We start from the raw sequence: 255,525 nt of genomic DNA, 5'->3' as shown, positions 1-255,525 counted from the left end.
GATTCGACCGACCGACAAAATAGACACTCACGTTTGGCCCCTTTCAAACTGGGTCGGATGCTCGTAAAGCTGTTTCAATCGATTACGTGGTGCGTCCTCTATAGTGATTACTCATTATGTGATGCCATTCACGACCCTTATATTACTAGGTCTGGTAAATACACTAAACAAGAACAACACTAAATCACTATGATGACTGTTCTATCTATGACAGAGAATTGCGAATCTGACCATTTAGATGCACGTTTCTCAAAATGAATGACGGCTATTTATTGTTGTGCTTTCTGCTTGAAGCAGACGGCAAAGAAGGAGGCATTCTACTCCAGCAGGAAGACGTTACATATTGACAAGATCTGACGAAGGTTTCTTTACGTCACTTAACAATTGTTATTTACTGAAGGAAGGCAATCATTCCGCATTTCATTCAGGTTAAATATCTCCCAATTTAACTATGTCGTAGATCTGATGATAAAAGGTCTCTGTAATAGTTCCTTAGATAGACATATGTGCCTAGCAACACGCGAAAAAAGAAAAGCCATAATTTTTTGATGATTACAACAATTTTTTGAAGTTTGGTTTTGTAGTGAAACGTCGAAAAATATTTTTAAAGACTGAAAATTATTTTCCTACGAATATGTATATGATCAGTTACGTACGGTTGCATGATTGTGAGCATGATTCATACGTGGTGACGTTGAAGGTCTGACAGTGTTAATACTTGCGTATTCTGAACATGCTGTTTGAAAATTCTGAAGAAGTTCGTTACGATTTTCCATACTGAAGAACAATTACAGTGACATCATCTCCGATTATTTGGTAGTGTGGTCCTTTATTAGGATGAAAACAGCGTTATTCTCACTTGATCCGTAGACAATTTCTCCAGTTTCACCCACGTTTTCATCTTCATACAGACGACTGGGCAGTTCAAAAGACGTGGAAACTTGGAGACCACTGGCTACGGCCAGCTCTCGGTGACCGGTGCTCAGTGGCCAGCGGCTGGCTGAGTCCATTGCCATTCTACCCTTTCTTCACGGAACGTGGAGATTGTGTCGAATCGCATATGCTGCGTGTACGTGACTGTACTGGATCTGTGTACAGTTGGTGCAAAGTTTCCCTTTTGTGTAATGGCGAGAGAAGACAGAAGGCTAAACCTGGTGCCGATACGCAGCCTACTGATATCGAATAGCGATAAGGGGTCAGGGAGATTAACGTCTCTATCTGGAAGACGAGTCACCATCAACTGTGAGACATGATCTGATTTCATGACTGTGGAGGAGTTCGGAATAAATTCACAGCACTGCGCAAAGACTGGCGATCAGGATCCTTATGACATTGCCTGTCCTCTCTTTCCCGGCCGAACACTGGCAGCTGAAATTCCATCCACCACCAGGATTCTAAGTGGTCCACTTTCGAGTCAAGCGACACAGCACTAGAGGGCGTTAACAGCTTCGGATACAGAGGCGGGCACCAATGAAGAAGATATGGTGACTAGGACAACACTTGGTCGTCCAGGGTGTTCCAGCAAATATCGTGGTTCACATTCGTGGCAGTCTGAATGAGTGGGCCCAAGTCACATCGTACTTAACCCTTCCCCAAAACAACGCTAACCTCCGGCCTGAGCATTATCCTCCGCAAATCAGTGCGCTCTACGCCTTGCGTGATTTGATAAGAGGCAAAATAGCCACTTGTCGGATCACATCAACATGTTCAGTTTCTGTACTTCTTGGTCGCCTGAAGTTGGGCAAAGTTGCCTTGTGAGCAATGGTCTTTTGCGAGGTACCCGGCTTCAGACGTGCAGTGCATGTAGTTAACTGCGTAATTACTGCCCTGTTTTTAACTGATTGTCACTGACGCGGAGTGACGGTCGTCGCTAGTTCTTGTAGGTTGAGTAGCGAGTGGTCCAGCATTCCGTATACGAACGTTGGACAGTCTCCATATATACGCTAACATATAGAGCAGGTTAGTTCGCATACTGGTTATGGGGAAACATGGCAGTTCCTTCCTGCGATTTTGCCACGTTTTATCGAAAGCATCTTACTGCACTGATTCCACATGGAACATACACACAGTTCACGGCCACGGTTTCCGTCAGAGATCGAGGACCACATACATGCCTGACACCAGTTCCGCATAATTCACAGCTATCTTTTAAGTGTAAGACTGTGTCCTGCGAGGTAAAAAGAACGAAAAAAAGCTGTAGAGAACTACCGGAGCCTATTCCGTTATGGTACAGGTATTCCTACGTTAAGCAGTCAACAGGAACTTTTTAGTTGCTAATTTTTGGTCACAGTGCTAATACCGAACTAGATGAAGCTATGTTTAGGACAAATTACCGCACAGACAACGAGTTAAGTGTGAATGTGTTAGGCCTGAATGATTAGTTTTGTGTGGTATATTTTTCCTAAGTCACAGCCGACTTAATCCACCTATTTGGTTCAACAAAGTTGGTGACATCTCTGCAGTGACCTGGATACTGATTACACATTCTGCTCAAACCACCACGTTCTCACAACTTTAAGATGATAGTTCGTCATTTTATACTGTTGTCTGGGGATGGGCCTGTTTCACTATGTATATCTCAAGTGGAAGCCGAGGTTGTTTGTTTTACTACTGACACGAGAAAAAACCGGGCTCATGTCACCTAGTAACGTCTCCTAGTAACGTAATGCTACAAAGCGTACCGCCATGCCCCCTTCCCCCACCTGGTCCTGCTTGGCAGCCAAGCAAGCATCTCAAATATGGAAAATTATGTCAACCATGTTTGCATTACTGCCTTCCACAAGTTCGTTTAAGGACAGACTCGCCAGCCACATTGGTAAAGTTCATGTGCCATGGAATAACGGACCGAATAGACAGCATATTTCTCTGTAAATAACTAAAACACAAAATTTGTTTATAAAATTTAAATAATGAACTAGGAATTTCCATTTTTTGAAAATGAGTTTTACCTTTAATACTGTCCTTCAAAATTTGAGGATGCAAAATAAAATCAAGATCTGTTTCACAACCGAGGTGCTCCTGTAACTAGCAGATGGCTGCACTGTAGAAAACAGGTGCTCCTGTCACCAGTAGATTCCTGCATTGCGGAAGATGAGCACATTTCGATATTTGTATCATGATTTGTGCCAGACTATTATTGACACCAGCTCATGGTTGCTTTGTAGGAACTTTAGCAGTTTGTTCTTAAAACTGTGAGTAATTGTCTCTGTTATCAGTAGATGTTTCCAATGTTACAAAAAAGCAATAAAGTATAAATTAACTGTTTTCAACACCTAACATGTAGGAAAATTGTAAAATGTACGCAAGATACACAAGTAGCAAGAAACTTCGACGATTACACAGATTATCCAGAGCACAGTTGAGGTTGAGTGCGTGAAAAGACAGTGTAAGACTCATCAAATAATGTAATGTCGCAATATTTCGGAAATGCATCCGCAGTGTAAAAGAAAGTGCAAGTCAGTTCCCACATATACAGATATTCACCAGATTAGTGTCAAAAATTCTACAGTATATACTCCAGTGGTACATTTCCATGTCTAAGTATAGCTTGCATTTTGGAAAGCATGTTTAAGGCTTCTATGTCATAAAACTAATAACAGCCTTGGGGCGTGAAAGGGAAGCAGTTGATGAGAAGAGAATTTTGCTATATGCATCTTATTGTTAACACTCCCAAATAATGCAGTAGGTATAACCTTCTGAAGAAGGACACTAAGTGCCTGAAATTGGTAAAGAAATTAAATTTATGTTGTGCAACTGGTTACTTACTATTTCGTCTTAGAAAGGAGCGATCTGAGATTGTAGTATATCGCCAATGTGATTGAGTTTGTATACTGAGCGAGCAATAAAGGAAACAAAAGAAAAATTTGGAGTGTGAATTGGAGTTCAGGGAGCAGAAATAAAAACTTTGAGATTTGCTGATGGCACTGTATATTTGTCAGAGACAGCAAAGGACTTGTAAGAGCATTTGAACAGAGTGGTCAGTGTCTTCAAGGGATGATATAAGATGACCATCAACAAAAGCAAAACGAGGTAAATGGACTGTAGTAGAACTAAATCAGGTGATACTGAGGAAATTAGAAGGGGAAACACTTTAAGTAATAGATGAGTTTTATTATTTGGGCAGAAATAAGTTATTATGACCAGAGAAGAGAGGATATACAATGTGGCGGCACCACTCTTTAAGACGGGAAAAGGTTAGCTTCAGTGCAATATTTCTGAGCGCACATGTTACAGCCAGGCGTGAGCCTGTTGACAGTAAGTTAGGCTACCAGCGGCTGCGAAGTAGAATGAAGATCACAGGGTCGTAGACCTGCTGAAAAGTGGTTTGCATGGCAGAAGCTACAAGCAGAAGGGGACCACTGGCCCAACCCAGGTATTATGAATACAAGACTCAGAGCGGCACATTAGTAAAACAGAGGCAAAAAGCTGCGTATAAATGGACACCAGTTCACTAACAAGGCATTCAGGTGTGACAGCTCTCCCAGACATCAGGATGTGTCACACCACTGGCTACATGCAGCAGCAGATGGGGCGCCAGTGTTCCAGTCCACGGCAGGTCCTTGGTTGGACCCTCTGAAACCAATGCAGGGTCTGCAGCCAGCCACCGACGGGCCACACCATGGATCAGTACTGCGGACAGTCTTGTTGGCTTCCAACACAGAGGCATCCCGAGTCGAGGGCTGCAGATTTGGACGCTGGATCATGGGCGCTTGGTGTTGCCGCGATCTTAGCCACGCAGGTGAGGATGCACGCTGAGCGGCCACGTTGCGGCTTCCCGCCTAGCGGCGCTAAGGCAAGCAGGGATGAAGACTGCTGAGTTGACTGCCAGCACAGCCTGATGTTGTGATAACTCCGCAGCCGTACAAGGCCAACACACCATAGGGCGTTGCACTGGTCGCTGAGGCAACGATTCTACGCCAAGGTGTTTCGCAGACAGCGAAGTGGCATCCTCAGCATTGTGGAACACAGTGATGCAGACTGAGAGCAATGGGGGCACTGTAGCTGGAAATAATAAATCAGTTAGGAAATGCGGATGAGTTTTAATACAGTGCATCCTGACGGTTTCCATCCACATCCAACACGCCTCTACATTTGGTGTCAGAATAGTGGGCGACATCTGTACAGTATGATGTTCAAACCCACCGCCTGCATTACAGTCACAAAATGTGGTGAGTGTTGAACGATTTTTCGTTTTGAGTGTTGGACGTTTCCTTTATTTTGTTTGTGTATTGAGTATGGCTCCTGGCAGGCCATTTTAGATGTTTGTCATAGGCATATATATTTTTCTGTCAGAATAAGTGTTAGTTTGTTTGAGGCAGCAAAATGTTGTTTTTCGTGGCATTTCATTACTTTTGTATTGGTGTATGATGATGTTATGATGATATGGAGCTGTAGGAAGTCAGGTAATTTTTGTACTCAAATGTTTGTTTTGGGACTAACTGAGAACGAAAGCCGGCCAGAATGGCCGAGCGGTTATAGGCGCTACAGTCTGGAACCGCGCGACCGCTACGGTCGCAGGTTCGAATCTGCCTCGGGCATGGATGTGTGTGATGTCCTTAGGTTAGTTAGTTTGAAGTAGTTCTAAGTTCTAGGGGACTGAAGACCTCAGATGTTAAGTCCTATAGTGCTCAGAGCCATTTGAACCACTTTTTGGGAACGAAAGCAACACAATGGCAGAGTCGGGGACGCAAGGTGCGTTGGAACAAGAAGCAGTATGGATTTTGTCGGAAAAGGTAGCACAATTGACAGTGGACAAAACGCAGTTCCAAAGCGCATGCGCACCTAGAAGTGAGTGGGAAACCGTATCGGATCAGTCGTTGTTGCCTAGGGTGCTGCAGCAGGAGATTGATTCAGCCACCACGATTTCGATTATTCCGTTTTCTGGCAAGGCATCAGTGTATGTGTGTTCGTTTGTGGAGGACTTGGAAACTTCAGTTGTGATGAATGGTTGGTCTGATGAACAGTTGTTACATGTAACCAAGATTAGATTAACGGGCGAAGCAAAGACATATGTAAGGTCTTCTGAGGCTCTAAGGAGGGTAGGACAGTTTCAGCTGTTGAAGGAGGGGCTTTTACAGAGGTAAAAGAAACAGAATAGCGCTCGGTGTTTCAGGGAGAGGTTGAGTACAATGACGAAGAGGCAGGCAGGGGGAAACGGTAGAGAAATTTGCGGACAGGATAAGAGAAATTAACGAGTATACCTACGAGTTGGGTCACAGCGATGAAGCGAATGGAGTTCTGTTGCAGAAGGCCGAGAAAAGGGCTCTCGATGTGTTTTTGAGGGGGTTACCGGTGCATATGTAGCGGAAAGTGTGTGATGGGACTCCGAATGATTTGCATTCGTCCATTCAGCCGGCTATCGAATGTGAGGAAATAGACGTGGCAATGGGGTATGTGGTAGACAAACAGTTTCACAGTGGGTTTAATATGTTACGAGTGTGGTCGCACGGGACGTGTGCAGAGGCACTGTACCCAGTCACCGAGGAATAAAGGAAGGGGTAGAAATCAGCAGCGTAGAGGATGGAGAAGTGAAGTAGGTACAGGTAGACAATTGTTAAACGGCAGAGGGGGCCCAAGATCCACCTAAGGGAGCTTCTATTTAATTTCAACATTACAAATAAGTAAGCAGAGGTGGAATCTTCAGTTGTAGGATCCTTAGGAACTAAATGGTTTAAGATTTTGTTGGACGCAGGGTGCAAGTGTCAGTGGCTATTAAGAGTTTAATGGGATGAAGGAAGTTAGACCCACCACGTTATAGGTTGCGCGGAGTGGGGGATAAGGAGGTCACACCATTGGGGTCGGTGACATTTGACTTTCACATAGGGAAAGTCCATCGACATAATCCTAGGAGTTGATTTCTTGCATCAACACATGCCGAAATTGACCTTGGACAACGAATGTGGATCTCGGTGGAATGTTATTTCAGTTAGGGGAAACTGTTGTCGATGCAAATCTAACACGAGGGGCGTTCAACATAATGAACAAACCTATTGAACCGCGTAGATTAGCATTAAGGCTTAATTCGCATGAGTGTGTGCCTAGTGGCACCGGGAAGTCGCTTCGGGTAAGTGTAGAGTCGAATCTACCTGTGGGTACAGTATGTGTTATGGAACCATTGGAGGATAATGAATTTTTGGATCCATTAGGTTGTTTTGTGAAACGTAGTATTGTACGCTTACAAGAGGGAAACGACGAGCGAGTTGTCCCTGTGAACGTGGATAATATTTTCACTGCAGATGCGAATTTGAGGAAACGAGTTTTAGTAGCGAATTTGGATGTACCAGATGATGAAGACTGGTGTCCGGAAGGTAGGTGTAGCGATCAACCACAAACTGCCGATAGAACTGCGTTGCGTAACAAAGGAGAAGGAAAAGAGCATATGGAAGAATTGTTGTGGGAAATTAAAGATTTGTTTTTTCCGCGAGGGTTGTTACCAGCAACTCCATTAGTTCAACATAGGATACCAACATGTAAGGAAGCACCTGTTTACCGTAAACCATAAAGAATATCGAGGTATCTGCAACCGATTGTGGATTTCATTGATCAACAGCTTTCAGATCGTATTATAGAGCATAGTAATAGTTGCTGGGGAGCAGGCATTGTCGTTGTGCCTAAAAAAAAATTACGGATGGAACTAAGGTTCTGTTGTGACTACCAATACCTCAATAATAAGACAGTAACGGACGCATACCCCATTCCAAACATATCGGAGACTTTGGATCACTTAGGGCAGTACCAGTACTTTTCTACGATAGATTTGACAAGCGGTTATCATCAGTTAGAGATGGCTCCAGAGGATCGTCCAAATACTGTTTTCTCTACTCTGGGAGGCATTAGCAGTACATCAGAATGCCATTCGTTTTGAAAAACGCTCCAGCAACGTTTCAGAGGTTCTTAGACAGTGTGTTGAGGGGTTTGGAACCACGGCAGTGTCTTGTCAATTTGGATGACATTTACAGTGTTTTCAAGTAGTATGTAGCAGCATAGACAGCGGTTAAGGGAAGTCTTTATGAGGTTAAGAGCAGTTCGTTTGATGCTGAGCCTGGAGAAGTGTCATTTTGCATTGGAAGACATGAAATATTTAGATCATATCATCAATAAGGACGGAGTGCGAAAGGCTCCGAGGTTGGTACAGGCTGTAATGGATTTTCGGGAGCCGAAAACAGTTAAGGAAATGGCACAGCCAGTGACGCGATTGTTACGGAAGGGTGTGAAATTTGAGTGGACAGAAGAGTGTCAGAAAGCGATTGACAAACTGAAAGAAGTGTTAACATCAAGTCCAGTTATTGTGTATCCAGAGTTTGAAAAGGAATGTATTCAAGCATGCGATTCATCGAATCAAGCATTAGGGTGGGTTCTTAGTCGGAAATTGATGGGAAATAACATCCTGTAGCCTATGCGTCTAGGCAGTGGAATGCAGCAGAGAGGAATTACTCAACAACACAGAGGGAGATGCTTAGCGTAATCTATGGAATCCCTTATTTTAAATGTTATTTATATGGGAGAAGATTTCGCGTAGTGACAGATGATGCTGCGTTGTAGTGGTTTTGGGTTTGAAGGATCTGTCCACTAGACTCGCTAGACTGGCTGTGAGCCTTAGTGAATTCGGCTACGAGGTGGTGCACAAGCCTGGGAAGAAGCTCGGTAATGCGGATGCACTGAGTAGAAAGGTGATAAAAGTAGAAGTCATAGGTTATGACCTAGCAGTATGGCAAGAATTACAGGATACTGACAATGATTGTAAATTGTATCGGACACAGCCACAATTTAATATGTACGACGGTCTTCTGTGCAGAGAAACGAAGTTAGGGCCAAGGGTAATAGGGCCAGCGAAACTAAGAGATGAGGTTTTAAAGGAAGCATATGATCATATATTATCTGGTCATGGCGTGTGTCGAGCGACGATTAGGAGAGTGGCGGAGAGGTATTGGTGGAAGGTAGGAAAGTGGATGTGGTTCAGTACGTCAAGAATTGTATACCATGTGCGCATAGAGCAGACTTGAGTAGGAAACAGATATAGCTACAACGATTGCCGAAAGCGACATGTTCATTTTCTATGTTGGGAGTCGATGTCTTAGGTCATTTCGGTCGAACACCATCGGGGAACAGATTCGTTCTGACAATAATAGACGATTTTTCGAAGTACGTGGAGATAGTGCCTATTCCAAATCAACAGGCAGCAAAGGTCACGCAAGCATTAGTAAATAACTTGATTTTGAAGTTTGGTGTACTGGAGACAATAATTAATGACCAAGAAATCAACTTCGTTTCCGATTTAATGAAGGAACTGTGTAAATTGCTGAACGTAAAGAAGTTGAGGACGAGCGCGTTGCAGCCACAGGCGAACGGAAGGACAGAATGGGTACACAGAGCAATCGGGAAGATGCTGAGTTTTTATGTGGCTTCTCATCACCGTCAGTATGACGAGTATTTGAAGCATTTTGTATGCGCATACAATGCAGAAGTCCATATCAATACCGGTTTGTGTCCATAAGAGGTAGTGTAGAGCGGAAAATGCCGTCACCGTTTGATTTAGTGAAGCTGCAGGAAGGAAGGACCAGTGAATCTGTACGTCAATTCGCGAGAACAATTCTGGATGTTTGAAAACGGATACAAAAGGCAAATACGAACGCTTTGGAAAGGCAGTAAGACGCAGTGAAGCGGAAAGGAAGTTTATAGTAGTATAGAGCAGGACAATGGGTTATGTTATCCGGCCCCTATAAGCCAAAAGGGAAAACGAAAAAGATCGTCGCGCGGTATCAAGGGCCATACCAAATAGTTGAAACCACATCCCCCGTCAGTTTTAAGCTTCAGCTGCTAACTAGAACAACGATAGTACATATTGGGCAGTTTCAGCCATCTATGGGTTGTCCAGATCTGTTTCCAGGCATGTCACAGGAAGGGAAGAGGAAGAAAGAGAGAGCGGAGAGAGCTGTTAAGCGCAGGGAAAACCTGGGAGATAAAGTACAGTGTGATGTACCGAATGCTATGCGATCCAGGAAATAGTAGAGTATTTGAATTTTTTTGTTTTCTTGTTATGTATGACTGGGTCTGTATAGATTAATTATGCATAGTATTTTCGTACCTTGTATGTGTTTTCGAATATTGCGAGCCTACGGGGGACAGCAGTCTTTTTGAAGAGGGAGGAAGTGTGATGGTGATCCCTGTCCTCAGATCACTGAAAAGAAGAGCGTAGAACAAGTTTGTAGAAGTAAAAATTTAGGAGGTGTTGCTGATCTTGGCAGTTAACAGCCGGTACGCCGAGATGACAAGGGAGAAATTACGAAGCTGCCCTAGAGGGAGGGTAGTGGTGTGTCCAGCCAGGGTGATAAGCACCAGTCCGGACACACGCACGGTGCAGTTATTTTTAGCCAGGAGGAGAGAAACAGACTGTCCAAAGGACATCGTGGAGCCAAAATTGAGCTTGCAATGTGTCGGGATGCGCAGGATCTTCTCCATCCACGAAAATTTTACAGTAGTAGCAAGTTGTTTGGGCAAGGAGTATCTGCAGAAGCGAAACGCATAGAAACTCGAGGGAAGCAGAATTTTAATCACTGGGAGTAAGTGTAACATAATGGGACAAACCTTCCACCTGCCAGCGTCGATTTCATGAACCACGCAATTTAAAGTTACACAGCCACACCTGTACTGGCCACAAGCAACTTTAGAACTTTACCAAGGCAGAATCTGACCTTGTTAAATCAAACTCTGGAGTCAGGTCTGTTGAGATCCGTAAACCAGTTCATTGCGGAGAAAGAGTGGCGCATATCAGCTGAACAGCTTGTGCAGCATGTGACTCAATATAGGTAAAGGCAACGACAAGTAACGATCGTTTTGAGCACCTCTGTGCCAAGTGCCACTTTATTGTGTGTTGTTTTCGTTCTGCTAAGGCGGAGAGAAAATCCCTAGAGGGTACCGATGGTAGTCCAAATCTCAGTGGATTGGATACGAAGGGTGTAAGTTGGGTAGGTAGGTGGTTGATCGAGCATTAAGTGGAGTGATAATCCAGTAAGGAATTTTCGCGTTTAGTCTTACGTCTGTGATTTAGGGGGACTAGATCACATCTAAGTCTCATAATAATAGTAAATACGTCATAAGTACGTGCTGACCCAAACAGTTTAAGAGTAGTTATAGGTCGACCAGGGGACCAGGTCTTTCCGAAGGGGGGGGGGGGGCGAAGGTTAGCTTCGGTAAATTATTTCTGAGTGCACAAGTTACAGCCAGGCACAGGCCTGTTGACATTAAGTTACCCTACCAGCAGTTGTGAAGTAGCAGCATGCGTATCCACTTGCTTGTTAGTAAACACAGAGTGATAAGTGGTTGCGTAATGAGGTCAACACGCACACAGAGTGTATCCCATGTGGCTGATGCAATATGCTCATTAATTAAGTAAGCAATGGCAACAATTTATTTAATTTCTATAATAACGGGTGAGATCATGCATGAGTTAAATTTTCTACAATTGCCAATACCTTTTACCCAGACTGACAGAGATTCAGATTGACTTACTTTACGATGATTCATAGTCCTCAGAGTGATGATTCCTAGTACTCAGAACCAATAGCATTGAGGACAGGTAATATGATTTACCCATGGTATCATTGTTGCTATGGGTAAAGTTAAGAACTCAAACACAGAACACTGACGGACCATGCAGGACGACTTGTGCGCCTATATAGTTCTTGGCATTAATAGAAACATTGTCTACTGCTTTATAAACTGTAAGGAGTGTACGCTTTCTCCTCCTATAATATCGTGGTATCTTCCGTGTTAGCAGTCCAATGCTGGGCCATAGACTCGCTGAAAAGAGTAAACACAGCGGTGTGCATGGGTCAAGCTACAGGCAGAAGGGGTACACTGACCCAATCCAGGTGTTATGAGTACATGACTTGGAGCAGGGCGTTAGCAAAACAGAGGCAAACAGCTGCATATTAGGTGCCAGTTCAATAACAAGGCATTAAAGTGTGACAGCTCTCCTGGATGATGGGTTGTGTCCCACCACGGGCTACACGTAGCAGCAGATGTGGCGCCAGCACTCCAGTCCACAGCAGGTCGCTGGTTCGACCCTCTGAGGTCAACATGGGGACTGCAACCAGCTAGCGGCGAGCCACATCACAACTCGCTACTGTGGCCACTCTAGTTGACTCCCAACACACGCTGGAGGCATCCCAAGGCAAGGGCCACAGACTCGACGCCGGATCATGAGTACTTGTTGTCGCCACAGTCTTAGCCACGCTGGCGAGGAAGCAGGCCGCGGGGACGCTTTGCGACTTCCCAGTGAGCAGCATTGATGCAAGCAGGGACAGAGATCACTGAGTCGACTGCCATCACAGCCTGAAGTCGTCACAACTCCGCGTCCATACAAAGCCAACACACCCCAAAACGTTGCACTGGTGGCTGAGGCAGCCATTCCATGCCAAGACATTTTGCAGACAGTGAAGTGGTGTCCTCAGCATTGCGGGACCTGGTGATGCAGACCAGGAAGAATGGGGGCACTCTAGATGGAAATAATAAACTGCCTGGGAAATGCACACGAGTTTTAATACGGTGTATCGTAACAGTTTCCATCCACAAAAATGTAGACTGGCAATGGCAAGAAAAAGTTTCTGAAGAAGAGATCTTTCTAACATCGCACATAAACTTAAGTGGTACGAAATGTTTCCTGAAAGTAAGTGAATGGAGTGTAGCCATATAAGGAAGACGAATATGAGCAATAAACAGTTATAACAAGAAACAAATAGAACTTGAAATATGGTGCTGTAGATGAATGCTGAAGATCAGATGGGTAGACCTCCTAACTTAGGACGATTCACTCATTAGAATTGGGGAGGAAAGAAATATGTGCCACAACCTGACCACAAATTTGTAAATTTGTGGTACGTTCCTATGGGACAAAACTGCTAAGGTCATCAGTCCACAGGCGTACACATTACAAAACCTAATTTAAACTAACTTACGCTAACGAAAAAACACACACCCATGCCCGAGGAAGGACTCGAACCTGTGACGGGGGTAGCCGTGTGAACCGCGGCAGGGCACCCTAGACCGCAAGGCTACCCCAAGCGACCACCTGACTAGAAGAAGGGATCGGTTGATAGGACAAATCAAGACATCAAGGGACCACCAATTTACTAATGGAGGGAAGTGTGGGAATCGAGAGGGGCAGAGCCGCTGGTGCTATAGGTCTGTAAATGTAATCATCTCATATACTTTTTATACGCTGTTGTAGCAATAAATCTTGAGTGAATTGGAGAAATCTAAAACGATATACTACATTTTGTTCTGGCAGTGTGTTTCAGAAACTGCAGACACCTAATACTAGTGGCAGTTACAAATACGACGGATTAAATTTGGATTTACTCTTCTTAGTCTTGTGAGATGTAGCCTCCTTGGAACACCTCTCCCTTACTGTTAAGCATTACGTTACCCTGCTTGCTTAAAGGAACACCTTCTGAAATACTGTGGCCTAAAACGAGCGTCTGTTTTGATCCCCTTTCCGTCAATACATTTAGGCACGCAATATGTGAGACACGTCATTCATTTCTCGTATTCTCGACTTGCTGAACATTGTAGATAAGTTTGAGTAATTTCATTTAGATCGCACAAAAACTAGAAGTTATGCAACAGACGCTTATACTGTCCACCACTCAGCGAACACGTGGCACCACTGCAGTGAACTTCGCTCGTCCAAGTCAGCAAGAAGCTGTTACGTATCAGCAGACCGTCGCTGCACATCGAAATCCTCAACTCACTTCCATGAGGACCAGCGCTATATTAAACGTAAGTCCAGAAAACAATTCTGATGACCACGTTGCTGGGCTATATTGCAAAGTCGTCTCACCACTACTTTCACTCAACTATCAAGAAACACGTGTTTAGGAAAAGGAAAGAACAACGCATCTGCAGGAAGCTCATAACAAATTAATACTATCTGAGGTGTACGCCGAGGTATCATTACCCCATTTTGTTTAAAGATGGAGTAAACAATAAGTATATCAGCTGAAGGTTGACTTCAATTAACGAATAATTCAGGAGCTTTTTTTTCAATTGTCGATAAATGTTCACTTGTTCCAGTTTTAGACTGTTGCCAAACCTGACCTTTTAAAACGGTTTTGAAAACTCCGTTATTTGCTGTTACAGGGTGTTGGAATCTACGAGATTTGGCAAAAATCGGTATTAGCTCTCAGCCAGTTAAAACAAAAGCCAATAAACGAAAACTATTCTTTGCTTCTGAGAGACAAAACTAAGAATAAAATTGCGTAATATCTATGTCAGGGAGTCTTTTCTAAAGTATTTGTTTTGATTGTAGCCATGTATGGAAGTGAAACGTGGACCATAAATAGCTTATAAAAGGAGAGACTGGAAGCTTTCGAAATGTGGTGCTACAGAAGTATGTTGAAGATTAGATGGGTAGATCACATAACTGACTGGAAAGTACTGAATAGAATTGGGGAGAAGAGGAATTTGTGGCACAACTTGACTAGAAGAAGGGATCGTTTGGTAGGACACACTGTGAGGTATCAAGGGATCACCATCTTGGAACTGCATGAAAATGTGGAGGGTAAAAATCATAGGCGGAGACCAGATGATGAATACACTAAGCAAGGTCAGAAGGATATAGGCTGCAGCAATTACCCGGAGATGAAGAAGCTTGCGCAATATAGAGTAGCATGGAGAGCTTCAGTAAGCCGGTCTCTGGACTACCACAAAAACACGTATTTCAAGTGACCGTGCGACAGAGTTCTCTGCAAAAAAGAAAAGAAATGCACGTGAGCACCAACGACAGAAACAATTGAGTGATTTACGCAACAACAAAAAATCCTGATTATTACTCAGTTCATGCAAGCTTTGTCAGGGAGAAGGAACATCAAGAAAGGAGAAGTTTGGAAGAATACTGTTTTGACAAAGTGCAGCATAAGGAAAAAAAGATGGCCGCGCAGTGTTTCTATGTGCAGCAATATTTCAGGAAACATCATGGATGTCCTAAGACAAAATTTTAAAACGCAGAAGACCTGGAGAAAACGTATGAATTAATGACAACCCTCATGTTGAACAAAATTGATGCAAAAACAGTTCTTTGCAATAATGAAGGAGGAAAATCCAAGTCTGGTTAAAGTACGTTTTCACATACAACAGAATCAGCCAGTACCAAACCACTTCGTAGGTGAATTATTGTATTCAAAACATATCTGGCTACACAGATTTATTCTCGAGCGCAGTTGACGGAAAGGATTGCATTTTATACTTGGCTTGAAACAGAAAGACCAAAAGGATGCAGCCAAGTAGCCTCTGCTCAATCGAATATTCTCAGAAACCTTCACACACCTCAGCCAGAAAACAGTCCAGATGCAGATCATTTCTTTTCTGACTCATCTATCAGTTAAAATAGAAATTCAGTAGTGATGTTCACACTAATGGCCATCATGGAAGAGAGCAGAAAATTTAATCTGGTATGTATGACCAAGAGACGAAAGGGTGACGTTCTTGGAAACGTGGCGTGGACTATCAGAAGCTTGAACGTGGTAGGGAAGGTAGAAACTCTGAATAGGGAAATGCAAAGGCTCAATCTAGAAGTAGTAACGGTTAGTGAAGTGAAATTAAAAGACGACAGAAATTTCTCGTGAGGGTAATATCAACGGCGGTCTGATGTAGTTTAACTAGAGTAGGATTTGTTATGAGTAGGCAAACAGGGCAGGGATTGTGTTACTGTGAGCAGTTCTGTTACCAGAATCGACGGTAAACCAATACCGACAACGATAGTTCAGGTATTCACGTTGCAAACTTTGAATGAAGAGACAGAGAAAGAGAGAGGGAGATGAAAATCTAATAGTCCTGGGAGACTGAAATGAAGTTTTAGGGAAGAAGCAGAATAAATGGTGGTAGGAGAATATCGACTTGGGGCAAGGAATGAGAGAGGGGAAAGGCTAATTGAGTTCTGTAATATATTTCAGTTAGTAATAGCGAATACTCTGTTGTAGAATGACATGAGGAGGAGGTATACTTGGAAAAGAACGGACTGTACAGGAAGATTTCAGTCAGATTACGTCATGGTCCGACTGGGATTCCGAAATCAAATACCAGATTGTACGGCCTACCCAGGAGCAGATATAGACTCAGATCACAATGAAGTAGTGAAGAAGAGTAGACTGAAGTTTAAGAGATTAGTCAAGAAGGGTCAATCGCAAAGAAGTGGGATACGGAAGTACCAAAGAATGACGAGATACTCATGAAGTTCTCTATGGCTATAGATGCAGCAATAAGGAATAGCTCAGTAGACAGTATAGTTGAAGACGAATGGACATCTAAAAAGGGCAATCACAGAAGCTGGAAAGAAAAACATATGTACAAAGAAGATATCAGAAAGAAAACGTGGGTAACGGGAGAAATACTTCAGTTGATCGATGTAAGAAGGAAGTACAAAATTGTTCAGCAAAATTCAGGAATACAGAAACAGAAGTCGCTGAGGAATGGAATAAATAGAAAGTACACAGAATCTGAGACAAAATGGCTGCTTGCAAAACTGAATAAATCGAAAAAGAAATGGTTGTTGGAAGGACTGACTCTGCTTATAGGAAAGTCAAAACAACCTTCGATGAAATTAAAAGCAAGAATGGTAACTTAAAGAGTGCAACGGGAGTTTCACTGCTAAATGGAGAGAAGAGAGTGGATTGACGGAAAGAATCGATTTAGACGATATAGGAGATCCAGTACTAGAACCTGAATTGAAGAGAGCTTCTAAGACTTAAGATCAAATAAGGCAGAAGGGATAGATAACATTTCATCAGAATTTCTGAAATCACTGGGAGAAGTAGGAACAAATCATCTATTCACTTTTGTGTGTGGAATTTATGAGTCTTTCGACATACCATCTAACATTCGAGAAAATATCATTCACGGATTTCGGGAGCTGCCAAGTGCGAGAACTGTCGCACTATCACCTTAACAGCTGGGCGGACCAGCATTCCGTTCGAATATGTTGTACATCCCCACGATGGATCTCAGAAGACTGCCCTCTACCGCTGGTGGAAAATTTAAAAACCCGAACAGTTGACAGAACACTTCTCCATTCACCAATAGAACCATGCTAGTGGAATCATCACGATGCGTAAAGAAAACCTGAATACTGTCACTTAATAATATCTCGGCAACCTGAAGCGAGTCAAGAAATTAAAAAAAAAAAAAAAAAAAGAGCCACACATATTTCGGAATCAAAGTACGCAGTTGCAAACTCAAGATACAGTTTGGATAGTGTAGTGTAACGACGTATAGATTTGTTTAAATGATTTTCATTTGACATATGACCATGTATAGACTTCGTCAACTACGTCAGTTACAACCCACTTCAAAATTATTTAAATCCTTTTTAAATTGTCTCAGAATGGTTCTTGAACGAAAGTGTAAAACATCATTTGAGTCGTATGCACAGAATTACGTCACTCGGGCCAATTGGTTTGCGTAAATTTTTTCAATTTTAGATATCGTTTGTTTCTCCTCAGAAATTATATTGATACACATTATCTGATTTAATCGATATTGGAACCACATTGAATAAAATTTTGAGATTCAAAGTCGCGATGAATGCTGTCCAAATTCAATATTCTTGTCAAATATATTATTAATTCATTCACATAATTCTTCATAAATAAATCCTCGGAACACGTATTTCAACTTTAGTAGCATCCACTAGTTTATTATCTTCCTACATACAGACGTGAACCTGAGCCTTGACGAGACAAAACTAACATTTTCAATAAGATTAAACTTCCTATGATATCATTGTTGTACAAAACATTACAAATCCTTATTTATTTGATTTTTAGAAGCACAACGCAACAACTCGGTTTCAGGATCTTCAGTTGTTCTTTGGCTGTCGACCCGCGACGTATAGTGGCCAGCAATTTTCTCTCTGGTCCAGGCAGCGAAGATGCTGTCTCCGTTCGTTGCGCCGCCCTCTCCGTACATGAAACATAAAAAATAAATACAAAAACTTTAGACAATTCACAACCATTACAAACATTACAAAAATACATAAACAAAACTAAATTAAACCTATATTCACCTGCAAACTGGGCTGACACTGGTGGATGGGTGACGCTTCAATTTCGCGTCCCACTACATACCCCACCCACAAGGTCAGTTTGTCAGGTTTTAACCGAAAATAAAACTTTTTCTGTATACAATATTTAACTGTTAATACATTTTCCTCACATTTTACGTAATCTAGAGTCCTTGTTCTTAGATAGATTTAATCCTTTTACTACAATATTGTTGTGACTATTTGTCATTTACTCTTAATTGTGCTATTATGGTAATTCATAACCGAATATATGGAGATTACTTCTTTTCATTTAATAGTTGCTAGTAAATAATAATTTAGTACGTTCTTTAGCGTGTTACATTAGGACAGAGCGTTCAAATTGTGATAGATTAGTTTCAGTTTTATTCATTTACTAGAGTTATTCTTTCCAAAAATGTATATTACTAATAAGTTTCTCACAATAACTAATAGTACTATTTACTTTACGTCATTCTTTTCCCTAGTGCCCTATTTATGCCTGAGGTCAAGAAGAAATCAAGCAAAACTTTCTTTAGAATCTCGGCACGGCTTTCTTTACCTTCGGACACTTCGTTGGGTAATGGCAATTTATTTAGGAGAAACAAGCGAGAGAGCCCCGTTTGGTGTGTTCTGAATTAACACTATTACAAATCTCTATTAAAGGCAATCTGCTATGTTCTCGTGAGCCATATAGCTCTGGACGCCCTTGGTCCCTAAAATTGTTAACCATTCCCTTTGGTTCCTACTATCCGAGTAAATATAATAATATACAAAATTCCTTCTGACCTAATAACAAAATTTCTTCCATATAAATCCCCTTTTAGTTATCTTTCCCTTTTCACTTGTTTAAACTTTCTGTTATTTCTTTAAAATAACACGTAACTATCACGAAAACTTCACATGAATAAACTATGAACGCTCTTTCGTATGTAACATATACTAAATATTAACTTATTTAGGAATGAAGGGTTTCATTTGATCAACACTATATAATCCTTTAATTACACTTGATGAAGGTTCCATAAGAAGTAAAGCTTTGGGAAGTACAATCTTATGTACAACATATGGACCTTCAAAGATAAAGAAGAATTTTCTACATTCCTTATTGATCTTCGAACTTTTAGGATGAGATCGTACTAATACACAATCTCCCTTTCTCGTTCGGATGGATAATTCGTAGAATAACATTTTTCTTTCCTTTACATAATACGGTAACCTACTAATTAGGACTCGTATTAGATGACTTTCAATAATTGGTTCTCCCATTAATTTAGCACGGTTTAAATGCCATTCGAAATAATTTCTATAACCTCTCCACCGTTTAGAATATGGAGGAGAGTCTAACAACTCTAAAGTTAAGTGTTGTTGTTTTCCTCTTGACCAATAATTTTGTTTAAACTGCTTAACAAAATCATCCCAGTCCCTAAATTCAGTTCTATGCAGTACTGCCCATTCCGCAGCTTCTGCTTCTGAATGTCCTATTACAAATTGAATCCGTTTTTCATTACTCCATTTAGGAGATAATGATGTTTCAAAAGCTTTTATAAAGATTATAGGGTGAAGTTCGCCTCCTGGTTTGAATACAGGAAATCGACTTGCTACATGGAATTTGTCGTTATTTCATCCCAACATTCTGCGATAGACATAGTTGGATTTTGTTTAGATTGCAGAGACGGAGTTGCATCGGATTGGCTTGCCGTGATTTCTTTATTTATATTGTTGTTGTCCGAGCTAGCAAACACGATACGACTGTTGTCTCTGATTACGTTATTACTTCTACTACTTGAAATGTTTTGATTATTACCTAATTCCGATAACCGTTTAGTAATTTCCTGTATTCGCATTTCTGTATTGGATACACGATTAGCTAATATCGATTCTTCACTGTGTTAACGATGTGAACGCTCTGTACCTTCATCAATGTTATTATCTTTGGAAGTCTCAAGGTTACTGCATATTTCGGTAGTTAAAAATTTCATGTTTTCTATTTCAGTATGATCTTTTTCTACTCGATGAGTTAATGTCTCTAATTCTACATTATCTATTGAAGAAATCTCTACAGGTCTGGTAGAAACCTCTTTAATAGATTCTAATAATTCTCTACGAACAGTTTCTGTTTGCATAGAAAATTCATCTCGTAACTTATCGTTATTTTTCTCTATTTCATTTACAACTAAGACATTGACATTATCTAGTCTCTTGGATAAGTCGGTAATATTATTTCGCATGCGAGCTTTTCCCTCACGCGATTCCTGGATATGTTCTTCTAACCTTTTACAATTATCAGCAATCTTATTACTAAGTCCTACTAGTTTTTCCTGCATTTCAACTTTAGAAGCCTCTATTTTATCACTTAATTCTCGACTGGTTTCATTAAGATGTTCCTGTAACCTGTCTGTAGATTTTTTTAGCTCCCCTTTTAATCTAGCGGTAGATTCCTCGGTTAGACTGTTTTAATTCCTGTTTTCATCTAGCAGTACATTCTTCGTTAGATTGTTTCAATTAAGCGATCGCCCTAAAAAGGGATCTCATGCTCCTATTGGACATAGATTGCTCTTCGTCTGACATTTCACTTCCCGACATTATTGTAAGATATTAACTAGTTACACACGCAGACTTGTAATCAACAATCCTGTAAAAGCACACTCCCTATGTACAACACTCCACTTCCAACTTGAAACAAACTCACCGGACACTAATATTGTAGTTTGTAGTTCTCGGTGATCAGTGTGCTGCTATGGGCTGCAGAAGTAACAGCCGTCGATGCAGCCGCTGAAATGCTGCGACCCCGCTTCCGCAACCGACAGGACGCTGAGTCGAACACCAGAGACGTCACTGGCTGCAACCACGCCCGGCACCACCGTAGACAGGTGGGCACTTATGCAGTTTAGCAGGTACGGAAAAATTTTTCATTCCAAATGTATCTGGCTTGGAGAGCTTTGTGGGTGAATATGTAAAGTTTGTTGGTGATTGTACTTTGTATTTTCATAAATAAAGTGATCTGTAGCGTAGCCCACTTGAGGTTAGGTTGGGAGTTTTTTTTTTGGAATGCGGCCGCGGCAGCGGCCACCTATGATTTGAAAATACTGATTAGTTAGTGTATTACGCAATGTTGCGTCATCGGCAGCGCCGCGCTTATCGGGCAGAAGATATCGCCGACGGTCAAGGGAAAATGAAAATGGATGTTATATTCGAAATCAGCGCATCAGAATTCGCTATATCGACAAAATATTGAAAAATAAAAAAATTTTAAAAAATTTAAAACAATTTTTGTGATGTAAATAATTGACTGGGGCGAAAATAAATATCGTATTCGTAATCAGCGTATCAAATTTGACTATAATCGATCAAATTTTGAAAAAAATTGATAAATTTTTTCCGTACCTGCTAAACTGCATAAGTGCCGACAGGCGAAGCCCTCAGCAACACCTCTAATACCAGCCGGAGGAACGCCCCCCCGCTGACGTACTGGGCCTGTTAGTTTAGGGAGAAAAAAGGTTGTCGGGGTTTGCAGCGTTCAGCTGCTGCCCAACAGTTGCGCCTTCTCGTGGAATAACTGCGTGACCGTACTGCTTGGCTGCGCTCCGTCAGATGCCCACACCCGCGAAGTCGCCGCTGGCTGGTGAAGGCTCCACGAAAACTCGCGTTGACTTCCGAAGGACTCTTGATGTTTCGTACCTGTGTGCCTTAGTCGCACACAAGTCCTGTTTCCAAGGTCGCCACGGTGTAGTGTAACGACGTAAGTTTCTTATAAATGATTTCCTTTCGACATATGACCATGTATAGACATCGTCACCTACGTCAGTTACAACCCACTTCAAAATTATTTAAATTCTTTTTCAATTGTCTCAGAATGGTTCTTGAACGATACTGTAAAACATCATTTGAGTCGTATGCACAGAATTACGTCACTCAGGCCAATTGGTTTGCATAATTTTTTTCAATTTTAGATGTCGTTTGTTTCTCCTCAGAAATTATATTGATACACGTTATCTGATTTAATCGATATTAGAACCACATTGAATAAACTTTTTGAGATTCAAAGTCGCGATGAACGCTGTCAAAATTCATTCACATAATTCTTCATAAATAAATCCTCGGAACACGTATTTCAACTTTAGTAGCATCCACTAGTTTATTATCTTCCTACATACAGACGTGAACCTGAGCCTTGACGAGACAAAACTAACATTTTCAATAATATTAAACTTCCTACGATATCATTGTTGTACAAAACATTACAAATCCTCATTTATTTGATTTTTAGAAGCACGACGCAACAACTCGGTTTCAGGATTTTCTGTTGCTCTTTGGCTGTCGACCCGCGACGTAGAGTGGCCAGCAATTTTCTCTCTGGTCCCGGCAGCGAAGATGCTGTCTCCGTTCGTTGCGCCGCCCTCTCCGTACATGAAACATAAAAAATAAATACAAAAACTTTAGACAATTCACAACCATTACAAACATTACAAAAAATACATAAACAAAACTAAATTAAACCTATATTCACCTGAAAACTGGGCTGACACTGGTGGATGGGCGACGCTTCAATTTCGCGTCCCACTACAATAGGAAAAGAATCAAGTGGAAGGGAGGGTCCACAATAATAGCACCATTTGTCTTCACATTTATTTGCAACGCATATGCTAGCACAAAATGCAATAAAATAATCACGAAATATCTCTGAACATAAGAGTCTGTTAAATGGTTGTTTCAACCACAGACTGACACGATTTAACTTTAAATTCTTGTTGTCCAAAGGAATCAGTGCCTGAAACGTATAAAAGAAAACAAATAATAACAAAACCTCTCTCAAGCAATAATTAAGTAAAACATAACAGTTGCCCAATCTTCTTAAATAGCCACAGTTATTAAGAAATGGTAATTTAGAATAAACACCCAAGCGTGGCAGATCTAACAGATTTTTCAACATCCATAGAACAGATATAATGGCAAATTAAGCTCAGGCAAGGAATAGTGAGTTATAATATAAACCAGAAATCTATGCGATGGCAATCAGAACGGAAATAGCATTAAAGTTTTCCTTAGCACACCAAGTATATAGGCAACTATCAGAACAGGCATAGGACCTACTCCAGATTTTAACAACAATATGGCTTCCATATAGGCCTTTAGGCAGAACATTTAGCTGTTACAGCAAATACCTCCGAGCCTCAAGAATTGAAAGGCGAAACTTAAAGAAAGCATCCGCAGAAATGTCAGGCTCGCGCTTCACGTGGCTAAGACGCGCGGCTAACAAACACCACATAAGTGCGATACAGGCTATAGATATACAAATTACGTGAACAACAATTGCCACCTTCTTAAGAGTTCTCGGCTATAAGCGCCGAAAAATCCATTATAAAAGAAGGTAGCATATATCATTCTCTCCCCCCTCCCCCCCCCCCAAAAAAAACTGCTTAAAGAAAATTGATTTTTGGTGACTGGTAAGGGAGTATAAAAATATAACAATCAACGTCTTTCCAGACAGTTTAGGTAAACATTACACCAAAATTGCACGGCAAGTTGCCTACTTCAATCTAACAGATAGAGGAAATAAATGTTTAACCTTACCTCTCCAAGAGAATACTTAGTGACTAGCGATTACTAACAGTGTTCCCTTGAATCAGTCATCATTCTTAACAAACGTTTGTAACCTAGTATCGAAACACGCATATTAATTGAGAGAATGCCCCTTAAAATAGTTAAAAGATAAAATTATAATAATTACAAAACGTAAAAAAATATCAAAATTAGTGAAGACGAATTATACAACATAGCTCATGACCAAGTTACTAAAACTGAGTAAAGAACTTCATTAAACACTAAAGCTCAAATAGCAAACTGCCACACACATGAAGTGAAAATTTATGTTTCGCTAGTAGACCACTGACGCAGGGACAGTCACTAACGTACACCCAAACCTTCCACCAATTCAATAAATGCAAAGGTACAACACGATTGCGGTCAAGATTAATCTCTATAAATTAAGATGTTCCTGTTGCCCATAAGGCTCCAACAAGAGACGCACAGATATCAGAGTACCAGCAATACTGAAGGCAGAAAATTTCCACTAATGGTCCTTGCATACGCGGAATCGATGAGGGCAAATCTGCAAGCGTACAGGTCCACACAGCATGGATAAACGGGGAAGTGAAAATCCACTGAAGGCCCTGGGAGGACAGGGTCGATACAGCAATATGATTACCGCTGCTCAAAAGAGTGACAACTTGGTCTCGGCAGAAACAGAACTACCGGCCGAAGGAACCGTATCGCGCGAAAACCCACGTGTAATGCCCACAAGTTGCGCCCCTCTTGCCCGTTCACACCTCACGGCAGGCCGCCAGGCTATTTTAAACTCTCTGAGCCAGCGATCACCTACGATAACTGCAAGCTAAATTCGCGCAGCCTATCGCGGGAACAGTGAAAGAAGACACCGGAAAGACAGAATTAAATGAACTGGAGCCGTCACGACTCAACAGTATACGCATGATCTGTAGTATCCTCGATCTGGCCGGTGTAAGTAATATGAACCTGATAACCACAAACCTGCAAGTGAGAGAGAATATCTTTAGCCAATATTTCTACGAACTGAACAACGCTATAGGTCTGTAAGTGGTGCTGAAACTAAGTTTTCCCTTCGAATATGTTGTACGTACCCATAAGGGAGCATGATGGACCTCACGATACTGTCAGCTACTTTCGGCGGAAAATTAAAAACTCGAACATTTGTACAGACCGCTTCTGTATTCACCTATTCACCAAAAGAACCATGCTAGTGGAACCATCACGACGAGTTGAGCGGAGCTGAGTACCGTGATGCAATAATACCCCGCCGATCTAATGCAGATCAAGGAAAACACACATTTCGCCGGCCGGAGTGGCCGAGCGGTTCTAGGCGCTTCAGTCTGGAACAGCGAGACCACAACGGTCGCAGGTCCTAATCCTGCATCGGGCATGGATATTTGAGATGTCCTTAGGTTAGTTAGGTTTAAGTAGTTCTAAGTTCTAGTGGACCGATAACCTCAGCTGTTAAGTCCTATAGTGCTCAGCGCTATTTGAACACATACATTTCGGAATCAAAGTTTGCAGTATGCACTTGATCTCGTCCAACAGCCAGCTGTGTATCTCTCATCAGCCAGGCTGGACAAGCTACGTTCTTTCTTTCTTTCTTTCTTTCACTGACGCCATAGTCCCACACCGATCGCAGGGTCGGTGTGGTTACAACGGATTTGGCAATGTTAGTGTTAGGGATGACTGGATGCCCTTCATGCCGCCACCCTGTACCCCCCCCCCCCCCCCGCCAGGATGGAATCAGTGTACCCCAACTGTCTGTACCGAGTGTAAATCGTGAAATAGTGTCGACGTGTGCAAATGTCTGCAACGCATGTAACTGAGGCGGAACGTGGGGACCAGCCCGGTATTCACCTAATGGGATGGGAAAAACCGCCTAAAAACCACATCCAGGCTGGCCAGCACACCGGCCCTCCTCGTTAATCCGCCGGGCGGATTGGATCCGGGGCCGGCGCGCCTACCCGAGTCCAGGAAGCAGCACGTTAGCGGGCTTGTCTACCCTGGCGGGTGGTCTGGACAAGACACATGGCTGCATCAAAATTGCAGTTGACAGAACTTGTATGTGGGACAGACGTGGTAAGCAGGTTGGACATGATAGCGCAAGAAATTGCTACTTCAGGAAGAGCTGCGCAAGCGTCGGACACAAGCCGACAAACAGCGATGCACTGCACAAGAGGACTCACACGACACTGGACAGAAACAAGGAAGACACGCGGCAGTGCGGTAAGAGGCGGAACTATGGCAACCTGCTACCCTGACGCACGAAGTGGAAATGACGACTGAGCTACCGAAGCACGACTCACGTCCCATTCTCACATCCTTACTTCCACCAGTAGCTCATCTCGTACACCTCAAACTTCACAGAAGGTCTCCTGTGAAACTCACAGCACTAACCCTTCTGGATGCAAGGATATTGCATAGTTAGAGTCTCGGTCTGGCACACAGTCTTAATCTGCCAGCAAGTGTCAGATCAGGCCACACCCCGCTGTAGAATAAAAATGTCATTCTTCAGACAGTTTTGGATGTATACCTGTGCGCTGAGGGAAGAGTAGGCAACGACAAAGGGTGACTGATGAACTTGTTGAAGGAGTGAGGATCTAGCACGTGTAGCCCCAAGGAATCAGTTCGAAGGCTAGTTCTGAATTAGTAATTCCAGTGATGTCTGTGTGAAGGCTTTTAAGGAGAGCTGACCACTACGTTCTTATCGTTTGCAGTTATAACAAGCTCTAAGGCCTAGAGACGTGCTAACATTGCAAATGGAATGTTGCTGCATTGCGATAAAAATCTTCTGAATTATGTAGTCTTCAGTGATGAATCGACATTGCAGCCAAGTATAAACGTGAACACACGCACACACACACACACACACACACAAACACACACACACACACAATGTCCGTACCTGGGTGTCACCGAATGCTAACGGTATGGTATAGTTGTAACGAGACTACCCCAAATTGAATACTTTTATTGCCGTATCCCGGCGAAAAGTTTATGGGCCTTTATTTTTCGGTTAAGGCACTGTAACTGTTATTTCTTATCTTGACACGCTGGGGTATGGTTCTTTTCTCAACAGGAAGAAGCTGAAGCACAGAACTCTATTTGGCAGCAAGAAGGTGCGCCGCAACACTGGAATAAATCAGTACACGATTGGTTAAACTATACTGTACACGACCGCTAGATTAGCCACAAGTGGCCGGAAGACATAGCTTGTTTTGCATGACCTCTACGTTCACATACGATCTGACGCTCTGCGATTTTTACCGTTGGTGGTTAATAATGAATCATGTGTACGTGCCTCTGCCATCAACTCATCTACCTGACGGAAGAAACAGCGTTGTTGCAAGAATTACTCCAGGCACACTGATCAAAGTTTGGGAAAAACTTGCCTATAGATGTGTAACGAATGGTGCTAACTTTGAACATTAAAAAAAAAACTGTTATTTCATATGCTACTTACAATTTTAAGATAAACGCCACAAAGCCCTAAAATCTTTATACTCATTTTGAAACACCCTGTATTGTAGCACGATTTGCAGTTTTACGTAAAATAAGGAATAAAGCAGCTTTCTTTGTAATTACTGTTAAACATAAAAAAGAAACAGAAAAAATCAATTTCAACGTGCATATCAAGACAACTGTTAGGTTTCATCTTTGAAGTTATCAACTTTTGAAAAATCTTCGAGACTATGTCCCACTATTCTGAATTAAACAATGAAAATTTTAGGAAAGTCAAACACAAGAATGGAATCGTGGCTACAAAAGCGGTGTAAATTTTAAACTTTATCTTTTATCTAATTAGTATTTTTGTCTGACATTTAAACATTGTGTTTTCGCAAAAATTAACTTTCTTGTAGTTATCCAGTTTTGAAACAATGTTCCTGAGTTGGAGTAAAACCTTTAATTACGCAATGGAGAGTGTGCTGCTCAAGTCACTTTCCTATACAAGTCGTTCGTGCTTTGTCGAAGCTACATTCCTCCTATTATCTTGAGAGTATCTTTTGCTGCAATTATCATGTTTTCTGTCTGTTATTTTCTGTTACTGCGCTGTTGTATACAACATGTGCACTAGTGTGTAACGTCATGACAATCCCTCGCTTGAAGTCAGTTGAAGTAAGTTATGCAACATGAGATAACATCCTACTGTTATGCCATTAGTCGATCTGTTGCAATGATTCCAAGGAATAGAAGCTACGCCAGCCCTCCAAATGTGGTGTTCTGCTGGCTGGTCTGTGTACGGATACTAGTTATAACGCACAGACATAATGAGGAACATGGCGGCTCATCCAGTCGTTGGTTTCGCCGGTGAAATCCTGGTGGTTGGCTGCCGTCATACGTTCTTGTAGTTATTCTGTGTATCTTCCCTTGTCATCCATTACCTTACTGGTGTGTCATTGAATCTCTGCTGTTCTTACTATTTGGTCGGGGAGATCCTAGTCTAGGGTAGCCTGGGCTACATCACTCTGGCAGGCCTGGTTCTATCTCACTTTGGAGCCATTATTACTGAGCTATCACTCGTCCCTTGCAGCAGCACCCATTTTATCTATTCTCTCAGGATTTGCCATTGCATATGAACTGTAACTTAAGTACTTTTCTAAGCAGGAAGTCGGTGTTACTTTCTAGTCAGTCGGTTCAGAATCTCAATGGGCAGTCAGTAAACCTTTGCAAAACAACTGTTACCGCCATTTTTAAAGCCATGAAATTTGTAACATATGGGTATACGAAGTGCGACAATAAAGTAATGAGACTGATTTTTTTTTGCAAAATGTTGCAACCCTGCAGGCTTACGTAGGCACAACATCTTTGACCTTGGTCTATAAGCTGCTTCTAGTCCAAGCGGCACATTGATGCAACTGCTCAGTCATGAGTTGTGCTGTAATAAGTTAACACGTGTTTGTGCCACTCGTCACGGAAATGGAACCGCATAATAATGCGCAACGGTATGCCTTTTCTTTTTGCGTTAAATTGAGTGAAAATGCGACGACAACTTTGGTAAGCCTCATAAGGCTTTTGGAGAGGAGGTTACGTCAAGAGCTCAGGTTTTTCGTTGGTATAAAATGTTTAGTGAAGACAGAACGAATATTACAGATGAAGACCGCATTGGACGACCATCAACCTCACGGACGGATGTCAACTTGGCCAGGGTGCGTGAACTCGTACGATCTGGTCGAAGATCATCCTTGAAAATGATTGCAGAAGAACTGAACATCAATCGAGAAACGGTTCATCAAATAATAATTGAAGATCTTGGTATGAGAAAGATTTGTGCATAAATGGTCCCCAAAAATCTCACACCACAACAGCGAGAAACACGGAAAAATGTGGTAGCCGATCTGTTAGAGCAAACGGAAATCAATCCAGAATTGTTGAGCCATGCTATAACTGGTGATGAAAGTTGGTTTTTTCAGTACGATCCAGAGACAAAACGCCAAAGTTCACAATGGTGCTCAAAGGGATCACCCGGACCAGTAAAAGCTCGCACGTCAAAGTCAAAAGTAAATTGCATGCTTGTGTGTTTCTTTGATTCCAAGGGAATTGTTCATAAAGAGTGGGTGTATCCTAGACAAACAGTTAACCAATATTACTGCAAAGAAATTTTAGAAAGACTTCGTTAAAAATTTCTTCGTGTTCTTGCCAATATTGCTGATAATAGGATTCTGCACCATGATAATGCGCCATCCCATACTGCTGTGTCAGTACAGCAATTTTTAACCTCAAAACAAATTTCAGTACTACCACAGCCACCTTATTCACCAGAGATCGCTCCGTGGGACTTTTTTCTATTTCCTAGAGTCAAAATGGTGGTCATGGGACAACATTTTCAAACAACACAAAATGTCCAAAAAGCTGTGACGAGGGTCTTGGAGGATATTACAGAAGATGAGTTCCATAAATATTACCATCAATGACAGGCGCGCTGGAGAAAGTGTGTGCAATCAGAAGGGAACTGCTTTGAAGGAGACAACACTAAACTTGACTAAATGGTAAGCACCATTTTTTTCACATCTGTCTCATTACTTTATTGTCGAACGTCGTATGCGATCTGGTCAGACTTAAATATTCCCTTTCAGTGATCATTTAGCTGACACAGTTAATGGGAAGACTACAACGGAACATATTTGTGACGTTATTGTTCATCCCACCTACCAATTAAAGACGTTTGAGTTGGCGTTCTCCGTATAAAAACCTCTTGAGAAAGCAAGCCCCAAAGTCACGTGGAGTTCGAGCATGCATGAAAGTTCATGTTTCTATCTCACCTACAGTTTCTCACAGTAATTTCAGTAGATGTTCCATCGTCTCTACTTGCACATCTACATCTTTTCGGGATTAATACTGTTATGCTCTGCAAGAAGTTCTTTGTCGTCTGATTTAATTAGTGCGGAGTGGACTAATAGGACCTGTGGTTTAGTTGCAAGACCAGATTCTTTTCGGAATGAGCGAACGAATAGCAACTGGTTCACCTAAATTAACTTACAGAGACTTTCTCTGTCATGAAGGCCTGTTCCCGGCTTTTTGCATTATGAGCTACACCGTGTTATCCGCAACGCGCTGGTTTGCTAGGGAAGTTACGGACTCAGACAGCTGATAGCAGCTATATCCTCAATGTAACTCCTAATGTCCCGTATTGCAATTTCCCGACGTGTACGGGGATTGTCAATTTGCTCTTTCTATTAACAAACTCACACAGTAATTTTCTGAAAGTGCCATTCTTTGTCTAGTAACTGTTGAAGAATAATTCATTTGCAAACTTCGCGAACCTTAGTTAAACACAAGCTTTGTAAACCAAGGTGAAAAACTTGCTTAGTAGTGGGATTTAAGGATTCTTCCGATGTATGATCAATTCTTCTGGAACGTTATTTGGGCCTCAAGAAATGATCGGGTATCCCTTTGCAACTGTTATCCTTCGTAAGTGCTGACTACTAAAGAGTTGTAACAATATTCAATACGGCATTGCTCCACCTGTTATGCTGGTTTCTTTCCGGTGTCCGATCCGTCATCATTCAGTCAGGTGTTCGATTAGGGTGTAAATCTTGATTGTTACCAAAGATCATCAAAGTCAACCCTGCAACACAATGAAATTCAATTTTGTCTACACACAAATTACGACTACACACTCACCAAGGTTGTAGTGGTGCACGATCCACTGCTGGTGCCCATCTATAGCACGCTATTGTACACTGTGCCACTGCCAAATGTAGTAGCACTCCTCTGTTATGATCATGTCTTTATACTTCACACTCACTCGGCCATTCGTGCAGGCTTTGGACTCTTGTGTAACAGCTCTAACTGTGACTTGGACGTAACTTCCATCAGATTGTCGACTCATTTAACATATATGCAAAATACAAGCATAGAACATTTTCTGTGGTAATTACCCCAGCTACTTGCTTTACTGCCACAACCTGGTGCCTGGCCTGTGCTACCTAATCGTTCAAACGACCGTCTGCTTCAGTCAATGGATAAGGTTATAACCTATGAACAGGAGCAATTTACCACCGACCGTGCCACTACACTCAGTACTGGCACATTAAAGAATGTGTAAATGGTGTGAACACACCGAACAGTTGTGCCTGTTCTTCTTATTGCGGTCGTCTTAGGACTAGCCCTATGGATCATGTATAAGAGGGAATATTGTAAGCAACTAAGATCGCCACCACCTGTCATCCCCAAACGCAACCGTCTAATGATTATCACAATTAAAATAAGTAGCACTAAATACAATGAGTACACTGTTATCAAAACACTCCTATCGCTTAGATTAAGGCTTAGCATTGCTTACAACTTGTAGAGTAACGTTTTTTTGGGTTCCGTACCTATTTGTATAAAAATGGCACTTTCATAGGATCGCTTTCTTGCCCATCTGTCTGTTTGTCCGACTATTAAGAACCCTTTATCTCAGGAACGAATAGACGCATATATCAACTTAAAATTTATGACTCAGGTTCTATGGACACTAGGAGGTATATAATTTTTAAACTTGTATGTCATTGTGATGAAAAGATAGGCCATTTATATCACATATCCCTGATACTCGAAAACTAACTCGTCGGGAGCTATAGGGATCTTTCCTTTGACACAGAATCATCAAATTCATCGACGCAAGGCTGCACAGTACAAGAAGGTAAATAAATCCGAAAATTGATAGCTTGGTAGCTTATAGTTATATAAAACGAAAAACTATTATTTAACATTTTTTTATCCATCTGTCTTTCTGTCTGTTAAGACCCTTTTTTTTGGAACACCTTAGTATATCAAGTTCAAATTCATGTGAAATACTAAGTTGTATGGTCTCTTCGCGAAGTAAAAGATTTATGCTTCTAATCAATCCAGCATAAAAATACGGCCATTTATACCATATATTTTGTTATCTGAAATCACACTTGAAATTCTCGAAAATCTTGGAATCCCTCATATCGATATGGTGGCCCTATCAGTATCAACAACAGGAACAAATTGTCAGTATTCTCGAGTCTCTGAATGGACAGACTGTCTATTCACAAGATCCAATTTGTACGGAACTCTCAGTTTGCGTCCATCACTCGCATCCGTTCAATTTTTCTTTTAAACTGCAATCTGGACCTACTGTGTGAAAGGTCAGAGAATAGTTCAGTAATAAGGTTGAGTACCATTAATTGATACTGTGATACGTACCTGGGATGAGACAATAAACTGAGATTCATTACCGTAGTATCTCAGGCTGAATACGATACAGGGCTGTGTTCACTCAAGACGGATTTATCACAGTTTTAAACAAAATGGATGGTCAGTTAATTAGACTATTCCCCTGGACATTAGCAGCTGCATCATTAACTATTCTCGTTTTGCTAAATCTTGTTACTTTTTCTGATTTGATCCATTATAAATGGTTCTGAAAGCCTGCAACTATGAAAACAATAGCTTTGTTTATAAATAACTCGTCTGCTACCGGTCACGATTTTCTTTATTTTATTTTTCGCACGACGCGTTTCGGGAAATGATTCCAATTTTCAAATGCGTTTTATGTGTTTGTTATTCGTATGCGATGTTGTCGATGTGTGAGATACTGCATCCTTTCGTTGATTTAAGTTTCCTTACGGTCCATTCGTGCAGAGTCTCACACACACTAAACATCACACACAAGTTGTTGTACACTTTTAAACATCAAAAACATTTTACATAAACAAAACAGTGGCACAGATGTTCGTACAAGAACATCTGTGTCACTGTTATTACTATTTGTTATTACAGACACAGTAAAGCTAGTTGTCAAACTGTCTAGTGACCCGTAAAGTTGTTGTTGAACTTGTCAGTGCCCCCCCCCCCCACCCCCTCAACTTCTCCTCTGCTGAATATTCTTGCTAAACCCCAACTGATGCGTTCCTTCAACAAATGTTTGTTCCAGCCCCACCTCCAATAATATTGCAGGACCTCGCCACAACACCTCAATTAATCCTCGATAGTGCTTTCATTGTTGGTGCCAGTACTCCATAACTGCTCTAAGCATTGACGTCACGTCGCCTTTCCACCACTCCACCACCAGGGCTTAGTAGCTTTGTGGCTGTTATTGTAAAGTTTACTATCGAGCTGGAGCCACATCCACCAGCAACACTATTGTAATGAATACCCACATTGGTTTACCGCAAACACTTAAATCTAGCATACTCTTTTTTACTAAATAGAGCTCTAGGTTGTATTTTAACCGGGGACCTAGAAACGTCGGAGAAGCTCTGTCCCACCCGCAGCCGCAGTGGTCCACAACCCCACGACGACTACCGCAGTCTACTTCGTCCCTCCGTCGCCCCACACCGAACCCAGGACTATTGTGCGGTTCGTCCCACGGTGGACCCGGTAAACCCTATGTTTGCGTTGTAGAGTAATGGTGGTGTACGCGTACGTGGAGAACTTGTTTAAGCAGAAATCGCCGACATAGTGTAGCTGAGGGGAAACAGGGGGAGCCAGCCGCATTCGCCGAGGTAGATGCAAAACCGCCTAAACGCCATCCACAGACTGGCCAGCTCACCGGACATCAACCCAAGTCCACCGGGCTGATTCGTGCCAGGGACCAGGCGCTCCTTCCCGCTACGGAAATCCATGCGTGAGACCCCTCGGCTAACCGGGCGGGCCGAGCTCTAGATAGTCTTGCTTTCCGAAGGGACCAGGTTATCTGCTCCTGACAAAGGGGAGCGTGGCTGGACAAGTGGGCTGTGTAAGAAAATTTTTTTTAAAACCATTTTGTTCACCACTGAAAGTTTTTAAGTTCGATTATGAGCTGTGGCAAGGGCTGTGCTGGTACCGGTTATCAGCCGGACGCTAGCACCCTCCCAAACACCATTCATGTGAAGATCGGGCAAACTTCTCTCTCACCGTCTGTCGGCAGTGGTGATGAGATGATGCTTTGGATCGACATCTCTGATGTAGTAGTGCTTCCACAACAAACATCAGTAGAAACAGCCAGCCAATCGAAGGATCGGAATTGATCACTTGATGGACACTAGAGGTCAGGAGAGCGCGTTCGAGTCTAGAACTCTGCCCCTTCAGTCATCCACCTCTTGACCTTGTCATAGATACCTATCATGCATGTATATTTATTTAATCCCCATTAAGCCATTTATTTGATTTAATTCAGTAACAATCTGAAAATATCGGTCGATTAAAAAATAGTTAACGTTCGAAAATACATTAATTCACTGAGTAATGCAGGGAGAGAGGTAAAGCTTGACACTCATGACGGAAATGACAGAAGGTTTTTATAGAAACAGAAAATGAGTGCAAAAACCGAAAAACAGGTGGCGCTGGACACTTTCATGTCAGTAACGCCGCGAAAAAATAAAGTATAAAATGAACTGCAGCGAATGATAGCGTCAGGTCCACAGACCCCATAATGTGTCATTATTGGTTTTGGGATTACCTAAATTCGAAAGCCTGCCATTATCGTCAGACCTCGTTAGGGATGCTAAAGGGTACATCCAACGGCAATTTTCCACCATATCTGTACAGTGCTGTTGACAAAATCGTCCATCGGCTACGGTTGATCACGGCCGAAATGTTTATCATTTGTTACAAGGAATATTGTCTTCGCTAAAAATCAATTGTGATTTTAAGAGTGCCTTAGGCATTGACTTTGTCTTCTTACGTTGTGCGCTTAACTCCCGTGTTTTGTTATTTTTCCTATTCTGTTTATATAGTATGATATACTACATCAACTAGATAATCTAGCTGATGCGCTGGTACGGGCTCTTCTAATTCTTTTCTTGGGACGCCGTGCAGTATGATACTAGAGGCCCTCGGGAGGTCACGTTCCTCTAACCACTTCTCGCCTACGCGGCTTTCGGGCGTTAGCGCCAACAGAGGGTGCTCATTTTGTGCAACAGTCTGTCCTCATTCATTGATCTTCTTTAGCTATTTGTTCTGTACTTTTTTCTATTATTATGAATGTTCGGAAAGCTGTTTATCATTTATGTCAATATTTATAATATCGCCACTGGAGCGCATGTCAATTACTCTCTCTTAGCTTTGCACCTTTTTCGTAATCTAACTTTAGTCATGGTTTGTTTCATTTCTTTTTATTACTACAATGCCTCTTACACCTTATAAGCCCATTACAGACTTTACTGATTGTAGCCCTCTTTATTATGCATCTTACAATTATCATTTAAGAATATGTGTACGCACACACTAGCGACATCTGGCGAAGCTGCAACATAAACATTTTGTGGCTACTGCAGGGCAGTTTGTTTTGAACAATAGTGCAGGTGACTAGATGACTCTTGTGTGCTATTATTTATATATGTTTAACTATGCTGGCGCTGATTCTGTGTTTAGCATTTGACGATGCGACTGTGGCCCCAGTATATTACGTCATGTTTTTAAAAAACAGGTCTTCCTCATCATATCTAAAATGGACAAATGCACATATATGTCAGTAATACTTTTCATCATGGTGTATTTTAATATGTTAAGCTGTAGACAATATGGTAGTTGTATTTGTGTTTTTCCCATATTTTGCTGCAGGTCTGAAGACGGTCATTATAAACCGAAACCGGTAATCTGAGAACATAAAAATTTGTGACGATAGACGTGAAGTAAAGGAAATTTATTGGATATAAGGTCCACCTGTTATTTATTAATACTGCTTTTTCATGTAAAGAAAACATTTTTCATCTTTTCTGTGCCTTCATCTGCTGGTTCTGTATATACAAGTATGTAAAATGTGAACATATTTACAGTGATAACTACAAAGTTAAGCCTATAGACAGTTTTTATTTGTTTTTGTCGCTTCTTTAATTTTACATTCTGTGGTTATGCAACACCATTTGTACATTGTCCTTTACTGGTAGGTTTTCATCTCAAAAACAAATTACGTCAATGTGAATTTTGTTGGCAAATTAACACACCACACCTCTCAGGAATAAAACGGAAGTGTTATACGGCCTTCGTCAAGGAAGAGTCTTAGGACCTCTTCTGTCCCCAATCTACACAAACTATTTAGGAGATAATCTGAGCAGCCCTCTTAGATTGTAAGCAGGTGATGCTGTCATTTATGATCTAGTAAAGTTACCAGAAGATGTAACTCAATTGCAAAATGATTTAGTCAATATGTAAGAATATTGTGATAAGTGGAAGTTGTCTCCCCACAAGGAAATGTGCGAGATCATCCACAATAGTACAATAAGACATCAGTTGAACTTCCGGATCATGATGTATCACAAATATAAACAAATCTAAAGACTGTCATTTCGATTAAATACCTAGGAATTAAATCAGGAACAACTTAAGTTCGAAAGATCACATGGATAATGTTATGGGGAAACAAAATCAAGGCCTACGTTCTACTGACAGAATGCGTAGAAGATGAAAGGTCTACTAAAGAGACATCCTACACTATTCTTGTTCGTTGTCTGCTAGAAATTTACTCCCGAATGGGAGATTAAAAAAGTTCCACGAAAGGGAGCTCGTTTTGTACTATCTTGAAACATGGGAGAAAGTGTCACGGATATTATAAGAGAGTTGGGGTGGCAATCACTAAAACATATGCGTTGTTCGAAGCGTTGAGATGTTTTCACGAAACTTCAGTAACTAACTATCTCCTCTCAATGTGAAAATGTTTTATAGTCGTCAACTATCAGCAAATTTCAGATACAAAAGCCAATAACACAAAGAAAATATGTTATAAATAAACACACTACGCTCTCCAAAGGAAGAATTTTTAACATACTAAAGGAAATTTAGACACCAGACAACACAAACAGCTAAAATGCACACAGACAATTTCCTGCTTTCTGCGCGGATTAACCTGCCCCTTGGAACTTCCCAGACAACAATGTCACATTGTATTAACATTTCACGTAATATTACATAGTTTATCACAAAGAAATTTTCTTAATTAAACAGTTTCCAGTGACAATGAAAATTACTAGTATCATTTAATAGGCTCTGTTTTTGCTGAATGAGCCTGAATTCTGAGCAGACAATTGACTGTACAAATGTAAAACAGTCTTGTTTTGATTATTTTCTGCCATAGTGGTTATGTTTGTGAACCGTGATTGTGTGGGATAATTATTTATTTCTAGTTACTGCCAACAGTCACTTTTTTATTTTATGTTTAATCTAACATAATGCAACGGGTATGGAACATGTTCAGGCGTTTATACATACATACATACATACATACAGAGAAATGTTACTTAAAGTTAAACAGTCTTAAACTAGATTAATCTAGAACTCTTTGTCCATTGTTTGTTACTGTAGCGGCTGGTGTGGCATTTGGGAGGGGGGGGCAGTGTATGGCTAGAAATCTAAATCAGTGATGCCTTCTGCTGGAAGAAAACCAGAATGACACAATGGAGATGTACTTCCAACATGATGGATGTCCGGCATATAGCTCGCGTGCGGTTGAAGCGGTATTGAATAGCATATTTCATGACAGGTGGATTGGTCGTCGAAGCACCATACCATGGCCCCCACGTTCACCGGATCTGACGTCCCCGGATATCTTTGTGTGGGGAAAGTTGAAGGATGTTTGCTATTGTGATCCACCGACAACGCCTGACAACCTGCGTCAGTTGAGCGGTCTAGGGCGCTGCAGTCATGGACTTTGCGACTGATCCCGGCGGAGGATCGAGTCCTCCCTCGGCCATGGGTGTGTGTGTTTGTCCTTGAGATAATTTAGGTTAAGTAGTGTGTAACCTTAGGGACTGATGACCTTAGCAGTTAAGTCAATGCTTGTGCGAAGATTACGAAAGGCGAACTACTAGCTGTTGAGAGGAATGTCGTTACACGTATTGCCAAATGCATTGAGGTTGACTAACATCACTTTGAGCATTTATTTTATTAATGTGGTATTTACAGATAATCACGCTGTAACAGCATGCGTTCTCAGAAATGTGAAGTTCACACACAAAGATATCCGGGGACGTCAGATCCGGTGAATGTGCGGGCTATGGTATGGTGCTTCAATGACCAATCCACCTGTCATGATATATGCTATTCAGTACCGCTTCAACCGCACGCGAGCTATGTGCCAGATATCCATCATGTTGGAAGTACATATCATGAGAAGTTCAGAAACGTACATGTATCACATTGGAACAACCGAAATAATATGTTCAACCGTAATTACGTTCTGTATTTTAATTTAAAAAACGCACCTGTTACCAACTGCTCGTCTAAAATTGTGAGCCATTTGTTTGTGACTATTAAAGCGCAATGTACCACAAAGCGAAAAAAGTGTTCCAACTAAAACATTCATATTTCTATACTCTCTACACGAATATTTAATAAAAAATAGGGGTTCCTATTTTTAAAAATGCAGTTGATATCCGTTTGACCTATGGCAGCGCCATCTAGCGGGCCGACCATACCGCCATCTCGTTTCCCCCTTCAGGCTAGACAAGTTTCGTTCTTTGCAGTTTTTTCGTTTAACGCTTATTTCGTGAGATATTGGGCCCGGTCACGATCAATGGACCACCCTGTATAGTGAGCAGGAGACCCAGGTTCAAAACCAAAACTTGTACAAATTCTCAATCGTTGCTTCAATCGGCATTCATTTATCTTTCGTTTAAGTTCTTAGCTAAAGTGAATACATGTTCTCCTTCTACACATTACATACCAGCTGCCCATCAACTGAGTCCCCACAATACTCACACAACCGTAATCGATAGTTCGCTCACTCGCCTCCTGAAGAGTTTACACAGCATAGCAATCACAGTCCTTAGCGTATTAAATAAGTTTGAGAAGATTCTTATTAGCTAGTTACATGTGAAAATTTAAATCGTAACCCAACTTTAGAAACAGGAAAATTATTATACCAAAAAAGTAGTCGTACGGGCTGTATCTTTGAAATGATTCTTTAGGATATCTCACCAATCAAAACAAAATACACCACAGGCTAAAAATTAATACACACCTTTAGAAGGTTCCACTTAGGTCAGGATTTGTTTCTGTGACAATGCATATGGAGTACATAAAATTTTTACGTCTACAGATAAATGACACAAGTGGTTTTGAGGTGCCAGGTATCCATCCATGTTGAACCACCAATTTTAGTATATGGTGTAGCCTCCACAGGCAGCAGTGCAGGCACTGACTCTGGCATCCAGTAGATGGTACAGAGAGCGGATACTGTCTTGGGGAACGTTATGCCACGCCTGGTGCACATCTTCATGTAGCTTTGTAAGAGTTGCTGGTTGACGAGCTGCACAAGTCGCCTCTCGATTCATCGTGCCCCACACATGCTCGTCTGGAGACAAGTCCAAACATCGTGCTGGACAGGAAATCAGCTGCACGCCTTGCAGAGCACATTGAGTTTCACGGACAGTGCGTGGATAAGAATTATACTGTTAGAACAACATTACCTACCTTTTGCAGGAATGGTAAAAGAACGGATCTAAGAACATTCAGCATCTAGCGAGTGTTAGTTAGCATCCCAACCAGAAGTACCAAAGGCAAACGAGAGTTGTAGCTCATAGCACCCCATACCGTAAAGCCGTCGGCACACGGCCGTGCATATGAACGTTGAGCGTTGAGCGTGACGAGTTTCTGACGTCACAAAAAGATGTTGAAATGTGTGTGAATTCTTATGGGACTTAACAGCGAAGGTCATCAGTCCCTAAGCTTACACACTACTTAACCTAAATTATCCTAAGGACAAACACACACACACACCCACGTCAGAGGGAGGACTCGAACCTCCGCCAGGATCAGCCGCACAGTCCACGACTGGAGCGCCTTAGACCGCTCGGCTAACCCTGCGCGGCTTGACGTCATCGCGTCGAATAGCACGTTCCAATAAAATAATGAGAAACATCATATTCGCGGCAAAAGAGTTATTGTAAATGTTCAAATGTTTAGGGATACAGCACAGGAACACTCATGGGAAACCCAGTGGGCAAGAAGATCTGTGCAGATGCCCTGGAAAGGAGAAAGGAAGCCAGGAACAAGTGGCTGAAGGGGACAAATCTGGCACAGGCCAAAGCACAATTTGAGGAGGTGCGAAACACTACACAAGCAATTCTGAGAAGAGCAAAGAGGAAATACATAAGGAATATCATCATTGAAGCAGAAACAGACTTCAGAGGACAAATGACTAGGGAATTGTTTCTGAAGGTGAAGTACCTCTGTACCGCCAGGCCAAGCAGAAATTTGTCAAAGATTCCAGTGATAAGATCCTGATGAACGATAGGGACATAGCTGAGAGATGGAAAGAGTACTTTCGACAGCTGCTAAATTGTGATGAACCCGATCTGCAGTTTGATTTCCAGTACCCAATTACAGCCGATGCAGGCTACCCCCACCTACCCTGCATGAGATAAAAACCAGAATCAGACACCTTAAACAGAATAAGAGTCCAGGTGAAGATGGAATTGAGGCTGAAATGATCCTGGCAGGAGGAGAGAAACTTGCAGAAAAAATACACCGACTGATACAGGCAATATGGACCAAAGAAGAACTACCAGGAGATTGGAAAACAGCTCTGATTTGTCCAATACATAAGAATGGCGACAAACTGAAATGTGACAACAATCGAGGAATCGCCCTGCTTAACGTCTGATAAGAACCTGTCCAATTGCCTCATACATAGAACTCAGCCAGTGGCAGAGTCGGTGGTTGGGTGGTACCAGGGAGGTTTCCGGCCAGGACGGTCAACGGTAGATCACATCTTCAGTCTCCGGCAGCTCACTGAGAAACTGGGTGAATATGGTAAAGATTTTCATATTTTATTCGTTGATTTTAAGAAGGTCTATGATAGCACACATCGCAAGAGCCTGCTCGACTGTTTAAGGGAGTTTGGCATAGCAGAGAAACTCATCAATCTGATAAAGATCTGTCTGAACGAAACACGTGCACAGGTGAAGATGGGAAATCGCGTAACTGAGGAGTTTGAAATTGTGACGGCACTCAGGCAAGGAGATTTGTTGTCCACTATCCTGTTCAACTTTGCCCTCGAGAAGATCGTACACGAGACGTTCCAAGAGAACGAAGGGATTGAAATCGAAGGAAAGAGATTGGCGTACTTAGCCTATGCAGACGACATCTGTTTACTCTCTAGGTCTGAAGAGGAGTTGGAGCAAATGACCAAAGCACTAATGGAGGCTGCCAGCAACTTTGGGCTAAACATAAACGAAGCCAAGACAGAGTACCTCGTTATGACGCGTGGTCAAAGTCAGACTGCTGGTCATCTACAATCACTGCCGGTGGGAAACCAGTCCTACAAGAGAGTGCATGAATTCAAATACCTAGGGAACTTTTCGCTGAGAACTTGTCATGTGAAGCAGAGATCAATGGCAGAATACAAGCAGGAAACCGATATTACCACAGCCTTGCACAACTGCTTTGGTGAGAACCAGACACTTCAAGATTCGACTGTACAAAATCCTGATCCAGCCTGTTGTTCTATATGGCTGTGAGACATGGTGTATCCGGAAACCGGACTTCCAAATGCTCCTTGTTTTTGAGAGAAAAGTGCTTCGGAAGATCTTCGGTCCAGTTCTGGATGCAGATACAGGGAAATGGAGGATCAGATACAACCAAGAGCCTGAGGAACTACACCAGCAGCCCAACATAGCAGGAACTGTCAAAGCCAAACGAATGCAGTGGCCCGTCATGTGGCCCAGATGGAGGATTGCAGATGGCCTAGGAAGCTCCTGGATTTCACACCTACAGGAAAGAGACCGCCAGGGAGACCCAAGAAGCGAATATTTAAAATAAGTGTCAATAGATGTGAACGGATGGCGGATAGCAGCAATGGACAGAATACAGTGGAGGAGGAAACTTGAAGATGCGTGCGGTCCACTGGGCCTGATCACGTAGTCGTTGTAGTAGTAGTAGTAGTATTTCAAATGTGTGTGAAATTTTATAGGACGTAGCTGCTAAGGTCATCAGTCCCTAAGCTTACATACTACTTAACCTAAATTATCCTAAGGACAAACACACACACCTATGCCCGAGGGAGGACTGGAACCTCCGCCGGGACCAGCCGCACAGTCCACGACTGCAGCGCCTCAGATCGCTCGGGTAATCCCGCGCGGCGCATAGTTATTGTAACTTGCGTATTATGAGAGTAGGTTATTTGAAGACAGCGACACACTGAAGACCCACCCGAAACGCACTGTTCTTGGTACAATTTGTTATAATTGAATTTTAGTTAGTTACACAATGATCTACGATTAACGTTTTCAGCAAGGGGTAAAATAATTTGACACAACGCTTGCGATGGTGGTTTAGAGTAATGAGTAGTGTCATTGTCCAATATTTACTGATTTGTTGGGGCGGCGGTTCGCGTCTTAATACTTCCAGCTTTTTTTCCTACCATTCGCTTTTTCATTAGGTTCTAATTCTTTATAATTAGTTAAATATAAGTATATACGATAATATCTGATGTTATGTAAATATAGGACCACCTTTTTATTAGGGGTGTATTTGTTCGATTGGCTTAATCTACAAGACAACTTGTGATACATGTATAAAGATATCTTGCTGCCTTTTCTTTTACGCTTCGTAATTCACATGTTGCAAAGATTCTGCTACTGGGTAGGAGTAGTGATCAAGTAAGACTGACCTTGGGGTTTTACTAAAATGTGGGAATGATGAAGTAATGTCTATGTTATGCCGAGAAGTATTCCAAATTTGTACCGCACCTTTTGCAATGGAACTTTTACAAGCCTGTGCCCTTACTGATTGGACTGGTACTTTCCTTTTCGTGGAACATGGAGGAAACGTGCGTTTTAATAGAGCTAAAGTGGGAACTTTAAGCACGCCCGTTGGGTAAACGGTGTAAATTACGAGCTAGAAACATCCCACCACTGCCGCTGGAGTTCGTTGCGATGGCGTATACCACGTTGGGCCCACGTACCGTATGCACAAGTCGCATCGTTCCTGAGCGATCAGCAGCACGTTCAACTTGGCACGCTAAACGTTAACGTTCGATAGCACGGTCTGTGTGCCGACGGCTTAAGGTGTGGATGGAGTGACCCCAGCGCGTCCTTCCTAGTGATCCCCTGACGACAGCAATCACCCCTTGCACGTCGATGCTGTGGCGAGAGTAGAAGACGGACTAGAGATGAGCTAATAACTGCTATACGTTCGTGTTGACACGTATGGGTTCAAATGGTTCAAATGGCTCTGATCACTATGGGACTTAACTTCTGAGGTCATCACTCCGCTAGAACTTAGAACTACTTAAACCTAACTAACCTAAGGACATCACACACACCCATGCCCAAAGCAGGATTCGAACCGGCGACCGTAGCTGTCACGCGGTTCCAGACTGTAGCGCCTAGAACCACTCTACCACCCCGTCCGGCGCACGTATGGGATCACGAGCCGTCTTGTGCTGCGATAGCTGTACGGTCCGCCACTGCTGCCCATACAATATGACGATCCCGGCGGGCCTCTATGCTGCATTGACGTCCAGAATCTCGTCTACTGACGTGCGAATGTTCGCGTCACCACTGACATCAGAATCATTGCACAAATGACACAGCACATCCATCTTGTGTGGCATTTCTTTGAAAGGGCCATTCTGCCACAATTTGACTCTTTGAAACTCGCTCAGTTGGCTGCAGGAACCACGAGTGTGCCTACGTGGCATAGTCACCTCTCTCTGCACATGTTTGCCGCACATAGAGCCTATAAATCGACTGTGCCCGTTCACAGGAATTATCCCGGCGTTTGCCTGAAGCGATTTAGGGAAATCACGGAAAACCTAAATCAGGATGGCCGAACGCGGGTTGGAACCGTCGTCCTCCCGAATGCGTGTCCAGTGTGCTAACCACTTCGCCAGGTCGCTCCGTGAGCCTTCTGCCTGTAAGTATTCCCTATAAAGTGTAGACACAGATGGCTCTTTGGTGGCTATGCCACCACGCTATCTGTTGGCAGACGGCACTGAAACCATAATCAGTTGATCTACTACCCTCCAGGTGGCATATGCCATCAGCATATCAAAATCGACGTCGTGTTTTCAGAGTGTACTAACCTCTTTTTTGTCAGTATAATTGGATACAGCACACTGAATATTTTAAATATAACTTCGGTTCCAGTAAGTAAACTACATCTTTACTTCCACGACGGATGTGTATCACGTATGATAAATAAAGGATCGCATGGATGTATGATCGGCTATCAACCACGGTCTCATTTCCGTAAATACGGACAAACTGCATACCGTGTCCAACACGGCCGATCGTAAATAAATATTTCGTGTCAAGATATACCCAGACTGAACGTTTTTAACGGAATAAATATTCCTTTTGTGTTCTATAAAATTTATTCAGGTACACGACATCGTCAGCGTGAACTTGTCACTAAGAATGTTTCGTCCACTGTTGAGATTTCCCGAAACGTTGATCTACACAGAGTGCTCCGAAACTATTCGCTCAAATTGATACAAGAGGTAGAGAACGTCAAACGAAATATATTTCGACAGGGAACATATAGTCTCCGAAATCAACTTGTTTTGTAATGGAATATTTTGTTAGTGCTGCTGACGTAATCTGATGCGTCGGTGATGCTGACATTCAAATATCCAATGTTTGAGCACCTATGAATCAACGAGGTTCTCAACCTCGCGCTAATCAACAGCGACTTGTTGTTAATGTGTGGGCCTGCATTCTCGGTGTTAGGCTGACTGACCCGTAGATTCTTCCATTCCGCCGCAACGGATACCGATATCGCTAGAACTGCCATAGTTGCTGGTACCATTCCTGACATGTCTGGAACGAGGTAACGGACACCAAAGTCAGTATGCACGACTATGTGACATACGCATACAGGTCAATGCTCGGGTATCCGGGCCGTTCCTGTGAATGCCACTACTATAATTAGCATGCTACACTACCTTCTGGTTACATCGTCGCTAGCATCAGAAATCGCCGTCAGGTACCATGTCTATCGTGCTAAAGATATTTATTTCTCCGTTCTTTTTCCTCCTAGATTAATGTGAACTAATAGTTTGTAAACACTTTGTATATCAAACGATGCCGGAGCCTCGAATCTGGACAAGTCTTATTACTGAAGACTGGGTGTGGAAATCAGTCTCTCAGTGTGTGTTTGTGCAAAATGAATTAGTTTGTAATTACGGGTTCCAGTCTTCAGACAGCATAACAGTGCGTAGTCTTCAGACTGCGTGACATATAGAAGAGGGAGCACGAAGATTTATAGATATTATATATATCTTGTATATAAGAAAAGTATCAGGGACAAATACGACATTGATATTCACAAATACGTGATGTAGAGCCTACCTTCCCGGAGAGAAACTCCCATCTGCTCCAGTAACGTCTGAAATCTTTTCTTGAAAATCACGCTGGCGACGTGAATGTCATCTAATAGAACATAATGCTCTTCCGGAATTCCACGGGGTTAACATTGTTCTCATCTGCAGCCATCGTCTCACAGCAGCGTCATTTATTAGATGAATCGACTTGGACTTATAAGCATATTTTCTTCTCAGAAATCCAAGTGTTCTTTCAGTTCTAGTTAACTCATGGTTATCCACCTGCTTCATCAATTTTCCTTACACATGGGTGACCAAATAGTTTACATATCAGTGTTATTTTTAAGCAACGATATAGCTGTTTATAGGCCTCCCTGTTTACTCTGCGGTATTCCATCATCACTGAACAGTCAGCACCGAGTCATTCAAAAATGTCACCGTGATAGAAAAATTGTATGTCAACAAACTGACAGAATAGAGCAAAATACAATCTACACTACTGGCCATTAAAATTGCTACACCAAGAAGAAATGCAGATGATAAACGGGTATCATTGGACAAATATATTATACTTGAACTGACATGTGATTACATATTCACGCGCCGACCGCGGTGGTCTAGCGGTTCTAGGAGCGCAGTCCGGAACTGCGCGACTGCTACGATCGCAGGTACGAATCCTGCCTCGGCCATGGATGTGTGTGATGTCCTTAGGTTAGTTAGGTTTAAGTAGTTCTAAGATCTAGGGGACTGATGACCACAGATGTTAAGTCCCATAGTGCTCAGAGCCACATATTCACGCAATTTGGGTGCATAGATCCTGAGAAATCAGTACCCAGAACAACCACCTCTGGCCGTAATAACGGCCTTGATACGCCTGGGCATTGAGTCAAACAGAGCTTGGATGGCGTGTACAGGTACACTGCCCATGCAGCTTCAACACGATACCACAAAAAAATGGTTCAAATGGCTCTGAGCACTATGGGACTTAACATCTGAGGTCATCAGTCCCCTAGAACTTAGAACTACTTAAACCTAACTAACCTAAGGACATCACACACATCCATGCCCGAGGCAGGATTCGAACCTGCGACCGTAGCGGTCACGCGGTTCCAGACTGAAGCGCCTTTAACCGCGTGGCCACACTGGCCGGCACACGATAACACAGTTCATCAAGAGTAGTGACTGTTGTATTGTGAAGATCCAGTTTCTCGGCCACCATTGTCCAGACGTTTTCAATTGGTGAGAAATCTGGATCCAGAAAGGCCCGTACTGGACCTGCAACATGCGGTCGTGCATTATCCTGCGGAAATGTAGGGTTTCACAGGAATCGAATGAATGGTAGTGCCACGGGTCGTAACACATCTGAAATGTAACGTCCACTGTTCAAAGCTGGCCGGTGTGGCCGTGCGGTTAAAGGCACTTCAGTCTGGAACCGCGTGACCGCTACGGTCGCAGGTTCGAATCCTGCCTCGGGCATGGATGTGTGTGATGTCCTTAGATTAGTTAGGTTTAAGTAGTTCTAAGTTATAGGGGACTGATGACCACAGCAGTTGAGTCCCATAGTGCTCAGAGCCATTTGAACCATTTGTTTGAAATACTGAATGTTCATATGTTAACGGCATTTTGGATCACCCTGCATGGGCTGGGGGTACACCAGGCGGTCATGTATTGTGAAACGTCCCCTTCGAACAATTATACATGACTGTGCTTAAACTGACATACAACGCAATCTGACTTTCAAACATTCCTACAAAAGAATGGCCCTGACTAACATTAACCTATACCTTTCACAAATCACTTACCTCACAAAAATCTTGGTTACTCGAACTACTGTAATACAGCGAGCGCCACTGCTGCCAGCTAAATAAAAGATTCAAACTATGGAAGGCACTAACTACTGATAGGCATAGTTAGCAAATGAAAGATTGTAATAGAGAGCAAACAATGTATTTACCTTAATAGTGTTGAAAAATCATAATATACATAGCAGTTCATGACATCCAGTCTTACAAATTTCAAAACTCCGTCATTTCTCTCCCCACATCCACCACTGCTGGCGGCTCACCTCCAACTGCGCAACGCTACGCGCTGTTCATATCCAGCTGCCCAACACTACAATGGCAGACAACAATGCAAACTAGCCACAGACTGCACACAGCCAGCCAGTGATTTTCATACAGAGCGCTACGTAACGTTGCCAGTAAGAAAACATAAACAGCGTACTTACAGGTGTACCAAAGTCACGATGGGAGTTTAACTGTGAATAACCTCTTTATTTATTAGAAATTCTTTCAGTCCATAAGTGGCATACAGCAAACCAGTACTTAACAGTATTGATTAAAAACAGTCTTGGTTGCAGTTTTAGTTTATTTTTTTTTCAACGACGCGTTTCGCCTTATTTAGTCATCTTCAGGTTATCTACATAGAAAACAGAGAACAAATACATCTATTTAAGAATCAAGATCGTGTTGTGCACCCTTGGATAACCTATAAGCATGTATAAACGGATCAAATATTGAAAGAGCAAATACCTTGCTTTGATATTTCTTAGAAGAATCGTTTAGTCAGTGTATCCACAGAGCATCGTCGAATATATCAGGACAACATCGCCTTCCTTAAAGCCAGTAACAACTAGAAATTGGTTAACAAATAATGGGCTATAGCCTCCCTTACTTAAGGGTGACATTTTATATTATGGGCAAGTCTATTTTTAATTGAGCTGTGATCAGAAATTTGTTTTAATCACAGAGCTGTGCGGTTGTTGTTCCACTCTCTAAAAGTTACTTGTGCATGTATATCGTTATTCTCACGAATAGTTATAAAATAAGAGTGAGCAAGCTATCATTTACTTATAAGCACAGCACTTCAAACTATTTTCTCCTTGTGTGCGGAGATGTATGCATACACAGGTTGGTCCATTGATCGTGAGCGGGCCAAATATCTCACGAAATAAGCGTCAAATGAAAAAACTACAAAGAACGAAACTTGTCTAGCTTGAAGGGGGAAACCAGATGGCGCTATGGTCGGCCCGCCAGATGGCGCTGTCATAGGTCAAACAGATATCAACTGCGTTTTTTTTCAAACAGGAACTCCCATTTTTATTACATATTCGTGTAGCACGTAAAGAAATATAGTCACAAACATATGGCTCACAATGTTAGACGAACAGTTGGTAACAGGTAGGTTTTTAAATTAAAATACAGAACTACGTACGTTTGAACATTTTATTTTGATTCTTCCAGTGTGATACATGTACCTTTGTGAACATATCGTTTCTGAGAACGCATACTGTTACAGCGTGATTACCTGTAAACACCACACTAATGCTATAAATCCTCAAAATGATGTCCGTCAACCTCAGTGCATTTGGCAATACGTGTAACGACAGTCCTCTCAACAGCGAGTAGTTCGCCTTCCGTAATGTACGCACATGCATTGACAAAGCGCTGACGCATGTTGTCAGGCGTTGTCGGTGGATCACGATAGCAAATGTCTTTTACCATTCCCCACAGAAAGAAATCCGGGGACATCATAACTGGTGAAAGTGCGGGTCATGGTATGGTGCTTCGACAACCAATCCACCTGTCATGAAATATGTTATTCAGTACCGCTTCAACCGCATCCGAGCTATGTGCCGGACATGCATCATGTTGGAAGTACATCGCCATTATGTCATGCAGTGAAACATCTAGTAGTAACATCGGTAGAACATTACGTAGGAAATCAGCATAAATTGCACCATTTAGATTGCCATCGATAAAATGGGGGCCAATTATCCTTCCTCCACTTATGCCGCACCATACATTAACCCGCCAAGGTCGCTGAAGTTCCACTTGTGGTAGCCATCGTAGATTTTCCGTTGCCCAATAGTGAATTACATGCCGGTTTACGCTACCGCTGTTGGTGAATGAAGCTTCGCCGCTAAATAGAACGCGTGCTAAGAATCTGTCATTTTCCCGTAATTTCTCTTGTGCCCGGTGGCAGAACTGTACACGACGCTCAAAGTCGTCCCCATGCAATTCCTGGTGCATTGAAATATGGTACGGGTGCATTCGATGTCGATGTAGCATTCTCAACACCGACGTTTTTGAGATTCCCGATTCTCGCGATATTTGTCTTCTACTGATGTGCGGATTAGCCGCGACAGCAGCTAAAACACGTACTTGGGCATCTCCATTGGCTGCAGATCGTGGTTGACGTTTCACATGTGGCTGAACAGTTCCTGTTTCCTTCTATAACGTAACTATCCGGCGAACGGTCCGGACACTTGGATGATGTCGTCCAGGATACCGAGCAGCAAACATAGCACACGCCCGTTGAGCATTTTGATCACAATAGCCATACATCAACACGATATCGACCTTTTCCGCAATTGGTAAACGGTCCATTTTAACACAGGTAATGTATCACGAAGCAAGTGCCGTCCGCACTGGCGGAATGTTACATGATACCACGTACTTATACGATTATGACTATTACAGCACCATCTATCACAAAGCGAAAAAAGTGGTTCAACTAAAACATTCACACTTCTTTAAGTACTATACGAATATGTATTAAAAATGGTGGTTCCTGTTTTAAAGAAACGCAGATGATATCTGAACCTACGGCAGCGCCGTCTAGCGGGCCAACCATAGCGCCATCTGGTTTCCCCCTTCAAGTTAGACGAGTTTCGTTCTTCGTAGTTTTTTCGTTTGATACTTATTTCGTGAGATATTTGGCCCGGTCACTATCAATGGACCACCCTGTACGTATATATCTATCTGCAGGCTGCTTTATTGCTAGCAAATTCTTCTAGGCTATCATTTACGTATATGCATCTGTGCGGTGAATCATCCTTATTATCATGTGTACAGAGAATAACTGGTGATGTTTGTAAGTTTTAGTGTTCAACTGTAATTCGATTTGTGGCTGTTCTGGCTCGTTACTGATGTGCAGGTCCTAGTTGGGCTGGCCGTTAACCCTTACCGGCAGGTCCACTGCGCTGGTGTGGTCCAGTGGCTGCAGCGGCGGTGGCGTCCGGGTCTACGTGGGTTGGCCGTTGAATTATCGCTTGTGGACGTATCGTTAAGCACAGCCTCGTTAGATTATTCTCTTGTTTTGCTTCCTTATTGTAGTGTTAACGTCTTTCTTGAGTATTAACTGCTGCATCTACTGCAATTTTATTGTTTTGAATTTCGGCGTATGTCCAGTCCCACGTATTCACTTTGATTTGCGGCCTTTTCTTTATGGTAAATGTGGCTCCGATCAACAGGAAGCGGTTACCTAGCTCCTGGTCCTTTTATGGATTTGTTTTAATGTTTTAATTTAAACTATTGTCTGATTTTTTCCTCTATTTATTACTTGTAACTCTTAAAACAAGAACTGTGCTACACTTGAATGTTCACTATAGTTATATCTTCTAGTAATAATTGTGATAATAAACTGTTGTGGTAAATTGTGTTCAATTAAACAATCTTGACTAATCTTTCATGATTCCTGCTTCTCAGGCGCAACCATTTCTGGTTCTTGGTGAGGTTTTAATTACTATTGAAGATTGTATGTTTAGGTTTGCAAGCCTCTCTAGGAAAGCGGCACCACAGCGGTATCAACGCACAGTACTGTAAGTGCTTCGATATAAAAAGAAACATGCGACTGGTTATCATAGAAGAAAAATCAACAAATTCAATACAAGAAGCGCGCCGGCACGCTCCTGCAGTCAGTGACGGAGGGCTTACCGGCGCGCTCCCCTTATCACTTTTCAGTGACTGAGAGCATGCCCTGACGCTCGCAGATCCTGAAAGGGATTTCGAACAGCGTTTCGGCTTTGCATTGTAAGAGTTGATGTCTGACTCTTCATCGAAAATACATAGTCCAACTGAAGTGTAGAAATTTCTGAATTAAAAGTTACCGTTGAGGCAGTTTTCAAGTGTATGCCTTTTTCAATTTGAAATTATGGTTTTGATCAATAAAAGAGCAGTTCATATTTCAAGAACTATAATTTGAGTCATAATCAAATGTCAATAAATAAATGTTTCAACTTCTGAAAAACTCGATATGAAATATTAAATTGTCATACGTTTATAATACTGGAAACAGGTTGTTACGCATACCGCTGACATATGTGGGCAGATAGGGCAATAATAACGAGTTTCCTGCCAACTCTTTGTTATTTTTCTGTCTGTTCCTTCAGCCTTCCCTCATTCTGTGCCGAAATGGTCAGAGCGTCCTTTGATCCCAGTTCATTTTAAAGTAGGCTCATTATTGGCATCTGTGTAACAAGGGGAAGTAGGGATTTCATTACTGAATTACGAAAGTCGTAAAAAAATGTTTGGCCTATATTGTTATATATTGTATACGCATTATATAGGCATAAATGGAGAAAGAAAAATACAAAGCTCACGCCTACCACAGAAGCGCTAGTTTATATGCCAACTAGCTCCGCAGATGATGAAGATATATTGTAGAAGTGTAAGATGAGATTAAAGAAATTATTCAAATAGCTAAGGGAGACGAGAATTTAATAGTCATTGGGGACTGAAATTCGATAGTAGGAAAGCGAAGAGAAAGAAAAGTAGTAGGTGAGTATGCACTGGGGATAAGGAATGAAAGAGGAAGCCTCCTGGTAGAATTTTGCACAGAGCATAACTTAATCATCGCTAACACTCGCTTTAAGAATCGTGAAAGAAGGTTGTATACGTGGAGGAGACCTGGAGAAACAGGAAGGTTTCACATTGATTATATAATGGTAAGAGTGAAACTTAGGAACCAATTTTTAAATGGTAAGGTATTTCGATAGACAGATGTTGACTCTGACCACAATTTATTGGCTATGAACTGTATATCAAAATTGAAGAAACTGAAGATAGTTAGGAATATGAGGAGATGAGACCTAAATAAACTGAAAGAACTAGAGGATTTAGAGATTTTCAGAGGAAGCATTAGGGAACGATTGACAAGATCAGGGAAAGGAATATAGTAGAAGAAGAATGGATAGCTTTGGGAGATGAAACGGTGAAGGTAGCAGAGGATCAATTAGATGAAAAGACGAGGGCCGGTAGAAATCCTTGTGTAACACAAAAGATACTGAATTTAATTGATGATAGGTAATCAGAATACCATATACGTTTAGATAAGGATGTTGTAAAAAAAAACCTATTTGTCCCAATAAAGTACTGAAATATATGACTGGTCATTGATTAGATACCAAGAGAAGAATTTTTTATTCAAGGATTCAACATAATAATGGAATCTAAATGCCTAAAAAAAGGAGCTCTACTTACCATCAGATTTCAGAATTACTGTCGGCGAACTGCAACCGATACTGAAAACGAAGACCTTCTCGTGGTTCCCTAAGCTTATCAGAATCGCTGAAAAATCACATGGATTTTAGCAGGGGACTGTCTGGGAGCGAGGTAAGCGTAAAAATGAAGGGCTACGAGCTGGAGGCACGCTCTCCGGTCTGGGAAGGGGTGTGGGGAACTGGGCCGGCGCGGTCTTCGTCGCTGGCTGGGGAATGGAGGGGCGTGCCGGAACGCTCCTTGTATGGAATTGGTTAAGACGTTTCGCGCAGACCGCTGTAAAAGAGTGTCTGCAGAGAAACTAAGACATAACGGGCGTGAAATCTTCCGTACGCTTAAATAAATAAAGGGCAGGTGGTGCACATAGTACATCTCTTGCTAAGGCTGATGTTCAACTAAAGAAATTAGACAATCCAGACAGAATGCCCATTACTCCAGACTATCGTATGGTGCTTTAGTATTCTTTTGAGTTTCTGGTGTTATTCTGATGTTACAGCACATGAATTTTTGAAAAATGTTGCCAGCTTTTGGATCAAATGTTGTGAACGGCAGGGCCAAACCTTATCTCCCGGACAGCGAAATAACATTTTAGCTGTGTCTCGGTCTCACTAATACCACAAATTAATTACTAGAAAAACAGTTTTTTTGCAGTCCAGGGTTACGAGACGGATTGCGTCAGAGCAATTCCGTGACCTCTTCACGGAGGTGGTTGTCCTTGCTCCTACCAAGTCCTGTCTGCGAGTGCACACTGCCCTCGTCTCGCCCCAGGGCAGTCACGCTCCACAGTCGAACGTAAAGCCTTCCATTTATCGCCTTTCTCTCTCCTCTCTGTTTCTTTTCCCTTAAGACGCACGCATTTCTTTGTACAATAATATTATCTTGGAACTCTTCCACTTGATCCGTGTTTGCATAGAAAAATAGTAATATCACAAATTGAGTCCGCCTAGGTGCAAACACCGTGTTATTTGTTTATTTCTTTATTATCCCAAACTAGTTTCGGCTACAAATATCACCATCATCAGTGTATGTTTTTTTTTTAATCTAAAACATTCAGAAAATGGTATGGTTGTACAAACACAGTAAAAGATATTTACGTTTTTACAAATCGTCGTTTGAAATATAGTTTTATATTGATACTTTTATACACCTTATTTATTGTATGCTACAGCATGATTTAAGCTTTTATTGGCGCTGTTTGTGACATATTTTTTGTGCTCTTTTCCGGTTGCCGTCTTTTTATACATAGCGAACGTCATGTCATCTGCAGCCTATTCAGCGGCTGTTAATAAAGAGAGAGATGGTACACACTAACATACAATAACAAAATATCGCACAGAATAGGAAACATTTTTAAAAAGGAAGGGATCCCAATAAAATTCAGAACAAGCAACACAGTTCAGAAAAGACTTAGACAAGTCAGAAAAACCTCAGACAAATTCAGCAACGCTGGAATATATCAACTCACTTGCAACTCTCGTCAGGCCCACTACATAGGACAAACAAGCAGAAATTTCCGAACGAGGTACACAGAGCACATGAGAGCTCTAAGAAGTGTCAGCACAAATTCAACTTTCGCAGAACATCTAATGAACAAAAACCATAACCCCACCAATATCGAAAACGATCTACGCATTCTGAGTAACAGCAACATTTTATACCGACAACTAACGATAGAAGAAAATTACCACATACAGAACGCTATATTCGAAGGGGAAAATGTAATAAATGAAAACACAACACTCTGCAATAACACACTCTTTACCGCTCTGAGAGAACTGACCAAGGACACAGAACAGAAAGCACACACACGCAAAAGAACCACTTCCCCATCACAAACAGAGACATGAATAATGAACAGAAGTCGTCGTAATTCGCGCTGCAGTTTTTCATAGCATTACTCGCCACTTGCGATACGCCTCTCGCGACACACGCGAAGAGCAAGATGGCGTAAGATTATGGATCAGAAACAAAGTGCAAAAGTTTTGTTTTTCTGTGTAAAAAGCAGCCACATTGCATCCAACGAACGTGAGTACACGAATAGCTAAGCAATAGTTAAATACACACCAAAATAACTGGTTTCCACAAACACTACTCCAATCACAAGTATATATACTGCTGACATACGAAGTTCACCGTTGAACATTTGTCTACTAACAGCCGCTAACATGGTTGCAGATGCATGATCTTCGCTAAGTATAAAAAGACGGCAACAGAAAAAGACGACAGAAAATATGTCACAAACAGCGCCAATAATAGCTTAAAACATGCTGTAGCAGCCGGCCGAGTGGCCGAACGGTACTAGGCGCTACAGTCTGGAATCGCGCGACCGCTGCGGTTGCAGTTTCAAATCCTGCCTCGGGCATGGATGTGTCTGATGTCCTTAGGTTAGTTAGGTTTAAGCAATTCTAAGTTCTAGGGGACTGATGACCATAGATGTTAAGTCCCATAGTGCTCAGAGCCATTTGAGCCATACAATAAAAAGGTAGTATAAAAGCATCAATTTAAAACTGTATTTCAAAAGATGATTTGTAAAAATGTAATTATGTTTTACTGTGTTTGTACAATCATACCAATTTCTGAATGATTTAGTTTAAAAAAGAAAACACTGATGAGGGTCATATTTGTCGCCGAAACTAGTTTGGGATAGTAAAGAAATAAACAAATAACACGGTGTTTGCATCAAGGCGGACTCAGTTTGTGATATTACTATGTATTTCTTTGTGTCGACCAGAGTGTGTTACTGTATACAAATTGCTCTTATTACGTGACTGGACACTTCCTCTACCGAAACCTTTCATTGTTGTGCACGGAAGGACTACAGCCGTCCGAAATTGTAAACACTAGGTGTGTGCATAACGTAAGGGGCTGCCACTGCAAAACAACTTATTTGGAAAACAGACCTAATTAGTTATTGTCACCCTACATTGACGCCATTCCTCCTTCCTACAACGCTCCATTCGAGTTTTTTTCCAATGCTTCAACGGACTGAAATTCGGATTGACTTTCCTCACGCTGAGAAATTAGAAGGTGTGATCTGTTTTACTTCGTAAGAACTTTCTACATCCAAGATCATATAAATATTCCTTCATTCACAAACAACCAGTTTCGACAGACTCTGCTGTCATCTTCACGTCTATAACATAGTGAATATACATGGAATGTATCTCTTATCAAAAGTTCTGGCGTAATATTTGAAATAATTTGTTTAGTTAGGCATTACGAGAAACGCAAATGGAATTTTACACTTGGTATTTTCGAAACTTTATGTAGTAAAATGTGTTCATTTTGAGCTGGACCTCATGCTAAGTAGTCATGTAGACAAAATGTATCGCTTAATACAAAGGTTCGTCATAAACAGATCATTTAAATCAAGAAGAAGCTTGTAGGTTCGTCATAAATAGATCTTTTAAATCAAGAAGAAAATTGTGCACATGATCATGTCCATATACCTAGTGCTCACTGTTCTTTGTTAGGTCTTGCAAAACACAACTTACGATAAAATGAAAAGAACATTTACAGATACGGTTAAATGATGTGATAGTGTCCATTTTACTGTATACTATGTTTTTCCTGACGTAACAGGCGTCTGTGGGAGCTACATACATAGATTGACATGGCCTTGTGCCCAAGCTGCTTCTTGATTTTAAATGTTCTATTTATGAAACTTCCTGGCAGATTAAAACTGTGTGCCCGACCGAGACTCGAACTCGGGACCTTTGCCTTTCGCGGGCAAGTGCTCTACCAACTTTTTTTTTTTTTTTTTTTTTTTTTTTTTTTCGACGGTATCTCGTAAGGACAGAAAGAGCAGCAGCTGCCGCCGAGCCCAGGCGCCGTGCCTAACACGCAGAAGGTCCCCGGTTGGATTGCGGGCGGAAAGCCGTTTTCGTCGCACTCAGCAAGACACTTGCGACGATCTCTACAGTGACCATTTAAATCAAACGTTCCATCAGCAGGGTGCACATGGCTCAAATGAAACATGAAACGGTTTCAGAACTGGTTGTCGGATTTTAGCGCTGACTTGGAGGCCTGGAAATGCGCGAAACTGCCGCCGCCATGCGATTTGTTGCCACACCGTTGTACAAAACGCAAGGGCTCGTCCGGGATTTGAACCCGGGACCTCCTGCACCCGAAGCAGGAATCATACCCGTTTTTTTTTTTTTTTTTTTTTTTTTTTAAATTAAAATCCTAAAACATGACTATATAATGTAGACTGCTTACTGAAATAAAGGTTAAGACACGAAAACTTCAGTCCTGGTGTAGAGAAGAAACATACATAAAGGCGGCAAATTCAGAAACAGTATAAAAGAAAATGGCTCACACAGGTGACCTTAGCCAACACCCTCTCTTTCAAATGTCAGGCTAAGCATATTGGCAAAATCATCTCGGAGGCCTGGCAATCGCAAGCGCTGCCAGTAAGCAGTAAGCATGTACTGCCGAAACGCTAGGTGTCCATCCTCTTCATGACAACTGTTGACAAAATGTACGAAATGGCCAATCAACCACATGACGGTATGGAGCTTCGTCCGCGGAAAAAAGGAAGAATCGGGCCGGACGATGATGTCAATAGTATAAGCGGCTTCAGCAGACCTAGTGACAAAAGCAAGTTGTTTCCTGAGCCAACGCCAATTAGCAAGGTGCCCACAGCAGGTGAATCGATGTTCAAGGGTATCCAGGAGACCACACCGAGTACAGGTGTCCGTGTCAGAAAGACCAATACGGTGCAGTCGTACATTGGTGGGAACCAAATTATTTATTACCCTATACCACGTGGACGCCACGGCCATAGAGTGGATCGGCAGACTAACGTTCTTCCAGACGTTCCTCCAGGACACGGATGGAGACGCCAGTTCTATTGGATTGGGACTGGCCAGCCCCTCCCAGCGGGCAACAAGCTCTTGGTCGTTGGCACCGGTCGCCGCAAGAAGACGTCACCGAGGTAACTCACCGCAATGTAAAATTCCCGAATGTGTTTCAACTTAAAATTTAGGCGTCCGACATCGACAGGTGGAGCAAGGCTCGCCGGACGCACAACAGTAAAAAGCCTGGATGTAATTGAAGTCACTTCTTGCGTAACAATTAGAGTCGTTCGGCGGACGTACAAAGCAGACGCCTTGCGAGTAATGTCAGAGAGGCCCAAGCCTCCGGAGAGACGCGGTTTCGTCATTACCTCGTAACGTAACTTGAATAGATGGCCCTTCCATATAAACCTGCTAGACAATTGGCGCAACCTTTTCGCCACCATCATGGGAAGTGGGAACAGCTGAGCAACATAATAAGCTTTACATAGGACGTAGGTGTCTAAAATTCTGACTTTTTGCAAAATGGTAGCAGAGCGCTGCTCATGGACCATCAGAGCCCCCTGTATCTTCTCGGTGACAGATTTCCAATTGAGAGCCGCCATTTTTAGAGGACACCGATCAATGATAATCCCCAAGGACGTATGGCGATCGACAAAAGTGGCCCAAGGGACGTCAGCATCGCGAAATCCTCGAATATCAAGGAACTTACATTTACCCTGATTGAGACGCGCTCCAGAGACACGACAGTATGCATCAACTGCCCCTTTCAACAACGGGATATCATCTCGTTGACGGAGGAGAACAACGACATCATCCGCATATGCCTTAACCGAGAGCTTCCCACCAGAGAGGGACATACCCTGAAGCTTGAGAGCAATAGTCCGAAGCAGCGGTTCCAGGGACAAAACGAATAAAGACATAGAGAGCGGACTACCCTGAGGCACTCCGCGGCGGATAGCAATGGGCGGCGTCAGCTGCCCATTGACTGACACCCGAGCTGTTATTCCCCTGTACAAATTGCCAAGAACACCACGTGATGAAGCGTTAAAACCTATTGTACCTAAAACACGATCTAAAAACACATGACTGACGTGATCAAAAGCCTTATAAAAATCAAGGAAGGCAAAGGCACAATGTACGTTTGTAACCGCCGCAACCGAGACAACATCCCGATATTCGGCTACTGGTGTCAGAATAGATCTATCATGAAAACAACATTGATGTGCACCAATCACACCCCGAAGCAGAGAAGACAGCCGGCTATTGAGCGCTCTAGCAGCTGTCTTATAGTCAAAATTCAGCAATGTGAGCGGACGAAGATTGGCAGCAGATAAACGACCAGAGGACTTCGGAATTAAAACAATTTTCCCTACTTTAAAATCGGCAGGCACATCCATCCCTCTGACAATCTCATTTAAAATCTGCGTAAAAATGCCACCCAAAAGAGGCCAAAAACGGAGATAAAATTCTTTAGGCAGGCCGTCTGGACCCGGCGATTTACTGGACGGAGAGCGAGCAATAAAATCGAAAACATCATCTACCTGGAACTCCCGGAGAAATTCGCCGTTCGCGTCAGGCGCGATCGTCGCAGTTAGATCCCCAAAGACATCATCCGAAAGAGACTCACCAGAATCATCGGCAGAATAGAGACTAGTGTAATACTGATGAAGAGCACGAACCATTTCCTCCTGTGCACTAAGCTGTCGCCCATCATCCACCGTAAGAGAAGAGATGAAAGAGCGACGACGACGAGTCTGATGCCGTAGCAGGTGGTACAAGGATGTCAGTTCACCTTCAACAAGAGAGTGAGGTTTCGACTTAACTCGACCAACTGAGCTACCGAAGCACGACTCACGCGCGGTACTCACAGCTTTACTTCTGCCAGTACCTCGTCTCCTACCTTCCAAACTTTACAGAAGCTCTCCTGCGAACCTTGCAGAACTAGCACTCCTGAAAGAAAGGATATTGCGGAGACATGGCTTAGCCACAGCCTGGGGGATGTTTCCAGAATGAGTTTTTCACTCTGCAGCGGAGTGTGCGCTGATATGAAACTTCCTGGCAGATTAAAACTGTGTGCCCGACCGAGACTCGAACTCGGGACCTTTGCCTTTCGCGAGCAAGTGCTCCACCAACTGAGCTACCGAAGCACGACTCACGCCCGGTACTCACAGCTTTACTTCTGCCAGTACCTCGTCATATCAGCGCACACTCCGCTGCAGAGTGGAAATCTCATTCTGGAAACATCCCCCAGGCTGTGGCTAAGCCATGTCTCCGCAATATCCTTTCTTTCAGGAGTGCTAGTTCTGCAAGGTTCGCAGGAGAGCTTCTGTAAAGTTTGGAAGGTAGGAGACGAGGTACTGCCAGAAGTAAAGCTGTGAGTACCGGGCGTAAGTCGTGCTTCGGTAGCTCAGTTGGTAGAGCAGTTGCCCGCGAAAGGCAAAGGTCCCGAGTTCGAGTCTCAGTCGGGCACACAGTTTTAATCTGCCAGGAAGTTTCATATCAGCGCACACTCCGCTGCAGAGTGAAAATCTCATTCTGTTTTATTTATGATGGACCTTTATATTATGTGCTATACTTATCTACATGACAACTTGGCGTGAGGTCCAACGCAAATTGAACTCATTTTATAACATAAATTTTAGAAGATATGTAAACTTATAGGTCCATTTCTGTTTTTTGTAGTGCCTAACTAAAACTTTTATTTCAAACATTTCGCCGTAAGTCATGATACGAGATATATTCCACATCTATACACTATGTTACAAACCTGAAGGTGACACAAAAGTCTGTCGAAACCGTTTGTAAACAAAGGAATGTTTATGCGACATAGACTTTGGAAAGGTTTTACCAAGGGCTGATGTTTTGTTCCTTTCAATGCAGATTTGACCTTGGTGCGATAGCTAAGTGTCAGTGATATGTTAGGCGAATAAGGTGGTTGGTCCAACACTGGGATGTTGTACTTCGCTAGAAACGTCCTATCAGTGTGAGAGGGTGTGTCGTGTTGATGTAAATCCCACGTCTTGTTCTCGCACAATTCGGGTCGTTTCCTTATTATTTTTTCACTGAATTGACAAATAACCCCAAGAAAGCAATGTTGATTAATAGTATGACCTTCAGGAACTCACTGACTATCGAAGAAACACTCACCATCGATTTGATCGTAATTTGCTATTTCGCGCTTTTTCGGTCACGGTGGCGTTAGGCCCTTCCAGTGTGTGGATTGGCACCTAATTTCTGGATAACAAGTGAAAAACCAAGATTCGTCACATGTTATCACTATTTCCAAGTAATCAGGATCAGTTTCAGTGATATTTAAAGTGAGAGTACAATTGATCTCACCAGTTTGTTTTTGATCGATTGATCTTTCGACACTAGTTTCGCACACACTTTTATCATGTTAATTGGTTATTTAAACTTTGCTTACGCACTCTTTGTCATTTCTAACAGTATCAGCAATCAATCCAATACTCAACCGATGGTAAGACCCAAACAGTTTACCAACTTTCTCGATATTATTATCCGTTTTTGATGTTAAACGACATCCCGGACGAGAGTCATCTTCAACGTCTTCTCGGTCATCTTGGAAACGCTTCAACCACTCAATAACAGTCCTACACGGTAAACAGTCTTCGTCATATACTTCTTTTGGTATCAGATAGGTCCGGTCGCCGTTTTACCAAGTTTCGTATGACACTTCACAACAATTCGTTGCTCTGTTGTTTCCAATTTATTGGCTTTCGAGAGGTGCCCATTCAGTAATCTCACTAAAGCAATGTCAGTTATGGTGAAACGAACGTAAGGGCAACACAACGTGCAATTCCAGAAAATCTCCGACCTGGCCGGGAATAGAAAACGGGAGCGTTCGCTTCGCAACCCGTCGCTCTGATGGTGCAGCTACCGACGGGGACACTCTATTTTCCTGCAAAGCTAAATAATAACTCCTACACAAACGAAGCCCAGGGCCGCAGAATTGTCTACGGGCACCAGAGATGCAACATTCGTCTGATTAGGCTTCAAGCTTCACGCCTATTGGTCGTTCATCTTTGACGCATGTATGCTCTGTGTCAGCAACAGTTCCCGTAAATTACCGCTAGCTGCAAGGACGAGTTTTAATTTCAATAATGTATAATCTGTTTCGGGACTGCCAGCCTCATTTTCACAGGCAGCTTGAGCTATACACCTAATCGATGTCAGGTATTATTATTTTGGACAGTGTACGCAGTATACTGTTGACCGCTTACGTGTCGTTTTGTGTACTGCTATTGTTGTGTTGACGACGAACGAATCGTCGCCAATGTGAATGTGGCCAATGCTAAATAGAAACATATAAACCTTTTCTTTGCATATATAGCAGGTTTTTCAGTGAAGTCGATAAGGAGCTGGCTGCATGGTCTGGGTCTACAACGATTAAATTATTAGAAGTCGTTGGTAAAAAATAATATATTGTACTTAACTGGTGGTACAGGGGTCTTCATAGACAGGAGGAATGTAATTACAAACAGAGAGCTATCAAGGCATCACATAGGCCATACTATAACTAAGCGCCTTGTAAGAGGTTGCTTCCTATCAGTTGAAGTCTATACTACTTTCCTACTTGACGTCCCGAGCAAGAGTGGCCGAGCGCACGCTAGGGACTTGTTACAAAGCGCGGAGCGGCGCTAGTCTCGACTCGCGGATCCAGCGATACTAGTACGGACCGTGGTCGATAACTGCAAGCCCTAACAAGTGTAGTATCGAACGTTGATACCACAGTTATAGACGCAGGTGCTACGCGTTTGCTGATCGGTGATGACAGCTCCTTATGAATCTAAAAAAGTAACACCTAACTTTGATTACACGTGTAAAATGTACATATGAAGACGGGGTAGGCAGTCCCGAAATCGATTATGCCAAAAAAAATTAAAGACCTTTCTTGCCATCACAGGTTAATTTATTTGTAATTGCGACTACTTTTTCATCTGAACAGAGTTGGTTGAGCGAAATAACATTCTCAGTGAAATAGTTATAAACGGACTATCGCTAATAATGAAACAGTGGCCAACGACGAACAAAATCATAACTTAGAAGTTTCTCGCGACGATTAGTTGCACTAAATATTTTCAATGAATTGTACCGAAAGCTCAACTTTATAGAAATTCACAGCGACAGTGACGCCGAAGACACTTAATATATCCAACAGAGTTTTTCAGCAAGAACATACTGTTGCAGACTGCGACGGGGTGGTAAATAAAAGAAGTGCGGTTGAAGCGTTCACACGAATGTGCATATACAAATATTGGTTTAATAATGTTATTGCAAATTACTGGCACTCACGTAAGTTTCAGGGAATGATTTCCACACTTGGTGCATTAGTACACTGTTCCACACCGCGCATTAGTTATACTTTTTGAATTAATTATTCATTCAGACATGAGTACAGTTTATGCTAGGGAACAAATAATAGGCGATTATTATAGCAAAATCAGTTTTTCACGACACAGTTCAACCTAATATTGGCATTGTCCTTTTCTTCCACACAATGAAATTAGCACTGGTGAGACGGTTTACAGTTTTACTTTAATAATAATTTGACTCCGAGCCCTCAATAGCAGTAATATAGGCTGCTATAAACGAAAATTACTTAATCAGTTCGAACAGAACCACAAGTCCCACTGTCCTCTTTGTTCTAGCAGTTCTGGCGCGAAATCACAGATCGCCACATGTTCACTTACGCCGATGTGTACCTTGTAATTCGCACTCACACAAATAATCGTAGCACTCTCAGTTCACCAAACATATGCTTCCACACTTGCACTATTAAACAGTACTCTTTGTTGAAATAAATCGGAGCAAAAACGAATTCTCAAACGACCACACGGGCCACCTTCAAGTGGGCCTTGCTCGCCATCCACCCTCCAAAACGACTGACCCATGGGGAAGATGGCCGCTCGCTTATATGGGCTTTTATGTCCACCCCCTGGATACGCATGTATTAATCTCACCAGTTAAGGTCACAAATTTTGATACTTACTTCCCTCGTCAGAAATAAGTACACCATCGGAACTGCGCTAAAAAGCACATCTTATTTACTACGATGCATTAATTACTAGGATTATTCTATCGCCAGTAAATCAAGTTTTAGTTTTTGCAAAAAATTTCGCCACTTAGGCAAATTTGTTTCTTACAAAAAATGGCTCTGAGCAATATGCGACTTAACTTCTGAGGTCATCAGTCGCCTAGAACTTAGAACTAATTAAACCTAACTAACGTAAGGACATCAACACATCCACGCGCGAGGCAGGATTCGAACCTGCGACCGCAGCGGTCGCTCGGCTCCAGACTGTAGCGCCTAAAACCGCACGGCCAGTCCGACCGGCTTGTTTGTTACATCTGGGATGCCAAGTTTTATCGTAGAACTGCATGTAGCACCGTTTTTAGACGTAATGTATAGCGATTTACACACTGTGCCGCTCAAAATCATCATATCTACAATAATTAGCTAATTATGGGCGATAAATGTTAATAATAATTTGCAAACAATGAAAACTATTGCACGTTAAGTGTATAGTATAACTTAACTAGTTTAAAATACCTGTGATGCATCCAAAAATATTATATAGTGCCGTTCTTTACGTCAAGAATTTGATGTTGAATTTTATAAACTATTTCCCCTCAGACTTTGTTTATTGCTTTTTACAGTCTTCATTATTTATGAATCTTAACATATGACTATGGCACTCGATCCGCTATGACAAAACGTTTTTAATGAGTGCTCGCTCATCCCTGTAAGTTGTTATTTACTATTTTTATCAATCTTTCAGTATTCGTGATATTAACCGATTTTGAGATTACTATAACTTTTGCGCCTTGTGACTTGAAATAAAGATCGATCTTTCAGAAGGTGCATATTGCTGACCACAATCCACTGCCGCGTCGCTCTTCACCGTAAGCTACATAGTTTTCGCGTAATGCGCGAAAAACCAAACAATGCCCCAAGCTGCAGGCCACGTGGCCGCCCGGCGGCAGAGACATCACACTGACCATTGCATATCTTGCGCGGGCGCGCCATGCGCTTCCGCGAATCGCGCACTATGTAGAGCACTCGCTCTCCACAAAGCAGTCCTTGCACACTAGAAATAATCATCTAGTAACGGGGATTTGTACCGTCACAAGACACAACTATTCAAGACTGTTCTTCAGAAATATTTCATATAGACCAATGGCCGATGAAGAACTCCTACAAGAAACGTAAACATAACCAGAAATAACACAATAAATATATCTCACCGCTATACGGTTTATTGACACAACACTGACACAAAATAATTTTGTTACGAAGCACAAAGTTGTAGATGAACAGCTTACGGAAATCATATGACGTTATATCAACGTCTAGGAAGTGCAAGTGAAATGCAGGATTCCGCCGGAAATCGCAAGTCCGCTGACATACTAAGCCTACTGAAGGTTGAAGTAAAAGTTTCAGTATAGCATTCGAATTCTAAGTTCAGAGCACAGCAAAACTGACATCGAATAGCAGGTCCACCGTAGCGTAATACCTCCTGGTTGTGGATTAGAATACAGCACGATGAGACCTGGCTTGTAAGCGTCAGTAGCGGCGTTAAATAAGGCTCCACAGTTAATTGATCCGGCGGCTGTGATCGCTGTATATTATCGGCTGCCAATAGCTGAGTGTTACAAGTGGACACCCACTGTGTTTGAAGCGGGCGCGCGCGATGGTGGCCTGCGATGCTAGCACCGGGTTTCCCACCGAAAATGGCGGCCAACGATGCGTTTCTCGGCAGCGCGTAATAGCTCGCCGCTTCTCGGTGCGGAGGTCTGATAGTGGTGGATACCACATCCCTTCCCCCTTGAGGGAGCGGGAAGCATCTGCTACGAATGAATGCCACATTGTGACGGTAGAAAGCCCCATTACTAGATGGATGGTTCTAGTATGCAAGGATTGCTTTGTGGACAGCGAGCGCGCTACACGGCGCGCGATTCCCGGAAGCGCGAGATTTGCAACGGTCGGTCTACGCGCCCGGGCGACCACGTGGCCTGCAGCTTGGGGCATTGTTTGGTTTTTTGTGCATTACGCGAAAACTATGGAACTTACGGTGAAGCGCGATGCAGCAGTGGATTTTGGTAAGCAATATGCACCTTCTGAAAGATCGATCTTTATTTCAAGTCACGAGACGCAAAAGTTATAGTAAACTTAAAATCGGTTAATATCACGAATGCTGAAAGATTAATAAAAATAGTGAATACCGACTTACAGGGACGAGCGAGCACTCATTAAAAACGTTTCGTCATAGGGGATCGAGTGCCGTAGTAATATGTTAAGATTCATAAATAATAAAGCCCGTAAAGAGCAGTAAACAAAGTTTGAGGGAAAATTGTTTATAAAATGCTATAGAAAGTTCATGACGTAAAGAACGGCACCATATAATATTTTGGGTGGCATCACACGTATTTTAAACTAATCAAGGTATACTATACATTTGACTTGCAATAGTTTTCATTGTTTGCAAATTATTATGAACATTTATCGCCTATAATTAATAAATTATTATAGATATGAAGATCTTGAGCAGCGCAATGTGTAGATCGCTATAGATGACGTCTAAAAACGATGCTATATGCAGACCTATGTTAAAATTTTGCAGCAAAGATGTCAACTTAGAAATTAGCGCTAAGTGGCGAAAGTTTGCCAAAACTATAACATGATTTATGGGCAATAGAATAATCCTTGAAACTAATGTAAAAATAGTGAATCGGATGTACTTTTTAGCGCGGTTCCGATGGTGTACTTATTTCTGTCGAGGGATGTATGTATCAAAATTTGTAACCTTAACTGGTGAGATTCGTACTCGCATTACCAGGGGGGTTGACGTCCGAGTCCATATAAGCGAGTGGCCATCTTGGCCAGAGGTCAGTCGTTGGACAGTCGTTTTGGAGGGTGGGTGGCCCATGTGGTCGTTTGAGAATTCTTTTTCGCGCCGATTTATTTCGACAAAGAGTATTGTTTAATAGTGCAAGTGTGCAAGCATATATTTGGTGAACTGGAAGTGCTACGATTGTTAGTGTGAGTGCGATTTACGAGGTATCCATCGTCGTATGTGAACATGTGGCGAACTGTGATTTCGCGCCAAAACTGTTAGAACAAAGAGGACAGTGTGACTTGTGGCTCTGTTCGAATTGATTGAATAACTTTAGATTATAGCAGCCTACATTACTACTACTGGGGGCTCGGAGTCAAATTATTATTAAAGTAAAACTGTCAACCGTCTCGCCAGTGCTAATTTCATTGTGTGAACGCCAATATTGTGATTGAATTGTGTCATGAAAAACTGATTTTGCTGTAATAATCGCCTAATTTCTGTTCCCTAGCATAAACTGTACTTATGTCTGAGTGAATGATTAATTCAAAACCATAACAAATGCGCGAGTGTGGAAGTGTACTAATGCTCCATGTGTGGAAATCATCCCCTGAGACTTACGTGAGAACCAAAATTTGCAATAACATATTTTTTAATCAACATTTGTATATGCAGCATTTCATGTGAAAACGCTGCAGTCGCACATCTTCTTTATTATTTACCGCCCCGTTGCAACATCGGCGTCGTTCGTAAGTCAGGGCAAACGATCGTATTGACGAAAATGCAGTGGCCGGGAGCGAATGTTTCATGTTATTGGACTCGGAAGCGCGGCAGGTGGAGCCACAGTGCAAATTGGGACACTCATCTAAGCCTTCAGAGCTCTCCTTTTCAAATATTCGTCCGTTGACTAAATATTACCAGCGGCACACCCATGTTATTTCCTCCCACGTAGCATTTTACTGATGCAAGAAACAGCCAAACCAGACTCATAGAGAATGAACTGCGGAGTTGCAAGATTTAGAGAGGAAATGTCAGTTTTTTACCCCTAAAAGTAAGGAGTCCTATGAAGAAGAAATGATCAGATATATGATCTTCCGGGGTACCCCCGACAGGGATTTCCAGGACGAGGCACCTCAACTCGAAGAACCGTCATTAGTGCAAGTCTTGGACTTAGCACAAAGCTTCGAAGTAAACACCGTAGCAGGCAAGAAACTACAGTCGTGGATCGACATAGCAGATGTTCACGTAAACACATTCGAGCCAGCATCCAAACGCCACACTTGTGGCAATTTCGACGTAGCAACAGTACGGGTAGGACGCATTAACCAACAATGTCCTCCATCCCGTTCGAACCAATCAAACTGGTCTTGGGTACCGAAACGACTGCCGTCTTGTCCGGATTGTTTTAAGAAACATCGAGTTGAATACTGTTCTGACAGATGGACCTACTGCCAACACTGTTTTTCCAACGGCCATTTAGTCGAAAGTCCCGTCAAGCAAGACAGCCAAAGATGCATGTTAATCTAGTAGCCACTGTACACCATCAACAGACCCCCAATAAGGTTTTCGTAGAAGTACAGATTGCAGAGAGATCAGTTCACTTACAAGTAGACATCGACGCACAGTTAGCATTCTGAATTACAGTACGTGTTTGAAACCTGGAGCTCCTCCCTTGCAAGAAATAAAGAGACGTCTAATGGCTTATGATGAACGTACCGTCCCAATACGCGGTCAAGTCAAACTGCCAACGACATATCATAATGTCACACGCCACATTACCTACTTAGTCGTTAAAAGTGATTACGCTGAGATCTTGTTTGTACTGGAGTCCTTTTAGAAATTTGAATTTCCAATAGATGATTCTGTATCCAAAGACGTTCCGTACTAGTACATAGAGACACTTTGTCGGGATTATGAAGACCTGTTCACCCAGGAACTCGGCACCGCAAAGGATTTTGAGGTGCATATCGCACAGAAACATAATGCACGGCCTTGGTACTTTCGAGCCTGCGCCGTTCCGTTAGCTCTCAGAACACAAATAAAGAAAGAACTGGATTGCAGTTCTCCAACCTATTCCTTCTAGTCAACGGGCTACTCCAAAGTCATGGTGCAAAAGCCATCGTGGAAGATCCGCGCGTGCCGCGATTTTACACTAACTGTCAACGTCCAATTAGAGATTAAGACATATCCTATTCGTAAGCCGGAAGAATTACTGTCAAAATTAAAGATGATAACTTCACTAAAATAGGCCTAGAATCTGAGTAGTTTCTTACACTTGACAAGGGTTTTGTCGTTTGAAACGCTTAATGTTTGGTATAGCAAAAGGCGCCACCATTTTTCAACAGTACTCAATGTGGATGGATGCATTAACTATTTAGACGACGTCAATGTTACGGGGAGAACCATGGGGGAGCACCCTGGCAATCTGAAATATTTATTCAGCGTCTTAAGCAAGGCTGGCTTAAAATGCAGAAAAGAAAAGTGTCTGCTTTTACCAGCCGGAAATTGAGTACCTCGGACACATTATTTCCAGCTTAGGCATTCGTGCACTGGATAAAAATGTCGAAGCCATAATCAAATCTCCCAGAGCAACAAATCTTAAGCAGCTTCGTTCATTTCTGGGGAACATATAGTATTACCGAAAGTTCTTATCTGCAGAAGTAAGAGAAGTCGCACCCTTGTCCCAGTTATGCAGAAAAGGTGTGCCTTTCCAGTGGACATCAGCTTGCGAGTGTGCCTTCCACAGGTTTAAATCCCAGGTGTTACCGGCCCTGTTCCGCGCACGATTTGATCCAACGAAGCAGACAGTTACTGCAACGGACGCGTCTGATACAGGCATCGGAACGGTCCTGGCACACAGGGAGGCGGATGGCTCTGAGCACCCTGTGGCCTAAGCATCGAAAACATTGGCTGACATGCAACGAAGGTAGTCCCAAACAGAAAAAGAAGCGCTGGCAATCACCCTTGCATTAAGGAAATTCCACGTTTTTTCTTTGTGGCACAAAGTTTCATCTCGTCACAGACCGCTGATATCCTTATTCAATCAGCAGCAAAGGTATCAGGCCGGGCTGCTCACCGCCTCCAGCCCTTGTCTTTAATTTAGGCGCGCTACCAGTATGAGATTCACTTCCACAAAACGACTGAGCATGCCAACAAGGATGCCATATCCCGCCTTCCGTGGGGACCGGATGCAGATTTTTACAAACAAGAAATTCTGTGTTCTCACATCCACGAAGAAGAAGAAGCCACCGTAGATTCTTTTCCCGTTACCATCTCGCGGGTCGCAAGCTCAACCGGTAACGACGAGATCCTCGTAAGTCCAGAGTCACATACTTTATGGATGGACCGGACGACAATCTCCCGTCGCGCGGGATTAGCCGGGCGGTCTCAGGCGCTGCAGTCATGGACTGTGTGGCTGGTTCCGGCGGAGCTTCAAGTCCTCCCTCGGGCATGGTTGTGTGTGTTTGTCCTTAGGATAATTTAGGCTAAGTAGTGTGTAAGCTTAGGGACCGATGATCTTAGCAGCTAAGTCCCATAAGATTTCACACACATTAGACCATTTGACAATCTCCCAATGCTTCCGCGTCACTCCGTCAGTTCTTCAGTGTCCGTCACAAGTTCATGCTGATCGACGGAGTAATTCTATCTGTTCCCTACGAGGTACGCCCCCGAGTAGTCATTCCTTATCTTTCATGTCAGCACATCCAGCAAGTATTACACCTGCGTCATTGGGGGGAGGGGGTATCCCAACTAAACTCCAGGCTTGCATGTTCATTTATTGGAGATTGAACGACTGACCCGAAAGTGTCCATCCTGCCAAAGCCAGCAGGCAGCCCCAAGGAATACGTTTGCTTCGCGGCCACCATGTTTTCGCCCTCAGGAGCGGGTACGAATTGATTGTGCCAGGCCATTGTTTTAACGCCAGTTTCTTGATAGGGGATGATGCTTACTCCAGAGTTCCGATCACTGTCAGAGGCCAGTCCACCTCAACCACCAACACAATCACGGACTTAGAAGAAATTTTTTCGACTGAAGGTCTGCCGGAAGTGCTCGTAACTGACAACGCTCCACGATTCCGTAGCGAAGAGTTTCGCACTTTCTGTGACCAGTATGGCATTCGCCACATTCAAACTGCCCCCTTCCATCCACAATGTAATGGAAAAGCCGAGATAATCTCGGGTTTTGACCAATAAAAAAAACAAAAATTTCATGAGGCTGGCATTAGTTACTTTGAATTCGTGGAAATACTCCAGTAATCTTGATTCGTAGGCTTCCCAGCGCCCTAAATCCTCATCAAAGGAAGCAAAAGCCGGCACTTGCTGAGTTGCTTGCGTCTGCAATAAGTCTTGAAGGAATCGTCGGAGGGCGTTCAGTAGCAGCTTCTGGTTCTAGTCCTGCTGATGAATAAGTTGGGTGAGTAGATCTTCCAGCGTAGATGGTCGCTTGCTCGTCGCCACTTTTATTGTAATACAACCAGGAATAACACAATAAAGGTATCACCGTTTTACGGTTTTTTGACAAAACACCGAGACAAAATAATTCTGTATCCAAGCGCCAAGTTGTAGATGAACACTTTACGGAAACCATTGATGGTGGTTGTACTAACGTCCAGGAAGCGCAAGTGAAATGCAGAAATCCATCGGTAATCACAATCCCGTTGACATACTAAGCCTAGTGATCGTTGAAAACCAAGTTATTGGGATTCTAACGCCAGCGCACAGCTCAATCAACGTCGAACTGCAAAACGTAGCACAATGAGAACTGGCTTCTAGATGTCAGTAGCGGCGTTGAGTAAGACTCCGTAATTAATGCACCCGGTGGCTAGGGGCGCTGTATATTCTGGGCGGCCAATAGCTGAATGTTACGAGTGACCAATCGTTGTGTTTTGAAGCGCGTGCTTGTGGGGGTGGTCTGCGAAGCTATCAGTGGGTCGTGCACGGAGAAGTGCGTCCAACGATGAATTTCTCTGCCGCACGTAATGGAGAGTGTCGCTGCTGGGTGAGGGGATTTAATAGTGGTGGATATCACAAAACCGTAAAACATAGCGCAATGAACGCTGGATAAGATCTGTAATTCATTACTGCAATATCAAAACCGATAACAATAAATTGAACAATCAACAGCAAACTCGACTCACACCTCAGAGCACACCAGCAGTTAAATATGTAAAAACGCCTTTTGTTGGTATAATGTCTAACAAAACCAGCTATGTACGAAGCATATTCACAAAATGAAACCGTCAGATACGATCCTGATGCATCTAACGTTTACAAAATTACCTGCAGCTACTGAAACATATACACCGGTACGCAAAACATAAGGACGGAAGTAGTTTTCACATCATGCGTTACTGTCAAGTAATACATCTCGATGAAACTTGGACCATAAATAAAAAGGAATTTGTTGTAGTATAGAACAAAAGGTAACCGAAGGAAATACTCAATGAAACGAACAGAAATAACACTGTAAGTAGCCTATTTATTTGTGTGTATGTTGGCAGCGCGATAGACTGCATTAATAACTCTGACAGCGCTGTGCGCCATCTGTGGCTGACCAGACTCGCAGTTGGACGTGAACAGCCAGCAGTGATAGAAGTTGGAGGGGAATAGCCACCAGTGATGGAGGTTAGAAGCTTATAGTTTGCGGAGATGGAGGTTACAGGTCTGAAGTTTTAGCGCAAGCGGACGATCTAGACCTGTGTCCGTCATGGAAATGTAATATTGTTGATGATTACATTATTTTTGGAACTGGTTTTCACGTACTATTATATAATTTTTTGAACTGAACTTGAGGGCCTGAGTGGCCGAGCGGTTCTAGATGCTTCAGTCTGGAACCGCGCGACCGCTACGGTCGCAGGTTCGAATCCTGCATCGGGCATGGATGTGTGTGATGTCCTTAGGTTAGCTAGGTTTAAGTAGTTCTAAGTTCTATGGGACTGATGACCTCAGATGTTATGTCCCATAGTGCTCCGAGCCATTTGAACCATTTGAACTGGATGTGGCATTATTAAGGTAAAATTTGCTAAATACATTGTTTGCTCTTCAGAAAAATCTTTCCTTTGCTATCCGCATGCCTGTTAGTAGATACAGCCTACAGTAGTTAGAATCTTTTGTTTAGCTGGCTGTATTTATGCCTGCTGTATCGCTGTAGTTAGTGATATGAAGATTTTCTCTGAGGACTTATGAAATGTATAGTATATTGTTAGGAATTCTTCTAATTCAGGGCCATTCTTTTGTGTTAAATATTTGAGCAGTCAGATTGCGTTTGAGTTGTATTTCTCGCGAATAATTCTGTTGGTCAGATATGAAATGATAAAAAAAATAGTAAAGTGACACTTGCATTCAATTTCTCTCAGCAGTTTAAGAACATTGAGTAAGCATTCGGCAGTTTAAGTACAATCATATTAAGAAGTTTCACCTGTCGACCCTTAGTCGAGGGTACCCCACTGGAATCTTCTGATTTTCTTATGATCTAAAGAATCAGTGCATGATTAGAAATCAGTTATTATTTACTGCTAGCGCGTAATTGTATAGAGAATTTCCTTTGTAGTTGTAGCCTCTTATTGTTGTACTGCATTGTGATGAGCAAAGCAGTTGTATGGATGTGAATTTGCACCAAGTATCTCGCAGTCGGATTTGCAACTAATTGGATATTAATTATTTTCAGTGCTATTTTGGTGTATTTTCTTATTTTTACTTTTCATATTGTGTTTTAGTGTGTTATCGTGTGAAACAGTGTGACAATTGTGGCGTGTGACAAGAGCATCGCTAGGTTGAAATGTAAATTGAGAAATGACAGCTTAACTTGTTAGTTCCACCTTGTAACAAATTGTCAAATGTTTAAGCTAAGTAATTCGATAATTGTGCATAGGGACAAGGACCAGGCAGTAATTAACGGGGTGAAAATGGAAGCAATGTGTGAGCTCGGTGACTGTTTGCCTCAGGAATGCGAAATGGCAGAACAAAATGAACAAAATCTTGCAAATTTCAAAGATTTACGTTTTGCATCATTCCACGTTTCTCAATTTAATCAAGACACGCTTTCTGTTTTTCAATATGTAATTATTGCCGGTGTGAATGCACTGCCGAAAAGCGCAATGGAACATGTTTCAGCCACTCATGCATTGTTATTGCTACTAATTCTAAAATATGATAAAATAAACCAGAAGCATCAAAAGTGAGACACAATGGAACAAAATCAGAAACAAATACTGCAGCATCCTCAAAATGTAGACATAATTGAACAAACGACCATTGTATACGAATATCGCGACACCTTACAGGCCAAAATTGAGTCTGTTGCATCTACCGATACGGTCACGCAACTTGCAAAAAATCAGGAAAACTTAGAGGACACAGTAGATACGATTTCGACACTCTAAAATTTGGATCAGAAAAACACACGGAGGAAATCAGCACATTATCGGAAAAAGTAGCCAAAATTTCGGATCGGGTAACAAATTTACCTGCGAAGATAGATGATGATCTGAATGACAAATGACCGGTAGCTTATACTGGCACAGAAGAATACGAAGAAATTAGGAAATTCAAAGTCAGAAACAAACCAACAAGCAACACAAAAGATAAATGCGGGAAGTACAAAATCAGTTGGCACACGTGACACAAGAATTACATATTTCAGAGGATACTCGCGTTCCGACACGGGAAAAGGGAATTAGAAATACGGAAAGGTTACAAAGCAATAATACATGGTATTCCTGAGATTGTTAAAGGAGTCGGCATGGTGCAGCGAGCCTGGAGATGGAACCGCCGACACGACGTAAGGATGACAGATTTGTGACTCGGTGTCTTGTTGAATTTGACTATAAGCTCTTCATGACAACGCGTAATTCAGAACATTCAAGAATTATAGTAATGATATACATCCATAGGCTTGGCTTCATCAATTTCCTTATTGCTTTCCTACTAATTGGTTATTAGAGTACAAACAAACAAAAAAATTAACAAAAGATTGTACCACATTTCTCGTGTAAAACCGTTTATTGACAGGCAATTTGCTTTCTGACTTAGCTCTTGTTATTAAATTTTTCGCTTTACGTTACTATTACGCTTTGTCTCAATTGCAGCTGGCTGGAGTGTAAGCATAGTCTTTCAAAGAGCAGGGATCGATTATCAGCTGTCAACATCTACAAAGCCTGTTGAACGTCTTTGCCCACCGCTTCTGCTGCTGCCGTTTGATCTTCATGAATAACAGCCTATAATGTATTTTCGCAGTATAGCTACCAACTTATCGGTTCTCACATAAGGAAAAATCGTCGTGATTGACACTGCCTGCAATACACGCCAAGTATTCTGTTAATCATTTTTCCACATCCAGTGTAGTGACTACGACATTTTTTTCTAAATCAGTTCATTCGTATGTGTGAACGTTCCCTATAGAAAATAAACAGCAAGTTTCAGTGTTGATAATATCGCTCTCACAAAACATTGACACAGAAAAAGTCCCTTAAAATATTCAGTTTGTTTTCTTCCCCCCAACCGCTGTTGTTTACATTTAAATAAACGAATTTTAACTTTTTAAAACTGATACTACCAAGTAAAACGTGGTTCTCGAGAAAGTCATAAATGATAGTTTCATCTATCTTGATATAATTTCACATACGTAGTATGTGGCTTGTTTAAAACAAGTTATACCGACAGCAAGAATATAAATGAATTTGCTGAACTGAATCAAACCCTATGAAGGCTGTGACATTTTGACGTCTTCGTACAATACCAATCATAATTTCGAGCACAATAGCAATACGTTTTACACAGAAAGGTGTAAGGCAAGTGAATACGACAACAGAAATTTGGAGTTTCACATCTAGTACCAAACATTTGCCGATGTCGGTTAAGAGTTAATATCCGTTCAATTTACCTTCAAAGTATGAAGAACGTTTTCTATATTGTTACTGTCAGTTTAATAAAAGTAGCTATAGTTAAAACAATATTGACAGTTACTGTTATTTCCCGCAATACGTCTTGTGAAGGATAATACAGGGGCTGGACAGAAATATGGAAAAACCGCGAGAAATGCTTGCTTGAACATAAATGCAGATGCCTGCCACGGCTGCAGTTTGCGCTGTGGTGTCTGACCACGAGCGACACCTGTGCAATGTCCTCAATACGTTGCGGCTGTCGGAACAGTGTTCTGCGTAGTTTTGAGAGCATTATGCCGGACCTAAGTGAATTCCAGTATGAGCAAATTGTTGGCACAGGAATGGGGGCTGATTCAATAACCAAAGGAGCCCAACTGTTTGGTGTTTCAAGAAGCACCATGTCGAAGATTTGTAACACGTATAGTGAAAGCGGAGGAACATCATCCGCTAAGTCACAAGATGCATGCTGTGTACAATGATCGTGACAGACGGTCATTGAAGAAAACTATGACGAAAAAATAGAAGGATGATAACTGCAAAAGTCACTCCGGAACTGAATATTGTATTCGCAAACCCTGTCAGCAACGACATAACTCGGCGGGATCTATATAAGCGGAGAACTTCAGGGTGAGCTGGATTGAGAAGACCACTAATCAGAGATGGAAATACCCATAACAGGAAAGTGCCGTGTATGAAACATTAAACCTGGAAAATGGAGCAATGGAAGAAAGTCATTTGTTGGGATGAGTCTTGTTTCACACGTTTCCGAATTCTCACCAAGTTTACGTACTAAGAGTGAAACATAGTACAGGTTCGGTGATGATGTGGCTGGCCATAATGTGGTATTCCATGAACCACATGGTTACTCACCAAAGTCACACAATTGCCTAGGATTATTTGGCCACTTTAGCTGATGACGCCCACCCCATGGTTCAATGTTTTTCTCCAATGGCGATGCTGCATTCCAAGACGAGAGGGCACTTGTGCACACAGCTCACGTTGTCCAGGACTGGTTTAATGAATATGAGGATGAGGTATTGCTTCTCCCCTGGCCACTACAGCCACCAGATCTTGACATTATTACGCGTTTGTGGTCGGCTTTGAGAAGAAGGGTACGTGGTTGCTATTCACCTCCATGATAGTTGCCTGAATTTGTCACTACCTTCCAGGAAGAGTGGTACAGGATTGCCTTGAAAACCATAGAGGAACTGATTCTGTCCATTCACAGACGACTGAAAGCTGTTCTGAAGGGCAATTGGTTTCCTACATCGTACTAGCCACGGTAATGCGCTGTGTTTTCTGTGTTTCCAAAGTTTGTCCATCCTCTACAGTAGTTCATACAGAAACTGTGATACTAAGAAAAGAGACATGCACGAAATTCGTGACAACAATCTGAGAATAAAAGTGAAAATACTGTTGGTTCGTATCTGGTAAATCAACCACTATTTTGCACTGTTATAATTTATCGTTGTACAAGAAAAAAATAATAGTGATAGAAGTTTATGTACACACAAGTCTGTACACAAAGTCCTTGTAGTAATATCAGACCCTAGAATTAAGCCAAAACGCAATGTTGGCAATTCTAGAAAGGCAGTTGTGCTGAAAATCTGTAGAAAAGCTCGTCGTTGTCTCGAGAAAAATGGTTAACTTAGTGTTAAATCATTGTCATTATACAAACAATATGTAAAGAAAGAGTAGACGAGTAAATAATAAAATGAAAGTAGAATTAAAAGATTTAGTAGAGAGCAGTTTATTTAAGTTTTTGGTTACACATAAGCCTGTACAATATGTACATGTGTTTTATAAAGTCGTCTCCCTGTCTTACAAAACAGGGTTGTGTGTCAGTCCACGGACAATTTCTTAAATGAGCCTGCGATGCCGTAGATGTCGCCATAGTGGTTATCGGCGGGGCGTTTGCTCTCGTCTGACACATGCTTGTCTTTCTCCTGCAGCCACTCACTGTTGACCATCTCCCTAACTTTGTCTGAAACACAGAGAACACGTTAGCTTGCAAACTTACACAAGGATACGGGTTTCAGTAGCTTTCCTGTATGTACGTAAATGGTAATTTGACACATTTTTAATATCAAAGTCATTACGTAGCACTGTTTGTATTTACTTGAGGAAACAAGTATTGATTTTCTTCCGTATTATTACTAATGATGGATAATCTGTCCAAAGCAGTTTTTGTTCTGAATCCAAATTTTAAATGAACAATACGAATTTTGAAAGTCTGTCTAACATTGTTATCTATTCGTTAGAAGAGTCTTACTTAATAATTCTGTAAGCACAAATTTCGAACTAACGTAGTGATTAATCTGGCAAAAGGGTTGTATTCTCGATTACCATGAAGATGACCTTTACACCTGATAGAAGCAGTGCTTGTTAGGTCACATTCAGTTGTTAAGTCTCTGTTGCCTGCAAAGTGGCTCAATCATTCTTGCACTATATCTTCTTTGTGATTTCGGTAGAAGGACAAAATATTGAAGATCACAAATTTACAAGAAAGAGGCTCTCTAACAAATGGTCATAGTAATTGTTGCTGAATAGTTACATTCATTTTGCATTTTGCAGTCTTCGAGTAGATAGCCAGCTCAAGTGCAAAACACATGTGTTACATCGCTTTGGAAGTAGTCCCAAAGATCTAACACCATTCTAACAATCTGGCCACTCAAGATTTTTTATTAAGCGCCCAAATATTAATTTCAGATTTAAAAGGATATTACTTTCAAATTAAAACTAAGATAATGAATATCAAAGAGTTATGAGTCATGGGATTATGGAGACAAATGGGAAAAATCATGTTTCAATAATTTTGTAAAAAAATTGTTTTGTGTCTGAACCGCTAGTGATATGACGGCATACCATTGTCAAAGAAAGGGAAGGAAAAATTGTCAGTCCTTTGAACAGTATATATTATGGACTGATTGATTCCCACTTGTGGAAGGGCGGATGCAGTTACAATTAATATGTTTTAACCACAGTTTGACAACTATTTATGACAGATACTTTGCCTGTAATATTATCTGAAAAATATATTTCGCTTTTAATTCAGTGATGAGTGGTTTAATTTGTCGAGTGATTCGTATGACAGTGTCAGTATTTAATTTCGGTGTCTCTGCGCAGTGTAGGGTTCTTAATTCACTGTGTGCAGCTAAGTCAAACGTCTGCTCTGTGATTTGTGTGTTCAGCTACTGTATAAAAGATGACCGTAGCAGCGAAACATTTTTTTTAAACTTCACAGTTTTGATTTTTAGCCTCATTTGATTGGGATGGATTTAAAAAGAAAATCGCGTTTTTCAAAACACAAATTGTGAGTAACACAGTCCAGGTCCTACAGTTTACTAACGTGATCTTTGAAGAATTTATTACGGCCTTGGATGAATTACGAGGGAAGTTTCCTAATTTTTTTCAGGACGCTGTTTTCGAAACTGTTTGCCATTTCAGTTGAAAACGCCCCTGTGCATATCTACATAGCTGATCTACCTTCAGTGTGATTCCCAATTTAAATACAAATCAATTTACGTTAAAGCTCTGCTCGGCGCCGACATTGTTTTACTCGGGTAGAATTTCCACGTTTCCATAATGGGGTTGCAAAAGTGCTATAATATTTCTATCACATATGTTTGTGAAAGACTATTTCGTTCGTAATGTGTGTTGTTGAGAAATATGTAATATGAGCCGGCCGGAGTGGCCGTGCGGTTCTAGGCTCTACAGAACCGCGTGACCGCTACGGTCGCAGGTTCGAATCCTGCTTCGGGCATGGATGTGTGTGATGTCTTTAGGTTAGTTAAGTTTAAGTAGTTCTAAGTTCTAGGGGCTTATGACCACAGCAGTTGAGTCCCATAGTACTCAGAGCCATATGTAATATGAATCAAAGCCGCATGCAGTGCGACTGCATTGCTATCTAAATACGTCGCTTTCGTTGTTTTCCCGTCTTCCCCCTCCTCACACTCAGACATTGTGGCATGGATGTGTGGGAAGTGTGGATCCACGCTGAGCTCTGTAAGCTACGAGCCACGTACCCTAATAATTAGGATAAGCAGCCAGATGGTCTTTAAAAATAGGTGGATATGTGGGAAGTGATGAATTTGTTCGGTAAACTTTTAGAGAAGTTCCTTACAGGCGAAGTTGTCAGCAGGTCCAGCAGTGCCTCCCAGCTCATCTGGTACGCAGTCACGCTGCACGTAGTCAAACAGAGTTGTCGATCCTGGAAGGTGCGCGAATACCTGCAACAGACAGGCGGTATAACATAAAACACTCCTAACACCTGTATTTTTTTCCCTAATGTACTACTGAGTCAGTGCCACACAGTCACCTCAATAAAGAAACATTTCGTTAAATTTTATGTAAATGAGCACTACGGTGTGCAATTAGAAATAAAAATAATGATAATGTTCTTAAAAGCAACATCTGAAGCAGTAGAAACTTGAAAGTAGTAGTAGTATTGCGGAGACTAAGCTTAATAATGGGGGGGTGGGGGGGTGGGAAGCAGATGTTTCCACTTACGTTATATCAGTAGAAGAGTGCCTCCTATTAACCCCGAAACATCTGGAGTGTCTGGTATATGTCTAGATCAGTCAACAAGTCCGACTGTTCGTTACAGAAAAAGTAGTTTCCTACTTCACTGCAGTCGTAACATGCACAAATAATTCGACCTAAAAGTACGCTTTCGTGTGACAAGATTTCTTCAGCAGCCATGAATGCTCAAATTTATTTAAGCGGATCAGCTATCGAAAACACAAGAAGCTAAGTCTCCGTATAAAGAACTAATCATCCCAGGAAACATCACAGTAACACAGTCTACCACTGCCTACGGCCTCTGTCATGGTTGCAGAGTCCACAAGTTTCTTCACGTATGACCTACGTAGCTGCAGCTGCTCATTCGTAATCACATCCGCTGAGCTACGTTTATTGTGCTGTTCCAAATCATCCTGACTTTGTATGGGACTGTGGTCGGATGATATAGTTCCGCAGTCAATGTGCGATGCGGTGCTTGAGTGGCCGTCAAACCTACAACGTATGCGTGCACTCTGTGAATACGGAATATTAGGATGTCCAGGGCAGTAATCACAATGTCACAGAAGAAAGGGCAAGACTCGGTTAAAGAGAATGTTGAAACGAACACCCTGGTTCATACTCACGATTAACTGAGTGATTTGGCCCAATTCATAGCACCAACGACACCCTGAAAACATCACAAAACCACCCTCAACCCTGAAATACAACCTCCACCCACACTGGACCGCAGGTGCGCTCGAGGCACTGCCTCGTTTGAGAAGAGGCAAACAGCAAGTCGTTGGATTACAACACACGCGTCTCGACAACTACTGTCCAGAACGAAATTAGCACTCTAAAGTGGAGTGTGCGCTGATATGAAGCATCCTGGCAGATTAAAACTGTGTGCCGGACTGAGATTCAAGCGCTAAGAATTAATATCCTCGTCCTCCTCCGTAACGTAAGTCCGTAGAATACGAGGCCTGTTCAGAATGTAAGCTCCGATTGATTGCCAAATTGAAACCACAGTGAACATCAGAAATGTTTTACTTGTAACAATTAGCTACACCTTTCAGCTACTTCTCTACGTAGTCGCCGTTCTGACTTAGACTTTTCTCATAGCGTTGTACCAACTTTTCAATAGCCTCATCATAGAAGGCAGCCGCCAGTGCTTTCCGCCAATTCTCCACGCTGGCCTACACCTCGTTGTCTGTGTCAAAATGGTGTCTTCAAAGACAGCGGTTCATGTGACCAGAGATGAAACTCAGGGGGAGACAATTGCGGACTGTATTGTGGGTAATCTCACATTTCCATTTGAAAACGATGCAGGAGCATCTTCATTGCCCCTGCAGAATGCGGCTGAGAATTGTCTTGAAGAAGAAACAGCACGACAGTTATGTAATGTTAGCTGCATAGCTTCAGGCGAAATTTCTCACCAGGCCCTCGTACTTGGCGGCAGACACTATTTTCTAGACATCTTTACGCACTCACTGCGAGCTCAGAAATGAGAAGAGCGACGTGATGCTAACTGGGGTTATACTAGAGACACTACCCAACACATCTGTGCAAAGCTTTATCGGATTTTCATAGTCGTTTCCATTTCGCGACCGATCGGAGCTTACTTTCTGAACGCCCCTCGTATTTAAAATATTTTCAACATGATGCGGGTGTACAAAATGCTAAATCGAAACCAACACAGACCACAGAAATTACATTGACGCATGTATTCATGATAACATCACATTATTCACAAGGAATCGGTAAATGCTATATACAATCAAGAGTGATACTTTTTTACTCTTTTGTAGCCATACAGTAATGTATCTTCGAAATAAAATTGAAATTTATACATAATTGATTGGCGATTCATATAGTACAACAGGTGCTTAAATACAGGTGTGAAAGCTATTAAAATATAAAACTGAATGAGAAGTCTAGTAGACCCCTGAAGCTGTATTTATGTAAATCGACTGGACACTCACATAACCATTCTCGCAATTTTTAATTTGCGTCTTCTGCTTTGTGCAATTGCTGTGTCATATGGTGTAGGGAGTTGTTACAGACTGACGCAGTTCACTAGTAGAAGCAGTTAGGCTTGTATGTCAAACCTCTAAAATAGGACACCATCTGTTTCAAACTGAACTGCTCCTACAAAATGACAGTCTTGAAACATACCTCTGTTAAGTAGCCAAATTCCTGTTTTAGCAAAGCCATTATTCCCATACCTACTATTGTTGATGGTCCATATGCTTTCCCAAGCAATGATGCCATGTTGAACTGGTTGACAACCTCTAGTCTCTCATCGCTCGGTTGGGTAGGAACTTCTCTATTTCATTTATGTAATAACTATTCAGTGGCTTGATATGTGTTGTGTGATCCAGTAGTGAGAGCATAATTACACCATTTTTTTAGCTGGCTCTCGTGCTTCGATATTTGTGGTGTGTGTACAATTTTCCGCCATAAGGAGTAAATCTTATTTCTTGCCAAAGTTCTCAGCCCTCGTCAACTGACAAAAACGATCATCAATTATCAATGTCCAGTCTGTATTAAAATCACGAACTGTCTTCACTTTACCGACTACAATATGTTCCTGTCGTCCTATGTCAAGCACCAACTGCTTGTCCTACACCATATAACAAAGCATTTACGTACACGGGAAGATGCTACTTGAAGTTGTTTAGGTCTCTAATCGACCGAAATAATTACAGCTACAGCAGACTATTGGACTATATTTTAATAGTTTTAAAACCTATATTTAAGATCCGGTTATACTATATGACTTGCCAACCAGTTATGCATAACTACTTTAGCTGTGGCTGCTCCAGTTTTAAAATTGTCTTTAACTTTGAGTTTGATTGTTACGAACAATTTAAAGGAACAGGGAATGGGAAGTTAATGTGGAACTAGGCTAGCATGAAAAGAACAATAACTATGTCTTGAAAGTTAATATCGCACAAAACAATTACTGTGCCTACTAGTAATATTACTATTCTTACAAAAATTAGTCTACTGCAACAGTTCCTCATACTCGCTAATCTGAGTTGCATTTTTCAGCAGTAAGACGCTTTGATCCCCTCTATAACACCAGTATACGTCTCATGAACCCACTGTTTCCGTATCAGACACCGAGTCATGTCTTTCTTGGCGTCAACATAATAAGTAGTACAGAACCGAGTATCCTCGTTGGAATTGAAACTTCTGTTTCCTAAAGGCCATGAATGTTTAGCTTCTGCTGTCTTCTTCGGTATAGAACTTTGGAGTCGTTTTTTCACAGTGGTTCTTCTTCTCCCTTGTGGTTTTCTCTCAACATGTTCCAGGATCTGATTGTGTTGACAACTTGATATTGTAACTGTTGTCTGAACTTTGTTTGTTTTCTCCTTTTCCAATTGAGATGTTGGGTGATGTCGGAGAGGTTTCAATCAAGGAAGGTTGAAATTTTTACTTTAACCACTGGTGGTTGTAACATGTTTTCTCCTTGAAACCTGCGTGTCATGTGACAGTTCACTAGTAGAAGCAGTTAGGCTTGTATGTCAAACCTCTAAAATAGGACACCATCTGTTTCAAACTGAACTGCTCCTACAAAATGACAGTCTTGAAACATACCTCTGTTAAGTAGCCAAATTCCTGTTTTAGCAAAGCCATTATTCCCATACCTACTATTGTTGATGGTCCATATGCTTTCCCAAGCAATGATGCCATGTTGAACTGGTTGACAACCTCTAGTCTCTCATCGCTCGGTTGGGTAGGAACTTCTCTATTTCATTTATGTAATAACTATTCAGTGGCTGGATATGTGTTGTGTGATTCAGTAGTGAGAGCATAATTACACCATTTTTTTAGCTGGCTCTCATGCTTCGATATTTGTGGTGTGTGTACAATTTTCCGCCATAAGGAGTAAATCTTATTTTTCCTTCGAACGGTAGACGACTTCGATGAAATGTTTTAGTCACGAAGCAAATACGTCTTTATTTGCGGCGGTAGGCAAAAATAGTTCGAGGTGGAGTGCCGTCTTTCAATCCGTCTACAGGACGCGTACTTTTGTAAATTAGAAGTGTCGGGACATATAGTACAGTGAAAGATACACAGAAATCTGCTCTTTCCTCACTGGGTATGGATCTCATACCATTTATACCCTTCGAAGCAAGAACTTTTCGAGGTTTATTTTGGGCTGTTGACAAGCCTATGTCGTCCGCATTGAAAACTGGAGTAGCATCGAGCTAATTCTCGTCAAGAACCCACTCTCATACGTCAAAAAATGCTTAACGTTCTCCATTTTGAATCCTTTGGCCAGCGTAAAAGATGTCGGCTCAGATTCACGCAAGTTAAAATCGGGATGTCTCATAAACAAGGAACACCACTTCTTACCAGCAATTTCTTTCCCTTGACTCAAGCTGTCTCGAATCCTAGGATGCCCAATTCTCGAGGTGTTATCCCAAACAGTTATTCCTCTACTTTAAGGACATGCGACACTAGCTCTTGATCCACGTCTTGGGCAGGACACACGAGCTGCCTGTTCTTTTTTTCTGCTTTACTGCAATATAGTTTATTTCGTTTCAAGTCTGTGCAACGCAGCCCGTGGAATCCTCATTCAACCCCATGTCACATTTCGCACTGATTCAAGTGCACGACTCACTTTATCTTCCTCTCACTTAGGATATTTCGTTCCTAGCGGCATCTAGAAAAAAACATGAACGGTATACAGTGCAATAACAATGTTTTTCAGTCTATTTAATGACCAAGTACACTTTTAAAGCTACAAGTAGGTGAAAATCACAAATGAATTAGTGGGAACATAATTTCAATAAAATATTCGTTACGTTAAAATTAGACTCAAATAATTATTTTTGTAATAAATGAAGTGAGATAACTGTCTAATTACTCCAGTTGTCACCTACAGCCGGCCGCGGTGGTCTAGCGGTTCTAGGCGCTCAGTCCGGAACCGCGCGACTGCTACGGTCGCAGGTTCGAATCCTGCCTCGGGCATGGATGTGTGTGATGTCTTTAGGTTAGTTAGGTTTAAGTAGTTCTAAGTTCTAGGGGACTGATGACCACAGATGTTAAGTCCCATAGTGCTCAGAGCCATTTGAACCATTTTTTTTTTGTCACCTACAAGGCGACGTGTGGCTGCAGAAAAGTGTATATAGGCGAAACGGGAAGGACTAACAAAGATAGAACGAAATACTTCTTCAATAAAATTCTTCAGGGTATCAGACCGCATCGTCATAATTTAAAATGCGCCAACGTTTCGGCCAGCGTTGCAGCTAGCCTACATCACGGCCTTACGTTAACGTAAGGCCCTGATGAAGGCTAGCTGCAACGCTGGCCGAAACGTTGGCGCATTTTAAATTATGACGATGCGGTCTGATACCCTAAAGAATTTCATTGAAGAAGACAACGGCCGCGGAAGCCTACGCTTACATAGAACGAAATACTACGAACGCCACACGCGCCTAAATCGAGGTGTGAAATAGGTGGTGGGGGAGCGAGAACTGTAGGCTTGACATTGATTTCAGTAACGTATGTGAGCTGGCTAAGGAGACCAACATTATAGAAGAAAAGTCCGAGAGGCGATTAGAATTTCTAACAACATATGTAACTTGATTAGAGAGGACGGCTACAGGCTTTAGACATCGTGGCTCCCAGCCATCACGGAAGTGAATACGAGGCCGCGGTGTGCGAGCAATGTAAGAACGCCCCTGCATCCACCTCTGCGGACAGTAATATTTTGGATGACATTTTCCCTCTCTGGATCTGCCGCTTTCGCTCCTATCCCATGATCATGGCCCATCAGACACATTGTTTGGTTCAAATGGATCTGAGCACTATAGGACTTAACATCTGAGGTCATCAGTCCCCTAGGAGATAAAACTACTTAAACCTAACTAACCTAAGGACATGACACACATCCATAACGGTTCTAGGCGCTTCAGTCTGGAACCGCGTGACCGCTACGCAGGTTCGAATCCTGCCTCGGGCACGGATGTGTGTGATGTCCTTAGGTTAGTCAGGTTTAAGTAGTTCTAAGTTCTAGGGGACTGATGACCTCAGAAGTTAAGTCCCATAGTGCTCAGAGCCATTTGAACCATTTGAACGTCCAGAGGGCCGAACGTCTCTAACACAATGTCAGAACTGTTTCATGGCGACGTATATATCAGAAATGTTGCCGGATAAGAAAAACCTTTTAGAGTCACCCGTATGCCAGAGCGGTACTTTTATCTGACACTATTTGGAAAGTATGTGACAAAAAAAAAATGGTTCAAATGGCTCTGAGCACTATGGGACTCAACTGCTGAGGTCATTAGTCCCCTAGAACTAAGAACGAGTTAAACCTAACTAACCTAAGGACATCACAAACATTCATGCCCGAGGCAGGATTCGAACCTGCGACCGTAGCGGTCTTGCGGTTCCAGACTGCAGCGCCTTTAACCGCACGGCCACTTCGGCCGGCCAAGTATGTGACAACACAGATACTACTTGACAAGCGATAATACGAAGCAGCTTTTACGCAGTCGTATCGAAGAGCTATTTATGCTGTTTACGAGTAATTTGTACAGCGCAGTGCAGCACACGAGTTATGAGGCTAAATATAGTGAGAGGCTGTACATAACCCGATATGTAAAACGTACCACTGCGTATTGATTTATATCCTAGTAAATTGTATGTTATAGACAAAGAGAAAAAAACAACGAGAGATACGCATGACTTACCCTCTTTTGCAACTTTTCAGATAGCGCCATCTTCACTACTTTCATGACTGAATGTATGATCTTCGATGCATTCACCAAGTGTAGTCCTTTCAATCGCCGGCGGTAAGCAGTCTATACATACCAAATTTATTAATCAGATGAGCAGTAAGCTCTTTTTAAGGCTGAACGCTTAAGTATAAAATGATATGAAAGAATTTTCTTCAGTCATACATAACTAAACTGGATTTAAACGTTAAAATAATTGGAAAAAATATTTTAATTCTTTATTCGTTTAATATTTTGATAACTAACTACTACCTAAAATTCCAATAAGTTGATTGGTACTTCTTCATAAACCATGAAAGCATTCAACTATTCGCAATAAGCTGCATGAAACGAGGGTAGCACCAAATCGTTGAGGAAATATGTACGAAGAGAAGTGGTAACAGACGAATTCAAGATAATACGAAAGCCAGGCAACATATGTATACATATATAATTTTTAATCTAGCTTTGAGGAATATTATTACAGATGCTGAAAAGCAAAAATAATTTCGTGAATTGCTACTAAATGAAAACAATGAATGATTTACGCAGATGATAAAACTAACAGCTAAATACACAGGCGATGTAGAAGAAACGGTGAGGGAGATGTGGTAGAGTGCAATATTGACTGGTTCAAAATGGTTCAAATGGCTCTGAGCACTATGGGACTTAACGTATGTGGTCGTCAGTCCCCTAGAACTTAGAACTACTTAAGCCTAACTAACCTAAGGACATCACACACACCCATGCCCCAGGCAGGATTCGAACTTGCGACCGTAGCGGTCGCGCGGTTCCAAAGTGTAGCGCCTAGAACCGCTCGGCCACCCCAGCCGGCGCAATATTGACTGGTATCTGAATATTAGTATAAAATGTTAAGTATCAAATATTACTACTAAATTTTGAAGAAACTCAGGTAATAGTCGAAGACACACAGGACTGACAAATTCATTTATTTATCAGCATTGTTTGATAAAAAAACTGTATTACATAAAGGGAAGAATCGATTACGGATCACGAAACTACAACAGTATGAAGGTACATTTACGTCAGGAAAAAGCTCTAGCGAGATAAAGAGCTCACTGAGATATAATTAAGAGCTTATAAGACTATATACAAGTGTAACAGAGCACAACTACGAGAGAGGTGGACAACTGAGAACAGTACAAGTCAAAGTATAGCTGCAGTAATGAAGTGCGTAGCTATAGCGAGTTAGTAGGTCGAAGGACATCGACTGTCATCTGCGCTAGGCGTGTAGACAATTTGGACTGGTAAATGAAAAAACGCAGAGGAGGGACTATACTTAAAACGACTATTTTTATCAGAAATAAATTCGGAAAGAGTAAAAAAACACAGTCAGCAAATTCCTTTCAACTTAAGATGACAATAACTTCTTATGCCATGATACTGAATACAAACTCGCAATAAAAGCGCGGCAAAAGAACCATTTAGGTTAATGTTTTTGCTTGACAAACGAACGTTAGCCACGCTGTTTTGATTGTCACCTAAAAAAATGAAGTTGTCAAACTAATTTTTTGTGTATTGCATGCACGTGTTGTGCTACACAGTTAAACTCCGCACCACACCTCCGCAACACACCCCAGGGGAGGCCAATTTCGGCCATTCTCTTTGTCACCTCTAGCGGAGTGCTGCGGTACTTTGAGGAGGGAATTGCACTGTTTATTCGAACTTTAGACATGTAACTATAAACAAACACGAAATTAATTACGTAATTTTATTTTTGTGATATTATATTAAAACTTTATGGCTAGCCTTCGTACGTACTCCACTTTATCGCTGTTTCAGCGACATAAGCGACCTTTTTAGCAGTGGTGTAAAGCAGTCTAACGTTGACTGTAAGTGTTGCGGCACTGTCGGAAATTTACACTGAGCTCGTTGCACCGGTGCTATCGTTACGTCTGATTTTTTTCCCCCTTTTACTGCGGATAGGAATCACGTTCGTCATGTTCTTAATAAAATGTCGAATAATAACTCGACGATTGACAACGGCTTGAGAAAATGTTAGCCACAGAGACGATAGTGTGCACGTCGTTGACAACCTGCTTATGTTCTCATTTCTGATGAGTAAGCCAAGAACTGTGACTCATATGACTGATGAGTCCTGAGTTTTCTCTCTCGATTAACAATAATCGAGTGTGTAAAGAGAGTAATGATCCACCATTAGCAAAAGCAAACTCAAATGAACGGAAGAAACTATTGTAACAATTTATTTTGGAGAGTAGTCCTATAACACCCCCCTGCTTCCCGGGATTTGCGAAATTACAAGTTGACAATGACAGTGAATTATGAATTTTGACCCGCGTCGTGATAAGGCATCCGAATCCGAAGTAAGTAATGATTATTCCGCGGGAAACAGGAGACGTTATAACTTGATTGTTATTGAATGAGTAATTTCATTCAATAACGATCGGTAAATGAAATAATGGAAATAATTTGGAAATAAATTTTGCCAGTGGAAATTTTGCCGAAAGAAATGATTAAGTTGTAAAAGCAATTAAAAAATCGGTCGCCAGCTCAACTGATGAGCGACAGTACTGTTAAGTACGTGAATAATTGTGTCAAAAATAAAGTTTACCTGTTTGTAGCGCAGCAGCTGGAACGGGAACTTTTACGTAAGTGATGCGTCAAACAATGTCATAACAATCTAACTACACTTATTTTGTTCAAAATTTGTCTGCTAAGGAAATAAGTAGGAAGTGCAGGGAAGCTAAGACGAAATGGCTGCAGGAAAAATGTGAAGACATCGAAATAGATATGATTGTCGGAAGGACGGACTCAGCATACAGGAAAGTCAAAACAACCTTTGGTGACATTAAAAGCAACGGTGGTAACATTAAGAGTGCAACGGGAATTCCACTGTTAAATGCAGAGGAGAGAGCAGATAGATGGAAAGAATACATTGAAAGCCTCTATGGGGGTGAAGATTTGTCTGATGTGATAGAAGTAGAAACAGGAGTCGATTTAGAAGAGATATGGGATCCAGTATTAGAATCGGAATTTAAAAGAGCTTTGGAGGACTTACGGTCAAATAATGCAGAAGGGATAGATAACATTCCATCAGAATTTCTAAAATCATTGGGGGAAGTGGCAACAAAATGACTATTCACGGTTGTGTGTAGAACATATGAGTCTGGCGACATACCATTTGACATTCGGAAAAGCATCATCCACACAATTCCGAAGACGGCAAGAGCTGACAAGTGTGAGAATTATCGCACAATCAGCTTAACAGCTCATGCATCGAAGCTGCTTACAAGAATAATATAAAGAAGAATGGAAAAGAAAGTTGAGAATGCGCTAGGTGACGATCAGTTTGGCTTTAGGAAAAGTAAAGGGACGACAGAGGCAATTCTGACGTTACGGCTAATAATGGAAGCAAGGCTAAAGAAAAATCAGGACACTTTCATAGGATTTGTCGACCTGGAAAAAGCGTTCGACAATATAAAATGCTGCAAGCTGTTCGAGATTCTGAAACAAGTAGGGGTAAGATATAGGGAGAGACGGGTCATACACAATATGTACAACAACCAAGAGGGAATAATAAGAGTGGACGATCAAGAACGAAGTGCTCGTATTAAGAAGGGTGTAAGACAAGGCTGTAGCCTTTCGCCCCTACCCTTCAATCTGTACATCGAGGAAGCAATGATGGAAATAAAAGAAAGATTCAGGAGTGGAATTAAAATACAAGGTGAAAGGATATCAATGATACGATTCTCTGATGACATTGCTATCCTGAGTGAAAGTGAAGAAGAATTAAATGATCTGCTGAACGGAATGAACAGTCTAATGAGTACACAGTATGGTTTGAGAGTAAATCGGAGAAAGACGAAGGTAATGAGAAGTAGTAGAAATGAGAACAGCGAGAAACTTAACTTCAGGACTGATGGTCAAGAAGTCATTGAAGTTAAGGAATTCTGCTACCTAGGCGTAAAATGACCAATGACGGACGGAGCAAGGAGGACATCAAAAGCAGACTCGCTATGGCAAAAAAGGCATTTCTGGCCAAGAGAAGTCTACTAATATCAAATACCGGCCTTAATTTGAGGAAGAAATTTCTGAGGATGTACGTCTGGAGTACAGCATTGTATGGTAGTGAAACATGGACTGTGGGAAAACCGGAACGGAAGAGAATCGAAGCATTTGAGATGTGGTGCTATAGACGAATGTTGAAAATTAGGTGGACTGATAAGGTAAGGAATGAGGAGGTTCTACGCAGAATCAGAGAGGAAAGGAATATGTGGAAAACACTGATAAGGAGAAGGGACAGGATGATAGGACATCTGCTAAGACATGAGGGAATGACTTCCATAGTACTAGAGGGAGCTGTAGAGGGCAAAAACTGTAGAGGAAGGCAGAGATTGGAATACGTCAAGCAAATAATTGAGGACGTAGGTTGCAAGTGCTACTCTGAGATGAAGAAGAGGTTAGCACAGGAAAGGAATTCGTGGCGGGCCGCATCAAACCAGTCAGTAGACTGATGACCAAAAAAAAAAAAAACGACACATCTATCGAGATTTTGAATAATGGACTGTCATTATGTCTTTAAAATTAGATACTTTGCACAGTTTAATCTACTGATAATGAAATACATTACCAATAATTGAATAACTATGTTTTGACTGATAATAACTCATTAATTTGGGGATTGTCAGGTGGAATAAGCTTTATAGTTTCATGAAATATCCTTGAATTAACTTCAGCTGAATATGCATTGAAATAAATCTTAATAATCAAATTTATTTCTTCAGTCTATTATTATGTTACTACGGTTGGCGTAAGCTTATTAAGTGCAACAATTAACTACGATAACCAGTCTGAAATTTGCTCTTCACCGTCTATGCAAATAATTTGATAATTAACATATTTTCTCTTCATATTGGCGTGAAACTCTCGGTTCAATAAGGTAAGGATTGGAAGGAACCTACTTGGTGTTATTGTCGGGTGGAATGTAACTGCAACTCTTCAATTATAAAGTGCTTGTTATTAACTGTTCAACTTCAGAGAAAAACACAGTCAAAGGCAAGCCTTCTACAATATTATCCTACGAAAATTACGTAGATCTTACTTCCCTCGTTGTCGGTGGATTAACGGAAGTCCACGGCAGCGACACAATGTGGCATCGGGCTTTTACTGTTGCGACTTGGGCCCACAGTGCGCTTCACATTTAAGTTCTCGTTTCTTCAGCACTATGCCCATTAATCCATAATAACTTGCCCGGCCATGCTTCCCGTCGCACTTAGATCCACACACTAGCCGTTAGATGTAACACAGCTAGGACTAGCAGCACTCGACTGTACTTCTTACTCCGAGCACAGCGTCACTGCTACTACTACCCGCTGGCGCGCTCCCGCGCCCAGAGGCGCGACAAAACAATCTCTCTGACTTCAACGTTAACTAAATATGCCCTAACTTGCCAGTGTTAAATATTACTTAAACATAGTATTTACGATACATATTTACACTAGACAATACATCGTATACAAACAGTTTCATGTGTTAAGTAAGCGAAAAAATTCATAGCAAGGACTGCGTTGTAGCGTCACAGTCCCAATTACCGCAATTGAGTATATACGAAGAGAAATAATAAATTTTACGTACCATATACTCGAACATATTGTTCGACCCAAGATGAACGAAAAATAACGGAAAAAGGTACGTGGAAGATCTTATTATTATGTGATTGTACAGTTTCTCGTGATCTATTTTTTGATCGAACAACCCACTAGTATACTGCCGATCCATAGTGCTCAAAGGGCCCAATATTTTGGCGATCAGACATGTTGCTTTTATCAGGTGCACTGATAACTGAGCTCGCAGCTGGCTTATATCTCCTCCCACAGCAAACTGTTCCCTCCGTGGTCCGCGCATGAGGGCGCGCGTTGGCAATCGCGGAGACACCGGCGCCGGCTCCAGTACTGGAGTCGATGCAGTTGCCCTGTCTGGCCTGGCCGCTACTTCTTAATTATAGCCAGTGCTGAGTGGCAAGCAAGTGGGGGAGTCGCTCAGCGGGCACGCTCCACTGGGTCCGCCGGATCCTGCACAAGCACTGTCGGTGTCTGAAGGAAACTAATATTCCGTTACCAACAAAAAGATGCCCATGGGGTGGTATCGATACATGATACCACGGAAACATACAGTACCTCAGTTTTGATATTTTTTTTTTAAACTGTAGTATGCATCAAAGATATTGGTGTAGCTACCAAGAGGCAAAGATGAAGCCATGTCCAGACGAACAAGATTCAAGGCCATTCATAACAGAGCGAACTCAGGTATTTCAAAAAATGAAGGAGCGTTGTTAGGAGCAATATACAAATGATATGGAACGAGACCATTAAAGACTTTTCTTCAGTTTGAAATGTACGGTCGTCTTGTGTGCTTCTGCTATATATCTGCGCCTTTAACGCATTATTTATTATAACAGGAGCTATGTTTTTCTACATACATCGAAGTTGTTCGCTTCATATGTTGTAATGGCAAGCTGGTTATGCTTTGCTTCGACTTGATAATGGTCTACTGTTCGAAACGGATAGCACCGAGCTTAAACCAAAACAGCTGATGGTCATCTCCAATGTAGATTCACAATTTTTAAGGAATGCAGACGAAAGTAGGGCGGATGCACCAAAGGCAACAGGAGGATATTAATGGACACATTTAGGCACAGAATATTATAAAATATCGGTAGTAAAAGTTTTTAAATTGTAATATAACGACAAAACAGAACGGAAAATTGAAAGTACACACCAGCGCACATAAAATGACTACGAAATAGACTACTCAATTGAAGAAACTTGCACTTCGGAAAGGACGCTTAAAAATTTAAAGTCTCTGGAGCCAGAACGCATATAAATTGAGGGAGGCGGGGAGTATTACATCAAAAGCTTAATACTTTATTTAACAATTTTATGGGGGATGGTGGGATACAAAGATGATGGCGACCTACACACAGGGCGTCACACGCCATGTAGTCTCCAGCTTGGCATCACATGGGATCGCTCGTCACACAACAGTAACCACTTTATATTTCCACTAGAAGGCATTAAAACAGTCCGACCCATCTGCCAATATCTGTGTAGTCCGCTACATAATGCGCTGAATGTAGGTCCTTCGTTCTGCTTTCGAGTGATTTCAGACAAATTGTTGCCATACTTGCAGTTATAAGTGGCTGCATGGCTTCACTGGGCCAGTTATCGTTCTGGTTGTCAGCAAGCCACCACCAGTCGCCGCAGTCATCGCCGAGTGTCGCAAGATTTATATAGTAATTTGGTGTGCTGAAACCAGCAGTAGTCGGAACTGAACTACAATTATATTAGCTAGCCATAGTTCACTGAGCGAGATGCAGACTAGAGTTCTGAACTTTTAAGTCACTTCCAGGGTCCCTCGTCAAACTGTACCTGAATATTTGTTTACTATTATTTTGATAAATGCCTTCCACAATAGTACTCCGCTGCCCACCGAACCAATGCAATATCCTTGTCCATTCCTACACAACTCCTGCTTCCAACTTCTTGGCTTATGGCTCATATCCCCGTAACAGATGCAAGACTTGTCCCATACATCCTCCACCAAATACTCCAGTCCGGTCACAAGCATCACCTATACTATCAAAGGTAGGAGTACTATTGTAATCAGTCTTGTGATCTTAGAAGCTAAGCTGCAACTACTGTGCTGCATTCCACATGGGCTTACAACCAAAAAGCTGTCTGTCCACGTTAATTGCCTCTGACAAACTGTAGCCAAGAACCAGCTGTATGACCCCATTGCTGAGCACGCTGCCCAACATGACATTCTTTATTCACTGACTCCTTCACAGCCGGTGCCATCTGAATCTGTCCCACCAACGTCAGATTTTCTGAACTGTGCAGATATGAACTCTCCCTGCAACACATCCTGTGTTCCCCTAACCCTCTTATCCTCAACCTTCGTTAGTCGTCGTTATTATGCACGCGTTAATCGTCCACGAGACTCAGAGGGCCACAGACACGGGTTCCCAGGTAGATGCCGTTTTCTTGACTTCCGCAACGCGTTCGATACAGTTCCCCACAGTCGTTTAATGAACAAAGTAAGAGCATATGGGCTATCAGACAATTGTGTGAATGGATTGAAGAGTTCCTAGATAGCTACAGTCTGGATCCGCACGACCGCTACGGTCGCAGGTTCGAATCCTGCCTCCGGCATGGATGTGTGTGATGTCCTTAGGTTAGTTAGGTTTAAGTAGTTCTAAGTTCTAAGGGACTTATGACCACAGCAGTTGAGTCCCATAGTGCTCAGAGCCATTTGAACCATTTGAACCAAGTTCCTAGATAACAGAACGCCGCATCTCATTCTCAATGGAGCGAAGTCTTCCGAAGTAAGAGTGATTTCAGGTGTGCCGCAGGGGAGTGTCGTAGGATCGTTGCTATTCATAATATAAATAAATGACCTTGTGGATGACATCGGAAGTTCACTGAGGCTTTTTGCGGATGATGCTGTGGTATATCGAGAGGTTGTAACAATGGAAAATTGTACTGAAATGCAGGATCTGCAGCGAATTGACGCATGGTGCAGGGAATGGCAATTGAATCTCAATGTAGACTAGTGTAATGTGCTGCGAATTCATAGAACGAAAGATCCCTTATCATTTAGCTACAATATAGCAGGTCAGCAACTGGAAGCAGTTAATTCCATAAATTATCTGGGAGTACGTATTAGGAGTGATTTAAAACGGAACGTTTATATAAAGTTGATCGTCGGAAAGGCAGTATCCAGACTGAGATTCATTGGAAGAATCCTAAGGAAAATGCAATCCGAAAACAAAGGAAGTAGGTTACAGTACGCTTGTTCGTCCACTGCTTGAATACTGCTCAGCAGTGTGGGATCCGTACCAGATAGGGTTGATAGAAGAGATAGAGAAGATCCAACGGAGAGCAGCGCGCTTCGTTACAGGATCATTTAGTAGTCGCGGAAGCATTACGGAGAAGATAGATAAATTCCAGAGGAAGACTCTACAGCAGAGACGCTCAGTAGCTCGGTATGGGATTTTGTTGAAGTTTCGAGAACATACCTTCACCGAGGAGTCAAGCAGTATATTGATCCCTCCTACGTATATCTCGCGAAGAGACCGTGAGGATTGAATCACAGAGATTAGAGCCCACACAGAGGCATACCGACAATCCTTCTTTCCCCAACAATACGAGACTGGAATAGAAGGGAGAACCGATAGAGGTACTCAGGATACCCTCCGCCACACACTGTCAGGTGGCTTGCGGAGTATGGATGTAGATTTAGATGTAGTCCCTTCCCTGTTCCCCTGCTCTATCAGCCCTGTGTTCTATCAATGCACCTTCAGTCTTTTTATTTCTCTCCTTTTCCGCTACCCCCTTCCCCTCGCCCTCCTTGTAACCTCCAAACTACACCTAGCTGCCCTACCCCACTCTTCCTCTCGTCCCTGTATGCTCCCACAAGCAGCTCTTTACCGTCCCCACCCCTACTGTGGTATGCCTCCCCCTCCCGGCCCCGCCCCCTCCTTACCCCCTCAAACAGCTGCAGCTCTCATCATGTACTACTGGTCTCACTCTGGCTTCGGCTGCCAGTGACTGTGATCGTGTTCGCGTGAGCTGCGTTGTCTATTTTCGATGAAGGTCTTGTTGGCCGAAATGATTGTTATTTGTTATTCATCATGTTGCCCACACTCTTTTCACTGTTGTAATATATTGCCTTGTGATCAGACAGTTACAGGCTGCAAGCACGCCACCTCAACACAGCAACTGATTCCTTTGGTAGGGGGTTCGCTCCCTGCCGCTGTTATGATGGGTGCCGAATTTATTTGGAGAACACATCAGGCCGCTTTCTACCCATGCTCGAGTCCCAGTCTGGTAAATAGTTTTAATGGCGGAAAGTTCCATATGTGTCTTTAATCAATTAGACCAGTATGGAGTAGGTTTTCAAAATTACCTGATAGCAGACTTCAAGATTGCGGACGAGGTTGATATCTGCACGTACGATGTGTCCAGTATTCACGTTGGCCAAATCGATGATGCCCACATCACCAAGAGAGTAGTCTTCGACCAACATAATTTCCAATCTGGTGGTCAATATCTTACCATAAAGGGGCCAAATTACTTTGCTTGAGTCTTCATCCACTGCGGTCCAGACGTGCACACGATATGCATCCTTTGTGAGACGTGGCATCACCATCATTTTTCTGTAGGAGACATTATACTCCTGTTAATACATGCTTATGAGAAAGAGGTTAATACATGAAGTTACAGTTTACAAAATACAGGAACAAACAATAATATATGCATCCAGAATGAATCCTATGCCCTACCGTGGGGTGTACACTCTTTGGAATTATCCTGGTAGGTTAAAGCTGTGACTCTGATCGGGATACAGACTCGGAATTTTACAGGTGGCGCTCTGCTAGTGTAAATAGGTCCCAATCACGAGCCGCCCTCACAACATCTCCTCTGTCAGTATGTGAGTCTAGGAATTCCTTCAGAAGTATCACACCAGCAAGGTATGAAGCAGAGCTTCTGTGAGGCAGTAATCGTAAAATACCGGTGAGTAGAGGTCAGTGCTACCACGTAACAGTTTAACCCACCACGGAATAGAAGTTTAAAAAAAATTCTGATCCCATTTTGAAATGATGGCGTACGCTTTATGTGGACTGCAGATGGCAGTGGTATTCTTAAATTTAAAAAATTACTCGACAGCTGTTGGGTTCACTATAAATGTGAAAAATTGTTCCAAGGAACTATCATCCTATTGTGATTAAAAAATGTTCGAATTCGAGATAATATTTTCAATATTGTATTTAATGTCTACGTCTTACAGTATTACCCTACTGTATGGCTATAATTACTAGTTAAATCAAACCAAGGATAACTATTATCAAATAGCAATAACAGGATAAAATATTTTTCACAGTGACGCTGGTGGCAACTAATACAAATCTAGTTTTTGAGGCAGGGAAAGTTCTTGAAACATTACAGTAACTAATTTAACTTGCAAATATCATATATGCACTTATTTCATAGTAGAAAGACTCTTAGTATCAAGCTACAAGATAGTGGACGCCTGACGAACTATGGTTTAACCATTCATAAATTGTGTAATTTTCTTTAAAGAATATGAAGAATCTTACTCCTTGTAAAACTCATTAACTGAGGAATTTACACTACCTTCAAAATAGCTTTCATGTATTATACAATACTAATATATATAGAACTCGAAACATTTACAAATGTTGGGCAAAACAAAAACAGTAGAAAACTCCTTATGGCACAGTCCTTCATATAATTCCAAAATCGGTCACTAAAACGAAGCAATTACCAGGAGACATCATGTGTTCCTAGATAAACAATCCTCTACGTCCAACACTTTACCCATTGTGTCCGTTGCAATGTAACATAGAAAAACTAAAAAATATTTGAGCCGTGGCTGGCTCGTGTTATGCTTTGCGTTAAACCTTGGTTGCTATTCTGTGATTAGTCTCCCACAGTTATCGCGATTATGCTGTTACCCTCTCTCTCTGCGAGTCACAGCAGCTGCGTGATCGGTATTCGCACCCTTGTACTATCTTTGGCCTCCCGCTTATAGTTTCCGGCTGTGCCGTCTGCGGGCAGGTGGTTGGTTGGCGTGGAGCAGTGAGGAAGTCTCCATGGCACGTGTCTGGCCGGGCCCACTGGCGGCGACCAAGCGCGGTCGGAGTGTGAGGGCTGTTCCCATTGGTACGAGGTCTGTGGCGTCTCACTGATCCCAGAGACGAAAGTTAAGTCTTTACTTAATCTACCAGCCAGCCCCAACTGTTCACATTGTGTCGCTTGAATTTCATTGTGGACTGTTGGGACATTCCCGCGAGCAACAACGTGTGTTTTCAAGTTTGCGAAATCCTAGCCACCCTCCTGTTGAGTTTAACTTAACTTAATTGTTTTGAATTGAAGTCCACCGGCGGAATCTTCTGACTTGTGGCCGTTAACGTTCTGGTTACCTGCTCTGGCCTGCGCCGTAAATTCAGGAAATGTATTTTCCTCACCGTGTTGTGGCTGCCCAGCACGGCGTGTATTTTGACAGCTGAATGTGTAATTCGTTGTGGGCGCCGATACCTTCAGCGTTGTTCCATTGAACTCCCTGTTCTGTGCTGGTTGGGTAGAGCGGAAGTTATCCTGTCACTTGGTCCGTTGACTGTCTGTCGGTTGGGTTGCCATCAGATTGAGAATTTGTTGGTCCGACTGCCTGTCTCACCTGAGCGAGCAATAATGTTTGAATTCCAGGCCAACACTTGGAAACTTCTGAGCGCCATTTTATGTACTGTCTTTTCTTATTTGTCCTTGTTGTTTGTTTATGTATGATTGTTTTACCCTCAAGACGTGAGATTGTTTGGGCCTTCAGCCTGATTTAACGAAATTTTTAGGATAAGGCCTTCTGCCTTTTAAATTCAGATTTCTGTTATTGAGTCTTAAGATATTCAGCCGATTTTAAATTAAAGTTATTTTGCCCTTAATGCGTGAGATTGAACGGCGCATTTAGCCGGGATTTAAGTTCTAAAATTAATGTTTGGCTTCCTCTGTTTTTAATTTTTTCTTTACTCTCGTAATTTTCGTCAAATGAATAAAGTAGTATGTTCGAGCGCAACTGACAGCCACTCATTGTGGCCCCTTTCCACAAATTATACTATCTGTCCTGTCCTGCAGGTACAGCAGGGGATCTCAATATTGTTGCAGGTAAAGGAGGAACCAAGTAGAACTAATTGGAAGAAACTCAAGCAAATGTATTTCGTCCACTAAAGAAGCGTCTCAGTTACGACTCTGACCAATTCCCGAGTATTATTCTTCCTTTTAGGACCATCACCACTTCTTTAAAAAGTGCGAAGTGACAGAAAAGACGAACCACGCAGCGGCGCATTTTCTCACAGTTTCAATTAGAGAGCGACTGAATGTTATGTCATCAAACAGAATGTTACGTCATCAAACTCCACTGGCAGACGCTATAAGCGATATCTTTTACATCAAACGCGAGAGAGTACGTTCCACCAGGAGTCGAGTAACACATTAATGTCTCCCACAAACGTCTCCCTAAGTGACACAAGAAAATCAGATGAATTAGAGGTCACATAGAGATCTCAGTTAGATTACACCATGGTCAGGCAGAGATTCCGATTCATATTCTGGAATGTAAGGCGTACTCAGGAGAACAAACAGACTCTGATCACAATTTAGCAGTGGTGAAGAGTAGGCGTAAGTCTAAAGAGACTACTTAGGTAGACTCAATGCGTAAGTAGTGGGATACGAAAATACTAAGAAATGAAGAGAGAAACTTGAAGTTCTCTGATGCTAGAGATACTGCGATAATGAATAGCTCAGTACACCGTCCAGCTAGAGAGGAGAAAAGGGCATTCACAGAAGCTGGAAAGAAAGCCATACGCACAGGGAAGGCAACTGCGAACAAACAATGTTTGACAGACAAAATACTTCAGCTCATCTACGAAAGATGGAAGTACATAAATGTTCAAGGACATTCAGGAACACAGAAATACATATCTCTAAGAAACGAAATCAATAGGAAATACAGGGAAGCTAGGACAAAATGGCTGTATTAAATAAATGAAGAAATCGGCAAAGAAATGATTGTCGATAAGACTGACTCAGCATATGGGACAGCCGGCCGTTGTAGCCGAGCGTTTCTAGGCGCTTCAGTCTGGAACCGCGCGACCGCTACGGTCGCAGGTTCGAATCCTGCCTCGGGCATGGATGTGTGTGATGTCCTTAGGTTAGTTAGGTTTAAGTAGTTCTAAGTTCTAAGGGACTGATGACCTCAGATGTTAAGTCCCATAGTGCTCAGAGCCATTTGAACCATTTGAGCCAGCATATGGGACAAACAACTTTTAGGTCAAAACAACCTTCGGTGCAATTAAAAGCAAGAGTGGCAACTTTAAGAATCCAATGGGAATTCCACTGCTAAATGCAGAGGAGAGAGGGGATAGGTGGAAAGACCATACTAAAGGCCTCTATGAGTAGGAAGACTTGTCTGGCGAAGCGGTAGAAGAAGAAACAGGAGTCGATAGTGAAGAGATAGACGATGCACTATTTGAATCAAAATTTAAAAGTGCATTGGAAAGCTTAAGATTATATAAGATAGAAGGTATAGATTTCTAAATCATGGATGGGGGGGGGTGGGGGCGGAAGTGACAACAAAATGCTTATTCACGTTGGGGTGCATAATGTGTGAGTCTGGCGATATATCCCATGACTTTCACAAAACCATCATCCATACAATTCCGAAGATTGCAAGAGCCAACAGATGCAAGAATTATCACTCAATCAGAGTAAACGCTCATGCATCCAAGTTGCTGACAATACCAATGTACGGAAGAATGTAAAATAAAATTTAGGATGTTTTAGAAGACCATCAGTTTGACTTTAGGAAACGTAAAGGCATCAGAGATGCGGTTTTGACATTGTAATTGATAGTGGAAGGAAGACTAAAGGAAGACACGTTTTAGGATTTGTCGAACCAGAAAAAGAATTCGACAATGTAAAATGGAGCAAGACGTTAGAATATCTGAGAAAAATAGAGGTAAGCTATTGGGAGAGACTGGCAATAAACAATACGTACAATAACCAATGAGGAACAATAAGACTGGAAGATCAATATCGATGTGCTTGGATAAAAAAGAGTGTGAGACAGGGAGGTAGTCTTTCGCCACTACTGTTCAATCTATACATAGAAGAAGCAACGAAAAGAATAAGAGATTCAAGAATGACGACAGAATTCAGGCTGAAAGGATATCACTGGTATTCTCAGTGAAAGAGAAGAAGAATTGCAGGATGTGTCGAATGGAATGAACGGTCTAATGAGTACAAAATATCGATTGCCAGTAAAACCAAGAAAGACGAAAGTAACGAGAAGTACCAGAAATGATAACTGCACAGCAAAATGACACAATACGAACGGAGCACTGATCTCCTAAAAAACGGTGTAGCACTGAAAAAACGGCATTCCTGGCCAAGAAAGTCTACTAATATCAAACATAGCCCTTTAGTAGATGAAAAATTTCTGAGCAAAACATCTTGTGGTAGTGCAACATGGACTGTGGGAAAACCAGGAACAGAAGGGAATCGAAGCATTTGAGGATCGAAGCTAGAGAAGAGAGTTAAAAATTTGGTGGACTGAAAATGTAAGGAATATTGAGGTTCTCTGCTGAATCGACGAGAAGAGGAATCTATGGAATACACTGTCAAGAAAAAGGGACAGTATAATAGCACATGTGTTAAGACGTCAGGGAATAAATTCCATCATACTAAAGAGACATTTAAAGGGTAAAAACTAAGGAGGAAGACAGAAATTGGTATACATCCTGCAAATAATTGAGGATATAGTTTGCAAGTGCTATTCTGAGGTGATAAGTTTGGCACACGACAGGAGTTTGTGGTGCATCGCCTCAAACCGGTGGTAAGTTTTAGCTATTTTACATTGTTTGAAATACATCTTAGTTTTATTATTATCATTCAAAATCACATTCGCCTTAACGTTAATCGTATAGTGGGTAGCATGTGGTACTGCAGTGTTTCAAGTAAGTGAAGACCCACCGTGAAGGATGTGAAGAAGCTAATGATGTAAGATATCTTTGAATTCTCTGTCCGTAACACGTATGATAAACATGAATATATTCAGAGTTAGCAGTACAGTATTGCCACGAGATTATCGGTAAATCCCACGAGAACTTTACCCTGCATCAATTTGAAGCTTGATTTTACAGTTCAAGAACCTGACGTTTAATACATTGAGTTAGAACACCAGACACTCTTTTATCTGACTACACTAGAACGCAATTTGCAGGAAATTAGATTCGATTTTTTGAATCATACGTGAGTAAATGTTATATGGGAGCTAAACTGGAAACAGCTAAAGAAGATCATATTGCACTCTTACAACTATGTGGCTTAAGGCGGCAATAACGTTAACAACCGAGAAAATTTGGTCACCCGTTGAAGTGGTCGGTCAGCACTCCTTTAGCGTACGAAGGAAACAGGGGTGTCTAGTTCTCTCCAAACATTATATTAGTTTTTGGTGTGCGAGTACGAGCACATTGGAAAAACTTGAATTGGGGGACAGCAGTATCCATAGTTCACTGTTAGAGTCTCAATACGCTTAACGTGGAGAGTACAATTCGGTATTTTTGTAATACCGACCTTATATTAAACGATTTCTTCAGTAATCTGTCAGTGATAACAGATTGAGGGTAACGTCGAGGATCATAAGAAAAGTACTTGACGGTGAAAAAATTACGAGTGGTGAATTACCTTTTTAAAAAATTACGGACATTTGACGGAACAAAAATTTGCAAACAAAACCTCTGACCTGAACACAATTATAATCACAAAACAGTTGCACAGAACGACATTTCTTTCAGCGTCAGCATGACAATAAATAGTGAGTTTTGTACAAGACATGAAATTGAAAAGTGAAACTGAAAATGATATTTCACTGTACGTTAGGGTTCACTGTTAAGTGACTTGGAATTGTTGTCAGATTGTTTTACACAACAATGACGACATAGGCACTCAAATCAGCTCAAAAGAGGGCTCTGTTTCACTTTGTGTGTTGACTCCAATGTTGAAGAATAAATACACAAATAACGGAGATCTTGGGCATGTTGTTAACATATTTAGTGGCAGAAGAACCGATGAAAATCTAGAGCACAGGAATAAAGTCTTCTGCGTTGAAATGATGAAACAACTACTCGTTCATAAAGGGCGTTTCACTCATCGAGTTTTTAAAAAGGCATACCATTTCAAGCAGCCTACAAGACTATCGAACGGTATGAGATCGAAACACTCATTAAAAAAACTCTCGAATTATAATGCAGAACGACTAATAAAACTCACAACTGAACTTTCAAGGACATAATAAATTTACATAACCTGTTACTCTGCTACGAGCATTATTTTTTGCTTTAACTATAAGCCTATTTCAGCAGTACAACAATCATCATGTTTCCAGAATGAGATTTCCACTCTGCAGCGGAATGTGCGCTGAGACTCGAACTCGGGACCGAGTCTCGGTCGGGCACACAGTTTTGATCTGCCAGGAAGTTTCTATCATCATGTTTGCTGCAATAGAACATTTTATAAATTTTGGTAAATTTGATGTATAGGATGTGAGTTACGAATACCGTAATAACATTTTACATGCGTTTATAAGTTATGGCTTCCATGCAACATCGTTCTTTCTTTTGTTGTCTATTTGTTAGTGATTATATTTTACGTTATTGTAGCAGTAATAATCATTTTTGTAGTTGGCTCTGACTCTTCGTTTATTAGCGGTCAGAAATTAATCTTGATCTATAGTTAACATTTAGTGACGGCAGTTGTGACAGATTTCAACGAAATACTGAAATTTATTTTTGACCAATACTAAATGAAAATTCAGAACAAACTGCAAAACTGATATTGTTGTTACATTAATCAAAAACATAATCATGAACAAATAGACAGCAACAGAAAAAACGACACTGCATGGAAGGCTGGATTTGAAACGTATGTGAAATCAAATTATACATAATTCATTTGTAATACAAAAAATGTACCAAACTTTATAAAATGTTCAATTACAAATACCCTGATGATGCAATACTCATAACAGCATAACTGATTATACAAAATGCCCTTGAAAGACATTTATTACGAAGCATTTCCAGAGGGTTCAGATATAATTTTTTATTTGATGGTAAATGCAAATGCTTAAATACTGTTTTAGTGGCACAAAAGTCTCCACTGTTTTTCCGAAAAACGTACTATTAACAGTTCATGAAGACATGACACGATAACATATGCTACACTTGGCTAGGGTCCAAACAATGGTACATGTGCTCTGCAGAGTTATACGTCCATTACAACAGAGCATTAAAAGCGTCTGAGATATTAGTAACTCTTTAGGAATTTAAAAAGCTAACAGAACTCACAAGTGTTTCCTTGCAAACTGGAAGTCGCTTCCTTCGAAATCTCTGTTCATTAGTAACTCGGGAAATCTGTGTTTGAGGGAGAAGTATGCGTCTAATCCCAGTTTCACCTTCTCCATGCTGCACTTGGAGTTGATGTACATTCGCTCAATGAGGGAGTCGTCTGGAACACAGAATTCCCGTAGAGAATACGAAGGTAGATTTTTAAAAGGATATCAAGGACACAGAAAACAGCAGTTTTGCTATGTATAATTTCTTACAATAGAACTGTTACGAAATGAAATTTTTTGTTTTCTGCTACATATGTGTCCTCAAAACGGTTATATGGTCCCAGAACCATTGTATTAATCTGGACTTACTCATATGCATTCACATTGATAATAAACTTGGTATGCATAATATTAAAGAGGGTAATAGCATATCGAAACATTCCTAATCAATGAACAGATAACCAAGTTACTGAGCAGGAAGAGGTACATAAATTCTGAGAATAAGGTGTAAAGCTGGTCATAGTAATTCAGTATTTTCCCTAGGCTAAGATAGAGACATTGAAGTAGTAATACGGAAAACGACCATAGGTCGTGATTACTTCCTTCTTAAGTTGCAATCACAAATAAGTTTTCAAGACTATAACTCTTTGGTTCACAGTGATCATTAGAAAAACCTGATCATCCGTAAAGAGATATAGATGCGTTATTTCTGCACTTGTTAAATGTGTAACAAACTGGAGCGATTTTCAGATACAATAATGATAATACGATGCTGCTATAGACATTCTAATGAAAGAGATAAATGATATTTAGGTGCAAGAAGCATTACATCTATGTAATTACACCAATATTGGTGATTGTGTGCGCATTAATTAGGCTTAATACATGGCCTCTAGTGTGACAAATGTACTGACCTACGGCGTCAGGTAGGTGTGGCTGCATCCTGAGCCACTCCCGCAGTGACGTCACAGCTATCTTGATGTCCTCCTCGTTGGTGCCCAGCTGCCTCCTGACATACGCCACCTCCTCAGGTGTGATCACCAAGTATTTGCCGGTGCCTGCCATTGCTCTAAAACAGGAGTAGACACAATCGCTTGAACCAGAACAGCAGTTCACTCATAGCAAATCCAGAAGGCGTATAAGACACCCAATAACTGATTGCTTAAAAGAAATCGAAGATGAATGATTAGAGTTTATAAAGTCGCATCAACAAGGTTGGATTGTTTCAAGGATCGGTAAGTGACTCGACCTATAGCTTTCAAAGGCATTTGCCTGGAGTCATTTAGGAAAATCGCAGAAAATCTAAATGTTGATGGCAAGGCTGCTTTACGTTTCTTTTGAACGAATCTAAACTACGGTATTATTATCCATATCTCATTGTGGAGTATGCGTCTTGGGAGATGGCGCTGTTCCTACCGAACTTCTCCACTGAACAAAGCTGTAAGTCCGGTACACCTTTTATTGGACTAAGATTGCATTCAAGAAACGCAACAAATCGAACATAACCGAATGAAGCACTGTCAGAGACGATATACAATACTGTGGCGGGGCCGAGACCAGGTCTGTTTCTGCATAGTACCGTGAATATGGAAATTAAAAGAAATCTAGCCTAAGGATATAAGGTAACATCAACAACACCAGAAGAAGTAGAGTAACCTGGTTGGCTAATTTGGGGGACCTGACCGAACAGCGACGTCATCGGTCCCATCGGATTATGGACATTTCAAAGGAACCGTCCCGGAATTTGCCTGAAGCGTATAGGGAAATCACGGGAAACCTAAATCAGGATGGCCGGACACGGGCTTCAACCGTCGTCCTCTAGAATACGAGTGCAGTGTGCTAACCACTCTGCCACCTCACTCGGTACGTGAGAAGGATTCCTCACGAATAGGTAGGTAGGGCAGAGAGTAAGTTACTCTGAACGGTTAGTGACAGGATTTTCCTCATCTGAATCGACATGAAACGAATGCCAATGATGGAAACCAACCTTTAAAGGATTATCACTAAGAATCCATAAAATCCATATGGAAAGAAGCAGGTACTGAAGTACTGAGGAACGATAATACCTCTAAGTGTGTAATATAGCGACAATGAATACCACAGTAGCCTGCTTAGTTGAGGAGGAATTTACACATCTAAAAAAGAAAACCACAGTAATTGATTAGTCAGATTTAGGTAAAAGGAACGTAACTTTGAAGACGCCTTGGGTAACAACAGATGTATTTCAGTTAATCAATAAAAGAAGGGAGTACAGAAGTCTCAGATTACGCCAGAAGTTCGACAGTCAAAGTCGCTAAGGCATAAGATGCGTAGGAAGAACAGAGGAGCCAAGATGAAATGGCTGTACGAAATATGCGAATTAATCGAGAGAAGAATAGATTCAGCGTGCACCTTCGGTGAAATTAAATGCAAGAGCGCCAACATTGCGAGTGCTATGGGAATCCCTTTGTTAAACGTAGGGAAGGGAGTGGATACGTGGAATAAGTACTTTGAAGACCTCTACGAGGGTAGGAGTTGTATGGTGGCATGGCAGAAGGAGAAATGGGAGACGACATGGAAGACAGGGGATTCAGTAGCAGAGTTAAACAGAGCTTTGGATGAACTGTAATCTAGTCAGGAGAAAGGCGCAGATAAAATCCGTACGAAGCTTCTAAATTTTTAGGGAAGTGACGCCAAATTGACAATTCATTCTGTGATTCTGAAGACTTGCCATCAGATATTGAAAGTGAAGCGAATAAAGACTATTAGTACATGTGAGATTGACGTTAAACAATACCGGAAATGGGGGAACAAAAAGCAGATAAGGCGAAAGGGTTCTGTTTCCTTAGAAGCAAAATAATATATGACGATAAAGCAAGGAGGACTCAAAGAAGTATAGTAGCAGAGACAAGGAGTATCCCCTGCTTAAAGAATTCTGCTAGAATCAAACGTCAGACTTACTTTATGGGAGAAAATTTTGAGAACCTAGTTTCGCTGCATAGCATTGTAGAGAACTAAATCACAGATTGTTTCAAAGACAGAAAAGAAGAGAATCGAAACGTTTGAGTTGTGGTGCTTTAGAAGCAAGCAGAAAATTAGATGGACTGTCAGGGAAAGAGGAGTTCCCCACAGAATGAACGAGGAGACAGATATGTGGAAATCATTGACAAGAAGAAGGGACAAGGAGCTGAAGAAGATGTAGAGAGTATAAAAAACAAAGGAATATATCGACTGTCATACACCATAACACAAAAATAGGAAAGTGGAGGTGCATTGTGCATATAGAGGCAAGCAAATGATAACAATTTCAGAAAACTGAATTTTTTATCCAAAATTGAGTAAACCAAAAACATTTGGTCCACCTCTTAGCTTCGCTGTACATGTACATCACATCTACCGATTTCCGTCCCACTCGGATGATTCCTTCGTGGTTCATCGTATTTTTCTTTTTTTTTTCTTTTTCATCGTAGTGTGTATTTCGAAGAAATACTCGCGGCTGGTGATTCTGTTACTCTGTGATGAAGAGTTTGACGCAGGAGAGGAATTCGTAACGAGCTCCGTCAGACCATTCAGAAGACTGACGACAAAGATACACTTTAGGACATTAAATTGTCCTCTACCAATATATTTTGGCTACATTCCGTCGACAACTTAGGAGATGATACGTAAATTATACAGAAGGTGAATTGAGATAAGAAGTGTGTGTTTAACAAGGAGTTATAATTTTTTCGTAAACCACCACCAGGCGTTGCAAAAATTAAAATCTTTCGTGTAACTAACTGAACGAAATGTAAAGAATAATTTTCTGTGTAATGCAGAGATAACTTCTTTTTTTGAGAGGCAAACTCTGCCATAAATATTATGAAAAATCTCAAATCACTGCCATCAGGGGATCAGCATTCGTTTTCTGCACACGGGCTTAGCGACCGCGGAGCTCCTGAGCAGGAGACTGGCAAGCATCTGCAGACATCTGTCACCATAAACTCTGGGAATGCTAGAACGACTATTGAAAGACGTGACAGTCGAACATTGTGTGCCATAGGGAACTGAAATCTTGGCTTGACCACCCGGATCGCGTGGATGGTATAAACATCTATAAGAATCCCTCCAGTCTGAAGGTGTGCTGCCCGCTGATGAGATGCGTGATTGGTGAGGTGGAACTGTCGTTAACTGGCAAACTGGGGTAACTGCCCACCTCAGTTGTACAGCTTACACAGGCAAGTGGAACGGATGTACCGGTGGTGGGCTTCTGTAACCGATCTAATGAGAGGGCTTGTGTAAACAGTCCTCCTGATTCAAGGATTATCATTTGAACAGCCGCAGAGTGGATGCTCTCCCTCATAACGTTCATTTATAGTTAAAGAAAATGAAAAAAGAGAGAGGAAGAGAGGACAACTTTGAGATAATTTCCGCTTTCTATATTCAAAAAGTTTTACGGTGCCTCGCTGAGAATTTGAAATACACTCATGTTCAAAAATTAAGGATAATGCTGATACATGGTGAAACAATGCTCTGGTGGGCGGTTTGCGGGTTTAAATCACCTCGGGGTATGACCATGCGGTGTATTTGACCTTTAGTGGCGCTGGCAGCAGTCCACATACGCAGAGGTGTGTTGGTGCACGTCAGAGTACGGTGCAGCGAGTAAGTGTGCAGACGATTTCAGACGTGCTAATGGTGACTGTGTGTTGAAAATGGCTCGAAGAACACATATCGATAACTTTATGAGGGGTAGAATACTAGGGCCACCGGAGGCTGGTCAAACACAGCAGGTCGTAGCATGGGCCCTCTGTGTGCCACAAGGTGTCATCTCAAGATTATGGCAACGATTTCAGCAGACAGGTAACGTGTCCAGGTGCTACAGTACGGGACGCCACAGTGTACGACACCACAAGAAGACCGATATCTCACCATCAGTGCCCGCAGACGGTCACGGAGTACTGCAAGTAGCCTTGCTCGGGACCTTACCGCAGCCACTGGAACAGTTGTCTCCAGACACACAGCCTACAGACAACTGAACAGACATGGTTTATTCGACTGGAGACCTGCAAGGTGCATTCCACTGATCCCTGGTCACAGGAGAGCCGGTAAAGCCTGGCGTCAAGAAAACAGTACATGCTCATTGGAACATTGGTCCGAGGTTATGTTCACGGACGAGTCCAGGTATAGTCTGAACAGTGATTCTCGCCGTGTTATCATCTGGCGTGAACCAGGAACCAGATACCAACCCCTTAATGTCCTTGATTGGCACCTGTGTGGAGGTCGTGGTTTGATGGTGTAGGGTGGGATTACAATTGGTGCACCTACACTCTTGCATGTCTTTGTTAGAGGAAATGTAATAGGTCAGGTGTATCGGGACGTCATTTTGCACCAGTATGTCCGCCTTTTCAGGCATGCAGTGGGTCCCACCTTCCTCCTGATGAATGATAATGCACGGCCACACCGAGCTGCCATCGTGCAGGAGTACCTTGAAACAGAAGATATCAGGCGAATGGAGTGGCCTGCCTGTTCTCCAGACATAAACTCCATCGAGCACGTCTGGGATGCTCTCGGTCGACGTATCGCTGCACGCCTTCAAACCCCTACGACACTTCAGGAGCTCCGACAGGCACTGGTGCAAGAATGGGAGGCTATAACCCAGCAGCTACTCGACCACATGATCCAGAGTATGCCAACCCGTTGTGCGGCCTGCGAACGTGCGCATGGTGATCATATCCCATATTGATGTCGGGGTACATGCGCAGGAAACAGTGGCGTTTTGTAGCACATGTGTTTCGGAACGGTTTTCACAACTTATCATCAATACCGTGGACTTACAGATCAGTGTCGTGTGTGTTCCCTATGTGCCTATGCTATTAGAGCCAGTTTTGTGTAGTGCTACGTTGTGTGGCACCACATTCCGCAATTTTCCTTAAATTATGGGCATGAGTGTATATCAAGCGTTTGCGCAGTAGAACACTGTTTATAGAAACTTCTATTTCCCAACATATAAAGAACCTCTAAGAAGCTAAATAGCTTACGGAAAATAAAGTCGGAAGTGAACTACACAATACCTTTAACTACAGCAAAGGTGTTGTGTCCTGCAGAGATCTACGTATTCCCAAGGAGGAACTCCAAGCTGAGTGGGCCGAGAATGCATTGTGGTCATGCAAAATATAATGGATGGCGATCTGGTCAAAATCAGACGAGTTTACACTTACTTTCAACAGCACGAAGCTACCAGAGCAAGTAAAACCAGGTTTCCTTCGCCTAAGTTTCTGATCGTAGGTCCCCAATCTAGCGCGCTGATTTCAAATGCCAGTGCTCTGTGCACATTACTCTCGGTTTTAAGGCAGAAGCCACTTGTGCCAAATGTAATAAAGCCACTCATGAATGATTCGGTTGTTCATCTCCGTCGAACTATGTTAACTGCGCTGGGCATCACTGTCCGGATTAGGGACTGGAGCAATATCTTCCTTGTAAAAGATGAGATGCATGAGCCGAAAACAACGAGGTGTATCCTGCATAAAGAGGCAAAAGAAGCCATGAAGCCTCACACTTTCACTATGTCTGCAGCTCTAAAAAAGACTCTTCCAGTAGCAGATACCTCTATACGAATGGAGGTTGCTAGTATCTGCAGTAATAACTGCGTTTAAAAATGCACTTGTTCAACTGTAGTTATTTCAGAGTCCACAGCCCCCTCTAGAATGGCGGAACACTTTAGAGCTTTCAGCACCTCCCGACCTAAGGTCTGGTGAACGTCAGTCACTGCCACCACCACTACTGTGGTAGTTCCTACTAAGTTTTCCCAGACCAAAACCAAACAAAAAGCTTCCACCGCATGTGAAAACAGATGGTAAACCGTCATCCTATGTCAATGTCATTCGAGCTAACGATTCTAATTCGTCTGCTAATGGTATGTGAAGTCTGCCCACGACAACCATCTCACCCCAAGACTGAAACTACACTTGCTACCAGCTCCCCATCCCAAGGGAGAGATATATTGATAGTGTAACCCCGTGACAGACAACGCCCATATTACAGCGAACATCCGTGGGTTCAGGACGTATTTGGAGGAATCGAAATTCCTATCACAGGAACCTCTGTTCTTTTATTTACAAGAAATTTTAAAGCATATGAACCCACGTGTTCCAATCCAAGCCCTTTTTTGCAAGGATGACCTGACTGGGGAAATGGCCAAGGGAAGGATCGCTGAGTTTGTTAATAATGCACACCCGTGCTCCACTCTCCTCTTCGTTACAAGCAGTGGCCGTTGAAGTTCATGTGGGTCAGCGGATTACTATTTGCTATCTGCATTTACCATCTGAAGGAGCTATAGAATCTGAGTGTCTAATAAATCTTTTAGAATAACTCCACCCCTTGATTTCTCCTTCTACGAGAACTTAATGTCCATAATGTATTATGGGGCTTCCGCTATACTTTGTCCAAGGGCTAAGTTTTGAGAGCATCATGATGTCTCCAGAGCTCTGTAATACAAACTTGTCCTATCGATTCAAAGCTGCATGTGTGTCATCCTCAACCATCGACCTCTATTTCTGATCTCTGGCTCTTGTAGATTCGGCTTGATGGGAAATTTTGATGACATTCATTCCAGGAACTCAACTATTGGATGTAACAGTCCCTCGAAAAGCGCCGCCAAGGTGGATGATCAGTAGAGCCAACTGGGCGCAGTTCAGATAGAAGCATCGCCCCGACGATGGCACGATGGCAGACCATTTTGTTCTGACTACTGCCACTGCCAGCCTGAATCCATTGATTTGCCATGGTCGTGACACCATTGAGAAGACTGTGTTGGACTTCAAGTCCAACAATTCTAAAACTGCCCATTTTCCGCGCGGGAGATGGATTCGGCACTGTCTGAGGGTCATGATACTGTCCTAATCATGATTTAAGACTTCGATGTGGCTGTCAGGACAGTTTTCCATCTAATGAAAAAAGGCTCTGCTCAAGCGAGCAAACGACTGGACGTGTCACAGTAGTTAACAAAGCGTCACCTATGTAGGGAAGACCTTGGAGCGAGTGGTAAACCGACGTCGAGTCTGGATCTTACAGACCAGGCAGCTCCTCACCCGCCTCTGTTGGCGTCCAGGAGATGGCGATGCACTGTCGACAACGTGATCCAACTCGACACTGTTATCCATAGGGCTAGGTATGTCATATGACATCAAAAGGCGTAAGAAACTACCTGGAAACACTCCATTCTACGAGAGCTTCACAAAAGGGGCTTCGGTGGCTATCTCCCCATTTTCATTTAGGCCTTATTTCTGATTTGAAATTTTTGGTTACAGAGTTGGTCCTATATTGTCAGATAATTTTGAGCAGAAGAACGGCGTCCCCCATGGGAATATTTTAAGGGTTACCGTCTTTGCTGTAGCCTTCAAAAGCATAATGCCTACGGTAATGAGTCCAGTGAAACGCTCCTTATTTGTGGACTATTTAGCATTTTTTGTTCCTCCTCCAACTATGAAACAGTGACTCTCCACTTGCTAGGTACGGTGAAGTGGGTGGAATAATAGGCTCCAAAAAAGAGTTTTAGGTTTTCAGTGGATAATTGTGTGTATGTTCATTGTGATCGTACCTGTCGACATTTTAATTTAAGCGACTTGCATGTGAAGAACACCATTCTATCTCTAACAAACTGTGTGAGGTTTCTAGGCCGTATTTTTGATTTGAAATTGTCGTTGTCAAAACGCCCAAAGGACCTGAAGGCAAGAGCCCAAAATGCCCAGCTAGTTTAAAGTACCTACGCCCAGGTCTTGGGCAAAGGATAGGGATAGTCTGCTACGGTTTTACAGAGCTTTCCTGAGATCGCTGCTGGACTATTGGTGTACGGTATATGGCTCAGCGAGACCTTTCTACGCGAAGATCCTTGACGTTGTCCACAACGAGAGTACCAGACGGGCTCGAGTGCTTACACTGCGAGCCTCATAGTCAAGCTGGTGCTCAGTAGTGAGGCTGGAGAGTGAACACTTTCCATCCAGCGGCAACTGCTCATGGTACATCTATCATGTAAGTTCTTCTCTAGTTCGAATGCACCAGCGTATCTTACTGTTTCTTGTCCAGCTATGGAAGACGTTTTCTCCAGTCGTCCAAGAGCAAAGAGGCCACTTGAAACCTACGAGAAGGTTGAAGACCCTTTGTGTGGGACAAGTACAGGCTCAAATCCAGGGTTTTAACCGACAGCATCCCCAGTCACTGGAGAGGCCCAGAGTGGTTTTAAAATTCTTGCAGTACAGCATTTTAATATAATATTCTCCGTCATTTTAAATCAATGCAACTATGCACCTACATTCATGGATGGGTCTAAACAGGGGCATTTCGTTGGCTGGTCTATTGTTTTCCCTGATCCCGTCCTGTAGATTCAGCTGCCTCCAAATCTCATTGTCTTCGATGCAGAGTTATTCACAATCTTTGGTGTGCTGGAGCAGATGAGATTTGCCGTGCCTGGTAAATTCCTCGTCTGTTCCGGCTCCCTGTGTTCTCACCATCCCCTGCGACATTTGTATCCACCCAATACAGTAGAATATCCAGGACGCCCTTCTTCACTTACAACGGCTGGGGGAGGAGATGTCTTTCTGCTGAGTCATAAGGCACAAGGGTATGAGCGGAAGGCCAGATGTACCAGCCATCTATTAATTTTGTATTTGTAAGCTAATAGTAAGTATCCAGCTCGAAGAAAGACAACTTCTCAGCCAAGATTGCAATTTGAAAGCCTTTACTTTTTACGACCGGTTTCGATAAAAAGAGTTTCCATCATCCAATCTGTGAATCCTGAGCGTAATGTGTGAAACATATTACACTAGAGCCACTGCACATATAATACATAGATTCAATTATTAGTATACATACCTCAGTAAGGGTTCACAAATGTGCTCAAATTGAATCGTGAATGTACTCCATATCTTAATTAGACGAACAGTTGACATAAGATACACCGGTGTGTCAAAGTTAACACTAGCACAATATGTTCACAGTTAAAGCCAGTACTTACAAAATGTTCCGCCAAGTGCATCCGTCTCATATTGCAGATCACAGAGAGTACATCACCGATGCAAGAGCGCCGCTGAACTAACACGCAGTGAAAGTTACTAGAGAGGATGTTGACATTTAGTACTGCTAGAGGTTGCTTGTGTATTCATGTCATCGTTAACTGGGAATAAAAATACGTAATTTAAAAAAGGGGTAAAAGGTATACAGTTTTAAAAATATTTTTGTGGCAGGTAGAAGCAAATATTTTCTATAAAAAACAGTCAATTCAACAGTAAGTAAAAATACATGTCCTTAACACTACAACCTAAGTCGTATTCCAACATTCTATATTTGTGCGACATCAGATACGAGAAAAGTAGTCGCATAGTAATATTTGTTGACAATATGGTTGCACAGCAGAAAACTAGCAGGCAACGAGAATGAGCTGTATAGAGCTCCATAAGCTTATTACTTACGTGACGAAGAGGCAACCCTTCAGTAAGCAGTTTTACCATAACTCCCTCGACCCATACGTGCAGTCAAATATCACAGGAGGTAATCTGTGCAACAGCTACAAGATAAACCACATGATACGTAGCCTGAAGTTTGCGTATGATTTTGGACTCTGTAACTGCTGCTAAAGGAAAAAACTAAAATGTCGAAAACAAAGTAGCAATCCAACAGCGTTAGCAAAGAAAACTCACTAAGGTACTAAGACATTTAGATAAAGTAGGGATATAATGAGGTGTAATTACGTGGTATATTGCCGATGGCTATAACGAAGGACAAACCTACGACGTAGTTACATAGAGGTCACTGCAAAATAAACAGCGCACATATGATATAACTTCAGACATGTGAAACAAGATGACATTCAGCTCTAAGGTAATGTGAAATACAATTACACATTTTTAGCAATATTATCTGAGAAGAAACTAAAGCCAAAAAAGTGCAACTATTTTTTACATCATGAAATATTTGAAAGACATTTTTAACTGTAAAATTTAACTGGTCGCTAAGGACATTATTGCTGTGTCGCTTCTTATGACTATACAATTGGTAAGTTTCAAGAAGATTTCTGCCTTTAGGGGAACTCTGAAGAATTTTCATGTTGTGGTTGATGCTGTGCTTGTGCTTCGTCTCCCAGATGATCATCATACGCGGCGATACACTGATCAGCCAGAACATTACAACCACGTACCTAATAGTTGCCATGTCTACCCATGTCACGGATAACAGGGGCGTCGCGTCGTGGCATCAAAACAATGAAGACATTCCAAGTCGCTGGAGGGAGTTTTCACTATATCTGCTAACTCACGTTACCTAATTCTAGAAAATTTCGCGAGAGGGACGATGAGCTCTGACGCCATATTTATTCATATCCGTCACGTGTGCGGTCGGGTTCAGATCTGGTGAGCTGGGGGCCCAGCATATCAACTGGAACTCGACACTGTGTTCCTGGAATCGCACCATCACACTCTTGGGCCTTGTGCCATGGCTCATTATCAAGTTGAAAAATGCCACTGCCGTCTGGAAACATGATCATCATGAAGAGGTGTACGTCATCAGCAACCCGTGTACGACACACCTTGGCTTCCACGGTGTCTTGTACGAGTTATGAAGACATTCCAAGTCGCTGGAGGGAGTTTTCACTATATCTGCTTACTCACGTTACATAATTCTAGAAAATTTCGCGAGAGGGACGATGAGCTCTGACGCCATATTTATTCATATCCGTCACGTGTTCGGTCGGGTTCAGATCTGGTGAGCTGGGGGCCCAGCATATCAACTGGAACTCGACACTGTGTTCCTGGAATCGCTCCATCACACTCTTGGGCCTTGTGCCATGGCTCTTTATCAAGTTGAAAAATGCCACTGCCGTCTGGAAACATGATCATCATGAAGAGGTGTACGTCATCAGCAACCCGTGTACGACACACCTTGGCTTCCACGGTGTCTTGTACGAGTTATGAAGACATTCCAAGTCGCTGGAGGGAGTTTTCACTATATCTGCTTACTCACGTTACATAATTCTAGAAAATTTCGCGAGAGGGACGATGAGCTCTGACGCCATATTTATTCATATCCGTCACGTGTTCGGTCGGGTTCAGATCTGGTGAGCTGGGGGCCCAGCATATCAACTGGAACTCGACACTGTGTTCCTGGAATCGCTCCATCACACTCTTGGGCCTTGTGCCATGGCTCTTTATCAAGTTGAAAAATGCCACTGCCGTCTGGAAACATGATCATCATGAAGAGGTGTACGTCATCAGCAACCCGTGTACGACACACCTTGGCTTCCACGGTGTCTTGTACGAGTTATGAAGACATTCCAAGTCGCTGGAGGGAGTTTTCACTATATCTGCTTACTCACGTTACATAATTCTAGAAAATTTCGCGAGAGGGACGATGAGCTCTGACGCCATATTTATTCATATCCGTCACGTGTGCGGTCGGGTTCAGATCTGGTGAGCTGGGGGCCCAGCATATCAACTGGAACTCGACACTGTGTTCCTGGAATCGCTCCATCACACTCTTGGGCCTTGTGCCATGGCTCTTTATCAAGTTGAAAAATGCCACTGCCGTCTGGAAACATGATCATCATGAAGAGGTGTACGTCATCAGCAACCCGTGTACGACACACCTTGGCTTCCACGGTGTCTTGTACGAGTTATGAAGACATTCCAAGTCGCTGGAGGGAGTTTTCACTATATCTGCTTACTCACGTTACATAATTCTAGAAAATTTCGCGAGAGGGACGATGAGCTCTGACGCCATATTTATTCATATCCGTCACGTGTTCGGTCGGGTTCAGATCTGGTGAGCTGGGGGCCCAGCATATCAACTGGAACTCGACACTGTGTTCCTGGAATCGCACCATCACACTCTTGGGCCTTGTGCCATGGCTCATTATCAAGTTGAAAAATGCCACTGCCGTCTGGAAACATGATCATCATGAAGAGGTGTACGTCATCAGCAACCCGTGTACGACACACCTTGGCTTCCACGGTGTCTTGTACGAGTTATGAAGACATTCCAAGTCGCTGGAGGGAGTTTTCACTATATCTGCTTACTCACGTTACATAATTCTAGAAAATTTCGCGAGAGGGACGATGAGCTCTGACGCCATATTTATTCATATCCGTCACGTGTGCGGTCGGGTTCAGATCTGGTGAGCTGGGGGCCCAGCATATCAACTGGAACTCGACACTGTGTTCCTGGAATCGCTCCATCACACTCTTGGGCCTTGTGCCATGGCTCATTATCAAGTTGAAAAATGCCACTGCCGTCTGGAAACATGATCATCATGAAGAGGTGTACGTCATCAGCAACCCGTGTACGACACACCTTGGCTTCCACGGTGTCTTGTACGAGTTATGAAGACATTCCAAGTCGCTGGAGGGAGTTTTCACTATATCTGCTTACTCACGTTACATAATTCTAGAAAATTTCGCGAGAGGGACGATGAGCTCTGACGCCATATTTATTCATATCCGTCACGTGTTCGGTCGGGTTCAGATCTGGTGAGCTGGGGGCCCAGCATATCAACTGGAACTCGACACTGTGTTCCTGGAATCGCACCATCACACTCTTGGGCCTTGTGCCATGGCTCATTATCAAGTTGAAAAATGCCACTGCCGTCTGGAAACATGATCATCATGAAGAGGTGTACGTCATCAGCAACCCGTGTACGACACACCTTGGCTTCCACGGTGTCTTGTACGAGTTATGAAGACATTCCAAGTCGCTGGAGGGAGTTTTCACTATATCTGCTTACTCACGTTACATAATTCTAGAAAATTTCGCGAGAGGGACGATGAGCTCTGACGCCATATTTATTCATATCCGTCACGTGTTCGGTCGGGTTCAGATCTGGTGAGCTGGGGGCCCAGCATATCAACTGGAACTCGACACTGTGTTCCTGGAATCGCACCATCACACTCTTGGGCCTTGTGCCATGGCTCATTATCAAGTTGAAAAATGCCACTGCCGTCTGGAAACATGATCATCATGAAGAGGTGTACGTCATCAGCAACCCGTGTACGACACACCTTGGCTTCCACGGTGTCTTGTACGAGTTATGAAGACATTCCAAGTCGCTGGAGGGAGTTTTCACTATATCTGCTTACTCACGTTACATAATTCTAGAAAATTTCGCGAGAGGGACGATGAGCTCTGACGCCATATTTATTCATATCCGTCACGTGTTCGGTCGGGTTCAGATCTGGTGAGCTGGGGGCCCAGCATATCAACTGGAACTCGACACTGTGTTCCTGGAATCGCACCATCACACTCTTGGGCCTTGTGCCATGGCTCATTATCAAGTTGAAAAATGCCACTGCCGTCTGGAAACATGATCATCATGAAGAGGTGTACGTCATCAGCAACCCGTGTACGACACACCTTGGCTTCCACGGTGTCTTGTACGAGTTATGAAGACATTCCAAGTCGCTGGAGGGAGTTTTCACTATATCTGCTTACTCACGTTACATAATTCTAGAAAATTTCGCGAGAGGGACGATGAGCTCTGACGCCATATTTATTCATATCCGTCACGTGTGCGGTCGGGTTCAGATCTGGTGAGCTGGGGGCCCAGCATATCAACTGGAACTCGACACTGTGTTCCTGGAATCGCACCATCACACTCTTGGGCCTTGTGCCATGGCTCATTATCAAGTTGAAAAATGCCACTGCCGTCTGGAAACATGATCATCATGAAGAGGTGTACGTCATCAGCAACCCGTGTACGACACACCTTGGCTTCCACGGTGTCTTGTACGAGTTATGAAGACATTCCAAGTCGCTGGAGGGAGTTTTCACTATATCTGCTAACTCACGTTACCTAATTCTAGAAAATTTCGCGAGAGGGACGATGAGCTCTGACGCCATATTTATTCATATCCGTCACGTGTGCGGTCGGGTTCAGATCTGGTGAGCTGGGGGCCCAGCATATCAACTGGAACTCGACACTGTGTTCCTGGAATCGCACCATCACACTCTTGGGCCTTGTGCCATGGCTCATTATCAAGTTGAAAAATGCCACTGCCGTCTGGAAACATGATCATCATGAAGAGGTGTACGTCATCAGCAACCCGTGTACGACACACCTTGGCTTCCACGGTGTCTTGTACGAGTTATGAAGACATTCCAAGTCGCTGGAGGGAGTTTTCACTATATCTGCTTACTCACGTTACATAATTCTAGAAAATTTCGCGAGAGGGACGATGAGCTCTGACGCCATATTTATTCATATCCGTCACGTGTTCGGTCGGGTTCAGATCTGGTGAGCTGGGGGCCCAGCATATCAACTGGAACTCGACACTGTGTTCCTGGAATCGCTCCATCACACTCTTGGGCCTTGTGCCATGGCTCTTTATCAAGTTGAAAAATGCCACTGCCGTCTGGAAACATGATCATCATGAAGAGGTGTACGTCATCAGCAACCCGTGTACGACACACCTTGGCTTCCACGGTGTCTTGTACGAGTTATGAAGACATTCCAAGTCGCTGGAGGGAGTTTTCACTATATCTGCTTACTCACGTTACATAATTCTAGAAAATTTCGCGAGAGGGACGATGAGCTCTGACGCCATATTTATTCATATCCGTCACGTGTTCGGTCGGGTTCAGATCTGGTGAGCTGGGGGCCCAGCATATCAACTGGAACTCGACACTGTGTTCCTGGAATCGCTCCATCACACTCTTGGGCCTTGTGCCATGGCTCTTTATCAAGTTGAAAAATGCCACTGCCGTCTGGAAACATGATCATCATGAAGAGGTGTACGTCATCAGCAACCCGTGTACGACACACCTTGGCTTCCACGGTGTCTTGTACGAGCTTCAGTCGGCCCATGAATGTCCAAGTGTGTGTTCCCCAGCTTGTCTCAGTCCACCAGTAAAAGTGTGAAGGAGCTGTTCCCCTGGAAGACGACGGATTCGCTCCCACCCATCGGAATGATGAAGAAGGTATTGGGACTCATCCGACCATGGAACGCTTTGACACTTCACCAACGTCCAGTGCTGATGGTCACGTGTCCATCTCAGTCGCAGTTATCGATGTCGTGGTGTCAACATTGGCACACTCATCGGTCGTCGGCTGCGGAGGCCCATCATTAGCAGTGGTCGGTGCACTCTGTATTCAGAGACGTATTTAATCTACCTAGAATTCAAATCAATTCCGCCACATGTCCGATTTTACCAGTCTGCGCAGCCTACAACGTCCGGCGTTGTAATGATGGATGGCAACGCAACCCCACGACGTCTGGACGCAGTTTCACCGTGGTTTGGCCACGTGTTGAAGACACTCAGCACAGCAGTTTTCTAACAACCGAAAAATCGTGGAGTTATCAAAATGCTATTGCCGAACCTCGGTCGAACTCTAGACAGATCGCGCACCTTCCCTATGTTACACACCGACGACTTGCTCGCTGCTACTACACGCACCTAGCGTGTGTCCAGTCATTCGCCGACACGTGACGCTGCTTTCTCCCGAATAGGTTTATATCGATAGTGGGTCGGCGGTCATAATGTTCTATCTGATCAGTAAATGTTTTCCATTACTGAAACATATGTTCTAATTCTGACAACAAGTATCGACCCACTTGACCTATATAAAATGCTTTACACTTACTACGTTCCAGCCGTACCGTACTTCTCACATTTGTCACTATTTTCTGCGATCTCACGCCTTAATTTAAATTTTATAAGCTCTGACGGCTTGGAAAACTATTTAAGTGTCAGATTTATAGAATTTCTGTTAGAATTTGTTGGGAATTTTTCCTTTATATGCACGGGTTCGTATTTTTATATACTTTTATCTTGTTTTTGTAAGCTCTACTGCTGTTACTGTTATTCAGTTTTTTTAAATTTTTCAAATAAGTTCTCGACTAGCTGGCATTTATATTCGTTGTTTAAGGCAAATCTGGCTCAAAGTACGTAATTCGGTGGCTATACAGTCTGGTTCTAGTGGTGATTTAAGGATTCTATGAATCATGGAGTTAAGAATGCATGTTTATATCACGTGGGATGACAGGAAGCTGCCTTTATAATGGAACAGTTATACTTTCGTTTACGAAAAATGCAGAACTTACGCTGACCACTTTTTTAATAATGAGGTCTGGGTAATTAATGCTTACTTCTTTTGCTGTTTCTGAGGTACTCTGAATATTCTTGCGCATCTTATGTGAAACTGTTAGGTAATCTTGCACTACCTCCTCGTTACCCTTAATGAGAGCGATCAAGTCATCTGCATATCTCTTATAATGTATGGTTTTATCTTCACAACTTGTATTGTTATTATAAAATTTATTTTCTAAACTGTTATCATAAACGTCGGCTACGGTGCCCGTTAGGAAATTGCCTGTGGCGAAACCTTCGCTATACTATTAAATTTTGTTGTCAAATGAAAGACGATGATACGGCAGCGAATGTCCCAGTAATTTATCAGTTCCACAAGTTCAACCCGGCTCAATTTCTGGTGCGTTAATTTTTCTTCATAATTTGTAGGCATTCCTTAACAGGAATGTAGGTTCTTAACGCCGAATGATACACAAGTGGAGACATTAGCAACACCAGTGCTTTGTAAAATTAATGAAAGTTGTAGAGCGCCTTTTAGGTTGAGCGAATTTTCAAAACCATTACTTTCTTCTAATTTCTTAATAAAAAACTTGTTCACTTTGTAGTTAGGGGCGAGTCTCCCATCAAAAATCTGTTTACCACTTTTGGTATGTGTATTCATCTTGAATTAGGAGCGTAAGGCAAGAATAGCAACGTTCATCATCTTCAAATCCCGTTTTTCCCATCGTCCAGGACGAAGTTGTGGTCATCTGTTTTTCTCGTAAGAACTGAATTGACTTTATTAAATGGATGTTTGCAAACGCTAGTAATTTAATTTTCAGTGAAGAACAATCAAAGCCAAGTACCATGAAGAAAACATGTTAACTTGCCTGTTAAATCGTGAATGTCCACTTGAGAGGCAATTCTCAAATTGACACTATAGTTCGACAGACTTATTAACCTTCAAATACACAGCTTCAAAAAGTGATGCGAGGCAACCAATAATTAAGAACTATAGTGACTATAGCGATCACCATTTTTCTGATTCGCAGTTTTTACTTAAACGGTAAAATACAAGGTTCCGGAAATAACGTGCAAGACGAGATTCAGTGAGAAGCTTCCATGGTAGATCACTTGGTTATACCTGTCGCCCACAGTTCCTCAGTATGCGCATTTGCATGGTATAAAGTTTAGTCACATTTAGAAAAATCACTTAAAGTTATCACAAATAGCATATTCTAATTACAAAATATCAGTAGAGGTCAATTTGAAAGTAAAACTTTAGCTGTAAAATGCTACTCTGTAGTATTTTAAAAAATGTATGTCGGTGAAATCGGCAGTAGAAATAATAAAGGCGAAACATTTCTTAACAACTTAATAAATTAATTGCATGGTACTCACCCACAGGAGTTTCTAGTCAGTTAAAGGGCATACATTTTAAAGCTACGGTATAACACATAGGAATCCATAAATGCTTACACCAAAACAGACAAATGTGCCCAATTAACAGCACAAGTACCAACTTAATCAAAAGGAATCGTCTGAAACAAGCACTCTCCAAATTGTAACATCATTTTACTCAGCTGGACAGCTACACACTGTCAGTGAATAAATATGTCTAATGATCCGCTGCCTTCAAGCACAACAGAAAAGATCGTGAACGTGAATAGGACCAACTGGACATAGACAGGTTACGACATCGTACGTGTACAATTCACTCATAATTATTCTGTTGCCTGCAACAAAATAAACTTCTTTAATACACTTGCCACTGGTATAAGGTCGGGTATGACATAAATGAAGGACCCTGTAAAAAAGATGAATATGAAATGAAGCAGATTTTACTGGTGAAATTTCGATAAATAACCGTCAGCGTTAGACATATCCGACACAGGTCGTAACAACTCCTCTGTAGAAGCATTAAAAGGTAAAGGTGAACATAAACACAAAACACTAATGGGAAATTACGTCCAACGCGCAAACAGAAGAGTAGCAAATTAGCGACTGGTCCACTAGCAAATGAAACTGCTCACTAGGTTCTAGTGGCAGATGGAAAGAATACTTCTCAGAACCCAAACCCAATCATGCCTGACACGCAAAAAGTGCAAATATCAGGGTGAGAGGAACCCCTACAATTGGAAACGACAGCTGCACTGTAGGGTACTACTGACGGACATTAAATAACAGAATAGTATCCTAATGAAAAGAAAGACATGTGCTACACACCGAATAACAGACCTGCCATTAGATATAACGATAGCGGGCATGGTTCATACTGGCAGGTTCCTGTTGATGCGCTGGCGTCCCAGTTCCAAGATCTGAACCCAACTGAAGATTCTGGATGTGAGTGAACGTGTCGTCAGAGCTCATCGGCCCCTTCCTGGGAATTTACGAGAATTAGGTGAGTTGTGCTTGCAGATGTGGCGCCAACTGCCTCCAGCAACCTACCAAGGCCCCCTTGGCTTCCATGCCACGTCGCGCCGCCGCTGTTATCCGTGCTAAAGGTGAACATGCCGGCTATTAGGTAGGTGGTCAAAATGTTCTGGCTGATCACTGTAATACAAGATACGGTGACATCTGCGAGATTCAAAGCACAACGTTACCAGCATTAACCACAAAAAGAAAATTCTTTACTATGCCCCTAAAAGCAGAAAGTTACATACTCTGGGAAATTAACAGATATATAGTCATAAAAAGAGATACAGCAATAACGTCATTAATGACCAGTTACATTTTACCATTAGAAAGTGTTTAAAATATTACGTAATGTACTGTAGTTGTGCTTTTGTGGCTTTCACATCTTTTATTAGCCTTCACAGATAATATTGCTAAAAATGTATATTTAAATACTGTAGTCCACTTACCGGTTTTTCTGGTTTTGAAGCGTCATCACACGTGACTAGGAGCTATGAATAGAGTTGTATGCTTGACATATTACCTTACCTCAGAGCTGAACGTCACATTGTTCCACATGTCTTAAGTTAGATAATGCATGGACTAATTATTTTACCGTGACGTCTACATAGCCACGTCATAGATGTGTCCTTGGTTATATCCATGGGCAATATACCGCGTAATTACACTCACACTTATGCCTATATCCCTATTTCATCTAAACCTCTTAACGACTTAGTGAATTTTCTTTGTCAGTGCTATTATATGACTATTTTAGTTTCGAGATTTTAATGTTTTCCCTTCGTAACGATTACTGAGTCCAAAATCATACGTAAACCTGGGGGAACGTATCATTTGATTTAAAAACAGGTATTTAACATAAGTTGCTATCTGATGGACACATCACAAAAAGGCATAAAAAATTGGACTTTCCTTAAACTATGATAGTTGATCACTCCACGCTCTTAACCTCACATTTAGATTGTGCGCAGGTCGTGGCCTAGTGGCTAGCGGTTCTGCTTCTGGATCACGGGGTCCCGGGTTCGATTCCGGCCGGGTTGGGATTTTCTCTGCCCGGTGACTCGGTGCTCGTATTGTCCTCATCATTTCATCATCACCTTCATCATTCATGAAAGTGGCAAAATTGGACTCTGTAAAGACTGGAACTTTGTACGGGAGCTGATGACCGCGCAGTTGAGCGCCCGACAAACCAATCATCATGATCATCATAATCACATTTAAATTCTTGTACAACCACACAATGATCACAATGCGTGGTTCCAACAGTTATAACAGAACTTAAAAGCTACACAGATTGTTGGTTACTTGTAACATGTCTATTTAGGCACATGTTACGGTCAGATAGCACATGGCTCACGTAACCAAGAAGCAGGAAAGCAGTGAACTTTGAGGAGCAAGCAGCAACCTTCCGACGATGCCAAAGCCGCCCGTCACCGTTATCATTTGCACGGATTTGAGAAAGAAGATAATTCCATGCTGCTGTTAGCACCGCAAAGATGTCAAGTGCCAGGCTGGACGAGTCCACACCCAGCTGTTCACCGCCAGCATGGGGAGCCTCCTGGTAGTCAGTTCAGCTGCCTCCACAAGCCAGCGAGCACATAGCCTTAGCCGGCCGGAGTGGCCGTGCGGTTCTAGGCGCTACAGTCTGGAGCTGCGAGACCGCTACGGTGGCAGGTTCGAATCCTGCCTCGGGCATGGATGTGTATGATGACCTTAGGTTGGTTAGGTTTAAGTAGTTCTAAGTTCTAGGGGGCTGATGACCACAGCAGTTAAGCCCCATAGAGCTCAGAACCATTTGAACCATTTGAACATAGCCTTAGTAGCCTTAAATCGGAGGCAACCGTCCACCGGCCCGCCACCTCGCGGGGACATTCCAAGCAGCACCGCGGCTATCGATATTCGATGTGCACGACAGAATATATGGTTTGATGAAGGGTCTGCGAGTTTAAAGTAAGCAGACTGCATGCAGTGTATCCTCTCCGGACTTACCAAAAATCAGTACATCAGCAGTTACTACATTAAATTTATGGGAGCTTATAACTAACCTCAATGAAATAACATTAAAGTTAACAATATGGTGTTATCTCGATCTTGAGCGGGGGGGGGGGGGGGGGGGTTATTCTCTTTGAGGTTTTATAAACAAGAGTTAATGTTAATAAATTACATATATTGCATGTATAAATTGTCAAGAAAAGTGTTTTCTTTACGGTGGTCAAAGTTTGAAGATAGCAGGTTGAACCGCTTGTGTTTTTACTGCACACAATTTTGAAAAATCTGTTTCTGCAGAAATACTTGTTTAAAGTCTAGTGAGAACTTTCATATGCATGATTAGTTCAATATGCTTAAAAACAACATGTCATTGCCTAGTATTGATGTCGCTGAAGGCAAATATGAAGTTAAAATTTTCAAAACTCGAAATAGCTAATCCAATATGGCGGACCTAAAATTATGCTTTGACCAATTTTGAGTAAAATTTGACCAAAAAGAAAAGTGTTTTAGTCACTTAAGTTTAGCCTGAAATTCCGGGATCGTACATCACCCTTGCTCTATTTCGAAATTTTCCTGGACGGCCATTCGCTCTGTTCTTCTTGGTGAGAAAATCCGATCTGCCTGAGCTGTATACACTACGTTTGGCAGCCTGCACACCATGTTCGTCAGCATGCATACAGCATTCTGTGAAAGCGTATCACGACACGACAAGTTTTCTACATGGGCCAGGCGTCTCTGGCTGAGATCGTCCCACGATAGCAGTGACTGCTTCGAACTATGGCCCGTAGAAACTTTTATAACGCAGGGTTTAAAAAACCTTTTCGTCTCAACACTCTAGACATAGATACCGTTCAAAAAATGCAATAAAATTGGAATTTTCAACTATTTTGAATGAGAACCTTGTCTTAAATAAATTGAGAATAGGTCATCTTTTCCTGTTCGCAACAAAATGTCGGAAGGTTTCCCTTGATTGTCAAGCAACTCTTGCAATAGGAACTCCTCTGCATATTATACCGAATTGGGATGCCATCTGCCTCACTGCCCATAATCTTTAGACATACGGTGGATAAAATAATCATCCAGAAAATGTCTACAGTAAGACTGACGCTGGTGTTGGAACTCTTGTCGGATAGTTAGCGTTTTTATTCGCTACGGGACACGTTTTGCGCATGACAAAAGAAGTGAAGCACGCAACAGACATAGACGGAAGTCACTGTAACATGGCACACGTACACACCATCGACGAGCACTTAAATGGTGGGAGTTGAAATTCTCAGAGAGGCAGGTCGAACGCCTACCAGGTTCCGTTTAGTATTATTACAAGGTCTGATAGAATTACGAGAGACGTGTGCAGAATCAGATATCCAGTGATCACTGTGAAGGAGCCAGGGATGAAAGGTACCCGCGGAAGACAGCGTTATCAGCACGTGACAATCCGAAAAGGGCCTCTTTGTGGGTAAGCATTTGACTGGCTGGTCGGATCGGGCAATATGGAGATCTGGGGGGGGGGGGGGGGGGGGGGTTGGTTAGAGTTGACAGTGGCCAGACGTCGCACTGCATGTGAAAGTGTGGGCATATGTACTCGTCATCAAGGTTAGGGTCGGCCGCGACTAACCGCCACAAGGAAGGGTCGGCGCATTGCGCAGCAATCACTTCATTAACCCTTTCACACCTGAGCCTTATTAATTTCTCGTTTGCACAGTATTTAGAAATGATTATTATTTTAACACGGTTAGCTTAACATGCAGCTTGTCTCGAGCCTCCGGTAAATTATCACATTCATGAATGTAGACAACTGTTTTGGTAACAGTCTCAGCCAGAGTAACTAGTGGTAACAGCCTTGAATTTCTTTGTTCCATCTAGTGTTTACATACAGTTACTTACTTACGGCATGTGCACTGGTGTCGTGCCATGATTATTCACTGCTTTGTTGTGGTTAGCCTTGCGCTCTCAGTTGTCATCCGATGCAAGTTCCATGAGTGCTAGATAATTTAATTTACTTGTTAAGTAGGTAATAAAAGGAAATTAAATGTCGTACCTACTTCGTGCAATCTATAATCACACTGCTTCCCTGTGACAGATGTTGTTCTTTGTAGTGAAAGAAGGAAGCTGGCAGAATACAAATAAGTAGAGGTTGTTCTTTATGGCCCAAACTTGATACATATTCACACGCGAGAAATTGCCGTCTTGTTCTCAAGACAAGTGTTACACAATCTAACAGCACAAGTGCCGAAGGGCACATAGGCCGCAAGCTCTTTCGCAGGAACACCTTGACCCTTGAGCGTAAAGGTTCTGAGTTCAACTCCCAGCATGAGTGAGTATCCGAAATTTGAAATCCCGCAGCGTCAGGCCCAAGGTTCGAGCGCTCGCTTGTGTTAACATAAAATAATTTCGTGCTACTGTGCCAGCTTAGTTTGCATGTAAATGTTGTAAGAAGAGCCTAAAGGCTCTGGGGTCAAGCCCCACATGTGTAAGTATATTGATTAACCGAATGTTCACTTACAATCAATTGAGTCATGTACGATAGCTCGAATAGCTTTAAAATCCCGTAAAAAAATTAATTTTCTACGTCTAGTGTTATGCGGTAAGTTTCAGAGCGAACATCTCAAAGCCGGCCTGAGTGGCCGAGCGGTTCTAGGCGCTACAGTCAGGAACCGCGCGACCACTACGGTCGCAGGTTCGAATCCTGCCTAGGGCATGGATGTGTGTGATGTCCTTAGGTTAGTTAGGTTTAAGTAGTTCTAAGTTCTAGGGGACTGATGACCAAAAATGTTAAGTCCCATAGTGCTCAGAGCCATTTGAACCATTTTCTGAACACCTCAAGCATAGCGTAAATAGTTAAATTTTCATTGCGTTTAACTCCAGAACTTATTGAGAGATGCAGCCTCATACATATATCATGTGTATGATACGGTTCTAATACAGGTTTCATAATTTTCCTTACATCGTCACTACACATGTTAAATCTACTAAATCTGTCGTGGTCTAATTGCTTCCATATGCGAACACATGCGGTGCGATAAGCGTACGTCCATGTAACCTGTTTATGAACAACTACATAATTTTGAGCGAACCGAACTTCTTCTTCAGTAGGCGAAGCCGTCATGACGACTCAACAACACGGTTTAGGAAATCGTGTCTCCGCGGTTTCTGATCCAAGCAGTTGGAATAGCTTTAAAAGTAGGCCCTGTTTCAGCTTTCCAGATACGGGAATGCTCACCCTCCTGCCCCCAGTTTTTGTGGTGAATGTTTCCACACATCCGAGGTTTGACTTGTTTCATATAATGTTCAGGGTAAAAAAAAATCACTTGTAACACCGAAATAATAGTCAGTAAAGAGCTATACATTAAACTGTTAACACGGAGAGATCTTCATGTCTGTCCTGTAAATGATATACGCAGTCTACAAATATGTAAGTTTATATGGCTTTGAAACAACGATTTTTCATGTAACTCTTAATACTGTTGCAGGTGATCTCATGGAATACTCGCTGATAATAAGAAGCAGCCCTCAAGTTATACCACTTCCACTGTACACTGTGACATACAGTTTGGACAGCAACGATAAAAGTGGTCCAACTAAAACATTCATATCTCTTTGCGTACTACACGAATATGTAATAAAAATGGGGGGTTCCTATTTTAAAAAACGCAGTTGATATCCGTTTGACCTATGGCAGCGCCATCTAGCGGGCCAACCATAGCGCCATCTGGTTTACCCCTTCAAGCTAGACGAGTTTCGTTCTTTGTAGTTTTTTCGTTTGATAATTATTTCGTGAGATATTTGGCCCCGTCACTATCAATGGACCACCCTGTATGTGGGAAGTTATATCAAATGTAACTGAATGGTGTGAATTCAGATCAAGTGGTAACACGGGTTCCAGTCAGGTCACGCAAGTTACGCGCTGTCGGGCTAGACTAGCACTTGGATGGGTCACTGCAACGCGCTGTTGTCAAGCGGGGTGCACTCAGTCAGTTTCGGACCAACTGAGGAGCTACTTGATTAAGAAGTAGAGGCACTAAAACTGACAACGGCCGAGAAAGCCGTACGCTGATCATATCCGGCGACTCCTAACGGCTAAGGGTGACACGACAACCGGTCGGAAACGTTACACCTTCAAGGCCTGTCCGGCCGGTGTTCATTTTGTCTGAATAATCCGTCTATAAATATTACGGCGGTTGCTGTGTGTTTATACGTAACACACCTCACGATTCATACATATAAGTTACAGCGACTAAATCGATATCATACAGGACCGGTCATTAAAATTGCTACACCACGAAGATGATGTGGTACAGACGCGAAATTTAACCGACAGGAAGAAGATGCTGTGATATGCAAATCATTAGCTTTTCAGAGCATTCACTCAAGGTTGGCGCCGTTGGCGACAGCTACAACGTGGTGACATGAGGAAAGTTTCCAACCGATTTCTCATACACAAACACCAGTTGACCGGCGTTCCCTGGTGAAACGTTCTTGTGATGCCTCGTGTAAGGAGGAGAAATGCGTACCATCACGTTTCCGACTTTGATAAAGGTCGGATTGTAGCCGATCGCGATTGCGGTTTATCGTATCGTGACGTTGCTGCTCGCGCTGCAGGTCCTGGACGGGCCTTTCTGGATACAGAAAATATTCGACTGCTGCCCTGGCCAGCACATTCTCCAGATCTCTCACCAATTGAAAACGTCTTGTCAATGGTGGCCGAGCAACTGGCTCGTCACAATACGCCAGTCACTACTCTTGATGAACTGTGGTATCGTGTTGAAGCTGCATGGGCAGCTGTATCTGTACACGCCATCCAAGCTCTGTTTGACTCAATGCCCAGGAGTATCAAGGCCGTTATTACGGCCAGAGGTGGTGCTTCTGGGTACTGATTTCTCAGGATCTATGCACCTAAATTGCGTGAAAATGTAATCACATGTCAGTTCTAGTATAATATATTTGTCCAACGAATACCTGCATTTCCTCTTGTTGTAGCAATTTTAATGGCCAGTAGTGTATTTTAAGAAGTACATGTACCCTATCGTTTTTAGAAGACTTCGAAATGTTAAGACCGACGTGTTAAATTCTATCTACAACAAAGTCTTGAATCCAGTCGCCATTCTGCTTCCATATTCGATATGCTGCTCGTATTTTTTTCCCTATACGGCAGTGCGAGACGGTGTAATATGTCTTCGATTAGTGATGGAACACATCATCACCTTGAGAGCCGTTGTCTACAGTGCTATCGGTCTCATGAATGAAAAGAGACGAGCTGAGTTTCGGAAGCTCTCTGTTTGCTGAATCCATGTTAAGTGCTACAGAGATTTTCGTTCTCCAGGAAGGTCATAATTCTCGAGCATAAGACGTCTTCCATAATTCTTCAAGAGACTGTCAACGATACAGGCCTACATATCTGCGCATCTGTCCCACGGCCCTTACTGAAAACGGGAGTGACTTCTGCTTTTTCTCAGTCGCAAGGTAGCCTCCGTTGTTCCAGCGATCTACGATAAACTGTTGCTAGAAAGGGAACAAGTTCTTTCGCATAATTTTTGCGCATCTTACAGGTATCTCATCTGATACTGACGCTCTTCCGCTGGTAAGTGACTGTCGTTGCTTATCTCAATATCTGCCATTTAGACTTTCGTACGATTATTGAAAGGATGGACCGTATTACGAACCTCTGCTCTGAAACAATTTCGGGCGACCGAAATCAGTATTTCGGTCGTCTCCTTGTTATCTTCCGTTTCGATCCCAGTATGGTCACTGAGTGACCGAATAGATGATTTCGAATCACTTACTGATTTTACATAAAACCAAAGCGCTTTAGAGTTCGTAATCAGATCGCTTGACATAATTTTTTTTCAAAGTCACTGAACGCTTGTCTCATTGCCCTCCTCACTCACATTTTCGCTTCGTTCGACGTTTATGAGTTACGTCCTGACTTCTCTTGAAGCTGTGCTGAAGCTACCTTTGTTTACGTAGCATTTCCTAACACCGCTATTAAGCAACTGTAAAGCTTTTCTGTCCATTATGATATTGCTCTGAACGTACTTGTGTAAGGCATATGAAGAAAAAGTACTAGCCAATCTGTCCATTTTATCAATTAAAAGAAAAGTTTCAGCTTAAACAGATTTCAACAACATTATTAAGAACGTCAGTAAAATAAAGGCACGAAAACATGAATTATAAAAATATCAATAACAACTATCCTTTCGTAACTTTAGTTAGGAAACTAACTGATATTACAATTGTAAAAGCTTTGTTCACAGACATTTAAAATAAAGACAGCTGTCTTTATTACAACCTTGCACTATATCTGATGGTTGCTATGCTTAATAATGATTCGTATTCTTATATTCTCACCTCTATCTTTCAATATACACACAGTGAATCACCTAAAACGTGCACCGCAAATATTGTACAAATGGAAAGTGCTATTGACGTACACTTTTCACAGATTGGTTTGGTAGTCATGGACTCGTAATACTTAGAAACAGCAATTTTAGTGCAAACAAACTTTTTTATTTGGAACAATGCCTAATGATATTAACAAACTAAAAGTAATACATTGTTGCATACCGTCGGGTGTACCTTTTATGTCCTTGTAGACAGCGTGTTTCAGCTTTCCCCACAGAATGATGTCTACGACGTCAAATCCGGGGAACGGGCTGGCCTAGGTATAGGTCCTCTGCGGCCAGTACAACGACTTGGAAACAAATCGTGAAGACACTGTAGTGCTTCGGGAATTTTTGGTGGACAGCTACCACGTTTATACCACATATTAAACTTAGTCTGTAGAGCACCTTCTTCTGGCACCCTATGGGAATGGTCTGTTACAAGGATGCTATACGTTTGCTTGTTCAGTTTATTGTTTATGAAAAACGATTCTATGAGCTGATGGTTCACTGTCCCACACAGTAGTTTACACTCCTTGGACGCTGACGCTCCGCCTAACGAAGCCAACAGGGTTGTCACAGACCAATAATGCAAAATTCTTTGGTTTGCCTGGTCATGATTGGTAAGTGTGACTTCATCACTAAACTAGATACATGATACACGTGGAGTACCCTGTCTTAATGCCCACGTACAGAAGTTGGCAATATTCTCATAATCGTTCCCATGTAGCTCCTGATGGAGAGAGATGTGAGGGAGGGAGGGAGCCAATGTCGATGGAGAATGAGTACGACACCTGCCTGACTCAAGCCACTCCCTCGTGCGATTGCGCAGGAGGTAACGTGCGCATCAGCTCCGATAGCAACAAGAATATTATTTAATTCTTTTGTCGTTACTTGTTTCCTTCTGTTGTCTAGGTGTTACAGTACCAGTTTCGTGTAACAGGCTGATGAGACTGATAAATAATTGCCAAGGATGTTCACGTCTATTGGGATATCTTGCCGCATACACCGTACAAGGACGAAAACTTCATTCTTCCTACACTCTCCATACACCACGATCATGTCGGCTTTTTCTGCATTGTTAAATCCCATCGTGCACTCACGACCTACTGCTCGGACAGTCACACACTAACTGACCAGCAAGTTGCAGTGCACTCAAGGATCACACAAGCACACTGTAAGCAAACATAACAACACCATACCTAGCTACTACGCAGATTGATTGGCACAACGCGTGTCGATGCGTTAATATTTAAAAATGCGGTATCTCGTAAATGACGACCACTAGAATCCAGCAACAAATACCACTGGCATCCTTACCTACTTTACCTACTTTAAGTTTTGTTGATGTCAATATGCATTGTTCCATATAAAAATACACTTTCTAGTTTCTATTACAATGTGTTTATTGGCTAACAATACGAGCCAGTGACTACCAACCCATTGTGTGAAAACTGCACATCACTAGCACTTCCCATTTACGCAATATCTGCGTTGCAAGTTTTAGGCGATTCAGTTATGTCTTACAATTACTATCGCCTAGAAACACATATATTATAAATAGTTTTTTTTATTGGCCATTATGTTTATAATACTTTTTTTACAAAATCTGCACTACAAATATATCAGTTTCCAAGCAGATCAGGGGCCTCATTTAGCTTTGCACCCCGTGCCTCTATTGACCATACTCCATCACTGGCCACAGTGTCTGTCTAATCACTGAGAGAAAGTCAGTGTTCGGGCCGTACTTCAGGATTTATGCGAGAAATCACGTGAGAATTTACGGTCTGACCTTGTTGAAATGACGACTCATCTGATGAACAGCGTGCTTACAAGCAAGACTTCCTACATTGTTGAATAAACCAAATGCAACAGTTTTTGTTGCTCCACCACAGAGATGTAGTTAAGGGACTGCTGTTGATCAGTGATTCGTAAAAAAAAGAGCACCAGAAACGTAATTCATCAAAAAATTATTATTATATAAGTAAATTGTTGGATACCTCATGAGCGTCATCGGCAGACCTCTTGTCTCATACACATAATAGAGTTGATAATTCGTGTTGTCGTTTTAACACAATTTTCTTCTTAATAATGCGACAGGGTTGTCACCATAATTTGGGACATATCTTATCAAATGACGGGGCAAAATCGTGGATTTCTCAACACGAAAATTAGGTTACTGACAGCAACAACTGCATACATGAACAGCAAACTCAGTTACTGATAATGTTACATATGCTGCAAATGGTATGAATACAGCAGGTTATATGTAAAACTCGTCAAACAATTTGACTTGTTGCAGCCTCTTCACTTACACTGAAACTCTCAAGAGCGTCAATAACTGCTTCCTCTAGTTGCTGTGTCTTCGTCGAACTAAACGTAAGATCACAGATTTCCAAGTAACATCAGCTTCTTCAAATACCTTCCCTTTCTGGCCATATCCCTCCTCCCAATCTCTCTAGATACAAACGTTGAATGTTACAGCCTTTACCGTAAGCTAATCCATATATAAAATGGGCGTCTGCCAACTTCACATGTTTGTATGCTTCAGTTGTACTGTTACGAGAAATACTCTTGCAATGAAACCCAAGGATTACAATCAAAATAGACTTAAACACGTTAGTCTATTGAACATTTCACATAAAAAAGAGCTTAATGTGGTATTCTGGTACTTCTAAATCTACATCTACATCTACATCCATACTCTGCAAGCCACCTAACGGTGTGTAGCGGAGGGTACTTTGAGTACCTCTATTGGTTCTCCCTTCTATTCCAGTCTCGTATTGTTCGTGGAGAGAAAGATTGCCGGTATGCCTCTGTGTGGGCTCTAATCTCTCTGATTTTATCCTCATGGTCTCTTCGCGAGATATACGTAGGAGGAAGCAATATACTGCTTCACTCCTCGGTGAAGGTATGTTCTCGAAACTTCAACAAAAGCCCGTACCGAGCTACTGCGCGTCTCTCCTGCAGTCTTCCACTGGAATTTATCTATCATCTCCGTAACGCTTTCGCGATTACTAAATTATCCTGTAACGAAGCGCGCTGCTCTCCGTTGGATCTTCTCTATCTATTCTCTCAAACCTGTCTGGTTGGTTGGTTCTTTGGGGAAGGAGACCAGACAGCGTGGTCATCGGTCTCATCGGATTAGGGAAGGATGGGGAAGGAAGTCGGCCGTGCCCTTTCAGAGGAACCATCCCGGCATTTGCCTGGAGTGATTTAGGGAAATCATGGAAAACCTAAATCAGGATGGCCGGACGCGGGATTGAACCGTCGTCCTCCCGAATGCGAGTCCAGTGTCTAACCACTGCGCCACCTCGCTCGGTCAAACCTGTCTGGTACGGATCCCACATTGGTCAGCAATATTCAAGCAGTGGGCGAATAAGTGTACTGTAACCTACTTCCTTTATTTTCGGATTGCATTTCCTTAGGATTCTTCCAATGAATCTCAGTCTGGCATCTGCTTTACCGACGATCAATTTCATATGATCATTCCATTTTAAATCACTCCTAATGCCTACTCCCCTATAATTTATGGAATTAACTGCTTCCAGTTGCTGACCTGCTATATTGTAGCTAAATGATAAAGGATCTCTCTTTCTGCGTATTCGCAGCACCTTACACTTGTCTACATTGAGATTCAATTGCCATTCCCTGCACCATTCGTCAATTCGTTGCAGATCATCCTGCATTTCAGTACAATTTTCCATTGTTACAGCCTCTCGATATACTGCAGTATCATCTGCAAAAAGCCTCAGTGAACTTCCGATGTTATCCACAAGGTCATTTATGTATATTGTGAATAGCAACGGTCCTACGGCACTCCCCTGAGGCATTCCTGAAATCACTCTTACTTCGTAAGACTTCTCTCCATTGAGAATGACATGCTGCGTTCTGTTATCTAGGAACTCTGCAATCCAATCACACAATTGGTCTGGTAGTCCAAATGTTCTTACTTTGTTCATTAGATGACTGTGGGGAACTGTATCGAACGCCTTGCGGAAGTCAGGAAACACGGCATCTACCTAGGAACCCGTGTCCATGGCCCTCTGAGTCTCGTGGACAAGTAGCGCGAGATGGGTTTCACACGACCGTCCTTTTCGAAACCCATGCTGATTCCTACAGAGTAGATTTCTAAAGTCATTATACTCGAACGTAATACGTGCTCCAAAATTCCACAACTGATCGACGTTAGAGATATAAGTCTATAGTTCTGCACATCTGTTCGACGTCCCTTCTTGAAAACGGGGATGACCTTTGCCCTTTTCCAATCCTTTGGAACGCTACGCACATCTACGATACACCGCTGCAAGAGGGGGAGGGGGGGGGGGGGCAAGTTCCGTCGCGTACTGTGTGTAAAATCGAACTGGTATCCAATCAGGACCAGCGGCCTTTCCTCTTTTGAGTGATTTTAATTGTTTTTCTATCCCTCTGTCATCTATTTCGGGATCTACCATTTTGTCATCTGTGCGACAATCTAGAGAAGGAACTGTTCTTATTTTTATTATTTTTTTTAATTTTTTCATGGTTATGCACTCAGAAGAATTGTAAGAAACTGAGTTTTACATGGTGATAAATTAAATATGGACGCATATGCCTTCTCATTTCTTATGAGTGAAGAACGTGTTTTGTTGGTTTGACGGTCCACAACTCGCTGCACTTCCCACATAGATCTGCAGCTTCTTCGTCAGAGCCCTTGCCCAGGAACAGGCTTATTATGACGCAGCCATGATCCCTTGTATACGACGGTTTTAACGAAAAATTACTGACAGTTGTGAGAGCTAACAGTTTGGTAACAATTAAGGGCACAGAACCTCACCTCGAGTCGACATAGAAGATTAGAAGGAGTAGTCGTGACTGTGTGGTCTTCGCCATTGGAACAATCGACACTGCAGAACGACAGAATGAAATCTGATCATCTCACAATGCCAGCCCAGGAACTGGAGCAGAGATCAATCCGAAGTGGGAAGTAACGTAATCACATCGGAAAGAACGTCAAACGTTGACTAAGCGTCATTTTGTTTAGTTTAGGACACACCACTAACAGGACAGGTGATACTATAAATCAATCGAATACATAAACTGAACTGCTGTCAAACACAGCACAGTTAAGAAAATATCGCAGAACTCAAGTAACATCCACCCAGTTGGTGAGATACTGACGCTGTTGCGACAAGAAATAGTACCTTAACAGAATTCCAGGCAGCTAAGTAACTACCCTGTCGTAACTTTAGATAGGAAGCTAACTGATATTACAATTGTAAAAGCTTTGTTCACAGACATTTAAAATAATGACAACTGTCTTTATTACAACCTTGCACTATAGAAGCATTTCATATTAACCTGTTTACAATTTCACGATTACACGAAGAACATTGAAATAAGGTTATCGAGAACTATTGAAATACCATATTACAATCTGTGAAAACAGGAACACACAGGACTTCTGTTTTAATAATATCGGAATTGAGAAGACAGCTACGACAGTCACAGACACAGCTAATACTGGGGTAATGGAAATTATCTGAACTACTGAAGAAAAAAAGATATCGAAATTGGTGAAGGAACGTAGGGAGTTAAGAAATTATGCAGAGTTAATGAATGACGAACACGGGCGGTCGGGGACATTAGATGGAAAAGCAAGATTACAGTGCGAAGGCGAACATAGCCCATTGCAGAGCAGTAAAGCAAAATATTGCGTCCAAATACATGTGACCATTCTTTCGTTGCCATTCGACACAATTAACGTAAGGACTAAAAGTCGCATACTATTCAGTCATGGATGATATTCCAGTCTTCTACAACGAATACACGTAAGAAATAATTCTTACTGTAAACGTATGTACCGAGTGATCAAAAAGTCAGTATAAATTTGAAAACTGAATAAATCACGGAATAACGTATATAGAGAGGTACAAATTGACATACATGCTTGGAATGACATGGGGTTTTATTAGAACCGAAATATACAAAAGTTCAAAAAATGCCCGACAGGTGGCGCTTCATCTGATCAGAATAGCAATAATTAGCATAACAAAGTAAGACAAAGCAAAGATGATGTTCTTTACAGGAAATGCCCAATATGTCCACCATCATTCCTCAACAATAGCTGCAGTCGAGGAATAATGTTGTGAACAGCTCTGCAAAGCACGTCCGAAGTTATGGTGAGGCATTGGCGTCGGATGTTGTCTTTCAGCATCCCTAGGGATGTCGGTCGATCACGACACACTTGCGACTTCAGGTAACCCCAAAGCCAATAATCGCACGGATTGAGGTCTGGGGACCTGGGAGGCGAAGCATGACGAAAGTGGTGGCTGAGCACACGATCATCACCAAACGAAGCGCAAGAGATCTTTCACGCGTCTAGCAATATGGGGTGGAGCGCCATCCTGCATAGACATCGTACGTTCCAGCAGGTGTTTATCAGCCAGGCTGGGGATGATGCGATTCTGTAGCATATCGGCGTACCTCTCACCCGTCACGGTAGCAGTTTTGCTGTCCAGCGCCATCTGTTGGACATTTTGTGAAATTTGATTTTTTTTGTTCTAATAAACCCCCTTGTCATTCCAAGCAAGTGTGTAAATTTTTAGCTCTCTATCTACATTATTCCGTGGTTTATTAAGTTTTCAAATTTATACTGACTTTTTGATCACCCAGTATGTTATCCAAAAGTGATTTTCAACAGTTGATGAGATAAAAACAACAGTACTTCAGTGACACCACTAAAGTTATCAAACAAACACCACCTCGTACTGCAGCACTCTACTAAACCTCCTCTACACTGAGAGATTCAGAGTTTCCGGCAGTATGGGTTCTGTACGACCACTCTGGTTTGTGATTCACACTGCCGAGCTTCCTCATACCGCCACCCTCGCCACCGAACAGAATTAATTACCATTAGTGTGCCTCTGTATGTATTCTGTTAGTCTATATCCTTTAAAAGATACAGCAGTGACGCCCAATATGTAAGACGTCGCAGTAATGCCGTCTATGGAGAGTAGGTGGCAGCCAAAGACGGTGTAATGCTTCATCTCGTGGTCCAGTGACTGATATTGTAACGTTACGTGTGTGTAGGGGAGCCAGTCGGCCGCCCAGTACTGAGGGCAGATGAAACTATTGTGTGGCTGAACGCTAGCGCGTCCAGGGCTCAGGGCGCGCTGGGGCAGGTCCGGCTACGTGACCGGTACGCGCGAGTCCAGGCAGAAAGACAGGCAGCGTCGTTGTATTGTGTGTGTTAATTTGTAAATCATCACGTTGAACTCTCACCTGTTTTGAGCTGGTGAATATTTCATGTTCTGTGATCACGAAATGGACTTAGTTTTCACATAGTTTGGGGATTTCGCTACCATTTGTAATGTCCCCACAGAAAATACCCTCTACCTCGCACCAATTAATCATTGTCAATCAAACCATCCACATTCATTCACTTTGGAGAAGTTATCTTATCTGATTTTCTCGTAACATATGCGGCGACAGCTCGACGAGGCCAAAGTATTTTCTGGTGCGTTTATTCATTGAAATAACAGAAATGCATATATGCATTCTCCATGGTTGTTAGAGTGGTAACTAGGACAGCTTCTGGAGTATTTGTCGAGGGGCTGACGAGTTTCTGAGAGATACATATTCTGCGTTTCTTCTCGCTAAAGCGAGCCAATTAACATTTGTGCCGCTAGCGGTCGTTTGAAGAGAAAGAGACTGTAAACGGAAAATAATTAAGACGTGGAATCACGGGAGATCTGGACATGTAATGGAGATGGATTGAATACACAATTTCCTTCATAAATAAGGTTTGTGACCTTTTTGTTCTGGAGTGAGTGAACGAATGAGTTTTTTTCTGAATCATTTGATGATCACGTTGGCCCAGTAATTAGTGGGGAAGTTTCAGCTGTGTCGAAGAGAGCCTGCAATCACTGTGTTAAATCGTCCAAAAAGGCTTCGTACACATCTGGAATTCGCAATCTTTCGTAAAAGGAACGAATTGTCCACACGATTGATTCTCCCGACTGAATACAGTGTTTAACAGAAATAATAAATGTGAAGATCTCTTACAGCAAGTCATCCAACGAATGGGAGGCCCTTACTTTACTGTATAGATTTATGTGTGAAGGTGAAGGGATCTTAAAGGCAACAGATACACGTCTATACAGACAAGATATTACACAAAGTTAGCGGTTAGCAGCATTCATCATCTATTCTTAGATGAAGAGATGGCAACTTATTATCCTTAACATTTAAAAATGTTAAACATTCTCATAATGCTCTCAACATAGCTTTATTGCATTTGTGAGGGGTATTTTGTTTTTGTGCGTTATCTGAATACCGTAGCACCACTTCCAGTTTATCTGAGATTCCTTTCTTGATTAAACATTATTCGACATAATTCTCTGTAGTCTGCATCAGTCACAGAATTTAGAATAGACCCCTAGTTATTAAATTATTCATTTAAGTTTTACGTTGTGTGTGTTGTATTAACTCGCTATTCTATACAATTCATGGTCTATTTAACTGGAGCTATTATATGCAGAGGATTATTTACGGGCCATGAAAGCAGACGTGCACAGAGATACTGCGAATACATTTAGCAATTCTCTTGAAACAGGGGCAGGTATAGCCCAAGTACTTGAGTACGAGTAACTCCAGGTAAAGAGGAAACTAGTTTCCCCCTATGGGATGTTATCTGGAAGAGCAACTACACTAACAGTAACCGTTAGGCATCGTCTCAGAATGTACCGGGAAATGAGGTCTATTAATACGGGTCCACAAGTCATCCCAAGAATCGATGATTGCTCCTTACCGTCTGCTTACAATGTTAAAAGTGGACTATATGACCTACGCTAGACTTCAGACAGTGCGTATACAGACCATGCTGCCACAGATCTTTTCCTATGAGCAGACAAGGTGAACTCAATCTACAAATGGCCACTGGCGAATATTGGAACTTGATAGCGCTATCCGCGTCTTGTCACCTTCGTGCTGCTCTCGTTTCCATCAACCCTGACAGTGCCTTCGACAGAGCCCAACACAAGTTTCTCCGCCCCCGGCAGCTGAATGGTCAATGTGACGGATTGCCAAACCTCTGGGGCCGGGTTCGATTCCCGGCTCGGTTGGGAAATTTTCTCCGCCCAGGGACTGGGTGTTGTGCTATTCTCATCATCATCCTATCATCCTCATCGACTGCAGATCACCGAAGTGGCGTCAAATGGAAAGACAGGCACCCGGCGAACAGTCTGCCCGACGGGGGCGCTAGCCATAAGATGAAATAAAAAATAAATAAGTTTCTCCTGTCAGCAGTGGCCTGACTGGGTTTCCCGCTGCCTTTCATCCACGTTCTACGACATTAACTGATGCGGTCTCCCAAGTGCAAGTTAACATTAGGGTGGCGGTACCGGTGCCTATCCGGTGATCCGTACGGCAACGATGCCCCCTCTCTACGGTTTTTTGCTCAGTTGCTTTGGAACCGCTCATAGGATGTCTGATAGCACATTTTTAACATCTGACGTTACTTGCTCATACCTTTCGCTGTGTAGCATACGCCGACGACCTGCTACTACTTGTCCAGTTCTGAGATATGCGTAGCGCTGAAGTGGATCTGCTACATTAGTGTGTCGCAGGTAGTCTTCGGAACGTTGCCGTCAGTAACGAACATCGGACATGATCTTCAGGATTGGCCTCTGCTTCAAGTCGATGAACTTTGATACTTGGGCATCACCTTTACAAATAACGGTGTCGACGAACAACCACAGATTACTACAATCAGTCCAGCGCCTCCTACGCAGCCTGGCCTCCCTCCAACGTGAGAACCCCTCAATGTTCATGTGTAGTCAAACTTGGTTCACGTAACACAATTCCACCCGATCTCGGTGGTACTGGGGCACCTATTACAGGCAGACTTTGGATATTATATCTCTGCGGGGTCTGTACTCAAGGTCCGCTACGACACCCGCTATTTTCCTCCACGTGGGGTTGGTCTCGGCCTCATCAAAGCACAGGCGAAAGCGATGACCTTATACATGAGCACAATGGTGAAACTAGGGACGATACCACAGGTCCTTCTTACACTGTCCCCTGACGATCCTCATGCCAACTTCTACTTCACCGCCACTAACATTTGCACACGTTGTTGCCTCGTACTCCTACTTCAGAATAGAATACAACTGTGTATGTGCTGCACTCTCAACCACACTCTCACCGAGGGCGTAGGGTTCTTCCCATCTGCTACTGTGACGTGTTCCCAAAATGTCATAGAGGCTAAGCGTACGGAAGTTCGATAGACAAGAGCATGACGGTTGATCGACATGCCCTTTCTTCCCACCGCATCAGGTGTCAATCTCAAATTTGCAACTAAGGTCCACCTCCTCGATATTGCAGTAACCAATTCCGGTTTGTGCCCGGGATGTCTTAGTCCGGACACTGACGAACACCGATTCACATGCGCAACGTACAGCGAGCTATGGGAATTGTTGACACACATTCTTGCATCTTACTTCCTCGCCCCACCAATCGTTTTTGAACCATGGATGCTTCTTTATCCAGCAGACTCACTTTCCACTTGGCACTGTCGTGGTTTAAGGGCTTATGAATATGTTCCAGGATGAGGAGAAAACGAATCTTCGTTACTGGCAATACGTTCAGTACATCCAAGACATCCTCGAACGCACACGTGGATACCGAGGATACCTCGTCAGCTACCTGCGAGAGGTGCTTTCCAAATCCCACTCCCCATAGTTGGGGGCGCGGGGCTAGCAGCGGATCTTTGCACCATGGACCGATGCTCGGGGTGGAAGATCCCTAATTTGCGAAGTAGAACATCTTCCACAAATGGGAGGCACGCTAGAAGAATGGCGCCTCAATTTTTTTCCGTATTGCAACTGTCTTTCTTTTCTGGTTGTCAGTGTAAGACGCCCGCCAGTGGCATGCACACAGAGTTCAGGACAGTTATATAGTTCCACAGCGCTTTCTGAAAAATAAAATAAGACCATATCGCCGTACCTTACTGTTTTTCGGCGTATCCGGCTACACCATATCGGCATATCTTACCGTTTTTTGGTGTATCCTACTATTTCATTTCCTAGTTTCTTTTTTTAATTGGCTTTCCGGGCCATGCCCATTCAGCCATCTCAACAGTCGATTATGACGATATGAATGTAAGGACAACATAACACCCAGACCCCGAGTGGAGAAAATCTCCGATCCGGCCTGAAATCGAACGTGGGACCCTTCGCGTAGCAAATCGTTACTCCGACCACGTATCTGCTGAGGCAGACTTATTTCAAACTTCATCAACGCGGCTCGTTGGTGGTGATGGGGACACGGTGGCCAAGCCTCGCGTTTTCCACCTCTGCCCACCTAGTAACCAAACTCCTGGACGACTGGTTTTCTCCATTTCGTGAAAAAAACGTGGTTACCATCACCACTTCTAGATCGTCGGATTACGTGTTCGATTCTCGGCTGAGTCGCAGATTTTCTTTCCTCGTGTAGTGGTTGCTTGTGTTGTGCTCATCAAAGCGCAAGCTACCAAAATGGCTTCGCATTGAAAGACTTGCACCAAGCTGTGGAACTACATCAGAAGGGGTCTTTCAGCCAATAACGCCATAGGACGTTTCATTTCACTACAGGGCAGTTTCATGAACGCGTCACATTCATATCTGCATATTGGTTCTTCGATACACGTTCTTTCTGGCTTGGATTTATTGTAAGAGGGCTAAGTTTGGTAAAAGCGGCATCCTATTGTTAAATATGGATTTGGAGAGCTTCTGGTATTGGTATGAATCTGTCATTTTCGCAACCTATGTGAGAGGTATCTGTCAGATTAATTCTTTCCGCCCAGGATGCACAACAGAAAAAAAGGATCGCTGCAGATATGTTGACGACATTATCGTGGTTGTAGAGCCGTTCGAATGCGTTCGAGAATCACGCGAGGGCTGCTAGAAAAGCCAAATTGCCGGATAAACAACACATCGACAGAATAAAAACAAAATTGTTGATTGTAAGTAAGAACGGTAGTATTCAGGAAGACTGCCTCCAAACGGCACCTTCAATACAATTCCACGCTGTCACTTAGTCCACAAAAAATGTTCTGTTGCAATGTCGCAACAAGTGCGCTATAGAATTTAAGAGTACTTACTATACAGCCTTCATTATGTCATTGGTGATGGAGAGATATCACCACAAGCTAAGGTAAACGCCACAAACGAACTATTATGAATGGCGATGGACCAGGGTAAAATGCGATGTTCTACCCCAACATGCATTAACGGGTTTCCAGTTGAAGAAGAAGAAACTTTGAGGACGAGTTATAATTTTGGACAATGTTTAGGATCTACAGTCGTACTTGGTGAGCTATCTTCACGGTGACTATATAAGACTTGTATACTTATCACACGCTCATTCTCAGAATTGCACGCCTAGCAGTCTGGACAATCTGGCGAAATTGTAGAATATGGCGGTTAGTAAAACAATGGGCTATTCCGCTGAAGCTGAAACTGTTCTTGGACCTAAACAAAAGAAAAGAAACGGGATATACGACAGACTTCTTGGTTTTTAATCCGTCTTGTAACGTAAAAGTAAGAGGAAACTTGCATGTTGTAGGTATGAGGAATGAATGCATCTCCCGAGGCAGTGCGACATACGCTTCCATAATTTTTTTTATGTGACTTAACTTCTGAGGTCATCAGTCACCTAGAACTTAGAACTAATTAAACCTAACTAACCTAAAGACATCACACACATCCACGCCCGAGGCAGGATTCGAACCAGCGACCGTAGCGGTCGCTCGGTTCCAGACTGTAGCGCCTAGAACCGCACGGCCACTAAAGCCCGGCATAAAATGTTTACTCCTGTTTTATTGTGAATCGAGACTTTGGTCATGAGTGTAAGGGATGCCTGTGTCTGAGACGTTGTTGATAAAAACCTGTAATTAATAAGCAGATAAATACCATCTTAAAAGTCGTCTAAGCAAGTACACAGCAACAAAAAATGGTTCAAATGGCTCTGAGCACTATGGGACTTAACATCTGAGGTCATCAGTCCCCTATAACTTAGAACTACTTAAACCTAACTAACCTAAGGACATCACACACACCCATGCCCGAGGCAGGATTCGAACCTGCGACCGTAGCAGTCACCCGGTTCCGGACTGAAGCGCCTACAACCGCTCGGCCACCGCTGGCGGCACACAGCAACACATGAATGCTTTGTTGTCGAGAGTCAGTCAACGGAGCGTTAGGGTTTCCCTTTCAGGGAACGTGTATCCAGCGTCAGTCATTTTTCTCGCTTTCATATAAATAATTTATTGTTGCTTTGCGAGTTCCCATGAAAAATCTGTACTTTAAACAGAATGAATAATATCAGTGTACTGCCGTTGGAAACGTGTGTACTGCAAACAGAGATAATAATTTGCAATGGAAGCCAACGACCTTGTAGCTGTGGTAACACCGGTTTCCGTGCGATCCCCAAAGTTAAACACTGTAGGGCTTGGCTAAAACTTGGTTGGGTGACCGCCCGGCCTGTCGAGCGCTATTGGCAAGCGGGGTGAAGTTAACCCTTGTGAGGCAAATTGAGGAGCTACTTGACTCAGAAGTAGAGGCTCCGGTCACGAAACTTACTACAGCCGGCAGAGCGGAATTGTGGCCTCACCCCCCCCCCCGCCGTATGAGCATCCAGTGATGTTCATCTTGAGGCAAGGCGGTCGATCAGTCCCGTTGGGTCTTCCGAGACGTGTTCGGGCAAACTCTGGTTTTAGCTTGCTTTACTAAGGTAGGTCCTCTAATTTTGGATTCAATTAATAGAGCCTTGTGTCATACAAGCTGAATGAAAGCGAGCTGATGCGTACTTACACTGTGTGATCATAAGTATCCGGGCGCCACAAAAAACATACGTTTTTCAAGCTAGGTGCATTGTGCTGCCACCTACTGCCAGGTACTCCATATCAGTGACATCACTAGTCATTTGACAGAGCAGAATGGGGCGCTCCGCGGAACTCACGGACTTCGAACGTGGTCAGGTGACTGGGCGTCACTTGTGTCATACGTCTGTACGCGACATTTCCACACTCCTAAACATCCCTAGGTCCACTGTTTCCGATGTGATAGTGAAGTGGAAACGTGAATGGACACGTACAGCACAAAAGCGTACAGGCCGACTTCGTCTGTTGACTGACAGAGACCGCCGACAGTTGAAGAGAGTCGTAATGTGTGATAGGCAGACTTCTATCCAGACCATCTCACAGGAATTCTAAACTGGAGCAGGTTCCGCACCAAGTACTATGAAAGTTAGGCGGGAGGTGAGGAAACTTGGATTTCATGGTCGAGTGGCTTGCTCATAAGCCACACATCACTCCGGTTAATGCCAAACGACGCCTCGCTTGGTGTAAGGAGCGTAAACATTGGAGACTGAACAGTGGAAAAATGTTGTGTTGAGTGACGAATCACGGCACACAATGTGGCGATCCGATGGGAGGGTGTAGGTATGGCGAATGCCCGGTGAACGTCATCTGCCAGTGTGTGTAGTGCCAACAGTAAAATTGGGAGGCGGTGGTGTTATAGTGTGGTCTTGCATCTCATGGATGGACTTGCATTCCCTGTTGTTATTCGTTTCACTATCACAGCACAGGCCTACACGGATGTTTTAAGAACCTTCTTCCCACTGCTGAAGAGCAATTCGGGAATGGCGATTGCATCTTTCAACATCATCGATCACCTGTTCATAATGCACGGTCTGTGGCGGAGTGGTTACACGACAATTAAATCCCTGTAATCGACTGGCCTGCACAGAGTCCTGACCTGAATCCTGTAGAACACGTTTGGGATGTTTTGTAACGCCGAATTCGTGCCAAGCCTCACTGACCGATATCGGTACCTCTTCTCAGTGCAGTGCTCCGTGATGAATGGGCTGCCACTCCCTAAGAAATCTTCCAGCACCTGATTGAACGTATGCCTGCGAGAGTGGAAGCTGTCATCAAGGCTACGGTGGGCCAACACCACATTGAGTTCCAGCATTACCGATGGAGGGTGCCACGAACTTGTAAGTCATTTTCAGCCAGGTGTCCGGATACTTTTGATCATATAGTGTAGCTATGTTTTATTAATAACTACCAAATTTTAAATACCTACACAGCAAAAGGGTTCGAAAGAAGTGCAAATTTATGAGAGATTATTTATCTGCAAAACGCATTGATTCGTAACATCAGCAGGCAGTAATTTTAGAAATTGTAACTAACTACATATTCGTGTGTTTCAGTTATGATGGCGTTATATCTTGTGATCCTTTACACGTCGCAACAATTTTTACAAGTATTTCCTCTAACACCACGACATCCGTAACAGGAGTGCCTATTACTACTGCAACTTACTTTTGCCGTTAAATAACTTTTACACTACTGAGCGTCTAATAACAGAGTGATTTTGTATCTAGGCGATCACAGGATTCGCTCTCGCGTGGAGAACTTTATATATAATTAGTGACTACGTTGAATACTTACTCATAGCTAATCAGTTGACTCTAACTGTGCGATTCAGTCGCTTTCAATCTAAAGAGCACCTAATCGCAACTTGTACGAACTTGTTATCACTGCATTTATAACTGCTGTCGTAGCACGTCGAGTTTGAAAACAAAACACTGCTCAAGGCGTTACACTCACCGTACAAAGCGTATTCAGCAGCGAACCCAGAGCATCTCTCTCCAAAACCGACGCGAGCAGACTGGCGGCTCTGTCCTGTGAACTACCAGACGCCGGAGGTGAGCACCGGTCGCACAGGTTTTACACGAAACTGGCGGCTGTACCCGTTACCGTGTGCGTGGCCTTCACGGTAGACCCAAATTGGCATCACATGAATTTTCCGGTTTTCCTGCTGTAAAATATGCGGTGGGTGAAGCAAAGCTCTATCAACTCGTGTGTTTAGTTATTCGGTAGAAGTTCTCTTGTTCCTTACACAATTGGAAAAAAAGCTGCTTTCTGATCCGTGCGTTTCTTCTCCGCGTAATACTTTTCATTCGATTTTTAAGACACTAAATGGCACATGAAATGAATTTTTTCGTGCCTTGCAGTTTCATATCACACCTTATGTTGAAGTTAATGTTTTTTCACAAGTGCATGGGTTAAGAGGAAATGTGAAGTTATTTCAACCATTACGATACCGAATCAAATTTACAATGAAGTTGGCAAAATGACAAGACACCGACTTTGGTATGGATACATGTACTTGTTGGGTTAGGGTGCCACAAAGTGCTTCTTGTATCCTCTCCTGCGTCACGCAACTCTTGTGACTGATGCTTGTATCCTGGATAATGGCAGAGTGGACGTCCGAGCGGGTTGCACACACATTCTGTCAAATGGCTCTGAGCACTGTGCGACTTAACTTCTGACGTCATCAGTCGCCTAGAACTTAAAACTACTTAAACCTAACTAACCTAAGGACATCACATACATCCATGCCCGAGGCAGGATTCGAACCTGCGACCGTAGCGGTCGCTCGGCTCCAGACTGTAGCGCCTAGAACTGCACGGCCACCGCGGCCGCACACATTCTGTCGCTGACAGACAGGCCATCTTGCTGACCATGGAAGTACCTCATCATCAGTCGATCGTTTCGACCGACGCATGCCGCGTGTGGATGAGCGTTGTCCAACTGAAAAATGGCACCAAACTACTACCGCCTGAGAGGTAACACAGGCGCGCGTAGGTCAGTTGCTCCCAACGAGGGCGTTGTTACCCCCTGAGGTTAAAATGAAATTTTCTGAGGGGTAAAAACTAGGCGATTCGATTCTGCTTCAGTCACAAAACTAAATTATTTTCAAAAGATCATTATTATTGTTACAATTTTGTAAGAGTAATACTGATTATGTAAGTTAACAGTAATTACTTCCGCTCAATTAGTAACATTAATGAGGTGAAGGTTAAGGGATCCTCATATAGTCTGTCAATTACATACATATGTTGTGCTTAGTCCTGTACATCGGTGATGACAAAACTGAGACAAATTCGTACGAGATGTTAACTATCTTAAGATAATGCCTTCTCCAAGTTGTAGACAGTAATTGCAGTAGTCCAGAAATTGGTTCATTACTTGCTTAGAGACGGATAAGTGAATGAACTGACAGTACGAGAGAGCAGTAACTGCAGCCGCACGGGATTAGCCGATCGGTCTCGGGCGCTGCGGTCATGGACTGTGCGGTTGGTCCCTGCGGAGGTTTGAGTCCTCCCTCTGGCATGGGTGTGTGTCTTTGTCCTTAGGATAATTTAGGTTAAGTAGTGTGTAAGATTATGGACTGATGACCTTAGGTTTTAAAGTCCCATAGCACGTCACACATATTTGAACACTTTTAGCAGTAACTGCATAAGGGCTGCCACGGTTTTAGGGGCAGTATTAATATTATTAGTATTATTGTTAATGTAATTATTAGCGACTGTGGTCAGACACAAAGTGTTGACAGCCTGAAGACTTACAACTTTTGGCTGTTCAGAAGTATGGAGTGTAGCAATCAAGTGATTTACGCACAGGGCAAGCAAGAGGAGAATGGAGAGGAGTAACACAGGGGAAGCATGTTTTGTAACAAGTGTCTGTCCTCGCTGTGGATAGTTGTCTTTCTTATCTGAAGGGGTGAAACGTCCCCTTTGGAAAATTATCTAATGAGTGTACTGGTAAATTTCTACGTTATTTTATTTTCAAACAGCTGAGCCAAACTGAAGGTACTCATACATTTCTATCTTTACTTATTCTGATCAAAACATTCATGGAAAATGCAATTAAAATATTCACTGTACTAATGCAAATTAAATTCAGCTTACAACAGAACCATCGCGACGGCAGTTTATCTTAATAAAGCATTAAGTGTCTGTAAGACGATTGAGCCTATTTTAACACGAATTGGTATGATATTACCGACTTTTGACTTCAAAAAGATCTCTATTTACTTCATTTCCTGTATCATTCGCAAGTATTATGAAAATGTAGCATTTCTGATCAACACATCATACACTCCTGGAAATTGAAATAAGAACACCGTGAATTCATTGTCCCAGGAAGGGGAAACTTTATTGACACATTCCTGGGGCAGATACATCACATGATCACACTGACAGAACCACAGGCACATAGACACAGGCAACAGAGCATGCACAATGTCGGCACTAGTACAGTGTATATCCACCTTTCGCAGCAATGCAGGCTGCTATTCTCCCATGGAGACGATCGTAGAGATGCTGGATGTAGTCCTGTGGAACGACTTGCCATGCCATTTCCACCTGGCGCCTCAGTTGGACCAGCGTTCGTGCTGGACGTGCAGACCGAGTGAGACGACGCTTCATCCAGTCCCAAACATGCTCAATGGGGGACAGATCCGGAGATCTTACTGGCCAGGGTAGTTGACTTACACCTTCTAGTGCACGTTGGGTGGCACGGGATACATGCGGACGTGCATTGTCCTGTTGGAACAGCAAGTTCCCTTGCCGGTCTAGGAATGGTAGAACGATGGGTTCGATGACGGTTTGGATGTACAGTGCAGTATTCAGTGTCCCCTCGACGATCACCAGTGGTGTACGGCCAGTGTAGGAGATCGCTCCCCACACCATGATGCCGGGTGTTGGCCCTGTGTGCCTCGGTCGTATGCAGTCCTGATTGTGGCGCTCACCTGCATGGCGCCAAACACGCATACGACCATCATTGGCACCAAGGCAGAAGCGACTCTCATCGCTGAAGACGACACGTCTCCATTCGTCCCTCCATTCACGCCTGTCGCGACACCACTGGAGGCGGGCTGCACGATGTTGGGGCGTGAGCGGAAGACGGCCTAACGGTGTGCGGGACCGTAGCCCAGCTTCATGGAGACGGTTGCGAATGGTCCTCGCCGATAACCCCAGGAGCAACAGTGTCCCTAATTTGCTGGGAAGTGGCGGTGCGGTCCCCTACGGCACTGCGTAGGACCCTACGGTCTTGGCGTGCATCCGTGCGTCGCTGCGGTCCGGTCCCAGGTCGACGGGCACGTGCACCTTCCGCCGACCACTGGCGACAACATCGATGTAGTGTGGAGGCCTCACGCCCCACGTGTTGAGCAATTCGGCGGTACGTCCACCCGGCCTCCCGCATGCCCACTATACGCCCTCGCTCAAAGTCCGTCAACTGCACATACGGTTCACGTCCACGCTGTCGCGGCATGCTACCAGTGTTAAAGACTGCGATGGAGCTCCGTATGCCACGGCAAACTGGCTGACACTGACGGCGGCGGTGCACAAATGCTGCGCAGCTAGCGCCATTCGACGGCCAACACCGCGGTTCCTGATGTGTCCGCTGTGCCGTGCGTGTGATCATTGCTTGTACAGCCCTCTCGCAGTGTCCGGAGCAAGTATGGTGGGTCTGACACACCGGTGTCAATGTGTTCTTTTTTCCATTTCCAGGAGTGTATATATCAGTTCATGACATCCAGTCTTACAAATTTCCTTTTTCTGACGGACGCACGTCCAGAACGTCCGCTCTCAAAACTCTGCCATCTCTCTCCCAACATCCACCACTGCTGGAGGCTCACATCCAACTGCACAACGCTACGCGCTGTTCACATCCAACTGCCCTACACTACAATAGCAAATATTCCAACAATGCAAATCAGCCACAGACTGCACACAGCACAGTCTGTGATTTTCATACAGTGCGCTACTTGGCGTTACCAGCATAAAAACCTAAACAGCCTACTTAGTGGGTAGTACTTACGATGCACCACGATTTCATACGCCATTGACTCTTCCCCTCCCCCCTCCCCCAAACACGCACAAAATAGCGATTATTTACCTTTGATCATTTTAAAAATAGAAGTATTCCGTTCAACACTTTACTTAGGTGCTGAGGTTGGTATTAATATGGAGGACGAGGAGGGGGGCGGGGCAAAGACCGGGGTACTAGATAACGTCTGATTGCACTCAGGGGAAACTGTCTGAGATAAGTTCGGTACCACTGGCTTAGGATGTCCGTGACTTTTCGTTGTACCGTCAGAGTTCCCTCAACCACTACCAGGCGTGACCTGGAGTCGAAACCGATGGCCCCCCACACCATAACGCTAGGAATAACAACGGTGCGCCTCTCCAAGTCTTTCGATGAATGGGACCTTTCCCAAGGTTGCCTACACATTCGCTGATGGTGGTCACCCGGAGCACTGGATCCGTGACTCTTTGTGGAAAACTGTTTGAAGCAGTCCGTCAGGAGTCCACGTTCCCCAGTCACGACACCACTCCAAAAGCCACCATTTGTACAGACTGTCTTCAAAAAGTCATCCAACGCGTGGTACGGCAACTCCCCAGTCCTGCTGCCGCCATCTCTTCACTATGCGACGGGACACATAATTTTGCAGGGAGTCCGTTACTCGTTCTCGGATTGCAGTCGCAGATGTGAAGGGGCTACTGTTTACTTGATGTACAATATGGCGATCCAGTGAAACTTTGAAAATCCTATAAGAAGAACGGAAAATTATGATCATACGAATTTGTGTATGACTAGTTACGTACAAAAGCGTGGTTGTGAAAATCATTCATAATTGGTGAACTGGAAGCTGGACGAAGATCGTTACGATTTTCCAAACTGAAGTATAATTACAATGACATCATTTCCGCTTCTTTGAAAGTATATACTTTTAACATGATGAACACGGTTTTATTCTTACTTGTTCTCTGGACAATTCGTGCAGTCCACCAGGCAACATGTTTCGAGTCATCAACAGTCCAATGTCAGTGTTCATGGGCCCAAGCGAGGAATAAAGCTTTCTGTCGTGCAGTCACCAAGGAAACACGAGTGGGCCCTCGGCTTCAAAAGCCCATACCAATGAAGTTTCGTGAATGGTTTGCACGCTGACACTTTCCAATGGTCCAGCATTGAAAGCTGCAGATATCTGCAGAATGGTTGTGAGCCGTATGCAGCTCACGTTTTGCCGTTATAACTTGACGGCCTGTAATAGCGGTATTTTCGTTTCGATTCATTCTTGTGTTAATTGTGTCACTGAGCTGCCAGTATTGTTTGTCCACGAGTGGCAGCAGCAGCGGTTATTGATAGCCAGTACTGTGCAACTATCTTTGGTGCCACGGCTAGTATTCCGGGTCGTCGTATTTGTCAGGCAGTTCAATTACGGACGGAGCGGCGAAGAGGTCCGCAGCGAGGGGTCAGGCCGGGACTGGTGGCGGTGTGCAGCTACTGCGAGAGCGAGGGGCTGTATCCGACAACCGAACCCAGGACGTTTGAAGTTGAGTGAACCGTGTCGAGTAGTGAAACCTCCACTGTTTGAGATGTCGCTGTTGTTTGCGTTTTGTTCCTCACAGGGTTGGTAAGACCAACCGCAACAAACTGGGTCTGTCAGGTTGGCGGAAGCCATTAGCCGCCTTCTACTCCTGGATGTTAGTTTGGATTTAGTATTTTTCTTATTAGTGAAGAGCAACCAGTTGTGTTTTCTGCCTTGTGGCCGATAACGCCCCAGCGAACTGCCCTGGAGGTTAGTGTACATTTCCGGCAGTGTACCTTTCCTCGTCGTGTTGATGCTGTCCGACAGGGCGTGTAGTTCGACAGTCTCTTGAATTGTACTGTGCATATGTTTTTGGGAAGTCTACCTTTATTCTTGTGTTTCCTTCGGCCTTGGGTGTGTTTCTGAAGACATGGTGCTGTGCGTCTCTTCACCCTTGCCTAAAAATGTTCCATCGTTGTACCGGTGATCGGACGTTAGGCGGGTTTGTTAGTCGGTAGGTCGGCGCTTAAGCTACACCTAGTGTGAGTTGCGATCGTGTTACGTGAGCACAACTCTTGGCTGTCTGTCTCACCTCTTACACAGCTGTAGTCACCTTCCACAGGTCGATCCAGGGAGCACTGTCTGTGGATCACTCCGTCTTATTTGGCCAATTTGTCATTATTGTTTAAAATTTACCCTAATGTTTTAACATGTTATTGCCTTCCCCACTTGCAATTCAGGCCTTCAGCTGTTAATTGTTTGTAACACTGCTTGTGGCCTTCAGACGGCAATTTATTTTCAATTTTCTCTTAATAAGGCCTGCAGGCGTCCGTACAGCCTGTTAGAATTCGTTAAGATTTTTTAACAAACGTTTTAGTATTTTAACATGCAACTGCCTTCCTTACTTGTAATTAAGGCCCTCAGCCGTTGAACATTCTGAAAATTCAGCCGTTGATTGTGTGTAACATTGTGGCCTTCAGTCGATCAATATTTGCAATTTTTTCTTATTAAGGCCTTCAGCAGTTACTATTCCTTGTTACCGTTTTGATTGTTAAGAAGAAAATATCTTAGTATTTGTTAATGTGTAACTGCCTTCCTCACTTGTAATTCAGGCCTTCAGCCGTTGTGTATTCTGAAGTTGCTGCTGGCCTTCAGCCGTTAATTGTATGTAGCAGTGCTTGTGGCTTTCAGCTGACAAATAATTTAAGTTCTGTCTTGCTAAGGCCTTAAGCCGTCACTATAACTTGTTAAAGTTATTAAGATTGTTATAAGGGTTTATGGTATATTTAACGTGTAATTGTCCACATTATTGGTAATTCAGGCCTTCAGCCGTTGTGTATTTTTGAAATTGCTTCTGGCCTTCAGCCAACGAGTAATTTTTGAGCCTTCTTAATCAGGCCTTCAGCCGTTGATTGTGTCTAACATTGCTTGTGGCCTTCAGCCGGCAATAACTCGCAATTCTTCTAATAAGGCTTTCAGCCGCCAGCGTAGTAAAATTTTTAAAAGTGATTGTTGAGAGTTTTGTTTTTTAAAAATAAAGTGAATGTGTTTTCTGTGCAACCAACGGTAACTGATTAGGCCCGGTTCACGCCTTTTCTGCTTTCCCTAAGTCCCACGTTTCAGGTTACACTTTTGTCACGTTGAACGAGTCTCTTCAGTCGCCGTTGATCCTGTTCTTGAAGGACCTTTTTCCGGTCGCAGCGATGTCGGCGATCTGATATTTTACCGGAATACGGATATTCATGGTGCACTCGTGAAATGGTCCTATGGGAAAATCTTCATCTCTTCCTCGGCGGTGCTATGTCCCATCACTCGTATGCCGACTATAACAACACGTTCAGACTCACTTAAATCTTGATAACCTGCATTGAAGCAGCAGTAACAGTTCTAACAACTGCGCCAAACACTTGTTGTCTTATATAAGCGTTGTTGGTCGCAGCGCCGTATTCTGCCTGTGTACATACAGGGTGTTTCAAAAATGACCGGTATATTTGAAACGGCAATACAAACTAAACGAGCAGCGATAGAAATACACCGTTTGTTGCAATATGCTTGGGACAACAGTACATTTTCAGGCAGACAAACTTTCGAAATTACAGTAGTTACAATTTTCAACAACAGATGGCGCTGCGGTCTGGGAAACTCTATAGTACGATATTTTCCACATATCCACCATGCGTAGCAATAATATGGCGTAGTCTCTGAATGAAATTACCCGAAACCTTTGACAACGTGTCTGGCGGAATGGCTTCACATGCAGATGAGATGTACTGCTTCAGCTGTTCAATTGTTTCTGGATTCTGGCGGTATACCTGGTCTTTCAAGTGTCCCCACAGAAAGAAGTCACAGGGGTTCATGTCTGGCGAATAGGGAGGCCAATCCACGCCGCCTCCTGTATGTTTCGGATAGCCCAAAGCAATCACACGATCATCGAAATATTCATTCAGGAAATTAAAGACGTCGGCCGTGCGATGTGGCCAGGCACCATCTTGCATAAACCAAGAGGAGTTCGCAGTGTCGTCTAAGGCAGTTTGTACCGCCACAAATTCACGAAAACTGTCCAGATAGCGTGATGAAGTAATCGTTTCGGATCTGAAAAATGGGCCAATGATTCCTTTGGAAGAAATGGCGGCCCAGACCAGTACTTTTTGAGGATGCAGCGACGATGGGACTGCAACATGGGGCTATTCGGTTCCCCATATGCACCAGTTCTGTTTATTGACGAAGCCGTCCAGGTAAAAATAAGCTTCGTCAGTAAACCAAATTCTGCCCACATGCATATCGCCGTCATCAATCCTGTGCACTATATCGTTAGCGAATGTCTCTCGTGCAGCAATGGTAGCGGCGCTGAGGGGTTGCCGCGTTTGAATTTTGTGTGGATAGAGGTGTAAACTCTGGCGCATGAGACGATACGTGGACGTTGGCGTCATTTGGACCGCAGCTGCAACACGGCGAACGGAAACCCGAGGCCGCTGTTGGATCACCTGCTGCACTAGCTGCACGTTGCCCTCTGTGGTTGCCGTACGCAGTCGCCCTACCTTTCCAGCACGTTCATCCATCACGTTCCCAGTCCGTTGAAATTTTTCAAACAGATCATTTATTGTATCGCTTTTCGGTCCTTTGGTTACATTAAACCTCCGTTGAAAACTTCGTCTTGTTGCAACAAGACTGTGTTCTAGGCGGTGGAATTCCAACACCAGAAAAATCCTCTGTTCTAAGGAATAAACCGTGTTGTCTACAGCACACTTGCACGTTGTGAACAGCACACGCTTACAGCAGAAAGACGACGTACAGAATGGCCCACCCACAGACTGCGTTGTCTTCTATATCTTTCACATCACTTGCAGCGCCATCTGTTGTTGAAAATTGTAACTACTGTAATTTCGAAAGTTTGTCCGCCTGAAAATGTACTGTTGTCGCAAGCATATTGCAACAAACGGTGTATTTCTATCGCTGCTCGTTTAGTTTTTATTGCCGTTTCAAATATACCGGTCATTTTTGAAACACCCTGTATATCTGTATTTGAATGCGCGTGACTTTACCAGTTTCTGTTGCGCATCAGAGTAGGTGACTACAGCTGCAATAGCGATAAGAAATTACCAATAACTGACCAAGTGAGGTAATTATAAGCTATAATAAAGTAGTTAAAAGGATGATACACGTCATCATTTACACACGGAAACAGTGTTGCGCAGGGACCAATTACCCGATCCATTCTGTATTGTCTCCAGCCTGATAATACCATGTTCTTTAGCTAAGGGGTGGGAGGGGGAGTGGCGCAAAATTGCCTGTAGACACATATCTTGATGCTTTATAAAATCTATGCAGTCTACGCTATAATTGGAGGTCATCGGAGTGGCCGAGTGGTTCTAGGCGCTACAGTCTGGAACCGCGCGACCGCTACGGTCGCATGTTCGAATCCGGCCTCCGGCATGGATGTGTGTGATGTCCTTAGGTTAGTTAGGTTTAAGTAGTTCTAAGTTCTAGGGGACTGATGACCTCAGAAGTTAAGTCCCATAGTGCTCAGAGCCATTTGAACCATTTTTGAAGGTCATCCCTGGTAAACAGTGAACTCCAACTCTCCTATCTTACAGTTGTAACCGTAGGTGTAGCTGTATATGGGAGATGACACTTCCAAGCGGACCTTACGCTCCACCAAGGAAGAACTTTATAAAATTGCCGAAACAGGTTGGTTCCGTTCAAGCAAGTGTATGTGCTTACTGTTTGTTGAGAATAATCGTCTTTATTAACCTCCAAAGCCTTTAAACACATAAACATATATATTTTACTACTGTTTCAACACCACACCCTTGTACTAACGTTGCATACCCCCTGCGTCGCTGTTTCCCCAGATTTGAAGCAAAACTTCATGTTAAAGTGTTGCTCCAATTTGCCCTCCGTTTTGCAATGACACGTTTGTGGCGGATAGTTGAGTCGGATGATTGGTAGCTATATTTGAGAGAATTACTGCAGATCAGCTGAAGGTAAGCAAAGACAGTGTAGGCACTATTGATCAGGAACCTTTGTGGACGTTGCATGCCATGGGGCTTCTGGTGACTCTGCAAGAAGCAATAACTGACAGTCTCCAGAAGAAGAGTGTTGTAACAAATGCTGATTACTTTGAAGGCCAATAAACGCATTTCATTTGCTCCCATGTTTTTTTATTTTCTGTGAGCATTCATTGAACTTTCTACGTGGCTTGTACATTATCTTGTATTGTTAATTTGTATAATAAAACCTACACATAAACAGAAGTCTGCAAATATCGCACGTGTGATAATATCTAATTCTATCATTTTGTCAAAACGCACCGGGAAGGGCCTATGGGGCCTATGACATCGTCACTGTGCCTATTGGAATCTCCAAAAGGGAGCTGTACTGAACACCTGTCGTGGTCTTGAATGACGTAGCTGTCGTAGCCGTGTCGAGTTGCTTATGCTATTTCGTTATACACTCCTGGAAATGGAAAAAAGAACACATTGACACCGGTGTGTCAGACACACCATACTTGCTCCGGACACTGCGAGAGGGCTGTACAAGCAATGATCACACGCACGGCACAGCGGACACACCAGGAACCGCGGTGTTGGCCGTCGAATGGCGCTAGCTGAGCAGCATTTGTGCACCGCCGCCGTCAGTGTCAGCTAGTTTGCCGTGGCATACGGAGCTCCATCGCAGTCTTTAACACCGGTAGCATGCCGCGACAGCGTGGACGTGAACCGTATGTGCAGTTGACGGACTTTGAGCGAGGGCGTATAGTGGGCATGCGGGAGGCCGGGTGGACGTACCGCCGAATTGCTCAACACGTGGGGCGTGAGGTCTCCACAGTACATCGATGTTGTCGCCAGTGGTCGGCGGAAGGTGCACGTGCCCGTCGAACTGGGACCGGACCGCAGCGACACACGGATGCACGCCAAGACCGTAGGATCCTACGAAGTGCCGTAGGGGACCGCACCGCCACTTCCCAGCAAATTAGGGACATTGTTGCTCCTGGGGTATCGGCGAGGACCATTCGCAACCGTCTCCATGAAGCTGGGCTACGGTCCCGCACACCGTTAGGCCGTCTTCCGCTCACGCCCCAACATCGTGCAGCCCGCCTCCAGTGGTGTCGCGACAGGCGTGAATGGAGGGACGAATGGAGACGTGTCGTCTTCAGCGATGAGAGTCGCTTCTGCCTTGGTGCCAATGATGGTCGTATGCGTGTTTGGCGCCGTGCAGGTGAGCGCCACAATCAGGACTGCATACGACCGAGGCACACAGGGCCAGCACCCGGCATCATGGTGTGGGGAGCGATCTCCTACACTGGCCGTACACCACTGGTGATCGTCGAGGGGACACTGAATAGTGCACGGTACATCCAAACCGTCATCGAACCCATCGTTCTACCATTCCTAGACCGGCAAGGGAACTTGCTGTTCCAACAGGACAATGCACGTCCGCATGTATCCTGTGCCACCCAACGTGCTCTAGAAGGTGTAAGTCAACTACCCTGGCCAGCAAGATCTCCGGATCTGTCCCCCATTGAGCATGTTTGGGACTGGATGAAGCGTCGTCTCACGCGGTCTGCACGTCCAGCACGAACGCTGGTCCAACTGAGGCGCCAGGTGGAAATGGCATGGCAAGCCGTTCCACAGGACTACATCCAGCATCTCTACGATCGTCTCCATGGGAGAATAGCAGCCTGCATTGCTGCGGAAGTTGGATATACACTGTACTAGTGCCGACATTGTGCATGCTCTGTTGCCTATGTCTATGTGCCTGTGGTTCTGTCAGTGTGATCATGTGATGTATCTGACGCCAGGAATGTGTCAATAAAGTTTCCCCTTCCTGGGACAATGAATTCACGGTGTTCTTATATCAATTTCCAGGAGTGTATAAATGAGATCTAAGTGTGAGTAAAGCAATAAACAATAAAACTAGAATTACAAGATTTGTTAGAAAACCATTTATTTTAATTTTTATTTTAATATCTACTGAATAAACTGTACAATATATACATGTGTACAAAACTTTCGTCTCTGTCTATAACAGAAGAGTTGTGTCAGTCCACGGACAATTTTTTAAATGAGCCTGCAATGCCGTAGATGTTGTCGGCGTAGCGGTTCTCGGCGGGGCGTCTGCTCTCGTCTGACATGTACTTGTCCTTCTCCAGCAGCCACTCACGGTTGGCTCCAGTAATAAGCTGGTCTGTAATAGGGACAATAGTTTAGTTTTCGAACGTACACAACTACTCGGGACTTAAGTAGCTGCCACTATCAGTCCTTAACTATCACTGTGCTGGCTAATCTCTGCAAAACATTTTTAAGTTACTTCCGTGCTTTGTGCTACATAAACAATGTGAATTTTTTAAGTCTATCTAACAACGCAATCTATTCGTTAGTTGTATATTCCCTTGTACATTTTTCTTTCCACCCAGATCTTTCCCATTTCCAGTATTCTTAGCTGGCGCAGCCCGCATAAATTTTCCGTTCCCCAGAACTGGCTGTATCAGAAAACATCTATATTGTACACCCATAAATCCTTTATTTATCTGTCTCTGTAATAATAATAATAATAATTATTATTATTATTATTATGACTATTATCGTTATTTGACGCAGCAGCAGGACAAGTACTGCCAGTAGCAACTTTATGTCCATAGACAGTATTACATTAAAGCGCCAAAGAAACTGGTATAGGCTTGTGTATTTAAATAAGAGATATTTATACAGGCACAAGACGGCGTGCTGTCGGCAACGAGTATGTAAAACAAAAAGTGTCTGGCACAGTTGTTAGATCGGTTACTACTGCTACAATGAAGCTTATCAAGATTTAAGTGATTTTGAACGTGGTGTTATAGTCGGCGCACGAGTGATGGGACACAGAATCTCCCAGGTAGGGACGAAGTTAGGTTTTCTCTGTAAGTCCATTACAGGAGTGTACCGTGAATATCAGGAATGAGGTAAAACATCAAAACTCTGACATCGCTGCGCCGGAGAAAGATCCTACAAAACGGAACCAACGACGACTGACGAGAATCGTTCAACGTGACAACGTTGCAGATTTCAATGCTGGGCCATCAGCAACTGTCAGCGTGCGAACCATTCACCGAAACATCATCGGTATGGGCTTTCGGAGCCGACGGCCCACTCGTGTACCATTGAGTACTGCACAAAACAAAGCTTTACGCCTCGCCTCAGCCCATCAACATCGACATTGCACTGTTGGTGACTGGAAACATGTTGCCTCGTCGGACGAGTCTCGTTTCAAATTGTATCGAGAGGATGCACTTATACGGGTATGGAGGCACCCTCATGAATCCATGAGCTCTGCATGTAAGAAGGTGACTGTTCAAGCTGGTGCAGACTCTGTAATAGTGTGGGGCGTGTGCTGTTAAAGTGATATTGGACGACTGATACTTCTAGAAATGATTCTGATAGGTGACACGTAAGTAAGCATCCTGTATGATCACCTGCGTCCATTCACGTGCACTGCGCATTCTGACGAACTTCGGCTAATCTGACGGGACAAGCCAGCCGCTGTGACCGAGCGTTTCTAGACGCTTCAGTTTGGAACCACGCGGCTGCTACGGTCGCAGCTTCGAATCCTGCCTCGGTCATGGATGGGTGTGATGTCCTTAGGTTAGTTAGGTTCAAATAGCTCTAAGTCTAGGGGACTGGTGACCTCAGATGTTCAGTCCCGTAGTGCTCAGAGCCATTTCAACCATTTAACAGGACAATGCGACGCCCCACGTGTCCAAAATTGCTACAGAGTGTCTCTAGGACTAAACACTTCCGCTGGCCACCGAACTTCATAGCCATGAATATTACTGAGCATATCTGGGATGCCTTGCAACGTGATGTCCAGAAGAGGTCTCTACCCCTCGTACTCTTACGGACTTATGGGCAACCCTGCAGCATTCATGGAGTCAGTTTCCTCCAGCACTACCTCAGACTTAAGTCGAGTCCATGCCACCTTGTGTTGCCGCTCTTCTGCGTGCTCGCGGAGGCCACACACGACATTAGACAGCTTGTACCAGTTCCTTTGGCTCCTCAGTGTAATTACTTCCATTACCACTATAACATTCAAATCATCTAATACTGCTTGTCATACCGTAATTGTTATTTGTTAAGCAAGTATGTGGAAGAAAGGTACTGCATGAGTGAAATCTTGACCTGACGTAAGACATTAAATAGATAAATAAAAGTTCTTTGCACACGATTTATACCAAATGTAGTGCCTATATGTGGTAGAGCTGTATTTGCGTAAGCATTACCTTTAAGCTGACCTTTATACTTGTTTCAAGCAGCGTTTCTCAGTTCACATTTCTTTACTAGGCTTTTGTGGCTCGTAAAGGAGCGCAGTCGTTCTTCAATCTTCTCTGTGATCTAGACCAAGAAATACAGACGTATACAAACTAACAATCATGCGGCTGTACAACAGAGGGCTGAAGTAATTGTTCTTGAATAGTTATATGTATTTTGCCTTTTGGAGTCTTCGAGTAGATGCTGAACTGAAGTGCAACGAAGACGTGTGATATCGAATTTGGAAATAGCCTCGTTGACCTAATACAACTGTAAAAGTACAGCTACAAACGTTTTTTTTATTCTCCGCTAAAACATTAATTTCACTCTTAAAACTTTGCTAATGTTTGCGAAACTGTTCTGAATGATGGTAGAGGGAAGACTCCTTTCGCTAATAACGTTGAAAAAACATCAGTTCGTGTCTCGGCAGCCACTCAGCTTCTCGTCGGGGGAAACGGATAACAATGCAATGGAGTCGCCGAGCCGTGACCTAAGAAGCGCGGGGAGTACGACGCGCCTTTACCACAGAAAAAGGAACGAAAATAAGTTGTAATACTCATCGCTGAATTGCTTTCGTTCTGGACTGACTGGTTCCTCATTGTGCGAGGACTTTTGCAGTTGACATTAATGTGTTTTGAAGACTGCTACGCAGCTATGTCTACGAGGGACAGTGCCTGCAGTATTGCGATAACTGAAAAAATATATTCGGCTTTTAGTTCATTGATAAAAGGTAGAGTGAAATTCGTACGGTAGTGTCAGTATTTAATGTCGGTAGGTAGTGTGCATTTTTTAAATCACTGTGTAAAGCTGAGACAAATTTTTGACCTTCGCTTTATCGTTTTGTTTCAGTTGTTTTACTAGAGGCGCCCGTAGCGGAGATACACGTTTTTTAATTCAATCAGATTCTAAATCTAGGGCCTCCATTATGCATTTTTACTAGTAACTAAAATTTTTCCAAGGGATTCTCATTTAAGTCCTTTTATTTCAGTTGTCCGCCTGAGACAAACTGTAAGAATTAAATTATTATTGAACATACCGCTTGGTATTCAACCACATTTAATTAATTTCGCGCCAAAATTTTAGGAGAAGGAGGTGTCACACCATCCGCAGCAACTATGCTGTAGATGTTCTGTGAGGAGTGCTGGGTAAAATGATACTTTCTGCGTTGTGCAAAAATAAAAATAATGCCTCCTGTACTTTTACATGTATTATATGGGGTATTAGAGACCAGGGCAGGGAATATTTTGTTGCATAAGAAATCCAAAACCCTTATGTACTGTGTTTCGTAATCTGAAACTATTTCAGGATTAGCTGAAATAACTAAAGTAAGCAGCAGGTGGTTTTTAAATACAGTTGTTAGGCAGTCGCTGACGAATTTGCTGAACAGTTAGAGGAGTTGCTTACAAGCTAGTTTGTCAACAGGTCCAGCAGTGCCTCCCAGCTCGTCTGGTAAGCAGTCACGCTGCACATGATCGAACAGAGATGTCGATCCTGGAAGGTGCACGAACACCTGCAACAAACACGCAGTATGGCATAAAACAGTCCAAAAACTTTCTAGTATACCACTGAGACATTGCCACACAGCCATGAACCACCTGAATACTCGAACATCTCTTGAAATTGAAATGAATGAACACGAATATATACTATTGAAAAAAGATACGAAAATAATGACAGTGTCCTGAATAACACATTAGTAGCAGCAATAAATTATCCACTTAAGACGTTTTGTGATATCATTTTAAGGATTTATTGCGGAAACTAATCAAAGCGGATGTTGTTTCTCATATCCCGTCAATAGTAAAATATGTGACATTACTCTACAAGAGCCTGGTAAACCTAATATTCTATGTGTATGTTAGTTCAAATGGTTCAAATGGCTCTGAGCACTATGGGACTTAACTTCTGACGTGATCAGTCCCCTGGCGTAGATCAGTTAGAAGTCCAATGATTTATTACAAAAACAAGACTTCCCTAGTACGTCACACTCCTAATATGCACAACAAATTCGACCTGAAAGTATCCGGTAGATGTCATTAGCTGCCATCAGTGCTAATTAAGTGTCATCAATGATATTTACGTGCTAACTCGTTCCTTTTCAGTCTGCTATCGAAAACCCAACATATACACAAACCGGGACTACGAATTCGCAACAGAAATCATTCCAAGCATCTAACACTGTCTATAACAGCATCAAGTCTTCATAACGGTAGCAGTTCGCTGAGTAATGGACTCCACGAAATTCTTCAGGTATTCCATGTGCAGCCGGATTCACTACTCAATGACTACCTTACGCTTTGTTAGCTAACTATAGGTATGATGTTTGTTACGTTTCATTTGCTGTTGTAGCCGGCCGAGCGCTTCTAGGCACTACAGTCTGGAACCGCCCGACCGCTACGGTCGCAGGTTCGAATCCTGCCTCGGGCATGGATGTGTGTGATGTCCCTAGGTTAGTTAGGTTTAAGTAGTTCAAAGTTCTAGGGGACTGATGACCTCAGATGTTAAGTCCCATAGTGCTCAGAGCCATTTGAACCATTTGCTGTTGCAGATAGTTCTGACACCTTTTATGGGAATAACATTGGGTGATACAGTTTTTCAGGCCAGTATAAAAATATAATTATTAATAAAAAAGACCCCATCAATCATCTAAATACGTCAGCTGTGTGGTGACCACGATAAAGATTATAGAATTATAAAATGTATTACAAAAGTTTGAAAGTGAAACTGTGAAAAGCAACACAAATTATAGGAAAGAGGGTGTGAGGGTCATACTTAATTGACATTTTATATTTTCATGCTTCTTATATTTTACACTTTTATTACATTAAGAAAGTTGAATTTAAGTTACTTCACGTGATTGTAAATTTATGATTTTACTAGTTACGTTTTACAGTTTACACATCCATTGTTCTAAACTATTAATATTTTAAGGACAGCTCTCAACTGTTTTACTCATTACAATTTCAGTCTAAGTCGTCCTTCTTTTATCCTAGTAACTTGAGTGTTTTACAAATTGTAAATTCGTCATGACGTCCTTCCCCATCCCTCCCACTCCCCCTTCCTGAGTTTCTACCCCTCCCCCAATCCCCATCTCCCACGTTTTCTCCCCTCCCACTTTGCACTTTTGCCCCTGTCCCGTCATTCTATCAGTTACCGACTTAAAACGTGGACCACAGTTGGGCGTAAAACAGTATCCTGGTGTGTACTTCCGATACAGACGTTTCGGGTTGCTGATGCAACTACATAGATAGATTAAAGAACTATGTACAATGTTTGGCTACATTTTGTCAAATAATCGCTAATACATATTCAGCTTTACTTTATCTTCAGATCTGAATATGACCCAGGGCGATCGAAAATAGTCATATTATATAAAGATGTGAAACGGCGCCGGGAAATTACGAAATTTAAAAATGTTCTTCACTCGACTTTAATTTTCCTGATAGGTGTGATACTTTTCTGCTAGGAATGTTTCTGGATAAGTAAACATTTCAGTGTCTCAGATCCTGCGCCAGTGCGGTAATTTATCTGGATTTTTTTGTTTTCTAGTTATCGGTCTCTCTACCGACTGTTGGGATTGTATCTGAATGTGTGTTGTTATCATTAATTTGTTAAGCTTACGAGATTTCCTAGACTGACACTATTTGGAAATAATTTGTAAACATAAGTATCGATAAAACGACGTAGCTTTCACGCAGTCGTATTGCGTAGTTATTTACTTGGACACGGTAGCTTAATACAACTCTGTGTATCGTATATTGTAAAATGAAATATTGTAACTTTCAGTGCTGCGTGTGAGTCATGAGGCTAAACATAGAGAAAAATCTGTGCGCAGCACGAATGTAAATTGTTAGAATTTCTATGGATTGATCCAAAGACATTCCCTTATATTAAGCAGAAGTAGAAAACAAATATGTATATATATGACTTACCCTCTTTTGCAACTTCTCAGACAGCGCCATCTTAACAATTTTCATGGCTGAATCCATAATCTTGGATGCATTCACGAAGTGAAGTCCTTTCAGCCTTCGGCAGTAGGCAGTCTATACATATCAGATTTATTAATCAGTGCACAAAGTCTTTCGAAGGCTGAAGTCTTAACCTTAATATGATATAAAAGAATGCTTTTTAGTTACGAATAAATAGAAAAACCGAATTTGAACGTTAACATAAGTAGTAAAAAGCTAAAATTCTCTTGAGTTCAAGGTTTTAACGATTAAACTAGTAATACGCAAAAACTCCAGTGTTGTGATTAATACCTCTTCGCAGCGGATAACATGCAACGACAAAACTTACACATTCTACTGTACGTAGTGAAAATACAACCAAGGCGACGAGGAAATACGTACGAAGCGTACTAAGGTGAAAGTTAGTTTCAGGAGAAGAGCCACAGACGCATTACAGGTAATTCGACTGCCAAGAATGATAATTTTAACTAGTTTTGTAGAAACATATTAAGGAGGTAGATAGACAAAAATAGTTTCAAGGATTGCTACTGAGTGGAAGCAGTAAATAGTTTACACATATGATGTACTAGTAACAGCTAAAAATAAATGAGATACAGAAGAAATGGTCAGGGAGTTGAGGGGGATGCATTGTTGGTTGGTCTCAATATTAGTAGGGCAAAGACGGAGGTGATGAAGTTATCTACAACGACAGACAGTACTGGAAAAACAAACTGCGTTGGTAAGGTTACCCATATCAGAAAATTCAAGTATTAGGGGAAATATTTGACAAGGAAGAAAAGTCTAAAATGTTATCAAAGGATGGATTTAGGCAAGACATCTATATGGCGCGAAAAATGGAAATTGACCCTTAATAATGAAAAACATGAGATCATACACTGAGTACTAAACGGAATCTGCTACATTTCGGTTACACAATAAATCACACAAATCTGAAGGCTTTCAGTTCAACCAGATAACTAGGAACGACAGTTGGGAACAACTTAAATTGAATCGATTTAATAGACAATGTTGTGTGGAAGGCAAACCAAAGACTGCGTTTTATTAGCACAACACTTAGAAGATGCGACAGCTCTACTAAGGAGACTGCCTTCACAACGCCTGTCCGTCCTCTGCAAGTGTATTTCCGTCCAGTATGGGATCTTTGACAGACTGGACTGCTGGAGAACACCTAAGAATTTCAAAGAATGACAGCTGTTTTTTACTATGGTGAAATAAGGAAGAGAGCGTCACGAATATAATATGCGAGTGCGGATGACAATCATTAAAACAAAGGGGTTTTCGTTGGGGCGAAAACTTTGTCACAAAATTTCAATACCCAATATTTTCCTCCAAAATGCGAAAATATTTTTTTTACCCACCTACATAGGAAGAAATGATCATTATAATTAAATAATAGAAATCAGAGCTCTCACTGAATGATAATTATGTTCGTTTCTCTCGCGCGCTGTTAGAGGGTGGAGCAGTAGAGAAATAGTGTGAAAATTGTTTGATGAACGGTGTACCAGGTACTTGAGTGTGAATTGCAGAGCATTCATGTAGATGTATATGTAGAATAAAGATGCATGATGAAGATATTGCAGTTTAAAGATATGATTACGCCAAGAAACACCTCTGCTAAGATAAAATTAACAGTTTATATAACTGTATACGTCAAAAACGTTGATCACAACTACGAAAGAGTGGAAAGTGAGAACATGCGAACAGTTCACAATGAGAAATATAAAAAGAAGGCAAAACTACAGAATTTGTTACAGTCAAAAGATTCACAAGTTGATGCAAGATGATGATGTTGTTTGGTTTGTGGGGGCTCAACTGCGCGGTTATCAGCACCCGTACAAATTCCCAGCCTTTACTCAGTCCAATCGCACGACTTTCATCAATGATGAAATGATGAGGACAACACAAATACCCATTCATCTCGAGGCTGGTGGAAATCCCTGACCCCGCCGGGAGTCGAATCCGAGACCACGTGTTCGGGAAGCAAGAACGCGACTGGGAGACGACGAGCTGGGGACTTGATGCAAGAAACAGACATTGTTCACAAGACGAAGGTCGGAGCGATGACCGTGGAATCAAAGTCAGTTGGCGAAATTATTTCGAACAACCAAGAAACAGGAGACTTGATGACGAAAGATTGGACGGAACTAGAAATAGATAACGCAGCGTGGAGAGAAGCATCATTAGACAAATTAAAGCGGTAGCTACTTACGAAGTCGGAACATGATCTACATTATCCTTGATTGTCGAAGTGAAGAAGTGATGATAAGAGGCTTGTGCAGATACAAGGAGCTAGTGCTCTGACGAGTACTGTCTGTCATCTGTGTTAGGCATGTAAGTACTGAGGTCTCGACGATTGGTAAAGGGAAGAACGCTGTACGTTGACGAGAGCGTCCTCAAGGAATAATTTTACAAGAGTTAAATGCTGAAACATGTATTCAACAATCGTACAGTAAATACCTTGGACTTAAGAAGATACTAATTTCTTATCCTGTGATATTAACTGTAAACTCGCAATACAAGAGAGGCAAGAGAATCATTTACGCCATTGTCTTACCCCGACATGCACGATGTAGACATAAAGTTATAAATATCAGCTCGAAAAAATAAATTTACATAATTTTTTTTTTTTTTTTTTTGTGAAGCAGGTGACAGTCAAACGATTATAGAAGCTGGTTTGTGCAGCCTACGAACTGGAGACACAGCATCAAACTTTCGGAAAAATATCGGCCACACAATCCCGAGAATTGCATGGTCAGGCGTGTGCGAGAACTATCACACAATCAGTTTAACAGAACGTGCATTAAAGTTACTGATAAGAATAACATACAGAAGAACAGAAAACAATATTAAGGAACTGGCTTTAGGAAAGGTACAGTTTCCAGAGAGAGTTCTGAAGCTCCGCTTGATAACGGAAACATAACTTAAGAAAAATCAAGACACTTCCATTGATTTTATGGACCTAGAGAAACTATTTGTTGACGGTGCGGAATGTTGCAAGATGTTTGCCAATTTGAAAAAAAGAGTAATCAATAGCAAATAGGAGTAAAATACTATATGTGCGCCAAGATGAACGATAAGAATGGGAGATCAAGAACTAAATGTTAGTGTGAAAGCTTGTAAGACAAGGATGCTGTCTGTTGCCGCCACTGTTTAATCCATACATCGAACAGGCAGTGATAGGAATCAAAGAAAAGTTCAGAAGTGGAGCTAAAACTCAGGGTGAAAGGATGTCAGTGTTAAGATTCGCTGATTATATTGTTATACTGAATGCAAGTGCGGTAGAATTACAGGACGTGTTGAATGGAATTAAAAGTCTCATGAGTACTGAGTATGGATTGATAGTAAACAGAAGACGAAAATAATGAGGAGTAGCAGATTTGAGATTAGCAAAAAACGTAACACCAGACTTGAGGATCAAGAAGTAAACGAAGTTAAGAAATTCTCCTACCTTGGGAGCACTATAACGTATGACGAACTAAACAAGGTGTACAAAAAAGAAGCAAACTACCTCAGACAAACAGAGAATTCCTGACCAAATCTATTAGTATCAAACAAAAACCTCATTTTGAAGAAGAAATGTCTGGAAATGTACGATTGGAACATCTCATTGTGTCGCATCATGGACTGTAGGAAAACAGGAAAACGACTAAACTGAAACTTCTCTGATGTGGTGCTACAGAAGGTTGTTAAAAAATAAATGAAACTACTAGGATGGGAAATGAGAAGGTGCACCGCAGACTCAGCGAAGAAAGGAAGATTCGGAATACACTGACAAGAAGAGGGGCAGGATGACAGAACATGAGTTAAGAGAATGACTTCCATGGTTAGAGTGAATTGAGAGTGAATGACTGTAGAAGAAGACAGAGGTTATAACACATCCAGAAAATAATTACTGCCGACTTTTGTTGCATGTACTACTCGGGAATGAAGAGGTTGCTGGGCCGCATCAATCCAGTCCGAACACTGACACCAACAACAACAGAAGGAAAAGCACTCTGACGACAGTGAGGTGGAAGTTACTTCAACATTACGTTTGTACAAGAGCAATTTTTGGCCTTTCAAACAGTAATTATTCGACCGTTAGAAAAGCTAAGTGATTTGCCAGGAGCGTAGGGGTAGTTTCCTGTAACTGGTGGGCAAGGCCAGTCAGGTATTGGCAAGCTGACACGGTTGGAGAATTCTCTTATCATTCGCTCGTCAGACGTGAGGAACTGGGGAGTGGGCGAGGTGTAACACAACTACAACCTCTTTCTCTCTATGAGTCTAAGACAACATGCTATGTTCGTCTTTGGCATTCTCTATGCCCTTGTGATATAATTGAAATTATCCGATATCTTCCTTGTTTTGAAGACCAGTTGTGTATAAAAAGGGTAACTGTCCCAATATTGCAGGCGCAATTGTCCTTTGGACTTAAATTAATCTAATGATTCAGTTAGATTTCGACTACATGCAACAAAACTGTGATAACACTTTAACTGTGTACATAATTTTCTGATTTCTTTGACACATCGCACTCTAAAGATACATGTGAATATTTGTGAGAGTATCCCATATAAATGCTCAGTTTTTGTATAAACGCCACATAATACTAATGTTTACTGGAACACAAGACATACCTTCACTGGTGCTTCAAACCTGATACGTGGTGATCTGCATAGGTCGTAAAGTTTAAGTTGGTTTACATGTTGTGTTAGGCTGTTAGTGCTAGTGCAGATGTTGCAGGGTATCACGTTTCCTCGACCCAAGCAATTGAACACGAGTAAAAAGCTTTAGTTGAAATTAATAATGAATTAATAACTATCATCATATTAAATCATTGTCATCTCATAAATATACACTGCAGGAAGCCTTCAACGCTAGAATAAGGCTAAACAAAGATTTCAAATTTATTTTTGTGATTCATGACAAAGTAGTTATCTGTATTTTTAAATATCATTTATACTGTCTTTTATAGTAGATGGAGTTCAGCTGGATCAATGCAAATAGTGATTACAAACGAAAAGGAAACAATGAAATTTTTCATCTATTAATTCATGCTTGAATACAGTCAGTTGTGATCCTCTGCACTAAGTGTCGATTCTCTGATACCAACTTTTGCCTACACACCTTCTTCATATACAAGATGGGCAAAATATGAGTAGAAATGGCCTGGAAAATATTTAGTGCACCTTAAGATAGGCAATCCAAGTTACATCATCTGTCATAGGCAAGGATGATCTAAATTGGGTTACCTGTCTTGTAGTGCATGAAATATTTTTTGGGATAGGCTTAGTTTGCCCACCCCATATAAACACATCGCCCACAAACAGAATGTTACAGAGCTCCCAGCGTAAATTCGCCAGATCATTTACTGAGTGTGCCCCCAAAACTTGGCGATCCAAATTGCGCAATCGTAAACCATTTAATCGAAAATGGGAATTCTAAGCAAATGACTGCTGGAATGAGCAAAATGTGTGTGGCATGATCACATCATTTCGCTTATTGGGCAATAGGCAACAGAATGACATTATTGGAAAACTTTGGCTTTCCACCCCCCACCCAAACAATTCAGTCCTTCTCTAAGGACATCCAAGATGAAACTTCACTGAACATCACACCATCCTTTTGGTTTGTACTGTTACTGCAATTTCTGGTCTTGTGTGCTGGGTGGAACCACAGGGGACTGGCTTTTCAGCCCGCCTGTTTCACTTCCTCCTGTGACATGATCACAGAGATGTGTGAACTTCACATATGTATAAATAAAATGGCAAAGGATCCCTCTTAGACCCCTCAACTCGGCAACACCCTCGCTGCCAATAGTACACCTTTGTTGAGCACTTTATAGATGCACCAATAGACATGCAAACTCTGACTGAGTCCTAGGCGCCTGCAGGCAGACAACCTCCTGACACCCTTCCGATTTCATATCCCCAGTAGTAGGGGCAAGAGCAGCAGCGTACTCTTACACCTCTCGTGAACCTTTGAGCTCTGTCCGTTTTGCAGCAGATGTCGCCACTTCTGGTTTCACGACTCGTCGAGCCCAAATGTGAAGTCCCAGATCACCACACTTTTGTGTCAGTAAAGAGGATGATTTTAGTGTTCCAGAATTCTTCGTTTAAATGGGACACAATTATGGGGTTTGGAAAAAGTGACCCTAAAATTATTTTATTCAGGGTATTTCTTTCATTTGGAGACATCAGATTTAAGCAGCTGCACTGCTTCCCTCGGCCAGTCATCATTTCTCCTTGATGTAATAATTTACCAACAGCCGTATGTATTGTAGAAATTTATTTTATTTTATGAACTTCTATGTGCTACCAGACTGTGTCGCCAGGCCACCAAGAGCTGTTGCAGGACGATTGATTCACGGATCCAGCTATATGGCTCCTTCCATGTATAGCTATTTTACGACTATGACGAATGGTGCCTGAAGATGGCATCAATGTAATGCCAAAGCTGGTAGCACATAGAAGTTCATAAAATAAAATAAATTTCTACAACACATACAGCTGTTGGTAAATTATTGCTTCAAGAAGTTCATGCCAGCCGTCGTCCCACGATCCATAATGGATCTAGAAAGATTAGTCATATTTTCAGTTGCCGACAACTCCAGTTCCAGAATGAGATTTCCACTCTGCAGCGGAGTGTGCGCTGATATGAAACTTCCTGGCAGATTAAAACTGTGTTCTGGAAACATCCCCCAGGCTGTGGCTAAGCCATGTCTCCGCAGTATCCTTTCTTTCAGGAGTGCTAGTTCTGCAAGGTTCGCAGGAAAGCTTCTGTAAAGTCTGGAAGGTAGGAGACGAGATACTGGCAGAAGTAAAGCTGTGAGTACCGGGTGTGAGTCGTGCTTCGGTAGCTCAGATGGTAGGGCACTTGCCCGCAAAAGGCAAAGGTCCCGAGTTTGAGTCTCGGTCGGGCACACAGTTTTAATCTGTCAGGAAGTTTCAACTCCAGTTCCATTTGGCACACAGATCTAATTAAGCCATCAGCGAGTCACCAGCAGTTATGAAGAAGTATCGTCATATTTTTGAAATTATCACCAAGTATCGAGAAATTTATCCATTAACTGAGCCTGCTGCCAGCAACACCAGTAGAGGCTAAACTACAATTAGATTGGATAGCCATCATCCACTGAGCAAGACTGAGACTTGTGTTCTGAACTTTTACATCACTGCCACACCTTCCCCTCGAACTGGCGCCGAATATTTATTTGTGTACATATTACTTTAATAAATGGTTGTTATTTGTTATTCAGTGTGTTTCATTCATTTTGTTGTAGTTACGAGGGCGGTTCAGAAAGTAACCTCCGATTGGTCACAGTGCGGGTTGTGGGGGGAGTAGCGACGCCATCTGTGCGTTCACGCACTCAACAGGTCAGTCGGCATCAAGCCGTGGTCGAGTGAACGTCGTACCTGCGCTAGTTTAGTTTTTGTGGCAGTTTGAAATGTGTGCTGCAATAGAAAACCCCGCCAAATGTGAAGTGGGTGCTGTCATAAGGTTTTTTACAGCCAAAGGATATTCTGCAGCAGCTATTCATCGTGAGCTTTGTGTCGTGTACGGACCAAGAGTTATGAGTGAAGGAGTTGTCCGTGAATGGGTACGTTTATTTAAAAGTGGACGAGAAAACGTTCATGATGAAGAGAGGAGTGGTAGACCATCATTGGTGACTGACGAACTCGTTCAGACAGTTGATGCAAAAGTTCGTGAAAATCGACGTTTCTCAATGTCGGAGTTGTCTACTGGTTTTCCACAGATTTCTAAGACTCTCTTGTACGAGATAGTGACAGCAAGATTGGGTTACCGTAAGTTCTGTGCACGATGGGTGCCCAAAATTCTTACCGACCACCACAAAACGACGGGCTATACAGAACAAACGCCGTGGTATGCTGACTTCCGGTATCGTTTTTTTGCACGATAACGCCCGTCCTCACTCTGCTCGCAGAACAACGGCCCTTCTTGAGTCCTTCAAGTGGGACGTTATCAACCATCCATCTTACAGCCCAGACCTGGCGCCAAGTGATTATCACCTCTTCATGCATTTGAAGAAATGGCTCGGGTCACAGCGGTTTGATGACGACGAAGAGCTCAAAGATGCGGTCACAGGCTGGCTCCAGGTACAAGCGGGTGATTTTTATGCAGAAGGAATTTCAAAGCTTGTGAAGAGATACGATAAGTGCCTCAATCGCTATGGAGACTATGTAGAAAAATAGTGCAAAGATGTAGTTGTAAGATGTATATATTAAAATATTTTTATTTAACTTGGTGTATTTTTTTAAATCAACCGGAGGTTACTTTCTGAACGGCCCTCGTATAAAAGGGTCAAATGGCTCTGAGCACTATGGGACTTAACATCTGAGGTCATCAGTCCACTAGAACTTAGAGCTAATTAAACCTAACTAACCTAAGGGCATCACACACATCCATGCCCTAAGCAGGATTCGAACCTTCGACCATAGCGGTCGAGCGGTTCCAAACTGTAGCGCCTAGAACCGCTCGGCCACACCGGCCGGCTGTTGTAGTTATAATTTGCACTCTGATCATACAGCTGCAAGTGCAAGCGCGCACCTTAATATAGTAACTAATTTCTGTGGCAGGAGGTTCGCTTACTGCTATATTTCTGCTGGGCATCAAACTTATTTGGTGAACATACATGATCCTTTATACCTGCGTTCGATTTACAGTCTGGTAAACAGTTTTAAGGCCCGAAAGTTCCATACATACTACACTTTCAGTCTGTTAGGTATGAATGTAATAGGCTACTGAAATTACCTTGTAGCAGAGTTCGAGATTGCGGATGATGTTGATGTCCGCCCGGACTACGTGCCCAGCATTTACGTTCGCCATGTCGATGATGCACACATCTCCAATAGAATAGTCCTCGACGAACATAACTTCCATAGCAATGGACAGGATCTTACCATATGGGGCCCAAATTATATTCATTGAGTCTTCGTCCACTGCGGTGATGACGTGGACGCGGTACGCGTCCTTTGTGAGTCGTGGCATCGTCATCATTTTGCTGTAGGAGACATTATACTCCTATTAATACATGCATACGGGAAAGAGGATAATACATGCAGTCAACAGGAAGTAACAGTTTACGAAATACAGCAACAAACAAGGAATGAAGACTGGGTTTGACGTCCTGTCGGCATTGAAGTCAATATAGACGTAGCATAGCTAGGATTGTGTTAAGGATAGTGAGAAAAATCGGCCGGCGCCTTTAAAAGGAACCATCGCGACTATTGTCTGGAACGATTCATGGAAATATCAGAAAACCTAACTCTGGAAACCGGACACGGGTTTGAGGCGTCGTCCTCCCGAATGGGAGTGCAGTGTGCTAACCGCTGCGCCACCTCATTCGGCAACAAACAATTTAGTACGCATCCAGAGCGAATCCTTCGGCCACAATGTACTGTGCACTCTTCTGAAATTTCTTGGTGGGATAAAACTGTGACTCGGACCATCATACAAACTGAGTGAGTCCAAAAAGTGAGCGTGAGCTGTCAACAATGGTGAAGAATAAATGTACGAACGAAGGAGGAGGCCCTGGCCGTATTAAGATATTTAGAGGCACGTAAACAGTGTAAATTCTACGTCACGGCAGTAAAGTATTCGTTACTACTTATCTGTGTTGAACGGATAATACGATTAAACTTTAAAAATACTTGTTTCGGTCTACGAGTTTTTAAATGTGCGTACCATTTCAAGCAACCTAACCAAACTACCGAACACTGACGAATTAGAAGGCTGAACTGTATATAAAATGTAGAACTCATTTTTCATTTGATTTTAACTGTTTTGGTTGTACAAAAGACTTTACTGCTCTCGACTAAAGTGTAATATCATGATTTCGTTGAGAATTTACAAGATAACATACCCTTACACATGATTACAGTCTAAACATTGGCACAAGTTCTCTGTAGTATTATAAATCCATTCCAGCAAAGAGCAAAAAATTCCTAAATCAATTAGTAATAACTAAATCATGAAATTAAACTGATGAAGACAAGTCGGGACTCACATGTGCTCCATTGCAAACTGGATGTCGGTTCCTCTTGCATCTCTGTTCATTAGAAACTCGGGAATTCTGTTTTTGAGGGAAAAATAAGCGTCTAATCCCAGTTTGACCCTCTCCATGCTGCACTTGCAGTTGATGTACATGCGCTCGATGAGGGAGTCGTCTGAAACACAGATTATCCGATAGCCAACATGAGCAAGGACATTAACGACACAGGAAACAGAACACGTAAGCGCTCATATGGAAGGAATATAGCTCATCACAGTTAGCCTAATGCACTAACTTTATGGGCTTAAGTAACGGAATGATTTCGTCCACGTGTCATGTCTTACTGAAGCAACAAATAAATACAAAATGCGAAAAACCCTAGATTAAAAGTACTTAGCAACACTCAATACACTGGGTCAAGTGTACTGCGTCTATCATTTATTATCAGATCGGCAGAAGTTTTGCCATGCAAAACTTCCGACACTAGAACTATTAAGAAACGACGTAATTTTTTTAGTTTTGGCTGATAAATGAGTCATTAAGTTGGTTATATGGACTCAAAATCGGAATACTGTGTTCTACATAGGAGTTGCTGCTAAACGTAGTACGCATAACAGAAGATAAAATTGAGCAATAGCACATTAGAGCATTCTCAGTCATTGAACAGATAACCTAAGGAAATGGAAACATAAGGTTTGGGTATAAAATATTTTAAAGCTGAAGACCGCAACTCAATATTTCTCGTAAACTAAAATGGAGACGGTGATGTAGTAACACAGAAGTAAATTTGAAACGAACATAGTTTCTTGTCAAGCTGCGCATGAAACTATATCCTTCTTTTCCATAGTTAACAACAAAAAACTTTATTAGACATCTTTAATCTGCCGGGAAGTTTCATATTAGCGCATACTCACTAGGCTGCAGAGTGAATATTTCATTCTGGAAACTTCGTTCACATCAATTACAGTTCAGTTACGTTTACACTTGCAAAATGTGAAGAAACATGGAGGGAAAGTCAATAAAACTATAGTAAATCAGTGCTGTTCCAGATATGGAAATGGAAGGGAGAAATAACATTTGCATGAACAAAAGCATTACATCTGAGTAGTTACATCAGCTACGATGACGGTACGTACATTACGAAGGCATCACGTACGACCTCATAGGTACTGACCTACGGCGTCAGGTAAGTGTGGCTGCAACCTGAGCCACTCTCGCAGTGACGTCACAGCCGTCTTGATGTCCTCCTCGTTGGTGCCCAGCTGCTTCCTGACGTACGCCACCTCCTCAGCCGTGATAGCAAAGTACTTGCCCGTGTCTGTCATTGCTGTAAATCAGAAAGTAGCACAGTCGCTTGAACCACCAACACCGGTTCACTAACAGTAAAACACGAAGGAGTATGCAATACACAACCAGTGACTGCTTAAAAAAAAGTAAAGAAGGAAGATTAGTGTTTATCAAGTCTCGTCGACAATCTCTGATAGTTTCAAGGACAGGTAAGGATATCGACCGCCCCTTTCGAAGATAATTGCCTAGAACGATTTGGGGCAATCACGAAAAAACCTAAATATGAATGCTTGGACTGCTTCGTGTTTCTTTTGAATGAATCCAGATCACTGAATTACTACCCACAGATCTCAAGTTGGAGAAGGGCGTAATATTCTTCGTGAACACCTTAAATGAGAATGGATATACACTACTGGCCATTAACATTGTTACACCACGAAGATGACGTGCTACAGACATGAAATGTAACCGACAGGAAGAAGATGCTGTGATATGCAAATGATTATCTTTTCAGAGCATTCACACAAGGTTGGCGCCGGTGGCGACACCTACCACGTGCAGACGTGAGGACAGTTTCCAACCGATTTCTCATACAAAAACAGCAGTTGACCGGCGTTGCCAGGTGAAACGTTGTTCTGATGCCTCGTGTAAGGAGGAGACATGAGTACCATCACATTTCCGACTTTGATAAAGGTCAGAGTGTAGCCTATCGCTATCGCCGTTTATCTTATATTGACATTGCTGCTCGTGTTGGTCGAGATCCAATGACTGTTAACAGAATATGGAATCGGTGGGTTCAGAAGGGTAATACGGAACTCCGTGCTTGATCCCAACGACGTCGTATCACTAGCAGTCGAGATAACAGGCATCTTATCCGCATCGCTGCAACGGATCGTGCCACCACGTCTCGATCCCTAAGTCAACAGATGGGTACGTTTGCAAGACAACAACCATCTGTACGAACAGTTCGACGACGTTTGCAGCAGCATGGACTATCAGCTCGGAGACCATGACTGCGGTTAGCCTTACCGCTGCATCACAGACAGGAGCGTATGCGATGGTGTACTCAACGACGAACCTGGGTGCACGAATAGCAAAACTCATTTTTTCGGATGAATCCAACAATGATGGTCGCATCCGTGTTTGGGGACATCGCGGTGAACGCACATCGGTAGCGTGTATTCGTCATCACCATACTGGCGTATCACCCGGCGTGATGGTATGGGGTGCCACTGGTTACACGTCTCGGTCACGTCGTGTTCGCATTGACGGCACTTTGAACAGTGGACGTTACATTTCAGATGTGTTACGACCCGTGGCTCCACCCTTCACTCGATCCCTGCGAAACACTACATTTCAGCAGGATAATGCACGACCGCATGCTGCAGGTCCTTTACGGGCCTTTCTGGATACAGACAATGTTCGACTGCTGCCCTTGCCAGCACATTCTCCAGATCTCTCACCAATTGAAAACGTCTGGTCAATGGTGGCCGAGCAACTGGCTCGTCACAATACGCCAGTCACCACTCTTGATGATCTGTGGTATCGTGTTGATGCTGCTTGGGCAGCTGTACCTGTACACGCCATCCAAGCTATGTTTGACTCAATGCCCAGGCGTATCAAGGCCGTTATTACGGCCGGAGGTGGTTGTTCTGGGTACTGATTTCTTAGGATCTATGCACCCAAATTGCGTGAAAATGTATTCACATGTCAGTTCTAGTATAATATATTTGTCCAATGAATACCCGTTTATCATCTGCATTTCTTCTTGGTGTAGCAATTTTAATGGCCAGTAGTGTAGTTCCGGTTGTCGTTTTCTTGAAACGGCTATTCGGTATATGCATCAGGGTGAAAATAGCCGATTAGAGCCCTCGCACTTCTTTGTCGGGGACGTTAGGCAGTACTGTGACGGAAATGACAACTGCAGTCAATTTCTACGTAAGATCTTGGACAACGAACTTACAAGAAAGATAGCGCAAGAATATAGTGAAATATCAGCAGCATCGAAAATAGCGTAATGGGAGCAGGGTTCGTCATTAATAGGAAGGTAACGCAGAGAGTAAGTTACTTTCAACAGCTCAGTGATAGAATTATAATTATGCTCATCGGAATCGAAAGTAAATCAACGCCAATGACGTAGAGCAAACTGAAGTTTAACAAAATTGCTCGGAAGAGTCATTGTGGGAAGAAGTCGGCTGTGGAGGTAGTGAGAAATGACGAGATGCGTTTGGAATGACGTACTGCATTGCTGAATATCACAGTAGGCAGTTCTCTAAAAAAAAGCAATCACAGAAGTTGGTGCGATGATGCGAAGACGGCCTGGGTAATAACAGATGCATTGTAATTGAATGACGAAAGAAGGGGGTACATAAATGTGTAGAATGAGACAGAAATACAGCAACCCAAAGTATTTGGGAATAAATTTTAAAACAGTGCGATGAGCAAACGTGAAATGGCAGCAGGAAAAATGCAAATAATCGGAAGAAGAATTATTCATCGGATGGACAGATTCACCATACGGAAGTATTAAAACAAACTTGCGTGAAATTAAAGGAAACGATGGCAAGATTGATGGTGTAGTGCTTAGCAGAATATTAAAGTACTGGACTGCCCATGTTAGGCCTGTATTTAGCCATATTTGTAATTTATCCTTTAGGAAAGGTCAGTTTCCTAAACGGTTAAAATACTAAGTAGTAAAGCCGCTATATAAAAAGGGGAAAGGGATAATGTAGCAATTTTATACATATTTCTATGCCATCAGTGTTTGCTAAAGCTGTTGAAAAGGCTGTGTATGTATGGATAATTCATCATATTACATCACACGATTTGCCATCAAATGTACAGTTCGTCTTTAGAAGTCATTTAACAACTGAAAGTACTACATTCTCACTTCTCTGTGAGGTACTGGATGGTGTAAACAAAAGGTTTCGAACACAAGGTATTTTTTTTACTTAATTAAGGTGTTTGATTGTGTTGATAATGAAATATTGGTCCAGAAGTTGGACCGTTACGGAATATGGGGAGTAGCTCGCAATTGGTTCACCTATTACCTTAGCAACAGACAGCAAAGGGTAATTATTCACAGTGTTGAGAAGGCTGTGATGTGGGGTCTAAGTGGGGTACGGTCAAATGGCGGGGGGTGGGGTGGGGGTTTGGGGCATAGATCAGTGTCGGAGCCACTCCTATTCATCACTTACATAGATGATATGCCCTCCAGTATTACGGGTAACTCTAAAATATTTCTATATGCTGATGACACTAGATTGGTAGTAAAGGATGTTGTGTGCAACATTCGCTTGGTTGCAATAGTGCAGTTCATGACATAAGTTCATGGCTTGTAGAAAATTAACTAACATCTAAATAACAGTAAGACTCAGTTTTTAGTTTCTAACACACCATTCAAGAAAACCTGATGTATTAATTTTACAGAATGGACATATGATTAGTGAAACTTAACAGTTCAAATTTCTAGATGTTTAAATATATAGTAAAATGTTGTGGAAAGCCAACGCCCAGGATCTTGTTCAAAGACTTAATGCTGTAATTTTCACTATTCGGAAGATATCTGAAGTAAGAGATCGTTCGACACGGAAATTAGTCTACTTTGCTTATTTTCATTCGCTTATGTCGTATGGCATTATATTTTGAGGTAACTCTTCCCATTCTAAAAGGATATTTCTGGCTCAGAAACGGGCGATTCGAGCAATGGGTGGTGTAAAATCATGGACCTCTTGTCGACTACTCTTCAGGAGTCTGGATATTTTGACATTGGTGTCTCAATATTTATATTCCTTACTGTCATTTCTTGTTAACGATATTATCTTATTCCTAAGAATAAGCAGCTTTCACTCAGTGAATACTTCGCAAATATCAAACCTGCATTTGGATCGGACTTCCTTAACTCTTGTGCAGAAACTTGTGTAGTATACCGCTGCATCCATTTTCTATAAGCTACCACTCCAGTTCAAAAATCTTGGCAGTAATCCATGCACTTTCAAATAGAAACTGAAGAGTTTCCTCATGGGTCATTCCTTCTATTCTGCCTATGAGTTCCCTGAAAAGTTAAGCTGATTCTTGTTGTATTGTTGACTGCGATTACTTAAACTCATGGTTTGACATTTTTCAGGTTCAAACATTTTATTTTTATCTGTTATTACTTTTATGTTGTAATTTCGTGTACTGACACGTTCCATGACCTTGGAGATTTGCTCCTCAGTTTGGTCCTCCGGAACTTGAAATGTAAACAAAAATAAATAAGTAAATGAAATTAAGAGTGCAATGGGAATACCGCTGCTAAATGCAGAAATGAGGATGGATAGGATGGAAGATAGCAGTGAAGGGTTCTACGAGGGGGAGGATCTGTCTGGTGACATGGTAGAAGACGAAATGGTAGTCGATATGGGAGACAGGGGATTCAGTGTTAGACTTTAACAGAGCTTTAGAAGACTTGTGATCAAATAAAATGGAAGACACAAATAACATACAAAGCAGACTTGCACAGGTAAAGAGTAAATTCTTATGAAACGAGATGTGTTAGTACCAAACATCTTATTTAATTTGAGAAAGAAAACTGTGAGAATTGTTTGTAGCGTAACATTGTACAGAAGTTGGAAAACAAGAATGGAATAGAATATAAGCGTTTAAGATGTGGTGCTAGAGAAATGATAAGGAATGCGGTATTTCTCCTCAGAAAGGACAAAGAGAGAAAGATGTGGAAAACATTGACAAGAAGAATGGACTGGACAATGGGACATGTATTAAGACATCAAGGACTAACTTACATAGTGTCTGCAAGAGATGTATGGGTAAAAACTGGAGGGTGAGACAGAGATTGTTATATATCGAACAAATGATGGAGGAGTTGCAAGTTTTCTTCTGAGATGATGAGTTTGGTGGAGAAGAGGAATTCGCGACGGACTGCATCTGATCAGCCAGAAAACTAATTACAAAGAAAAAATTCCAAGGAAATTAAATTTTCAGTTACTCGTATATACTGATAATGTTTCTTCGACAACAGAGAAAATCGTAAATCCTATGTGTGAGGAACTTTAAAATGAAATACCTACATGGAACTACCGAGCTAAGCGCTTTCGTAGCTTATGAACCTTGTAAACATTAATGGGACGTTTTGAAAATTGTGTGAGGAATATATAGCTCTAACAAGCATTTCGTGCCACCACTTGAGTGAAACGTAAAGAGTCGTATGTATAACGCAGAGAGAAAGTTTTTTTAAAGATGGGATAACTCTTCCACAAAGGTTATGAAAAATCTACGATGTGTGGATGTTTTAAGGTCCATCATGCATCGTCTATGAGATGAATTAATAATATTAAACTAGTAACAAAACAAACAGAAGAATAAATGTAACTTTTTTACGTACGCTGGTCCATGATGTTAACACACAACAAGGCGTGCATCTCACAGCGCTTCTAAAGAGTAAAAGAGCGAAGACAAATTTGAAAAAAAAACTAAACGATTTTAGCTATACAATTTCTTGAACTTCATACAAATGTTTCAGAAGGTTGTCTATCACCATGTGCATTTCAAATATAAATTCTAAACACTTGCATAGATAATATGTGGATACAATGAAAATAACAACCGTGATTAATCACTGCAAGCAGAGGCACGAAAGCCGTATATGAGTAACGAAATATTCCTTCTTGTCGATGGGAAAACACGTGCATGTGTATAGAATGAAACAGGAAGCCGGAAGCTTACTTTAATTAGGAATTAAATGCGAACAGGTTCAATCGTGTAGAATAAGACATTTAAACAGACTGATAAAGCGATAACTAAAGGAAAAACGGAGGCCTAGATATACAAGAAGATTAAACGTAAAAATCACGGAAATCACTTACGAAGTGCGACTATGCTAAGTGCAGAACATAGAAGCAGTAGTTCCAAGTGTTTTCTTATTATTTGTACGGATAGAGAAGCCTTCGAGAATGTAACGTGTAATAGAATGTCCACAGTTACGAGACTCGTGACATCATAGACTGACGAGTTTTCCGTAGTATCTATGAACACTAAAGAGAGCGTAATAAAAGGGGAAGGAAATTTATGTTGAGAAGTGTGTGAGGCATGTGTGAAAGTATTCAGTATCATACCTAGTACGTAAAAGCAACAGGGAAAGAGAGAAAGTGAACACGTGTGATAGGGAACCAACAACCGATGCTAAGGCAAGCAGACGACTTAGTCCTTGTGACTGAGTTCCAGTTCAATGGAATGGGCAGGATACTCAGTACTGTAGATGGTTTCCGGATAACAAAAGCAAAATGAAAGCTGATACTAAGTAAAGACGGGAAGACTATATGAAAATTTGGTGTGATGCAGTAACAGGATTGTCCTGCAAAGGTTGCAAAAGTATTCCGGATGGCTGAAGTAAGAAAGATGTCCGGCGTCGATTGGCATAGGCTAAGAATACTTTTCCTCAGCAGAACAACTTGACTCGTGAAACTTCAGTTTCTTTAGGCGTAATCAATGTTCAGATAACTTACGGGCATGCAGCCGGACGACATCGTCGACAACCACGATATTTAGACAGGAGCACACCCTTCCATTTACAAGGCAAAACTGCAGTAAGTAAACGCTGTGCAAGAGAATTTAAAACCTTGGTTTTCAGAGAAACTCTCTATTTATAATGTTACTTTATAATTTAATTTCAACAGCTTCCTTAGTAACACTATTCCAGTATGAAAACAATTTGTAATTCTCAGGGCCTGCTGCGTAATAAATGTCTTTTAGGACATAACAAAATTTTTACAACCTGTTACGCTGCTATGGGCAATACTTTTGTTTGAACTATAACCCTATTTCAGCTATAAAGCCATCTTCACGTTATTTTTTTAATAGAACATCTTCCAAATTTTGGTACGTCTGTTATATGACATGTGACTTACTTATTAATAACATGATTTTACATACGTTTTTAAGTCTCGACTTCCATGCAGTATCGCTAATTCTCTTGCTTTCTATTTGAGTACTGACTATTCTTTCGTTGCTATTTTACTAGTAATCAGTGTGTTTTGGCACTTCATTAATAATGATCAGGAATAAAATTAATTTCCAGTTGAAATGTTGGAGGAAATCGAGACATATTTACACACAAGGAAGTGTCCACATTTAATTATCAACAAACCAACTGACATAAAATATAAACATTGTATCGGAAACTTTGGTGACATTAACCACCAGTCCTTGATAAATCATAATAAAACCAGAGAAAATTTAAGTAACACAGCACCACAGATATCCACTCATTATAACCCAATGACATCGCTCACAGAATTCTCAACAAGCTGATGTCAGTATCGCTGATCATCGGTCATAATTGCTTTCACGAAATTTCAACTGGAAGATGGGTTTATTTCTGACCATGATTAATGAAGTGTCAATACATGCTGAGACACACAACTGATTACTACTAAAATAATAACGAAAGCGGCCAACAGGAGCCCGTAACATCCAAACACAAACACACCCACCCACCTACCCATCTATCCACCCATCCACACACACACACACACACACACACACACACACACACACACACACACAAAATATAGTAAGTAAACAAATACACAGTAACACAATCAACGCTAGGAGCATGGAAGTCAGGACTTGAAAATGTATATAAAATCATATTATCCAAAAGTAACTCAAGTGTCACACAGCAAATATACAAAAATTTTAAGATGTTCTATTACAGATAACCTGACGATGGCTGTATAGCTGAAATAGGGCTATAGTTCAAATAAAAATAAAACTCATAGCAGCGTAACTGGTTATAAAAGAATTTATTGTGAAGTTGAAATACTATTCCGATAGCTGGAAGTGCTTGCAAGAAAGTCCGTGTTGTTATATTCCATAGGATGGTCAGTGCCAAGACAAAGTTCTGTACTTCTCGCATCACGCACGACGTTACAGCTTATTACTTCTTGCTACAACCTCTATGCGAATAAAATTCGCAGTCAGTGTCCACATATTTCACTACATGTGCCTTCAATATTAAAACACTGTACGACACATATTTTAAGACATAAGACGTCACAAACAGTGAGACGCTTGAAAAACGGCCGTATCGTGCACGACGTTTACATATATTGCTTCACTGCAACCAACTCCTTTCACAACACATTTTGTAGACAGCAGCCACATACGACGCAGAATGTATCTCAAAATTATGTCACTGTATGAGTCATAGTTGTTAAGCACAAGACTGGATCACAAACGACGGTTTCAGACAGTGTTCGTAATGTCTGTCCGTTTCTGGAAGTATGTCTTCACACAAGTATCTACTTGGGTTCAAAAAACAAAATCACTTCTTACGACATAACTATGCAACGTACAATACAATTACATCAATAAAATGAAAAAAAATATGTTTGCTCTTTGTATTATAGATGTGTTGATGTGAGTATGATCCCATGACTCAACAGAAGTATCAGTTTTGTGCTTTACTACCAAATATTTATCGCATGTCGTTTCAATCGTGTATTGCAGCTGAACATGACGCACGCTGAAATTAGGGATGCTAAAGATTTTGCACTTACTAAGAATGTTGCTAGGCTGTGTAAAAGGTCTTCAGGCGAAGTGCCCACAGATGAATCAAGATGTTGGTGAAATAAGCAGGCTATAGTCTGTGTGGCTTTCCACGACGGTATGGGCGATGTCCAGACGAAATGGTTACCTGCAACACAAATTTTAGGAACAAAAATTAAACCCTAAGCACTCTGTCAGAAACATAATTTTTTACTAGCTGTTGGTTTCAATTTATTACTCCCGTTGAACTCAGACCATTACGAGATTCGACCTAATTTGAAATGCTTATCAGATTACTTTTTCAGTTAATAAAGCAACAATATAAGTGATTAACAATCGTCACAAGTTGTGTGGTGGAAAGTCATGACGTTGAACGCTTTTGGCATTGTCGATCTTCTTTGTTTAAAGCATTAACTTGTTGAAACCTGATCATTACTCGAAACTGCACATAGGACAAGCATTTACAAGTGCAGCACTGAGATACAAAAGGTATCTTTACGCTGTAAGTCAGTTAATCTGTTGTTGAAAATCTTATTGTTCCAAGAAAACTGTGAGTAGAAAGTGTCATAAATTGATTACAGATCTCTCTACAAACTGATTAGAAGACTTAAAGAACATGGAATGTGTTAATATTTAAATTCATATTTATTCATTAATATTTGAATTCATTGGTACACACAAGTAGAAATCATACTTACTTAACAGAGATAGATAACACGTGCTACCTTACCATAGTATACTACCTTTTTTGAAAACGTGCCGAAATAACCGTCCTTACGCAATGTAACTGCGTAGGTCAGTAATAACTAGTAAAATGCAGAAATGGGAAAGAGAAAATAATAGCTAGTAGGAATAACATGCTACACGAGGCAAGCCCTTTCGCTCAATGTCTTTCTGTCCCGAATCGCCGTTGAGGAGTGGGACAATCTGGACCAACAGTGCCTTGATGGACTTGTGGGTAGTATGGCACGACGAATGCAGGCATGCATCAATGCAAGAGGACGTGCCACTGGGTATTAGAGGTACCAATATGTACAGCAATCTGGACCACCACATCTGAAGATCTCGCTGCATCTACATCTGCATCTAAATGCAAACTCTCAAATCACATTTAAGTGCCTGGCAGTGTGTTCATCGAACCACTCTCACAATTCTCTATTATTCCAATCCCGTATAGCACACGGAAAGAACGGACACCTATATCCCTTATTGTGTCGTGGTGATAGTTTCTCCCTATGTAGGTCGGTGTCAACTAAATATTTCCACATTCGGAGGAGAAAGTTGGTGATAGTAATTTCGTGGGAAGATTCCGTCGCAAGGAAAAACGCCATTCTTTTAATGATGTACAGCCCAATTCCTGTATCATTTGAGTGACACTCTCTTCCATATGTCGCGATAACACAAAACGTGCTGCTCTTCTTAGAACTTTTCCGATGTACTCCGTCAGTCCTGTCTGGTAAGGACCCCACACCGTGCAGCAGTATTATAAAAGGGGACAGACAAACGCAGTGTAGACAATCTCCTTAGTAAATCTCTTACATTTTCTACGTGTCCAGCCAATAAAACGCCGTTTTTGGTTAGCCTTTACCACAACATTTTCTATGTGTTCCTTCCAATTTAAGGTATTCGCAACTGTAATTCCTAGGTATTTAGTTGAATTTACGGCGTTTATATATGGCTGATTTATCGTGTAAGCCAAGTTTTACGAATTCCTTTTAGCACTCATGTGGATGACCTCACACTTTTCGTTATTTAGGGTCAACTGCCAATTTTAGTACCATTCAGATATCTTTTATGAACCGTTTAGCAATTTGTTCTGACCAATCTGAAATCCCTTGTCAGTAGCACTCAACACTTCATGCGTATAAAGAGCTAGCTGTGTTTCACAAGAACGGTGCTTTCTAATCCCATGTTGACTGTGTGTCAACAGACAGTTTTCTTCGAGATAATTCATAATGTTCGAACACAATATTTGTTCCAAAATCCTGTTGCATATCGACGTTAATGATATGGGCCCGTAATTAAGTTCATTACTCCTACTACCTTTCTTGAATATTGGTGTGACCTGTGCAACTTTCCACTCTTTGTGTGTGTGTGAATTCGTAAGGGACCGAACTGCTGAGGTCATTGGTCCCTAAACTTACACACTTAGTAAACTAATTTAAATCAACTTACGCTAAGGACAACACACACATCCGTGCCCGAGGGAGCACTCGAACCTCCAGCGGGAGGAGCCGCGTAATCCGTGACACGGCGCCTCAAACAGTGCGGCCACTCCACGCGACCCAGTCTTTGGGTACGGATCTTCTGTTGAGCAAACCGTTGTATATGATCGTTAAGTATGGAGCTAATGCATCAGCATACTCTGAAAGTTACCTAATTGGTATACACTCTGGATCAGAAGACTTGCTGTTATTAAGTGACTTTAGTTGCGTCACTACTCCGAGGATATTTACTTCTACTGTTACTCATGTTGGAAGCTTTTCTTGATTCTAATTCTGGAATATTTACTTCATCTTCTTTCGTGAAGGCATTTCGGAAGCCTGTGCTTAGTATCTTCTTTGCTATCACGCAGAGAAGGCGTAGATTGTTTCTTGCCGCTAATATACTTCACATATCACCAGAATCTCTTTGGATTATCTGCCAGGTTTCCACACAAATTTTCGTTGTGGAAACTGTTATAAGCATCTCACATTGTATTCCGCATTAAATTTCGAGCTTCTGTAAAATATAGCTTATCTTTGAGATAATGCGTCTGTTTAAATTTTGCATGTTTGTTTCGTTGTTTCTGCAACGGTGTTCTCTCCCGTTTTGTGTACCAAGGAGGATCAGCTCCGTCGTTTGTTAATTTATATGCTATAATTTTCTCAACTGCTGCCGATACTATTTTTTGAATTCAAGCCACATCTGGTCTACACTTATGTTATTAATTTGGAAGGAGTGGAGATTGTCTCTCAGGAAAGCGCCGAGGGAATTTTTATCTACTTTTTTTGTGGTACAACATGCAATGTGTCGTTTTCATGAGCAATAAAAAGGGCGGAAGTGATGTTTACGTTGACCACTATTCCAAATTTCTGTACAATTTCCGGAACTCTCGGAACCGAGGTGACGCAAAACATTTTACGATGTGTGCATTATATCTTGAACTAGATGTTACTTTATAGTATTTGCGTCATGCCACTCACTCTATTTTCGTAGCTATGCCATGTTCATTAGTGCTCTATCTAACAATAATTGTTCTAGTGAAATATAAATCAGGATCCTGAATCTTGTTTTTTCAAAAAGCCGGATCCAAAGATAGTTACCCGAATACTCCCGTCTTGCCACGATAAATTATCGCGCTATTGTTGTTAGTTTTCCGCTTTCAGTTTCCATCCTATGTAACTCTCATAATGGCAAATAAAAACAGCTACAAGTTAAGTCACTAAAAGAACAGAAATATGAACCTATTTCATGGAGTCGCTGCTCCTCTGTAACATGTATTGTTTTTAGTGATGGACGAAGAAACTTGGCAGAATATAACATATTCTCGTGTGCCGTTGATTGGGTAGATAATAAAAAAATCAAATCGTACTCCTTGACATCAATCTGAAGAGGGGGGAGGGGGGGGGGATTACGCAATGCTGGTGAGTGAGTGACCTCAACTCTATGGCTGGTTTGGTCAGCAATGTGCCTTACAATAGGTAGAATGACCTTGCTTGGTTCCCCCTTTCCACTCACAAACTAGCTATAGGAGCACCCACTGTTTAAGATGTAACCCTAATGTGGTGCAGCTTGATATCTTTCACTTGACAAAATTATAGCCCGAGTGGAAAGGAGCGATAAGTGGCAGAAAAACAGCTGTGATCAATTGAACGTTGAAGTCCAAACTTTTGGACTCTTCCTCCGCCATACACTTAGCTGTAGATCCTCAAATCCCAGTTCCCTTTGTGAAATTTGGCATAATTTCATAACGAAATCGAAAAGTAATCTTTACATTAATTAGTACTATCAAAACTGCCAGGATATAAAACAGTGTACGAATTTAATCAGCAATAATTCCATGATACAGTGAGTTCTTAATTGGAAGTTATACAGAAAACTTCGATTTCTTTACTTGATCGCAACATTTCTTCCAGCATCGGCTAGTTAACCATGAAGTACTGATGTGCTGCTCGAAGTATTAGTCATAGCGTTGCAGTGTGTGATACATTTACCATCATTAGGCAGTTATCGCCTCCACCGTACCGCAGTTATTGGTTGGTGAATGTAAGAAATGTAGCTTGGAAGACACCAGGGTAAACTTGGCCATGCCTGTATCCATTTCCTGGAATGCCATTAAGCTGTGTCGAAGCCTCCGCAACAAATAATTTAGCTGACCAAAGTTGTCGAGCAGGCCGGTGTGGCCGAGCGGTTCTAGGCGCTTCAGTCTTGAACCGCGCGACCGCTACGGTTGCAGGTTCGAATCCTGCCTCAGGCATGGATGTGTGTGATGTCCTTAGGATAGTTAGATTTAAGTAGTTATAAGTTCTAGGGGACTGATGACTTCAGATGTTAAGTGCCATAGTGCTCAGAGCCATTTGAACCATTTGAAAGTTGTCGAGGGAGCTACACCAAACGGACTGCGACTGCTATTATCGCCTGTGAGATACGTGACTTGGAAGCCAGTCTCAAGACAAGGAAATATTCAAGTAGCTATCATGCAAGAAGCAAATGTAGGGTCGCCTTTAGAGCCGATAACGTGATAGTCCTGGGAGAGAACCGACAGTGCGAGCAACCAAATCATATCATACACAACAGATGTTGGTGAATGATGAATGCGATCTCGAAGTTGATAAAAAATAATACATTAGGGCTCGTTCGCACTGCAAGTTGAAAAATTCTACATAAATATTGGAAGACGCTTTTCCCACGTCCACAACTAACTTGCTGTGTCCTCGTACGAAGGAGTGATCGAAGACACTTTAAAAGAACTCAGATGTAACGTCCTTGGATGAATATCCACATAACTACATAGAACAGGAATGTCTCTCCTACTTGTATGACGTTGTCCACGATATTCCTACAATACGAACCGTAGAGTCGTAGTAGGCGGCGGCGTGACGACCTGGGTAGTTACTTGGCCTGTACTGCCGGCGTGTTACGGCTGACGCGCTGTTGGTGTAGATCAAGGCAACTGAGATCAGGTCTGCCGACGTCAAGCGCTGGCACGATACTGCTGGTATTGTCAACTAGTTGCTCCAGAACTGGACTGTTGGTGCTACTGGAAGGAGCTGCTGGCAGTGTAGACGCGAGTCGTAGGGCGTAACTGACTTCGCACAGCCCGACGGCGGCCTCAATAAACGGGAGCGGATGGATATGTTCGTAGCGCAGGGAAGGCACGTGACATGGCGTAGGTAAAGAGTGCACTATCGACAGCGATCTCAGCTGCGAAAGGTACGCTGCCTGTCGGCAAGGTTGGCGCCCCCAGACACTGTGGTGGCGACGTGTTACTCCATGGTAAACAGCCCAGGCCGTACAAGAAAATATCACAGTGTTCATGGCAACTGTTGCCGCGCGTACTCCTGGCGTTGCGCCTGCCCGCACAACCGCCTGGTGTGCAGAGAAAATGACTACCAGGCGGATGAAACAACTTACTCAAACCTCATAGATACTATAATGAAATTATAAGCAACCAGTTGCATAAAAGAAATTTAATTTCTTTACCAGTTTCGAGCACCTAGTGCGCTTCTTGATAAGACTGGTACAGGAAAATATACCACAAATAAGTGGAAGTCAGATAAGAATATTAAAATTAGGAATAAAATTTTAAAAAATAATTTAAAAATTTAAAGATAAAAATCGTACATATCTATGCCTGTAGCATTATTTTCGACCTTTAATAATAAAGAGCTTACAGCACAATATCATGGTCCTAAAAATATATGCAAGAGGAATAAGTAATACAATACTAACATCTCGTGGAAATCGGGTATTCTGTCGGATATCAGCGTCTTCCAAACACGATATTTCGACGTCATTACTTGACGTCGAAATATCGTGTTTGGAAGACTCTGATATTCGGCAGAAAACCTGATTTCCACGAGATGTCATCAAATCGCCGGGAAAGTCTAAGATAATACAATACTAAATCGACTAATACAACAACAGCGCTTAGATCCCTACATGTAGTTCACAGTATCTGCATAAAATTAGCATAAAGAAGCGAAACCAAAAGTGCAAACATTACGACAGAACATGAGCCCATCAGCCAATGACATTTTGAAGTTAATATCAGAGAGGGGGTGAAAGTACGATAAAATAATAAAGCAAAGTAACTATAGTTGTCGTAAGGCATAAGCAAAATTGTATGTGGATATAAGCGGCGTAGTAAGTAATATTAAAAAAACCTATTGCTAATAAAATAAGTTAATATCGACAACAAGTGAAGCTGTGGATGGCAAATTTGGGACATAATCTCTATACAGCTGCAGCGAGGTCAGTAGCATGCTTGTTGAGAATCTGTCAACAAAATCAGGAACTGAAGCACATCAAGGGACTGGAATATGTGACTGGAGTAAGCGGAGAGTCTGTTCTCAACCATTAGCTAAAATTAAGAATCAGAAAGTGACTGTACAGGGAACGAAGCGAGGGCACATTTATAAAATAAAGGAACAACTACCTCTGGAATATATCCTGGTCGCAAGTAGTTACGTGAAACAATTGTATCTAGTGGCTTTAATATCATTTGTTTGGTGCTGTAAGTCTTAAAATACGTCGGTGTAGGGGTGTCAAGATCGTGGGCATATACCATGCTGCCACGGGTGTTTTACTAATATATCAGTGGATCATAAAATATGAAGGAAAAATACAGTGGGCAACACATATCTCATAATCATCTAATGATAAGATCATCATTTAAAACCAAACAGAAATGTCTGTGAACATATCAGTAGTACCTGGACGCAATGAAATTTCCTATACGGCCAGCAACCTGTTACATACATGATGCCGCTCTACTGCAGTACATCAGTCGTCCGATGCGACGCGCTACTTTATGCTATTAGTGCCACGGTGTTGCAGAGTTGTACAGCTAACGGCGGCAGATTTCTTCCTCTAAAGACTAGGGATGACGAGGTCCAGGAAATAAAGCTGAGAGTCACTTAGTGCATTCCGAGGTACAATAACAGGAAAACAAACAGGGAAACTCCGCAACGAGCGAACGTCATGAATAAGGGCGCACGCTCCGTCCCAGTGATTGTCACAGCTAATGGTTCCAAATCTTTATGCAGCACTACTTCAGAGTCTATTCGCCGATGAAACACAAAGTAGAGAGGACAACGGTTTATTGGGAGGACTCGAATTTTATACTCGATGTACTAGTGTTTGAGAAAATGAAGTCCTTGTGAAATCAAGTAAATGCTGCCCTCGAATACAGCAATTCTTGGACATCGTATTGTCTGGAGTTCTGGGTCGATGACAGGCGAAGAGTAGCAGCTCCCGTTAAGGAAAATAAAAATGACACTGTGGAACATATTAACACGAGCTTCTGATGAACTCTTAAACAGGTACAGTCACTCGACTTTACAGACACGATGAAGGAGAAAATATCTTAATCATACGTATGTCGGTGAAGGTTTGTTTTCATGTTATATTTTCTACAGCTCTTCATAATACACTAATCGTGGGAAATACTCAGAACCAGAAAATACAGTTTTACCCTTTGAAACACCTTATTACTTAGCTGTGCAAAATGTCCAGTTGCACTTCAACAGTTGCAGAATAGTTCACGTCAGTTCATATGGGCTGACTGGAAATTTACTATCTGATCCTGTGTGAAAAATGCTCCATCCCTGAACAGAGTATCCCCAATAAACCAAGGCTTGATACATTGTTGAATAAATCACTTGCATTAGCGTACACATGCAGGAAATTTAGCTGCAGATAGTGTTATGTACGCTGCGAACGGTCAGGAAGCAGAAATTTCCTATGTCTTACTCCTCAAACAGCAATGTGGGTAATATTACTTGTTGCACCTCCTTGCCTTACATCGACATAGATTCTCGTCAACAGCATCAGTATTTACATCCTTTAGTTGCAGCGTCTTAATCGAAGCAATCTTAAACATCCTATGCTTCAGGATGACATGAACTGCTTCAAATGTCCTTTTATCGGTACGTCCCCCTTATGCCAATATCTCCAGATACTAAAGCTGAATGACATAGTCATTACCGTAGTATAACCGATATACACTGGAGTTCTAAAGAAACTGGTAAAGGCATGCTTAGTCAGATACAGAGATATGTAAACAGGCAGAATACGGCGCTGCGGTCGGTAACGCCTATGTAAGGTAAGTGTCTGGCGCAATTGTTAGATAGTTTACTACTGTTACAACGGTGGGTTATTCAAGACACAGTGAATTTCAACGTGGTGTTATAGTCAGCGCACGAACGCTGGGGCACAGCATCTCCGACGTAGCTATGAAGTGGAGATTATCCCGTAGAACGACTTCACGAGTGTACCGTGAATATCAGGAATCAGGTAAAACATCAAATCTCCGACATCGCTGCGGGCGGAAAAATATCATGCATGAACGGGATAAAAAAGGACTGAAGAGAATCGTCCAGCGCTACAGAAGTGCAACCATTAGGCAAACTGCTACAGTTTCAGTCCTTGGCCACCAACTAACCATTCAAGGAAACATCATTGATATGGGGTTTCGGAGCCGAAGACCCACTCGTGTACCATGGATGACTGTACAACACAAGGTTTTAAGTCTATTGGACTGTTGATGACTGGACACATGCTGCCTGGTCGGAAGAGCCTCGTTTCAAATTGTATACCCTGCATGTTAGCGGGGGACTGTTCAAGCTGCTGGAGTCTCTGTAATGGTGTCAGGAGTATGCACGTAAAGTGATATAGGACCCCTGATAACGGCTAGATACGACTCTCACAGATGACACGTATGTAAGCATCCAGTCTCATCTGTTTATCCATTCATGTCCATTGTGCATTCCGATGGGTTTGGGCAATTCCAGCAGGACAGTGCGATACCACACACCTCCAGTAATGCTACATAGTGGCTACAGGAATACTTTTCCGAGTATAAACACTTCCACTGGTCACCAAACTCCACAGACATGAACATTATTGAGCATATCTGGGATACCTTGCTATATGCTGTTCAGAAGAGATCTCCACCCCCTCGTACTTTTACGGATTTATGGACAGCGCTGCACGACTCATGGCGCCACTTCCCTCTAGCACTACTTCAGATATCAATAGAGTCCATGCCACGTCGTGTTGTGCACTTCTGCAAGGTCGTGGGACCCTACAAGGTATTAGGCAGGTGTGACAGTATCTTTGGCTCTTCAGTCTATAAAACGGGAGTCTGCCGACTCTACCGGTGTTAACATTCCAACTACACTGTTACGGCAACGTTGTAAGTCTGAAATGAATCCTAAGCATTACAACCTGATCAGAGGTAGCCATGTGCGTCTGATGAACATTTTATTTCAAAAAGACTTTCGCATGTTGTTCTGGTACGTTCCGCTACTGGTTTCTTATGGCTGACACACTATAAAGAAATGTCCTGTGCTGTATCTGATGTTAACAGGGTGTGTTGTCACCGCCAGACACCACACTTGCTAGGTGGTAGATTAAATCGGCCGCGGTCCATTTAGTACATGTCGGACCCGCGTGTCGCCACTGTGTGATCGCAGACCTAGCGCCACCACAAGGCAGGTCTCGTGATACGAACAAGCACTCGCCCCAGTTGTAAGGACGACCTAGCTAGCGACTAGATGTACGAAGCCTTTCTCTCTCATTAGCCGAGAGACAGAATAGCCTTCAGCTAAGTTAATGGCTACGAACTAGCAAGGCGCCATTAGCCTTACAGTGATTGTAATTAAAGTCTCCTGTGTATCGTCAAGAGCGATGTACCACAATGATTGATTAAAGATAAGTATTAATCCAGCTACGTACTTTTCTTCATAGCATTAATTACGTAGCCTGTTCCAGTACTTCACGCCCGTCTGCGTTAGTCTAGCGTGCATTTTCAGCCATCTCGATCTACAAGGTGTTGGCCCAGCTGCCGACACATCACATGGCGGCGAGTCTACAAAGGATCTTGTGTTTTACTTTGCTCTGATTTATTTGTCATGGCTTCGCCACAATCGCCAGATGTACTGTCCGAATTTTATCGCTTGCAGAATCAGCAGACGCAGGCGTTATTGGATGCCCTTGGACAGCTCGTCCAGGGTCAACGTGCCATTCAAACCGATGCGCCCGCCGCCGCTTCACCGGTACCGCAGCCACAACCTGCCGTTGCACCACCATTTCGAAGTTTTGATGAAACCCACGAGACTTTGCGGGAATGGTCCCGCCAGTTTGCCTTCCACCTCGCCGCCTACAGAATTCAAGGTAATGAGCGGCAGCCGTTTTTGCTTTCTTGTGTCGGTGTGTCCACATACCGTGTGATAGTGAAATTGTTTCCCCGACGCGACGTAGCAACTCTGTCCTACGAGGAAATTTTGTCTGCTTTAGATGCCTATTTCAGAGAAACAGTTAATGTGGTTGCAAAACGGTATACGTTTTTTCGTACAAAACGTACGGCCGGTCAAACTAATAGGGAGTGGGTAGCAACATTGCAAGGACTTACTAGGGACTGTGCCTTTGACTGTGACTGTGGCCTTTCTTATTCAGATACAATGGTACGTGATGCTATTGCACAGAACGTTTCTGATGTTCGCATACGGGAGCAAATTTTGAAACTAGTTAATCCCTCCCTTCAACAAGTGATAGACATATTGGATAGACAAGACACACTTGACTGTGCTCAGGAATCTTTTGAAACTTCGCCAGCAGTGTGTAACATTAACCGGCCCGCCGGCGAGCTGCGCGGCCCGGTCAGCTGCCTTCGCGCAAACAAACGCAGCTGCCGCCGCGCTCTAAGCCACGTGTGCCGCGCCAGCCCACAACTGCAGTGAAGTCATGCCCGCGGTGTGCTACTAGACATTCGCGTGAACATTGTCCGTCACGCCAAGCTATTTGCTTTTTCTGTAATAGGAAAGGACATGTTCAAAGTGTTTGCCAGAAAAAGGTCCGATCAGACAATAACAATCATTCCAGGCCCTTTGCCTCGCGCCGGAAGCGACCCAAGGACACTCAGGATCGTGGACTTTCGCCCATGGACATTCATGTAGTTAATTCCGATTCGTCCAGTGCCACTTTCTCTAACAGTGACTGTGTTCGTCCCACAAAAACTGTGCGTCGACGTCGCCGGAAATCACGTCAATTAGCAAGTGATTCTGTACCAGTGTCTGTTCCAATTGCACAAAACAGTCGCTCTTGTCGTCAGCAGGACAATAAACTTTTTGTGGACTTAGACTTTGAAGGCAAAGTGATACCATTCCAGCTCGATACCGGAGCTGCAGTTTCATTGCTCAATCACGACACGTACAAACAACTGGGCGCACCTCCGTTGCGTGCCGCAAATGTTCAGTTAAAAAGTTATTCCGGACAGACAATTCCTGTGTTAGGACAGTGCACTCTTCTTGCAACATATAAAGGACAACCAAAACTTGTGTCATTTTACATTCTTCGTTCTTCTACTGCAGTGAACTTGTTTGGCTTAGATTTATTTCAGTTGTTTAATTTGTCTATTGTAAATCAGGTGCTATCAGTGAATCAAACTGTACCTACGGACAGTGTTTCTCGCTTATGTGACGAATTTGCAGACATTTTTGCACCGGCCTTAGGTTGCGCTAAAAACTATGAAGCACATTTGGAGCTGAAGGTCAACGCGCAACCGAAATTTTTCAGAGCGCGCAATGTTCCTCACGCATTGCGTCAGGAGGTCGCAAGAACATTGAACAATGTAGAATCACAAGGTGTGAGTGAATGTGCGCAATGCCTCTTCTCTTTCAGCTCCGCTTCATCGCGTACGCCGTGCCGGTGTTCCGTTTCTCTGGACGACGGAATGCGAACGCGCTGTTCGCCAGTTGAAATCGGCGTTGCTTTCTAATACTTGCCTCACGCCTTTCGATCCCCAGAAACCCCTTTTGTTGATGGTTGATGCATCGGATTTCGGGATCGGTGCTGTGCTTGCGCACAAAGTTGGCTCGCATGATCGCCCTCTTGCCTTTGCGTCCGAATTGCTCTCGTCTGCGCAAAGAAATTACTCCCAGATAGAGAAAGAAGCTTTGGCTCTCGTGTTTGGTGTTACTAAGTTCCATGATTTCTTGTATGGTCGTCACTTTACCATCATCACAGACCACAAACCTTTGACATCCCTTTTTCATCCGACCAAGCCTGTGCCTCCGCGTACAGCGCAGAAATTCATTCGCTGGTCTATTTTCCTCTCGCAGTACCGCTACGATATCTTATATCGGTCCACTGCTAAGCACGGAAACGCCGATGCGTTGTTCCGTTTGCCTGTTGCTGAGGATAAAGCATTCGATTCTTCCGAACTTGCTTGCATGTTCATTGATTCGGAAACCGATGAAGTGGTCGAATCGTTTCCGATCGATTTTCGTCGTGTAGCTACAGCCACAGCTGCTGACCCTGTCCTTGCTACTGTTTTACGTTTTGTTGCTACGCAATGGCCTTTGTCAAAGTCTCGGATTGCGGATCCGTTGGTTCGCCCATTTTTTGCTCACAAGGAGAGACTTTTTGTTCGACGTGGTGTTTTGTTGTTGCGTTCTGATAATGATCAGTCCCGAGTCGTGGTCCCACGTTCGTTACAGTCCTCTGTCTTACGGCTTCTCCACCAAGGACATTGGGGTATAGTGCGAACGAAACAACTTGCTTGTCAGCACTGTACTTGGTTCGGAATCGATGCTGCGATTACGAATATGTGTTCTTCTTGCATGGCGTGTGCCGAACAACAATCCGCACCGCCGCGGAAAGTCTTTGCATGGCCAAAAGCCACTTCCCCTTGGCAACGCTTGCACATTGATTTTGCTGGTCCCTTCTGGAATGCTCGATGGTTGGTTCTGGTCGACGCCTTCAGTAATTTTCCTTTTGTTGTCCGGATGTCTTCCACGACGTCCTCCGCCACCGTCCAAGCGTTGTCTGCTATCTTTTGCATTGAAGGTCTTCCGCAGACTATTGTTTCCGACAATGGCCCACAATTCATGTCCGCAGAATTTCAGTCATTCTGCCAGGCCAATGGTATTCAACATCTGACATCCGCGCCGTTTTCGCCTCAGTCAAACGGTGCCGCTGAACGATTGGTCCGGACTTTCAAGTCACAGATGTTGAAATTGAAAGAGTCGCATTCTCGGGAGGACGCATTGTTGCTCTTTTTGTCTTCGTATCGCTCTCAGCCCCGAGATGGTCGCTCGCCGGCTGAGTTGCTCCACGGTCGTCCTCATCGCACCTTGATGTCTTTGCTGCATTCGCCGCATCAGGTTCCTGTGCAGCGGCAGACTCCGGCTTTTGCTCCAGGCGACGTTGTATTTTATCGCAACTATTGAGGTTCACGGCGTTGGCTCGCAGGGCGCATTCTTCGCTGCCTCGGCCGCGCGATGTATTTGGTTTTGGGGGCCTCTGGTGAGGTGCGTCGGCATCTCAATCAGCTGCGCCTCTGTCGTCGCACGGGTTCTGCCGCTTCCCGTCTGCTTTCAGCGACGGTGCCGTCCGGTCAGCGCCCTCGGGACCCATCTACTGGCTCGCCTCATCCCCAGGTGTTACCGACGATGCCTTCAATTTTGCCCCATGGCGACGCGCCGCCGCAGCAGCCGCCGCCGCCGCCGCCGCCGCCGCCGCCGCCTGTTCTCCCGCCGGCGCTGCCCGCATTCGACGCTTCGCTGCAGCCGCCAAGCGCCTCCCAGGGTCACGCGCCGCCGATCGCTTCCCGTGACAAGCTGTCCTCCGCCATGGCACTCCCGCCCGCTCCGGACCACATGACGTCATCGCGCGTCGGCTACCCCGACGCAATGGAGGTCGATCCTTCGGCCCCTCCTGTTTCTGTACGGGCGCATACACCGCATGTTGACGTGCACCCTGGACTAGGTTTTCAGGCGTTTCCTAGCTCCCCTCGGACCGAATGGCCGGGTGCGGGTGGCACAGCCTCGCCTGTTGTTAGGCTACCCACCTCATCGCATACGTCAACATGGGGTCCTCCCCACGGCGGGCGGAAGCCTTATCTCACGACCGTTCGCCGATTTGCGGGGGAGGAATGTGGTGTCACCGCCAGACACCACACTTGCTAGGTGGTAGATTAAATCGGCCGCGGTCCATTTAGTACATGTCGGACCCGCGTGTCGCCACTGTGTGATCGCAGACCTAGCGCCACCACAAGGCAGGTCTCGTGATACGAACAAGCACTCGCCCCAGTTGTACGGACGACCTAGCTAGCGACTAGATGTACGAAGCCTTTCTCTCTCATTAGCCGAGAGACAGAATAGCCTTCAGCTAAGTTAATGGCTACGAACTAGCAAGGCGCCATTAGCCTTACAGTGATTGTAATTAAAGTCTCCTGTGTATCGTCAAGAGCGATGTACCACAATGATTGATTAAAGATAAGTATTAATCCAGCTACGTACTTTTCTTCATAGCATTAATTACGTAGCCTGTTCCAGTACTTCACGCCCGTCTGCGTTAGTCTAGCGTGCATTTTCAGTCATCTCGATCTACAAGGTGTTGGCCCAGCTGCCGACACATCACAGGGCACCTTGTTCATCAACAAAAATTTGCCTGAAACTCTTCAAAAGTCTACTTTTGAACTTGTATTACTAAATAGACTCATGTGAGATTTTTCGGGAGGACTGGATTATATAGATAACTGTGCAAGTTCTATCACACAGAAAACAACCAAGGTCTAACTCTTTCGGTAGCTGTCTTTTCATGCATTGCCACATTTTAGAATGAATAATCAAATTAAGTTATGATGCAGCACGTAAACGGCATATTTTCGTAACACACTACGAGAACTTTTGCTATTTTTACATTCATCACAACATGACAAAAGAATCAAAACGTTAGATAACATTACTGAGAGACAACGATGAGACAGATAGATAAAATTAGTAAGAAACAGTCCCGATCGCACAATCATTTTTTAAAAAAAGTGACCGACTTCGGTCTGTAGCAGTAGACCATCTTCAGATAATGCACTGTAAAGATAAATACTGGCACTGCTGATTTACATAGGGTAGAATGAAAATATTAAGAAGAATATATGTTAAAATGATATATCGTTACCCATCCGGCAGATGACGACGACATTTGGAACAGCTGTGCTGACCCCATACGCAAAACTGCTGCTAATGGCTGAATAGTCACACGTTAAATAGAGGGAAAGAGGGCGAACGTGAGCAGCAAGAAGTCAGTGTCAGCAAATGGGAAGCGATTTACATGTAGTATGATAAGATTTAAACATCCATTTTTAAAAATGTACGTAAATTCAATTCTAAACAGCTAGAAAACGGGAATTACTGTACAACACCCTATAGTATCCTAGAGGTTAAAACCAGTTTAATAACATTAAATAATAAGCCATTGTGATAGGCTAAACCGTAATCCAGAACGCTGTCTGGAGCAATAACATTACGAAGACGCTGTTTCCGTAGCAACTGCTATTAAGTCATCAATTATAGACTCATAACAGATTAAAATAAAAGAAGCACCTACGTAACCATTAAATACACCAGTATTAACATTAGCATAATCGCTTTATTATAATACATCAGAGTAATAAGGCAAACTAGAAGCTGTTTGTTACATGAAAGCTATCTTGTGGCATCGGTTAGAGTGCCTAACGAAGCCTTTTCCATGGAGACATCGTCGTACAAATGACTATCTTGTGCCAAAGATGTATTCAATGGAAGCCGCGTGTTGCCTCGACGACAGTGGTCCATAGTCATCGTCGAAGAAGAAAGAGAATAGTGTCGCATACGGAAGTGGTGCCAATGTGCTGAAATTTTGTAGCCAATAGCAAGACGTTGGTCAATGTTTCCAACGAAAAGACAAGTTGATTAAATCTAACCTGGAGCCGAAATTGGAAGTCACAGAAGTCGAAGTATAAAATTGCGCTAGAAACATATAAACAGTCACCTAAAAATAGAATATAAAGTTATAATCATTATTTGATATAGTGATAATTTTAAGAAAACCTGTGTCTTGCACAGAAGAGATAATTACTTCTAAAATAACGAGATACTTTTGTCAGATTTGTTGTCATTTTACCATGAAAAGATGAAAATCGGCTATGTTATGCAAATAAGATTTCTAGTTATACCTAATCTCGCGTTTCTTTTTCTCTTTTAAGGAATGCGTTTTAGCAGTTTACAGTTAACTTTATCCTCTTGGCGCTATTTAACGCGTGGCGGGTCAGCTATCAGCAGCAGTTTTGCGACTGGCGTCAGTACAGCTCTTCCAAGTCTCATCATTGTCAGCGGTTTTATGACTTACCTACGTAAATCAGCACTTTGAATTTTTATCTGTACAGTGCATTATCTGAAGATGGCCTGCTGTTAGAGTCCGAAACCAGTCGCAGTTTAAATAAATGACTGTGCGATCGAGATCGTGTTTTACTTATTTTACACGACCAAAGACGGTGCTCGAACAAAAAGATATGAAATATAGCCAAACACGATGGTACAAGAGAGAGATGAAAAGTCAGTATCTCAAAAATAAAATCGAGCAGACTGGAAAGAAATTATTTGTTATAATCAAAATAATTTCGCGTACAAAACACATGCAGGCTGTTTATCACAATGTGCAAGTATAGTTGCCGATCTCTGACTATGAATGAAAATTCTACCTTTAGAACGAAATAAATGTGTATCATTTCTCTAAAGATGCAAGATTTAGAGTACAAAATACACTTGGCACTAGCCGGCCGGTGTGGCCGAGCGTTTGTAGGCGCTTCAGTCAGGAACTGTGCGACCGCTACGGTCGCAGGTTCGAATCCTGCCTTGGGCATGGATGTGTGTGTGTCCTTAGGTTAGTTAAGTTTATGTAGTTCTAAGTTCTAGGCGACTGATGACCTCAGCAGTTAAGTCCCATAGCGCTCAGAGCCATTTGAACCATTTGAAACACTTGGCACTCCTGCCATAATTTAATTGTTGCATAAGATTAATCAAGATGTACATATAGCGTTTATCTTGGCACTTGGTAAAACTAATAGGTTAGGCAACACTTGGTAATGACCAAAGTTACTTATTGTGCTACAGTTTGCAAGTACAATGGGCATACAGTTTCATATTTCTACATCTAAATTATCTGCATAATTTACCAAAATTCATGCAGCTCACCTATTGGCACCACTGAAGTGAATTAAGGGTTAGGAGAACACCATAGTTAGATTTTTGTAGCATGCATCAAATTCATCTAAGTACGTAAAAATTTGTTCTATTGCACTGCAAAACACACATAGGCACTACGGCTGACTTAAACTAAATCTTAAAGTGCACTTGCCGCCGAGAATTACGCAAGTAAACAATGTAATTCCTATATCTAGGTTCGTTAAACACTACAATGAATGGTAGGTTATTAACTTCATACTGCAGTTCGGTTTGTTATCTTCTACCGTTACACATCGGAAACTTGGGGCAAACTGTATTCCTTTCACTGCCTCTGGAAGTATTACTCGTAGAATGTTGTTGCCTCATATAAGTAACCTTGCAGGTTACATTACCTCTGTAATATATAAAAATGATTGTTGCACCATCAAACGTAAGCATTACAGAGCGAGAAGAAATTCGGTGTGGTCTGTTAGTCAGCGGGATGAAGTCACTTGCTGGGCTTGTCAGCTACTAAGAGAGGTGTCAGCTCCTGGGGAAATCTGTATTCCTTTCATTCACTCTTTGATGTTGTTGCATCATTAAAGTAAGCATTACAGAGAGACAGAGAGGAAATTTACTGTGGTGTATAAATCAGAGAGATGACGTTAGCAGCTGGGGACGTCAGTTACAGGGAGAGGTGTCAGTTACCGAGAAAAAGTGTGTTTCTTTCATTCTGTTTGTAATACATTATAATGTTGCGTTCTCATTTAAGTATACATTTAAGGCGTTACATAAGGAGAAAAAATTTACCGTTGTGTATACAATATCAGAAAGACGATATGGTTGACTGTTGATGTCAGCTGCTTGGGGAGGTATAGGCAGTCCCATTGTAATGTATTATAATATTGTTGTTGCTTTGTTACAGTAAGCATCATAGAGAGAGAGGAAATTTACTGTGATATATCAGTGTATAAATCAAATAGATGAAATTCACTATCTATGATGATGAGGTCCAAGTGGAAATACTGTACGTAATTTTTTGATTTTGTGCACACACATGTGACATGAAAATTAATGACGAGGCAGTACAGCATTTGCAGATGAGAAACGGTATGCGTTTTGTGCATGTGTACACGTGTGTGTGTGTGTGTGTGTGTGTGTGTGTGTGTGTGTGTGTGTGTGTGTGTGTGCTGTTCATAAGCAGACCACACATAACATAAATTATGCTGGTTATTTTAGTTTTTTGGTATTGTATTACTGATTTTGGAGCACATCACCGTATGGTAGTGATAAGGTAAGAAGTGAGCAGGTTTCTCCGCAAAATATAGAAGAGAGGGATATATGGAAAACACTCACAAGGAGGAGGGACTTCGATGAAAGTAAAGGAAGATAGAAATTGGGATAAATCCCGCAAATAACTGAGAATGTAGGTTGCAGGCGCTACCAAAAAAATACTGCTTTCCGTGAGCGTTTCTACGTCGTAGAATCTATGAGTTAAGCCGATTTCTCGAGATTGAATTGTGTAGTGGTGTCCGTTTGTGGACCATGCGTATGTAAAGTGCGGAGCACTATTAAGCAGCAGTGTTGCAGTTTCACTAGCAAGTATTTGGGCCCCTCACAGCTGCAGAGATCGAGTACGAGCATGATTCAGTGAATGGCACGTCACACACGTATTTCAGGTGCTCTAAAATAGGCTACTCCAAAACAATCATGGTGCCTGCATTCATCATCGTGTGGAACTGTACGCTTTCGTAAGTATTCCGGCTACTGTTAATTCCTTCACTCCTTTCAGCATCTTATATTTCTTGTGCCTTTGTCCCAAATCGGTGTAGAGTCAGCGTGATTATCTTCGGATTTTGTGGACGGATGCACTTCCTGTCGCCACCCCGTTACACTCCCGTGACGTAATACTGCTACTACCGCTGTTTGCATGTCGTGGTCGAAAGTTTTCTAAATGCTTGTGAATCGTGTAACGGAGACGTGAGTTGGATACTAATGCTGCTTTCACCGAGTGGGATGTGGGAAACCGCCTAAAAGTCACATCGGGGCTGGCAGGAAGAATGTGGTAGATTCGATCCGGGGTCAGTACACCTCCCCGTCCCGGAAGTGGCGCTTTAACACGCACGGCTGACTGCGCGGGTTGGCGTTTGTCCATCCTTTGCTGAAACTTCCAATCACTTTCCCATAGAACGATGCTATCAAATTTGTCTATTGGCAACTATTTATGGAGACAGAACGAGAGAGACGTTTCCCCCTCTCCCCCCCCCCCCCCCCACAGGATATCATTGCGTAGGAATGGGCAAAGAAACAGGTCGTCCAATTTTCAGTCATCATCCCCACAATTATGTCAAGCGGTTAGGGGCAACACAAACTTTTAGGGCTCTATTTGTTTGTTCTTTTTTTGTTTCTGACTCATTCACTTTTTCTTTATTACTATAATATATACTATATGATCACTTGTTCAACATATCTCACACACTGCATTTGAATATGGCCTCTGTAACCTGAAACCGGTTGAGATTGCATCATAAAAAAGTAACTGGATCAAAAATAAAAAGTAATGTCTTACAATAAGTTAATCACCGTTCCCGCAAACGGAATGTCGTTTTTTCCCAAAAACATAAATCGGGACTGGGCTTTAAACGTCGTTCTCCCAGTGTCTTAAGCGTTGCGCCGTCTCGATCTATATTTTTATAATTTTTCGAAATGTGGTTTGATAATTCTAAAGACTCATTGATGAACATATGACCGTTACTTAGCTTATGTTTCTGTCACAGAGGGTACTTTATTGTGTCGGCAACATTCAACAATTCTGCCACAAAGTTCACTTTGATAGTGGCGACACTATTCACTACAATTATTGCAGTTCCCAAAACTTTTCTAGGACTACGTTAACTACTTCACCTACCATTGGTCCTGTTTACAAGAGGTAGGCCACGTGAAGTTAACATCCATAGAGAGTTTAGAGAGATAGAAATACATCGAGCTTCAGTTCGTGTGTAATGGAAGGGTGCGAGCGACAATGCAAGGGGAGAGAGGACACAATATATTCAAAGTTTTACGCAAACACTTTGTTCCTCGTAGTACTACAATCAAAGTGTTTCCTATAGTTGGAGAGGGGAGGGGTCGTCGTAGAAATAATAAAAAAAACCATGAGATATACAGGGTTATTACAAATGATTGAAACGATTTCACAGCTCTACAATAACTTTATTATTTGAGATATTTTCACAATGCTTTGCACACACATACAAAAACTCAAAAAGTTTTTTTAGGCATTCACAAATGTTCGATATGTGCCCCTTTAGTGATTCGGCAGACATCAAGCCGATAATCAAGTTCCTCCCACACTCGGCGCAGCATGTCCCCATCAATGAGTTCGAAAGCATCGTTGATGCGAGCTCGCAGTTCTGGCACGTTTCTTGGTAGAGGAGGTTTAAACACTGAATCTTTCACATAACCCCACAGAAAGAAATCGCATGGGGTTAAGTCGGGAGAGCGTGGAGGCCATGACATAAATTCCTGATCATGATCTCCACCACGACCGATCCATCGGTTTTCCAATCTCCTGTTTAAGAAATGCCGAACATCATGATTGAAGTGCGGTGGAGCACCATCCTGTTGAAAGATGATGTCGACGCTGTCGGTCTCCAGTTGTGGCATGAGCAAATTTTCCAGCATGTCCAGATATACGTGTCCTGTAACGTTTTTTACGCAGAAGAAAAAGGGACCGTAAATTTTAAACCGTGAGATTGCACAAAACACGTTAACTTTCGGTGAGTTGCGAATTTGCTGCACGAATGCGTGAGGATTCTCTACCACCCAGATTCGCACATTGTGTCTGTTCACTTCACCATTAAGAAAAAATGTTGCTTCATCACTGTAAACAAGTTTCGCACTGAACGCATCCTCTTCCATGAGCTGTTGCAACCGCGCCGAAATTTCAAAGCGATTGACTTTGTCATCGGGTGTCAGGGCTTCTAGCAATTGTAAACGGTAAGGCTTCTGCTTTAGTCTTTTCCGTAAGATTTTCCAAACCGTCGGCTGTGGTACGTTTAGCCCCCTGCTTGTTTTATTCGTCGACTTCCGCGGGCTACGCGTGAAACTTTCCCGCACGCGTTCAACCGTTTCTTCGCTCACTGCAGGCCGACCTGTTGATTTCCCATTACAGAGGCATCCAGAAGCTTTAAACTGCGCATGCCATCGCCGATGGGCGTTAGCAGTTGGTGGATCTTTGTTGAACTTTGTCCTGAAGTGTCGTTGCACTGTTATGACTGACTGATGTGAGTGCATTTCAAGCACGACATACGCTTTCTCGGCTCCTGTCTCCATTTTGTCTCACTGCGCTCTCGAGCGCTCTGGCGGCAGAAACCTGAAGTGCGGCTTCAGCCGAACAAATAAAGTTTTCTACGTATCTGTAGTGTGTCGTGACCATATGTCAATGAATGGAGCTACAGTGAATTTATGAAATCGCTTCAATCATTCGTAATAGCCCTGTACATATACGAGTAGACCGATAGAGAAATCTCTTTCCATCCCTTACATCTTGCAACATGTTACATGTTTTTACTCAAACTGCATGATATCTGGAACAAGAGGGCCTATTAGTATAGCAGTTTACTTATCCTCTTAAACAACTCTTATAATGTTAAACCTGGAATAAGTGACAATGATTTGGTAATCAGGAGGCGCTTAACGTATTATGCGATGCGTTCTCGCACACTGAATAGTGCGCGTGGAATGTTCAAATGGTTCAAATGGCTCTGAGCACTATGGGACTTAACAGCTGCGGTCATCAGTCCCCTAGAACTTAGAACTACTTAAACCTAACTAACCTAAGGACATCACACACATCCATGCCCGAGGCAGGATTCGAACCTGCGACCGTAGCAGTCGCACGGTTCCGGACTGCGCGCCTAGAGCCGCTAGACCACCGCGGCCGGCTGGAATGTTCAGTCGGTTAGCCTAGAGACCGCCTGATACAAATTATACTAAGTTGGTGTCACTGCATTTATAATTTGTAGACGTCGAGTTTTAAAACAAAACACTGCTGAAGGCGCTAGACTCACCGCACTTAGCGTGTTGAGCAGCGGCCTCGCACTTGCTCGCTCCAGGGCCACCAGAGGTAGACTGCAGGCTCTCTGCTAGCAAAGCAAAAGACTGCATTAGCTTACGCCACAGGTCACACGTGATCGCGAAAGCTGCAAATGTTCTTATGGTGCAGGTGGCGCCTGCGTCATCGCACTGGGAGCACGGAGCAAGTGCAGTACCGTAGCATGTCAGGAAAAGAAGTTTTCCAATCTTCTTGCTGTAAAAAGTACAGTATGCAAAGCTACATCAAATCTGAAGGTTAACTTTTCGGTATAATTCCTCTTTTTCGTTTAATATATTGAAAACTACCTCTTTCGGATCTGAGCGTTTCCTTCGAGGTATGATACGTCTCGTTCAATTTTGAGGCACTCGTAATTCGCTCGCAACACTGATTTTCTCTTAGCTTATAGTTCACATCAGAGCTTGATGATGAATACCTTTTTTATACTCCATCGATTAAGAGGGTATGTCAGGTTATTCCAGTGATCGTAACATTGACTCAAATTGAAAGAGAACTTGGTAGTATGAGCCGACTTATCAGTAGCGTGTTACACTCTCTCTGGTTTGGGATACTTGCATCTATTCGATGGGGGTGGGTATCATAAAGCCTGTGCATCCTCCCCTGAGACACTCAACTGTTGTAACTGCTCCCTGACATCCTGAATGAAGATACCGAGGCGGAGTTAATGTCCAAGCTGGTCCTCAAATTTTCTATCGCGGACAGACTGAGGCGGAACGCCTCTACATCCTCCTCGTTTATAAGGGACATTACAGCAGTGATCACACGTGCAGTATGTGTCACTCGCAAGACAGGTGACCTCAAATTGTTCGGGTGTATGTAATTTCTAAGCCATGTGATAGAGATCACTCACCGACACTGTTTGAGCTTCAGTCAAAATACTGTCAATTTTAGTTGCGGTTCTGTTGGTTAAATTTCTAATTGTTTATTGATTACTACTAGTATTGTGCTTAGTTATGAGAGTTAATCAACGTGTGAATGTAAAATAACGTTTTACGTTAAGTTTTTGTACTATACTTTGAGGCAACTGGTCACGTGAAGAATTTCCAAGGAAGACGTGTTTGTTAGTCATTCGTACAGGGGAATTCGTTATAAACTATTTCGTCAGTTAATGGTAGTGGGAAAATGAGATTACGATTTCGGAAAGATAGTTTTGTTAAGAGGGAATTAATTTTATATTTGTGGGTTTTCTAAACCTATTTAGAGCAATTTACTGTTCTGATTCAGTGACAAATTTTGATTCGGTCGGTATATACGTTGGCCGGGGTGGCCGAGCGGCTCTAGGTGCTTCAGTCTGGAACGGCGCGACCGCTACGGTCGCAGGTTCGAATCCTGCCTCCGGCATGGATGTGTGTGATGTCCTTAGGTTAGTTAGGTTTAAGTAGTTCTAAGTTCTAGGGGACTGATAACCCTAGATGTTAAGTGCCATAGTGCTCTGAGCCATTTGAACCATTTTTTCGGTATATACGCGCGGGACTGAGCGGATTGGCTGGTACTTTCCTACTGACTGCAAAGTTTCTCCTCCAATAAGAAATTAACGTATTCGCGCTTTCTTTGGGGAACTAGAAACTTGTTTTGTGTAGAGAGATGAAAGTCGGGGCTTGGATCTCATAGTGATCAGAACTATTGACATGTGCTCTGTTGAAAATTATTAATATTGCGAAATTTTGGTACCAAAATGTGTTGAGAAGTGCCGTAAAGTGTGGAAGAGAGCTCAAGTTAATGCACGGCATGAAATTCTGAACTTTTTGGTGGCGTTTAAAGTAACTAAATTCAGAGTGGCGTGCTGCTTACTCGCGAACGTGAACATTGTGTTGTGTGAGACTGTTTAGAGCAACATTTGAGGACCACGCAGGGTAGCCGCGCGGTCTTTGGCGATTAGTCACGGTCCGTGCGGCTCCCCCCGTCGGAGGTTCGAGTCCTCCCTCAGGCCTGGGTGTGTGTATGTTGTCCTTATCGTAAGTTAGTTTAAGTTACATTAATTAGTGCGCAAGCTTATGGACCGGTGACTTCAGCAGTTTGGTCCCATATGACCTTACCACAAACTCAAAAGTTCCATCGTTTGAGAGAGCTATTCTAAAATAATTCGTTAGTACTAGGTCTACAACTTTGCTTCCGCCTTTTTTTCTCGTAGTTTGGGCCTTTATTGTGAAAAACGTACAAAAAAGTTATGATTCATAGTATTGCCATCGCTGGCCACTACATTCTCCCATCTTTCGGATGGCACACGAATCTCGTGACAGAAGAACTGGGCATCTTTTGTGGGGATCTATGAATTTATTCAATTTTGCACTTGTTCATTTCATCGGAAGTGCTTGTCAGCCAGACTGTATGCCAATGTTCGAAAAAAGTGGTAGTCAGAGAGAGCAACGTATTAAGAATACGGGGCGAGGAATAGCACTTCTCATTTCAACGTTTCCATGTATATTTTGACGGGTTTTACGACATGGGGTCGAGCACTGACCTGCTGCAAAATTACGTGTCTATCGCTGTATTGTGCCGTTTGTGTACTGTGTTCTAACGCATCATTTGCGTGACAAGTAAGCATTCTGTCTGGTCACCTGTACCCACTCATATCCATTGTGCATTCCGAGGGACTTGAGCAATTCCAGCAGGACAATACGACACCCCACACGTCCAGCACTGCTACAGTGTGACTCCAGTAACACTCTTCTGAAGGTTAAAAACTTTCGCTGGTTATCGTTATCCTTAGAAATGAACATAATTGAGCTTATCTGGGATGCTTTGCAAAGTACTATTCAAAAGAGATCTCCCCCCCCCCCTCTCGTACTCTTACGGATTTATGGAGAGCCCTCCAGGATTCATGGTGTCAATTCCCTCCACCACTACTTCAGAAATTAGTCGAGTCCATGCCGTGTCCTCTTACGGCATTTCTGCGTGCTCGCGAGGTCCGTGCATGATATTAGGCAGGCGTACCAGTTTCTTTGGCTCTTCAGTGTGCTAGTCATTACCGTTGGCTCAGCCGCCATAACTCCAGGAGTAACATTGCAGTGCATATTCGAAACTCTGGAAGAGTGGCACCTCTTCCCAGATTACCGCCTCGGTGGCGGACACACGTTGAACACACCGTGAACTAAATCATCAGAGGTCGATACTTTCTGGTCAGGGCAGCCGTTTGTATAAACCCTCCCGGTCTAAAGCCATCATGTAGCAACCGTGATACATTTTCAGTAGGATAAACAGTAAAGGCTGCGAAAACAGGATTAGCTTGATTGACTTGTTTCGCCTTTTTTCTGGCAGCTTCAGAAATCGTTTCTTCCTACTGCAGCCGTTTGTGCTGTGGTATCGATGTAGTATAGGCATGTAATAGTAATTTCCTACTCCACCTGCTTCTAAAGTTCAACTGAATGTTGCAGGGAGTCTATTACTTGTTCTCGGATGGCAGGCGCAAATGTGAAGGGTTACGCCGTACTTGGTGCACGGTACAGTGATCCCACTTTTGAATAATCTGGTGTGTTTGACCTAAACATTTACGACATGTATGCCTGCACTCCCCTTCCCATGCAGTCCAGCATCAGACCGCTGTTACATGCGAATTACCCACAAATCTTAACACTGAACTATTCGACCAACCGACCAGATGAACACCTTCAATCAGGCTCCTTTGAAACTCCGTCAGGTGCTCATAACGCTGTCTAAGACGAGTGCGTGGCATCTCCGTATCCTTCACAGTGATCACCAATCATACGAAGTCATTTAAAAAAATTCTGGAACATTCGTAATTTCGCGCCAATGGTGCGTTGGAGCGAAATGCGATTGGCATCCCGGCGTAAGCCTGCGTTCAACGTGTGACTGCCGGAAAGTTCATCGTTGTGTGTCTCTCTGTTCAGTGCTGTACTGAGTAGAACGTTGTGTCACACTGTTTGCGAATTTCGAGATCGCACAGTTAGAGCAGCAACGCGTCTGCATTAAATTTTGCGTGAGACTCAAGAAAACCTTTACAGAGACAAACCAAATGATGCAGAAAGCCTATGGTGATGGGTGCTTCGGCCGTACTCGGTGTTACAAAATGGTTCAGACGGTTTAAAAATCGCCGGACGGAAGTAAAAGATGTCCGTCATTCAGGACGCCCTTCGACGTCTACCGACGACGCTCATGTCAGGAACGTCAACGAAATTATGCGTGCGAGTCTAAGACTGACTGTCCGAGAGATTTCAGAAGAACGTAACATTTCAGTTGGATAATGTCATGAAATCCTGACACAGCATCTCTGAACGCATCGTGTTGCCTCCAAGTTCGTCCCGCGGCTCAGGAGTCAACACCAGAAAGACCTACACCTCGCAATCTGTGAAGAACTTTTGGATCGCGCAAATGAGAACGAGATGTTCCTTAAAAGAATCATAGCTGGTGATGAGACGTGGGTCTACGGTTATGATGTTGAGACCAAGGTTGAATCTTCATAATGGACGGGAAAGGGTGCCGAAGACCAAAAGAAGCCTGTCAGATCAGGTTAAATGTCAAAGCCATGCTGACAGTCTTCTTTGACTTTGAATAACTAGTTCATTATAAATTTGTTCCACAGGGACAACCTGTTAATGGATGGTACTATCGGGACGTGTTGCGAAGCCTGCGAGAAAAAACGATATCACTGTGCCGCCCCATGCTCTGTACCCTCCAGACCTGGACCTGCGGACTTTTTTGGATTTCCGAAGTTGAAAACCCCATTTCAAGGACAAAGATTTGCAACGATAAACGAAACAAAATTCGCAGGCGGCACTTCGCGCGATCCAGCAAGAGACGTACCAAGACTGCTTCCGGAAGTGGAAACGGAATGGTGTATTATTTGCGGAGGAGACTATTTCGAAAAAGACCGTGCACAATAAGCAAAAGGTAAGCGCAGAAAAATTTTGTGGACAATGTTCTGGAATTTTTTGAACATACTTCCTATGACACAGTTCTCACCCCTTACATTACTAGGTCTGGTAAGAACGCGAAACACCAACAACACAATTGCGCTCTGACGGCCGTTCTGTAGCTCTATTCATTTCTATCCACCAATGATGTGAAGGTGTGCGAAGTGGCATTCACATCCGACTACGCTTTCTGGGTGCTTCACTTTTTTTGTCAGGCAGTGTAGAAGTTGAACAATTTCATTTTAGGGCGCCACGGGCAAGTAGCGTGCAGTTGTTCTTAGCTTTTGTCTTGAGCAGTTGGTGGCAGTAGATGCATGTTTCTCAGAACGACTAATAGCGATTTATTGCTGTGTTTCCTGCTGGAAGAAAAAGAAGACAATGACTCTGCTCCAACACTTACATAACGGAACAGATGAACGCATCCCATACCGAAGACAACGTTCGATGTAGGTTTCTTTACGATACATTTCATCGTTAATTATCAAAAGTTTCTAGGTTTAAGTAGTTCTACGTCTCAGGGACTGATGACCTCAGATGTTAAGTCCCATAGTGCTTAGAGGCATTTGAACCATCTTGAGTGATTAAGGTTAAATATTGTCCAGTTTAACTATATCCTAGATCTGATCAAAAAATGTTCTCAGGAATGGCTCATCAAATAGATGTTTCCCTCTAGTAACACCTTAAGGAAAATTAACCGTAATATTGAGGTACCAGAATACAAAACAGTTTTAAGAGGGCACAGTATTTTGAACATTTATTTTCCAACAAAGTTCATACAAAAATTAACTGAAAATTGTTGCCCTGTGAGGTTCTGCATGAGCAGTTAAGTTCAAGAACATGGCTGTTAGATACAGAACTGGTGGCAATAAGGCTGTGTCCGTATTAATAGTTGGGTGTGCTGATCGTACTCGTTGAAAACTCTGAGGAAGTTCGTTAAGATTGAAAACCATCCGCCATGATATCATATTCTCTATTTTTTCCACATAGGGTGAATACATTATTATTAATACCTGATCTCTGGACAAATTCCCCAGGCTCTTTCCAAACTCTCTTTCATGTTTCCATCTTTACACACAGGAGTGGCTACGTCAAAGGTACATGGAAAAATCAACGTTGGCTATGTCCTGGCGACCTGCAACCAGTGCTCAGTGGCCAGCAGCTGGGAAAGTCTTTCTTCTTTCGCCCCGTAGGCAACGGTCTTGCCGCAGTGGATACACCGGTTCCCGTCAGATCACCGAAGTTAAGCACTGTCGGTCGTGGCCTGTACTTCGATGGGTGACTATCCGGGCCGCCATGCGGTGTTGCCATTTTTCGGGGTGCACTCAGGCCCGTAATGCCAATTCAGGAGCTACTCGACCAAATAGTATCGGCTCCGGTCAAAGAAAACCATCGAAGCGGCCGGGAGAGCGGTGTGCTGACCACACGTCCCTCCTATCCGCATCCTCAGTGAGGATGACACGGCGGTCGGATGGTACCGATGGGCCACTTGTGGCCTGAAGACGGAGTGACTGCATCGCCCCGTACTTCTCGTTGGGTGGATGTTTTGTAGTAATTGTCTCTGTGGAATGTACGTGACGTCAATGGTGTGTGTAGCAGAGTGGTGTTTGTGTTGTATGTCGTTGTTGAGAAAGGAGATGTTGTGAAACCTTGTGCTAGCACACAGCCTAGTCTACTCGAGTGACACCAAGGGGGCCGCCGAGGACACCGCCAATCCAGAACGTTGACGCAAAATCTGATGTTTGTGATGTTTACGTCATCACCTTTCCACCTTCTTTTGGCCTAAAATTTCTTCCAACATCAGTATTCGAACTGGATGCATGGCGTCCTTTGGTGACCTGGGCTTCGAAAGCGAGTTACGGCTGCGTCAAATTGACAAGTTCTGAGTTGCAAAGTGCAGCAGGTCACATATTGTAAAATCAAGCACAGAGCCATTAAAACGTCTATCAATTCTCAGTACTCAGTGCTTGATTGTGCAATATGAGGCGTGTTACGCCCTTTGACGATATTTTCTGATTTGTAAATGACCGCAATCACAATCGAAACCGGTCATGTTATTTCAGCAACTCGATTCTTGACAAAGTTTACAATAAAAATGTCGTCTAGGAAATTCCACGGGATTTCTCTGTCGGATAGGCTGCATTTGCTCCAAACGCAACGATCCTTTTCGTTGCGTATGTGTGAGAGTTGTGTCGTGTGCTGATTTGTAGAGTGTAGGCCAATGTAATGGATCCGTGTATCGTGTCATGCTATTTTTGTGCTGATGATGAGAGAAGAGGGAGAACGAAACCCGGTGCGGCCATCTAGAGTTTCTACTGTCAAATTGCACGAATGGAGGCCGCCGTTATTAATGTCCCAATCAGATAGACGAAATCAACGCTGTCACGTGACCTTAATTCATAAGTGTGAGAAGGTCTAAAATTAATCCATGCTATTGGTACAAAGACGTGATAAGAACTTTACGACACCACGCTCCTCCCGTTGCACTAAAATTTCAGCCATCATCGTGATTCGAGTCGAGCGCCACCGCGCACAATTGCGTTACCTATCTCGGCTATTGATCACGAAGATGTAATGGAAATGACGACACTAGTTCACTCAGAATGTTGAAATAAATAGTTTGGTTTATGTTAATGGCTGTCTGAATGCGTGGGTACAAGTCGAGGTATACAAAACTTCCCCAAAACAGCACAGAGCTCCGGCCTGAGCTTCGTCCTTAATATATTGCACTCAGTCTTGCATATTTGAGAAGAGGTGACATTGCGACTTTTCGGACCACATAACAAAGCAACAGGCACGTACTGCACAGTTTCTGTGTTCCTTAGTCGACTGACGTTGAGCAGTTTTGTATGCCTTGCGAAGCATCTGACTCCGAATGTTTATTGCATGTAGTTACGTACGATAATGTTTGGCTCGTCCAGGACCTGTCTGAGGACGATCTAAAAGGTCAAACGCTAGTTGAATACGAACTGTGAAATATATATTACTGTGGAACATCAGTGTTATTTATTTTAGTTTTTGGGACTATTTGTTGATGAAATTATATATATATATATATATATATATATATATATATATATATATATATAATTTAATCAACAATTAAATTATATATATATTAATATATAACAAATAGTCCCAAAAACTAAAATGTCATAAACGAGCGTTGGTTTTTGTTCACTTTAAAGAGATTAGTTAACTGAAATTTATGGAGGATATTAGCTAACAAGTCACTTCATTCATGCGTAACGGTATCGGGAATTTCGGTAATCACTGAAGTGGAGATCGTTGCAATTCGATAAATACTTCATGGCGTCCTGCGTGACCGCTACGGTCGCAGGTTCGAATCCTGCGTCGGGCATGGATGTGTGTCATGTCCCTAGGGTAGTTACGTTTAAGAAGTTCTAAGTTCTAGGGGGCTGATGACCTCAGATGTTAAGTCCTGTAGTGCTCAGAGCTATTTGAACCATTTGAACTATGGCGTCCGGGAAGTAAGATTTGCTGTTGAGTCGTGTCATGAAGCAGGTGTCGTCCATCACGTGCGTCACATAAAGAATATTCTTTTGTTGCAGAATATGCGGCATTTACGCGACAGCTGTATGCGAGTCGTGACTGGTCACAGTAAGATGAAAAATGATCGAAACAGCAAACGGTCGTGAGATCATTGCCACGTTTTCAACGTTATGCGGTAACAAGGTGCAATAACTGTCCCGGGAAACCCGCAGTAAAATACCGTGTCGTGTTTTCCAACGGGGATTTACTGTCTCGCGATAATTCCCGACCGCAACACGAGGATGAGAAACGATTAGGCCACGACTCTTCTTACACGTTGACCTGTTTCCAACCGAGAGTAACCTGTGTCCATATCTAAGTTTAGCTCTTACTTGATAGCTCTCCCATAATGACCAAGTAAAAGTAACACACATTGTGGCTTAAAGTAAAATTATTAAGTTTTGAAAATATTATAGAGTAATAGTGGGTTCGGAACATTAGAGCAAATGCTGAAAACTGTGTAAATTAGACTGACTCGCCTGTTCAGTAACTCCAGATTTCCAGAGGTGCTATCTCAGTAACAGAAGATGCAACGTAGCGACAAGTACTTTTCTATCTCTTACACAGTCACGTTCATATTCTGGTTAATTTGGAAGAATTGCGTTAAGTTCCTATGGGACCAAACTGCTGAAGTCATCGGTCACTAGTCTTGCACATTACTTAATCTAACTTAAACGAACTTATGCTAAGGACAACACACAAACCCATGCCCGAGGGAGGAATCGAAACTCCGACGGCGGGAGCAGCACGAACCGTGTCAAGGCGCCCTAGACCGTGCGGCTACGCCGAACAGCTCCGTTTATATAAAGTGAAAAATATATGCTGAAAGCAGTAATGATGAAGGCAGTAATTATTAATAATAGATATACTCTCACACATCTTATAAATTATTGATTAATGAGGTAAATTATTACTTTCACTCCTGTATCATTTTTCTCTTCTAGCCGCTCCAATCATAACTATAAAACTAGTGTCTTGTGCAGGCTGTGAAGTGGTGGGCTGCTATGCCATGAACGCAAGAGGTATGTGAACGTAACAAATAATACCACTTCATGATGCGACACAGCACTTCTCTTTTACACTGAAGCGCCAAAGAAGATGGTATAGGCCTGAGTAATCAAATAGAGAGATAATAAAACAGGCAGAATACAGCGCTGTGGTCAGCAACGCTTATATAAGAAAACAACGGTCTGGCGCAGTTGTTAGGTCGGTTACTGCTGTTACACTGGAACGTTATCAAGATTTTAGTGAGTTTGAACGTCGTGTTACAGTCGGAGCACGAACGATAGGACACAGCATCTCCGAGGCAGGGAAGAAGTGAGGATTTTCCCGTACGACCATTTCACGAGTGTACCGTGAATATCAGGAATCCGGTAAAACATCAAATCTCCGATCGCTGCGGCCGGAAAAAGGCGACGACTGAAGAGAATCGTTCAGCGGGACACAATATTAGGCAATCACCAAATATCAGCGTGCGAACCATTCCGCGAAACATCATCGATATGGGCTTTCGGAGCTAAAGACTCTCTCTTCTATCGTTGATGACTGCACGAGACAAAGCGTTAAGCTTCTGCTGGTTCCATCAACACCGACATTGGGCTGTTGATGATTGGAAACATGTTGCTTGTTCGGACGAGTCTCGCTTCAAATTGTATCGAGCGGATGGACGTGTACGGGTATGGAGACAACCTCATGAACCCATGAACCGTGCATGTCAGCAGGGGACTGTCAAAGCAGGTGGAGGCTGTGTAATGGTGTGGGGCGCGTGCAGTTGGAGTGATATGGGACCCCTGATACGTCTAGAAACGATTCTGACATGTGACAAGTACGTAAGCATCCTGCCTGATCACCTGTATTCAGTAATGTCCACTATGCATTCCGACGAACGTGGGCAATTCCAGCAGGACAATGCGACACCCCACACGTCCAGAATTGATACCGAGTGACTCCAGGAACCACTTACGCTGGCCATCGCACTCCCCAGACATGAACATTATTGCCTTGCAACTTGCTGTTCGGAAGAGTTCTCCATCCCGTCGTACTCTTAAGGATTTATGGACAGCTCTGCAGGATTAATGGTGTCAGTTCCCTCCAGCGCTACTTCACACATTAGTCGAGTCCTTGCCAAGACGTTTTGCGGCACTGCTGCGTGCTCCCGCGAGCCCTACACGATATTAGGCAGGTGTACCGGTTTCTTTGCCTCTTCAGTGTATTATGTAAATTGAAGGTGGAGGGGAGAGAAGTGATAGAGAATGGAACGAACTATTGATTTCAGCTGGGTCGGTCCCCCCTTTTTTTTTGCGGAATCAGTGAAAATTGTGTGCTGGATTGGGTTCGAAACCAGGATCTTCGTCTTACTAGGCAGTTCGGGCAGTTCGTTAGCCACTGCGCGACCCGGTCACAGTAGCCGTCGGCATTGCGTGAACTGTCACGCCATACCACCCGGCGATCCATATTCCCACCGTGTCCTTCATGCTTGCTACGTTGAGATTCCCTCAGGAGGCTGACCATAATTGTGTATCCGCATCAAGCTGATGGTTCCATTACCCAACGAGACGAATGCGTTGTGTTTGTTTTTCTTTCGGACATGCCCACATTCATATAATCTTTCCTTTTAGTTTCATGATTTTGTGTAGAATTTTCGTCTATATTTTTCGCCGCAAGATCCACTATAATCTATTAGGCGTTCTCTTGAGCAGTTTTACCTCTATCGGAGTCTGGTTTTCAGTTGTCTTGAAATAAGTGAAAAGCTGGAGATGCTAACGCTACTTGCCTTCTCCTGCTAAGCTGGACAGATGCAAAGAGACACGTTCTTATTTTTGTAACAGAGATTTGGAAAAAATAATGGTGAGTCTGAAAATACGTTGACATGGACCCATTTAACAGTTTTGTATTTATGTTCAGAAAGGACAAAGAAACAGACTGCATATAAAGGCACATTTGCATGCCGAGCGTGAGTTTCCTCGGAAACGCGAAATATTAATTAAATAAATAATCAGTGACAAATAAATAAAGCCTATGGCACACAACTGCAGCGCTGTGTCGCTGATAAAACAAAAGCACAATTACGTTACTCTTATGTTTGATTAAGAAAGAGAGAGCTCTGGTAGAAGTGGTGCGAGAAGCACGTATTTTTATTTTATTGTCTGGCACACCGCCATATTTCATGTTATAGAAGAATACTGCGAGTTGCAACCACACTAGGCACTCGATTCTGTAAAGAATTTATATTTATAACAGTAAGTAGGATTATGAACTGTAGGCTTATTCACTGAATATATCTGATTTAACTAACTGTGTAACTTTTTTATGTTTAGTAGACAATCACCTCTGTACGACGTATTGGCATGGCTGGCAAATTATTGTAATACTGAGATTTAGATTATGAGTCCGCACCTACCGCAGCAGTCTTTGGAAACGATTTAATTACGAAGTCCGATTATTCAGTTTTATTTCACGGTCAACTAAGAGTAACATTGCCTTTACGAAAAAGCCATTGTCAAGCGTCTGATAACGAATAATTAAACGTCCACGTTCCAGATAAGCAAATACAATTGCAATCACACTCACCATCATACAGATAGAATAATTAATATTTGAATAACAATATATTTATTTTATTCAGCATCTTTGCATTAGCAGGCTTGACCAGACGTATAATTCAGTGTATTAGCTTTTCAGTAAATTCTGTAGTGTTTCTTTTCCGCATAACAGTTTCAGTGATAAATTTCATTCTCAGTACTTTTCCCTAAACAATAACGTATGCAACAATACCAATACACGAGTGCACAATATGGCCGACTTCTGTACGATATCATGTAACATGGCCAGCAGCCATTACCAATAATCTCAAATTCAGTTTATATTTTTAAATTAACAGACAGCCATTGCTGCTACGAGCGATTCATGCTCAACTACGTTTTATTTTAAAATCAGTGTCAAAAATTTTCTTGAAACATATATCACGTGTGGCATGGTAATAACTAGAAAACAATACGCAAAAATGGAACAGCAAGGACGTACTATTCAGACGCAATCCGACTCGGACGTGAGACAAGTGTTAGAAAATGACTTTACGACAGCAACCGGTAGTGACGATTCATCAAACATTGACGCAAGTGTTGACGAAAGTTTTGACGATAGGCCGTCCACTACAAAAATTTCAAAATCTCAATCAGAGCCCATGTTAATGCATGACGTCACGTCTAATGACGCGGCGGGGGCAGAGACCTTGCAAACGGTAAACATTGCCGACATGTTACAAATGCTAATGAAACAAAACGCCGAAAACATGGCAACCTTAAAGGCACAATTAGAGACACAAAATGAACAGTTAAAAACACAAAATGACGAAATCAAATCTGATATCATAGCAATCAAGATAGGTAATGACACTTTATGTAAGCGTGTGGAACTCATAGACGCCACACTGACCAAACAGATGACCGAACTCAGTACTAAATTTTCCCAGCTTAATACGAGACAAGAAAAGACTACAACTGACGTAGCACTTTTACAGACACAAGTAAAAAACCTTAATGTCACGTGTGAAGTTCTTACTGAACAAATTCAAACATATCCTTCAGTACATGACAATCTTGAAAAACGAATTACTGACGTACAGAATAAATTTGACAATGTTGAACAACACCTGACTGACATCTTACAATCAGATGCCACAGCTCATTTTCAAAATATTAATAAAGAATTTCATGACTGGGTTGAAAACAAAGACAAACATTTTGATAGATGCTTACGTGAAAATTTACCAGCAATTGTGCACGACTCCGTAGCGCAATACATTACTAATAACAAACAGCTGATCAGTGACGCAGTACAATCCGTCACTGCACCCATGAGACAATTCACCGATCAACTACAGTCTGAATGTAACGAAAATATCAGTCAAAATGTACAGTTCAGAAACCAATACACATTCGAGTATGATACAAACATTCCGCACACGACAAATACACAAGAACAAAACACACCACGACTACAACACATACCACGATGCGGAAACACAAACACAAGCTATTATCATGGTAAACCATAGCAACATTATCGTAATTACTCGCCAGCGGAACATACCAGTAATTACAGTGGAATAAATCCATATCACAATGTGAAGGAAGATGAAAGCTTAATGAAACACAGGCAATTTCAGATTTTTATCCCAGAAAAACGAACCATTCATCCTGTGATTTTTCTTAAATCTTTTAGTAACGCATTTCCACGCACTTGGAGTGACCGGAAAAAGATTTCATATATTGTCGGTTACATCCAAGGCGATGCAGCTGTCTGGGCATACAGTCAAGCTGACGTATGTACCACGTACAGTGAGTTTGAGCGTGCTTTTCTGAACAAATTCTGGTCGCAATCCGTCCAGGAGCGACTCAGAAGACAACATTTTAGAACCTGAAACTTTTAACAGTAAAAATGGTAACTTACGCAGATATTTTGAAAAATACTTGAACATGGGACACTTTTTAGACGAACCAGTCGCAACGCGTGATATACTCCGAGCGTTGAAGGCCAAATTGCCTTTCAACATTAAAGAAAAACTCCTACATATCCCGGATGACGATTCAGATTATTTTTTAACAGCCTTAGATTCGGTTGACATGTTACTTGAAGATCAGCGCTTCGCGCGGCAAAACAGCAGCCACAATGTTTATACTAGTGGTATGCAAAACATGCAGGCTTGCCAACACAATTCTGGCGCGCCCACAGTTGGATACGCTGTACAACAAAAACAGCAAACTCACATGCCGTCTCAGTACGGAAATCAAAATCAACACGATTATTCCAATACAAACAATAGTTACAACAGTAATAACATTTCATGCGGCAACCCATACAAAAGGCACCGCGGTAATAACTACAACGGTAACAACGGATACAAAGGTAATAACAAAAACACAAACAGAAATAGAAATAATAATAACTACGAGCCAAGACAGCACCAAGGTTGGACTCGTAACGATCAGTACTTTCATTCAAACTCTGCTTTACCACAGCAGCCACCAGGACAAAATTGGAGCATACCTTACGACCGACAGGTAAGTTATAATGCGCAACAGCAACAACAACCGCAAAAGTTTGGAGATTATAATAGGCAATATCCGATGTGAATATAATAGAAATGACACCTGATGCACAACCTCAATCTGTGTCAGTACCTAGTACAAATGCTAATCCAACAATCTAAGTTGTATTGTGTTATAACAAATATTGTAAATTTAAAACTAAGTTACCTGTCATAGAATGTCTTCATATGTAATCCTGGTTGAATATTTTCTTTGTGCAACGACTGAAAAACGCGCGCACACGAACAATATGATCTGCAATACTGTGCCGCGTGATCTAACTGTACGATATAACGGCAGTGCCGCAGTTACACAGACGCTTCTGCGCATGCGCGCACTCTATCTGCCAACATTAGAACTTTTACGGCGCACCCGTGTCATTCAAATTTTGTATATAATGTGTATAATGTGTAATGTAAGTCATGTAAATAGTTGTAGATAACTTAGATTTTCTTGTGCCTTTAGGTGAATTGCTCGCCTGCAGGTGTGTCCTTTCGCCTCGCAATTCAGGGGGCAATATAAAGGCACATTTGCATGCCGAGCGTGAGTTTCCTCGGAAACGCGAAATATTAATTAAATAAATAATCAGTGACAAATAAATAAAGCCTATGGCACACAACTGCAGCGCTGTGTCGCTGATAAAACAAAAGCACAATTACGTTAGTCTTATGTTTGATTAAGAAAGAGAGAGTTCTGGTAGAAGTGGTGCGAGAAGCACGTATTTTTATTTTATTGTCTGGCACACCGCCATATTTCATGTTATAGAAGAATACTGCGAGTTGCAACCACACTAGGCACTCGATTCTGTAAAGAATTTATATTTATAAAAGTAAGTAGGATTATGAACTGTAGGCTTATTCATTGAATATATCTGATTTAACTAACTGTGTAACTTTTTTATGTTTAGTAGACAATCACCTCTGTACGACGTATTGGCATGGCTGGCAAATTATTGTAATATTGAGATTTAGATTATGAGTCCGCACCTACCGCAGCAGTCTTTGGAAACGATTTAATTACGAAGTCCGATTATTCAGTTTTATTTCACGGTCAACTACGAGTAACATTGCCTTTACGAAAAAGCCATTGTCAAGCGTCTGATAACGAATAATTAAACGTCCACGTTCCAGATAAGCAAATACAATTGCAATCACACTCACCATCATACAGATAGAATAATTAATATTTGAATAACAATATATTTTTTTTATTTATTTTATATGCACCCAACAAAGTGAGGAACAGATTTCTTCCGCCAGCCTCAGTAGTAGTAGTAGTGGAAAAAAGTTGTATGGAAGCCTCCACGCTGCCTTAAATGAGAAAGCAAAAAGAATTCCTTTACGGAAGGGAGCAGCGGCGCATAGCAAGCCTGGGCTAGGACGAGAGTTTGTCTTTACGGAGCGCCAGCAGAAGTAACAATGGAGTCTCCAGCTGGCAGATTCCTTTCTTACCCACAGGGAATCTGTTTCACTGGCTACTACTGACGTGGTGTAACACTGTCCAAGCATGTAGCTGAGGCTGAGAAAGTACTATATTTTGTTGAGAATCATTGAAACAGAGCAAATGCCTGGCTAAAACATTGTACGACCGTGTTCTGTATTAGGCTCGGTGGCAGTATGAAAGATCACAACTCCAAAGGCTTGAAGTCAAGGAGTATTTGGGACACTTTTTTTCTTAATTCAACTTCGTTAATGATTATTATACGTGAAAAATGACAAGTTTCACCGTCTTTCGAAGTTCATGTTAAAATTTAGGTACTATAAATGAGTGAGTATTCATTGTTTGGGTGAAGAGAATATCATGCGGAATGGAACTATTTGGTTGTTTTCTATTGGTATCATATTAGATATTAGTTTCTGTATGTCCGTCACACAGCTAAAGATTCATTGATTGCCATTTCTGTTCTGAGAAAATATATGGCAGACAAAATTATCATAAAATGTACTCGCAAAACTGCGAGTACGGTACTACAGCATCTGTAGAAGTTACTGGAAACATGTGAAAATTTGAGCAGGGCCGGGGCTAGAACCCAGATTTCCCGCTTGTATCGAGCGATCATCATAACAACTTCGGCTATCCGAACACTCTTCCAGGGCATATCCAAATCTCCAGATGGCCCAGTGTCTGCTTCCAGAAGTGTCGCACAGTAACGTCATTTCCACACAGGAAGTGTATTCACTTTTCCCATCATGTTTCGTTGGTTTTGGCATGAAACACATTAGTGAACTGTTTCCATTTCACAGTGTGTATATAGGTCAGTGCAATGATCTATTGGTCAAACATTCATTGAGCCAATCGTAAATGTTTGATTACGCTGTGGCTATTAGTTGACTGGGTGGCATAATATCAAATTTAAAATCGCAAAACTAGCGACAGGATAGGGATTATTACCGGTAGTCGTTGTTTGTTTCGGAGGAAGCCAAAGAGCCTGCATATGAGTAGCGAAGCCACTGCTTGTGGTTCCACAGCGGCTAAATCAACGTATCTGATGGAGGAGTTATTGACCTCCCCGAGTGTGGACGAAATCACGACACCGAGATTCCGAAATTTAATGAGGACTGAGTTGTCATGGACCATAAGCAATCAATTATCACTATCTAAAGCGGCTGACAAACCACCAACGTTGTTGTAGACATCGTACCTACGAAGCATGTTCTGGTACATAATGTGCATCCTACCTGCTCTCATCAGTTTCTAGTGCAGCGTTCACAATTCGTGCCAGCAGATCTTCTTCTGTCTCTAAAGAAATCTCGTATATTAAACTTTGCACACAATCGTACAAGAAGTAATCCTTAGGAGTTAAATCCAGCGATCGCGACGGCCATGCGGTTGGATCACCTCGGCCTATCCTGTAATGCCGCTCATGGACGTTTCGATTGCTCGTCACGAACGAGCCGCTATGATTATCGTTATTATTGTTGCCCCATTTCAAAGAAACTTGATTCGTTGTAGCGGCACAAGTGTTCGCGGAATATTTGAAACAAATAAGGAAATAACTACGGTCGAATTCAATACGGGGGAAAGTCTAGACTGCCGTCTCTTAGCCGACTGGTCTAATGGCGCTGCTAGACAGCTGCCGCTCTCGTATGTTATTCAGCAGCCTTGTTAGGTGACACGCTGGGCGTATGCTTCTAATGTTAAGGGAATTGGCACAACGGGTAGTGAGAAACTTCAACGGTGAACCGAACGAGTGCATCACCAGTTGAAGTGGCGTACCATAGTGGATACTGGGGAACATAGATCTATGTCCGAAAAAGTAAATGACATCGGGAAAACCATTAGGCAGAAGTTACGACGTGTAGTAAAGACAGCACCAAACAGTATCACACTAGCAGACGTTTGCATCCGGATGGAGTTGCACATCCCCGTACGAATGAAATCCCGTGAAATAACTTGAGGAGCTTAAGACCCATTACAACCTGACTGAAGACACCAAATGCAAGAAAGACTTTTGGCTATATCTTACCACATAGCTTCACAATGCAATCATGAAAACGAAATATATGAGGATTTCTATCACTTTTTAAAACATGTAGTTGTTGTTGTTGTAGTCTTCAGTCCAGAGACTGGTTTGATGCAGCTCTCCATGTTACTCTATCCCGTGCAAGCTTCTTCATCACCCAGTACCGACTGGAGCCCACCTCCTTCTTAATCTGTTTAGTGTATTCATCTCTTGGGCTCTCTCTACAATTTTTACCCTCCACGCTGCCCTCCAATACTAAATTGCTGATCACTTGATGCCTCAGAATATGCCCCACGAACCGATCCCTTCTTCTAGTCAAGGTGTGCCACAAATTTCTCTTCTCCCCAATTCTGTTCAATACCTCATTAGTTATGCGATCTACCCATCTAATCTTCAGCATTATTCTGTAGCACCTCATTTCGAAAATTTATATACTCTTTTTGTCCAAACTATTTATCGTCCGCGTTTCACTTCCATACATGGCTACACTCCATACAAATACTTTGAGAAAAGGCTTCCTGACAAATCTGTACTCGACGTTAACAAATTTCTCTTCTTCAGAAACTCTTTCCTTGCCATTGCCAGTCTACATTTTACATCCTCTCTACTTCGACCATCATCAGTTATTTTGCTCCCCATTCAGCAAAACTCATTTACTACTTTAAGTGTCTCATTTCCTAATCTAATTCCTCAGCATCACCCGACTTAATACGACTACATTCCATTATCCTCGTTTTGCTTTTGTTTATGTTCATCTTATATCATCTTTTCAAGACACTGTCCATTCCGTTCAACTGTTTTTCCAAGTCCTTTGCTGTCTCTGACAGAATTACAATGTCATTGGCGAACCTCAAGGTTTTTATTTCTTCTCCATGGATTTTAATTCCTACTCTGAATTTTTCTTTTGTTTCTTTTACTGCTTGCTCAATATACAGATTGAATAACATCGGGCATAGCCTATAACCCTGTCTCACTCCCTTCTCAACCACTGCTTCCATTTCATGCCCCTCTACTCTTATAATTGCCATCTGGTTTCTGTACAAATTGTAAATAGCCTTTCGCTCCCTGTATTTTACCCCTGCCACCTTCAGAATTTGAAAGAGAGTATTCCAGTCAACATTGTCAAAAGGTTTCTCCAAGTCTACAAATGCTATAAACGTGGGTTTGCCTTTCCTTAATCTTTCTTCTAAGGTAAGTCGTAGTGTCAGTATTGCCTCACGTGTTGCATCATTTCTACGGAATCCGAACTGATCTTCCCCAAGGTCGGCTTCTACCAGTTTTTCGATTCGTCTGTAAAGAATTCGTGTTAATATTTTGCAGCCGTGGCTTATTAAACTTATAGTCCGGTAATTTTCACATCTGTCAACACCTGCTTCCTTTGGGATTGGAAATACTATACTCTTCTTGAAGTCTGAGGGTATATCGCCTGTCTCATATATCTTGCTTACCAGATGGTAGAGTTTTGTCAGGGCTGGCTCTCACAAGGCTATCAGTAGTTCTAATGGAATGTTGTGTACTCCCGGGGCCGTGTTTCGACTTAGGTCGACTTAGGTCGACGTACTATTGTTTGAAACCGTAATGTCAAACGCTGACTCAACATACGTGGGGAACTAAGTGAGCAATGTGATTATTGACTTTTTCGTTAATTTCGGATTCATTGTAGTGTCTAGAAAGAATGCCGACAAGAAAATGATAACATAGCCGAAGTAACTTAGTTTGGTGTTACATCACACAAAGCAAAATAAGAGAAGATAATGGAGGCACCACAAGCAGTGACGTGAAACTACACTCCTGGAAATGGAAAAAAGAACACATTGACACCGGTGTGTCAGACCCACCATACTTGCTCCGGACACTGCGAGAGGGCTGTACAAGCAATGATCACACGCACGGCACAGCAGACACACCAGGAACCGCGGTGTTGGCCGTCGAATGGCGCTAGCTGCGCAGCATTTGTGCACCGCCGCCGTCAGTGTCAGCCAGTTTGCCGTGGCATACGGAGCTCCATCGCAGTCTTTAACACTGGTAGCATGCCGCGACAGCGTGGACGTGAACCGTATGTGCAGTTGACGGACTTTGAGCGAGGGCGTATAGTGGGCATGCGGGAGGCCGGGTGGACGTACCGCCGAATTGCTCAACACGTGGGGCGTGAGGTCTCCACAGTACATCGATGTTGTCGCCAGTGGTCGGCGGAAGGTGCACGTGCCCGTCGACCTGGGACCGGACCGCAGCGACGCACGGATGCACGCCAAGACCGTAGGATCCTACGCAGTGCCGTAGGGGACCGCATCGCCACTTCCCAGCAAATTAGGGACACTGTTGCTCCTGGGGTATCGGCGAGGACCATTCGCAACCGTCTCCATGAAGCTGGGCTACGGTCCCGCACACCGTTAGGCCGTCTTCCGCTCACGCCCCAACATCGTGCAGCCCGCCTCCAGTGGTGTCGCGACAGGCGTGAATGGAGGGACGGATGGAGACGTGTCGTCTTCAGCGATGAGAGTCGCTTCTGCCTTGGTGCCAATGATGGTCGTATGCGTGTTTGGCGCCATGCAGGTGAGCGCCACAATCAGGACTGCATACGACCGAGGCACATAGGGCCAACACCCGGCATCATGGTGTGGGGAGCAATCTCCTACACTGGCCGTACACCACTGGTGATCGTCGAGGGGACACTGAATAGTGCACGGTACATCCAAACCGTCATCGAACCCATCGTTCTACCATTCCTAGACCGGCAAGGGAACTTGCTGTTCCAACAGGACAATGCACGTCCGCATGTATCCCGTGCCACCCAACGTTCTCTAGAAGGTGTAAGTCAACTACCCTGGCCAGCAAGATCTCCGGATCTGTCCCCCATTGAGCATGTTTGGGACTGGATGAAGCGTCGTCTCACGCGGTCTGCACGTCCAGCACGAACGCTGGTCCAACTGAGGCGCCAGGTGGAAATGGCATGGCAAGCCGTTCCACAGGACTACATCCAGCATCTCTACGATCGTCTCCATGGAAGAATAGCAGCCTGCATTGCTGCGAAAGGTGGATGTACACTGTACTAGTGCCGACATTGTGCATGCTCTGTTGCCTGTGTCTATGTGCCTGTGGTTCTGTCAGTGTGATCATGTGATGCATCTGACCCCAGGAATGTGTCTTTAAGGTTTCCCCTTCCTGGGACAATGAATTCACGGTGTTCTTATTTCAATTTCCAGGAGTGTATTACATTTACAACTAACAATTGATTTTTAAATTTTTTAATCAAGAAGCTATTTTGAGGTTTTGTGGTAAAAACTTCGTAATTAGAATTGATTTGTTTCTTATAATTGTTTTCCGTTTTCTAATTATTACATGTATTAGAAAGAAAACGACGAAAGACACAAAGCCTAATGGATTGCGTACATGAACATTTATATGTCAGGAAACATAGAGGAAGATAATTTCTTATCCAAAGCAACTGAAACCGATTACGAAGAAGGTGAACGTATAGAGTTGAAAGAAGGGCTGAGGGTGAGGAAGAGGGCCCTTAAAGAAAAAAGTGGTGTAGTGGTTGACTGTGGGACTCTCATTCAGGAGAGTGTAGTTTAAATCCCTTTTGGGAATCTGTATTAAGGTTTTCCTTCAGAAACTCGAAGTGAGCGGCGATGATAGTTTCCTAATAAACACCGCTGACCTTGTCCCTATACTTGGAGTTGTACGCTGTGCTCCCAAATATTTCTAAGCAACAGGATGTTAAACTCTACGTCCTATCAATTTTGTTGCTGAAACACTGATACTTTACTTTTTGTTTGCTACCGAGGATAATTTTTAATTAATCAGTATTAGACAATGGAATGTTTTTGTTAAATGTAATCTAATATTCTTCCTATTAACATGCTTTTTCTATGTTGCTCTCTCACTTATCATCAGCATCTACACTTGTAGGTCCTACTCCTTTAACGACAGTAATGCACACATTAGGGATTTTCTGCGCTATTCCATTTGCGTGTTGTGAGAGGGATAATTGATGGTCCTTGTACCTCTCTGCCCGTGCCAAGATCCCCAAGCATCCTAGATCCAAAGATTCTCATTTAAAATCTTATGCCAGGAGGCCACAAACTGAATTCTGTTATCAAAGAGTCCAATGAGATCAGAACAGTTTTGCCAGGTTAGTTGGTTGTGACAGCTGAAAGGTTAGAAGGAAAGCTGGGTTGCCTAGCATCTATTGCAATCAGTTTCGATAGTAGTATTGCTCCGTCACAGACATCGTCATAATCTCTGTTGGCTTAAATAAGTTGCATGTCTTCATAATGTGTCCATGACGTAATTCGGCCCACGGTATATGGAAGTAGCATACCCCTCGTCTATCAGTATGACATTACCACCTGAAAATAATGGAGAAATCAGACGCTTGTAAGGAAACCAAGAAAAAAATAATTCAAGAATGTCACTGCGAGAAACTATCGAGTCAGTTTCTCTATTTCTTCTTTATCGTGCCCAATGACTCTATTTCAGCATTAATTCCTTTGAGTGTATTGAGTTTCAAGAGCTTTGGCTAATATTTGTCGCCTGTTCCAAAACAAATGCTTCGTGTGGCAGTTTCTACTCTCTTATCCGATGGAGACTGACAAATATCCCCTGTCATTTGGAAACGCGTCTGATAGGTCCTACCTCGAACAGAACCATGTGACACAGCTGGTCATTGTTTTAATTCACTATGGACAGAGTTGTTGTAGTGCCTTCAGTACAGCGATTCCGTTTCGCCAAGGGATCGGGAAAATTTGAATATCGGGAATAGCACCTTTTTGAGGTACTTTGTTTTACACGCTGCGGAGGCGCCGTAAATGGCGTCGTTTCTCGTCAGAAGGCCACTTTCAGTTCCTCCGATGTAAACAACCACTAACAATATCTACAAACATCTCTTCAAGCCACTGTACGGTGCACTGCAGAGGGTAGCACGTACCTCTGTTAGTCTTTTCCATTCTTGTTCAGCTCGCAAACAGCGTGAATGAAAGTGCATTAGCCACCGATAAGCCTCAATTCAATTTCCCTCGACTTATCTTCGTTGTCCTTACACGAAAAGTACATTGGCGGCAGTATGATCGTTCTGCAACGGCCTCATATCCGATTCTCTAAATTTATGCAGTAATCGTCATCCTTCCATGGATTCCCGTTTGAGTTCACGAAGCATTTTCGTAGTATCTGCGTGCTGGTTGAACGTATTGGTAACGAATCTAGCGGCAAGTCTCTGAATTGCTTTGACGACTTCCTTTAATCCGATCTGGCGAGGATCACAGATACTCGATCAGCACTCAAGAATGGGTCACACTAGCATTTTATAAGCCGTCTCCTACATAGATGAGCTACACGTGTCCGAAACTCTCCCAATCAAACGACGTCGAGCAATCGCCTGACGTGCTCATACCAAAAAAATGGTTCAAATGGCTCTGAGCACTATGGGACTTAACTTCTGAGGTCATCAGTCCCCTAGAACTTAGAACTACTTAAACCTAACTAACCTAAGGACATCACACACATCGATGCCCGGGGCAGCATTGAACCTGCTACCGTAGCAGCCGCGTGGTTCCGGACTGAAGAGCCTAGAACCTCTCGGCCACCGCGGCCGGCAGTTTTCCTCCCCCACAACATTTTCTATGTGTTCCTTCCAATATACGTTGTTCGTAATTGTAGTTCCTAGGTATTTTGTTGAATTTACTGCCTTTATATTTGACTTATTTACCGTATAACCGCATTTATGGGGGGGTAGGACATCAAACGGGACGACTTGGAGCAGAAGAGGCATTACAGGGCTTTATAATTTCCACTGTCTATACTTTTACAGATAAATTCATAAAACTTTGTCAGCATGACCAGGAAGGATTCAGAATTCACACTCATAGCAGTGGAAGTTCGAAAACATAACGAAGTAATTTTTTTACACGTGAAATTTCATCATTTTTTTCACTTACTAATGGCAGCATTTGTTGCTATAGGTACACGTTTCTTCATAAGTAAGAGAGATGGTTCGATGAATTTTGCACAGCATACAAACCATACTTAAAAGTGTGTGAAACTCTAGAATTTTTAAATCTTTTAAAAACTGTGGTAAAAATTGAGGTAATTAACTACAAAATTTGTGTTTTTTCTAAAGATGAAGTTTAAAATACAGCAGATGATTCGTTTTTTCATAAATTAAATAAATTCTAGAGTTTCATATACCTTATGAAGAAAAGTTTACCTATAGCAACAAATGCAGCCATTAGTGAGCGAAAAAATGATGAAATTTCACACGTAAAAAAACTTATTTTGCTGTGTTTTCGAACTTCCACTGCAATTAGTGTGAATCCTGAATCCTTCCTGGTGATTCTGACAAAGTTTTATGAATTTGTTTGTAAAAGTATAGACACTGGAAATTAAAATGTCTTGTGGTGCCTCTTCTGCTCCAAGTCGGCCCGTTTGACTTCCTACCCCCCTTAACGGCTTCGTTTCAGCACTCATGTGGATGACCTCACGCTTTTCGTTACTTAGGGTCAACTGCCAATTTTCGCACCTTTCAGATACGCTTTCTAAATCGTTTCGTAGTTTTTTTTATCTTCTGATGACTTTAATAGTCGATAAAGGACGGCGTCATCTGCAAACAACCTAAGAGGACTGCTCAGATTGTCTCCCAAATCGTTTATATAGATAAGGAACTGCAAAGGCCTATAACACTACCTCTGACAACGCCAGATATCACTTCTGTTTTGCTCGATGACTTTCCGTCTGTTACTACGAACTGTGACCTCTCTGAGAGGGAATCGCAAATCCAGTCACGTAACTGAGACGGTATTCCATAAGCACGCAATTTCACTACAAGTCGCTTGTGTGGTACAGTGTCAAAAGCCTTCCGGAAATCCAGAAATACGGAATCGATCTGAAATGGCTTGTCAATAGCACTCAACCCTTTATGCGAATAGAGAGCCAGTTGTGTGTCACAAGAACGATGTTTTCTAAACCTAAACTCGTGTGCCGCTATGCCTACCAGTGCTTGCGACTCACCCGCGCACAGTGGTTCCGCCGTCCCGCGCTGCGCCTCGTGCCTGCCGGCGTCTCTGTGGCGGTGGCTGCCTCCGTGGACGGAGCGTCTAGCGGACGGCACGGGCGGCTTGGCACGGACGCGGTATGAGCTGGCGGCGGCGACCTCAGCGTGGCTGGTGTCCGCCGACGTCCCGCGCCTGTGAAATACTCGCCGCTGCTCAAGGTCGCGCGGAGCGGGTTCTGGGGTGGCTCCCGCTGCCGCGACTGCTCGCAGAATGCTCACCAGCCCCTCGACCGGTTTACAGCGACACAGCTACATTTTCTGGTGTTTCGCAACAGGACCTTGCCGTTTACCCGAAAAACCCGTTCGCACGCCTTAGTGATCCGCGTCACGATCGGTACCCGATACCTGTTACCTCTTTCCTGTATTGTGTCAATACAGTTGAAGCACGCGGGCTTGTCACCTTGGAGCGTTGTGGCAGTTTTGCAGCGTACTCTTAGTAGGTTGTCTTTATTTCAATAATTTTATTTATATAATTTAAGCGTGTTGCAAGGGCCCCCTATCGGGCATGGCGTAGCCGGGTGCCGGTCTTTCAATTTGGCGCCACTTCGGCGACCTGCATTCAATCAGGACGAGAGGATGATGATGAGGACAGCACAACACCCAGTCCCTTGGCGGAGAAAGTACCCGGACCCAGCCGGGAATAGAACCTGAGCCCAGAGTATTGACAGTTCGTCACGTTGACCATTCAGCTACCGGGGGCGAACATTTTTACTAATAACTGCACGGATCTTTTTTTCAGCCTGTTTGACGTAAATTTCTACAGGCGGGAATCCACAGTTCAGGTTTTGCGGAAACTGTCATCAGACCAACTTCATCGTTTTCAACGGTTTCCTCTGTCGTCATCGGGATAACTATCGTACTAATGGATAGGGATGGGAAAAATAGATCGGTTAAAATCGGTACCGGTGCTTTAGTTTCGAATAACAGTAATTTTTCTGTATTTCTTTTGTCTCGGATATAACACAAGTTTCTTTATTTTCTACTAACATCCGAACAAAACAAAAAAAGAGTCAGAAATATCAATCAGCCACAGCAGCACTGCTAAGATTTTTAGTTTTCAAATGAGTTTTTTTTTTAAAAAAAAGGAGGAAGTAATTTTTCTTCGTAAAATTTCAATTCGTTAGCAATATTCCGTTATTATACAAAATGGCAAAACTGACCAGTCATAACAGTTCCAAGCGAAACGAGCAATAAACATATGGCATAATAATTGTTACAGCACTGCTGTGACAGAAATACCTCTATGTACATACAGGGAGGTCCATTGACAGTGACCGGGCAAAATATCTCTCGAAATACGCATCAAACGAAATAACTTCAGAGAACGAAACTCGTCTAGTTTTAAGTGGGAAACCTCATGGCGGTATGGTTGGCCCACAAGATGGCGCTGCCATAGGTCAAACGGACATCAACTGCCTTTTTTAAAATAGGAATCCTCATTTTCTATTACATATTCGTGTAGTACGTAAAGAAATATGAATGTTTTGGTTGCACCACTTTCTTCGCTTTGTGATAGATGACGCTGTAATAGTCACAAACATACGGCTCACAATTTTAGACGAACAGCTGGTAACAGGTAGGTTTTTTAAATTAAAATACAGAACGTACGTACTTTTGAACATTTTATTTCGGTTGTTCCAATGTGATACATGTACCTTTGTGAACTTAACATTTCTGAGAACGCATGCTGTTACAGCGTGTTTACCTGTAAATACCACATTAATGCAATAAATGCTCAAAATGATGTCCGTCAACCTCAATGCATTTGGCAATACGTGTAACGACATTTCTCTCAACAGCGAGTAGTTCGCCTTCCGTAATGTTCGCACATGCTTTGACAATGCGCTGACGCATGTTGTCAGGCGTTGTCGATAGCAAATATCCTTCAACTTCCTCCACAGAAAGAAATCCGTAACGCCAGATCCGGTGAACGTCCGGGCCATGGTATGATGGTTCGACGACCAATCCACCTGCCATGAAATATGCTATTCAATACCGCTTCAAACACACGCGAGCAATGTGCCGGTCATCCATCATGTTGGAAGTACGCTGACATTCTGTCATGCAGTGAAACATCTTGTAGTAACGCCGGTTTACGTTACCACTGTTGGTGGCTCAAATGGCTGTGAGCACTATGGGACTTAACATCTGTGGTCATCAGTCCCCTAGAACTAAGAACTACTTAAACCTAACTAACCTAAGGACATCACACACATCCATGCCCGAGGCAGGATTCGAACCTGCGATCGTAGCGGTCGCGCGGTTCCAGACTGTAGCGCCTAGAGTCGATCGGCCACCCCGGCCCGCACAAGCCCGTTGGGCATTTTGATCACAGTAGCCATACATCAACATGATATCGACCTTTTGCGAAATTGGTAAACGGTCCATTTTAACACGGGTAATGTATCACGAAGCTAATACCGTCCGAACTGGCGGAATGCTACGTGGTACCACGTTTGTGACTCTTACTTCGCCATCTATTACAAAGCGAAAAATGTGGTCCAACTAAAACATTCATATTTCTTTACGTACTACACGAATATGTAATAAAAATAGGGGTTCTTATTTTTTAAAAAAAGCAGTTGATATCCGTTTGTCCTATGGCAGGATCTACAAGGATCTACATCATACTCCGCAAGCAAAGTGATGTTGAGTGACGAAGGGTACTTCCGTTACCAAAAAAATGGTTCAAATGGCTCTGAGCACTATGGGACTTCACATCTGAGGTCATCAGTCCCCTAGAACGTAGAGCTACTTAAACCTAACTAACCTAAGGACATTACACACATCCATGTCCGAGGCAGGATTCGAACCTTCGACTGTAGCGGTCACGCGTTTCCAGACTGAAGTGCCTAGAACCGCTCGGCCACACCGGCCGGCACATCCGTTACCGCTAACTGATATTCCCCCAACCCTGTTCCACTCGAGATCATTGCGCGAGATGTATGCGGGACGAAGTAATACTTTGTCTAACTCTACCCCAAACTTTCTCACTACAAATTTCAATGCTAAACCTCTCCTTGATGCAGAACGCTTCGGTTGCATCATCTGTCAATGGAGATTGTTTCTCATGTCGGTAACGCTCTCGCGACGACTAAACGATCCAATGACGAAGCGCGCCGCTCTTCGTTGGATGTTCTCTATCACGTCAAGAATAACTCGAAAAAGCGGCTTGTAATCCACTTTCTTCATAGATGGGTTACATTTCTGTAAGATTCTCCCTATGAACCTCATTATGGAATCTGCTATTCCTTCTATTGGTTTTACGTGGTCATGAAACTTAGGGTTCCTCTGGATAGTAACCCCTAGTTGTTTTACAGTAGATACTGTTTCCAGCAATTTCTCATCAATACAGTATTTGTTCAGCAGTGGATTTCTTTTTCTACACCCATACAAAGTTTTGCATCACATCGGATCCGAGAGTTCCGGACCCTGTACACAAAATTGGAATAGAGATCAACGTAAACATCATTTCCTCCCTTTTCAATGCTCATGAAAACCTCACATTGCATTTTGTACCACCATACAGCGAGACCGTCAGAGGCGGTGGTTGAGGTGGTGGTCCAGATTGCTTTGCACACTGGTACCTCTAATACCCAGTAGCACGTACTCTTGTACTGATGACCTGTATTCGGCGTGGCATACTATACACAAGTTCATCAAGGCACTCCTCAACGGCGATTCGGCGGAGATCCCTTAGAGTGGTTGGTGGGTCAAGTAGTCCACAAACAGCCCTTTTCAATCTATCCGAGGCATGTTCGATAAGGTTCATGTCTGGAGAACATGCTGGCCACTGTACTCGAGCGATATCTTTATCCTAAAGGAAGTTATTCAAAGGTGTGCACGATGGGGGCGCGAATTGTCGTCCATGAAGACGAATGCATCGCCAATATGCTGTCGATATGGTGGCACTGTCGGTCGGAGGATGGCATTCACGTGTCGTACAGCCGTTACGGCGCCTTCCATGACCACCACCGGCGCACGTCGGCCACACACAATGCCACCCCAAAACATCAGGTAACAACCACCTTGATGCACTTGCTGGACAGTGTGTTTAAGGCGTTTAGCCTGACCGTGATGCCTTCAAACACGTCTCCGATGATTGTCTGCTTGAAGGCATATGGGACCCTTTTCGGTGGAGAGAACGTGATGCCAACCTGAACGGTCCATTCGGCATGTTGTTGGGCCCATCTGTACCAGGCTGCATGATGTCGTCGTTGCAAAGAGGACCTCACCCTGGACGTCGGCAGTGAAGTTGCGCATCATGGAGCCTATGGCGCACAGTTTGAGTTGTAACACGACGTCCTGAGGTTGCACGAAATGCTTATTTAACATTGTGGCGTTGCTGTCAGGATTTCTCCGAGCCATAATCCGTAGGTAGGGGTCATTCACTGCAGTAGTAGCCCTTGGGAGGCCTGAGCGAGGCATGTCATCGACAGTTCCTATCTCTATCTCCTCCATGTCCGAACAGCATCGCTTTGGTTGACGCCTCGATATTTCTCTTGTTGAGAGCCTTCCTGGCACAAGGTAAAAATAAGGATACGATCGAACAGCGGTATTGACCGTCTAGGCACGGTTGAACTACAAACAACACGAACACTGTACCTCCTTCCTGGTGGAATGACTGGAGCTGATCGGCTGTCGGACCCCGTCCGTGTAATAGGCGCTGCTCATGCATGGTTGTTTACATTTTTGGGCGGGTTTAGTGACATCTCTGAACAGTCAAAGGGACTGTTTCTGTGATGCAATATCCACAGTCAACGTATATCTTCAGGACTTCTGGAAAGCGGGGTGATGCAAAATTTTTTTGATGTGTGTATATATGGACAATATTTTACGTTTTTGTACTTCAACTACGTGAGCCTGTATCATTCATTAGTCCTCTGCAGGTGATTCTGCAAATCGATAGTGTCATCTGGCGTTGCTTTGTTACGGACAACCGCATCACCTACGAACAGTCTTAAACAGCTCATTTTCCTAGATCATTTATGTTGACTGTAAACAGCAACGGTTATAACACACCTCCTTGGGGTACTCCGGAGATCACATTTGGACCTATAGACTTTTTTCCGTCAACAGCGACTTGTTGAATTGTATCTGCAAGGAATTCTTGAATCAGTTCACACGTCTGGCCCAGTACTGGATATGCTCGTATTAGTTTCAGTATTAGTTCACAGTGCGGGACAGTGTCATGTCTTCCTGAAGTCAAGGAACACGACATCAACCTGGGCGCCTAGTGTACAGCTCTATGGATCTCATGGAGGAACAAACCGACCTGAGTTTCGAAAAATCTCTGTTCGGGAATTCATGTTGATTTTCTTGGAGCATCTGCCTTACTCCCATTTATTAACTAAAACTTTATGACACCAACTCGAAAACACACACACACACACGCACACACACACACACACACACACACACACACATACACACACACACACACACACACACACACACACATTCTCCGCTCTCGTACCCCACAAAAGAATATTTGTGGCTGTCTCTGTGTCTGCATCCATACGAAAGCTTACTTTGAACATTTTAGTTAATTAGAACAGCAGTAACAGCACATTCGGTCGTTCAGCAGAGGTCAGTGACGTCGAAGTTGGGCTAGTATTGGATGTCAACTGAGTAGTGAGTGAGTGGGAGAGAGAGCTTTCATTTGGTCCCGGTATACATACCATTGTCTTCAAAAGAATACGAATAACCATTTTGCGTTGGTTCTTTCACCCACAAAAAAAAAAAAAAAAAAAAAAATGCTACTATGTGAAATTTCGTTTCAGGCTACTATTGCTGAATTAATGTGACGCTATAAAAACAATATTATCAAGAGCACAAAATGATATTCCTGAATAAAGAGCAAACGCCTCCCTTATGCCAGGTACACCACAAATGGTTCAAATGGCTCTGAGCACTAGGGACAACATCTGAGGTCGTCAGTCCCCTAGAACTTAGAACTATTTTAACCTAACTAACCTGAGGACATCACACACATCCATGTCCGAGGCAGGATTCGAACCTGAGACCGCAGCGGTCAGGCGGTTCCAGACTGAAGGACGCTGAAGGACGAATGCATCTACTTCTGAAATCTCTATTTGTCCACTCTCGTACCCCACGAACGAATATTTGTAGCTGTCTCTGTGTCTGCACCCATACAAAAGCTGACTTTGAAACTTATTAGTTCATTAGAGAAGCACTAACAGCACATGTGGTCGGTGAGGAGAGGTCAGTGACGTCGAAGTTTGGCTAGTATTGGATGTCACCTGAGTAGTGAGTCTGTCAAGGACACTTCAACCATTCTAAAGCTGCCCGACTGTTCATTATGTGGAGTGGGTGGGGGTGGGGGGAACCACCTCAGCTAAGCCATGACAGGGAGACCTCACGTATTGATGGACAGAGAGAGATTTTAGAGCATGCCAGAGGGTGGTTGTAAAAATCGCATTAAATCAGCGAAAGGAATCAATCGTGAGTTGCAGTAGAGAAAGATCACAGAAAGTGTGTCTAAGTGGTATCCAAGAAGCGCTAGAGAGAAGAGGAATGAAAGAGGTTGATGAAGAATGGCGAGATCGAGGCATTTGACAACAGAGATGCAAGATGCGGCGACAGCTCTAGGATCTCTGCAGCAGGCAGGTAAGGAACAAACAAATTAAGAATAACTTCTCTCTCTCTCTCTCTCTCTCTCTCTCTCTCTCTCTCTCTCTCTCTCTCTGTGTGTGTGTGTGTGTGTGTGTGTGTGTGTGTGTGTGTGTGTGTGTGTTTCAGTGAGACAGATGGAGAGGGGAGGGGGAGAAGTGGGAAATACAGCAGGTATACCGACTTGATTAGCTTGATATGTCACCTGGTGGGGATGGACTGGGATCTTTTACAAGTGGTCAGAATGTCAGAAAAGGCAGCTTAAGTGCTCGAGTGTTTTGAGTCGTATTCTGTATGACTCCCATTTTAAAGAGGGTCACGTCAATCCGTCGCGCTTTACATTATAACTGAGATTTAATAAGCCGGCCGGAGTGGCCATGCGGTTCTAGGCGCTACAGTCTGGAACCGAGCGACCGCTACGATCGCAGGTTCGAATCCTGCCTCGGGCATGGATGTGTGTGATGTCCTTAGGTTGGTTAGGTTTAATTAGTTCTAAGTTCTAGGCGACTGATGACCTCAGAAGTTAAGTCGCATAGTGCTCAGAGCCATTTGAACCAATTTTTGAGATTTAATAAATGTATTTACACCAAATCGTCAAAGAAACTGGTGTAGCCATGCGTATTCTAATACAGAGAGAAGTGCTACCCTTCCGAAAATTGCTCCAGATTTCAATGCTGGGCGATCAAGAAGTGTCAGTGTGTGAACCATTGGTTTGGTTGGTGGGTTTGGTTGGTTGGGGGAAGAGACCAAACAGCGAGGTCATCGGTCTCATCGGATTAGGTAAGGACGGGGACGGAAGTCGGCCGTGCCCTTTCAAAGGAACCATCCCGGCTTTTGCCTGGGGCGATTTAGGGACATCACGTAAAACCTAAATCAGGATGGCCGGACGCGGGATTGAACCGTCGTCCTTCCGAATGCGAGTCCAGTGTGCTAACCACTGCGCCACCTCGCTCGATTGTGTGAACCATTCAACGAAACATCATGGACATGGGCTTTCAGAGCCGAAGATCCACTCGTGTATCCTTGATGACTGCATGATACAAAGCTTTGCTTCTCGCCTGGGACCATCAACACCGACATTGGACTGTTAGCAGAAAGACTGTCCTTAGGGAATTAAAAATGCTGTGCGCGATGGGGTAGCAGCCCCTCGTGAGCCACACATTTCTGTAGTCAACGCTAAGCGACGCTTGATGTGCTGTACGAAGGGACAACATTGGACATTGCCTGGCAGGAAAGGAGTGATTTGGAGCGATAAATCACGTTCTGAAATTTTTCATTCGAATGGAAGGATTTAGGTTTATTTATTCCAGGAGAATATTACCTGCCACCATGTGTACCGCCAACTGTGAAGTACAGAGTACTTGTCCCACGGTATGGGGGTGTTTTTCATGGTTGTGGTGTAGGGCCCTTATTGCTTTTCTAGAAACACGAAATGTGCTGGATGTGTTCACATTTTATAGGACTGTTTACCACGTACAACAGAGGAACAGTCGAAGCAGCATCTGTGAGCCAATGGTTTGTGGACAATAAAATAATGAATTGATTTGCCTGCTCAGTCTCCCAATATAAACCCAACGGAACACCTTTGGGATGAGTTACATCAGCTTCTTCCAGACACCAGCGTTCAGCGTTACTACCTTACTAGTTTCAGCTCTTGAAGAATAATGTGGTGCCATTCCTCCAAACACATTCAGATACCGCACTGAAAGTGTCCCCAACAGAGGTCAAGCCACCACGAAGGCGAAGGGTGTACACACCCCTTAGTAATGTCCTCTAATAGTTATCTGGAAACGTTTGATCAGAGTACGTGTATGTTCCAGCCATTCTCTTTGAATCTCTTAGAAGATTGTGTAAATGTGACGACACTGCATCGGATGTTTGTTAATATTAATTAAAGTGCTGTAAAACAAATTTTAAACTCACGGAGATTTTCTAAAAAATTATTTCAATAAGTGCTGAATGAGAAACCCAGCCGCTGCATAGCAGCTGTCGTCATGCCACCGTTGAGGAAGCTTCCACTAACATGACTAATCTCGTCCTTGGTTTCTGTTCAGCTCCGACCGCAAGTTGTTAGATCTGAAGCATTACGTGTTAGACTCTGGAAAGTACGTGCTCAGCTCACTATGTTTATTGTGCTCTACGTCACTCGCTGTTGTTGGCTGGAAACTTTGAACTGCGTGTTGCTCTTTCTGAGTGGCTCAGTCATCACTTTTCTTGTCAGTCTCTAGTAAAGGCCTGCGATAGGAATGGTGGATGCTGTTTATTAACTAATTAGCAAGTTCCTGTAAATCGCCGCGAGTGTTAGCCGCACAGTCTAAGGCGTCATGTCACGGTCCGCGTGGCTGCCCCCGTCGGAGGTTCGAGTCCTCCCTCGGGCATGGGTGTTTGTGTTGTTCATAGTGTAAGTTAGTTTAAGTTAGTGTAAGTTAGATTAAGTAGCGTGTAAGCTTGGGAACCGATGACCTAAGCAGTTTGGTCACCTAAGTTCTTACCACAAATATTATTATCCTATACATCGTCTTTTGGTTTTAAAGTTGGTTATGGATAACGAATGTCACTATTTACCAAAACAGATACAGTTTTACTGCTATTGTATGTGAATTTTACATCCATTAAAATATCCTAAATATGTTCATTAAATCTCAGTTATAATGAAAAGTGCAGCGGACTGACCCTCTTTAAAATCACAGTACGTTTTTTAGCCATGGGAGTCATATGACGCAAAAAGCTCTAGCAGCTTAAGCTGCCTCTTCTGACATTCTGACGTAAAAGGGCTGAGTACATCACAATCACGTTACATATCGAACTATTCCACTCGAAATACCTGCTGGATTTCCAACTCCCCCTCTCTCCCCCTTTCTCAGAAACTCTCACACACACACACACACACACACACACACACACACAGAGCAGTTACTCTTAATTTATTTTCTCCTTCCTTCCATGCTGCGGGGGTCCTACAGCTGTCGCCGCACCCTGCATCTCTGTTGCCAAATGCCTCGATCTCGCGTTTCTTCCCCATCCTCTTTCATTCCTCTTCTCTCCAGCGCTTCTTGGATACCACTTAGCTACACTTCCCGTAATCTTCCTCTACTTCTCCTTCCAGGAGTTTAACGTAAAATTACTCTCTTTAGCCATCTGCCTTCATCCATTCTTTTGACATACCCACACCACCCTAGTGACCTTTCTTCTTTTTATCTGTAATACTATAATGAGTTTGTGTCCTTTCTCTTTTTTTCCTCATTTATTACGCAATCGAGTCGGGAAATTCTTCTCAGATCGTACATTTCTGAAGCTAGAAGTGTCTTTTTGTTTCTTTCTGTCAGTTCCTAGCACTCACTCCCATACGTTATTATTGGTTCCGTGATGGATCTGTATACATGAATTTTAACCTCTAAATTCATTTTGAGAACCAAGGCACAGGGTTTAAGTTTTGGATAACCTCCCTTCCCCGCCTGATCTTTTGTTGGATATCTTTGTGACATATACCATCACGTGATAGGATACTATCCACATACTTAAACTCTTTACACACTATAATAAGATGTTCATCAATGTCCAGGTTACTTACTTCTCCTCCGCAACAAAGATATGTCATTTCTAAAAATTAAACCTCACTTTTTCTACTCTTCCAACAACCTCTAGATATATCCCCTTTATGATTGCCATAGCGATCTGATCCGCAGCGTAGAAAAGTGTACATACACTGGTTCCCTATTACAACCGCCATGCCCAAGGATCCCTGCTGCGGTCCTTTAGTTACTCTGAAGGTCACTCTAGAAGTTTCGTTCCCTACTTTCTGCTGACTTGTAGAGGTTTATGATATTTCTTACAAAAATTTTTTGTTGTCTCCAGACCACAGCACCTCGAACAATATCTTTAATAACGCTGTGTCATATGCCTTTTCAAAATCTACGGAAAGCCAATGACTTCTTAAATTCCTTTTCAGTCTCTTCCTCACTATCTGTCTTACTGTAAAGATGTTATCTACACATCACCTGCCTCTTCTAAAGCCACTTTGTTTTTCCACTTCATTTGCAATCTTCTCCAATCTTGATTATGAAAGCCTCGTACACTACCTGCTAATTGCACTTGTGACAGTCACGCCACGATAATTGCTACATACTTTCTTGTTTCCCTTTTTATGTATGGAGCTTAGATACACCAAGTTCCACTCTTCTCGAATTTCCTCCTCATCCCACGCACATATTTAGTAAATAACTTACAAATTCACACAAAGAGATATTCACCAATTCTATAGGTACGTTTCCTGCCTCTGGTGATTTTCCAGTTTCCATTTGAGTAGCCGCCTTCTGTAACTCTTTTGCAGTTATTTTCTCTACCTGTTCACACTCCTGGGCCTTCCGTATCTCCTACTACGTTTCCTTGTACTCTGTCCTTCCTTCTGTTACCAGTCCTTTAAAATGCTTCTCCCACTCTACCGAACTGATAAGCGGCAGATTGGCATTTGTGCTCCTTCTTTTACTTCTTTTTCTAACCCTCCTATCATTTTCCATGCTGCCCCACTCTACAGGCTTCTTCGTACTTATGCTTCCACATTTAACTTTTGCTTTTGCAGATGTCCTTTTCTACTTCTCTATTCATTATAACATGCGAGCTTCTATCATATCTGCCCCGTGCAGTCATCAAGGGGGTGCACGAGTGGGCCTTGGGCTCCGAAAGCCCATATCGATGATGTTTCGTTGAATGGTTCGCTCGCTTACACTTGTTAATAGTCCCACAATTGAAATATGCAGCAATTTTCGGATGGGTTACACTTCTGTCAAATTGAACGATTCTCTCCAGTTGTCGATGGTCGCGTTCTTGCTGGTTCTTTCTCTGACCGCAGCGTTGTGGATCCGGTAAAACAGCAACTGATGTTGACGGAACACTTGTGAAATGGTCGTACGCGAAAACCCCCGCCTCATCGCTCCTCGGAGATGCCGTCTCCCATCGCTCGTATGCCAACTATAACATCATGTTCAAACTCACTTAAATCTTCCTAACCTACCATTGTAGCAGCAGTAACCGTTCTAACAACTGCGCCAGATACTTGTCTTGGCGTTGCCGACCGCAGCGCCGTATTCTGCCAGCTTACACATTTCTATATTTTAATACTCGTGTCTATACCTGTTTCTTTGGTGCTTCAGTTTACTGTCAACTGTCCCCCTGAAAATATTTGTCCCTTTAATTGGTCTTTGGCCCTTCGATGTTACTGTCATCTTTGCACCTAACAGGAGGTGGTTCAAATGGCTCTGAACACTATGGGAGTTAACATCTGAGGTCATGAGTCGCCTCGAACTTAGAACTACTTAAACCTAACAAACCTAAGGACATCACACACATCCATGCATCAGGCAGGATTCGAACCTGCGACCGTAGTGGTCGCGCGTTTCCACACTGAGGCGCCTAGAACCGCTCGTCCTCAGCGGCCGGCCAGGATGTGGTCTGGCTCACGTTCTGCACTCCTGGAGACTCTAACATCATTTATTCATATGTTGAAATTTTTGTTTTGAATGATATAATCTGTTAATGACCTGATATTTCTGGAGGAACTCACCCATACACACTTGTGGATCGGTTTGTGACGGAAAGAATGGTTTAAAACCTTCGAGGACAATGACTCTCACATATACTCTAACCTTTCTCCACTGTCATTTACTGTGTCACCTCCATATCTTTGCACTACTCCAGTATCAGTGGCCACCCTACTTTTTCATTAAAATCGCCCATTACAATTATTTCCTTGTGAACACTTATGCTCTCCGGCACACTCTTTAAATGTCGGCCGCGGTGTCCGATCGGTTCTAGGCACTCCAGTCCGGAACTGGGCTGCTGCTACGGTCGCAGTTTCGAATCCTGCCTCGGGCATGGATGTGTGTGTGATGTCCTTAGGTTTAAGTAGTTCTAGGTCTAGGGGACTGATGACCTCAGAGCGCACAGAGCCATTTGAACCATTTGAACCATACTCGTTAACTACTCATAAACTCATCTTTGGCTTTGTTTCAGCGTCATTTTTAGGTGCACTAGTCCCAAGAATAATCAGTTCGTGGGCGTAGTTTGAGATTTCTCCGTCATTATCCCCTCATCATTGCTTTCCCAGTATTTGATATCTCGTCTCTGATTCTTATCGACTGCTATTAAAATCTCTCTTTTGGCACTTTTCCTCCTACCTAACGGCACTGTAAAGATGAGTGTAATCTGCTACATTTTCATTTCCCTTCCCCTTCACCTGAGGACACACACATCTACCTTCAGCCTTCCTACTTCTCTCTTCTTTGCTCTATTTTTTTTTTTTTTAATCCATGCTGTGTACATTCCACAGAGCCATCTGCGTCTCCGTGACGATCCAGTGCTGTTATTTTTCCAAGGCTTTTTTGACATCTCATGCCGAGAAATAGTTTTTACAAATGCTGGGGAGCTATCGCAAAGATTCAACCCCCATCCGGAGAACTGGGCAATACCTTGGGTTACCATTCCTTATACAGACCGCCTTCGCAGGACTTCGAACTCTGCCCACCCGACAAATCAAGGAATGGTAACATCAAGACGTGATGTAGGAAAGATGGACATTGTGAGACACTCTTCGTCTGGTTCCTCCACAGAGGCCTGCCCGGCTTGGGATACCCTGCCAGTGGCTAAGCTGCCACCGGTATAGCCGTCCACATTATTTCAACACGCCGACAGTGTTACGGTAAGGCTGAGTCTCCTGAGAGCGATTTATTTGCTGCTTTGAGATAATACCAAATAGCTAAAGTTGTTTGACAAAAATATGGAAACACCACGAGAAACGCGTGCTTGAACATAAATGCAGGTTGAGCTGCTGTGTTAGACCAGCACTTGTGCAATGTCCGCAATAAATTGCAAGTGTAAGTAATGATCAAAACCATGTTCTATGTTGTTGTGAGCGTATTATGTTGGAGCTAACTGAATAGTTGCTCAATAAATTGCAAGTGTAAGTAGTGATCAAAACCATGTTCTATGTTGTTGTGAGCGTATTATGTCGGAGCTAACTGAATTGTTGCTGCGGTCGTGGTGGATGCTCCCATAAGCAAGGTAGCCGAATGATCTGGTGTTTCAAGAGGTACTACATCGAATATTTCCGCCGCATATGGGGAAAACGGGAAAACATCATGCGATAAGTCACATAATGGACGAAAGTGTATGTTGAGTGATCATAACAGACGGTCATTCAATAGTGTGACGACGAATGAGGGGACGACAATTGCAAAAGTCACTGCAGAGCTGAACTTCGCACTTCCGAACGCTGTCAGCACCAAAACACTCCAGTAACATGGAACTGCATTGTGAGCTGGATTTCCAAAACTGCTCACCAAGCATGCAAATGTCCAGATTACGAAAACGCGGTGACGAAGCCACCTAGACTATGGAGCAATGGAAGAAAGTCATTCGGTCGGATGGGCCTTACTTCTGACCGAGTTTACGTCCCAAGAATGGAACATGGCAGGGGTCGGCGACTACTTAGGCGATCACATCGAGGTTTCCCATGGCCGCGCTGTTACTCTACACTACAAGATCGCCTTACTGCGAAGTAGAACATTTCGGCTCATCAGGTCCGTCCCATGATATAATATTTGTTCGCCTATAGTGGTGATGCGTTCCAATATGACAGAGCCTCTGTTCACAAAATTCGCATCGTTTATAACGAGGATGAATTATCGCGGCTAACCTGGCTACCACTATCTGCAGACCTCGGCCGGCCGGGGTGGCCGAGCGGTTCTACGCGCTACAGTCTGGAACCACGCGAGCGCTACGGTCGCAGGTTCGAATCCTGACTCGGGCATGGATGTGTGTGATGTCCATAGGTTAGTTAAGTTTAAGTAGTTCTAAGTTCTAGGGGACTGATGACCTTAGAAGTTAAGTCCCATAGTGCTCAGAGCCATTTGCACCATTTTTGAGCCATCACCAGACATCAATATTACTTAGCCTTTGCAGCCTGCTCTGGAGAGAGGGGTGTGTCGTTGCTGTCCACCTCAGTCTTTGTTACCTGTAACGACCACTATTCTGCAGGAAGAATGAAATAAAATTTCCTTGAAAACCATACATGACCGATTTTTCTCACATCACCTGTGATGGCTTAGGAGAGGCCGTCGAAAGTTTTCTGGAAATCTCTACACATGAAATCAAATTCAGTTCTCCTGTCGACAGCACATACTACTTCGCGTACATAAAGAGGTAGCTGTACTTCACAAGAACAATATTTTCTGAAGTCTTGCTGCTTTTGTGTCAGCAGGTTATTTTGTTCTGGATATTTCGTATGATTCGTGATTCGAACACAGCATATCTTTTACTAGACTACCGCATATCGATGTCAGTGCTATGAGTCTACAGTTTTGAGGATTACGTCTGTTTCCTTTATTGTGCAGTAGTGTGACGTGTCCTACTTTACAGTATTTCGTTTAGGAACTTCGGTTGAGCAAGTGATCATGTATGACTGGTAAAAATGAAGCAATTACATGAGCTTACTCCGAAACAAACTTAACTGCTCTACAGTCTGAAGCGGAAAACTCGCCTTTACTGAACGACTTAACCTACCTAACTACACCGAAGGTATATACTTATAAATTACTCACGTTTGTAGCTGTTCTTGATTTGAATTGTGAATTATTTGTTGCATCTACTTAGGTGAAGGAATTTCGTAGACATATGTTCAGTAACATTCCTTTAGTGGACTGTCGTCGGTATCATTACCATTGCCATCGTGCAGTGAATGTATTGATTGTGTTTTATCACTGGGGCCGGCCGGTGAGGCCGAGCGGTTCTAGGCGCTTCAGTCTGGAACCGCGCGACTGCTACGGTCGCAGGTTCCAATTCTTCCTCGGGCATGGATGTGTGTGATGTCCTTAGGTTAGTTAGGTTTAAGTAGTTCTACGTTCTAGGGGACTGATGACCTCAGAAGTTAAGTCCCATAGTGCTCAGAGCCATTTGAACCATTTTTCTCTGTCACTGGTATGCTTTGGCATACCACCGAAATATCTTCGGATTATTCATTGTGGAAACTACTGAAAACTTCTCGCATTGAAGTCAGTACTAAATTTCGATCTTCTGTAAGAGATCGGCAATCTTGGAGATAAATTGTAGTAACATTCATGACTTTGATAATCAGCTCTTGTCAATTGTAAATGAGAATGACATACAACAGTTTATTGATTATATATATATATATATATCCCTTCGCTTTCTTGCAGTAGTACATGCCTATGTATTATGTAAGTGACTCTTGGCCTGTGTTCTTTTGTGACATATTGTTTGACGTCCGTTTCTCTGTTATTGTCTTTTCAGCAGTCATTCAAGCGATTTTATGGTGTCTCCCTTTCCTTCCTAGCCTTAGATAATGCTCGTCCTTTTCTAAGATGTGGCAATCAAGGCCGTTAGTACGCTGCTCTTTCTCATTCCCTTGTTGCTCACACTAAAATATCTACAGGTTTCACAGTTGTCTATGAAAGCAGCAGAACATATTTTATAATGTTTCGTACGATACACGCCAATGCTTCGTACGATACATGACAATCTTCTTTTCCTATGTCAACATAGATGAAAGTTTAAACAGGAAATAATATCTGCCTTAAGCTATATCCAGTACTCATTCATCTACTTACGTTTTTCAGTCCTCTCTTTCACTGTCCGTGTACCTTCCCAACTCAATTACACCGCTTATAATTTTCTAACCGTTCAACAATTTCGCGAGTTTCTGTGTTCGACTTGCCACATTTTATAACGATCGGCAGGGCTACGTTACGTCCATGTTCATCCTGACGGAGATGAGAAAATGGAAAGTGGAAGACTATAGCTTGAAACGTCCCCTTAGAAAAATTATATACGTGACTGTGCTTAAACTGACACACAATATTTTTAGCGCAACGTAATCTGACTTTCAAAAATCCCTACAAATGAATGGCCCCGACTAACATTAACCTATACCTTTCACAAATCACTTACCTCACAAAAATCTTCGTTACTCGAACTACTGCAATACAGCGAGCGCCACTACTGCCAGCTAAATAAAAGAGTCAAACTACTGAAGGCACTAACTACTGATAGGCATAGTTAGCAAATGAAAGATTTTAATAGAGAACAAACAATGTATTTACCTTAATAGTCATAATATATATAGCAGTCCATGACATCCAGTCTTACAAATTTCAAAACTCCGCCATCTCTCTCCCCATATCCACCACTGCTGGCGGCTCACCTCCAACTGCGCAACGCTACGCGCTGTTCACATCCAACTGCCCAACACTACAATGGCAGACAACAATGCAAACTAGCCACAGACTGCACACAGCACAGCCAGTGATTTTCATACAGAGCGCTACGTGGCGTTACCAATAGGTAAACCTAAATAGCCTACTTACAAGCTTAACACTGTTTCATAGATAAATAAAAATGTAAATGTCGTGGGACTAGGGCCTCCCGTCGGGTAGACCGTTCGCCTGCTGCAAGTCTTTCGATCCGACGCCACTTCAGCGACTTGCGCGTCGATGGCGATGAAATGATGGTGATTAGGGCAACACAACCCCCACTCCCTGAGCGGAGAAAATCTCCGAACCATCCGGGAATCGAACCCGGGGCCTTAGGATTGACATAATGTCACACTGACCACTTTTTTTTTAATTTTTAAATCTCATTTTGTTCGTTTTCGTTGGTTGCTCTGCTCGTGGCGGACGTCGCAAGACACCCGTTTCAGTTCGTCGTTGATCCATTAACTCAGTTTTTTTTTTTTTTTTTATTACAGAGGGCAGTTACCCTCTGACCGAACACGCTGAGTTACCGTGCCGGCTACTCAGCTATCGGGGGGCCGGACGTTGTACGGGTTATAATGCAATAACAATCTTTGACGATAACTATGTTTAAATTTTTAAAATATGACAATAAGCTGTATTTTTAAGTGATGCGTACAATGTATTTACTAATGAAATTCAATCATTGTCATTGCCTTGAATCACGTCCCCTCTTATTCTCATATTTCGCTCTCTACGTGGATTCAAATAAATTCATCGTTTCGCAAACCGTTATGCGTTATTACCCTGGAATGCCCTTCTAACGACTGACAGAAGTCGTATATTACTTCTTCTGCAGTGTCAAATAGTGCATAAAAACGTATTTTGTTGAAGTTTTCGTTTTCCGCTATGACTACCAATTATAAACAACATTCAACAATCTTCTTTATTAATAACTTCATCTTTTGGTTTTACCAACTTTTTTATTGGAAATGAGAATCTCTAACCAAATATCGTTGGGAAGATTGCGGTCTTCATCTTACTATACTGGCTATAACTTCAAATCTGATAAACTTCTATGAAGGATTACATTGCAAAATGCTATAAAAATATCTGATGAACCAGTCGTCACCTAGGCGTTGATTAAATCGATGAGATCCGATTCGAATACAGAGATTAGAGTTAATCGTCAGTACCTTGGAACCAAGCTGTCATGACCGTAACTCCTCTGAATAACTGGGTCTCAGCATCTTTGTAAGTGTATATATCGAATACGTGTTATTCAGATTATTTCACAAGGAGACGCATCGAAAATAAATTGAGGCGTCAAAAATCATCCGATAACGATATGCAGGCATACAGGTGGCAGTAGTAGCGTGTACACAAAGCAAAATAGGGCAGTGCTTTAGCGGAGCAGTAATTTGTACGCATGTAATTCTCATGAACGGAAATCATTAGGGAATTCAGTATTCAGTGGTCCATTGTGCAAGAGCTAAAGGGGAGGGAGTGAAACGGGTTGGCGATAGAAAATGAACGGGTGCACTTTCTTTCCACCCTTAAATTGATCATGCCAAATCCGTTAACAGTCCTGCAGTTCCTGTACCGATGAAGGACAAAGGCACAAGAAAAAGAAATAGAGCGTCGATACATGTATATCTGCTTTTTCTTGGTAAGCTTCCGCTGATGACAGGCTCTCAGCTTCCCAGCCAGGTGGTCGTATGGTTGTACTGCAACAGTCAGAGGCCATACACGTCATTTTCGCCAAAAGACACTCGTCGAAACGTTCCGGTACGTCAACACTGCCACCTGACTGAAAGGTCGAGAATTTTCATCTGTAGTATACGCTGGACAACTTAATATTCACACATCATTACTGTTAACTTCATAGAATGTGATACAGCTACGTCCATGTAACTGCGTGTTCTGTTCCCCGTTTCTTTCTTTGTGACTGAAGTACACTACTGGCCATTAAAATTGCTACACCACGAAGATGACCATCTACAGACGCGAAATTTAAACGACAGGAAGAAGATGCTGTGAGATGCAAGTGATTAGCTTGTCAGAGCATTCACACAGGGTTCGCGCCGGTGGCGACAATTACAACGTGCTGACATGAGGAAAGTTTCCAACAGATTTCTCATACACAAACAGCAGTTGACCGGCGTTGCCTGGTGAAACGTTGCTGAGATGCCTCGTGTAAAGAGGAGAAGTGCGTACCATCACGTTTCCGATTTTGATAAAGGTCGGATTGTAGCCTATCGCGATTGCGGTTTACCGTATCGCGACATTGCTGCTCGCGTTGGTCGAGATCCAATGACTGTTAGCAGAATATGCAGTCGATGGGTTCAGGAGGGTAATATGGAACGTCTTGCTGGATCCCAACGCCCTCGTATCACTAGCAGTCGAGATGACAGGTATCTTATCCGCATGGCTGTAGCGGATCGTGCAGCCACGTCTCGATCCCTGAGTCAACAGGTGTGGCGTTTGAAAGACGACAACCATCTACACGAACAGTTCGACAACGTTTGGAGCAGCATGGACTATCAGCTCGCAAACCATGGCTGCGGTTACCCTTGACGCTGTATCACAGACAGGAGCGCCTGCGATGGTGTACTCAACGACGACCCTGGGTGCACGAATGGCAAAACGTAATTTTTTCTGATGAATCCAGGTTCTGTTTACATCATCATGATGGCCGTAGCCGTGTTTGGCGACATCGCGGTGAACGCAGATCGAAGGCGTGTATTCGTCATCGCCATACTGGCGTATCACCCGGCGTGATGGTATGGGGTGCCATTGGTTACACGTCGCGGTCACTTCTTGTTCGCATTGACGGCACTTTGAACAGTGGACGTTACATATCAGATGTGTTACGACCCGTGGCTCTACCCTTCATTCTATCCCTGCGAAACCCTACATTTCAGTAGGATAATGCACGACTGCATATTGCTGGTCCTGTACGGCCCTTTCTGGATACAGAATATGTTCGACTGCTGCCCTGGCCAGCACATTCTCCAGATCTCTCACCAACTGATAACGTCTGGCCATGGTGGCTGAACAACTGGCTCGTCACAGTACGCCAGTCACTGCTCTTGTTGAATTGTGGTATCGTGTTGAAGCTGCAATGGCAGCTGTACCTGTACATGCCATCCAAGCTCGGTTTGACTCAGTTCCCAGGCGTGTCAAGGCCGTTATTACGGCCAGAGGTGGTTGTTCAGGGTACTGATTTCTCAGAATCTATGTACCCAAATTGCGTGAAAATGAAATCACATGTTAGCTCTAGTATAATATATTTGTCCAATGAATACCCGTTTATCATCTGCATTTCTTCTTGGTGTAGCAATTATAATAGCCAGTAGTGGACTTCAATATCGAATACATGTTGTTCAGATTATTTCACAAGAACACGCATCGAAAATACATTTAGGCGTAAAAAATCATCCGATAACGATATGCACACAAACAGATGGCGGTAGTACCGTGTACACAAAGCAAAATAGGTCAGTGCTTTAGCAGAGCAGTCATTTGTACGAAGGTATTTCTTGTGAACAGAAATCATTAGGGACTTCAGTATTCGGGAAGACGACGGTTCAATCCCGCGTCCGGCCATCCTGATTTAGATTTTCCGTGATTTCCCTAAATCGCTCCAGGCAAATACGGGGATGGTTCCTTTGAAAGTGCATGGCCGACTTCCTTCCCCGTCCTTCCCTAATCCGATGAGACCTATGACCTTGTTGTTTGGTCTCTTCCCCCAAACAACCCAACTTCAGCATTCAGGGGTTCACGGCGCAAGAGCTGGGGGGGCTGTAACGGGTTGGCGATAGTAAATGAACTGGTGCACTTTCTGTCCACCCTTATATTAATCATGCCAAATCCGTTAATAGCCCTGCAGTTCCTGTACCGATGCGGAACAAAGGCACAAGAAAAAGAAGAAGACCGTCGATACATGTATGTCTTCTTTCTCGTGGTAATCTTCCGTTTATGACAGGCTCTCGACTTCCCAGCCCGGTGGTCGTATGGTTGTACTGCAACATTCAGAGGCCATACACGTCATTTTCGCCAAAAGGCACTCGTCGAAACGTTCCGGTACGTCAACACTGTCACCCGACTGAAAGGTCGAGAATTTTCATCTGTAGTACACGCTGGACAACTTCATATTCACACCTCATTGCTGTTAGTTTTTGAGAATGTGATACAGTTATGTCCATGTAACTGCGTGTTCTGTTCCCCATTTGTTTCTTTGTGACTGAAGTACTTTTCTTCGTCATCATTATCACCCACAATGTTTCCAAATCTTTTTAGATATCTTTGACCGCGCTGCAATGAAAGAAATGAACGGTACTGAGTAACTCCCACATTATGTTGCCACAAAATATACATAATGGTCCGCCTGCTTTGCTGAGTCTTTACGTGCTTGCCTCCCATGCAGCGGGCACGGGTTCGATTCCCGGCAGGGTTGGAGATTTTCTGCTTCCTTGGACTGGGTGTTGTGTTGTCTTCGTTATCATTTCACTCTCACAACCGGCACATGAGTCGCCCAGTGTTGGATCGACTGAAATAAGCCTCGCACTCGGGAGCCGAACTTCCCAGGATGGGGCCTCCCGGCCGGCAATGCCATACGATCGTCTCATCTCATTTTTGTACATAATGTATAGCGTCATCGGTGGGTCATGTGACCTTACTTACCGTTAAGGCCGTTATAAAATAGTCTGTTGTGTTCGTTGAAGAGCCAACACCGTGTTACTAGAGGACGCCGAAATGCACGCATTCTAGCTCACCCAGGCTGGCGTGAGGAGGGAAGGACTATACTGACGTGAGGTCTGGAACATGACAAGGAATTAGAATCAGAAAGCGGACGTAGCTAGTTTGATACTTAACTTTAATCCATTCATGATGGACGTCGCTCTTGGCGGTGCATGAGTCACAACATTATCGATTCAGAAGACATAGTAACTGAATATGGCGCCTTCCTAGGTCGTAGCAAATGACGTAGCTGAAGGCTATGCTAAACTGTCGTCTCTGCAAATGAGAGCGTATGTAGTCAGTGAACCATCGCTAGCAAAGTCGGCTGTACAACTGGGGCAAGTGCTAGGGAAGCTCTCTAGACCTGCCGTGTGGTGGCGCTCGGTCTGCAATCACTGATAGTGGCGACACGCGGATCCGACGTATACTGACGGACCGCGGCCGATTTAAACGCTACCACCTAGCAAGTGTGGTATCTGGCGATGACACCACATATTCATGAACTACATTCTGCCAAAAGTATGCAGCACAGCCATAGTATGCTAGAAGGGTGACCATATGGAACGGATTATCTGTTAAACATTCGTGTGAACGTGTATGTGAAGTAATTTCCTAAAGATGTTGTAGGGAAAATCAGTAGATCTCGAAATGGAGTTGCTTCATCAAGATGGAGAGTAAAAGAACGTTTTTAAGTGGAGTACATACGTCCTATACCCACAGTGTTAAATTTCAAATAT

The 255,525-nt window shown here is 42.8% G+C and overlaps 2 protein-coding genes, 1 long non-coding RNA gene and 1 pseudogene across 3 annotated transcripts; 1 reads left to right on the top strand and 3 right to left on the bottom strand.

Annotated features, from left to right (window-relative positions):
- Window positions 1-76,853: 76,853 nt before the first annotated feature.
- On the bottom strand, window positions 76,854-79,362 carry LOC124795470. Its single transcript, XR_007016702.1, has 2 exons — window positions 79,256-79,362; window positions 76,854-77,116 (listed from the first exon to the last, which is right to left on the bottom strand). It is a non-coding gene; the product is annotated as an uncharacterized LOC124795470 (long non-coding RNA).
- A 4,912-nt stretch (window positions 79,363-84,274) lies between these two features.
- On the bottom strand, window positions 84,275-147,775 carry LOC124796051. Its single transcript, XM_047260137.1, has 6 exons — window positions 147,723-147,775; window positions 105,221-105,375; window positions 104,320-104,479; window positions 96,309-96,558; window positions 86,337-86,447; window positions 84,275-84,304 (listed from the first exon to the last, which is right to left on the bottom strand). Exons 2-6 carry the CDS (start codon window positions 105,369-105,371, stop codon window positions 84,275-84,277), a joined length of 702 nt encoding a protein of 233 aa, XP_047116093.1. The 5' UTR covers window positions 105,372-105,375; window positions 147,723-147,775.
- Window positions 147,776-159,817: 12,042 nt separating this feature from the next.
- Window positions 159,818-208,183, bottom strand: LOC124796050 (clavesin-1-like). The gene is made up of 8 exons (XM_047260136.1): window positions 208,108-208,183; window positions 185,861-185,997; window positions 177,193-177,345; window positions 176,034-176,193; window positions 174,779-175,028; window positions 165,992-166,102; window positions 163,464-163,569; window positions 159,818-159,963 (listed from the first exon to the last, which is right to left on the bottom strand). Exons 3-8 carry the CDS (start codon window positions 177,341-177,343, stop codon window positions 159,818-159,820), a joined length of 924 nt encoding a protein of 307 aa, XP_047116092.1. The 5' UTR covers window positions 177,344-177,345; window positions 185,861-185,997; window positions 208,108-208,183.
- Window positions 208,184-214,211: 6,028 nt separating this feature from the next.
- LOC124796954 lies at window positions 214,212-214,329 on the top strand (annotated as a pseudogene).
- Window positions 214,330-255,525: the final 41,196 nt, after the last annotated feature.

This window comes from Schistocerca piceifrons, chromosome 4 (assembly GCF_021461385.2).
Source record: "Schistocerca piceifrons isolate TAMUIC-IGC-003096 chromosome 4, iqSchPice1.1, whole genome shotgun sequence".
Classification (NCBI taxonomy): domain Eukaryota; kingdom Metazoa; phylum Arthropoda; class Insecta; order Orthoptera; family Acrididae; genus Schistocerca; species Schistocerca piceifrons.
This window is presented reverse-complemented; position numbering and strand designations above follow the sequence as displayed.

Excerpts from the sequence above, each read along its gene's own strand:
- LOC124796050 (XM_047260136.1), bottom strand. The coding sequence starts at position 177,343 with ATGACAGACACGGGCAAGTACTTTGCTATCACGGCTGAGGAGGTGGCG. Across the intron at positions 163,570-165,991 it reads CTGAGAAGTTGCAAAAGAGG|GTGTTCGTGCACCTTCCAGG; the intron begins GTAAGTCATATA and ends TGTTTGTTGCAG. Across the intron at positions 159,964-163,463 it reads ACCTGTTGACAAACTAGCTT|ACCAGCTTATTACTGGAGCC; the intron begins GTAAGCAACTCC and ends TCCCTATTACAG.
- LOC124796051 (XM_047260137.1), bottom strand. The coding sequence starts at position 105,371 with ATGGCAGGCACCGGCAAATACTTGGTGATCACACCTGAGGAGGTGGCG. Across the intron at positions 104,480-105,220 it reads ACACCTACCTGACGCCGTAG|ACGACTCCCTCATTGAGCGA; the intron begins GTCAGTACATTT and ends TCTGTGTTCCAG. Across the intron at positions 96,559-104,319 it reads CAGTTTGCAAGGAAACACTT|AAAAATGATGGTGATGCCAC; the intron begins GTGAGTTCTGTT and ends TGTCTCCTACAG.